Source organism: Lutra lutra, chromosome 6, assembly GCF_902655055.1.
Source record: "Lutra lutra chromosome 6, mLutLut1.2, whole genome shotgun sequence".
NCBI lineage: Eukaryota > Metazoa > Chordata > Mammalia > Carnivora > Mustelidae > Lutra > Lutra lutra.
In genome coordinates this window covers 132,590,329-132,850,627 of record NC_062283.1, presented here as the reverse complement: position 1 = coordinate 132,850,627, position 260,299 = coordinate 132,590,329, and the positions used below count along the sequence as shown (strand labels likewise).

The following is a 260,299-nucleotide window of genomic DNA, read 5'->3' as shown; positions in this document are numbered from 1 at the left end:
AAATTGTCAAGGATATGGAGGTCAAGGAAAGAAAGAGGAAATATTCTAGACTGAAGGAGACTAAGGAGATAGGAGAAATCATCGCATCATGTGGTTCTGAACTTGAATCTTTTTGCTATAAAGTACATCATCAGGCCATGGAGAAAGTTGACTAGTGTCTGAACATTACACCTCAATGTGTCAATGTTAGTTTCCCAGTGTTGCTGTTGGGAACTGGAGTTCTAGAAGGGAAGGTTTCTCTTTGAGGAAATGTGCACTATGATATTCGGGGGTGTTGGGGGAATCGGACTGGCAACATCCTTTCAAATGGTTTGGAGGAAAAAGGTCTTTGTGTCTTACTCACAACTTTTCCAAAACTTTGAAATTGTCTGAAGATTTAAAATTTAACGCTATGTAGTTAAGTTTTAAAAAATGATAAAAATATACGTATGACATATGACCAGCCATATAGACATATCTTGCAAAATAGTAAGAGTTCTCATATTGAGCATTTATTATGTATCAGATACGGGCAAAGTAGTTTAAATGTTTTATCTCATTTAAATTTCACACCAGGGGTGCCTGGGTGGCTCAGTTGGTTAAAGCCTCTGCCTTCAGCTCAGGTCATGATCTCAGGCCCCTGGGATCGAGCCCCGCATTGGGCTCTCTGCTCGGCGGGGAGACTGCTTCCTCCTCTCGCTCTCTGCCTGCCTCTCTGCCTACTTGTGATCTCTCTCTCTATCAAATAAATAAAAATCTTAAAAAAATAAAAATAAAAAAATAAATTTCACATCAATCTTTCAAAGTGGGTGTTACTAGTTTTGTCTTATAGATGAGGAATCTGAGGCTTGGAGAAGTTAAGTAACTTACCCAGGTTCTTAACTAACCTATTGTACTATACTGCTCAGAGAAAAGACTGGAAAAAGTTTCCGAAAAGATTGTGTAGGGACTAAGGTCATGCCAACCCAAGACAAGCCACTTTGGCATGAAGATTGTTCTGAGCTGAAGGCAGTCAAGACCCTACAGGCTCAAGAGAAATCTCTGTCCCTTCCTTAACTACATAGAAGAATTGAAACTGGGGGTCCTAATAAGTAAGGGTTATTAGCAGAGATCAGTTTTTATCTGGGTGACCCATCTATATGGCAGGGCAAATATCTAATTACCCATCATCTGCTCTTCTTATCACCCTGTGAAGCACATTCTTTTCCTCTGAAGTCCCAGGCCCTTTCCCTTCTTAGCTCAGAATGAAATACAGACCTCATTTTGCCTGTCTTTGGAATTTCCATGTCTGTGTGGATTCCCTGTATGTATGCTATTAAATTCGATTTCCTCTTGTTAATCTGCCTTATGTCAATTTGATTCTTCATCCAGCTATAAGGACCATGGAAGGCAAGAGGAATTCTTGCTTCCTGACCTTTGGAAAATGTTCAAAACAGAACTGCCGCTGGGTCATGGACTCTGAATGACTTTCAGTTTTTCCTTTTGTCATTTTCAGTATTTTTCCAAAATATCTACAATGACATGTTGCTTTTGTAATTACAAAAAAAAAAGAGAGAAAGTTTCCATTTAAAAACTAAATCATTTGTTTCAGAGCAATTTGTAAAATGTGCTGATTATTCTAAACCATATTGAATAACCCAAACTATTAGTGGTGATACTGTCTTTTAGTAGTGGTATTATCTGTGACTTTCATTTTTAATTTTTTGCTTCTGTGCAATTTGTTGTTTCCATAAACAAATCATTCAACAAATACTGTAATCTGCTATGATTTATTTTTATAAGAAAAAAATTTTTAATGTATTATTAAATTTATTCAGAAAAGGAAAGGATAGGAAGAATAGGTATGCTTAGAAAAAGACGGCCCCAGAATATTCATAGCAGTTATGTTTTAGTGGAAATTCTATCTTGTAAAAATACTTTTCTAGGGGCGCCTGGGTGGCTCAGTGGGTTAAGCCTCTGCCTTGGGCTCAGGTCATGATCTCAGGGTCCTGGGATCAAGCCCAGCATCGGGCTCCCTGCTCAGCAAGGAGCCTGCTCGCTCTCTCTCTCTCTCTGCCTGCCTCTCTGCCTACTTGTGATCTCTGTCTGTTAAATAAATAAATAAAATCTTTTTTAAAAAATAAATAAATAATTTAAAAAAAAATAAAAATACTTTTCTATGCTTTCCCGGTTTTCAACAATAAGAATTCCTTATGAGGTACCTGGATGGCTCAGTCATTAAGCATCTGCCTTTGGCTTGGGTCATGATCCCAGGGTCCTGGGATCAAGCCCCTCATTGGGCTCCCTGCTCAGCAGGAAGCCTGCTGCTCCCTTTCCCACTCCCCCTGCTTGTGTTCTCTCACTGTCTCTCTGTCAGATAAATAAATAAAAATCTTTAAAAATTAAAAAAAAAAAAGAATTCCTTATGTATTCTATTTATGGTTGTGTCTTCAGTGCCTAGAACCTTAGAACCAATCAAGAAGATTGGTTGAAAGAATAAATGTTTTTGAGCATTTATACCAAAAATGTAGTTTTCAAAAATAGCATTGACCTGTAGTCATTCACCCCCTTATGGTAGTTTGCAAACTTCGCATTCAACCTATGCTCTCTTCCACTGGAGAAGACCTGTGAGAAGGCCTAGGTGTGGTAGAGAGTTCTCGTGCCTTTTACTGGGCAGTAGTGATGCGGAGAGCCATGTTACAGGAAGATGGGGTGAGTAGAAAGAGGGGACACACTATTCAGAAGAAGATCATAATTTTGTTTTATTAAGATTTCTATTCAAACAATTTCTCGGAGGATTGGAGGTGATAGATCATTATACTAGTGTCCACTGAGGATAGACCTTGTGTTGTAACAGGTGGGTTTCTTGGTATGGTGCTATCTAAGGTTTGCGGAGGATGGGATAAGGAAGTGTGGGATAAGGTGGGGATGACTCAGTCATAAGCTTCTTTTTTTGCTTATAATTATGAATTTCATTTCTCTGGTTTTATACATGAACTTGGATCATGAACCTTAAGGGACAGCACATATCAGGCCAATGTGGGGAGATAAGTCCCTGAGGCAGTGCCTAGCTCAAGCTGACTGCCCAGCATCCAGATCTCCACTCGGCTGTCCAAATCTCAACTCATTTACGGAGGAGGTTATACACTACAGTGATATTGCCAAATGTGAAGATTCTAAAAAACCACACAAGGTAATGCTCATGTATATCCAGGGATTACTAGAAGAAACAAACCTTTGAAGTTAGCCTGGAATCTTCTCTTTCTCTTTTGAGCCATACACTGGCAAATTCTGTTGGCTCTACCTTCACACTATACCCAGAACCTGACCGTGACCCATCTACCCGTTACTGCACTTGGATTATTGAAAAAGCCTCTTAACTTCTGCCTGCTTGGCCCACACAGCAGCCACAAGGACCCTTTTAAAACCTAGCTCAGGGGGCACCTGGGTGGCTCAGTGGGTTAAGCCTCTGCCTTCGGCTCAGGTCATGATCCCAGGGTCCTGGGATCAAGCCCTGCATCGGGCTCTCTGCTCAGCAGGAAGCCTGCTTCCCCTCCTCTCTCTCTCTCTCTGCCTGCCTCTCTGCCTACTTGTGATCTCTCTCTCTGTTGAATAAATAAAATATTTTTAAAAATAAATAAATAAATAAATAAATAAAACCTAGCTCAGTCTTTACACACAAAATTGCAATGGCCATCCCCCCGTCATAAGGTGCAACCTAGAGTCCTACGACTCTCTGACCTCTCTGACCTAATTTCCTACAGCTTTCCCCTTGCTCACTCCGCACTACACATCTCAATCTGCAAACCTCACACATGCCAGGCGCACTTTGTCCTTGCTGTATCCTCTGCAGGAAGTAGTCTCCGCCCCCAACCAAATGGTCCTCCCTCTCTCAGGATCTCTCCTCAAATCTCCTTATCAGACAGACCTTTCCTGACCCTCCACATCAAGGAGAAACCACCTACCCATAGACCATCTCCTCTACCTTGCATTTTTGTCTTCATAGCATCATCCGGAGCAGTTCTGCCTGCAAAGTGGGTCTGATTTTCCCAAACACGTGGTATGACTGCACTCCCTAACCTTTTGAAGTTGGATGCCACCACATGATTTGCTTTGTCCAGTGACATGTGAGTAGAAGGGCCATGTGTCCATTTCAGGCATAAACTTGAAGAACCGGCGTGCCATCCACCACTCTGTCTTCTCCCTCGCCTGTGGGGACTAGCCATACTCCAGGTGATGGCTCTCCGGCAGCCCGGGTTCCGGAGCAAAGGTGCACAGAGCCCCCAGCTGTCATGCAATGAACACGCAGTGTAAGTGAGAAAGAAACTGTCTTTTTAAGTCACCGCGATGGGTTGTTTATTGCCACACTCTCTGACATAGTACATATTTATTAGTTTACTCCCTCCCCAGCTCCCCCCTTTAGAATATACTTTTTTTTATGACGGTAGGACAGTCTGTTCACTGTTCTAGTACCTGGAACTGTGCCTGGCACATGGTAGGTATTCAATGAGTATTTGTCATCTGAGTGAATGCTAAGCTGATCACGCCAACTGAAATCGGAAGATGTGACAATGACCGGTGACTCTAATCCCGGACTCACCTACAAAAACATTCATCCTACCTGCTCTGCCCATGAACGAAATCGCCCTGATTCAATCCAAAGTGTGGCTGCTTATCATCACACCAGCCACGCCTTCGGGTCCATAACACAGCTAGTCACAAAAGCCCATAAAGTAGCTGAAGTTACAACACAAATGGAGATCTGGCCTACTGCTGAGGGGACTCGGTGACAACCATAAATAAAAAGCATTAGCAGTGCTTGTGAATACTGATGCAGTTTCCTTTCCCTGTGTGGACATTAGCATTGGTAATGAACCGAGCTTCGGAGGACTGGGATTTCATCCGCCGTTATCATAAATTGGTGTGTGAGCCCCTCTCAGGACTTTTGCAAAAGCTGTGTGTGCTTTTGTGAGCTGCTTTCTTTTCACGTGCTTCCTCCTGGTCTGCCTGAATCTGGATGGGGATAATGCATTTCCTGTATCATGTGGCACCGCACAAGGAAACTCATTGTATGCCTTCAGAGGAAGAGTACATCTGTAAGTAGTTTTTAAGAGCGCACTGAAGGATCTTGTTAGGGTGACTTATTCTCCCAGTTCCATTTGGTTGATGAAGTGGATCACGTGACCCGTGTGCATAATGAACGGCTTCAGCGGCTGCCAGTGGGAAGCTCAACCTATAAAACGCGAAATCTCATGGACTCATTGAGGGCAGAGTGAACTGATCACATGAGAGCGAAGCCTGCCTCGTTCTGAACTGTCATTTCTTAGCATCGCACACAATGCGCCAGTGTTGCCAGGCTGTTGCTTTTACTTTCCCCCAAAGTCACTGCCTCTCCAGCTTATTCCTAGTTCACGCAGGAAAGGCACTTCTTTCGGCATACGATTCCCTAAAAAGCTGACAGTATTAAGATGCACAAGTGATCGTCTATTACACGCACAGGCAAGGAGTCTATGCCGTGTCATTAAAACGGGAAATCTGTTTCCGGCAGAGAGCGGGATTGGGGGCTGGGGTTTGTTTGCTTGCCTCTTCCCCCCATCTCTTTTCCTCTCATCCTTTTCTACATTTATTTTCTTTCTCTGTTCCATTACTTATTTTTTTCCTCTTTACCCTCATTGGTAATTCCCCAATGACTGCAATCACGAGGGATGGACGTGGTCTCCCATTTTCCATGGTCGATAGAGAGTGATAGAGATAGTGGTCCCGGAGGAAGATCTCCATGAGGTCTTAGGTTGTCAGGCAAGGATTTGGGCGGGAGGCAGGAACCCAGCTAGAGCTTGAAGTGCAGCTGGGTGGTAGCTGCCTTCCGAAGAGCAAAATCCTCTCTGATTAAGAAGGTAGGAATGTCTGACTTCTTGATCGAATTCAGCTGTCTGGGGTGCCTCCCCACATGGCCCCAGTTCCCCCAACTAACTGCTCATGTCAGCTGCACAGGTTATCTCAGGAACGTTAGCAACAAATGGTCATCAGGTGTTGGCATGAGGCAACTCATCACAACAGAAAGTACCAAGATGTCACAGCTGTAAGCTTTAGATTGATTATGAAGACAGCAGAGTCGTTTTATATACCAATGGGAGTCACGGATTAAAAGCGCTGCTGGGGGGACGCCTGGGTGGCTCAGTTGGTTAAGCAGCTGCCTTCGGCTCAGGTCATGATCCCAGCATCCTGGGACCGAGTCCCACATCGGGCTCCTTGCTTGGCGGGGAGCCTGCTTCTCCCTCTGCCTCTGCCTGCCACTCTGTCTGCCTGTGCTCGCTCGCTCTCCTCTCTGACAAATAAATTAAAAAAAAAAAAAATTTAAAAAAAAAAAAAAGCGCTGCTGGGGACTCCTGGGTGGCTCAGTTGGTTGTGACTGCCTTTGACTGAGGTCATGATTCCAGGGTCCTGGGAGCGAGCCCCACGTCGGGCTCCTTACTCAGCAGGGAGCCTGCTCCTCCCTCTCCCTCTGCCTGCTACTCCGCCAGCTTGTGCTCTCTCTGTGTCAAGTCACTAAATAAAATTTAAAAAAAAAAAAAAAGCACTGCTGAATTTAAGGAAAATAGAAAACATAATCCGGGAGATGAGAGCTTACTCTTCCAGTAGAAAAACAGCCTACGAAACTTCTTTGGGAGACCTTTAAATATGTCAGATTTGGCTTTCACGACTTGAGTGAGTTTTCCTCTGTAGACAGAAAGCTGGCGTTGGGGCACCACAGGTAGCCCCCCTCCCACCCCCCGCACCTCGGCTCCCTCCTGCTGACTTTGATGCTGGCTGGCAGCCTGGGGTGAAAATCCCTGGCTCTTTGCCGCAGAGGACTGGCAAAGCTTGGCAGACACTGGTGCGTTCACAAAGAGATGGGAGTGACTTGTTCGCAGGGTCGGTGGGGGTGAGGGTGAGAGGCAGCTCAAGGCCAAGAATTTGACTTCCTGACCCTTCCAGAAAAGTAGAGCACTCTTTAATTTATTCCTAATTGGAATACTTTGCTGTGGTTTTCCTGGCCACAAAGCACGCCCTTTTAACCATTTCTTCTCAAAAGACCTTTGTTAAGTTTGATTTAGTTGTTTCCGTATCAAAATAACTTCCATGTAAAAATCAGTACCAAAAATGTCCCAGATTTCCGTTTCACTTAACTCAGTAATAGGGTTTCTGAGGTCTTGAGGCCAGGACTTTTAGTCCTTTTGGGTCTGAGGGGTTGGGGGGAAAAGTTAAATAGAGTTTATGAAGGGGCAGCTGGGTGACTCAGTCAGTTAAGCGTCTGTCTTCGGCTCAGGTCATGATCCCAGATTCCTGGGATCGAGCCTCGTATCGGGCTCCCTGCTTGGAAGGGAGTCTGCTTCTCCCTCTGCCTGCTGCTGCCCCTGATTGTGCTCTCTCTCTCACTCTCGTTCTATCTTTAAAAAAAAAAAAAAAAGAGTTTATGAAGGCTAGAAAGAAACTCTTTGGGACCATCTCCCTTATTGTGAATACCACGAAAATTGAATGTGTGTGTACTTGCCCATGGTTGGTACACTTGTGTGCCCACACACACACACCTCCTCACATGTCACCTAGTTCACTGAAAAATACTATGATAGAAAACTTTATTCTTATGTTTAAGGTCCGGGTTGTAGTCCTTCAAGGATGGCCATCTGAGAGGCAGACATGTTTGCAAGCATCTGGGAAGACAGCTAAGCCGTCCAGCTGCAATGCAAAATGAGATTGAGTTGATGATTCTACTGGGAGAAATTATCCCCCCTGTTTTCATTCCCAAACTCCGCTACCCCTGCTGCCTGTAGGGACTGAAGTCACAGTAGATGGTACTCAAAAGTAATAACTCCGAAGAGACTCTGGAAAATCAGTGTGCAGAGTGCAGTTGGCCCCAGAAGCCAAGGACTCTTGGCTACAGCACTAGAATGTTAAAGCCACACAGCGGTCAAAGGAATCTGGGTTTCCTATATTTAAAATCATCTATTGTTTCAGCCTTCCCTTTAGTGAAATCCAGAGGATAAATTAAAGATTTGGCTTTTGGAGTCTTTATCAAAATAGGGTGTTTGTGTTGTTATTCCTTCAAAGATGATGAAAACGCGGTGCTGAAATTGAGATGCCTTCCGAAAATGACTTGGAATCATTATATTTGTGAAGCTGGGCAGCCCTGATCTGATATTGTATGCTATATAAATCAACTTTCATTATTCTTTAATGACTCTTTGAATTTTTTTCTCTCAAACTTTGCAAGCTTGACTTGTGTTCACCTTGCTGTGGAATGCTTTAAAGGGCATTTCATCTAATAGCAGGGGGAAATGATAAATTATAGATACCAAATCATATAGTAGTGATTTAGGCAGCACTAGGGTAAGGCTGTAAGCAAGAAAATAAAATTTTCCCAATCAACCTCTATATTAGGAGCAAAAAAGAAATTGCTGTCTGCATAATTAAAGAGCAACATGTCAACATGCTTGTTAATATGCTAATCTGAAGGCTTTTTAAAAAAAAACTTGTAATCACAAGGCAGAATACTGGGAATATTTATCAGTTTAAGTGAAGAAGTTCTGTATTTATGAATGAGTATGAAGTAGTTTTGTTGGGAGTGTGCTCTGGAAATACAGATATCAAGGATAAAAAAAGGAACGGGGTCTCAGTCTCTTAGACACTTGTGGTGGCAGGACAATGAGGTGGTTAAGAGTGACATGGGTCGGGGTGCCTGGGTGGCTCAGTGGGTTAAAGCCTCTGCCTTCAGCTTGGGTCATGATCCCAGGGTCCTGGGATTGAGCCTTGCATTGGGCTCTCTGCTCAGGAGGGAGCCTGCTTCCCTTCCTCTCCCTCTGCCTGTCTCTCTGCCTACTTGTGATCTCTTTCAAATAAATAAATAAAATCTTTAAAAAAAAAAAAGAGTGACATGGGTCTAAATTTGGGCCAAGTCCCTACTAGCTGTGTGACCTCAGGCAAGGTACTCACCTTCTTTAGGCCTCTGTTTCCTCAACTGTAAAATGGGGAATTTGGCGGGTCCAACCTCACAGGTTATTGTAAAGATCACAAATAAGGCATTTAAAGTAGACTCTAACAGAGGAAGCACTCAGTCAATATGGGTTATAAAATACTTAATCATCCCTCTGCCCATACTCCTGGGTGGCTTCTTTTCTTACTCTGACTGGAAGCCAAAATCCTTCCCCTGTCCTGTAAGTCCCAACACAACCAGCCCGTTTTCTCCATGACCTCATCTCCAGCTGCTCCCCCCACTCAGCTCACCCGCTGGCCTCCTGCCTGTTCCTGAGACGCAGACACGCGAGGCGCCCTCCCATCTCAAGACCTCTGCAGTTACTCCTCCCCTGCCTTGAAAGTTGTCCCTTGGACATCCTCATGGGTGACCTGTCACTGCCATCTGGTCTGTATTTCAAAACCACCTTGCATGAGACTGTCCTTTCAACAGCTCGTCCCCATTGATAGTCTATGGTCCCCTTTCCTGCCTTGTTTTTCCCCTTAGCACTAACTCCTTCCTAATAACACCAGTAACTAATTTATAGTATTTGTTTTCTAGATCTCCCACCAGAACCTGAACTCCAGGGATGCAGGGATTTTTGTTTTAGTCACTGCTGTATCCCCAGCACCTAGAACTGCGCTTGTCACGACAGAAGCTATCAATAAATAATGCGAAGGCTGAATGATGGTATTCCTTAATTTCTAAAAGAGGGTAATTCTCGGAACACCTGGCTGGCTCAGTGGGAAGAGGGTGCACCCCTTGATCTCAGGTTCATGAGTTTGAGCCCCACGTTGGGGGCAGAGATTACGAAAAAAAAAAATAAATAAATAAACTTAAAAAAATAATAATTCTACCCTACACATATATTTCCTCATTCCAAGTTTAGTGGAGCGTCATTTTTCTGCCACATGAGTTTTTCTTGGTTGTTATGATGACTGTCAACCCTCGATACAGAGACCACCACTCCTTAAAGGCCTGATAACTACAGAAGGAAAGGGAGAGGTGCAAGGGTAGCCATCCAGGCCAGGGCACAGTTCTTTTTCTAAGTCTCTACCAGTTCACCTGCAGGAAGCAATACTGCTGCTTGCCGGGCCTCCCTATTTCCTAGTCCTTTATCCACAGATAAACCAGGGACAGCTTCCGATATGCCCTTTCTACCTCGTCCTTCTACTCGCGAGGTGAGGATGCTTCTTAAGTAAATATGGCAAATAATTTCCAAAATCTGGATGTATGCAAGGGCAAAGTATATAACATACTCTGAATTCTCTCTCTACCCTTCTCAGCCCTCCCCACAAGGGTTTTTTTTTTTAAATTTTTAATTTTTGTAAATATCTCATTTATTTATTTGTCAGAGAGAGAGAAAGTGCGCACACACACACACACACACACACACACAAGCCAGGGAGCGGCAGGCAGAGGGAGACACAGACTCCCCACTGAGCGAGGAGCCGAATGTGGGGCTCCATCCCTGGGTCCTGGGATCATGACCTGAGCCGAAGGTAGACACTCAACCTACTGAGCCACCCAGGCGTCCCTCCCCACAAGGGGTTTTTTATTTTTTATTTTTTATTTTTTTTAAGATTTTTATTTATTTATTTATTTGACAGAGAGAGAGATCACAAGTAGACAGAGAGGCAGGCAGAGAGAGGGGAAGGGAAGCAGGCTCCCTGCTGAGCAGAGAGCCCGATGCGGAACTCCATCCCAGGACCCTGAGATCATGACCTGAGCCGAAGGCAGAGGCTTAACCCACTGAGCCACCCAGGCGTCCCTCCCCACAAGGGGTTTTTTAAAAGGTGTTGTCACACATTGACATGCTTAGTGGGCCAGGCAGTAAAGCGGAATGTAAGATTTTCTGAATGCCTCCTGTGCTCCAGACATTACACTAGGGACCTAACATATGACATCTAATTTATTCCCTCAGCCATCCTGCAACGGCCGTACTATTACCCCCAACCTCTAGATAAGGAACAGAGGTGTGATCAAGGCTCGGAGGGGATAGGGGACCAGCTCAAGGGCACCAGACTAATAAGTGGCAGAGGAAGACACGGAGCATTTATCGGAAACATGACAACCACTTTCTTTCTCCTTTTGCCTCTGTAAGCAGTTTCCTAAGCATTAGACCAACTGGTGTGTCTTGAGCCAACAACTTCGGAATTACAGAGTTAGTGTTCATGATGGATTTCCGCAGCCCCTTAAAGCTACTGGGATCTCAGCAGCTTCTCCTCTCATCAGAGTGGTGAGGACCTGCACACCAGGGACAGGCTGACGTTAGAGGAAGAGTGGCCTCTATGCCCGTCCGTGCCCCCCATTAGTAACCAGATGTGATCTCTCCCTCTCTCCTCATTTTACCCGGTTATGGCACTTACACTGCTTTGTTTGATAAAAATGTATGTATTCCTCTTGTTCTAAACCCCTGGTGGGCACAACTGCCCCTCCCACCTGAAGGCAGGTGGGATTCCACTGGCTGGGTGTCATAGTCTTTGCATCCCCCTACCAGACAATGTTAGTGCGGGAAGATCTCACCCAGTCTAACTTCCTAGTGCTACTAATGGTGAGAGCGAAGCCTAGCAGAAATAGGTAACTTGGTCAAAGTCACAGAGCTGAGACCAGAGCCCTGGTTTCCTTAGTTCCTTAGTTTTCCATTATACCACACTATCTCCCTTGTCTATAAGCAGAAGTACAATGTGAATGGAACGTGCTTTAAGAAAAAAGCTATCAAGGCACCTGGATAGCTCAGTCCATTAAACATCTGACTCTTGATTTCAGCTCAGGTCATGATCTCAGGGTTGTAAGATCAAGCCCCACATTGGGCTCCACGCTGGAGCCCACTTAAGATTGTCTCTCTTCTTCTGCCCCTCCCACCCCCTGCTCGCTCTCTCAGAAAAAGAAGGAAAAAAAGCTATCTATCTGGTAAAAGCTGTGTAGGCAGCTCAGGGTCCTGCAAAGACAGCAGTGGGCACAGAATAGCTCAGGAACTAAGTAGCAATCATTTAACTAAGTTGGTGGCCGTGGAAATGGAAAATGGGAGGCAAATGCAAGAAACACCATGATACGGACTTGCTAGGACTTGTAACTGATGTGGGGGATAAGTTCATGGGGTGACAGAAGGAAAGTCAAAGTTGAAGCCAGAGCAAGTCTGGTATAGTGGTTAAGCCAGATCTGGTTTCAAATCCCAGATCCTATGTGCTTATTTTATGACCCTCTGTTCGCTCAATAAATATGAACACCAGCATGAGCCAGGCATTTTTCTAGGCACTTGGGCTATATCAGAGAATAAAACTGACAAAGATCCTGGAGCTCGTATTCTAGTTACGACTTAAACTTGCTAAACTTTCGTTTCCTCAGACGTAAAGAAGATAGTACCCATTCATGCGGTTGTTGCGAGGATGAAGTACTCAACAGACATTAGAGATCATCATGCCCGAGTTTTGAGCCTGGATAACTATGGTAAAAGTGATAGTAAAGAAATTGTGAAATTGGAAGCCCAAGATGGTTCTGAAGCCGGCTTCGGGATTAGCCTATCAAGTTACATACAGTCCTTTACCATCCCAAGTTTCTAGTAACATATGTGACCCAGGATGGCGACGGAGTTCAGTCTGTATGTGTACCAAATTTAAATGTGCCTATATGTCCTCATGTCCTTTAAATAAAAGAAGTTGATGTTGTACCCCCAAAATCCCAGATTCTGAGTTTGGCCTGTTGCTAGGTAGGAGGAAGAGACCTCTATTGGAAGGACACTCACTCTGTGCTTCCAGGTCTGGGCTCTGTCTTGATATGCAAGAGCCCTGGGGGAATTGGGAATGAGGTGGTGTGTGGCTGGTCACGGTGTAAAGACAAACACCCAACCATTCATGGAACTCTACTGTCAGAGCTTAAGACTACACGACAAACAATCACCAAGGGGACAGAGGAAAGTGCAGTTCAAAACTCTGGCTGAAAAAAAGACTCATGAACAGAAAACCAACACTGTTTGATGGCAGCATGTGGGTCATCAGGAGAGAGAGATCTGTGGGGTGTCCACCAACTTCACATGGGTGCAGATGGGAAAGGATCCTAAACAACCATCAGGGTTTAAGAACACCCAAATTACCAAGAGCTACACGTCTAACCAACAGGGGTTCTCAGAGTGTGGTCCCCAGACCAGTGGCATCACTGTCACCGGGGAACTTGTTAGAAATGCAGAGTCTTGGGTCCCATTCCAGACGTACTCCCAGAATCTCTGGGAGGGTGCAGCCCAGCAATCTTCATTTTCACAAGCATTCAGATGATTCTCTGATATTAAAGTTGGACAGCTACTGAGACACACTGTTGAGCTCTCAACTATATTCCCAGCTGTGTGTCTCCAGCCTCCATTGCCCACCTTCCAAAATGTATTTCCCTTGAATGCCTCTGTTTCCATATTTCCAGGGTTTCTTTTTCTTTCTTTCTTTCTTTTTTCTATACAAGACTCTGTGAGGTGGAGAAATGATAAATAGTAGGTCCCATTGGGGCTCGAGTCAGTGAAGACCCTGAACTTTATCCTGTCACTCAAGATCTGACAGGAAGGTTACATAACCCATATTTATCCGTGTAGAATTTTCCACTTGTTTTCATGTTCATTAGTAAGGTACTTCTGATTTTTTTTTTTTTTTTTTAGTCTTCTCTGTAAGACTATGAACAGGACAAAATTCAACCCAAGGTGAATTAAAGTAATCATGGATAATAAAAATAAAATAAAAATAAAATAGCAACTATAATCAAACAGTCACTACATCATAGACACTGTGCTATATTTTACATGACTTCCTTAACTTAATCCTCTAACCACTCAACATTAAAGTCTTTTTTAAAATTAATTATTATTTTTTTTTTTTTAGTAATCTCAACACCCAACGTGGGGCTCGAACTCACTGAGTTGCATGGTCTTCCGACTGAGCCAGCTAGACGTCCCTGCATTAAACTCTTACTAATACATTATACACTCGAGAACACTGAGGCTCTGACAGGTTAAGTATATTGTCTAAGGTCAAATATCATGATGTGGTATACAGGTAGGGGGATGCCAAGCAAGCTGACTCCAAAACCAAAGTTTGGGTCACTATGCTCACTGGGGAGCATTCCAAAAATATTCGTGCTGGGACCCACCAGAGAGCCTAATTTAATCGGTCTGGGTGGGGGCCCAGTCAGGGATACCTTTTATTTTTTTTTTATTTTTTTTTTAATATTTTATTTATTTATTTGACAGAGAGAGATCACAAGTAGACAGAGAGGCAGGCAGAGAGAGAGAGAGAGAGAGAGAGAGAGAGAGAAGCAGGCTCCCCGCCGAGCAGAGAGCCCGATGCGGGGCTGGATCCCAGGACCCTGAGATCATGACCTGAGCCGAAGGCAGCAGCTTAACCCACTGAGCCACCCAGGCGCCCCAGGGATACCTTTTATAAGCATCTAGGTGTTTCCACCATAGGCAGGTTGAAAACCCCAGTATACAACACCATCTCCATATCTCCATGCTTACACAATAGCACACCTACCCCAGATCAGCTGCTCGTAAGCAGTGTAAGTAGTGGAGCTGGGTTCTGAATTCAAATTTGTGTGGGCCCAGGGCTTGTTTCAATCACCACCATCACCTTAACCACGATGTCTACCATTTCCACTCCAACGCCACTTTACTCTGAAGATAGACAACTTACATGGCATATTCAAAGACATGGAACAACACAATTTCTCCAGTCAGCATATCTAATAAAAGATGCTGCTTTCAAAGAATATTTTTATGACTTCTTAAATCATCTAAAGTTGTCATCATCAACTTCTTCTTCATCAGCTTTTAAAGGTTTGGCTTCTAGAAAGTATTCCAAGCATAATGGCAAAACACCCAGCTTGCCTATGAGTTTATAAATTGAAGTGGTTCTTTGGGATAAACAAAAAATCTTTTCATCTAAAAATTTAATTGAGACCAATTCAGGGCCCTGGGAATTTAGTTCCCGTGTTTGGCTCAGGTTTCTGGCACTGAGCACTGGGCCCTGGCCTCAGGCCTGCCCTGGGTCACCTTACAGCTGCACCTCGGGGCTCTATGCCAAGAAGCTGGTCTCATGGCAGCTCTGCCCTATGGCTTAACACCAGAACATTGAGCCTCGATACCCAACCCGGCTGAAAGCAATTCACATGACCGCAACTCTGTTTAGCAAACAATCTACAGGAGTCATCTCACATAGCATGGCAGCACCCTCTGACATTTCTGGAAGAAAAGAGGACTCATTTTCAGCAGTTTGTATAGGAGCAGGGAAGGGTGTTTCTCAAAGTTTAATTTATAACCAGAAAGTTGTGGATTGATGTAACCGTCACATAAAAGGGAAAACGTCTGTCACTTCCATTTGTAGCTGAGTTTGTAGCAGCTTTTTCAAAAAAAGAGAAGATGAGAGACCAGCTATCCTGGTTCAGGGGCAAGAGAGCTCAGGATCTGAAATCTGGTCTTCCCACTAACCAGGTGGGTTTAGGCAGAGAACTTAATTTCATTGTGCTTCGGTTTCCTCATCTAATAAAATAAGGTTTTATTTTTAAATGAATGCTAAATATCAGTCCTAAAATTGCATTATATGGATGAATATGTATTTATAGTTTTTCTAATTTGGTATAACCACTTGAAACATCCCCTTACTAGAGAAAATCTGAATTTCTAAAAACCTGGGCTTAACATTAAGGATGGAACTCAAGAACCAGAAATTGTAGATTTTTTAACTGTATGAGGCTATTTAGATAATGTACTCTAACTTGCTTCTTTTATCTTCTTCCTCTATATTCTCTTTCCTTTCTTCTTTTTAAAATGCAAGAAATATTTTCTGAGTTCTGCTGTGTATCAGGCACTGAACCAAGAGCTGGAAACCAAGACTGAATCCTTAGTCTAAAAGAATTTCTAGTACCTTCCATGCGAGTAAGCAGGTTATTAACACACAATGAAGAAAGTGCTACAATAGAAGTGAGCAGAGGGCACAAAGGCAGACAGAGGCTTAGTCTCAGGGTGGAGAAGGAGTGGGAGACAGGCCAGGGTTCCTGGAGAAATGACATCTGAGCTAAGGCCAGGAGAAGGGGCCACCTTTCTAGGCAGAAAAACAGCAGAGGCCTTTAAATATCACAGAGGGAACTCTGAAATGGTGGGGAGGATTACCCAAGGGCATGCAACTGGCCACTGGCAGAACTGGAGCTCAAGGCCCTAACCCCCAAATTATAGGCTTGGTTGAATGTCAATGACAGGAATTAATAGTCTTTGTGTTTGGTTTTTTGGCAAAGGTGAAATATTACAGTGCCTGCTTTGCTGACACTAACTTAATTAAGATTCAGGGCTCTTCCTGGGCTCTCTAGCCTTAGGACCTCCCCTGTCTGGCTCCAGTGTCTTCAGCAGTAACTCATCAACACAACCACATCAGAGACCCATCAACTGAGAATCACCACCACCAACCTACTCTAGGGAGGAGACTCTTTCAGCTGCTGAGTAGTGTGGATGCATAGAGCTCCTGCTGTGACTGGCTTAGGAGACAAGTCTTAAGTTAGCAATGGCTTGGTTACAGAACAGTTTTAGGTCATAAAGACTGTCTTCAGATATTTGAGAAGTTGTAGGAGAGATTAGATCTATGCTCTGTGGGGTAAAGGGGAAGAATCGGATTCAAATGAATGTGTAGGTACAGATAAGTATAGTTCCCAAAGTAAGACGAACTTGAGGTTGGAGGTGTTCATCAGTAATGGGTATCCCTACACCTACAGTATTTAAAACAAGGGCAGAAGAACCACTTCGCTGGGATGCCACAAAGGGGATATAAGATTTGATTTATAGAGGTCGAATCAAATCCTTCCAGCTCAGAGTTTCTGTATTTTTCCAGTTGGGCCTCGCCAACTGAGGTCTAATTGTTCTAGTTTCTTATCTATTCTTCACAAAGTATTTACTCTCAGTTCCAGTTAATTAACATTTGCAGGCACATTCTTTTTACATTTCTATGCAAAGAAAAACTTACTATGTGGTGTGATACTTAAGAAGGCAATTTAGCTGGGGTTTTTTTCCCCTCATAAAGCAGGAATATATTTATTGCTAAGTAGTGAAACTTCTATTTATGTGAGAAAAGGGGAGGTTTGGCCTGTTTTGGCACAAACCACACTGACCTCTATCCAGTCTGGTGCACGGGTACTGCCTTATTTCAGGTACACTTTGCCAGTGTCCTTATATGCTGGGATCTGCCCCCTTACCTACCCAAAGGAAACTTTATAAAGTCTTCCTTTCCTTTCTTCCACCTTTGTTTTTCTTCGTGAAAACTGTGCCACTGCTCCATTAGTCTAAAGGTATGGACAGAGAAGGGAGAGTATAGTCAGTGAAAATTGAAGATATTACTGGTAGTTCTGACAGGTGCAATTTAGATTTTGTTAACCCTGAATTACTTTCAGAGAGCAGTGGTAAAAGATGATTTATATTGTTTCGCAAGGCAGACTGCTCTGTTGCTAACACAGTAAAGTAAACCATATAATTTGTTATTGCCTGCTTTCTATGCTTGGTGCATGTAATGTGTTATAAATCAACTATATTAAAAATATTTTGTTTTAAATTAGTATTTGGATCATATATTGCCTGAGGTCTAAAACATGTATGTTTTAAAACAACATAATAGTTTTTTCAAAAAGAGGAAAAGGAAGGCAAGCCCGTTTTCTAAGTGTTCAAAATCAAACATTAAAGGGACTGGCCGAAATGAGCCAGCTCTTCCCTATAAGCCAGGGGACAGAAATGGCTTTAACGTATTATGCAAAGGAATTTTTCCTGCACTAGCTCCCATAGTCTACCTTAGAGAGAAGCTTCAGCTCAACGCTACACTGAAAAAACAGAAGTCCAGTAGCCGCCGATTAGAGCAGTTTATTATGCACTGAGAGCGACACCGGCAGCGGCTCAGACGGTCCCTAAGCGCACCGGCCTCTGGTAGAGTTGTTTACTAGGCATGGGATGAATAAATCATCTTTCTCAAGGTAATCCTGCGGAGGGCCTCCCCTCAAACAGTCATCAGCATCCCGCCTCTGCACGCAAATGTAAAAGCACAGTTTTACAGTACGCAGTACCGTAGCACGTTGGAAAGAGCTCCACCGGAAACAACTCGCAAAACTTGCAAGGGCAGCAGCGAGCAGCCCATAGACTTTGTTTTGTTTTTTCTTTCCGGTTGTTCCTCATATGACAAAAACTTTTTTTTTTTTTTTTTAGATTTTATTTACTTATTTGACAGACAGATCACAGGTAGGCAGAGAGAGAGGAAGGGAAGCAGGCTCCCTGCTGAGCAGAGAGCCCAATTCGGGGCTCGATCCTAGGACCCTGGGATCATGACCTGAGCAGAAGGCTTTAACCCACTGAGCCACCCAGGCGCCCCGACAAAAACATTTTGATGAATGATTTCTTTGATCATCAAGAATGATAAAAGCAAGGAGACACCAGGCCAGATCTCCAGAAATCAGCACAGGGGGAGAGCCGGAACTCGGGTGTTACAGCGGGCGGAAGAGGGCGATGACCCATTTGGGAAGGTTGGAAAGGACAACTGGGAGCAGAGGATGGAACAGTCTGCAAAGCCGGGGAGCAGATGACACAGAAGATTCTACAGCTGCTTGCCGCAGCTGCTCTAAGAGTCTCCTCTGCTTCAGAATAGAGGCAAATGTGTTTAGAAATGAAAGGCAAGAGGGGAGAGGAAAAATGTACCTTCCATTTCTAACCAACTGGAGTATATGCTTCACAAAGCACACTCTGTTCTCAGGAGGTGGTTATTTTTAGGATTCAAATATAGGCAAAATACTAACCAGCAAACTCTATGTGCTTCTTAGCTGCAAGCACAATTGGGAATACCCAAATTATGCCGCAGTTTCTAAAGACAAACTTGTAGTTGGAGCCTTGAACATTAGAAATGGTAGCAATTTAGTAATATGATAGTTTATGGCCATGCCCACCTGTTACTGAACTCATAAAATGCTTTGTCATATGTAACCTTCATTTTAATATGCTGTAGGGCACATAATGGCTTTAAGCCATTATTTCTTGTTTTAAACTCAAAGGAGGGTAGTTGATCCCTCTACTCTGAGATGATTTCCAAGAACTCTGGACTATTCGGACTATCCGAAGGACTGGCTGTGGTTGACTTGAAATCCTATCCTCAGGAAATAAACACACGGTTGGGGACAGAGAGGTCAGGGGCGGGCCAACTCCATCCATCCCCGTGCTTTCTTCAGGACCCACAGGCCTCCTAAACAACAGGGTTTCACCTTCTTGATAGCAGAGAGCACTTACAATCAGAAAAAGATATTCCTCAAAAATGTCAGGGACAGAGAGAAATCACAGAAGAGGAGGAAGAGAGTTAATAATAACCGCTTAGCTGCTGGGCTGTTTTACAGATTAAAAAATAAAAGTCCCGTAAAATTTAGTAATTCAAGTCACACAGGAGGGTCAGAAGTCAAATAAAGGTCTGTGAACACCAAAACTTCTTTCTACTTCTGTAAGATGGCTTGAGGGGTGGCCGGGGGGACGGGTTGGGTGGTGGGTGGGGGGGGTCTCTCAAAATTCTATAGAGCTCTTCCCTTGTAGGGTTTATGACCTACAGACAGAGAATGAGTATGTCACTGATTCCAAAAGGCCAAGACATTTCTCAGGCTATCTGCCTTCGCAGGCAGGGTGCTCTTCTCCCAACCCCAGTCAGGCACTTAGAACTACGAAAGCTCACTCCAGGGTCTCCAGCCAGGCCTGAGTCTATGGAGGCCGATGGTCAGCAGCTGCCTGATTTCCCAGCTCAGCTAGGCCTGGCATGACTCAAGAATGGAGAGGAGCCCTCCGAGTCTGTTGCTGTGGTCTGAGCAGCCTCAAAGAAAACAAACATGCTACTAAATGCAAAGCACTTGGTTCTGTTGAGATGTGTTCCTATAAACACGTTTCGAGAAATGAGATAACTTCGACGAGCAGCTCAGCTAACAGAATAATCATGCTGACCTCCAGCATGAAGCCATTGTCATAATCTGATCCCCTGTCTGATCCTCGGGCCTGTCCTGTTACCGCCCACCCCAAGTCTGTCTGTTCTAGAGAGGATGTCTCTTCATTGTTCCCACAGGCTTCCCTCATTCCTGCCTTCATGCCCCAGTTGCTGTGGAATCCTCAGGCGGAAATGCTTTCACTATGCCCCGCCCATCTCTCAAGACCCGTATCAAACCCACCTTTTCTCCACTGGGAAAACTGAGGTCACTTCAGTCAGCAGTGGCCTCTCCAATCCCGAAGAGTCATCACTGTATCTCCACTATTTATGTTGTTATTCGATTATGCCCAGCTTAGCATGTGACCGTGAGGACTTTGTAAACTTTCATTAACAAATGACTGGCAAAGAAGCGCCATAGCAGCGTTTCCTAACCTCAAATCTATTCTTTTTCTTACTTTGGGTTTAAACCAGATGTGAGCTGAGGAATGCTGTCCTTTGAGACTCAACTAAATTGGCTCAAATCCTGTTCCTCTGTGTGGTGGGAGCCCTACATTCCTTCCTGCTGGGGATTCTGGAAGGGGGTAGGGGTAGTTTATGATTTATTTTCCTAGTCACCTCTGGCTCCAAGTTCTTGCCTTTTGTGGACTTCGTTCGGTGGCTCGGATGAGTGTTTTGTTCTCTCTGAACCCAACATCTCCAGCTATGGAGCTCGGCTCCTTTTTTTGCTTCAGTAAAATGGGCTAAAGCAGGAACGATATCCCCTTAGGAGAAAAACCAGAAGTGAGGCATATGTGTCCTAGGTCTTCAAGTATTGATACTTCATTGTACATACTATTCACCTTTGATGATTTAGAAGAAAAATACTTTGTATTAACTAATTCTTCATTACATAGGGTAGAATGCTAGAAAGAATTTTCTTTGTCATTTTCTAAGTGACTCTGATTTATTACTCGTGCCATAACAAAAGAATAAATGAAAGCTGCTTCATTATTTTTCATATTTGACAGACTAGCAATTGCTAATTAAACATATACCGACTTTTAAAGTTAATTATAACTTTACCTCAGATAGATATTACTGTGTTTTCTGTTTCTTTGTTCCAAATGGGATGCTTCTTGTGAGAGGGGCAGTAGAATATAGTGGAGAAGCACAGACTCTGGCATCAGACCATGTGAACTCAAATCCTGTCCTACCATACCCATGTGACTTGGGACCAGCTACTTAACCTCTCAGCAATAAATAGGGATAAGAATAGTACCTAGCTCCTATGGATTAAAAGAACGTGTGCAGTGTTTTAACACAGTGTTGGACACATAGTAAACACTACGTAGGAGTTATTTTCTTTTTTATTTGGTATCACATGGCTTATGCTATAAATACAAATGGGCTGAGTTGTGTCTCCTCAAATTCATGTGTTGAAGCCCAACACCTCAGGATCTCAAAATGTGACTGTATTTGGAGATAGGACCTTTAAAGTTAAAAAGTTAAAATGGGTTCATTAATCCAAAATGACTAGAGTCCTCACAAGAAATGGAGATTAGGACACATACAACAGAGAGAGAGGTGAGGACACAGAAAGAAGGCAGCCATCTGCAAGCCAAGGAGAAAGGCCTCAGGAGAAACCCAACCTGCCAACACCCTTGGTTTTGGACTTCCAGTCTCCAGAACTGTGAGAAAATAATCTTCTGTTGTTGAAGCCACTCAGGCTGTGGTATTTTGTTATGGTAGACCTAACAAAGTAATACATGCATCAAAAGTAAATGTATTTAAAAAAATTAAATATGGTGAGAAACTAATGATCTGTTATTACAATTGAAATTGGTAGGATATGTCTAGTCCTGGTTCTGCCACTTTCTGGCCACGTACCTGTAGGCTAGCGACCTAGAGAGATATGTAAGGACTTTGTGAGCTCCTCAATTTCATGGGTACATAAGAGCAAACAAGAGAAGATGTAGCACAATGCCTGGCACATATGAAATGCTAAGCTAATAAAATTCTATTGATCTATTTAAATTCTCTTAATAGTGGTGGTAGCAGAACAGGGGAGACATTTTCTCAGGATCCGGCATTTTCTGCTTTGGGTGTGTGTGTGTGTGTGTGTGTGTGTGTGTGTTTAAATCCGGATAAGAAAGCTGAGAGGCCCTTAGAAATTAAGGATTTCTCCAAGGTTATAAAGGGTGTGGTGGAGACGGGATTCATAGGAAGGTATATCTGACTCTAAGACCCATTCTCTCCCCACTCCATCAATTATCTTTCCCATTAATTTTCTACAACCTTTAGGTTCTAGTATGCTGTCCACAGTACTCACCTAATACATGCTTCCCAGTATTTATATTTATATATATTTCTATTATAATTATAACATTAATTATTATATATAATATATATAGTTAAAATTATAAATATATACATATATATTTTTTATTTGTGAGAGGTCATGAGGCCAGAGCAATAGGAAATGAAATATCATTCTCAAAGGATCTTCTCATATATAAAAGAAAAACAAAAAAGAAAAAAATAAATAAAACCCAACCTCCAGGTAGAAGTAATTCTAGCTTTGGTAACTCTGCTGTAATGGAGACTGCCGGGGTATAATGGTCTCATAAGAACATGGCATAAATGATTATATTCTCACATTGCAGTGTCCTGATTTGAACCAACAGACTATGATTTCTAAAGGATTATAACTTGTGCTGCTATTGGATCAACCCCAATGTCTACTTTTAGCACTGAACTTGCTCCAGCAGTACTTAGTCCTAGTTAAATAAGCAAAGTGTGCTCTTAGTTGCTAAATGATAGCTCTTCATTATTTTCATCATTTTGTAACTTGTCCATACTGCCAGTCAGGAATCACACACCAGCTACCTATGGAGACATTTTTAAATGCCCCAACAAGGTGTTTTTCTAACTAGTTTCTTTAACAAAGAAATAAACCAATAAAACAATAAGGTAGTAATTTCATGAATCATTTAGTTTTTACTAAATTACCTCCCAGAAAATGTTTCATTCCATCATGTGAGCAGGTGTTCACTGATTTAGTTATATGTGAGCACATATTTACTTTGCTTTTGTTAAAAAATAGACTGGTTCTTAAAGAAGGTGATACCATGCAGTCCAGGAGCAAGAGCAGGAGACTCTTTTTTTTTTTTTTTTTAAGATTTTATTCATTTATTTGACAGAGAGAGACACAGCGAGAGACGGAACACAAGCAGAAGGAGTGGGAGAGGGAGAAGCAGGCTTCCTGCCGAGCAAGGAACCAGACGTGGGGCTCGATCCCAGGACCCTGGGATCATGACCTGAGCTGAAGGCAGACGTGTAACAACTGAGCCACCCGGGAACCCCAAGAGCAGGAGACTCTTGATCTCAGGGCTGTGAGTTCGAGTTCCACACTGGGTGTACAGATTACTAAAAATAAATAAATAAACTTAAGAAAAAATAAAAATGAAAACAGAAGACCAAAGCTACATAAGCTAAAATGGTTAATGTGAACTACTTTGCTCTAGGTTATATTTTTGCCACTTCATTAGTTTTATATTATGGCAGAAACTTGCTTTGCATAATATTTTTCTAAGTTTATTTATTTATTTAAGTAATCTCTACACCCAATGTGAGGCTTGAACTCACAACACAGAGATCAAGAGTGGCATGCTCTTTGGACTGAGCTAGCCAGGCATCCTGGTTTGCATAAAAATTTAGATTCCTGGGTTTAAAATGCAAGAACCCTTATTTTCAAAAACTCATTAATCCAGGAAAAATATTGTAAATGCTCACTATAAATCACAATACAAATCTGGAAGACAATTAATTGAATTGTTACTTTTAACAGAATGGAAGAACGAAAAACTTAAAATTGTTTTTAAAAAATCTTCACATCTAAAAGAATGTAGATAAAGCATAGTTTGAGACAAACAAGTAAGGAAGTTTATTTTCCAAAAACATTGTATAGCTTGTAATTTTCTCTATATATAAAACTTTGAATTCCATAAAGAAAAAAAATTAATTTAAATAACCAAAATATTTTTCTCTTCTGGCTCTTTACTATTTTTTTTAAGATTTATTTATTTATCTTAGAGAGAGAATGTGTGTGTGAGTGAGGGAAGGGGCAAAGTGAGGGAAGGGGCCGAGGGAGAGGGCGAGGGAGAGTGGGAATCTCAAGCAGACTCCCTGCTGAGCACAGAGCCCAACACGGGCCTCAAACTCACGATCCTGAGAACATGACCTGAGCCCAAATCAAGAGTCCTACACTTAACCGACTGAGCCACTCAGGTGCCCCATGGCTCTTTACTATTTTAATGTCAATGTAAAAGCCTTACTGTATAAATTGAAATACTTATACTGAAAAAAAAATGTTTCTTTTGCCTAATTTCAGGGGTAGTAACTCTTTGGGAGGGCTCCAAAATTATTACAGAGAATCTAAAAATCCTGGTGTTCTCCAAAAACAGACTGAGGTTTGCAGAAAAAAGGACCTCATATATCACCTTACACCTGTCAGAATGGCTGGAGTCAAAAAGAAAAGAAATAACAAGTGTTGGCGAGGATGTGGAGAAAAAGAAACACTCATGTACTGTTGGTAGGAATGTAAATTGGTGCAGCCGCTGTGGAAAACAGCATGCAGGTTCCTCAGAATATTAAACATAGAATGACCAAAGATCCAACAATCCCACTACTGGGTATTTACTCAAAGAAAATGAAAATACTAACTGGAGGGGTGCCTGGGTGGCTCAGTGGTTAAGCCTCTGCCTTCGGCTCAGGTCATGATCTCAGGGTCCTGGGATCGAGCCCCGCATCGGGCTCTCTGCTCTGCGGGGAGCCTGCTTCCTCCCCTCTCTCTGCCTGCCTCTCTGCCTGCTTGTGATCTCTCTCTCTCTCAAATAAATAAATAAAATCTTTAAAAAAAAAAAAAAGAAAAAAGAAAATACTAACTGGAAAAGCTCTATGCATGCCTATGTTTATTACAACATTATTTACAATAGCCAAGATACAGCAGTGACACAAGTGTCAATAGATGAATGGATAATATATACGTTATATATGATTCATATATAAAGGAATAATTCTCAGCCATAAAAAGAATGAGATCTTGCCATTTGCAACAACATGGGTGGATCTAGAAGGTATTATGCTAAGCGAAATGAGTCAGACAGAGAAAAACAAATACTATATGATTTCACTTCTATGTGAAATCTAAAAAACAAAACAAATAAACAAACCAACAAAAAGCAGAACCAGACCCATAAATACAGAGAACAAACTGATGTTTGCCAAAGGGGAGAAGGTAGGGGAATGGGCAAAATGGGTGAAGGGGAGTGGGAGGTCCAGGCTTCCAGTGATGGAAAGAGTAAGTCACGGGGATGAAAGGTACAGCACAGGGAATGGAGTCAGTGGCACTGCAGTAGTGTCGTGCGGGGATAGGTGGTAGCTGGACCTGTGGTGAGCACAGCATAACAGGTAAACTTGTTGAATCACAGTCTTGTACACCCGAAACTAAAGTAACATTTTGTGTCAGCCATACTTCCTTTTTTTTTTTAAAGATTTTATTTATTTATTTGACAGAGATCACAAGTAGGCAGAGAGGCAGGCAGAGAGAGAGGGGGAAGCAGGCTCCCTGCTGAGCAGAGAGCCCGACGTGGGGCTCGATCCCAGGACCGTGGGATCATGACCTGAGCCGAAGGCAGAGGCTCTAACCCACTGAGCCACCCAGGCGCGCCCCCCCCCCCCCTTTTTTTGAAGATTTATTTATTTATTTGACAGGGAGAGTGACAGCAAGTGAGGGAACATAAGCAGGGGGAGTGGGAGAGGGGGAAGCAGGCTTCCCGCAGAGCAGAGAGCCCGATGTGGGGCTTGATCCCAGCACCCTGGGATCATGACCTGAGCCGAAGGCAGATGCTTAACGACTGAGCCACCCAGGCGCCCTATACTTCAAATTTTTTTTTAAAAAGAACTTATTGGGGTGAAAAAGACCCTTCATTTTCAAAGATGTTGGCAACCATTGCCCTAGCCTCCCTTTGATTTCTTCCTCTGCCTCTTCAGGAGTGGAGGAACAAAAAAAAGAGAGTAGCTAGACGTGGCGATAAAGATGATGGCAAAGTACAGCCTGATAGCACTTGTATCAAGCAGAGGATGTGCGACGGAGCAGCTGGAACATGATTCCTTTTTTGTTCTATTTGAGCTCAAATGCTGAGTCACGATCCCTCAAGAAAAGAATAGAACCACTATATGGACAATGGCTGCATTTCACTTGAATTTCTGTGACTCGGGATCCCTCAAAAAGACTGAAAGGGCTGCGGGGGCTTCTAGATAAAGCAGGCTGTTAAATTCCATAATTTCCTAAACTAAGACAATAACAAATTAAAAAAGAAAATCAGCAGGATTTCCAGTCAAGGTGGCACAGTAAATTTGTGCTTCAATTCATCCTGTATGCTCTAAACGCACAATAATGACGGAGGCAATAGAAAAAGAGAAAAACCAAAAGGTCATTGCTGGGCTCAAAAAAAAACCAAACAAACCAAGATAAACATCTTTGTGGACCAGAAATGCAAAGCACTGAGCTGGGCAAATGCTGCAGCCTATCAGGCTCTGAGTGTTAAAGCAGCTGGTGGCAAATGGAAATTCAGCTCTGGTTTAATACTGGGGCTAAAATGCTCCATTCGAGATGGAGACAAAACCCAGCAATGTTACCGAAAGCTGGGAGGCTCTGGAACAGACCAACCATCCTGGTTTTCCCAGGACTCTCCCTGTTCTAGCACAGAACATCCCAAATCCCAGGAAATCCCTTGGTTCTGGGCACATGGTGGTGATGGGTCACCCGACTTTCCTTAGCTCCATGAAAGAAGTGGAATAAAACTAGTGCCAGTACACTGCCCAGAGCTGTGGATTTATGGGAAACAGTGGACCCAGGAACAGGAAAGCAAAGCATGAAAGACAAACAACACTACGGCAAATGAACTGAGATACCAGCTGGTTTACATACTAGATTAGCCATATTCCTAACATGGATCGGGAGCATTCATGGCCTCGAAAGTCATTTCACGATCTTGTTCTAGACTGCGGTGTGCCGTGGAGATAAGGTCATGTGGAAATATTCATCAAGCTGGAGATGGGATAGGAAAGGATGACAGAAATAGCTCCTACTCAAAGTGATTGTGCAAATCAAAATTCCAAAACATGTATGGTTCATGCTAAAAAAGACAGTTGGGCAATGATGGAGTAAGTGGCGCGGGACCAATGTTCCTGCTATTAAAAAGTTATAAAAATAGATAAAATATATAAAACAACCATTTGCAGAAATTGAGCAACAAGCACTAAGAGGCTGTGATTCCTGGGAGAAACAAAACAAACGAGTTCCACCGATGCCCCAGTTTTCTGTCTGGAGGCTCTCTGTGGATTGACACACAGAGAGGCAAAACTCAAGCACAGCACAATGGTTTTGCTGTGTTTAAGAGCAAATGGCTTGGGTCATGAAATGGGGGTCATGGGGTAGGGCCCTGCCTCAGTCTCCCTGCTCTGCTGGGAGTCTGCATGAGATTTTCTCTATCTCCCTCTCCCCTCCTCTCCCCTGCATGTGTGTGCTCTCTCTCGCTCTCTTGCGAGACAAATCTTTAAAAAAAAAAAACAAATCTTAAAAAAAAAAAAAAAAAAAAAAAAGGTGAGTGGAACTCAGGAAGGTAACCACAATTTGAGTAACAGGGTATCTGAGAGGGGGAAGATGTGCAGAGACAGAGTTCCAGAAATCTGTATAAGGGTCATCTTGAGTGTTTGTTTGAATATTAAGATGCATAAGCATGAGGGAGGACCCCATAAAGCCAGGCAAAACAACTACTGAGAGAAGAACCACTCTCAGGGAAAGAATTACTGGGGATCTGAGACATGCGCAAGACTTTCACAAATGGAAGCTTTGAGCTCTAACCAGGGAGGAGTCCTCTTAAACATGGGGGATGCTAGGAGATGATCTTCTAGGACGTGTCTCCATGTCTTGTGACAACTTTTGTCCTTGACTATCTTTCCAAGGATGTTTGTATAGTCAATAGCCTTTAGAAGGTATGTACAGTGTTGCTTTCCAGAAGAAAGGGCAAATTTTTCCTGACCAGGATAATAAAAAATGCCTCCTTCCGGGGCAAAGTTGGGGGCAGATTTGGTAGCAGCTATCTTATAAAATGAAAGGTTTTCTAAGTTCAAGATTTCTCAGCTATGATTCAGACTCACTGAGTGTAACACCTACTTGGATCCACTCTGCATTTGCCTCCATGAGGTCTGGGGGACAAGAGAAACCCATGAGAACATGGAGTTTATGCTACCTGCTGTAAGTCATCAAGTCCTTTGTCCTCTGACCTTGGAGTCTTGTGTCTTCTGTTAGCATGTAGGCAACCATTACAGGCTTGCAAAGTAGGGAAAAATCTCAGACACTGAGTAGCTGCTGAACCTGACAGCAGGCATTTATTTTTTTAAAGATTTTATTTATTTATTTGACAGAGAGAGATCACAAGTAGGCAGAGAGGCAGGCAGAGAGGCAGGCAGAGAGGGGGGGGGGAAGCAGGCTCCCTGCTGAGCAGAAAGCCTGACATGGGGCTTGATCCCAGGACCCTGGGATCATGACCTGAGCCGAAAGCAGAGGCTTTAACCCACTGAGCCACCCAGGCGCCCCAACAGCAGGCATTTAAGAGAGACATCAGAAAGGTCATCCAGCCCACAAGCTAAATCCAACCCTTAGCCTGCTTTTGTATAGATTTTGAGCAAAGAATAGGGGTTTTTTGTTTGTTTGTTTTGGTTGTTTTTCTTCTTTGTTTGTTTGTTTGTTTGTTTTACATTTTTAAAGGTACATTAAAAAAACAAAACCAAAACCAAAACCAAAAAACCCCAAGACTTTGCAAGAGACTGTATATAGCCTATAGAACCTAAAATACCTACTCTCTGGCCCTTTAAAGAGAAAAGTCATCCACTTCTACTTTAGAACCATCTTAACAAAGCTTTAAAACATGACTTGAAAGGATCAAGCTGATGTGCAAGTAAATTAACTGCCTGCTGAAACAACATACTTTGGAAAAGAAGACCAAAAAATCTAGAAATTCAATAGCATGGTAAACATGGTGTCCAGAACCAATAAAAAAAATTATTAGACAGGCAAAGAAGCAAGGAAATGTAACTCATAACCAGGATAAAATTAGTCAATAGAAACAGACTCAGAGTTGACAGAGATGGTAGAATTAATAGAAAAGGGCTTTAAAACAGTTCTTATAAATATGGTTAAGGATGTAATGGAAAGCATGAAATAATTTAGAGACAAATAAGGTATCTCAATAGAGACAGCAAAAGAATTTTTTTTAAAGTACTATATATAACTTCTAGAGCTGAAAATTCAGTATCTAAAAGTAAAATTTTAAATTTCATTGGATGGGCTTAACAGCAGCAGATGATACACTACAGAAGATCAGTGAACCTGAAAAATGGGAATTTTACAACCTGAAGCACAGAGGAGACAGAATCTCGGTGAGGAACAATACCAAGGAGTATGATTCAGAAGAAGAGAAAAAGAGTATATGGCAGAAAAAAATATCCGAAGAAATGGCAGAAAAAAAATATCCGAAGAAATAAAGGTTGAAATGTTCCCAAATGAGGTGAGAACTTTAATCTCCTAGATCCAAGAAATTTCATTTCTCCGGAAATGTGAGAAAAAGAAAGGTTAATGATTGGAACAGGTGGTAATCCCAGTTTCTGAGTTCTGAGGGTAGCAAGTTGAGATTCCAAGATGTCAGGCTTGAAGCATCTTCCAATGGAGTGAGGGCCAACAGTGGTGACCTGATAGACGGTCCTGTTTACAGTTTGCTTTGCAGGTGATCTGTCTGAGTGGTCCACACAGCGACAGGCACAAAGATGGTACATACATCAGCTGTTGTGATTTTTCTTATGTTTATAAATTTGTCCCACTTTAATTTGCATGGCTTTGAGGAAAAGGGCAGTTTTAGTTCTCAATGATTCCAAGCCAGAAGGGCAGGGGGAAAAAATGAAAATGTAACTTTGAAGAGGGGTAGCCAAGTATTGGAGGAAATGAGGAGAATTCAGGATCCAATAGAGAACAAAACCTCAAACACAATGAACAGACTAGAATAGAACCTAAAATTCACGAATATGTATTTTTCCACTGAAACATGATTTTTCTCTCTATAACCACCTCCATTTCTATCAAAGAAAATCATAGTAAGGCCAATTTGTTTGCACATTAAGTCTGGTTTCAACAAACTTGGCCTGATTATTTACATAAGTGCAACAAAAATAGTGATTGACCAATTAGGTCCTAAGTCTGCTTTGCTGGAACTTTACATAAGGAATCTCAAATTGAACTTTCAAAAGTCTCTCAAGGGTAGGAAGCCAAACCAAAGACTCATTATCAGATTTTTGCTGCAATGCCTATTGATTTGGGTGAATTCCTCTCTTTTTGATGTCCTCCCAAGTATCTTGAGGTTCCTGCACCTACTAGGAAGTAACCTTCCTTACTCACCTTGCAGGGCTGCTGGGAACAGTATAAGCAAAGTAACAGGCCAGTTTTTTCCAAGGGGCTTTATTGGCTCCATAAAATCAACCTTAGTTCCTGACAGCTGTCTGGTCATATCTGAGTCTCTATATATCTCTCTCAAATATGAAAATACGGTTAAAGCCTTAGTGATATAACCAACGTTCCCAAGTATGTTCCGTTACAAAGAGAACAGATTCTCATTGAGCTTATGCAACTAACTATATTGCCATGAAAATAAGAATACTCACTAAGTTTCTGAATCCTGGAGAGATCAGGTAGGAGAAAAAAAAAGTAATTGTTCCGTCTTTGTTCACAAAGATATTTTACCAAATTGCTGTAGGTTATAACTAGCTAGTTAGCTAGCAGGAAAAAAAAATTTTTTCCTTAAATCTAGAAAACAGAAGATTAAAGAACAAGTAATGTTTCAAAAAAATCTTATAAAATTAGAATCATTCTCATTTAGTCCTACGTAATTAATTTTTGATCTTGATCTTTTGTTAGCAGTTTTATAAATCCAGTTTTTCCTTGGAGTCCTGTAAAGTCTTACCCTATTCAGTGGTATGATCTGAAAATTATCAGAAACCTGTACTTGTCAGAGTCCTTTCCATGAATCTCCTCGAAGATGGACCACTTTTGCAAAAGCATAAGAGTAAAACAATAAATGTCTGTAAATGACAAAAGACTTAAAAATGCCCAGGTTTAAGATCTGATGAATGTTCCTTATGTTATCAACAGAAAAATTTGGTTATTTCTGGGACACACATTGTAAGATAGTAACTAAAATTACAAGTGTTTTGAGAGAGAGAGGACAAATCTTTTGAGGTGTACCAGGGACTCTCCTAAAGTCCCAAGTTAGTATGAAATCAAAATTATTTCATTTAGGGGCACCTGAGTGACTCAGTGGGTTAAGCCGCTGCCTTCAGCTCAGGTCATGATCTCAGGATCCTGAGATCAAGTCCCACATCAGGCTCTCTGCTCAGCAGGGAGCCTGCTTCCCTCTCTCTCTCCCTGCCCGCCTCTCTGTCTACTTGTGATCTCTCTCTGTCAAATAAATAAATAAAATCTTTAAACAAATTTTTTTAATTATTTCACTTAGAATTTGAATTTTATAAGATTTGTCAAAATATCAAAAAAGCTTGGATACAATACTTAATTATCCATTTCAAGAGACAAAAAAGATTTCAAAAGCAAATATAGAAGGTTACATCGTACTGGGCAAAACTTAGCTCTTTTAATAGAGAAGACTTGGTTTGCATCATCAATGACCTGAGGAAGACAGACTGAAGCACAGTGGGTAGGACACAAAATCTTTGCTTTCCAAGCTGATGACTTAAAAGGTAAAGAAAAGCCTTTGTTCAGATTTTTTGTTAAGAGCAGACTAATAATCTAAGAAAACTGTCTTTTTGGCAGATGAAATAAAAATTAGGTTTACATGAGCACATTATTGGTATTAAAGCTTAATTTTACATATCCTCATAATAGGAATTCAATTTTTAGCCAACTTGACTACACTAGATTCCTTCTCTCTCTCTCTCCCTCCCCTACCCCTCCCTCTAACCTTTTAGGTCTATAGTTTGTCTTTCATTTTCTTCTTTCCCATTCTGAAATAACCAGCTTTATTTTATTTTAAAGATTTTATTTATTTATTTGACAGACAGAGATCACAAACAGGCGGAGAGGCAGGCAGAGAGAGAGGAGGAAGCAGGCTCCCTGCCGAGCAGAGAGCCTGACTCAGGTCTTGATCCCAGGACCCTGGGATCATGACCTGAGCCGAAAGCAGAAGCTTTAACCCACTGAGCCACCCAGGCGCCCCACCAGCTTTATTTAGAACAAAATCACTTTCATTTCCCCCAGCAAAAATACATCTCCATATCTCATGCCTTTTCTAACCAAAACAAGGAAAACAAAACAAAACAAAACACCACACATACTACTTTTCTTACATACAGTTTTTTGTATAATTTCTAGAAGTTTTGATTACATATATTAGAATTCTTTTTTTTTTAAGATTTTATTTATTTATTTGACAGAAATCACAAGTAGGCAGAGAGGCAGGCAGAGAGAGGGGGAAGCAGGCTCCTGAGCCACCCAGGCACCCCATATATTAGAATTCTTAACCCTTAGGAAACTTAATTTCTAGTGAAAGCTAAGAAGTAGAAATTGTGAACTGTTACACCAGCATTGTTTAGATTGGCAATTTTATGAATACATTTCCTGATTTCTAGAAACCTACATTTCCTCATAGTATTTTTTTTTAATGTGGCACAACACATGTTTCATAAGAGGCCCAAATATCTATATTTCCTCTGCAATAAGAGGTCAAACGTGGGTAAACTTAGATTTGTTTAGCAATTAATGTTTCAGTATTTTTATTTTATTTGGAAATGATGAAGACATTCAATGAATTCCCATCATTTAATTTAACTTAGCAAAATTCTAAGGATGGAAGTGACCAAACGTCTGGGAAAGTATTTTTGGTGGAGGGTTGGGAGGGACAGACTATTTTTTTTTTTTTTTAATTTATTTATTTGACAGGGATCACAAGTAGGCAGAGAGGCAGGCAGAGAGAGGAGGAAGCAGCCTCCCTGCTGAGCAGAGAGCCCGATGCGGGACTTGATCCCAGGATGCTGGGATCATGACCTGAGCCGAAGGCAGAGGCTTTAACCCACTGAGCCACCCAGGTACCCCAGGACAGACTATTTTTAAGGAGACGTAACATAATGATTGCTGCAAAGCTCACTTATCCTACTTATATCTATCGAAGTTATTTGCTCCCAATAATTAGGTTTAGACTGCCCCTGAAAACTTCATTAGACTCTAGACGAAGTCGGTCATCACACCAAGCTACTTTTCTTGCTGACAAATGTTGAAATAGAGATAATATGAAGTTAATTGCCTGGTAAACCCAGGTAGGATAAAAGCTGTTATCTGCACATTTAATGCTGACAACCCTGAAGACATACCTATTTCAATTAAACCAAACTGAAAGCAGTTTTTATTTACCCAAGATTATGCCAGATAGCATGAACTTGAAAAATATTTGGGTTAGTTTCCATATTTCTGAGCTTTAGAAATAATTCTCAAGTGCTTATTTTTAAGCCAATTCAATAGGGTTCTTCTACTAATTTTGGCAATTCCATCCAGAGTTAGAAGGCAAAAGAAGACCACATGCATACTTATATCCGCAGACATTTGTAAGCGCACTGATACAGACAGAGACCCTGTAAGTTTCCATTTCAAACTTTTAGCCATGGGTCAGGTACAATATAAAATTCACTAGTTTACAAGTAACAGTTGGATCCAAACTGCTTCTAACAGAGGAACAGAATTTGTGGAGAAGACCTTAAGATTTGTATTTTGTCCTTGACAATCTTCGAGAGGCTGTGAACTAGAGTTTGGATAGAAATTTCTATTTTATTTATTTATTTATTTAAAGATTTTATTTATTTATTTGACAGACTGAGATCACAAGTAGGCAGAGAGGCAGGCAGAAAGAGAGAGGGGGAAGCAGGCTCCCTGCTGAGCAGAGAGCCTGACATGGGGCTCGATCCCAGGACCCTGGGACCATGATCTGAGCCGAAGGCAGAGGCCTTAACCCACTGAGCCACCCAGGTGCCCCAGTAATTTCTATTTTAAAAGGCCTCTTACATCTGCCCCCCTTTTTTCCTTTGGTCTCAGGCACAGTTTTAGTTACCTCCAGGGGGGTTGACATTACAAAGACTTGGTAAGATTTACATCTTCAATGAACAGAGAAAGAATGTAAGTTTTCTCCTAGGAGTTCCAGTGCCTTTTGGATGGCTTCAGCCCTTCCCACTAAATGTAGTAACACCACCCTGTAATTAGTGGGGTGCCTTGTAAAAACAATTCTCAGGGTCAAGTGGAGCCTCTTCAGGTTAGAAATGAAGAAGGGGTCATTTGGGTCACTAGGGTCATGGAAATGATGAACCCATTGGACCATGATAATTTTGTGAAGCAGGAGATAACCTTCCTCCATGAGTCTTAGTGATCACTGATGGAAAGATGGGTACAGCGCCAGGCAGCATATATCTAGGTGAGGAGAGGGAGGGCTCGGGTAGGAGTATCAGTGGCTGTAGGGGCCTTTGTCTTCCCACTTCCCTCTTCCTCCTCAGGAGAGGCCTCGATAACCCCATCAGTTCATCCCATGGTGGCAGGGACACCTCGAGAGGCATGTTGGTATCGGAAAGCCATTCGGCAGAAAGCCAAAGGGGCTCAGAATCTGTGGTATCTCAGAAGGAATGAGCATGCAGCCCGGATGGATCTCTGAGAAAGTTATGGATTTTAGGGTCTTTCAATACTGGCCCCAGTTAATGAATTTTGGCCACTGTGAGGAATTTAGAGCCCATTCCAAACAAACAAGAAAACCCAAAATAGCCAATTATCTCTCTTCTCTCCTTCCTACTGCATAAAATCTTTAAGAAAGATTTGAATCTCATTCGTTTTTTTAAAATCTCAGTTTCTACTTGTTTTTCTCCTGTTACCTTAATCTTATGGGCTGTTGCCAGAAAATTTGGGATGACGTTACTGTCAGCCCTCTTCATAGGTGGCTGCTTTCTTTTCCAGGGTGTCCCAAGAGACCTCTCCAGGATCAGAGTCTGCCTTTAAGAGTGTGATATGCGCAGGGTGGTTGGGACAAGCCTGTAGGCCTCTGGAGGATGAACCAGAGTCTTGGCACGTTGGTGCCTGACATTGAATAATAGCCAGGAAGCATCCACGAGGCTGTGCATTTATCAAGGAGCTGATGTGCCTCCTCAAGGTTCTTAGGAGGTGCTGGCCCCAGATGTTTAGGACATTTATATTTGTTCATTAATTTTTTAGCAACACCACACCAAGCAATTGAACCCACAATATCTCATTGGGTCAGGGGACAAAGAGCAGCAGTGTGAGAGAAGTGGTGACACGGAGATGGTAGGCCCCTGTTGTATTTTCCCTCTTGCTGTGACACTGGCTTCCAGTTGCAAGGCTATTTCACTTTTCTGTGTTAGGACATGTAGTCTGGGCACAAGCCACCAACTCAGTGGTGACAGGCAGATGTCTCCCATGCTCACTTAATGGGAATCTTTTCCTTGTGCCTTTAGCCCAGAGCCCTCCTTGGGCAGCGACAACAGCCTTGCAATCTCATCCAACCTCCTCAACTCTCCTTAGTGTGGAGGACCCCTTTGCGCGTCAATAGTCAATTAAAGTCTTTGTAACTAGTGGTCTCGTCATCTCGTTAGACCATATGGCCTTCATCGCACTGCTCTGGGGAGAGGGTTAGATGATTGCAGCAGGCCTGACCTTTTGCATTGGATACTGTGAGCAGCAGGCGAAAGCATTAAGCAGCACAACAGACCCCCGGTTAGCGTGCTTCTTTCTCAGATGGTGTTACCCACCTGAGTGTGGCGGTTGGTAAGCAAGGTAAAGACGTTTCCCTGGGTTGATTGCGAGGGCAATCATGCAATCTTACCAACCACGCCAGTGTGTCGGTCTTAGCCTGTCAACAACTAGTGTTGTGGCTGGAGTGGTACCTGTGGTTCTGATCATTACGAGATGCCCTTCAGCAGTACTTATCAGGAAACTTGGAAAATAAATAAATAAATAATGGTTTATTACTTAGAGGACTAACTACACAGCATACTGGGGGCCACACAGCAAGGTCATGGGTAGAAAGAGAAAGCGAGCACAGTGCGTGCGGCGACTGGGGTTCTGCTTTTATTGGGAGTGAAGGTGGGAGTCTAAGATTTCACCTCACGCTTTATTGGTGAGTTTAAGATGTAAAAGATGGAATTTAAAGCCTGGGAAGAGGGGAAAAAAAAAACAACCAACCAACAAGTGGCCCCAATGATCAGTTATCAAGATCAACCAAGATCTCTAAAGCAAGGGAAACTCAATGGGGGGAGTTGGCCTGGCTCTGTAGCTAGTGGCTGGCAACATGTGTTGGAAATAGCCATCTTTGAAGTGGATGCCTCTTTGAAGTGGATGCTATCAAATTTTAAATCAGGCGTTTGCATTATAAAAAACAACCAAAAAAACCCTAAAACACAACGGTCAGGGTTTGCATTACACCCACATTATTTTCCAGTTATACTTTCATAAAGCCAGATTGATTCTTCTGACAGATATTTATTGAGCATTTATTATGTACAGGGAATATACCCATAATACGGGAAGGAGGGAAAAAGGGGGAGAAAATCCCACCACTCGTGGATCCACTCGGGGATCTTCCTTAGCTTGGGAGTTAGGAGCAAACAGACTATAAACAACAATTAAATGAAAACATAGTATCTCACCACATGAAGAGAAGCGAAAAAGAGAGCAGGGGAGGGAGTTATCATTTTCAAGAGTGGGCAGTAAAGACCTTAGTAAGAAGGTGATGTTGGAGGAAAGATCAAAAGAAAGGAAGGGAACAATCTATGTGAGCATCTGGTGCAGGCCGGTAGCATCAGTGTGGCTGGTGCAGGAAGAGCCCAAGGGAAGGAGCAGGGGGAGTACAAGTGACAAAGGGAGGAGGAGGGCGGGGAGGACCAAAAAGGGCCTTACACACCTTTGCAGGGACTCCAGCTTTTATACTCAATGAGATGTGAAGCCTCCGGTGGGAGGGGTTTTTTTTGTTTGTTTTTTTTTCTGTTTGTTTTTTTTTTTTTTTTAAGATTTTATTTATTTATTCAACAGAGAGAGATCACAAGTAGGCAGAAAGGCAGGCAGAGAGAGAGGAGGAAGCAGACTCCCTGCTGAGCAGAGAGCCCGACGCGGGGCTCGATCCCAGAACCCCGAGATCATGACCTGAGTCGAAGGCAGAGGCTTAACCCACTGTGCCACTCAGGCGCCCCCGGAGGGAGGGTTTTGAGCAAAGGAGCGACACGATCTCCTTGGATTTCCGCAGAAGCTCGCTGCTATTGAAATGAGAACAGTCGGAACGGGAGCTGAGGCTGAAAGAAGGCGGCCAGTTAGGAGGCTCCTACAGGAATCCAGGAGAGCTGATGACTGTTTCCTCCAAGGTGGCAGTGGTTTAGACAAAAGGGAATGATCTAGCAGAGAGGGTGGGAATGATGACAAGGGGGAGAGGAGAGAGCGGCTGATTCACTATCATTGGCAGGCGTTGGGGGTGGGGGGTGGGGAGGATGGAAAGCAGGTGGCAATATAGGCCCGGATGCCGGTAGGCGACTGTGGCACTAGCGGTGGGGTCCGTGGAAGTTTTTTTCCGATTATTCCTATTTCGCAGGGAAGGAGGAAGCAAGGGCTGATCAGGATGGTGGGGCAGGAGGTATAAAACAGTGGATTAGGAGAGTAAAGAACATGAAATTTAGATTTGCCGTCGTTGCTCTTTTCAACCCAACAGACATTTGAAACAGTTCTCTAAACATCTTGCTCCTAACTCTGTGGACATGAAGAAAGCATCATTTTTGAAGCCAAGTAATTATCAATGGCTATCCATCTTTATTATGCCTATTCTCTGGAGAGAGAGAGGGAAAGTTCTGCCCTCTAGTCAGGGAGGATGTGCTGCAGAAATGCAGAGCTCAGTGTGATCGGAATGCTGGCTGATTCGTAGCCTTCTTGTACTTCTGCAGAAACTAGATTGCGTTTGTTTGAATTCCTTCTTTATTACAAGACTCCTTTCAAAAGAGAATCAGCACATTATGAACGTAAGTGCACTGATCATTGTCTTTCCCATTTCCCCTAAAATTGCAACTGAAGTAAACCCTTTAAGGAGAAATTAATGTCATAGAGGGGGAAATGCTTGTTTAAAGGGTTGGATGATTAGAAATTTTTTCATGAAAAGGCCATGAAACTCTCTAATGACGATATTGGGCTTGGATGTCGAAAGCTTAGAAAGAAATGAGTGGCCGTTTTTTCACAGCCTGCAAATAGCATCTAATAATTCATCTCAAATAAATAAGGGTATAAGTTGTGTCATAAATATGCTATACATCAAAATTATAAATCTAGAAAACCTAGGATGAGGTGACAAGAAGACTATCCTTTTGCATGTTTTCTATCGATGCAACTCAGGAAAAGAGAAAAGCAATCTTGGTGTTTTATGAGACATGAACAGTGTGTTGATTCTCCTAAAACATCTTATTTTCCTAAAACTCTGTATTTGAAGGGGGGGAAAATCCTACTTAAATTACATTATTGGATTACACTTACATGTACATATTTTTCCAGAATCTAAACATTTTGTAACTGTCTCCTCACCCCAATCCCTCCATTAGGGGATCTTCCAAGACAGATCTTGGAAGTACCCCACAACATGGGGACCCAGAGGACATGTATTTTTATAACAGACATATTTTTAACAGGGAAATAATGAGTTTTCCTTTTGTGTGTGGAAGGGATGGCAGGTTATTATTTTTAAAAATTAGGCCACTTCCTATAAATAAGTACTGCTCGTGTTGGGGAATGAGATGTTTCAATAATCATTGGGAATGGGGCACCTGGGTGGCTCAGTCAGTTAAGCCCCTGACTCCTGGTTTCAGCGCAGGTCAGATATCAGGATCATAAGACTGAGTTCCCTGTTCAGCCCCATGTTGAGCCTGTGTGGGGCCCACAGTGAGCCCCACGCTCAGCAGGGAGTCTGCTTGAGTTGCTCTCCCTCCGCCCCTCCCCACACCACCCGCTTAAGTAAATAAATAAATCTTTTAAAAAAATCATTAGGAATATTCAAAGCCAACTGAAGAGTTAATATACTCTACTTTTTGGTATGAATGAAGCAAAATCAATGAAACAAACTCACTGCTTGCTAGCAAACACTTAAGGTCCTAGAACTGCTGCTCCAATTACCCTTAAAGACAGAGGAAAGCAGTTATAATTCTTACGCAGAACTATTTATTCTGCTTAGCTCAAGTTTTAGTTTTGAATGGCTTTAGGCAGTGTTTCACTCCTGGGCAAGGCCCATCCGGCCATTCTCAGGTAGGTTTGACTTTTTACAGATGGGCAATTTAAAAAATACTGGTTGAAAATGAATAATACAAATGTTCAGATTAGATCCAACCTGTGATCACATGGGCCACTGGTCTGTGCGTGTAACGAGGCACAGGTTAAGAATGCATACCAAAGCAACCTGGATTCCTTTAATACTATATTATACATGGTTGAAACATTATGGCAGGAGGGCAGGAGGGAGACCCAAATTTTAACTAAAAAAAAAAAACTGTAAAGAGTTATTTATATTTTCAGCCTATACTTCCTCTGGAAGTAACAAGAATTTTCACAATTCACTGCAAAACTATATTATTTATCCTAAATTTGTCTTTTCATTCCCTCACAGAAAGGAAATGTAACTCCAATAAGAACAAATTCCAGTCACAATGTCTCTGGTGTAAGATATTCTTGATAAATAAGTTTAAAAAATAACCACTAACATGAGCCTTTTGTTTTATTCATCGCTTTGAATCATCTCAGCACTTTTTGCCTCTCATTTGCACACGTAATTGATGGTGGTGCTGCCACACTCCAAATTTCATTCTGCTGCCATCAACCATGTTCAAAGTTTCAAGAGTTTCTCAGGTCCAAGCGTCTTTGCTTTCTTTCCAGTTTTAGTACATGTGTTGCCGAAGTGAGCACTAAACGTCTAGGGTTTCTGGTAATAGTGTCTGTGTAAAAGAGGAGAGGGGACGGCATGCCTTGCATTGATTATTTAAGTGACAGCTAACCTAAAGCCTGATGTGCACCATTAATACCAAACGCAAGCTATAAAACCTGGGGAAACAGAGAGCTGGCCTAATAAGCCCTCAGGTGTGGAGCTCATCTGATTCTTCCTCAGGAAGATGGAGTCTGTGTTGGCCTCTGCCAACTCCTCCTGGGGTCCTCTGAAAGACCACGGCTATCATTCTTAATTTCTTCATGCTCTCCATGGTAGTCACTTACCTATCGTGTAAGTACCTATTCAGCATTTACAGATACGAAGTATCGAATCCACCTTTGTCAGACTGATAAATAATTCCGTAAGACAAGGGGTTTCCACTTGATGGCCTCAAAGTTTCCTACCTGGTCTAAAATTTTGTGATTTTTATTTGTCTCAACCTCTATCTATAGATTTTCGGAACTCCTATGAATGTTTATGTGAATATACAAAAGTTGCCAGTTTGGTCATTAATGGGGTGTTAATCCTTTCCCTGCATTATGTTGGTGATTTAAGACTCAGTGTGAAGTAAAATCCTATTAATAGTTTTTTCTAGATCAGTGCTATCCAATAAAAATATAATACAAGCCAAAAATGCAAACCATAAATGTGATTTAAAATATTCTAGTAGCCACATTAAGATGGTAAAAAGAAACATGTGAAATTGATTTTAATGATAGTTTATTTAACACCATATCTCCAAAAAATAATTCCAACATATACTTAATACAAAGTAATTGTTAAGATGTTTACATTCTTCACGTGTGTGTGTGTGTGTGTGTGTGTGTGTGTGTGTGTGTGTGTGTTAAGTTTTCAAAACCAGTGGATACTTTACATTGGTACATCTCAATTCTGACTGGCCACATTTCAAATACTTAAGGGCTGCATGTGGCTAATTAGTGGCTGCTTTCTTGACATCGAGTAGTTTTAGAGCCCTGATACTCAAAGTCTTCTGTGGACCAGGAGCTCTGGGATCATGTGGGAGCTTGTTAGAAATACAAATTCTTGGAATGAGAATCTGCATCTCAACGAGCACGGCAGAGGATTTGTATGGACTTTAAGAAGGACTATTCTGGAGGATGTATCCAAATTCTTCTCTTCAGTGAAACCTAGTTTTGAATATTCTTATAACTTAACACATTTCTACTTTGTGTACATTTTTTATGAGTCTATATGCTTTCAGGTCTCCCCATTTTAAAAAAGTAACTTATTTTTTTCTAGTTGTAAAAGCACAACTTGTTTATACTGAAAAATTAGAAGCTAGAAATAAGAACAAAGAAAACAGAAAACACTCATCATCCCATCAATTGGAGATAACTACTATTAACTTTTGGGTGTTCAGCTTTCCAGTATCTAAAATGTTGCCTATTTCTTAATAACATAAACATAATACATAAATAAATTCTCTAAAGAAATCATACAGTAACGTATAAAATAATGGAAATGCAGTCCCTGCCTGATCCACTCATCAGGTGAAGAACATTTGGGTTATTTCCAGCTTTAGGCAATTATGAATAGAGTAGCCCTAAACATTGACTTCCAGGTTTTTGGGTAAACACACAGGAGTGGGAATGCTATTAGAAAACATCTTTTTTTTTTTTTTAATGCTGCATTATATTCAGGACTTGAATATATATGAAGAGGTATGTATTCACTCAACCGACAAATATTAAATATTTATATTGTATTAGGCAGTAAGAATCAGTGAAGGTAGTATTGGTCATTGTTGGACCCAATCTTCATAGACTTTTTTTTTTAGTCTAATCCCTATTATAGACATTGAAGTTATTTCCGACCTTCCTATCATAAACAATGTTTTTAAATTTCAGCTCAGTCATTATTGATCATCTGCTACTTGCCCAAAATTTTCCTAGGCGTTTTCAAGGAAAATAATGAGCAACTAGGCAGTAGTCTTGATCGGGAGAGTCACCTAACTCTAACCACTGAGCTCTAGCACTGGTTAAAGTGGGCGTGGGGGAGGGGAGGGGAGCCTCGAGTCCCAGGCAGGTGTTGCAGGTTAATTCTAGGTTAATGTAGAGCACCTGGGGTTACCCTTCATTTTCCTAGGTCAGTGGTTTTCAAACTCTGGTGTACATCAGGATCACCTGGACAGTTTGTGAAAACACAGAGTCCTGGATCCCACTTCTGATTCAGTAAGTCTGGGATGGGGCTCAACGATTTGCATCTTTAACAAGTTCCCAGGTGAGGCTAACCCTGCTGGCCAGAGGAACATACCTTGAGAACAGCTGTCTGCTATTTTGGGGGAGTTTCTGACTTTGATATCTTAAATTTGGACTTTCCTTCGTCAGCAGTTAGGAACTCAGGCATCTAGAAGTAGCCATCCTCGAAGTTACTGGAGAAGTTATTGATGCCGAAGAAACTTCCCTGCGCCTCGAGGCTCCGTGGTGGGATCGCCAGACAACTCCTGTTCCTTGTGGTTTATTTCTAGTCCTCTTGAGCTACTACCTTCATGCAGGCTGTTCCCTGAGTTGCACTTGTGTACATGGGAATTTGGCCTCTGGCACCCTGCACCACTGGTAGACAGGGAAGTGCTTCACACTTGAAGAGTGTCTTAATAGACACTGGAACAGTGTCTTAATATCAAGCCCAGAATTTCCTCATCTGGGTTAGAGAGGACTGGGTTTCTAACTGCAGGAGCCTTGGGAAAGCTGCAGGCCTTTCTCCTGAGACTTCAGAAGGGCTGGGAGGGGACAGGCTTACCCTGGACTTGTATGTGTGTATGGGGGTGGGGGAGGCAGGGGTAGTGGATCTTGAGAAAATGCACTAACTCTGAGAGTTGCAAGCGTCCAGGTTCCATAGGCAGAGGAGCCAGAATTCTTAGAGGTCCTGGTGAGTGTAAGGCTAAGTGCAGAGAAGTCTTCTTGGTGTTCTCTCCTTACCTAGTTTAGTGGGCAGGTTTAAATAAGGAATCTGCAGTTCATTCTCCTTCTAGCAGGGTTGAAGGTGGTTTCACCGTTCACTAGCTCCATGAGTAAGGTTCTTAGGAAATTTCCTCATCTGTAAAATGAGGACAATAACCCCATTCTTGGGGTTACTGTGGGGATTAATACAGTAACATGTAAAGCACCTCATTACTACAGTACTTAACACACAGGAGGCCCCTCTTTATCTGACGGGAGCAGGGGTCAGGAGTGAAACTATGGTATATCCTGCCAGGGGAACTTCGGTGGACTCATCACAAAGCATGCCCAGTTCTTTTTGAACTTTTGGAGTCTTGGCATGACTCCCTTTGGAAAATGAGGCTAGCTCACTTTGGGGACCTGCCGTCAAGCATTCACGAGCATATCCACGGAACCTAACTTAGCTGACAGGGTAACCATCATGCCACATTAGCATTGAAAGACTTCATAGGATCTAGGGTGACTATTAACAGATGGGACTTTTAGACCTAGAAGAAATAGGACTGATTCATTTCAATCATTTATTTTACTACCTTGGGAGGTTAAGTGACTACCTCAGGCTCAAAGACCATTATAATTGTTTGGAGTTCCTAAGTCTGAGCTGGCCTTGTTTTCAGCTGTTTCATGCTTTCTGGACCTTGACCCTGTTGCTCTACCCATAAGGCACTTGCCCTAGTTCCCTTTTTATTTCAGATTGCATACAAGATGAAAAGGAGAAGTTGATGAGCACCGTTCTGTGGCTCTAATTCTTCGTTAGAGAAGGGTTTTAGGAGAATAAGAATTTAAGGTCAATTTGGAACAGTGTGAGTATAGGTTATCAGAACCCATCTTTCTGCTTTGTCATTCCCAGATACTCTTAGAGCTTAATACTACTTACAGGCTCACTATAAACATTACTGCAATGTCTGATTTTAGCTTATTGGCCACTTAATACTTATGTTTATGTTCTAATTTTCTGTTTTAGTAGTCAGGAATGTTTTCTTGTTGTCTTAGGCAAATCTCAGCAGTGAAAATCATTTTCCCCTATGTTAGAAACTTAAAGAAGAAAGCCAGAAGCCTACTTTTAAAAGTCTGTAAAATGCAAGCTTTAGACATGACACAGAGTATTTGTTATAAAGGAAGGTTTCTTTTTCATTTTATTTTTTAAGCAAGATTATTTATTTATGTATTTTTTAGAGCATGTGTGTTGGGGTGGTGGGGGAAAGGCAGAGGGAGAGAGAGAGAATCCCAGGCAAACTCCGCACTGAGGTCAGAGCCCAACATGGGGCTTGGTCTTCACGGCCCTGAGATCATGACCCAAGCTAAAATCAAGAGTTGGACGTTAACCAACTGAGCCACTCAGGCACCCCTCTTTTTTTTTTTTTAATAGGCCTTAAAAAAAAAACCCTACAAAAACAAATTCCACTAGCTAAAGAAAAGGTAAATAATTTCAGAATGGTGTGTACAGTGTGCACGCCCATCCCCAACCCTCCTACTCTCTTCTCAGAGTTCCTACTGGTTTTGCTGAGACAATCAAAAACCCATCACGGAACTATATCTCCATCACAGGAGCTTGACTCCCCACTTTCCTATCCCCCATACTTAGTAGAAGGCAAGATGGGTGGCAGTTCCATAGTATTCCAATTGCAAAGGAAGCATTTTCTCATTGAAATGATGTTAAAAGAGATGCATGGGTTTCCCTTAATGTGAATTAGATAAATTTCTGAGATTTGGCCTGAAAAGCAAATAGCCATTTTAAGATTATTTCTATGAGAATTGTATTTGTAGGTCCACAGATTGGCTAACCATCAACAAACATTTGAAATACAATCTGTCATAGGTTGGGAAATGGTTGGATATTTTCAAAAATTTTATTTATATAAATTCTTACAAGTGTGCATTAAGCCACAACCATTCCCGGAGTTCCTGAACATCTGTTGTATTAAAAAGTGTAGCAACTATACTAATATATCATTTAAAACTCAAACATAACTTGGGGGCTCATCATACTATTTGTTCTATTTTTGCATATGTTCGAAATTTTTTATAATAAGAAAGATTTTTTAAAAACCCCTTCAGATGTAAATTTCAAAATTCCCAAAGGATTAACCTAGGGGAAAACTGGGAAGCAATATAAAAACCCCTAATAAGAAGTGAAAACTTGAATTTAAAAAAAATTTTTTATTTTTTTAAGAGTTCAATTTATAATTGCAACCATTATATAGACAGCAAACCAGCTATCAAAATGTTGGAAACATTTCAAATAATGGACCTATTTTAAAGCCTCCAAAATTTAAAATTAAATTTTAAAATTAAAATTAGGAATATCTTTTAAATGCTTACGTAGGATATTTTTAAAAATCCATTGCGATTAATATAAAAAAGATCTTCAGCATCTTTTTAAACCACACTTCTCTTTAAAATGTAGCTTAATACAAATCTATTAGACTTCCTAAGATATAATTGTATTAAATTCAGAGTTAAAACATTCATTCTTTAGATATCTATAGTCAACTAATAAATTTTCTGTTAATATCCTTACATATCTTTTATAAACAAAATATTTTAAAGACCTACAATGGTGTGGTATAAAAGAGCAATAATTATAGTAGACAAAATAATAAATGAAATATGATATGCCTTCTGCAGTATACCTGTGAGTTTTACAGAATAATCATTACAACAGATGTCCTTAGAGAACAAAAGAGAATGAGAAAGTAGACAGGTTGAGGAAGGCACGGAAGATATTTTCTGTTATCTTCTAGTGTGTGGTCTCTCGCTGCACTATTCTTTAAACAAAAAAAGGTCTCTGCAAGGGCAGGTCGTGTTTCAAATGTCCCCTTACCCTTCTGACTAGAGAATAATGTGTTTGTGTAGGATATGATTACACCAGACAAGGCTGTGAACACATGTGACTTACTCAATGATCCTATTCTGCTTCCTTTTAAAGATAAAGAATGCATTTAAGTCGATTGTGTATGAGACTCTAGTAATTCCTTAGAAGGCTCCATTTGAACAGAGAATAATATTACCTTATTTTCAAACATTAAGAGCATGGCCATTTCCTGGGCTTTTGTTTTCTTTCCAGAAACTATGAATTAATACTTTCATTTATTTTTAAAGAGAAAAATATGACACATGTAATTACTTCAAGATAGTTTTAATTTTTCTTTGTGTAAGCAAAATATCCCCGTAAAACATTTACTTTGCAAAAATGTTTATATACAAATAACTATGTAAGACAGAAAAAAACAACTAAGAACAACACGACAGCTCCTAACAGTAGGCCAGGTCAGGGTGCAGATCTCCTGAAAACAAGCTGCTCACATTCCCAGAACCACAATTCTCTGGGAGGAATCTTGTCCTGTTTAACTTGTTGGGTGGCGGAGCCCAGAGGAATTAACTCAAACTATGAAAATCCCAAAGCATGGTCACCTATGGGGAAATGTGGAGACAGATACGACTTGAGCATGGTAATTATTTTCTTGTAGTAATAGTAAAGAGAAAACAACCTCACATGGTAAAGGTTTTGTGGGCTTGAACTTCAACAGGTAGCCGATCGTACATTTATTTACCAAACATAGCATTTGTTGGCTGCGGTGGAAAACACGTATGTGTGCTTGTCATTTGTCTTTAAGACCGTACTCTCCAGAGCACTCCCATTTATTGATTAGAGATGCATGTAAGTGGCATTTAAAATAATAAAACAGAGCTAAAATCTGAGGGTTTACTGTGTATCAGACATACTGTTCTAAGTACTTCATGTTGTTTCTTTCACCTAATCCCCACAATAGTCCTATCAGGTAAGAACTATTATTATTCCTACTTAACAAAGAGCTGAGGCATAGGGAGGTTAAAGGTCACACAAATAGCACACAGAACCAGGCACCTAGTGTGCAGAGCTCTTGCTTTTAATTTAGCTCCAGTGCTGTAATGTGAAATTGGATTTTAAACCCCATCATCACACAGAACTCTTCTGAGATTGCAGATTCCATTGCGTTGTGAACTTCTACCTCTTCACAGCACTCTGACGCACTGTTCACCTTCTGTTTCCCAATTCACCTTCTGGATTCACCTGCCTCCCTATACAACCTGGACCCCCAGGGATTTCAATTAGACCCCAGACTCCTGCCCTGACCTATCCTCCTGAAGTCAAACCAGGGTGGTCCCCTGCACCAGCGATCTCTGTTACTGCTTCCAGGCAGGGAAACATCACAGCTGATTTAATCCAAGAAAAAGTCAAGTTTCCTGTTGCTAAGTGGCCTTCACTGCTGCACAGTAATCCTTTCTCTGACACTTCGAAGCATTCATAGCAGCTGTTTCCAACTTCTTCCAGGATTAAATCCCCAAGCGCACCCACCTATCCCTTTGTAGATTATTTTGCTATGGATTTACTTGAAATTCATCCAAAGTAAGGCTGCCAGGCAAAATACAGGGTACCTGGTTAAATTTGAATTTAAAATAAAGGATCATATTTTAGTATAAGTATGTCCCTCCCAAAAAAGTATGTCCCAAATATTGCATTATAGAAATATCTAAATGCCATTTAAAATAATAAAAAACCCCAGCAAACTATGTACTGAGATCCTACCAAATATTGTATAGACCATACTTAATACTAAAAATGTATTCATTGTTTACCTGAAGTTCAAATTTTACTGGGCTTCTTGCATTTGAATTTGCTAAATCTAATCCAATCAAATTCTCTTACTTTCCATTCCCAGAAGCATCCTTCCTTTTTTCAAAGGTTAACTCTCTGAGCTATGGTACTGGCCTTTCTCCTTGGTTCACTTTCTTCTTCATTCTACATATTCCTTCCCCTCTACTTTCAAGCATGCTCAGGTTATCCCTCCTACAGTATGAATGATCCCAGTTCTATACCCCTCCATGAGCCCACCCATGCCCTTTGCTGTGTCACTGTGTGATTTCTCTACAAAGGTAAATTCTATTTCCCCACCCCTTGTATCTGAACTTAGACACATAACTTGATCTGGTCACCAGAATAAAGCAGAATGTCAGTGTGTCAGTTTGGAGTCAAGGATTCATGGGGCCTCGTATGTTTCTGCCTGTCCTCTTAACATTCTTCTCCCATCTCCATGAGAAGGGTGTGCCTAGGTAAGCCAGACAGGAGGAGGATGACATGTGGAGTAGAGTCCAGCACGGAGCGAAGCTCCCCGGTAGGCTTGTAAATGCACAAGCAGTCTCCACTGACATCAGCCAACCCTCAGACACGAGCTGGAATAATAACTGCAGTCTTTTTTTTTTTTTTTAAACATTTTATTTATTTGAGAGAGAGAGAGAGAGAGAGAGAGCACAAGCAGGGGGAGCAGCAGAGGGAGAGGGAGAAGCAGACTCCCCGCTGAGCAGGGAGCCCGACGTGAGGCTCGATCCCAGGAATCCAGGATAGTGACCTGAGCCCTAGGTAGATGCTTAACCAACTGAGCCACCCAGGCGCCTCGACAATTACTGCAGTCTTGAGCCACTGAGTTTTCAAATGTCTGTTATGCAGCAAAAGCTAACTGAAATACCTACCTTGAAAAAGCTCTTGACTTTATTATCCTTACTTTCTTGTACCCCCAAACTGCTGAGAAAAATATCCTTTATTTTTTGGCCTATGTTTTCTTACCACTTGTTCTTGTTATCTTATCACTTCTCTTAATTGATGCCAAAAATGGGCCCTAATGGGCACTCCTACAGCTGTAACTCTGTCCTTATCAACCTTGGCCTCTGCATGGCACTTGACTCTATAGATCACCTAAGAGCTGTTACGATTGTACTGCACCGGTCTCAATTTCTTTGATTGTTTCATCTATTTCAGGCACTCATCTTCTCTCTTCCACTCTTGGGAGTTTATTCATTCCCCCAATAGCAATTATCATATATTTGATTCACGCATCTTTATCTCCACCCCAAATCTCCCTTCTGAGCTCTAGTTGAGTTGGTTCTCAAACTACCGTGTGCATTAGAATCACCCAGAGGGCATACGAATGTTCAGATTGTTAGGGTCCCACTGCTTGAGTTTCATATTCAGTAAGTCTGGAGTGAAGCCAGAGAATTTACATTATTAACAAGTTCTCAGGTGATGCTGATGTGTAACTTTGAGAACCACTATTGTAGTTTCATATTTCCTACTACCTAATGGTCTCCACTGGTTATCAAACATTGTACAGGTGATTCAAACATTGCATAGTGTCAGTTAGGGTGGGTTTTTGTTGTTGTTGTTGTTGTTTGTTTATTTTTTGTTTTTAACTGTAAGCCCCTAGGAACCAATTTGGGCTAGCTAAAGCAAAACTAAGAATTTATTAGGGAGCTCACAGATTCAGTGTGAAGACTGGTGTGATCCATGCTCCAAATAAGGAAACCAGAAAACAGACTACTTGACAATAGGAGCATTACCTCTATATCTGAAAAAGTAGACAGTGTTTCTTGTCTTCTTGAGTCCCTCTGTTCAAGATTCAATTCCAAGGACATCTGGTGGCTCTGTCAGTTGAGCATCCCACTCTTGATTTTGGCTGGTCACGATTTCATGGTCCTGGGATCAAACCAGGTATCTAGCTCCACACTCAGCAAGGAGTCTGCTTGAGGCTCTCTTTCCTTCTCCCTCTGTCCCTCCCCTTTCTCTCCCCGACCAAAAAAAAAAAAAAAATTTAATTCCAAATGAGAGTCCCCTACCCATCTTTTAGTTGAACCAGGGCAGGGATGGAAAGGATTACGGTGGAAATAACCACCACCAATTGCTCTTCTTTCATTCTGTCTTTGTTTAGGCCCTCACAATCAAGTAGGTGGATTACTACAACAACCTCTTAGGTTTTCTTGCCCCTAATCTAACCTCCAATTCATTCTCCACATCGTCTTCAGTTATCTCTTTAAAACACATGTCATTTTCTTCTTTGCCTTGTCTGGTAGTGTTCCTGTCTTATCTTGTTTTAAGTAATAAATTGCTTTTCTTCACGTGCAAGTGGATGGGATACTTTTTCCTTAACAGACTCATAAAATGTAAAGTAGTTTTAGAAGGTAGGAAATACATCTCATTGTTAAATGAGGACCTATTGCTTAGTAACCAGGCAAATGTCAGAAGTGGTTGCAAAATAGACACACCTCTAGGAGCCTTTAAGAGATCAATGTCTCACTAGATTGAAAAGCCCCACCTGACAAGGACCTAGCCCTCACTGCATCACCAGCAGCTCTGTCATAGCAGGAGCTTAATGAATTTTTTTTTTTAGACTTTACTTATTTATTTGACACACATCACAAGTAGGCAGAGCAGTGGGGGCGGGAGGGGAGCAGACTCCTCGCTGAGCGGATAGCCCAATGCAGGGCTCAATCCCAGGATCCTGAGATCTTGACTTGAGCCAAAGGTGGAGGCTTAACCCACTGAGCCACCCGGGTGCCGCAGGAGCTTAATGAAATTAATAAAGTCTTTATCTCTAGGTCCTCCCTACTTTAGATTACTGTTATAGTCTCCTAATTGATTTCCTGGTCTGCAGTCTCTGCCTACCTTTAAAAAACAAAAAACAAAAAACTTGATGCAAACAAAAAAAAATCCTCACTACCAACTCCTTCCTCCATACCACTGTTAAATCAAGCCAGTTATCATTTCTTGCTAAAAACCTTCTGACTCCTCAGTATATGTTTGCCAATTCTAAATTCTCCGTACTCAAAACCTTCCATACTCTGGTTCCAACCAGGTTCTTTAGGCTTTCTTCCATTTCTACTTATACCCTCAACCAATCTAGCTAAGACTTTTTTAAACATAACTTTCTTTTTCTGTTCCGATTGCTTTGGTTCTACTTTTTGGAATGCCTTTCTCCCATGGTATTTATCCTACTCTACCTTCAAGTCTGTTAACTTAACCTGTCAGTATTCTCAATCTTTTTAAGTCCATGACCCACCACCTCAAGTTCTTTTTGTAATGTTCCCTTGAACCCTATATCCCTAACTCCCTGGTTAGAATCTTTCTATTTGAAGCTTTTGAGTGCTGGGGTTGCTCAGTCAGTAAAGGGTCTGACTCTTGATCTCAGCTCAGTCTTGAGCTCAGGGTTGTGAGTTCAAGCCTTCATTGGGTTCCATGCTGGGCATGAAGCCTACTGAAAGAAGAAAAAAAGAAAAGAAGAAAAGAAATCTATTTGAAGTTTTTGCTAATTGATGTCTTGAATTTAATAATACTTCGTAAGAGTTGAACACATACTATCTTAAATTATCACTATATACTTGTTTATTTGTCCTACCAGATTTTAAGAGCCTTCTATCACTTAGTAATCTTCTATATTCCTCCAGAAACTACTCTGGTGGCTTACACATAGTACTGATGAATGAAATCTGTTAAACAGATGAATAAATGGATGTTTATAATATGAGGCTAGTATTTGGGACTGGTCTCCTTGAGGCAGCAGCCAGTAGGTGTGCTAGGAATTCCAACTGCTAGAATCAAAGGGTATAAATCTTGGCAGCTTGGAAGTACAAGGTGAGTTTAAACCAAAGATCATCAGATTGAGCACAGAGGCCAGTGCCAGGAGGCCAAAAATAAGCATCAAATAAAAAGATCCAAAGGCCAAACCTGAGGTGAAGTGTAGAAGAAAGGGTTTGGAATCAAGCAAAGACACAGTAGAAGAAACAGTAGCTTAATAATAGGTTGATGGGGATCTGGAATGGTGCACTTGTTTTAGGGGCTTGTGCATAGCATTTACAGGATCAAAACGAACAGTTTATTAGTAAAACAGAGTTGCCTAAGAGTCAGAAGTTGGTGGGCAGCCATTTATCATTCCTAGCAAAGAAATAGATGGAAATAAATTTATAATAGCAAATATAGTGAAATATAAACAGGCCTGCTTTGAGAGGTAGATTTCATTTCAGCTCCATTTTCTTCTGCTCTGCCATCTTAATTTGTTCCACACGTTTGCAAAAGTTCACATCCAAGTTTTAATGCATTTTTTTGGTTCCTCCATATTATGGATAAAGAAAAACATATTTTAAGAGAGATAATATCATAACATTCGACCCCAAACACAAAAACTCAGAATTTTTCTCTATTTTTTAGACTTTCAAACTACCAATCAATAAAGCTACAATAAGAAAACTGTACCTAATAACCACTGATTTTTTTTTTTCTACATTAACCATTTATAGACTGGAAAATTCCAAGAATATTTTACAAAGGTTTTGTTTGTTTATTTGCCTTTTTTTTTTTTTTAACTTAAAACAGGGCACCTGGGTGGCTTAGGTGGTTAAGCATCCAACTCTTGATTTCAACTCAGATCATGATCTCAGGGTCGTGAGACTGACCCATGTCAGACCCCACTATGGGCTTCCCACTCAAGAGTGCAGAGGCTGCTTGTACCTCTCCCTCTGCTCCTCCCCTACCTTGCATATGTGCACACTATATGCATGCTTTCTCACTCATTTTTCTCAAATGAATAAATCAAATCTTTTTAAAAAATAAAAAAGATGTACAACAAAAAAAATCCTATTTATAGGAAATGCATATTTTATTATTGAGAGCTCTACAAAGCTTAATTCCTACAGCTACTTTTCCTTATAAAGCATTTGTTTGCTTTCAGTCTGTGAGGTTGGGTTGAGCAGCTCTCTGCCACACACAGTGTTTCCTTGTACTAATTAGCAGCATTGTGGCAAAGACTAATGTCCACATGAAAAGCACAGCAAAATTCACTTTAAATCCTATTGTAAATGTGCAGTAGTCCTTTGCATGAATTGTACAATAAATTTTGCTATTTTGAATTATGTGATGAATAAAGTACACTTTTTAAGCCCATGTTATTCTTCCTGATGTTACTGAACGGAGGATAAACTCCCATATTAGTTCCTTGGAAACTTAATATACTTGGCAGGCAACACAGAATAGGAAGATCACTTATCAAGGAGTTAGGTGACGTTGATCCTACCTATTCTATGGGGTCTAACTCAAGTCATTCATTCTTTCTAAGTCTTACTATCCTTATCATCAAATATAAAGACTTGAATTATTTCAGTGGGTTCTTGTAAGGAAGACTGCATCGGGATTGCCTGTGGACATTTTATTTTGACTTGGTAGATGTGAGAAGGGAGGGCCTGGGTAACTGCAGCTTTACAACACTTCGTAAGTGATTCTGATGCATAGTACTGGTTAAAAACCAATGGCCTAAATAATTTCTTGAGCCTTTTGCAATTCTAAAAGTCTACTTTTTATATCCAATCAATGGAATTTTAATAGCTCCTAGCTTTCATCATTGTAATGATGAAAAGTCTCTTCTAATGAATAAATGTATTTTAGGAAATAGGGAAGCTGCCTCTAAATTATGAATAATAGCTTACAGTTACTGAGCGCTCACCAGTTCTAAGGTATTAACTCATTTAATATATGTAGTTCAATCTTCACAACAACAGTGAGGTAGATACTAATATTGTCATCTATATAACACAGAGCGGGGAAACAGAGGCATAGAGAGTAATTTTCCCTAAGCTACAGAGCAGATAAGTAGGGAAACTGGGCATAGAGCCTAGACTCTTCACCAGTATGCTACTGCCATCCACTATAAGGGAACTACACCTACAAACAGCACCCGCACCGCTCCCCACCCAAGTAGCACTGCTTTCTCCGTTACTTAGGAAAAAAGAAGGGCCTGTTTTTATTTATTTTTTATTTTTTAAAAGATTTTATTTATTTATTTGACAAAGAGAGAGATCACAAGTAGGCAGAGAGGCAGGCAGAGGGGCGGGGGGAAGCAGGCTCCCCACTGAGTGCGGGACTCGATCCCAGGACCCTGAGATCTTGACCTGAGCCGATGGCAGAGGCTTAACCCACTGAGCCACCCAGGTGCCCCAGAAGGGTTTTTTTTTTAGAAAAAATTGTGGAATCTGAAATGATGGAAGGGGGAATCTGGAAAAGGCAAGAATGAAATGACTCGAGGGAGCTAAGCCCAAGTCCCCAGACCCTGAGTTGCAACAACTAGTGACTACTGCGACTCACAAAAGCCTTGCTGAAAAGGTAATCATCCCTACGAGTGATTCGCCTTCAGTTCTCACTTCATTCCATAATGTTTGAGACATGTTTTTTTTTGACTGATCAAATACTAATTTTTAAAAAATTAGAAATTTACCTTATTGGGTGAACTAGCCCCCAAACTATAAAGTTAAAACAGGAAATAAGCACAAAAGCTATGTTGAGACTCAGAGAGAGGGTAACGACATTTGAAATAATTCAGCCTATTACTAATTTGTCATATACAGAGAGAATTTATAACAAGTTACCTTGGCATATGGAGTAGAGTCTAGTGCATTATAAGGATAACCTTCCTTTCCCAACAGCACGGACAGAGTGACCTTACTGCTCTGTGGTTCTGAATGTACAATGTGAAATACCAACCTACACAGGAGTGCTATTTTTTTCCTAACTGGGTGCACTCAGCAATCTGGGTGCAGGCACCCAGCTGGAGCTAGTGTTCTGCCAGGTTAGTGACAGCAGGGCAAGCAGGGCAAAGGTGAGTGGCAAAGTAATTTAAAATAGAATGCAGCAAAAGATCAGAGGAAGTGAAGGCAGAAGAAGGCTGAGAGGGAGAAAAAAGAGAAGTCTGGATTGGAGGTCCCACGTCAGAGAAATGAGAGGACAACAGACTGACGTAGAGAGAGAAGAGCCCTGGAGACATCAGGGACCTGAGAACGATGTACTGGGAGGAAGTGAGGGACAGAGAGAGCTGTGATGCATGTCATGGCCAGAGACTGTGAAGTCTGCAGTTAGAGGTGAAACAGATCAGGTCTATGACAAGATCCAGGGTGCGGCAACAGAATTGATCCCCTGAAGATAACAGGAGGTGAGATGTCAATGAACTTCGAGGATAGTATTCTGTCTACTTTGGTGACTGATTCACTCGGGATGAGGGTAGCAGTTAAGGAAAACAGGAAGACTGTAAGCCACATGTCAGTCTTTCATAATTTAAGTCTTAAAAGACTTTGGATATGCTTAGTATAAGGGACTGGATATTCTAGAAAGATGCTACCCACCATTATTTATGAGTTTTCAGTCTAAAACAGTTCATATTAAGGCAGAAGCAAGCAGCAGCTTAAGAAAAATGAGTAATGTTTCCCTTCATTCTTATGACTAATTTTCTTTTCCACTTTTTTGACTTGGTAAGAATCTGTGTGTCACCTATTCAACTTAGGGCTAAGTTAGTATTTTCCTAAAGTTGAATAGAGAATGAAATTATTGCTAATTCAGGCAAGAAAAATCTCAGCTTCCCACTCTCATAAATTGGTAAAAATAAATGTTTAAAAAATAAATTACAACTCAGTTGCCCCAGTTCTGATTTGAAAACATCTGGTGAGACCCTGGGTACAGCGTCCCACTACTTTTTTTTTTTTTTTTTTAAGTGTAAAAACATACACATACAAAGGTTTCTTATAATCTTGAAAGTACAGGGTGGCATGCTATTTACTGACAGGCTGACCTTTACACAAAGAACCTCCACTTTCAACAAGCTGAAATTACTGTTACTGATGCCTTCAGAATATCATTGCCACGGAAAGCAGCATGTTTTGTCCAGGTCATACAGAAGTAGCTAGATAGATACCATTTGGTCACCAAATGGTGCAACATAGAGGGCAAGGGAGAATTATTTCTACAGCACCAACCATATGTCTGATACTGTGCAAGGAAGAAAAGGAAATGTCAAATCTGATTCCTAATGTCAAGAAGCTTACAATTTATTGGTCAATTACATAATACTTCACCCCAGAGCCATGTCTTACATTTTTAAAAAATGACTCACAGCATCTAACATAGGACTTTATAGATATCAATGAGAAGTTAATAACAAATTAAAACAATACAAAATGTTAAAGTAATAAACACATTTAACATAGGTGACTGAGAGAAGAGGTAACAGTTGAGCTAGTGTCATTGTAATCAATGAAAAAATCTTGTTCCTATTCTGTTTTGAGCAGGTACTGACACAGGAAGGTCCCCATTCCTACTTATTGAAATCTTTAGGGAGGAAAAAAAAACAGGCCAGCCTTTCCTACAGGTAAAAATTGGAAGGACAGGCTTATCCTGCACTGGGGCATCAGGAGTGGCCAAGCCCTTACCTGTATCTTTTCCCAGATGGACAAGGTAACTAGCCTTGAGCAATAGTTCTTTTAAGTATGCAAAACTATTGACCAACCTGTTATTGAAACACTTTCCCTCTTGGATTATTTGATCTTATATTGTTATCCTTTCATTCATTTATCAAAAAATTACTGAGCACCTATTAGATACCAACAATCTGTTCCTCTCTCTTTTACTTCTTATTTCTTTACTACTCTTCATTCTCTGCCCTATCACTCCCAGGCACCCTTACTCAGACCCAGCCCTACTCTTCTCTCTCTCTCTCTCTCTCTACACACACACACACAGGTTAGATATATATATATAAAATCTTATTCTATATATTCTATTAAAAAGTATATCAGTTTACGAGGTTCATGTAGCCTTTAGGCTAATATCTCCCAACCAGTATATCCTACACATAGAGATGGAAGAGGGGGTTAGAGGGTCTGTAAGGTCTTAAACTTCTGTCACTGCTATGCCTCATTGAGCATCCCTTCTCAGTCTTTCCTGCTGGCACCTCTTCCTCTAGGGAGTATTAGGTTTTGAAAATTTGTCTTTCCTGAATTTGTCTTTTTACTCTATATTCTTTTTTTTTTTTAAGATTTTATTTATTTATTTGACAGAGAGAGATCACAAGTAGACAGAGAGGCAGGCAGAGAGAGAGGGAAGCAGGCTCCCCGCTGAGCAGAGAGCCCGATGCGGGACTCGATCCCAGGACCCTGAGATCATGACCTGAGCCGAAGGCAGCGGCTTAACCCACTGAGCCACCCAGGCGCCCCATCTTTTTACTCTATATTCTTAAAATTTCAGCTCCCTCTCCCTATCAATCTCAAGCTTAGGTTGAATTTCTTTCTATTCTTGCTCTTTCTATACTTTAGGTGTTCATGGAGTCTGTCACTCTAACTTTAGATAACTCCTCTTCTTCCTTAAAGTTCTATTCCTTAAGAAGTCTTTGTTCTTTTCCCTAAACTAGGTTAGACAGCTCTGCCACGTGACTTCATTGCACCCTGTCCTTTCTTTTGAAAAAGAAAAGTAGTCATCATCTCATGATCTGTTCAACAGCTGTCTTGTCCAACAGACCAGGGGTAAACAATAGCCCATGGGTCAAACCTAGCCCCGCTGCATCTCCTATTGGAACCTAAACACTCTTATTTATGATAATTGATGATTGCTTTCTCATTTCAATGGCAAAGCTGAGTAGTTGTGAGAGGCCATATAGTGTAAAAACCCCAAATATTTATTATCTGTCCCCCTAGTTTGCCAAATGCTGCATTAGACTATAAGCACAATGAAAACTGAAATCATGCCTGTTGTTCTCATTTCTATATTCCCAGCACCTAGAGTAATGCCAGACACATAAGTATTTCTGGACTAATTGTATTTCAATCTTGAGCTTTAACCTATCTTGTCAGGGATACAGAAGAGATCAAATTAATTGGCCTGTGTTTATAACATTATAATCACTGCTTATCCAGACAATGATTGTACTGTTCTAGTCCAAGGGGGGAAACAGAAATTAACCAAATAATTAACAAATGAATAGATTATTACAACCAGAGGTAAGTGATATGGAGAAAAGGAACACTGTGCAATTAGAATATGTAACGGAAAACCATAACCACATATAAAGTTTGGGAAGACTTCTTGGAGGAAGTGACTTTAGACCTGAAATCTAGAGTGAACTGGGCAAAAAGAGGTGGAGAGAAGGAACATGACATGTCACAGGAATTGATGTTCTTGTCCAATAATAAATTATAAAGTAAGTTCCTTGAAAAGTTAAGGGTAGGATCCAAAATGGAGCAAATGCTCAGTGGGATACTTATTATAATGTAAAATTTGGAACACTGTTGTTGGCCTACTGTGGGAAAGTGATAAACTGTCGTTATGCCCATAGCACAGTATATTCTGCATCCATTAAAGTAATGAATATGAAGAATTTTAATTTGTATGGAAAATGCTTCCCTATAATGTAAAGTAAAAAAAGTGGGACACTGTTTCCACTAAGAAATATATTCATAGAAAAATGTTCTAGAAGAAAAATGGACTAAAATGTTAATTATAACTGCCTCTGGGTGGGATTGAGTATCCTATATTTTCTTTATGGTTTTCTGTATTTCCTATGCTTTGCATTTAAAACCTTTAAGATTTAAGGTTGCAAAGGTTGCAAAGGTTCCAAACCTTTAAGGTTGGAAAAATACATTTTATTGAGGAAACAAATGTAAGTGTTGATCTTTGAGGGTAGTCTTTCCTCAACTCTGGAATGAGGATATAAAATGAGGATCAAAACCCAGGAGAGTTCACTGTCAGTAACAAAGATTATCAGTGGAAGTTCTCCTAGAATGTGATTTAACCGTAGTTATAAAAGTGCAGTGGGGACACTGGAGCCAGCGAAAACTACTCGATATGCTGCTCTATACAGACACCTTGCTTCTGAGACTCTGTGCCTTATTTAAACTGAGAACTTAATCTAACCTTACTCCACGTGCATTTGGTCTCTTCCTGGCTAGCCATAATCCATCAGAAATGCTCTGGTTTCAATTCTGGATACATCATTTAAATGAGGGTCTTGGAGACCTCCTGCATGAGCTCTAATATTACTCTATTCTGAAAGCTGCTGTTATTTTTTGTTCCTCAAACATCATCTTTAATTTATAGGTCTATTGGTCTCTCCCTTAAAACTATTACTGCTAATTTATGGAAGTGGGTGAATTGAGAGTTGTTTTTAAAAAGTTTTGCTTCTTCCTGTAACTGCAATAAAAAGATAAGAACAGAAATTCTCCCCACAATGATTAATTTGACTTCCCTTTAGTTTTTAAAAAAGAAATAAAACCCCACTATTTTGGTTAAAATATACTTTATTAATCATTCAGGCAATATACATTTGTGTGCTTATCTTACACCCAGGCAGGCGCTATGAATCCATTGGGGGAAACCTGCATGAAGACTTTTGAGAGTCTGTAGTTGATAGCAATTGCCTCCAGAGTTTGCCATTCAGGGCTTCCAAATCCCTTGGCGTGGTGGTGGTGGTGGGGGGGGGGTTGAGTTTCTTTTCCATCATGGTTTCACAGAGGCAATGCAGTACATGAAGGGCTGAGTAAAAATTTCCTTTGGACTAGATCAGGGCTTTTCAGCTTGGCACTATTCACATTTTGGGTCAGATAATTCTCTCCGTTGTGGGGGCTGTCCTATGCATTGTAAGATATGTAGCAGCATCCTTGGTCTCTTACCTACTTGATACAGGGAGCAGTCCTTCAGATGTGATAATCAAAAATGTCTCCAGACATTTTACCAAATGTCCCCCAGGGGTGGAAGGAACAAATAATTTACCTTGACTTTCACTGAATTTACTAGAAAACAAACAAAAACAAACAAATAATTGAATAAGAAAATACAAATTATACCAGATCACTATGCCCTCCTGACTCATGGGATATTCTCTAGATTAGTAATGAATGGAAAGACACTGACTAGACAGTCCATTTCCAACAACAGAAATGACTAGCATACAACCCTACTCAGAAGATTCTCTACAGTAAAGGAGTAAAAGTAATAGATCTGGAGTTAGAAGGCTTGGGTTCTTGCTAAATAGCTTCATTTCTTTGGGCCTCGGTTTCCTGATCTATAAAATGGAAGTGTAGCAGGAAAGCAGTAGAGAGAGTTGTAAATAGATCTTCTAATTTTTAAATTCAATATATGCTGAAGATCGAGTTTAGCCACTATACATGGGGCTAGTATAGAAAAGATAAAAAGACAGGGTCCTGTCCTTCAAGGAGATTATATTCCAGTATAATGGCAGACTAATAAACAAGTGCAATAATCTAACAGAAGCATGAACCAAAAAAAGTGGAAGCCTAGAAAGAACACCTAAATTTGTTTGGGGGAAATCAGGGAGACCTTTACAAGGGAAGTGGCATTTTAACTAAAACTTGGAAGATGAATAAAAATTTTGGTAGGAGACAAGAAGAGGGAAGATATTCCAGTTAGAAAGACAAAAGCAGAGAAATATGATGCTTTAAAAAAAAAGTGTATTTAAGGAACTGTAAGTACTCCAGTGGTGCTAAAGGATATATGAAAAAGGTGAAATGACTGTTATAGTGTAGCTGACAATTTAAAATTTTAAATATGTGATAGGCCACCCTTGCTTTAGTAAGTTTAGAGGGGAATGAGCCAAGAGGGACTACTTTTGAGCCAATCAAGTGACTACTGCTATAGTCCACCTATAGGTAGTGAAGGCCTACAGAAGGTCAATTATGTGCGCAGGAGTGGGGAATATTCAGAGAATACTGAATATTCAAGACTTCCCAAGTCTTGAAGTCAGAGTGTTGGAGGGATTCTAGAATAAGACAGAGCACTTTTTGTATGTGTTAATAGTTCATTTGATCCATATAATGAGCCTAATAGTGACGGAAAACAGTCCAATATGCTAAAAATTAATTTGCCAAAGAATCAGGCAGTTAAATTTACCAAATACTTGTTTTACAGAAAATTCACTTTAATTTTATTTAACAAACATATTCTTTGGTAAAATTACTTTTTTAGTGAATTGGCTTTGGAAAAATGACTTACAACCTAAGGTAATGCACAACTGTCCTCATTTTGTTGTGGAGAAAACAGTTTCAGCATTAGCAAAGGCAAGGCCAGGTCTATGGAGCCAGAGCTTTTAATCTCTACACAGCTAATAATAGTATAGGGATAAAGAAAACAAATGATTTAGAATATCTTGTTTCAGTTCTAATTTGTTATGATGTTAATATACTTAAATCAAGAACCAAAACTTAAAAAAAAAAAATTAGAGACACAATGAAACTAAGTTCAAAATCTATTATTAACATATAACATATTATTAACATATAATTATTAGCCCCAGAGGTACAGGTCTGTGAATCGCCAGGTTTACCACTTCATAGCACATACCTTCCCCAATGTCCATAACCTCACAACCCTCTCTCTACTCCCCTCCCCCTGGCAATCCTCAGTTTGTTTTGTGAGATTAAGAGTCTCTTATGGTTTGTCTTCAAAATCTATTCGAGTACCACAGATTTTTATGGCAACTTCTTTAATTTTTCTTGAGAGCTTTTAAAATTTTTCTCTCTTCAGCCAATTGATGAAGATAATGACAGTGGGATAGTTCTCTTTACTTTTCTGTAGTTCTCTACTCTTTTTCTTAACTACCAGAAATTCCCATCTATCTGGAGTCAGCTGCTATTTATATCCATGTGACACATAAAACCCACTGATCACTTTTAAACTTTTATCCCAAATATTTGTTTCATCACCAGAGCAGATAGTATTATTTTCCTGACAAGGGGGAAAAGGTCACCGTAATTCTGTTCTCTCAGGTATGAGACTTCTGAAATCTTTTAAACTCAACTCTGTATTTTTTTCCCTGCTTGAGAATCACTAGCAAAAACTGCACATGACCTTTCTTGGATCTGTAATGACCATGGTTCCCAGCCGCAGACAGTGGAGTACACTCCAGGAGTTCAGTGGAGAGTAGTAACTCCTCTTGGGGGGCACTTTTGTCAAGACTAGCATGTAGTGCCCAGGGGCCAGGGATGTTAAATATGCAGTACAATGTACAGTACAATGTAGAATTGTTTCACCTAACATATCAGGAGAAGCCCCTTGAGAAACACGGAGCTCAAGGTCAACACCAGGGGCATGCAAACTGTGCAGTTCTACAGGGTACAGCGTCTGGTTTAGAGTTCTGCAGTCACCATTTTAAAATCTTCATACATTTATGTTTGAACATCTGTTTTATAAATGAAGTCCGGTGGTACAGTGGATCATACATTCAAGCAGAGGAGGCAATGAGTGCATCTTTTCTTTCTTGCCACCCTGTTTGCCTATAGTCTTCATGGTGTGTCATAAACACAAGATTCTGATGGACCTATGAGGCATAGGAACTCAGGGAGTCACAATGATGACAAGGCAAGTGCATTACATCTATGGCTGACTTAGTGGACAGTTCCTATGCTACGCTCTCTGTTTGAACCAGAGCTTGCTTCAGATGCAAAAAGAAGGCAATGGCATCCTAAAAAATACAAGGGACAGAAGAACCCCATCATACCTTTCTTACTAGTGTGTGTTACTTACCCATATTACCATTTATACTGAAAATGATGACAGAGAAGGAAGGGGGAAGGAAAGGTAATCCATGGTCCTCTTTCCTTTTGGTCCTCCCATACTCAAATTGGTAGGTAGAATGTGTGCATATCAAGAAGGGAAATAAAAATGGTAGAGTTGGTACTGTGTAGCCTTTACACTGTTCTGATAAGCACAGAATGCATAAGCATGTATAAACTAGGAGATATGAATTGTGTAATTTTGGTGATTCTATGTGTGAGTTAAATGCTTTTATATTTGCATTTATAAATAGCATTACGCAAAATAAAGATGAATGGTAAAATTCCTTCTAATAATTTAAAATTCTAATTTTTCTTTACTTAGAATGACATTAAAAAGCAAATAAAAAAATCATTACAAGTCAAGGGAGAGATGACGAAGAAAGAAAGCGCTTTATATTTTAGTAAGTATAATGGCACTTTTTTCTTGCTTTTTGAACAAGGGGCTCTACATTTTTCATTTCGCTCTGGGCTGAGCAAATTACGTACCTGGCCGTGACTGAGCTAGTTTAAGCAGAAACGGATTAAAGGACAGTGTTTAGCTTACAGTTCTCTGAGAGAAGCAGGCTTGGATAATACTTAGCTAGAAACAACATCCAGGAAAAACCAAACCAGAAAGAACACTCATCCCACAACACAGGGTTATTCTACGGAAACTCATCCCAACACCGCCAGTCAGTCAGCACCTATCACTCTAAAAATGGATGTGAGAACTCTTCCCCAGCTACTCAGAAGAACCAAGTATCTCCACCACGGTGTTTGTCAGAAAATCCCACCTCCCTGAGTGTAGTTGAGGCATCATGTTGCTCACCTTCATCTAAGACTTGAACGGGTGCATCTGATGTTGGAAATTAGGTCAAAGGTACTGTTATGCTGAAGCTGGCTGTTGATTGTCAGCATCTTTTCCAACTAATTCCACATTCAGTGAAGTCCTTTTGGTAGCTTGGGAGTAGTCATGCCATGAAGATTGGCCAATGCTACGAATCCGTTTTTCCCTCCCCCAGCCATTAGTAAACATTTACCAGCACACCGTCATCGAGCTGCAAGCAGCACTCCAGCTGCAAGGGAGTCTAGAAATTGTAGTTTTTAATTTTCTAGCTTCTAAAGTGCAGGAAAGCAAGCTAGAAGGGGATTGGATGAGTGTTGGGTAAGCCATCCTATAACCTGATTATGGCAGCCACTGCCTTCTGTTCTAGATTATAAATTGCTATAGGCAATTTATATATATATAAATTTATATATGTTAATTTATATATATAGCTATATATATAAATTTACATATATAAATTTATATATATATAAATTTATATATAAACATTTATAAATTTTTAAATTGCTAATAGGCAAATACTAATAGACATTCAACAGTAGTACAGTAGTACAGAAGTTTGGAGAGGTTTTTACTAAAAGCATGACATGATGAGTATAGGTCATTGGACTTAAAGAGATAAAATGTCAATTGAGGTAACTAAAATACATTTTTATGATGCTCGACTATATACTCTGTAAGAGTAGGGACCATGTCTGTTTTGTCTCACTATATCTCAAATCAACCAGGAAACAGAAGCCATCAACGGTAACAACAACAAAAGAAATACCTAAGGATATAGAGAGTTCAATTTTGGCATTTCTATTATTCTGTGTAGATAAGAAAGCTGCAAATGATTTTACGGACTCCTTTTAGAGGGGCTAAACCTCTGGATGTCAACAGTTTATGATGATACATTCACATATGTTATCTCATTTGATCCTGTACCATTCTGAGAAGTTAAAACAGAATTTACTATCCATTTCATAGATGAGAAAACAAACTCCAAAAGTAAAGTGATCTTTCCAAATTCATTTAGCTAGTAAATGACGGTTTAAAATTTTCATTTCCTGACTCAAAATTACAGAACTCTTTCTTACTTATACATTTGATAGTGATTAATTAGGGAAGTATTGTCAGATTTCCAATTTGAGCATCAGCTTAAACTCAATTACATGCAGTGGACAAAATATCCTAATTTTATGCTGCAAATGTTTTTCTTCAAGAGTGAACATTCTTTCCTTGGTGTTTTGGAAAGATTTGGATTGTGGTTGCAATTGTCTTTTCTTACTCAATGATGTTGATTCAAGAGGTAGGGGGAAGGAAACCCTTTTCTAGAAATAGCTAATCCATGAAATTTGATGGTTTTATCTTTTTCTAGTTAGGAATAGTATAATTTAAATATTATGGATGTATTTGGATTATAATATAGTACAGGGACACTCAATTTTATATTACTTTAGAATCATGAATGGTGGGTGAGGTTGCTAATACAGATTTCCAGGCCTCATCCCTAAAAATGTGATTGAGACAAAATATTAAAATTTAAAACTCCAGTGCCATACAATATTATAAGAATCACTGGTGTCATGCATCTGATATTCAGCTTGTACAAAAACATTTTACGAGAAAATGCATTTTAGCACAGTAATGCTATTTTAAAATCACTTCCATAGCCTTCTAAAACTTAAATCAATTTAAGAGGTTCGCCTCTTAAAAATATTATGTAATTTCCTGTATATTAGAAATCTCGCTACCTATGTTTATTAGAAGAAGCACGCTCTGAGGTTGAAAACTGCAGGCTAATTTACTGTGGTAATCAGCCTCAAATCTCTTGGAGCATAAATTCTTATTAGCATTATATGTTATGGAATTTATAGACAGCTTCTTACCAGCGATCTGTCCCTTTGAGCCTTTTGATTTTCCTATTTGAAGAACACAATGGTTCCAAATGACGATCTCTCACATCACTTAAAATACATGGCAACCTACCAAACATTAAAATACACCTGTATCATAAATAAGTGTGAATGATCTCTAATTAGGGTAGGTTGGAAATTCCTGTCAAAAGTTCTTTATTCGGTGTCATATTTCGAACTGGAAACCATGGTTTCTGCCTCCTACTGCTTAAAATATTTTTGTTGGGAAGAAAGCCTTTTCTGGTTTTAAGTGAAACTCTCGTTCCACGAGGAGGAAACTGAGGTCCGAAGAAACCAAATTATTTGCCCAAGGTCACACCCTATATTAGTGACCCAAGTCAGACAAAAAACCCCCTTGGTTCCAATACGATGGCCAACCCAGCTGCTGTTAATAACCCCCCCTTTCCCCCCCCCGATTTCACAACTGCACCCCTATCTACCCTCCCCACTTTTTGGATAAAGTTTTTTTTTTTTAACAGTCTTTCCCCACCTCCTTTTGCTTTTATGCCTATGGGTAAAACCTCACACAGTTAATGAATAACACTGGGTGTCCACATCTAACGCGGTGACTTTCACGGACCTTTTTTTTTTTTTTTTTTTTGGCGGAACATTTCTCTGAAAGGCTCTTAATCCTGGATTCTGCCGTGGGAGGGAGAAGGGGAAGGAGGTCACCCAGGGCGGACAAGTCCTAACATGTACACGCGCGCGCTCCGGCCGCAGCCTGCAGAGCCAAAGAGGAAACCAAGGAAGGATCTATTAGGGCGGGAGAAAAACATCGTGCTGGGAAATCCCTGAGCACGGATCCGCCAAGTCCTAGCAACGCTAAGCAGAGCCGAGCGCGAATAAATCCCTTTTGGTGGCCAAGCGCAGACACTGCAGCACCGCGTAGTGGGAGGGGCTCGACGGTTCGAGCCTCACAATCGGGAGGGAGCGCCCGGGCCGCCCTTTTATAGGCCGGAGCCCGCGCTCGCGCGCCCCCGCCCCTCGCACCGCCCCCGGGCCGCGCACCGAGCCGCGGCGGTACCTGAGAAGGGCCGGCTGCGTCCGCGCCCCGCCCCGCCCGTTCCGCCGCCCGCCCTCCCGCGAGGCCGCGGCGGCACGAGATCTGCGCCTCGCCTCCCTCCTCCCGCGGGCAGGTTTTCTTACCTTGTAAAAAGCGGTCTCCGCGACTGCCCCCGCCTCCTCCGCAGGATGTGAAATGGCGGTCGGCTAAGCCAGCGCGAGCACCGCAGCTCCGGCCAATCCGGCCTAGCCGCCAAAACGGCCCCGAACACTGGCGGCCCCACTCCCGCAAGCCCCTCGGAGCCCATCCATGACATCGGCGCTCCGCCGCCTTCTCCCCCCCCACCCCCCGCTCCACTGCCCCCACCCAGGTGGCCGTGCCCACGGGCCGAGTCATCGATTCTCCGCGCCAGGCGCAGACCCCGCTTTCCACCAGCCTCCTCCCTCGCTGCGAGCCTGGGGGGAGGGGGAGAAAACACCTTCTCGGCCCCCACCCGGGTGTCCCGCTCGGGTGCCCGCCTCGCTCCCTCCCTTTCCCGCCGCGTCCCCTCCCCCAACTACTCACCGCCCTCCGCCACACACACAACCCCCTTCTCCCCTCCCCCAGTGGTTGCGTCCGTGACATCATCATCATGGCAACAAGAGCTGCAGCCTGGGACCGAGGAGCCCGTGTGATTCCCGGCGGTGGCGGCAGTGGCGGCAGCACCAGCACCGACGAAAGCGCCAGGGCTTCTCTCCTGTTGCCCCTCGCCGGGTGCTCCTGAGGAGGCGGCGGCAGCAGTGCCAACACCGCCCCGCCCGCCGCCGCCGCCGCTCACGGTTTCAGTGTGTGCGAGGGGAGGGGGCCGAGCCGAAGCAGGGAGGGGGCGCCGCCGCCGCCGCCGCTGCTGTGGGGCCGTCGCTGCGGAAGAAGCCGCCGCCGCCGCCGCTGCTGCTGCTGCCAGATCGCTCGTGAAGAGGAGGCGGTGGCGGCGGCGGAGAACATGTTTTCAGTGAGGATAGTGACTGCCGACTACTACATGGCCAGCCCGCTGCAGGGGCTGGATATCTGCCAATCCCCCCTCACCCAGGCCCCTGTCAAGAAGGTGCCCGTGGTGCGAGTCTTCGGAGCGACCCCGGCAGGTAAGCGGGCGCGGGGCGCGGGCGGGAGCCGGCGGGGCGCCCGGGCTGCCCTCCCGGCCGCGCACACGCGCGCACGCCGCCGGCCTTCGGTGTATCGCCGCCGCCTCTTCCCTCCCCTCCGCCCTCGTCGCCTTTTCCCGGGTGCGTGACAAGAGGCACAAAAATGTGGGTCCGCGCGAGCGTTGCGCCCCCTCCTCCCCGGACAGGGAGGCGGCGGGCGCCGAGTGTTTACAGTGCGTGCGGCTGTCGGGAGCCGGGTCGGAACTCCCCGTCTCGGGCCGGGGGGAAGCGAGCGCCCGCGAACCGCGCTCTGACCCAGGAAGATGGGCCAGGTGGCCGCGCCATGTCCTCCGTGAACCGGTTCACAGAGCCCCGCTATGAGCTCTGTCGCTGGTGGGACTGTGGACACCCCCCTCTCCACCTCCCCCCCCCCCCCCCCCGCGTCTCCCAAATGTCCTTTCTGGAAATGGCTTTAAGAGGAAGGAGTAAGTGTCAGCTCTCTGTGTTCAGTCTACTCCTCGCGCCAGCGCTCTCCTCTGCCCCTTCCGGAGATGCCGCGGGCTGAAGAGTGGCGCCTAGGGCCAAATAAGCTTTCTCATTGAAGTGACCATGTGGTTCCGCTGTGAGTGCAGGTCGTGACTCCTTGGAGTCTAAGCCTCCGTGTCGGGGGACGGGGCAGCATCCTCAGGTGCATTGCTTTGAGGGGAACGTGGGTACATGGAAGTAGGAAATGTGCGTTTGTTGCCCACGTAAAACATCCCACTCAATAGCGTGAATTTCTTAAGAGGCGCAGCTAAACTCAGCAACGCAAACATTTAGAAATGCCCCTATGCTGAGTTGTGGTACTGCATTTTACATTCACGTATCTTTAAAATAAAAACTGTTTTGATGAACGAGTAGGGTGGGGAGACAGCAGTGACGGAAGCTACCTTCTCAAAAGCTCCTAGGGATTTGTGATAATATAAATAGGTAGTGGCCACATTTACAAGGTTTTGAATTGTGGTTTTCTACATGTCTTGAACTGCCTACGTGAAATAATGGAGCTGCCTCGTAGAAGCGGATGCTCTTACCTCTAGTTATGTGTTGCCCTATGGGATTTTAGATAGCCATTTCCCACTTGATGCTCCTTGCCCTAATCACTATTCATCTTATTACTACTGTTTCTGTGCACTACCAAGATAATAACTCTTTCTCAGACACAAGCACTCATTTTCAGGCAGTTATCTTTTAATGTAAATTCCCTTTGTTAAAAATTTCTGTGTTGTTAGTGAGATTGGATACAGTATTCCTTTTTAAAATAACGAGAACGATTTTGATGGTAGGGACCTGGTGAAATGGAAAACTTGAGTGCTGTTAATTTTATGAAAGTATAACACCTGAAACTTTAGAGGCTGGAAAATAGAGGCAGTAAAGTTCTGAAGGGTAGATTTTCTGCCCTTTTAAATATATTGGTGCTGTCTTTTGTTTCTAATTGGAATTTCAGTGTAATATACAGTTTGTTCTCACTTCAAGTACAGAGGAAGAATAAGAGTGACGTTGATATAGCTCTGTTCAGCCAGGGAATTATAAAGGGACATGCTAATAGGATATTCTGTGGCATTTCTAGGTATTAAAGTTTGTGTGGTTTGGATTACTTCTCTACACATAGTCCCGTCCCCCGCCCCAAGCCATTGAGTTTGTATCCCTGAATTTTCAGGCTGTGTTATAGAAAAGTCTTGTTTGTGGAATAGGTGAATTTCACTGTGAACTAGCAGTAATTCTATAAAGTGAGAAAATACTTTTTTAAATGATAAAGATGATGAGGTACTTTTGTGTTTTTCAAAATTAAAAAAACAGACACGGGGACTATTCTCTGATATTCATTTTTTTCCCTTCTCTTACAATAGATTACAAGCCCCCTCCTTTAAAAAAACTTCAAAAAATATATTTTGAAATGTATAATGTAAATGAATATGGATGACTTTTTTGTACATACATTGAAGAATCGAAACTTGATACAAAGAAACTGAAACTTAAGGTTGTTCAGAAGTATCAGATTGAGTTTATTATTAGTTCTCAGTGTCACACATAAAAATTAACTGTTTCTTCAACAAGTGAAAAAATTTGAAATCACTGGCATACATTTAGAGTTTATAGCCTTCAGCAATCAAGCCAGCATTTTTAAGGGGTTAGAAACTCCCAGTAAAGTATTAATTAAATGTAAACAAAAACTGCAATTATCTGCTCCTGGATTCTCTCCCCAAAGACAAGTCCATTTCACCCATTAAAATAAAACTTGAAAATAATTAAAAGGTCAATCTGACTTGGTAAAAATCTGAATGATAGAATTTTTAATGAAGACAGTTCTATTGTTTGGAAGTACAAACTATGTTTATATATTTACTAATTAGTAAAACAAATTAATGAAAAATAATAATATGATAAATCTATGTTACATAAAGTACCATAAGTGTAAGCCTTTCATATTATTAGTTGATTTTGGAAGTCCTCAATTTCTGATTTGGAGAAAAGCTGTTTTTAAAATGAGTTTGTTTTATAAATGAGTCCTGAAAAATAGCAGAAAAAATTGTCTCCCAAATAAAGAGGGCATTTCATATTTGTATTATAAATTCTGAACTGATTGGTTTCTTATGTTTTTACTAGTTCAGTTTTTCTATTCATAAAAAGTATTTTTCTGCTTTAGAAAACAGTCCGGTTGACTTCTGATTGTCCTGTGTTTTGAGGGCATATCCTGAATAATATAAGAAATAAATTGTCTTAGGTTTAAAAGCTCTCATATCTTGAGTTGGTGAAATTTGAAAAGGTTTTAAGAAAGTGACATATTAAAATTTGAATGGTAAATCCTGACTGATTTAATCTGTTGTTGACTGAGGATATTGATTCCTGAGAGAATCACTTAAATTTTCTTCATGTGAGTGATGGAATTATTTTTAAAAAAACAGAAAAACCTCTTCTGCTTTTCTACACGCATTTAAAAATGTCTTGAACATTATTTTGATATAACAATGTATTAGCAATGTAACGTTTCCGTAACTTGCTTTAATGGAAAGAAGCAAGGCTATAAATAACTAAAGCAAGCTGTGTTTTTCACTTAGATTAGAATACAGGTGTGACTGCCCTGGGAATTCACTTCAAGTAAAATCCTGAGGCTTCGTGGTGAAGACCTGACTCCAGTGGGTCTGGGAGGCTGTCAGGTTTCCACATCCCAACTTTTGCTTAGTTGCTTGATGTAACTCACTTCATGTTGAGTTTAGAATGCTCTCGGGTTTTCTCAGCACGAGGATCATCCTTTCAAAAAGCTTTCCTGCTGAGATGCAGAGTAGCAGTAAATAGAAGAGTGAGAGTGAGATGTTCACACAGCAAGTAATTAAACAAAGTAGGCCAAACAGACTATAGAGGGAGCTGCTTGTCTTTAAGATTACTGTAAGGAACTCTGCCACTCCCACCTCTAGTCTTCCCTCAGGTAGTAAAAATTTTAGTAGATTGTTTTAGATGCTCACTGTTAAACATGAAATCAAGTTTTTCAACATGAGAAATTGATCATTCTGAAATGCTATATAAATTTATGTAGTTGCTTAATAACATCACCTTTTTGGTAAATTGCATTTTTAACTAAGTTTGAGACAAATACAGCTTTGAAAACCATAGCATTTACGAACAATTCAAATTATAACTAATTTCAACTGATTTCTCTAATAAAACTCTTATTTGTTCATAGTCTTTTTTGTTTTTGTCAAGCCATTTAAAAATATTTTAGGATCACATAATACTTATTTGATGTAATTACTAGAAAGGTTTTTCAGGAGCACTACTGAGATTTAGTGATTTACTACAAACAAAATTAATGACTTTATTTAGTAGGCATTTGTAGCCCCGAGTGGCAGATTTTGTTAGCTTTCTGTATTATATTTGATTTAAAATCACAATTAGTGAATCAGAGGATGAAGCAGGACCCTCTTAAATCTAGACGCAGTGGAATCTGGTAAAAGTGATTGGGTTCATTCAGTGAACACTTAATGAGAACCTACTATGTATATTGAGCTATTTTGGTGTCGTTTCGAACAACTTTTACCCTCTAGACTCTCACAATATAGGAGAGATGACATCTAAAACATAAGTCATAGTTTGATTGGAGTATGACAGAAATGTGTGTAAGAAAGCAAGGACTCTAAGGAGGACATGTCAGTGACCAACTAGCAGGCAAAAAGGGGAGTCAGGGAAGGCTTCATGAAGGAAGTATGGATTAAGTCATTTTTAAGGAATTTTAAAATTCTGATAGAGGAACAGATACAAGGTAATTCACAAAGAGAAAACTGCTCTTGGCAGGGCACAGCTTGGCAATACATATCATAATCCTTGAAATGTTTTTTGACCCAATAATTCTAGTTTTAGGGATTTTAATCTATGAATGTAAATCTTTTGGCAAATCTGATTATCTTTTGAATCCATCTACTTCTTTTCATTATCCATCACCACCCTAGTCTAAACTACTAGCATTTTTGGATGCATTTACAGTAGCCTCCTAATCTTGGCCTACCCCAATCCACTCTGTTCCCTTCTAATCTGTTTTCTACACTGTAATCAGAGGGATCTTTTCAAAATGCAAACCTGATTATATCACCCTACTACTTGATATGCTTCAGTAGCTTTCATTGCATTTAGGATAAGGACAAAGCTACATGTCTTATGTGGTGGCGTCTACATGTCTTACAAGGTCTTTCATATAGTCTGGCCCCTGCCTTTCTATCCAGTCATGGCTTGAGCCATGTTCTTCTTGCCTTGCTCTTTGTGTTCCAGCCATATTGGCCTTATTTCAGTCCCTGTTCTTGCCATGCTCCCTTCCACAATGAGGCCTTTATACCTGCTGTTCCCTCTGCCTAGAATGTTTTTCCTTTTCCTTCACCTAAACTCTGATTTATCTTTCCTCAGGGAAGCCTTCCCTATCATAGACTCTCAAAACTCCATAAACTCTCCTTCATAACACTTGCTATAATTGTAATTTTATATATGTTGGAGATTAATGTCTGTTTTTCCCAGTAACCTCCATAAATGCTGGTACTGTGTTCATTTTTGCTCACCATTATACAGTCAATACTTACCACAGTGCTTGAAAATCAAGCATTTTTGCAAGAATTAATCAGTAGATGATAGTCATCAACAGGGCATAACCTCAGATATTCAACAGTTGGGAAATGGTTACATAAACTGGACATATTCATGTGGTAGAATTTATGTCATTAACATTTTAGAAGAATAAATAATATAGGATTGCTCAGTATGTTATGTGAAAAAATGAGTTTGCAAAATAGTCATTTATTAAAATACAGGAAAAGTACATAAATATGTAAAGGTTGGTTATCTCTGAGAGGTGTGTTTTTAATTTTTTAAATTTTCTTACAGAGAATGTATTGATTTTATAATTTGAGAGAAAACTGTGTACAAAATTAATGAAAAACTGGCTTTCTAGGTATATTTCAGAAATACAGCAAAAGAGACTTGAAGTTCATTCTGGGCTCCAAAATAAGTATCTGCCCAAATGCATGATTATGTGATGATAGCATTGAACTTGATTATGTAAATTCAATTTAGTAACTGCAGAATGATTCTTACATTAAAGCAAGCCATTGCTGGCATTTTAAAAAATTATTATTATACCCATTCATATGTAACAGATTTTAATTTTAAAATGTTTTGAAAAGTAGTTCCGTTTTGGCATATAGCAATAATGAAACAGAGTGGAGGCCAGAAATTGACTTAAATATAAATAAAATTTACTTTGTGAAAATGGATGCTACCCTTACCTATTAGTATGGAAAAAATTATTTAATAAAGTGTTCATCTGGAACAATAAAAGTTGGCTTCCAGATGAATCAGAAGATTTAAATGTATAAACAAAACAACATAAGATAATTATTTTTAATATAATCTAGGAATGGCAAAGACTTTTCAGAGTATAAAACAGAACTGGAGCCTGGTTGGTGATCTTTACAACATAAAAAATAAATTCTGTATAGAGAAAAAAATTAAAGTTAAAAGAAACAGACTAGTAAAACTTACTTGTACACTCTCCACAAAGGCTAATGTTCTCTTAATATACAAAGAGCTCCTAGAAAATGATCTAGTAGACAAAATGAGTGAAGAGAATTCATATGAAAAGGTGTGTAATTTTATTTATAAAGGACATGTAAATTAAAGCTACAACATACTATTTATCATCTATCAAATTGGGAACAATTGATTATATAGTATAATGGGGAGAATGAGAGGAAGGGGAAATGGGCATTCTCATATTGCTGGTGGGAATATAAAATGTTCCATTTTCTATGGAAAGCAATTTGGAAATCATTTTCAAAATTAAAGATATACATATATTTTGATCTAGCAATTTCATTCAAGGATTTTATCCTCAAGTATTTTATATATGTGTTAAATGAACATGTAAGAATATTTGTGGCAGCATTGTTTGTCATTGCAAAAAATTGGAAACAACCTAAACATAAATCAGTTAGGGAAGTGGTTAAGTAAATAATGATATATCTATTCAATGGAATACTAGGCAACCCTTAAAGAAGCAACACATGTGTACTACAGTGGTGCCCTGTCTAAGATATATTAAGAGAAAAAAAAGCAAATTGTAAGACTCCATGTATGGTATGCTGCCATTTGTGTGGTTTAAAAAATTATATATATAAAATATATATGTACGTGTGTGTATGTCTGTGTGTGTGTGTGTGTTTATGTATGTAAATATCAAAGGATATGTGAGAGTTTGGTAACAGTGGTTGCCTCCATTGAAGGGAACTGGTGGCCTAGAGGACAAAGGTGAGAGACTGAATTTTTTTTTTTAGTATAATGTTTGGTTATTTTGGATTTTTTTTTTTAACCATGTACATGTGATACCTATTCAGAGTTAGTGGTGTTTGTTTGTTTTTTAAGTTGTGTTTGAAGGAATTGGTAAAGCGGATCAAAAATCAAAGGCTGTAATAGTTGTGAGCAGTTATCAAATGATTACTGCAATATTGTTTAATTTTAGATTTTGCTAGAGGTCTTCTAATTCAGAGTTTCGTAGTGATACATGGTTCACTGGAGGGAGGCTCTTGCGGAGTGGGGTCTAAAGGAAGGCTGTGGGGTTCCTTTAAGCAAGTAACATCAAGAGCAATAACCTGAAGTTACTGCTCCTTTTGATATTTTTAATGCATTAAAGGAGGTGCTTTATTTCTTGGAATCTACTTCAGCTCGCCACAGAGTATGCAGCTACCTCTTATGGAGAAGGGATCTTGGAGCTACCGTTGGAGTTTATATTCTGGGTGCCTGAGGAGCATGTTACACAGCGCAAGGTGTAGCCCAATGACAATGAAAGCACAGGGTAGCAGGGATGTTGGTTGCCCTGGGGAGCCCAGCTCTAGGCCTGAATTTCTGTATTCGCTGTATTAGATCTCCTAGTCACATGCATCTGATGTGTTATTTAGCTTCCTGCAAGGTGGCTACCTAATAGTGCATGTATGTTCTGCAAAAATAAACATCATTGTTATTTTGAAATATTATTCCTTATGTGAAAAAGGTTGATTTTGAAATTCATATTATTACAAACCTCATTTAAATTTTAATTTTCTTCTATAATTATATAACGAAAATGTGATTTTTTTCACCAAGCACCATGTTGATGCTTCCAAATGCCCTTCTTGTGCTGAACAAATATTATTTACAATGTGAAAAAGGTTGGGAAACACTGTTCTGGTCAAATCATTTTCATTTTATATAAAGAGAACTGAAATCTAGATAGGTAAGCTCAGGGATTTGTCCAGTGTCCTATAAGTTGATTATGTGGGGTAGGGGTGAAAACTAATGATCTTGACTATAACTCTCACTGCTTCACACTGTCCCCCCAGACATGAGGGAAAATTGGAAGAAGGCATTGATAATAGAAAGGTGAACATACTGAACCTTGGAAGAATTGTTAGAAGACCTGCATGTACACAGTTTAGAAATCTTTAAGGGCCTACTGTGTGTAATAGTGCTTAGAATCTTCCTGTAGAGTAGGTTGTAGTGGGATTTGTTTTATGACTAGGTTTAAGGAGGTCGGGGTTAAACAGATTTCAAAGGATGTTATCAGTAGCCCTAGACATTTCAAAGAAATGCTCAGCAACTTACTGAGATATGGGATATGGTATGTTGTATGTTACTTTGGTACCTGGCTGCCATTTTAACACCGCAGTGATACTAAATAAGAGAGGAAGGAGTGGGAGTTAAGGTACAGTGACCTTGGGTAAAATGTGTTAACTTATAGTTTCCAGGTAAGATATAGATAGGGCAGGAGTAGGTGTTGTAGGCAATTAAAACAAAATTCCACTGTTTAAACATAAAGTAGATACATTTCTGAGACTAAAATTATAAGTAAAAATAAAATCTTCTTAATAACGGTCTAGTTAACCTTTTGGTGTGTTGGTGTTTTTTTGTTTTTTGTTTTTTGTTTTTGTTTTTGGTTTTTGGTTTTTTTTTTTTGTCATTTAAGTTTTTCAGATGATCTTCTGTGTTTCTTCCAGTTCTCTAGCTTTTTAAATATTTCTTTTTTTTTTTTCAGTGAAAAATATTTTGTTGCTTAATTAGTATTGGCAAACTGGACTGTTTTCTGCAGCAGAAATTGAATGTATGCCTAGCAAAGTAAATTCTGAGAAAAAAGGGTAGTAATTGTCATTGTAAATGTTAGGGTTTTTTTTTTTGGTCCAATTCTATTTCCTTTTTAGACAATAGTTGTGGGAAAAACTAAGAATTTGAGGCCAATTTCCTTGGGGAATTATTTAATTTTCTTTGGGCTGAGAGAGAATTTACTATATAAACGATTCAAATAATACAAGAAAGCGTGTTACCTCAAAAGTGCTTGTGTAATAAATAACAATATAACAAGAATTTTCTATTTTTCTTCCATTTATTACAATTACCAAGGAAGTATAACCATAATTTTAAAAATATCTTATTTTGCGTATATATTTACACTTCAAAGTAATTTATATATTAAATTAGTTTTTGTTTGAGATGGTGAAATGAAAGGTTTTGTAAGTAAGAATACATGTTGATATGTGAAAAAATGTGAAGTTAAAACATGTTGGCATACTCCTAGTTTCTCAGAACAAGAAAATGACTAATCTAAATTTCATTTCAGAATAAAAACCAAGACAAGCCACATAAAAGCAACCTAAAAATTAAACTGTCATCATATTATTTGTTTTAAAACTATGGAATAATATATCTGAGGAAGATTTCTCTCAAAATTGTTTTTCTCAATTTCAAGTAAGTAATTTATTTTGGTTAATATATTGGGGATGAGGGGGGTTGGGGGTAAGCCTTGGCATTGAAGTTGAAAAATCCTACTCATCCTTAAAGTAACAACTCAAATATTAACCTCTTTAAAGCCTTTTGTGACTCCTTTGCCCATTCCCAAAAGGTTATCTCTTTGGATTCCCATAGTCTTAGCCCCCTTTCGCATTGCTGATAAAGGACTTAATACATGTAGTGTTGTATTTGTTTGTAGGGATAGTCACATGGCACCCTTGTGTGCCTCCCTGCCCTCCTCCCCAGCCCTTACACTGTCTTCTGCTGAGGGACCTTGGTCAAGCTATTTTACATCTATGAGCCCTAATTTCCTCCTCTGTAAAATGAGTTCTAATAATTTTTACCTCGTTGAATTATTGTGATTAAACAGTAATCAGCAAATGTGTGGCATGATATCAATATAACTGTTACTTTCTTTACTCTTCTAACCCAGAATCTGCCACATTATTTCATGTATACTAAGCACTCTTCAATTGAATTGAAATGAAAAATGGAATTCTTGTAGCATTTATTAATTTAGGGCAAACTAAAATTACCTGCACATTGTGGTGTAAATCTTTTTGTAGTTGGTCACTACCTCTTATGTCTTCAGGCTAGGTAATTACCTTTTAAAATACTTTTAAAGAATTGACTTTTTAATAAATACCCATTAGGCCTGATTTTTCTTTTTTAACTATTGATGTATTTAGAGAAAGAAAAGTATCCAGGCCTCATCTTGCCTTGAAAAAGGCTAATGTTAAGCCATTGATTCAAGGAGTAACTATAATTTTCCAATGCTGCAGATTAGGTTAAGTTTATTTCTTCTGAAAGAGCCTTATTTTCCAAAGCCTTCAGTAGTGCCTTCTTTATTAAAGATGGTGTAGAAAGTATTGAAAGTATGTGTGCCAGAGATCACAAAGATGATAATTGGATTTATTGCTCTCTTGTTTTTGCCATTTGTGAATTCATAAAACACAAAAACTGAAGCCTTTGGTTTTTAAACCTGTTTAGAATTGTGGAATGTGGACCAAATGAATTCATTATTGCCTGGAGTTTTGATTTCTTCATATTTTCCCTATATGTTTTCCCAGGTTTGGTTTGGTGTTTTTTTTGTTTTTTTTTTTTAATAACATTGTTTTTTAATTTTTTTCATGAAGTCGTTAGAAAGATTTTCAAATTAATTTTGATAAATCACTGGTTGATGATGCTTAATGATTTTAAAATAGAAGCCAGGTTAGTCAAGACATTACTTTTGAGTCATTTTACTAACAGAGATTATAGGCCATTTATTGACCCCGTACTTATGTGTCCACTTTTAGAGTGAGTGTTTTAATCTTTATAACAACTCTATAAAATGGGTAGTATTATCCCCATTTTACAGTTGAGGAAATGAGGCTTGGAGAGGTTAATTAACTTTTGCCTAAAGTTATTTAGCATATATTTACCTCCTAGCATGTGAGGATTAAAATGAGGGAATGTGTATTAGCCTAAACCGAAGAAGCAGAGAAGCAAAATCTGAGATTCTGGAATTTGATAATCATTATTGAGACATGACTGTGACCATGAATATATTCTTATTCACTTTTTTTGTGTATATGATAATATACCCTGCTACTCTGTACTGACCCTTTTTTTCCCTGAGCAATAATTAAGTCTCCTCTCAAATTCATGTTCCCATTTAGACTAGATTGTTTTGTTTTATGTATATGTGCTTATAAGGTGATAATGGGACTTGACTATAATATCAGTCTGATACAAAATATCTTTCTTTATAAGTTTAATTTGATTTAGCAAGTAGTGTAAGAATATATTCTCATTGTGAAATTTAACAAACAGATGAAACATAAATTTTCCTTAATCACCACCAATTCTTTTTCCCTATCCACTTGTATTGGTTTTTGCATAACCTCCCCAAAACATAGTAGTATAAAATAAGCTATTTGTTAACATATGATTCTGGGATAGGCTCAGTTAAGCAGTTCTGCCCCTGCTAGTGGCTGGGCTGCTTATGGGGTGCAGTCAACTAAGAGGTCAGCTGGAAGGTGCTTGGTCTAGGATTGCTTCATTCATATGTCTGGGTATTGGTGTGAACTGTTGGCTAGGGTTCTAGGGTGCCATGTGTCTCCAAGTAGGCTAGCCTTCAGTTGGAGGCAGTAGTAGTAGGGTTTACAGAAGCAGCAAGTGAAGGCAAGCCCCATGTATTTTATCTTGTTCCATGGGCCAAAACAAAACATGGCCAAGCTCAGAGCAGTATGGAAAGGGTTTCCTAAGAGTGTGTGACTCATTAGGGGGCCGTTATTGTAATAATCTATACCACTATTGCTGTCTGACTCATTTTTCAGGAAACATTTGTCAGTGTGTTGGTGGTCTGCTCTTGAAAAAGTATAGTGTTTAAAAATGTATTCAGCAATTCAGATAAATTCCTCATTCCTGTTTTATTTCATTCTCATCATTGCTCAGCATCATTCCTGGTCCCATTTAATCAACAAATATCTACTGAGCCCCCACTAAGTGCACAGTAAGGTATTAGGTGGGCAGCAGATCACTGGAGCAAGATCACTGTGTTCATCATCCAAGTTTCTTAAACTTCCCTACCTATCTGCTCTATTACATGAACAGAATTCTATAAAAACAGGCAATTACAAGTTTTCTGAAAATGACCAACAGCCCACACAAGACAGAATATATCTTGTATACTCTATTTTTTAAATATCTTATGAGAATATCTTCAAAAGAAAAAGTGTAACACAGAGGTTGTTTTGATCTGTACTCCCACCAGCAATATGAGACTTTTTCCATCTCTTCACCAAGTTTATGTTCTCAAGTGTTTTGATCTTTGCCAATCTAATAGATAAAAACATGGATCTCAGTGGTTTTAATTTGCAGTTCTTTTATTACAAGTGAGACTGAGTGTCTTTCCATATGCTTGAGAGCCATTTGTATTTCCTTTTCAATGTACTACATGTTTATCTTTTATCCACTTTTCTTTTTTGGGTTTTGGTCTTTTGTTTATTGGTTCCAAAGAGCTCTTCATATAATAGGAAAATTGGTCTCTGAATTGACTTTCAAGTATTTTTCCCAGTTTGTTTATTCTTAGGGTAAATACATTTTAATTTTTTCATTTTATAAAGAACTTTTATATCTTAATGAGGCTTTAGATCACATTTAGTTGAAGTTACCCTTAAATATTAGTCATGGGAGTAGAAGAAAAAGATCCTGACTTTATCACTTCTTATTTAGAGAACTTACCTTTAAAATGCCGTAACTTAAAATGAACAGTTTCAGAAGGATCCTGTTTTTTATTCACTTTTTTTTCCTCAGTTTAGTTCTATCCTGAGACCACCCGTTTTGGGACTATTTTTAGATGATTAGACTGTGTAGCATAGGTGGAAAAAATTCTGTGTTACTTAGAATAACTTGTTAATAATGTTGCTTTGGGTCTTGTTCAGTTTGTGTGTGTGCGCGCGTGTGCGCTTGTAATGTGTACAACACATACATATATCGTAGTAGTGGTTCAAGCTGGGCTCTAACTCATAAACTATTCAGCCAGCCTTTACCTAATCAATCAGATAGCTGTATTAGGGTGGCTAGATTAGGCTAGCCTTTACTCAGTGGGCCAAATAGAGGAAAAACAATGGACTCTGGTCTTTTTTGAGAAGGCAGTAAACCTGCCCACAATCCAAACAATATCCTACATTTTTAATAAGGTTGTAAGGAGCTAGACGAGGGTAGCAGAGGCATTTGTGACCTCATCTGCAACATCTGACATTGTGAAATACTATGACTTCTGTATAAAAGGGGATTAGAAAATCATGAGGCTTTGGAGATCAGTGTGTTTTGAGTCATTTAAGGTAGTTTTCAAAAGTTTTTAAAGTTGGCAAACCCTTCACACTTAATTTTACCCAGCAGCATCCAAAAACAAAAAAGAATCCTTTCGTGATTTATAGTGGACAATGGTGGGCAATGGTAGAAAACCAGTTTTTGCTATGCTTTAAATTTTAATTTTTCAGAGTTGTTGAAGTGTTCTTTAGGATCTGTTATATTATCGTTATCTTTATAAATGTTTCATTGACAAGAAGTTTTCTGGGTGGTAACTATAATTCAATTATAGTGAGCACTTAATGTATATAATTGTCCAGTCACTGTTGTATACCTGAAACTAGTATAATATCATATGTCAGCTATACTTTAATTAATGCTTTCCATTTATTTGATACAAAATTGTGTGGACATACTATTTCCTTGACTGAAAGAAATGTTAACATTTCTGAGGTTGTAATACATCTTACAATATGTGCATTTAATATAGTAGTTTTCCCTTTTGAGAAGTTGATATTAAACTGATGGGATATCTTCTAAGATAAGAGTTCCTAAAAAAATATAGCATTTCATAATTTGTTTTCATCCTCTGTACATGTATTTTTTTTATGTAATATGTCATGGAATGAAATTGCTTCCCACTTCATTTTGTTCTTCATTTTTGCCTTGCATCTTTAATGGTTTTAACTTTGTATATTCTGATGTTATTTGGCACATAAAACTTCATAACTAATAGATCTTTTGTGGCAGTGCTTTTCAAACTATTTGTAGTAAAGAATCAGTTTTTTTCCTGATACTTCTTTAAAATACATTGGAAATGAGTTAGAAAAATTAAAAAGAGTGAAAAACCAAGAAGCAAAAACAAGCTTCCTTTTTTTTTTTTTTTAAGATTTTATTTATGTATTTGACAGATAGAGATCACAAGTAGGCAGAGAAGCAGGCAGAGAGAGAGGAAGGGAAGCAGGCTCCCTGCTGAGCAGAGAACCCAACCCGGGGCTCTGATCCCAGAACCCTGGGATCATGACCAGAGCTGAAGGCAGAGGCTTTAAGCCACTGAGCCACCCAGGCACCCCCCCCTTTTTTTATTATTATATTAAACAGGTATACAGTTCCCCTGTCAGATTGCTGTAACAGTTTCTAAATGCTTGCTTTCAAGTTTTATACTTGTCTTGTTCCAGACCTATAACAAACAGCTAGTTAATGGACCATGTTTGAGTAGTTCTGTAAACATCCTTTTTTCGATTTAAAGAGACCCTTTAATTTCTTTCTTCTTGAATCCTATTTCTTGACCCATATCAAAATTGTTATTCCTATTTCCATGATACTATCATTGCCTGTCATTATTTTTAATCTTTTTTATGTCATTTCATTTTTTCAATCCCATCTGAGGATCTTTCTGATAGAAGGCTTTTAAACAATAAAAATCTGTTATAATTGATTTTTTCTTCTGTAATTTTATATTTTAATTTGTTCTTTCCTTTGCTCTTTGCAATATTAGACTGTTTTGTGTGTTTTTTTAAATAGGTGCAAAAATCATTTTAGAAGCTTATATATAGAAATGTAGTTGTAATTACAAAATTTAAGAAAAATTCAAAAATATTTTCTTTAATGTAATAAAAGGAATTTAGCTTATTTTATTGTTTTACGCTCTCAGCTTCTCAAGTTAATCTTTAAAACTAACTTATAAATGTTGAATAAACTGTGTATCTCCTCTTTCAAAAAATTTTAAGCTTCTGTATAAATTTCAACAGAACAATTTGGACTCTACATACTAATTTGGTATAGAGTACCACCACTAATCTGTTTATACCATACCTTTTATACCCATGCTTGAGTTCCAATTTTAATTTCCCTCTTTTGGTTGCCACAAATATGTTTTTAGGAATATTTTTCAGGAGATATTCATGTGGATTACTTTTTCTTGGATATCTTGAATATCTGAAAATGGCTCTTGTTGCTTGCATGTGTTAATGACAGCATGACTCAGTATGGTATTCATGTGTCCCAGACTTTTCCTTTATAATTCTCTAGCCATTATTCTGGTCTCTTTTACTTTTGACTGGGACTAGAAAGACCTTTTGATGTAGAAGTGCTGGTACTTTTCATTTTGGGATAGTTCTTCTGTTATACCTTTGAATATTGCTTACATTCCATTTGTTAAGGTTTTTTTTTTTTTTTAATTAAATAACTGTTATTGGTGGACTGGTTCATATTTCTTTTTTATACTGGTCTTTTTCCTTATTTTTAACTTTGTCTTTTTGCATTCTTGGTGAACATTTTTATTTTCATCATCTACTTTACTGATAGGTTTTTTTGCAATATTGATTCTTTCTCATCTCCAGTGTGGAATTTAATTTTGTTGTTTATTCCTTTCTTTTTTCTTATTGGTTAGAGTTCCATAGGTTTATATCTTACTCTGCATATGTCTATTGTGTCTTTAGTCCTTCCTGGTCTTTTTAATTGATCATCTTTCCTTATAAAATATGTTTTACAAGAACTTAATTTTCTTGTCTTTTACTGAGACACACAGCAGATACTTTCTACATTTCTTCTGTTTCCTAATGTAAATTATTACAGATTCTTTTCATTGACAATTTAAGATGTTTTATCCATGCTGCTGAATATTAGTATAGGTCCCATGCTATCCATTAATGAACAAGACGCTATTTATCCATTCCTGGTGTTTGCCAGGAGGCAGAGTATGGAAGGTCCACTTAGTTGTCTTTGTTTTCTTCTAACTGATAGAATTGCTCTTCCAGATACATAGAATTAATAATTGTGCACAACCCACTGAGATTAAAGCATTCATCCCGTGTGCCTCTACTGGGTTGAGGTTTCAGTTTTTCCCTGCACATCTCACTGCACATCCTCTCTGTTATGTGGAAGAGAACTTACTCCTAGATAACATGAAATAGGTTTTTTTTTTTCCATTTATTTTTGTTTGTTGTTTATTGTTTTTAGAAAGTACACATGCAGGCAAGGGGGAGGGGCAGAGGGAGAGAGAGAATCTTAAGCAGGCTGACTATCTCATGAGCCTGAGATCATGACCTGAGCTGAAATCAAAAGTCAGACATATAACTGACTGAGCCACCACATACCCCCCCCTTTTTTTAACCAGAGCATTAATTACTTGAAATTCTCCAAGTTATAAAGGCCCTTAGGACTTTTGGTGATTTCAGCAGGGATGGAAGCTAATGTAACATCCAGAATAGAGAGAGCTGTGCTCCATCAGTTAATGTTTTTACGTGTGAAACATTCATTCCCTGGGTATGATCATTCTTGAGCAAGTCTGTTTTGAAGCTTGTCAATGGGACTGGAGATAGTGGTTGCTATTTGGTATTCCTAAGCTAGGGTAGTTATGGCACCAGTCTCCATGATTTCATCCTCTGGTGCTTTATTGCTACTTGGGGAGAACCAAAGAATATCCCTTGAATTGCTGTGAAGACTCCTGATGAAGAGAAACTAGTTCACATTGCCTTGCTCGAATGTTGTTTCATATTTTATATCCTATTAAGTATAACCAAGTGATCTTTTTGAGTCATGTGAGTCTCAATGTCTAGTTGGACCTAATATGTTGTATTTGTATTTCATGATTTTATTATTTTGGTTTTTAATATTTGCTGAATGAATCTGTACTTATTGCTTGTTCTTTGTAAGCATTTCAAATTTTAAATATGTAATACAGATATTCTTTATAATATAGATTAATATACGTAAAGAATATAACAAATATCTGTTTTAATATCAAAGTAAAACATAGAATGTTATAGATATCTTTGAAGTATTTGCCTCCTTCTCTCCTGTCTAATAATTCTGGTTTTTAATTTTGGTTAATCATTTCCTTGCTTTTCTTCTTAGTTTTACCTCAGATGTATATATCCCTAAACAGTAGATTGTGTAGTTTTTTCTTTTTGGAGATATTTATGTGTGCTTGTTCTTTTGTGATTTTTTTTCCCATGTTTTGGACATCAACCATGTTGAATTATATAGATATGGTTCATTCATTTTCACTGTTGTATAATATTGGCATTATATGACTATACCATAATTTAATTTTTCCATTCTTCTGTCTTTAGACATTTGAGTTGTTTCCTGTTTTTATCCCCAATTACAAACAATGCTGTTAAGAAAACTGTTGTGCATGTCTTGTAGTGCATATGTGTAAGAATTTATGTGTTTATACTAGGGTAGTAGAATTGCTGAGGTTGAGTGTGCACATGTCTCCTTTACTAGGTAATGCCAATTGTTTTCTAAAGTGGTTCCACCAAACTGTATTCCCACCAGCAGTGTGTGAGAGTTCTGATGTTCTACATCATCACCAACATTTAGAATTGTCAGACTTAAGTTCCAAATTAATTCTTACAGATATAAATGATAGCTTGTTGTGATTTTGTATGTTTTCTCTCACTAGTAAAGTTGAATTTTTCCATATGCTTATTATCTGCTTGTTTCAGCAAATATTGAGAGAGATGTGAAGTCTCCAACTTGTGGATTTGTCTTTTTCTCTTTTAGTTATGTCAGTTGTTGCTTCATGTATTTTGAAGCGTTGTTAGGGCCTTATAAATTTAGGATTATTATGTCTTCTTGGTTAGGTGGTCTCTTTATCCCAGGCAGTATTCCTTTTTATGAAATCTTCCTTGTCTGTTGTTAATATGGCCATTCTAGCTTTTTTTGATTAGTGTTTACAGGATATGTCAAGAATTTGAAGGGCCTGAAATTTTACCTTCTTGAAAGCTAACAAGTTAAGTTACCACAAATTTCATAGATACTGGCAGTAGACAAGAGATTCCTGGATCTCCATTTTATTGACTATTAATAAGGAGGAACTGCAGATGGGAGATGGTTGTGGGTAAAGTACTGAGAAGTCTGTTCAAAAAATGCTATCACAGTAGAGACCCATGGGAAGTTGTCTCCCAGCATATCTTTTTTCATCCTTTTACTTTCAACGTATTTATACTTTTGTATGGGTTTCTTGTAGAAAACATATACCACATAGTTGGACTTATTCATTTAGTCTAATAATCTCTCTTTTCATTGGTGTGTTAAGATTATGTTTAATGTAGTTAGTAATATGGTTGGACTAAAAATCTACCACTGTGCTAGCTATTTTCTGTTATTGTCTGATCTTTGCTTTGTTTTTCCTCTTTTGGATTACTTGGATATTTTTTAATTTCCTTTCTCTCCACTATTTGCTTATTTATTTATACCTTTTGAAATTAATTTAGTGGCAGCCCTAGGGTTTGAAATACACATTTGTAACTAACCAAAGTTTCCATCATATAATAGTATATAATCTCATATGTACTATATGGATTCCTGATTCTTCCTGCTTATCTTTTGTGCTTCTGTTAATACATTTTACTTCCATAAAAGTTGTTGCTACTATTTTTGCTTTTTATCTTTTAAGAGCAATTACAAATAGGGATGCCTGGGTGGCTCAGTTGGTTAAGCATCTGCCTTTGGCCCAGGTCATGATCCCGGATCCTGGGATTGAGTCCCGCAGCAGACTCCAGAAGCAGGGAGCCTGCTTCTCCCTCTGCCTGCTGCTCCCCTTGCTTGTGTGTTCTCTCTCTCATTGACAAATAAATAAATAAAATATTTTCTTAAAAAAAGAGCAGTCACAGATAAGAAATAAATGAAGTTTTGTATTTACTTTCATTTATGTCATTTCTAGTGTTGTTGTTTTCCTTTTGTGGACCCAGGTTTCTGTCTGTTACTATATTCCATCTGTGTAAAGAACTTCTTTAACATTTATTTTATTGTAAGGCAAAAATGGTGGTAATGAATTAAATTCCTCAGTTTTTGTTTTTCTGAAAGAAATTTTATCTTTCATTTTTACAAAGTATTTTTGCCTAGGGGTCTCCTGGGTGGTTCTGTCAATTGAGCATCTGCCTTTGGCTCAAGTCATAATCCCAGGGTCCTAGGATCGAGTCCCATGTTGGGCACCTTGCTTTGCAGGGAGCCTGCTTCTCCCTCTTCCTGCTGCTCCCCTGCTTGTGTGCTCAATGTCTGTCTCTCTCTCTCTCTGACAGATAAATAAATAAAATCTTCAAAAAAATATTTTTGCTGAGTATAGGATTGTGGATTGCCTTTTTTTTCCCCCACTTTAAAAAGATACCACTCTGTTGTTGTCTCACTCATGTAGTTTTGCTATAATTCTTATCTTTGATTCTTTTTTTCTCTTTGTCTTTGGATATGATTTGCCTTTTTTTCCCTTAAGATTATTAATTTGAGAGAGAGAGCGAGAGAGAGAATGAGCAGGTAGAGGGGGAGGGAGAAGCAGACTCCGTGCTGAGCAGAGTACATGACATGGGGCTCAGCCCCAGGACCCTGGGATCATAACCTGAGCTTAAGGCAGACATTTAACTGACTGAACCACCTAGGTGCCCTGATTTGCCTTTATTTTTGAACATGATGTGTCTATTTGCTTTTGCTTGGTATTCTCTAAACTGCTTGGTTCTGTGGTTTGGTATCTTTTATTTAATGAAAACTCTCAGGCATTATCTCTTCAGCTATTATCTCTTCATGTATTTCTTTTGAACTGTTCTCTCTTCTCTGTGTGATTTCAGTTAAATGGATGTTAGACCATAAGATACTGTCTCATAGCTCTTAATATGATTCGGTATGGGTTTTGTCTTATTTTCACCTATACTTTTTTTTCTGATGTGAGATTTATCTTCTAGAAAGATTACCTTGATGATAATAGCTGTTGCTGTTCCTGAAGTATTAATATTTCAGAAGGTGAAGCTATAGTATAAAGGCATGTGTTTTTTGTTTTTTGTTTTTTTTTTGTGGGGGGGCATGTCCTGAGATCGTTCAGATTATTAGTAAAATAAAGGTAAATAATAAATTGTGTCCCAACTAAAGAACAGCCTGATTAGATTTAAGGACTAGGAGATATGGCCCAGGATTATGGCTATTGTTGTGGAGATAGAATTTAATGTAATAATTAGATCCTAAAGTACGTTTTAATTTTATGTTTTATATGTATTATTTTTCTACCTGTGTTAATCACTTGAAATTCACTGGATTTTCATTCTGAATTATGCCTCAGTTATTGTAATAGTACATATTTAATTTGGAATAAAAATATTACAAATTACCAAGTAGCTAGACCCAGATATGCTTATTTTACTCACCTAGGACTATGTAGAATTAAATAGACATGAGAAAGACAAGTAAGAAATTAATAATAGTATTTTGTTTTTTTTTGTGGTCTGTTAATTGAGAAAGTGATTTTGGAAGTGAAGATGGGATGCCTTTTATTTATTTTTTTGTTTTTGTTTTTTAAAGATTTTATTTATTTGTCAGGGAGGGAGAGAGCATGAGCAGGGGGAGTGGTAGGCAGAGGGAGAGGCAAGTTCCCCACAGAGCGAGGAACCTGATGCAGGATTCAATCCCAGGACTCTGGGATTATGACCTGAGCCTAAGGCAGACACTTAAGGACTGAGCCACCCAGGCATTCCAATGGGATGCCTTTTAAAGGAGAGCTTTTTTTATGCATGGAAGTTTCAAGATCACTAAAAATTAATAAACCAACTAATATAAATAAAACTTGGAAATTTCAAAGTGTGGTAAAGTTTTTTGAGTACATATACTTTGAATTATCAAGTGATAAATGAGATCTCTTTAGTTTTGAAAAAATTACGTGGTAAATGAATAAAAAGGAATGTTATCTCAAAAGGAAGATATGCTTCTAATTTTTTTCATTTACATCACTTGAGGTATGTCAGATTTACTAAAGAATCTTTGGATATGTGTGATTCAAGAATCTAACGTTTAATTATTAAAAAAAATCATTACTTTTGCAATCTGAAGTTTAATGGGCATTAGTATAAAAAAAGATGTTGGGGGAACTGGTTCACTATAAGCATTTTTTTTTTTTTAAGATTTTATTTATTTATTTGACAGACAGAGATCACAAGTAGGCAGAGAGGCAGGCAGAGAGAGAGGAGGAAGCAGGCTCCCCGCGGAGCAGAGAGCCCGATGTGGGACTCGATCCCAGGACCCTGGGATCATGACCTGAGCCGAAGGCAGAGGCTTTAACCCACTGAGCCACCCAGGTGCCCCACACTATAAGCATTTTTTATGTGAGCTCAGCTTTACCTAATAAGATTCCTTGTCATGATACATTATACTTTTTCATAGAAAGGAAAAATGTTTTTTGTTTGACCCATGTTTCAGTAGCTGGCAGATTTTGAAATGGGGACATCTCCAAGTTGATATTGGACACTAGCCACATAAAAGGACAAGGAGCCAAATGCATGAAACATTTGCTTTTTTGGCAGAAAGCCCCGGTATATGCAGATTCATTTAAAAAATTGAAGTAAACCTGATCATGGGCAGTTTCTTGTTTAGTGCGTTAAACGCCCACCATAGCCCCAGCATATAACTTGAGAACAGAAGGTCAAGCTTTTGTTGACAACTATGACATTTTCTGGCTCTACTTCTACAATTATAGAATCAGAATAAGGAATTGTTTTTCCTCTGATAAGAAGGAAGACTCTGAATTACTTAGATGCAGTTGGAACCCTGATCCTACACATATACACAGACATAAAAGTGCAGATATGTTGTGTTCTTTTATCCTGGTATGTTTTTCTCACTAATTATTCTTGGATACATTGTAGGGCTCTGGTAAATATTTATTGAAAAAGAGGAATTATTTCTTTATATATAGTCTTTTTTTTTTTTTAAGATTATTTATTTATTTATTTGACAGAGAGAGATCACAAGCAGGCAGAGAGGCAGGCAGAGAGAGAGGAGGAGCCCCCGATGCGGGGCTCGATCCCAGGACCCTGAGATCATGACCTGAGCCGAAGGCAGCGGCTTAACCCACTGAGCCACCCAGGCGCCCCTCTTTATATATAGTCTTAAACAGATGACAGAACTTTACATGTAGATTGTGGACTTTAAAATCCATTCTCTGTCCATTTCCATTGTTACAACTTTAATTGAGGTCTCATTATTTTTGTTTGGACCATAGTAGTCTCTCAGCTTGTCTCTAAATTCACCTCTTTTCAAATTCAGCCCTTACAATGTCAATAGAGTGATTGTTCTAAAACCCAGATTTTATCCAAATGATGACATATTGATAGTGGTACAGGAGAAACTGTGAAAAATTGTTAATAACCTCAGTGTTTAAAAAAAAATGAAGGGTAGGGACACCTGAGTGCCTCAGTCAGTTAAATGTCTGTCTTCAGCTCAGGTCATGATCCCAGGGTTCTGGGATGGAGTCCCACATCGGGCTTCTTACTCAGTGGGAAGCCTGCTTCTCCCTCTGCCTGCCTCTCCTCCTGCTTGTGTTCTCACTCTCTGACAAATAAATAAAATCTCAAAAAAAAAATAAAAAGAAGGATAATTACATGTATATTGTTAGGTCTGAGGTCAAAGGAATGAGACTGATACAAAGCAAAGGTCAAGCAAAACTTTATTTCCCACCAAGCATCGAGAATTAAACAGACCGTTCGGGGCCGCCTCTTACAGAGAGGGCGACCACCCCCAGCCTCACAGACTAACTTTTATAGAGCAAAGGCCATGTGGTTGAGCCTGGCCACACACAGGTGGCCAGTGAGATTGTAACACACAGAGAAAGCTGCACAGTCATGCTAGGTCACACACCGGTGGCCAATTGAGTTACAGTTCACCCCATAGTAGCTATTTGAACTAGCCTATCACCTTGGTCAGAATTGGCGCCCAAAAGGCGGGGCCCACACTCCTTGGTAGCTAGGGAGACAGTATACGCTCTCCACTGATTGGATGTCTCCACCTGACCCAACTCATCCCCGCATTCGGGCTCGGTTGTCTGACCTGACCCGCCTTGTATTTGGGCTCTGTTTTCAGGGACTGGTTGACCACATTCTACTGGTTTCCCGGACTTGCTTTTAAGTAAGTTCCCCTTGGGGAGGGGCGGGGTGTGCAGGGTCAGTTTAAGTTTTACTGCTAAACAACAAAATCACTGTTTAACCCGATGGAATCGCTCCGGCTAAATAGGCCCTTACAATATGATATATATAGTCTGCCATATAGTCATCAAAAATCTGACTGAGAAAGAATATAAAGGGGAAGTGTTCACTTGCATGGCTAAGTGAAGAAAATATGCTTCAAAATAGTACGATCCTTTTGTTTAAGAGTGTATATAATATAAACATTAGAGAAATAATAAAACAATGTGAAGGTGGTAGATTTAAGTAATTCTTGTGCTTTTTTATATCTTATAAAAGCATGTATTACTTGTAACAAGGGGGAAAATTAATAAACCAAAACATATAATCTATTCATATAATTCTTCTCTTTGAAGCCATCATGAACTCTATGATGTGTAGTTCACATCATGAAGTACAGAGATGTTTCCCAAAAGTAGTCCATGGATATGCCTGTTATAGAATCACCTGGGGCACTTATTAAAAATACGGATTCCTAAGGTCCATCCCAGACATATGAAATTAAATCCTCTGAGGTTGTCTAGGAATGTGTACTTCTGGCAAGTGCCATCAATGATTCTTATATATTCTATAGTTTTGAAACTGGCCTACCATATAGAGTAAAACTCTGGATGATTTTTCCATGGTCTGATACCTGAATGCCTTCCCAGCTTCATCTTATTCTTCCCCAGGCACTTTGCTTTTTAGTCTGAACTGCTTGCTCTTCCTTGGATGCATATCTTATGTCTCTGCATTTCCTTTTAGTTTAAGGAAAGTGGGGACTCTGACTGTCCTAGGTGTGGCATGCTGGGGATAGTGTTGCCCCTCCTTAAATGTTTGATGAATGAATGTATTCCATTCCTCTGGATGAAATGACGATGTCCATTCAGTGAATTCTTCCTGTTTTAAAATGTCCTGAGACATTACCTCCATTGTGAAGTGCTCTTGACTTTCCTTAGAGTTAATTAATCCTTTGTGCCATCATTGTACTTTGTACCTCTGTTAGAGCTGTTATCACACTGACATGCAAGTTGTTTTTATTGACTTGTCTGACTTCCCTACTAGAGTATAAATTTCATGAGGGCAGATTTGTATGTTGCCAGTCTTTGTGTCCTCAGTGCGTGGTGCCTATATATGCAATAAAAAGTGGTAGAAAAAAAGCTCATGATGGAAGGACAAATAGTATATGATTCCACTTACATGAGGTGTGTAGTGTAGTATAGTCAAATTCATAGAGAAAGAAAGTAAATTAGTGGTTACCAGGGGCTTGGGAGGGGATAAATGGGGATTTATTGTTAAATGGGTGCAGAGTTTCAGTTTGGGATGATGAAAATGTTCTAGAGATGGATGTGATAATGGTTACACAATAGTGTGAGCTCATTAGTACCACTGACTTGTACACTCAAAAAATTAAAATGGTAAGTTTTATGTATATTGTGACACACATAAACAAACCACCTCATGAAGGTAAAGACCCTGGCTATTCATTCAGCTTTGTTCTCTACAGTTCCTAACATTATTTTGTTTCATTGTTTGTGTTTTCTTTTGATTTTAAAGATGTTTTAAAATAAGTCTAATGTATAGAGAAAGCCCATAGGAAGTTCTGTAACAAGTCAACAAAATTTATAAAGAGGAAAACCTAGCATATTGCTTTTTTAAAAAATCACGTATTTTAAAAAAAGTCATGATATTATAAATTGTAATTAAAATTGAAGTGGTTGTCACCTACTACTGGCCAGTAGATAGTGGTGAAACAAAAGCAATATGGCTTCATGGAACTTCAAACTTGGTATGGTCAAAGGATCTTTCTTTTCTTTGCTTGAATTATCTTCTTAAGTCCAGGGTGATTGGCAAGCAATACATTGAGTACCTTGGCAGTATCCTAAGTGGGTTTTGTAGATGAGCTCCTTTGAGCTGCTTACATCTCCATGAAGTAATGATGATTCTGTGTTTTCATAAAGAAATCATATATGCGGGACACCTGGGTGGCTCAGTTGGTTAAGCGGCTGCTTTCGGCTCAGGTCATGATCCCAGGGTCCTGGGATCGAGTCCCACATCGGGCTCCTTGCTCAGCAGGGAGCCTGCTTCTCCCTCTGCCTCTGCCTGCCACTCTATCTGCCTGTGCTCACTTTCTCTCTCTCTCTCTCTCTCTCTAACAAATAAATAAATAAAATCTTAAAAAAAAAAAGAAATCATATATGCTATTTAATACTATTCACTCGGAGCTATTGCAAACATAGTTCACATATGTGTGTGTATACATGTATACATTCCTTCTAGAACAGTGGCTCTTTCTGATTTAGTTTGTAAAATAATTTTTTTAAGAGGGGGGAACAGAGGGAGAGGGAGAAAGAGAATCTTAAGCAGCCTCCACACCCAACACAGAGGCCAATGTGAGGTTTGATCTCACAATCCTGAAATCAGGACCTGAGCTGAAACCAAGTCAGTTGCTTAACTGAATGTGCCACCCAGGTGCCCCTAAAGAATTTTTATTTTTATGTAATATCTGCATCCACTGTGGGGCTTGACCTCACAATCCCAAGATCAAGAGTCACATACTCAACCATCTGAGCCAATTAGGCACTCCACAAAGTAATTTCTTTGGGAGAAATTTAAAAGGAGATTTAGGGACTTTGCACACAGAGTTTCTGGCAGAGAAGGTCTGGGATGCTTCTGGTTTAGGTAGTTCTTAGAACATAATGAAAGAAATACTATTACAATGAAACCTATTTTGGACTGGTCAAGGTCTCTTTTAGAAGCAAATTGTTTTCTTGGGGCGCCTGGGTGGCTCAGTTGGTTAAGCGGCTGCCTTCAGCTCAGGTCATGATCCCACGGTCCTGGGATCAAGCCCTGCTTTGGGCTCCTTCTCAGTGAGGAGTCTGCTTCGCCCTCTACCCCCCCCCCCCCCACTTGTGATCTCTCCTTTCCTCCCTCCCTCCCTCCCTCTCTCTCTCAAATAAAATCTTTAAAAAATAAATATTCTCATTTTTGGGATCTCATAAAGATGACATTTCTTCTTATGACTGCATCATTTCTATCAACTCCCTGTTCTTTCTTGTCAATGATTTCTGCATCTGTACTTTCCTACCTAGTGCCATTTTCTGTCAGACATTAAGAAATCCTGGTGAGTGACAGGTAAGATGAAGATATGTTCATTGTTCTTTTCCTTTAATCAGTTTTATTGAGGTATAACATATAAACAACAAAACTTACCAATTTTAAGTATACAGATAGATGAATTTTGGCAAATGTATCCATCCTGTAACCACCATCACCACAATTATGATAATATAGAATGCTTCTATTACTCTAAAAAGTTTCCTTGTGCCCTTTCAATCAAAGCTTTCTCCCCACCTCCAGCAACTACTGATCTGTTTTGTCACTGTAATTACTATATAATTACAATATGTAATATAATTACTACAGTTTTGCCTTTTACAGAATTTCATGTTAATGGAATATACAATATGTAGTTATTTGTGCCTTCATCCGTATTCTTGCATGGATGAGTAGTGTGTTCCTTTATGTTGCTAAGTCATATTCCATTATATGGTTACACCGTTCACTGGGATCTGGACATTTGGATAGTTTCCAGTTTGGACTGTTATGAATAAAGCTGCTCTGAGCAGTCATGTACAAGTCTTTATGTGAATATATATTTTCATTTCTCTTACAGATACTTAGAGATAAGATTGCTGGGTCATATACTTAGTTTACTTTATAAGAAACTACCAAACTCCTTTCCAAAAGAGCTATACCATTTTGCATTACCTCCAACAGTGTATGGGAAGTCCAGTTTCTCCATATTCTCAACATTTCGTTGGCTTAGTCTTTTTTAAATTGTATCCTTTCTAGTGGGAATGTAATGATACCTCGTTGTTTTAATTTTTGTTTCTAAGGACTACGGTTACTGGACATCTTTTCATGTGATTATTTGCCATTCACATATCTACTCTAGTGAAGTTTTTCTATTTAATAATCTTTTGCCCACACACAAAAAAAGATTTCAGTTGTTTTTCTTCTGTCTAGCACCCTCCTGGCCTCCCCACCTGCCCCAGATTCCATTCCTTGGCCCTGTTCTCTTTTTCTCTGTGTTCTTTGGAAATCTGGCTTCTTACGCTTAAACTTTCTAAACTCTCAGCGCAGGCCCAGGCATTTCCTTACTGTTTATGTAGAACTATGAATCTCTATTATCTTACATGGGAATTCTTTGTGCTTCCATCCTTTCTACAGTTCTCCTTATATCCCATGTGGGATAAATTTAATAGTTTCTCTGGCTCTCTCTTGTGAGCTGACTAGAGTAGTTTATAGTTAATCCCTTATTCTCCTCTTAAGCACTCTTAAGATTTACAGAACGAATATTATGCTGTCCCCCTTTTTAAACTTCGTCGTTCTACCCAGAAGATGCTATCTTAGCTTTCTTGGGTGTGTAAGCTTCTACATGACACAGATTGGTTGGTTGTCTTTCCCAGCCAAAACAACATGAGCAACAGATTGAGCAGAGGCAGATATGAGAACCCAGCTTTCTCTTAGTAAGCCAGACATTAGAGAGATTTACAAAAATGTAAAACAGTTTCTATCTTTGTACCAATTTTTTTCTTCGGAAAAACGAAATGTTACTCATGTTAACGTGTAATAGGTTTACTATTTTTTTTAAAGATTTTATTTATTTATTTGACAGAGAGATCACAAGCAGGCAGAGAGGCAGGCAGAGAGAGAGGAGGAAGCAGGCTCCCTGCTGAGCAGAGAGCCCGACTCCGACTCCGAGATCATGACCTGAGCCGAAGGCAGCGGCTTAACCCACTGAGCCACCCAGGCGCCCCTAGGTTTACTATTTTTAATGAATGAAAATGTTAATACTTTATTTCTCAGTTTTAATTTCTAATATGGTAAATATTGATCAACATTACCCAGATAAGCAAAATTCTTTGGGGTCCTCCATAACTTTTAAGAGGGAAAAATAGTCCTGAGACCAAAAGTTTTGAGAACTGCAATAGCCAGTGTTTATTAAGCACTTATTACAGGCCAAAGTACTTCACATGTTTTAACTAATTTAATTCTCAAAACAGCCCTGTTACATAGGCGCTGCTATTACCTCTACTTTACTAATGAGGAAAGTAAGCCAGAGAGGTATTGAATAACCTCTCCAAGTTCAAATAGTAAATAGAGAATCTGGGACTCAACTAGTCTGGTCCTTTTCAAAATTTCAACCTCTTAACATTCTTCTTTTCAGCACAAAGTTAGTCATGAATTCCTATGATTTCTTCCTTTAAAATATTTTCAATTCTCTCTTTCCTTACCGTCACATCTTAATCCTGGTCCTCCTTCTTTCTTAGAGGTAATAGCTTCTAGCTATGTTATTTGTCAGCCATTGTCAGATTTATAGCCAAATGTACAGTTTTTCTCATTTCTTTCCTCCTCTCCATAATCTGTATAGTTTGCTCTTATGCACTACTTGAAGCCATACTGTCCTTTCCTCTTTTTTTTTTAATATAATTTTATATAGCACTTATCCTCCACCTTGAAGACTCAAATTACATATGTATGAGTCTGCTTAAAGTTGTTGCGTGGGTTACTAATGTTTTGATCTCCTCTCCCTTCCCCTCCAGGATTATTTTGTGCCTCATTTTGGGTAATTTCCGTTGCTGCTCTCAAATTCTTAATCCTTCATTCTGGCTTTTTTTTTTTTTTTTTTTTGTAAGACTTTTTTTTTTTTTTTTTTAAGATTTTATTTATTTGACAGAGGTCACAAGTAGGCAGAGAGGCGGACAGAGAGAGAGGAGAAAGCAGGCTCCCTGCTGAGCAGAGAGCCCGATGTGGGGCTTGATCCCAGGACTCTGAGATCATGACCTGAGCCAAAGGCAGAGACTTAAACCCCTGGGCCATCCAGGCACCCCCATTCTGGCATTTAAAAAAAAAAGATTTTAAAAAAGATTTTATTTGAGAGAGAGTGAGCAAGCAGAGAGAGAGAGAGAAGGAGCATGGGGTGGGGCAGAGGGAGAGGGAGAAGCAGACTCCCTGCTGAGCAGGGAGCCTGTTGTGGGGCTTGATCCTGGGACTCCAGAATCTAGAGCTGGGCCACCGCAAGCCACCGAGGCACCCATGGCATTTCTAATGTACTTTTAATTCCATCTATTGTATTTTTCACCTCAAACATTTATTTTTCATCTCTAGTAAGATGAAAATTTTTATTCACCTTTTTTTATATTGTCTACATCTCTGCTTAACATGTCCAAGCATTCCTCCACTTTTTTCAACATACAGATTATAAGAATTATCTTGATATTTTTGCTGCCCCCAACATTTATCAGTTGTTGGCTTGTTTCTGCTGCTGCTGTTTCTTCTCATTATGGGCTATATTTTTCTATTTCCATGTCTGATAATTTTTTTTATCAGATGCCAGACATTATGAATTTAATTAATTTAACCTTGCGTTTAGGATATTTTGCATTTCTAGAAATACTCTATTTTATTCTGGGACACTTACTTGGAAATTGTTTGACACTTTCAATGCTATTCTTATGCTTGTCCAGGTGGAAACAGAATGAACTTTATCCAGGGCGCATTTTGCTCCATTACTGAGGTAATAACTTATGATTATTCTGCCCGATGTCCTGTGAAGTGTGAGATTTTTTTCCCATTCTGGATGAAACAAATTCTTCCTGCCACTGTCTGACCCCTGAAATTGGTCCCTCTGCTCCTTTTAGTTCTTCTCTCGCTTCGGGTAGATTACTCACAAGCTTGTGCTGATGTTACTCAGTAAAGTCTTCAGGGGGCCCTCTCCAGATCTATTCTATCTTTCTACGACTGTCTCCTCGGTGGTACTCTACTGGACATATTCTAGCAAGCTTGGACTCCTGCTTCCTCAACTCAGGGAGATTGCTGAGCTCTACCTGACTTCTTTCCCTCTCTGCTCCTTGGAAGCACTCTCTAAGCAGGGAGCTATCATAAGAGGGCTCATTTTGTTTCCTTCTGTCAGGGATTACTCTCCTATACTAGCTAATGTCTAATGTCTGTTTCTTTCTTTCTTTTTTTTTTTTTTTCCTGTTGTTGTTGTTTCAGGCAGGAGGGTAAATCCGTTCCCTATTAATCCATGTAGACTAGAATCCCTGTCTATTCATTTTTTTAAAATTCAGCTCAAATATTAACTCCTCTCCAAATGTCTCATAATCCATTTTCTAGGCAGGAATCATTTAACTGCAAAGAACAGAAGCCCTTTCACAGAAGCTCTAATAAAAAGGAGATTTATTATTATAATACAGAGAAATCTCTCAGATCTTCACTGCATGGTACAGACAGGTCTGTCTTCTCTTCCATTCTCTCCTCTGCACACCAGTCTTCTCAGGCTTCTTTCCACCTGCCTTTCACTCTCACTTGCCATGGTATTAACTCTAGCTTTAACTCAACATGACCTTTCAGCTCTGGTCCTTACACTGTGTAATTAGATTATCTATTTATGTAAATGGCCAAGGAGCCAGAAAATTAGTATTAATCTTGGGTAAACAGAGTTCAGTAGTGAATGACCATGATTAATATTACTATTACAGTTTTTTAAATGAAAAGAAATTTTGAAGTAAGTATTTTTGTGAGAAATACCAACTTACAAATTCTAACTAGGAAGTTAGTCTCAAATAACATTCAGTAAACACAATGTTTGTAACAAGATAGCTCAGACATTTTGCTTATGTTTTTTATTAAATAATAGGATTCAGCTACAGACATTTTCGGATCATATATTATGTACTAGACACTGTCCAAGACGAGGGATACAAAGGCGCTTATACTTTTATAAAACCCAGAGAACCAAATCCAGCCCCACCACCTGTTTTTCTAAATAAAGTTTTATTGGATCACAGCCCCCTCCATTCATTTCTGTATTATCAACAAGTGACTCTATGGCCCACAAAACCTAAAAATTTGCTATTTGTCCTATTAGGGAAAAAGTCGGCCAACCTGTGGTATTAGGTGATTGTAAATATTTTCTAATATCAAATGTTTGATTTCTTTTTGCAGTGTCAAGACCTTCTTTATCAGGTCTCAGACTTTAACTAGAATGAATATTTAGAAGAAGTTAAATTATTTTCCCAAAGTGCTAACATTAGACATTAGAAGTTCTTGGTTTCTCCTCCCCTCCCTTTTTTAAAGAAGTTCTTGGTTTCATTCATGAAGACCATAGTATTGTTTTGTCTCAATTAATTTCTGGTTGGATTTGAAATATCTCACATCTGGGTTTACTGGTAATTCAGAACACCTGTGGTATGGTATTTGGCAAAAGGTTAAAGGCCAAGTTGCAACCTTCTACATAATAATCTTTTGCCAAGCCATAGTGTTTTCTGTAATTTTAGCAATAAAAAAAGATTTTTTTTTTCCTCTCTTGTATTAAAAGAAAAAGTAATATGCTTTGAGATGGTTGGTATAGTTGAAAATTAACTTGTTTTCAAATATGAAAAACAGAAACTTAGGGAATACTATCTAAGTTTAAATGTGCTTGTGAGGTTAGTAATCAGTATGTAGTTGCTTTGTAGTAATCAGTATGGTTGTCATTAGTTAAGATAAAGAAATCTTATACAGATTTGCATGAAGTTATTCATCCTTCATGCCTCTGCTACTATAAAATAGATCTGTTACTCATTTTTAGTATGTGCTTCTTTAAAATGCTATAGCTGTTGATCTCAATATCAAATACTGGATTCTCCTCCTGCTCCACAGTTGGAAATTCCCACTGAAGAGAATGTAAGAGTCCCTTTGATTTGGGGAATTTTTAAAACTAGGTTAACCATTCATCCCAGTTTGCTTGGGATGTTCTGAATTTATACTAGTGTAATTATTAATAGTGCCCCCCCTTTATTCTGAAAAATCCCAGTGGAGGTGATAAATTAAGTGCTCACCCTGCTTATAACCATGTTGACCATTGAGCAGCTGGATATCTTTTGAAATTTAGCATTTAACCAGCTTCTGCATTTATTCTGATTTTAAATTTCACATGAGAGTTGCTGATTGATAACTGCAAGACAACATAGTTGTTAAAGTGAAATTTAACTTGTATGCAGGCTTATCTGATAGTAAGAACCTAGATTATGTGTGTCTCTAAGGCTCAAAATAATTTGAATCCCTACTGCTAAAAATGAACTTATTATGTAGTGTTTAGGGATTCCTCAGTCTCTTTTCCAATCTGCTTCTCTAGGCTTTTCTTTTCTCATTTTCTCTCTCTTTATCATGAACACTATTTTTCTACCCCACTCATATACACTTGGATTTTCCTGAATATATCTTACACTTATTTCTAACTCCCATACCTTTCTCATGTTATTCCGTTTTTTTCCCCCTTGTTCTACCTTTTTCCTATCTATGCCTATTAAATACCTGCCCATCCTTTTAAAGTCCAGTGGAAATATCACTTCTATGAAACCTTTTTGCCACACTTCCATTTGAATTCTCTTTTCTCTAGGCTCCCTAAGCATTTTGTTTCCATCTCTGTTATGTCTTATATGAAACGTGGTGCCCCAACCCTATCCCCAGCTAAAGATGGGGCAAGAGACTATATTTAATTCATTTTAAAAATCACATTACCAGGGTGCTTGGGTGGCTCGGTTGGTTAATCGAGTAATCCTCTGCCTTAGGCTTGGGTTATGATCCTGGGGTCCTGGGATCTAGCCCCTGAGTTGTGCTCCCTGAGCTCAGTGAGGAGTCTGCTTCTCCCTCTCCTTCTGTCCCTCCCCACCACTCATGTTCTCTTTCTCTCTCTCTCAAATAAATAAAATCTTTTTAAAAATAAGTAAAATCACATTACCTATGCAAAACCATTTATATACTAGGTGTTCAGTAAAAATGTATGTTTGATTGTTGGCTTATTCTCCTTATTACTTTGGAACAACTAGGCCAGAAAATATTTTTAAAAGATACTTTCTTTGTAAGCTTTGTAAGGGTACTTTTAGTAATCCAATTTCTAAATTTATTTACTACCTTTAATTGTCTTTATTTTATCTGCATTCCTGTTAACACCTTTTTTTTTTCTTCAGATAGAAGTATATTCTTATTGACACTTTAACTGGAAGCAAAAGTTTCTATTTTTCCTTCCCTTCCAAGGCATTTTGCCGTGTTCCAAGAGCTTTTTATGTTCTTTTCCCATTGCCATCTTATTATCTTCAGTTAATTCTTAAAGATGATGAATTGATCAGTTGCCCGACTACCTACATTAGTTCTCTGGATTAATCATTGCTTTCCACAGATCTCCTTTATTTTGGCCACTATATTTTTAGAGAAGAAGTAGGATGAAAAGTATTAAGGAGTTCAGGAAAGTATATCTTAAACATTAACCTACTTTGTACAGTTTTTCTAATGGCGCACAAGAAGAATGAGCAGGTGACATCACATCCCTGTCATTTCTTTTTCTTTCAAATAAGTCGAATTTCATTAGACTTGTGGTCTAGCTCTTCGGGCATGAAATCTTGGCTATATCAAAAATTTTTATTTTGTTTGGATGAAAAAAGAAGTTCACAGGAATTTTTGGAACCTAAAACCAAAAGGTGAAACCAGGTGCTAAACAGCTGTCTTTGCCATAGCTGTTAATCAAACCATCATTTGTCCTTGGTGTGGTGACTGGGAATTGGGAAGTTTTGTTATAGAATTGTATTCAGTGCTCTGATTCATCTTAAACCTTTCATTTTCTTCACTCCAAATCATAATAAGCATTTTATTTCACATAAATGAAATCATTCATTTACATTTCATTTTTACATTTCATTTCATGAAGGGCCTTCATATAAATTATGAGCTAAGGATTGTGACTTGTAAATGAAATACGATAAGTCAGTTGGTCTCATCTACCTTATTTTTGTTATAGACTAAGTTCTCAGGTCATCATATATACGGTAGATTGATTAAGTCTGAAGTTAATCTGTTTTCAACTTAGGAAAATTAGGATAATAACCCCTAACTTGTAGGAGCATTTCAAATAAATACAGTATCTACAGATGCTCAGTACTTAAAGGTACGCTTTATATTTCACCATGTTCTTGTGAGATGGATGTTTTAGAATACATGAGAATTCTAGAAACCTATTATAGGGGAACCTCACATTGGGACCTACGTTAAATAAAACAGATCCATAGATTTGTTTATACTTTTGAAGAAGAGAACTCAAATTCTCTGTTACTTCCTCCACTACTTCATCTTCAGGAAGTTCATCTAGATTGGGCCAAGACACAGGGTATGCATGTTTGGGCAGTAGGGGAGATGGTGGGACAACCTATTCTAATGGCAATTTCACTCTCGGTGTTCTACTTTTTGGCCCTTCAGTCTATGGCAATGACTTAAGGTCACCTTGAATGATGCTACCATAAACTTTCATCGTGAAATGAAATGAAATGAAATGAAATGAAATGTAGTAGCATTTCATAGTATAGGCAAATTACAGAAAAGTACAGAATTACTAAATTATGGTTTGAGGAGGAGTTTAAAGATTATAGGTTGAAGAAAAACTTGTCTTTTATGTTATGTTTTAAAGAGAGAGAGATTGATATATTTTCTTTTTTTTTTTTAATTTTATTTATTTATTTGACAGAGAGAAATCACAAGTAAGCAGAGAGGCAGGCAGAGAGAGAGGAGGAAGCAGGCTCCCTGCTGAGCAGAAAGCCCGATGTGGGGCTTGAACCCAGGACCTGGGATCATGACCTGAGCCGAAGGCAGCGGCTTAACCCACTGAGCCACCCAGGCGCCCGAGATTGATATATTTTCTAACTAGGGAATTAGAATTGGATGATTTGACAGACCTGAGGAGAGACTCAAAAGGGTAAAAATTGCCTAGAAAGGCTAGAATAAGGAGAGTACTCTTCTTGGTAGTTTATAAGTTTAATAAACTGAAGAAATTAATGAATAATGTATAAATTACTTTCATTGAAGACTGGTTATAATGTTTAATTATGTAGATGTTTAAGAGATATTTAAGAAATGCCAGGTAAATTTGAAATCAGCATTGGCAGAAGTAAGGATTAGGAGGGAATATGAATTTACAGATTATGGAAGAAATGTCAATGTTAACTATAGATATTCTTAAAGATTTAAAAATATTTGCATTTGATTTAATAACATTTTAATTTTAGATATTTTTCATTTCCTACTAAGAACTCACTGGAAAGTATCACAGTGGTGATTTTGAGAAATATTATTACATCTGTGATGTGATTATATGTAGGTAGTTCCTTATACATCACTAAATTTTTATGGTTAAAATATATCCTTGGAGTTTTTGTTATTTTTATTATTTATCTGTTTATTTTTAAAGATTTTAGAGAGTTCTTATGAATGAGTGGAAGGGGAGAGGAAAAGGGTGAGGGAGAGAATCTCAGATTCCCTGGGCTCCATCTCACAATCCTGATACCATGACCTAGCTGAAATCAAAAGTCAGGTGCTTAACCAGCTGAACCACCCAGGTGCCCCAGTTGTTATTTTTAAAATTTGGTGCTTTGGTAAAGTGAAAAGAACACCAAACTAAGAATCAAGAGTTTATAATACCTCTGGCTCTGAGGCCCTTGGAATTTTTCTCATCCTGTTAACTCTATGACTTTAGGCACTCTGAATATCTTATCTCATATATAAAATGGGTAAACAAATTGATTATCCATACAAGGAGTTACTATGGGACAACAAAAGGAATGAACTACTGATACATGTGACATCCTGGATGAACATTAAAATCGCAGTCCTAGGCAAAAGAATTCGGGCACAAAAAAGTATGCCATTTTTATGAAGTGCTAGACAAAACTGTTGTGAAAAATCAGAACAGTGACTGCCTTACAGGAGGTGGGGAGTGACTGAAAAGCAGCACAAGGGAATTTTGGAGGTGATGAAAATGGAAAATGTTCCAAAACCTAATAAAGATATATTTGTCAAAATTAATAAAGTGTAGTTAGTATTTGTGCATTTTATTATCTGAAAATTTTACCACTCCTCTCTGTGCCCACCCTAATCCCCCCACCCCGGAAAAGAACAGTAAACAAATACTGGGTGTCATTCTTGTACAAGGGCCATGCTAATCTTTGTATCATTCCAATTTTAGTATATGTGCTTTTCTCAATGGTAGTGGGTAGGAGTTCTGAAAGTAAGTACTTAGTTTTTTAGGATTTTGCAAACAAGTGAATACATTAAGGAAAATGGGAGCCAGGTTTCTCACTGTTGGCCAAAGAGAAAGAAGCATGGACATAGGGACAGTTAGAATGTCTCTAGGGTGTTGGGTTGGAATTGGGGGTTTGAGAATAATTTTCATTATATACAGAGAAGGATGGATGGATAGATAGAGAAATATAGGGTGTGTGTATGTTTATAAATATATAAATTTCCTAGTATGTGCTTAGAGGCTCTAGAAGTAATGATACCCCCATAGCAATGAGCATACTTTGCATCCAGATCTTGATTTCTAAACAGTATTCTTCACTAAAAGTAACCAAGAGTCCCTTGAGAAAACTCAGAAATGAACCTAGAACATCTCCTTGTTCCAGAAAATGAAAAAAAGTGTTCAAGGAATGATGGGAATACATAAAAAAGACATTAAATTCTGGTTTCCACTCAGACATGAAAGAAATTGGAAGTTGCCACTCTTGAGGTCCTTATATCAGGAACAAAGTTGAACAAACTAAAAAGCAACTGTTCTTCTTAGATCCATCAGAGAACTAAAATCACAGAGTAAACCGGTGCCTCCAAAACTGGAGAGACAGGCGAATACAAAGAATCACAGCTTGGTGGGAGCATAAACTGATGAAGCCAAGAACTGGTAGGATAACTTAACTGTAACTGATTACCTGCCAGAAGCTGTGTGGATTAGCTTGATAGTTAAAAACTTTTGCGGATCTAGTTTTAGGAGGGCTCTCACGCTCTTGTGAGTTTTTCTTCCACAGGCTCCACTGGGTTCTCAGTTAAGATTGGGAGGCAGGGGGATTTCCTATGTTTTAGTAAGAGGGGAATAGTAACCATTTCGAAATCAGCTCATAGCATTCTGTCCTCTCCCTCCCTAAAAGGAAAACTACCAGAGCCTAACCAACTTGGGGACACGCAACTTCCTCTCTAGCCTTGCTGTGTCATCTGTGGATTGGAAAAAAAAAAAAAAAAAAAGTCCAGGAGCACTTTCAAAAGCCATAGCCAGGGATACAGATCCACTGAAAGACTCAGACCTCATCATTGGATTATGGAGTACTTCCCCTCCTCCCACATTTTACCACCACATCAACAGGGCTCCTGTGTAATAATAAAGGATTAAAGATGAAGGAACTGCAAGGTTTGCACTTTGTTAAAGGAGTTTCTGGGAAGACCCAAGGACAGCAAGGATGTTTGAGGAAATTTTAGTTTTTGATACCCGTAGCTACAGTAGAGATAGTCTAACTTCTAGTCAGATATGGCAGAGATTTTGGAACTGTCAGACTGGGAAATCAGTATGCTAAAGGCTCTAATGGAAAAAGTGAACAACATGTAAGAACAGATGGGTAATGTAAGCAGAGGTTGAAATTCTAAGAATCAAAAGAAAATAATAGAAATCAAAAACACTGTAACAAGTAAAGAATGCCTTTGATAGGCACATCAGGAGAAGAGAGGAGGGAGCAAAAGAAATATTTGAAGTAATAATGGCTAAGAATTTTTAAAATTAATGACAGACTCCAAACCACCAATCCAGGAAGTGCAGAGGACACCGAAGATGACAAACACCAAATCTACACCTGGACCTATCATTTCCAAACTGCAGGAAACCAAAAACAAAGAGAAAATCTTGAAGGGAGCTAGAGGAGAAAAAAACACCTTACTTATACAGAAAGAAGGCTAGGAATTACATTGGACTTCCCTTCACAAACCATACACAAACCATAGAGATAGAAAGAAATGTTTAGTGTTGAGGGGCGCCTGGGTGGTTCAGTGGGTTAAAGCCTCTGCCTTCGGCTCAGGTCATGGTCTCAGGGTCCTGGGATCGAGCCCCGCATCAGGCTCTCTGCTCGGCCGGGAGCCTGCTTCCCTCTCTCTCTCTGCCTGCCTCTCTGCCTACTTGTGATCTCTCTCTCTCTCTCTGTCAAATAAATAAAATCTTAAAAAAAAAAAAAAAAGAAAGAAATGTTTAGTGTTGAAAGAAAAAAAAATCACCAACCTAGAATTCTGTATACATTGAACTTATCTTTCAAAAGTATAAGAACTGTTAACTTGCCTTGCAAGAAATGTTAAAATAAGTTCTTCAGAAAAAAAGGAAAGTTAGTGAAGGAATACATGAAGGTAAAATAAAACCTTTTATCTTTTTTTAAATTTTATTTTTAAATTTTTTAAAAAATATTCATTTGAGAAAGAGAGAGAACATGAGCAGGGGAGAGAGGCAGAGGGGAAAGCAGACTCTCCGCTGAGCAGGGAGCCCAATGTGGGGCTTGATCCCAGGACCCTTTACCAGACACTTTACCATCTGTGCCATCCAGGTGCCGCCCCCCGCCCCCCCCTTTTTAAGATTTTATTTATTTGACAGAGAGACAGTAAGAGAGGGAATACGAGCAGGGGGAGTGGAAGAGGGAGAAATAGGCCTCTCACTGAGCAGGGAGTCTGATGTGGGGCTTGATCCCAGGACTCTGGGATCATGACCCGAAGACTGAGCCACCCCCCAGGTGCTCCAAAACCTTTTATTTTCTGTCTTTAATGGATATAACAGATAATTTCAAAATAATAGGAACAACGTATTGAGTGATTTTAGCTTATAGATAAGTGAAATTTATTTATTTATTTATTTATTTAAGATAAGTGAAATTTGATAGCAATATCACAAGGGGTAGGAGAGAGGAATTTGGAATACTGCTTTAAGGTACTACCCATGAAGTGCAGTATAATGTTATTTGACAATGGATATAGATTAAATGTATACAGCAAACTCAAAAGCAACCACTAAAAAAAATTCAGTTTTCTCTTTTAATACTTTAAAGATGGTGCTCCATTGACTTCTGGTTTGCATTATTTTTGATAGGTTTGGCAGTATGGTGTTTTTTTTTTAAGATTTTATTTATTTATTTGACAGAGAGAGATCACAAGTAGGCAGAGAGGCAGGCAGAGAGAGAGACAGAGGAGGAAGCAGGCTCCCCGCTGAGCAGAGAGCCTGATGCGGGACTCAATCCCAGGACCCTGAGATCGACCTGAGCTGAAGGCAGAGGCTTAACCCACTGAGCCACCCAGGTGCCCCAGCAGTACGTTTTTGTCAAATATTTTGGAATTCTGATTTTCATGATTTATACCTGCTTTATTCAGGCCCCCATATACCCAACTTTATGCTTAGTAGAACTAAATGGCCATAGCAGTCTGATACTGTTGAGTAACTGAACATAAGAATTTTCATAAGAAAATTTCCATTTAATTCATATACAAAAGTTATATAGCATTTTTCAATGGGATGGTTTGAGGGGTAGGAGGAGGGTATGCTGCCTCTACTTTTGACAGAGCAAATATTAAGCGCATGTGGTAGGTCAGTTTTAGTTTATTGTCTTAATGTTTTATTGTCTGAAGAAACTTTCTTACATTGACAGTTCTTAATCATTATCTGTTTTTAGTAATGATCAATATAAGTAGAGCATCTCTCTGTAATTTGACAACTTATCTTAATGTGATTAAATGTCTAAAATAATATACTTAGCGCATCATTAAGTGGAAATAGAGATATATAAAGTGGTTTTAGGGACTAATGGTTATATTTCTCTCAATTTAGTCAGAATTTATGTGATGCAAATCAAATAATTCATTTTAGTGAATGCATTAACACTAATGGTATATTCAAAATTAGGTCTTCTCATTAGAGACCTCCAAAATAAAACAATGAGTATGTATGGGCTAAAAAATTATTTGAGGTTTATTCAGATACAGTTTACAATTTGCCTATTCATCCAAGTTGTTATCAGTACTTCATTCCCTTTAATGGCTGAATTAATATCCCATTGTATGGCTATTCCACATTATATTTATTTATCAGTTGATGGACCTTTATTACCACCTTTTGGCTATTATGACAAATGCTACAATGAGCATTCATGTACAAGTTTTTGTGTGGGTGTAAATTTTCATTTATCTTGGGCATATAACTAGGAATGGAATTGCTGATCATATAACTCCATGTTTAATCTTTTGAGGAACTACCAACCTATTTTCCAAAGCAGCTATCCCATTTAACATTCTTACTTACCAGCAGTACATGAGGTTTCCAGTTTATCCACAACACTTGTTACTGTCTCACTTTTTCATTATAGCAGTCTAGTGGGTGTGAAGTATATTTCATTGTGGTTTTGATTTGCTTTGGTGGCTACTAATGTTGAGCGTCTTTTACATGTACTTGCCATTTTTAGATCTTTTTGGACAAATGTCTGTTCAGATCCTTTGCCCATTTTAAAATTGGGTTATTTGTCTTTTTATTACTGAGTTATAAGAGTTACTTTAGACACAAATCCATTATCAAACATTTCTAAATAGTTTCTCTTATTCTGTGTTATCTTTTTACTTTCTTGTAGATAGTTTATTTTGAACTATCATAAAGAATGGTTGCATTGAATGGTTTACTAGATTTGCATTAATTTAATTACCTGTATTGTTTTATTTTATTTATGTGTCTTTGAAAGAATAGTAACTTTATCTTGATTAGCTATTAATACTGTTTTACATCACTGGATGTGAATCCAGATACTAACAGATTATTAATTTTACTTTAAGACCTTGGATTACTTACCTTTGAATTGAAATACCACATAGATTAAGATTAAGATGACCATTCTGGCTGTAAGGCATCTGAAACTAAAACAATATTTAGGGTTTGGTTTTGTTTTTTTAAGTAGGCTCCACACCCAGTATTGGGGCTTGAACTTATGAACCTGAGACTGAGCCAGCCAGGTGCCCCAAAACAGTATTTGTTTTATAAGCCAGAATTTTATTTTTAGCAAAGGTTAATAACTACTAGTTATTTTTATGACATTTAGTCTGAGAGGTATACATTTTCTTGGAGATTCTGGCTTGAAAACACTGTTAGCAGTTTAATTTTTTAAGGCTAGCCTTTTTAGAAGAATGCGATGGTATACCATACTGCGCGAGCCTTTAAATAGTACCCAAACTGATGTTCCCAGTCACTCTGAAAGTCAAAGTAATTACTGTTTTCCTTTCTGTAGTAATAACTGCAAACTAAATTACACATGAATTTTGGACATGTCATTTCATCACATTCTTGACATATTAATCATAAAAATATTTGTTAATGTTATATTTTGTTGTTTATTAGTTTAATTAATTAATTAGTCTAATATGGAAAGTTGATCCTTAGTTTAGTCCCTTCTCATTCTCTTGCAAATAGGGAAGATAGGAGGGCATTATAAATATCTTTGTTAGCTTTTTAGTAGAAATTATAAGGAGGAAAAAATAAAGGCAGTCGAATTTTCTACAAGACTCAGTTGAAAGACCTCTTAAGGAGTTAACCAGTATGAAAAAGATGTCCTGTTGGTTATCCAACAATAAATTCTCAGTTCTCTGACATCAGCTATAGATGTTCTGTAATTCAACTCAATTATGACACTACCTGAAATTAGTCAGACCCCCACAGGGTCTGATCCCTGATCAGTTCCACAAGATCACCCCCACTTCAGATGCCAGCCCCAAAAGGATACCCAGGCTGCCTGTACTTCTGCTTAGCCAGTTGCAAATTCAGGGATTCTCTCAACCCTCCCTACCCTCGGTTCAATAAATTGCTAGAACAACTTACAGAACTCAGAAAAACGCTATATTTATACAGTTTATTTTAAAGAATACAGGTGAACAGCCAGGTGAAAACATACATAGGACAAGGTTCAGAAGGGTCCTGAGCTCAGATATTTCTGTGGAGTCAGGATGTACCACCAACCAGGAAGCTTTCCCAAATCTCATTGTTCCAGAGTTTCTGTTGAAGTTTCATTACAAAGTCAGGATTGATTAAATCATTGGCCATTGGTGATTGAACTAAACTTTCAAGTCTTCTTGCCTCTCTGGAGGTGAGGTGGCAGGTGGGGAGTGGGGTTGTGGAATGAGACATAAAGACCAAGTACATATATTATGTTGCATATGCTTAGCCAGTGTGGATCAAACACCCCCTGTATTCTAGGTATTGAGGATAGGAAGAGTAAGAAGACATGCATGTGTTCATGGAACTCACACTGTAGGTGTGGAGACAGAAACAGTGAAGTTGCATCTTACGTGGGAATTAGGTTCTGAGGCAAAGGTATGAGGTTAAAACCTTTTTTTTAGAATTAGGCAGATTTTCCCTTGATAGTCTCTTAAACTGCATGAATTCTATCATACTATCTTTTAATAAGTCCAGCAGCTTAATTTTCCTTATTTACAGACACAGACACTCATCACTTTCCCTCAGCTCTAGTCGAAATAGTTAGCCCATAAGCAGGGCCATGTTTAATGAAAATTTATGAACTGTATCGTTTAATCAGAATCACACTTAGTTGGCACTTTCAGTAGGGGGTGCTTCCACTTTAGAAATACGAAGGAACTGAAACTAAGGAATAACATTTATATACCCTATCTCATGACACTAGGTCATAAATTTATTGACTGGGCATACTGGCACGATTTAATTACATTCTCATTGTCATTCACTTGATCTACCTCTCTACCTGAGTCTCTTTCCATCCCCCTTGATTCCTTCCTACCTGTAAATGCACATATGATGTGATTCCACTGTATGTAAACAGTGTAAATTCATAAATATAATAGATTTATATAAGTGCTCTGAAGACACAAATGAGGAAACAAGTTGTGCACTTAACTTTTGTAGGTAGAGGAAGGTGTATATAGTTGAACTAAACAAGGGAGCTTGACCTTAAAGAATGAGAATAGGAGTTATGGTATTTTCCATCTAAATACTAATCATATTTTTTTTTATTGTCTTCAAACAATTCTCCACATCAGCCATTTTCCTATTTCTTCAGTGATGATTCTTCTGGTAATAGGGTATATTAATTAATTCAAGGAAATAAAGTGAGCATGTTTGACATGGCTGAGGCAAAGGATTCTAGTCCTCCTAATTTTTCTTTGGTTTATGATGCTTCTGTAAGTTCTCACTTTGCATAGTACCCCAAATTGTACTGGCAAATGTGAAATGGGAAAATTGATACTCCCCATTGAGTTGAGGGCTATAGGGCAAGATATAATGTGTCCTTTGACTACCTACCAGTTCTGGGTAGTTTTATATCTGCCATTTTGTTACTGTTTTCTCTGTGTCTTATGCTCTTGTTGTTTTATTCCTTTACTGTAGTCTTCTTTTATGCTAAATAGGTATTTTCTGGTATACTGTTTTAATTCCATTTTTCCTCCTCCCTCCCTTTTTCTCTCTACCTCTCTCTTTCTCTTTTAGTTTTCTTCATAGTTACTCTGGGTATTACATTTAATGTGTTAATTTAAGACAGTTTGGATTAATCCCAGTTTAATTTTCATACAGGCATACTTCATTATGCTTCACTTTTCTGTGCTTTGCAGGTACTGTCTTTTTTTTACAAGTTAAAGGTGTGTGGCAACAGGCAATTCTGTCAGCACGATTTTTCCAACAGCACTTGATAACGTAGTGTCTGTGTTACATTTTGGTAACTTGCCGTATTTTGAACTTTCATTATTGTATTTGCTATGATTACCTGTGATCAATGATTTTGACTTGCTGAAAGCTCAGATGATGGCTAGCATTTTTTAGGAAGAAAATATTTTTTAATGTGTGTACATCATTTTTTTAAACAATGTTATTGCACAACTGGCAGACAATTATAGTGTGAACATTATAGTGTGAACATAACTTTTATATGTACCAGGAAACCAAAGAAGTTCATTTGACTCACTTTATTGCAATATTTGGGAATATTGTGGGAACTGAACCCACAATATCGGTATGCCTGTAGTACATAAAAACTTTACTCCATTATAATATTATTTATATAAATTATGTCAATTACACGTTATAAGCCTATCAACACAATTTTATAATTATTTACTTTATGCAACTGTCTTAAATGACATAGGAGAAGGAATTACAAAATACATGTTTATTATCTTTTGTATTTACCTATGTAGTTATCTTTATTGATATTCTTTATTGCTTAGTGTGGATTTAAGCTACTCTCTATTGTCCTTTCATTTTAGCCTGGAATGAGAGTCCCTTTAGTATTTCTTGTAGGTCAGCCCTACTAGTGACAAATTCTCTCATTTTCATTTAGCTGGGAACATCTTAATTTCTTCTTCCTTCCTACCTTACCCAGCTCTCCTTTGTTTTGAAGGGTAGTTTTGCTAGATACAGAATTCTTGGTTAATAGTCTTTGTCTTTCATCACTTTGATTATGTCATCCTCCTGGCCTCCCTGATTTCTAATGAGAATTCAGCTCTTAACCTTATTGAAGAAATTTTACATGATAAATTACTTTTCATTTGTCACTTTTAAGATTTTTTCTTTGCCTTTGGCAGTTTGGTTATGATACATCTTGGCATGGATCTCTTTGAGTTTCTCTTACTTGCAGTTTATTGAGCTTCTTATATGCAGGTTAATGTTTTCAGTCAAATTTGGGGGTTTTTTTGGCCTTACTTCTTTCAAATATTTTTCCTATTTCTTTTTCTGTCTCATCTGCTAAAGCTCACATTATGTATATATTGGTATTCTTCATGGAATCCTATAAATCTCTCAGGCTCTGTTAATTTTTCTTCATTCTTTTTCTTTTTTGTTCCTCATATTGGAAAATCTCAGCTGTCCTGTCTTCAAGTTCACTGATACTTCTACCAGTTCAAATATGCTGTTGCAATTTCTGTTGCAAGAAATTCTGTTCAATTTCTTGCAACAGAAATTAAAAATTGCACTTTTCGACACCAAAATTTTTTTAATACCAAAATTTACATTTGATTTTTTTTTAAAGATTTTATTTATTTATTTGACAGAGAGAGATCACAAGCAGGCAGAGAGGCAGGCAGAGAGAGAGGAGGAAGCAGGCTCCCCGCTGAGCAGAGAGCCCGATGCGGGGCTCGATCCCAGGACTCTGAGATCATGACCTGAGCCGAAGGCAGCGGCTTAACCCACTGAGCCACCCAGGCGCCCCTACATTTGATTTTTAAAAATAATTTCTGTCTATTCATTTATATTTTCTGTTAGGTAAGACATGATTCTCAAACTTTCTTTTAATTCTTCAGACATGATCTCCCTTTGATCTTTGAAAAAAATTTTTAAGACTTTATTTGAGGGGGAGGGGCAAAGGGAGAGGAAAAAGAGAATCTCAAACAGACCCCCCCCAGTGCAGGGCTCAGTCTCACAACCCTGAGATCACAGCCTAAGCTGAAGCCAAGAGTGAACTGTTTTTACCCACTGAGCCAGCAGGTACCCCTCCTCTTCGAAATATTTTTAATAGCTGGTTTAAAGTCTTTGTCTAATAAGTTGAATGTCTGGGCTTCTTTAGAGACAGTTTTATTGACTCCTTTTTTCCATGCTTCTCTTTTTCTTTATCTTACATTTTTTATTGAAAACTAGACATTTAAAATAATTTGACAGGACAATCCTATTCTTCCCTATCCCCAGGATTTATTATTGTTTTGTTGTTAGTTGTTTGTTTCTTTAGTGACTTGCATGGATTAATTCTGTACAGTCTCTATTTTTTGAAGTCTCTGCTCAGGTAGCTTATTGGTCATTTAATGATTGACCAGAGAGTCCTTTAAATGCATTGAGCTAATAGGTCTCTTTCCACTTTTTGTTGAGGGCCTCTGTGTATTCGCATTTTGGCGCAGAGCCTCAAGGTCAACCATAGTGAAAGATTAGGGCCTTCTCATCCCTTCCTGAGAATGCCTGCAGCTCCACACATGTGCATAACCTTCTAAATTTCAAGAACTATGTCAGAGCCTTTCAAGTTCTTATGAACATTTCAGTCCTCAGCTTTTCCTTTTAAGGTTTTTGTTCAGCCTCTTATTAGCGACAACTGGTAAAACTCCCTCAAGCAACTGTGATGTTAAACAGTTGCTGCTGATTGTTTTCCATAAAGATGCTACAGATAGTACTGTACACAGAGAGTGAGCTCGGAGTCTGATCAAATACAGTACTGAGAATGGAGCTTTTCACTTGTGACCAGGTAGGTCAAATAGTGACAGTTTTCTGGTGATCAGGCTTTTGGGGAACTGTAAATCTATTTTGGTCCCTCCAGTGCCTGCTTGGCTAGCTGTTTTCACAGCTACTCTGGAGCTCCGGCAGGGGTGCTGGGGGTGAGGAGATTGGATTAGGGCAATTTAGAATACCACAAAGCTTGCTGTTCTTGCTAAGATTCAACTGATTTTCTTGAATAAACATGTGTTGGATTGTCACAGGCCTTTTAATTATCTTACAAAATGCTGAAAAAAGTGACAGAATTTCCCAGTGTTCTTGTTGCTATCACTGAGGAGCAGGCTTTTAAAGGTTCTTCCTCTGCCATTCTGAAGTGTTTCTTGCCATTTCTATATACATTTATGTGTGTCCTTCTCCCAGTTTCTGATCCAGCCTTTCATTGCTTGTGTTTCTCTTATACATTTCTCATGGACTCTTGGAGCTTTGTTTCCATGGCTAACATACTTATATTTTCAAGTATTTGCCGATACTACTTTTTCTTGCCTGGCAGCCCTTTTAGGGAGTCATTCTCTCATATCCCACACAAATCAAAATCCTTTATTCCCCTCTTAAATATTACTGTTCCTCAAGTTTCTGACCTATGCCCCTTCTTTTGTCTCTGTATTCTCTTGAGCATTTTTACCCATCTGTTATTCAGACTCCCAAATCTGTCTTCTTCTCTACCCAGATCTCTCTCTCAAGCTCAACATCTGTGCTTAATATAAATCTCCATTTGGAAATTCTATAAACACCTAAAATTCCACAAGTTCAAAATAGAAATCAGCCTATTCTTCTTTCTCAGTTTTCTCTGAATGACATTTACATCTACCCAAAAATTTGCATCATCCTTGATTCTTCCTCTTTTACCGTACTCCCAAGTTCTAGTCAGTTACCTCTAAATTTTTTGTGTCCTCAGTCCTTCTTGATGCTTTCTCCATCTCTGCTCTCTCTTGTGAATTACTCTAGCAGCCTCCTAACTTATTTTCCTATTAAAACTCTGTCCCTAGCTTCTCTCACAATGTGCCCACAAGGGAACTTTATAAAATGCAAATCTACACAGATCGCAGAATATATACACACTCTCACACTTACATATGCATACTTGGCCTTTCTCTCCATTGCACTCTTTGCTGCTTCCTAACTACATTTTTCCTGTTCCCAGACCATGCGTATTCTCCTTTGCTTTCAGATTTTTGTATATACCACAGCATTCTGTCTTTGCCCTTCTGTTGCTTCCTCTGGAAAGCCTATCAGTAGTCTTACAAATCTGCGTCTTTTGGATATAGAATTGCTGTACTGTAATTGCCTATTTACTCATCTTTATCTCTGTGTAGAACATAAAAAGTTCATGAATTCTGAGACTGTGATTATGAGCAGCCTATGGTGGACTTTGACAAAGTATTTGAAGACTAAAGAATTTATGTCTACATTTATGAATGAAAAAACCAATCGTGTTTAGCACTGGAAATAGAAAAATAAATTATACAAATGCATAAATTGGCCTTTGAGACATCTGGTTCTTGGGGGATATAGTTCTGTTAGTAATGTGGGATTGTAACTTTAAACCAATGATTTTTTTTAAAAGATTCCATTTATTTATTTATTTGGGGCAAGGAGCAGAGGGAGAGGAACAAGCAGACTTCATGCTGAGCATGAAGCAAGGCTCAGCCCGATACAAGGCTCAGTCCCATGATCCTGAACCAAAATCAAGAGTCCAGCTGCTCAACCAACTGAGCCACCCCGGTGCCCCAAAGCCAGTGATTCTAATAAAGCCATGTATACTTCAGTCGAAGAAATAAAATGGCATGAATAAATGTGAAACCCCAAAGCATTATTTACAATGGAGAATATGAAGAGAAACTGTTTAACAAAGTTATATGCATATGCCCTTTGTAAAGTTAATTATCATACTTAGTTTTTTGTTGTTCTTGGTGGTGTTTTTTTTCTTTAAAGATTTCATTTGTTCATGAGAAAGAGAAGGAGAAGCAGGTTCCCCACAGGGAAGGGAGCCTGATGTGGGACTCGATCCCAGAACCCTGGGATCACAACCTAAGCCAAAGACAGATGCTTAACCAACTTAGCCACCCAGGCACCTGGTGGTGGTTTTTTGTTTGTTTGTTTTAATTTCTGGGTCATTTAAAAGCAGATGACTTCTTCCTACCTTTCTCTTAAAGAAATTGGAAATTTCTTTTGGAAATTTCCAAAATATATATAAGGAAAAAGAAGATAAATCATTATCTTGTTTACTATGGTAAAGATACGTTTATAATTGAAATAAACCTGAATATCACCTGAAATAAATATATCATAAACATCTCTTCACACCAGGAAATATATTTCAACACCATCTGCTGCTGAGGTTGGCAAACTTTCTATAAAGGGCCATATAGGGGGCACCCGGGTGGCTCAGTGGGTTAAAGTGTCTGCCTTCAGCTCAGGCCAGGATCCCAGGGTCCTGGGATCAAGCCCTGAATGGGGGGGGGGTCTCTGCTCAGTGGGGAGCCTGCTTCCCTCCCTCTCTCTCTCCCTGCCGGCCTCTGCTTACTTGTGATCTCTGTCTGTCAAATACATAAAATCTTTAAAAATAAAAATAAAGGGCCATATAGTATATATTTTAGGCTCTGGGGGCTAGAAGGTCTCTGTTGAAACTACTCAACTCTGCCGGTAGCAAAGCAGCAATAGACCATTCCGGATGTGGCGTGTTATGATAACTTTGTATTTATAAAAACAAGCAGTACGTGGAATTGGTATGAGAGCCATAGACATGATACAAATTTATCATAATTTATATCCTATTTTTGGAAATTTGTAATGTCTTCATTTTTTTTTTTTTACTGTTGGTAATACTGTCTTAACATCTTAATATCTAAATTTTCATGTACATTCTTGTTTTTTTCTTAGAGGATAATAGATGATAGAACACTTAGTTTTGCTTGGTTCATTTTGTGGTTTTGTGAGAATGGGAAAGAAAGAGTAAAACTTTAAAGAGAAGCAATGAAAGACTTTGCTTAGAGGGACACAGATTGTGGTAATGACAATGATATAAAACTTAAAAAATAACAAAAATTCCATAAATACACATTTTCCTTTTCACATACCAAGCTTTTCTATTTAATAGCTCTGTAGAGTTTTTAAAAAAAAAAAATCTTATGTATATTGAGTTTGAGATTTGGGAGATAGGGTTGCAAGTTACAAAATAAGCATTTCTTATTCAGTCTCCTAGTATACTCTTAGGCCAGCATGGTTTTGATTGTGGTGACCAGTCAGCTTATTTTAAAAAGAAAAAAAGACGTTAAGCTTTTCTGTTCTAGATGATGAAGTCTCATCGGTTAGAGCGGGGATTGGCAAACTACTATCCATGGACCAAATCCTTTCACTACCTGTTTTCATAAATGAATTCTTATTGGAATAGCACAGCCATGCCTGTTCACTTATGTATTTATTGTCTGTGGCTGTTTTCAGACTACAGTAGCAGAGTTAAGTAGTTGTATAAAACATGGTATAGCCCATAATGTCTAAAATATTTACTATCTGCTACTTTATAGAAAAAAAATTGCAGACCTCAGAATTAGAGGAATGGTACTTGTTAGTCTTTCTGCTTATCAAAAGTGTATCTACAAAGAAATACAGGTAATTTTTCTGTGAGTAAACTAATAAGACTTTAGATGCACAATTTAAGAGACCAAATTAAGAGACCAAATATAGGCACTTAAAATGGAGGAGAAAATGTGGGGAAACGACATAAGAAATGTTGGAATACAGAGGTCTTAATGTGTACTGTACATCTAAATTCCTAAAAGATTAGATTCACAATTCCCAAGTACTGGCTGTTACAGAGGCATTCACCTTGGTTATAGAAGCCCTCCTTACACAGAATTGCAAAGTAGCCACCTTCACACAGTTTTGCCATGGTGTCTTTAAAAACCAGCAGTTATGCTGTGACAGGTTTCTGTGGATCTTTCCTGGAACAACTTTATTGCAGTTTCTGAATTAGACAACATCAAATTGGAAATCCCAAATTCTAAAAATTTTTGAAACCCATGTGTGTAGACTTATTCTCCCAACAACAGTCTTTATTCCTAAGTTTGCTGCCTTAATTCAGTTTGACATGACAATAAGAGAGGACATTCAGAAATTAGGAAGATAAAGAATGCCAGTTGCTTGCTTGCTTTGGATCCACATGTTACTTAGACATAGCTTATTATTCTAAACCTTCGAAGAATCCTAGATCATTTAGCAGGGTTTCAAAATAGCATAGCTTTCACTAATTTTATATAAACATTCTTTAAAAGAATCCTGTGTGCGGAGCTCTTTGGAGCATAGTGAAAAAGCCTCTGGATTGAAGTCACAAGTTGTTCAACTGCGCAACTAACTAGATGTTGCAAAAGCCCGAATGTGCAGTACAAGCTACCTAGCTCTGGACTTATATTACTAGAGAGAAACCATTAATTAAATACTTAAGTCACTGATTTTAGGTTTCTCACAGCAGAATCTAATCCTGACTGATGAGGGTGGAGCAGAATAGCTTATCTTCAAGGTACTTTATGTATGTGTGGCCCCACACTGTGTGGTGTAGAGCTGATAGAGGGAAGTCTATAGAAGTGGTCTGTATCTTGTCAAGATAAAGCAGTGCTGTTATGGAACTGCAAATTTTACAATAATAAAAGACCTGTTGCCAAAAAGAAATGGAATCTCACATTGATTTTTACACATTTCTTATTCCTAGTTTAACTTTTTGAGTTTCCTATTCTATCTTGTTTCTCATCATTTCTTTTCTGTGATACTCATTCTATATTAGAACCATTAAGTGCAATGCCAAGAATTCTTGTGCTGTGTTTTCAGGAGGTTGTTCTTGAGGAAAGGTGTTAAGGCACCGAGCCATCCCTAGCTGCTGGAGAACCAGAGGGAGGTACATCTGTGTTGATGTAATGACTGCAGCTTTGCATGGGACTTTGGGTTAGTCAGGGTAGGAAAGTGCACTAAGCTGGGGACTCTTCCCATCACCTATGTCCCCCTAAAACGCTGTAATCCTTAGTTGTATCAAAGTCCCTCTGTTTTCATAGGTTTTTTTTCCCCAGATACTCAAGGCTTTTACATCATTCTTTTCTCCTTAAGCAGTTACTCTGTTTTACTGAGGGTTTGTTCATCCATTTAATAAGTATTTATTAAGCACATAAAATGTGCTTTGTGTTCGGTCCTGGGGATATTATGATCATTCAAACACAGCACCAGTTGCAAAGAATTTTCAAATGGGAGAGTCAGATAAGAAAACAGGCATTTCGGGCGCCTGGGTGGCTCAGTGGTTTAAGCCGCTGCCTTCGGCTCAGGTCATGATCTCAGGGTCCTGGGATCGAGTCCCACATCGGGCTCTCTGCTCAGCAGACAGCCTGCTTCCCTCCGTCTCTCTGCCTGCCTCTCTGTCTACTTGTAATCTCTCTCTGTCAAATAAATAAATAAAATCTTTAAAAAAAAAAAAAAAAAAAAAAAAAAAAAAAAAAAAAGAAAACAGGCATTTACATTACAAAATAAGAACTGAAGAGTTAAGGATTAAGGAAGCCGATATTCGATAGAACCAGCATGGTTAAATGAAAAGAGCATTGATTTTAGATTTTATTGATCTGCTTTTAAATTTTGATTCGATTACCTAGTAGGTATGTGATTTGGGGAAAGTTAAGCTTTGTGATACTTGCGAGGTTTTTATGTTTTAGAACTGAATATATGTGTAGTACCTAGTTCAGTGCCTGCTGAATAAATTATTTCTGCTTTATTCCTAAGTCATAAACCACAAATTATTGTAGCTTCAAAGCTGTGAAATAGAAAGATAATGTCTTTATGCCCCTACTTCACAGGAGATATGAAAAGTATTTAAAAAAAAAAAATTCTGTGAACTCTGAACACCCTCCCTATAAAGAAACTTGTAGAAATCAGGTTTTATAATTATTTCTTGTAAAATTTATCCAAATTTCCATTATTGAGATATACACACTGTAAAACTAGTATCTTAGTAACTTAGAAACTTATAAAATATACTATTACACTAATTCTTTTTTTTTTTTTTTTTTAAGATTTATTTATTTGAGACAGAGAATGCACAGTGGTCAGGGGCAGAGAGTCTTTTTTTTTTTTTTTAATTTTTTTATTTTTTTCAGCATAACAGTATTCATTATTTTTGCACCACACCCAGTGCTCCATGCAATCCGTGCCCTCTACAATACCCACCACCTGGTGCCCCCAACCTCCCACCCCCCACCCCTTCACAATTCTCAGATCGTTTTTCAGAGTCCATAGTCTCTCATGGTTCACCAGGGGCAGAGAGTCTTAAGCAGACTCCACACTGAGTGTGGAGCCCGACACTGGGCTGGACCTCATCATCCTGAGATCATGACCTGAGCTGAAAGCAAGAGTCAGACGCTCAAGCGACTGTGCCGCCCAGGCACCGCACTATTACACTACTTCTGTAATCACTGGTCTTAGATTTATTTGTCAACTTAAAAGAGGATACTTTTCTGTCTCCCCATCTTCCTTACCTCCATGGTTTAGCATTGCCACATGCTCTTAAACAAATTGTGGTTTATGTCCTGAATGGTAATGGATGTAACATTTTTTATGAGATATTTAAAAAGCATTGTTAAAATTTAGCTTTTTTTTCTCTTTAGAGAATTAAGAAATTGCAGTATTTAGTAGATATAATCAGATTTGAAATGAAACAAAATAATCAACAATTTGCTTTTAAGTGGAAAGGTTTTTTTTTTTTTTTTTTCCATTCCTTTGAAATTAAGCAACATAACTACTGCTAACAATAGAAACTGGTCTAACAGCAGCACAATTTATAGTTCTTCAGAAGTGTGAAGTTGGTAGTTGAAATCCAAATACTGCACTTGAGAGGTTATAGATCTTATTCCATTGTGTGACTGGTCTTTCTAATTTTGCTCTGCTGTATGTAATAACTGCTCCAGATTTATTTGTTAATTCTGTTATAGCTGTACCTTAAAAATAAGATAAACTGATGTTAGTCACTATGGTGTTAAATACATCAACAGAACATAGACCTATTTTCTGTGTATTTTATATAAATCATTCTAAATTATAAATAGGGAAAAAAATAAGAAAACAAATAGTTACCTTCCTGCCAAAAAAGGAAAAAAACCCCAGTGAAGCAGAGTGGAATAAGGGATGGGGAAGAAGCCCAAGGATTGTGTTGGCAGGGCAGTACAGTGATAGTGACAGCATGAAAAAAATGGATACGTTCTTCCATCACTGCCATTCTCCCTGTTTGAAGTAGACAAATGGTATGTACCCAAGGGGACCTAGGGACAGTGCTCTGAGGACAGGAACCACTTCTATACAGCCCTGCCAGATTCATGAGAGTAATGGTGCATCTGTTTTTTGTTGTTGCTGTTGTTACTTAACCTTGTCATGGATACATTACTGTTTCTATGGCACTTCTTTTGTGGGTTCTTACTTGTATTACTTTCTTTATCATAGCTAACCCTGATTGTCTGTTGGCAGGTCAGCACCGTTTACCCCTTTTGCACCTTGCCCGATAGAACGGCTTCCTGGGAAGTGTGCATGCTTGTTTTTTCACCTCTCATTCTGTTTCCCCCTCGTCCCAATCCACCAAATGTGCAGTTTAGATATCTAGAGGTCCATTATGGACAAATGATCTGTAGAGGTTTTCTTTTGCTTTGTTTTTGTCATTTTTGGTTGTTGTTGTTGTTTTCCTAATAGCAAAATTTTATTATTACTCTTCCTCAAACCCCCTTCCACACCCTTATAGCAAAATTCCACATACTGGAACTGCTTTTACCCTCTCCTTTCTCCTAGAACAGTCGCTGTCTCAGGGAATTCTCTTGTTTGAAAACCTTTATGCCAAGACAGACATGCACTGATTTATTTAAAAAACTTTCAGTGAGTTTCTGTAAGATTCATAACACTGTGCTAAGTGGTATTATTATAGGGCGATTGAATGAAGTATGTAAAACCAGTGAGATTTTGTGGGTAAAATACTCAAACATATTTTCACCAAAACTACTCTTTCAATCATACTATAATGCTATGTTTATAAAATGCTTCTAAATGTTCTGTTGTAAAATGCAGTTAATATAGGTGGCTTTAAATTATGGGTTAATTTTTTTCAACTCTATTCCTAGATAAGCTGTATTGTCATTAGAACATTTAAATGATTTGCATTCTGAGCTTGTAATGTTAAAATTTTAAAATACATCTCAAGACTAAACTTTATAATTTGTACATTTTTAGGTCAGAAGACATGTCTTCATCTGCATGGCATCTTTCCTTACCTCTATGTGCCATACGATGGTTATGGACAGCAGCCAGAAAGCTATCTTTCTCAGATGGCATTCAGTATCGACAGAGCACTTAATGTGGCTTTAGGCAATCCATCTTCCACTGCTCAGCACGTGTTCAAAGTGTCATTAGTATCAGGAATGTAAGTATATGTTAACTTTTTTTAAATTTCTTTATTTGTATTTCTAGTACCATCCCAAGTAAAGAAAACCTGTCTGATTCAGAGATACTGTTTATTTTTCTTTTACTTCTAATCTAATGGAAGTAAGGCAGATTTTATGCTGTAATTTTTTTTTTTTAAGATTTTATTTTTTTGTCAGAGAGAGAGCACACAAGCACAAGGAGGCATAGTGGCAGGCAGAGCAGAGAGAGAAGCAGGCTCTCCACTGAGCAAGGAGCCCGATGCGGGACTCAGTTCCAGGACCCAGGATCATGACCTGAGCTGAAGGAAGCGGCTTAACCAACTGAGCCACCCAGGCATCCCTATGCTTTAATTTTTTAAAGTAAATTTTTATTGCAGTGAAAGATGGTTTAACCTTTTCCATTTCTCCACTTCTTAGAACTGTATAATTTCATGTGATTTATTTTAACATATTTATTGAGCATTTTCCATTTGCTAGGCACTATTCTAGGTGCTTGGGATATATTGAACAAAACAAAGATCCCTGCCCCCATGGAGGTTATATTTTAGTATTTGAAAACAGAACATAACTTAAAGATATGACACAAAATAAATGTATTTATTACATGATAGTGCTATGGAACAAAGATGTAGAGTAGTATATGATGGATCCATAGTGTAGGGTAGGAAAGTGGACTGGTGGCAATTTTATACAAGGTCATCAGGGAAGGTGGCATTGACAAGGTGAATGACATTTGAGCAAAGACTTAAAGGTGAGGGAGTAGGAATTACATGGAGGTGATCAGAATGGAGGAAAAAGAGAGTAGGACAAAGTGAGGTTAGAGAGATATGAATGGATGGAGATCATGTTGGCCAGTGGTTCTTTTTTTTTTTTTTTTTTTTTTTAAAGATTTTATTTATTTGACAGAGAGAGATCACAAGTAGGCAGAGAGGCAGGCAGACAGAGAGAGAGGGAGAAGCAGGCTCCCCGCTGAGCAGAGAGCCCGATGTGGGGCTCGATCCCAGGACCCTGGGATCATGACCTGAGCCGAAGGCAGAGGCTTTAACCCACTGAGCCACCCAGGCGCCCTTGGCCAGTGGTTCTTAAAGTATGGTTTCCAGGATCACCAACATCAGCTTTACCTGATTTGACAGCTAGGAGAATGCATCTGTCAGACCTCCAAATACAGCAAGCATGATTGAACAACAGCCCCACCAGCACGGTGAAATCTATCTATCATTCCATATGAACTGAAGCTGCTTTCCGTAGGCTATTCCTAACCAGTGGCTAAACCTGGTAAGGGTACGAAGGCAGGCCTGTTCCTTGGAGACCCTTGAGAACTCTCTGAAATTCATTCTGCACTTTGATTAGAATTACATTACAATAGAAGACATTTCTACTGCTCTTCCCTCTGTCCCTCTCTGTTTCACATGGGATCAGACATGTATCAAGTTTGGTAACTATCCAAGGCTCTCCTGGGTACCTCCTCATTTTCTCTCAGTTGTTTCCCCTGATAAATTCTTGCATATATTGGCATCTATTTCTCAGAGGACTCAGATTAACATACCTAGGAACTTATTTAAAATATATTCTTGGGTCCCATCCTACACCTAATGAATCAGAACTCTGGTGGTAGGGCCCAGCAATTTGTGTTTTAATAAGCCTTTGTAACGATTCTAATACACATTGAAGTTTGAGAACTACTGCAGTGGGTTGTTCTGAGGACTATGACTTTTACTCTGAGCTCTTGCAGAAATTTGAGTAGCCAAAATTTAACTTAAACTTGAAAGGATTACTTTAGCAGTTCTGTGAAAAGTAGATCATCGGGGATAAGGGTAGAAGCAGGGGAGAGCATTAGGATTCTGTTTCATTAATCTGGGTGAGATGAGAAAACATGCTGACTTGTACTTAGGTAGTAATGGGAGTAGTGAGACGTGGTCAGCTTCTGGATCTGTTCTGAGTCAATAAGCTTTGCTATCTGATTGGATGAAGGTTGTGACAGGAGTCAAAGATGACTATAAAAATTTGAGTCCATACTGCTAAAAGGATGCAAGGTGCAGGCAGAACAGGCTGGCAGGGAAGATTTGGAGCTCATTTTAGAACATTTTGAGTTCAAGATGTTTATATGAAAACTATCTTAAAGTCTCTCTATTACTTCCACCTTAATCTAGGCTTTCCTCTGGACCATCACAGTATCTTTTTAATGGAATTTCCTTCTATTTTTGTCTTGCTCCAGAGCCACGAGGGTACTCTTCTTTTAAGATAGACTGAATCCTCGGGGCGCCTGGGTGGCTCAGTAGGTTGAACCTCTGCCTTCGGCTCAGGTCATGATCTCAGGGTCCTGGGATCGAGTCCCACATCAGGCTCTCTGCTCAGTGGGGAGCCTGCTTCCCTCTCTCTCTCTGCCTGCCTCTCTGCCTACTTGTGATCTCTGTGTGTCAGATAAATAAAATCTTAAAAAAAAAAAAAAAGATACACTGAATCCTCTTAAAATCACTTAAAATCCTTGAATGGGGGTGCCTGAGTGGCTCAGTGGGTTAAAGCCTCTGCCTTCGGCTCAGGTCATGATCCCAGGGTTCTGGGATCAAGCCCCACATCAGGCTCTCTGCTCAGCGGGGTGCCTGTTTCCTCCTCTCTCTCTGCCTGCTTATGATCTCTGTCAAATAAATAAATAAAATTTAAAAAAAATCCTTGAATGGCTTCATATTGTTAATGGAATGAATTTAAGCTTTTTTTTTTTTTTAAGATTTTATTTATTTATTTGAGAGAGAGAGACAGTGAGAGAGAGCATGAGCAAGGAGAAGGTCAGAGGGAGAAGCAGACTCCCCGTGGAGCTGGGAGCCCCATGCGGGACTCGATCCCAGGATCCCGGGATCATGACCTGAGCCGAAGGCAGTCGTCCAACCAACTGAGCCACCCAGGCGTCCTGAATTTAAGCTTCTAACCACAGCCTATGTGATCTGACCCCTGCCTACCTCCATACTTAAGTTCACTATGCTCCATCTAGAAATTCTATATGGGACTTCTTTCAGTTCCTCTGATGTGCTGAGCTCTTTCCCAGCTTCATACGTGCAGTTTGTTTTCCTTGAGTACTCTATCCTTCTCCAGTCCTTTAAATCCTTTACCTCTTCAAAGAAGTTTTTTCTCTGATTTCCTTACTTAAAAATAGGTTGTCATTATTGTTATTCTGTATCTCTGCCCATTCTTTGTTTCCTTCAGCACTTAATGTAGTTGGCAATTATTTTAATTTTTGTTTACTTAATTTTTATGTATTTCTCCCACTAGCATGTAAGCTCTGCAAGAAGAAGGACCATGTTTGTCTTGTCCACCATGATGTCCTTAGCACTTTGTATGGTGTTGGACACTTAGTAAATATGGCTCAGCAACTATTTGGTTGCATAAGTGAATGAGGTACAAGTTCACACCTATCCTATGATAGTAACAATTAGGTTAAAGATAATTATCAGCTTTATATTCTAATTTTTTTTTTTAAAGATTTTATTTATTTATTTGTCAGGGACAGAGGGAGAGAGAGCGAGCGAGCACAGGCAGACAGAGAGGCAGGCAGAGGCAGAGGGAGAAGCAGGTTCCCTGCCCAGCAAGGAGCCCGATGTGGGACTCGATCCCAGGATGCTGGGATCATGACCTGAGCCGAAGGCAGCCGCTTAACCAACTGAGCCACCCAGGCGTCCCATATATTCTAATTTTTTAATGTTTAATAGTTTCTAAGGAATTTCCTATACATATTCTCATTTCAAAGTTGAGTTTCCAAACGGCCTAGTAAAATGAATAGTTATCAGTCTTTTTTTTTTTAAAGTAAGCTTTTTCCCCAACAGGGCTTGAACTCACTACCCTGAGATCAAGAGTCACATGCTCTACCAACTAAGCCAGCCAGGCATCCCACTTACCAGTCTTTCTGTATTTTTAATGGGTATTTTCTTAAAGGCATTGTCATGGTTTTAAGAATCAGAATACCTGAGGTGAAAGATGAGCTGTTCTCTGGCTGCCGTTCTCTTTTCCCCTTATTCTAACTTTTTTCCTAACCTAGATCCCTTTTTTATGACCATACATTTTAGCTTCTATGATTATTTTAGTCCTTCAGTTTTTCCTACTTCTTTAGACAAGGTTGCGTATAACTACCAAATTAAAATTTGTACAGGTTTAATTCCAGTCTTTTTGGATAATGCATTATCCTGAGGCTAGGTCAAGAGATAGGATTAGGACTTTAGGCTCATTTCTGGAATTCCTTGCTATTTAGCTGCCATGATTCTAGAAAATATCCTAAAAAGAGATTCCTAATCCATGTAAGTTGAGATCTTTTGCTATCCATTTTCATTTTCCTTCTTACTGTTATTAAAAAACACTTAATTATCAGATATTTTTTTAAGCATAAAATATCTTTTCAAACTGTTCCATCCTGCCTTCTTCCATCCAAAGGATCTCCCTGTTGAGGAATTCTTTTAGCAAAACCAGCTGAAGAAGCCAACAGCAGGAAGTAAGGGTTGCCAGTTAGATTTTACAGAAGCAGAAAATTGAATTTATAGAATTTCTAGGCTATATTTTGGGGCCATAGATGTGAAAACAGAATCCTAGATTTATAAAGAATTTTAGAGGTTTGATAGTCTTAACTTATAATCAGTTTTTGAAATTTATGAAATTTTAATTGTAAAACCCTAAAGATTGTTAACAAAACCAAAACAAAGCAAAGCAAACATGTACTACACTGCACATTTAAATTTTTCCCCTATTTATCTGGCTAAAAATAACTCGTGTCTCCAGGTAGAGAACTCTATTTATCTATATGAGAAATACCATAGCAGGAGGAATAAACAGTTGAAATTTTGCCAGTGAGAGAGAATGAAATCATTCATGTAATGTGTCTTTGTTTCATGGCAACAAAAATGGGGTAAATAGTGGCCAACTAGACGAAGTGGTTAAGTGTTTTTAAAACAAAGTAGGGCGGGGGGAAGAGTGAAGAAGGGTAAGGGATAAGGAGTGATGGTCAGAGAAGGCTTTTACGAGGAAGTGAGGAAGTTTCAGTAGTTTCTACCTAAAATGAAACCTAAATGAAGACTGAAAACAAACCATGCCGGTGTTCAGAGCAAGCTTTCCAGGCAGAGAGAATGGCAAGTACTTGAGAGTGGAGTAAGTTAGAGGTGCTAAAATGTTCAGGAAGGCTAAAGGAGGAGTGATAGGACACAAGATTGGAGTGAGGGGCAAGGACGAGATAAAGAACCTTTTAAGACTTGGTAAATAGTTGGGTTTTTGTTTTTGTTTTTTTAAATAGAAATTGCTTTACAACAATCATATAGATGGCTGTGACCTAAAAGCTTAAACTAGCTAGGGGAAATAAAAGTTTATACTCTAGATAATGACTCTGCTGCCAGATTATTCCTGTATTTGATGTCCTCTGCACTGTCCGACATGACAGAAATGGTATCCTAACGAGGATAAATTCTCTCTAGTGCCCATTATAAAGGGACAGTATTTTTTAAATGAAAGTGAATGGGTTTACCCACCTAAAGATTTAACCAACCACTTATTTACAGATAAACTCTAGGAAGATATGAAACTTTTTATTTTATATGCAAATTCATACTTGTTTATATATTATTTCTAATTATATCATCTTTGAAAGCGATAGTCTGGGGACACCTGGCTGGCTCAATCTATAGAGCATGTAATTCTTGATCTCAGGGTTGTGAGTTCAAGCCCCATATTGGACATGGAGCATACTTAAGAAAAAAAAATGATTATGGTAGTCTGTATATCAGAGGTACTGGTGTAGTTTCAGATCCTTCTGAAATGATGCAACATGATATTCCAACTTATTTCGTCTTGCACTGAAGACTTGTTTCTCTCCTGACCATGTGGGATTTTGCTTCTTCCTTTCCCCATTCTAGCTAATGCCCTTGAGAAAAGTCCAGCCTCAACATAATTAGGGTCCTCAAGTAAGGCCATGGTCTTTTCAATCTCTTAAGTTCCTGTCTGCACAGTTTTCGTAGGCTTCACTTGAGTTGGATGTGTGTTATGCACACACACGTGTATATGTGCATGTACAATATAGGTAAATTGTCTCTGGCTAGTGAACTTACAAAATCAATAATAAACAGAGACAAATAAGCAAAGTAAGATGAATGCTGTTAAGTTTTTTTTTTTTTTTTAAGATTTTGTTTATTTATTTGACAGAGACAGAGAGAGGGAACACAAACAGGGGGGGTAGGAGAGGGAGAAACGGGCTTCCCACTGAGCAGGGAGCCCAATGCGGGGCTCGATCCCAGGACCCTGTTATCATGACCTGAGCTGAAGACAGACCCTTAACTGACTGAGTCACCCTGGTGCCTCATGAATGCTATTAATTAAAGGACTTTATTAGTGAAGAAATACAGCTTTTGACAGAAAGAATGGGAAATAGGTCAAGAAGGTACTTGAAAGGTCTCTGGTTTTTTTATACATGGTTAGAGTAAAGAGAAAAGAGCTTTTTTTTTTTAAATTTTATTTATTTATTTGACTGAGAGAGATCACAAGTAGGCGGAGAGGCAGGCAGAGAGAGAGAGAGAGGAGGAAGCAGGCTCCCTGCTGAGCAGAGAGCCCAATGCGGGGCTCAATCCCAGGACCCTGAGACCATGACCTGAGCCGAAGGCAGAGGCTTTAACCCACTGAGCCACGCAGGCATTTTTTAATAGAGATATTATGATTGAAATTAAGGTGTGAATGGTTTACCACTCCTTTTTGTCCCTAGTTTTTGAAAGTCTTATTTTTAAACTTCTTAAAAGAAGTAACCAGATTTCAGTATTTTATATATTAACCTATTGTAGGTTTAATTGGCAGGTTTTGAATGGTTTTGTTTGTTTTTTAGGGTTTTGGTTAATAATATAAATAAGACTGAATTAGGTCACCTGAGTGTAATTTGGGAAACAAACTGCATTACTTCATCTCTGAATGCGGAAAATAATTTGAAATATCTTTTTCTTTTATTTCAGGCCTTTTTATGGTTATCATGAGAAGGAAAGACACTTTATGAAGATCTATCTTTATAATCCTGCGATGGTGAAAAGGTACAAGATAAATAAAAATATGAATAACTATCACTTAAGTATTTCGGTAATAATAAGAAAAATCTAGAAGAAAGGTTTATGTGGTTTGTAGCATTATTAAAGGAAGAGGCCATATGTATATTTATGTGCAAAGAGAGAGCCATAACTTGGCCTCTAAGAAGGATATTTTAAGAGTGAAAGGACCTTGCTTCATGGCCCCTTACTGCTTCTTTTCTGTCTTAGGTTTAGAGAGCTTGTAGAAGTAGATAAAGAGAGATGATGGCTGCCTTGTAGGATCTTAGTAGCCAGAGCAAATGTTCAAAACCAGGAGAAATTTGCTCTTTAGTTTCAAAGCAAAAAGAAATATATGAGAGTAAGGCCAGAGTATAAACTAAGAACTCAAAATCCTTTTGACTCTTTATTAATGTTAGTGAAATTTTATATCCCAGGTTTTTTGTTTTGTTTTGTTTTTTTCTTTCCCTCAGTAAGTCTGTCTATATCTTATTTTGTCAGAGGTCCTGGAGTCTAAGTCATTAATGGCAGGAAGGGCACATGTAAAGATTTCAGTCGTCCTCTGGGGCTCACAACAAGGGTTTTCATTCTGTGTGGTGATGAGTAGGGTAAAAGTGTCCTTAGAGAAATGCTTATTGTTGTTTTTTCAGAAGACCTCTCTGCTAGTAAGTACTAGGTTTCAAAAGGTAACCTTTTGGTAAGACGCAAATTGAATGTTTTCCCAGAGTGGATTTAGGCACCAAGAGAGGCACAGCCACCAACGATGTGAGGTTTATTCTGAATTAGGCCAACTGAGTGCTTCACTGAATCACTGCCTTAATCCCAATGGTTAGTTATTCCCTTCTCCAGGTAACCAGTGAAAACTAGTTTTCTCTATAATCTGCTCCCACCCTTATCCCAAACAGCTTCTGTTATGTAGGGTACCAAAACAGTTTTTCAGAACAGGCACTTACAGACAATGATGTTTCTTGTACCACTTCCCTTGGTCACACTTTCTTATATACATGGAGTCCAAAAGAACAATCACTGTGAATTCTTAACCTATCTTGTACACACAGTAGTGAGAGAGTAAACCTTAATCATTTTTACCCTTTCTCAGCCCCAAGTGTGCTAAAGGGGAACCCATAAATAAAATTTGCATAATCTTTAAAAATAGCCTAGTTCTATGTGAAGTATACATCTAATCTGTTTTTCTTCCTTCTGACTATAACAGTCAAATACTTATTAAACTCTTTCTAGTAAGTTTGCTTTAAATTATATAGTCAGGTTATCATAGTGCCTATTGAAATTCCCTGATTTATTGAGAGATTACCTGTATTCAAAATCTGGCTCTACTTCTTATCTCCTGGGACGATTTAGGCATGTTATTTACTCTGTGACTTATCTTCCTCATCTGTAAATTGGGTTGATGTTAGCACACATCGTTCTGATAATCAAATGTGTTAATATCTATAAGTCGCTCCAAACAGTGCCTGGCACATTATAGGTGCTGTGTTGGCTATAGTATATATGAAAAAGATTTTCATATTTTATATGAAATATAAAATTTCATATTTTATGTAAATTGAAATATTTATTTTTTATTTACCCTTGCTCTTAACTACTTTTCTCCCCAGAGGCAATTTAAGACTGTGGTGTGTGTCTTTTTTAAAGATTTTGTTTATTTATTTGACAGAGAGAGAGAGATCATAAGTAGGCAGAGAGGCAGGCAGAGAGAGAGGGGGAAGCAGGCTTCCTGCTGAGCAGAGAGCCCGATGTGGAGCTCAATCCCAGGACCCTGAGATCATGACCTAAGCCAAAGGCAGAGGCTTAACCCACTGAGCCACCCAGGCACCCCTATCCTTTTATTTTCCATACATATATACACACACATGTCCTCTTTTTAAAATTTCCATATACAGGGGCACCTGGGTAGCTCAGTAGGTTAAGCATCTGTGCCTTGGGCTCAGATCACAATCCTGGGGTCCTGGGATCAAGCCCTGCATCAGGCTCTCTGCTCAGCAGGGTGTCTGTTCTTCTTCTGTCCCTTCCCCCAGCATGTACTCGCTTGCTCTCTCAAATAAATAAATAAAAATCGTAAAAAAAATTTTGCACATACAATTGGTACCCTGCTAGAACGTAAGTCCACAGGCAAAGATTTTTTTTGCTATGTTTGATGTATAATCCTCAGTGTTCAGAATCTATGTGTCTGGCACAGAGTAGTCAATAACTTGCTATAGAATGAATCAATCCTATACATACCATTTGGAGACTGGTCTCTTGCTTTCTCTACTTGCTCATCTCCTATGAACTTTACTGCCATTCTTTTTTTTTTTTTTTAACATATAATGTGTATTATTTGCTCCAGAGGTTCAGGTCTGTGAATCGTTAGGCTTACATACTTCACAGCACTCACCATAGCACATACCCTCCCCAAGGTTCATAACCCAACCACCCTCTCCATATCCTCCCTCCCCCAACCCTCAGTTTGTTTTGTGAGGTTAAGAATTTCTTATGGTTTGTCTCCCTCCCGATCCCATCTTGTTTCATTTTTTCCTTTCCTACTCCCCAAACCCCCTACTCTGCCTCTGAAGTTCCTCATCTCAGGGAGATCATGTGATAATTGTCTTTCTCTGACTTATTTCGCTCAGCATAATACCCTCTAGTTCCATCGACGTCATTGCAAATGGCAAGAGTTCATTTCTTTTGATGACTGCATAGTATTCCATTATACACACACACACACACACACACACACACCCCGCATCTTCCTTATCCATTCATCTGTTGATGGACATCTAGGTTCTTTCCATAGTTTGGCTGTTGTGGACATTGCTGCTATAAACATTTGGGCGCACGTGCCCCTCCAGATCACTGAATTTGTATCTTTAGGATAAATACCTAGTACCTACTCTTACCACACCCTGAAATTTGTCCTGCCTCTGAGATTTTAAATGCAGACATCTTGATTTCTGACTACAGTCGTCTTCTTTTTTTAATTTTTGAGATCTAATTTACCACAAAATTCACACATTTTAAGGATATGCAGTTCAGTGATTTTTTTTAAAGTAAATTTGCTGAATTGTACACTTAGCACTATAATTCAGTTTTAGAACCTTTTCATGGCTCTAATAAGATCCTTTATATGTTGTTGGGGATTTTTTTGTTTGTTTTTAAGATTTTCTTTATTTCACCCAGAGAGAGACAGTGAGAGAGGGAATACAAGCAGGAGGAGTGGGAGAGGGAGAATCAGGCTTTCCACTGAGCTGGGAGCCCAATGCAGGGCTTGATCCCAGGACCCTGAGATCCTGACTTGAGCTGAAGGCAGACGCTTAATGACTGAGCCATCTAGGTGTCCCTCTTTTGTTTTGTTTTGTTTTGAGGCTTTAAACTCCCTGGACTCACTACTACTGCCCCATTCTGTATAACTTTCTCCTGCAATTAATTTCTTTCCTATCCAGCTTAGATTCTGTTCTCTATCTTTTCAACTCCTTTGTCTGCCAGGTTAACTATCAATTCTGGGTTAATCTGTTTATTTACCTTTTTTTCTCTGCTATAAACTCTGGCTTCTAATTACTGTTAGGATACAAAACATCACAACAGAATGGTGCCACTGTGAATTCATTAGTCTTCAACTTCACCTGGGCCCTGCCTTGCCTTATTTCTGCTTTTCTCTAATTTTCTTCCTACCTTTCTCCACCCTCTTTACTCATATATGAAGCCCCTCCCAAGGCTTTGCCTTCTACTTCATAGAGAAAATGGAACTCATCAGTCTAGAAAAGTAGTTGTTAAATTGTGCACTGGGGATTCCTGAGACCCTTTCGAGAGGATCTGTGTTGTCAAAATCAGATCTCCATGTTGCTAAATCTAGTTAATACCATTTTGTCCTTAACTTTTGACCTTATGTCTGTGGTTATAGTGCTTTAAAATAACCCCAGGTGTTCATTTCTTTGATATAAGCCTCCTCTGATTTTCCTTATACCTGTCTGATTATTCATATTTATGCCATTTTGTTGGTTCCTCTTTTAACATCTGCAGCTGTTCTTGGGGTTATGTCTTAGCTTTCAGCTTTTCTCTCTGTACTCTTACCTCACTGTACAGCCTTATCTACTCTTATGGTTTGGTTTAACTTTTTGTTAATCTTTATGCATTTGACTTCCAGGTATATATCAATAGCCTAAATTTTCCTCCAGAACTCTGGATCAATGTGTCAACACCATCTTCTGGATAAATAGAATAGCTCTGCAGTTAAGAGTGTTAAGAGTACGGGCTCACAAATCAGAGAAAACATTAATTTTAGCTCTTCCGCTTTTAATTTGTATGATTTGGGACAACTTTTTAATGTAAGACTCAGTTTCTCTATTTATAAAATGGGGCTAATAGTATCATAGGTTTGTAGTGAGGATTACTTGAGATTAAGCATTTGAAACACCTAACACAGTGTTTAGTACATAGTCCTTAAATATGTTAGCTGCCTCTGCTGTGTAAATGAAGTTATTCTTGTCCTCATTCTCATTGTCATTCATTGTCAGTATTTTCATGGAAACCTACCTGAATACCCCACAATACCTAAACCCCAGTATGTCTAAAACTGAGTTTATCCTTAATCCCTCTCTGAAATTCTGCAAAGAAACCTGTTTTTTTCTAGTCCTTTCTATTTTGAAGAAGCAGGCAGAGGCAGAGAGAGAAGCAGGCTCTCTGCCAAGCAAGGAGCCCGATGTGGGACTCTGATCCCTGAACCCTGGGATCATGACCTGAGCCAAAGATAGTGGCTTAACCGACTGAGCCATCCAGGTGTCCCTAGTCCTTTCTATTTCAATAACATGGCACCACCAAGAAATCTAGAAATCCTCCTTAACTCTTATTCTGCCATATCCTCCACATCTAATCAGTCACCAAGGCTTGACTATTCCTTATATATCTCCTGAATCAACACAGTGCCGTGATCTTGGTCAACGCTACCATCATCTTAGTTTTTCCACAATACCTTTCTCACTTCCTAGCTCTAGTCCTGTGTATTGTCTGGCTACCCTGGTCATTTGTCTTTCCTGCTCTTTACTTCAAAGGCAAATTCTGCTATCTCTTTGAATGTTTTAATAGACTGCATGATCTGACTTTTCATTATCTCTCTAGCCCACACCCCTATAGACACACTCTCCACAGCCTGTCACTAAGCCTCACTCAATGATTTCAGTTCCCAAATAGGCCACGTTTTCTTGTGACCTTTCATACATATAATTTTATTTGTGTGAAATACTCTTCCCTTTCTCCAGAGAAGAAATATCTTTAATTCATCATTTAGTCTCCTGCTTAGAGATTTCTCTTCAAGAAGGCTTTGCAGAAACAACTTCCGTACCTTTATCTTATTAATCCCTTCTGGATGTTTCATATACTTCCCTTGCATAGCACTTACACTTTTTATAATTGCCTATTGTTTGTATTCTCCATCATGAAGGAAAAATAACTCAAGAGAAGACAAATATTAAAATAGCAGTTATTTCAGAGTAGTGGATTTGAGTCATAAATCCTTTTTCAGAACGTTTGTAATAATCTTTTAAAATGTTTCTCTCAATGTTTAAAAGGAGAAACTCTTTTTTTTTTTAAGATTTTAATTTTAAGTAATCTCAACACCCAACTTGGGGCTCAAACTTAGAACCTGGAGATCAAGAGTCACATACTCCACTGACTGAGGCAGGTAGGCACCCCAGGAAAAGTTCATATTTTAGAAACTTTTCACATCCTGTTTTTTTAATATAATTAGTATTAAGTTGGTTTTTGAAGTCAAAATATTCTTTATCCAAGTAGTTTTTTGTCATTTTCTTTGAGTGTGCAGCTGACTTTAAAACTTGACCAAACTTTTATTTTTTTTAATTTCTAACAAAATACAAATTTTCAGTAAAATTAAAATAAAAAATTTGTGTGCTAGTATAATGTGTTTCATTCTCTATAGTAGTATAATGTTTCATTTAACATTTTAGGAACCATAATTTTATGATATAACTTTTTCTTCTAATTTAGGATATGTGAACTTTTGCAAAGTGGAGCCATAATGAATAAATTTTACCAGCCTCATGAAGCGCATATTCCCTACCTCCTACAGCTGTTCATTGACTACAATCTCTATGGAATGAATTTAATAAATCTGGCTGCTGTCAAGTTCCGAAAAGCAAGAAGGAAAAGTAAGGTTAATTTCCCAAGTTCAAATTAAAGCTTTGAAACAAGGGTTATGTAATTGATGATTCATAAAATGACATATATTTAAAAAAGAACTGCTGAGTGGATAAAGAATAAAAAGGAATATGCAAAATGGTATTAGGGTTCATCAGGAAAAGAATCTCAAAAGAATTTTTTTTGTAATAACTTTATTGAAATACAATTCACATACCATACAACTCACGCATTTAAAATGGACAATTCATTGGCTTTTAGTATAGTCACAGAGTTGTACAACCATCGCCACAATCAAATTCAGAACATTTTTCAGCACTTCTAAAAGAAAATCTGTAGTCTTTAGCAGTCACCTTTAACCTTTCCATGCCTCCCACCCCTTAGCCACCTATTTTCTGTCTCTGTATGTTTGCCAGCCTGCACATTTCCCATAAATGGAATTGTAATTTTTTTTCATTTAGCCTAATGTTTTCAAGGTTCATCCATGTTGTAACATTTATTAGTGTTTCATTCTTTTTATGGCCAAATAACACTCTATTTTATGAACATATTACATTTTGTTCATCAGCTCATCAACTGATAGAAAATTTGGGTTTCCACTTTTTGGCTATTATGAGCAAAGCTGCTTTGAACATAAGTTCAGATATTTGTGTAGCCATATATTTTCACTTCTCTTGGGCACATATCTAGGAATAGAATTTCCGGGTCAGATGGTCTAGCATCTTTTGTTTTTGTTCTCATCGAATTCCTTCTCTTCTACTTGAAACAAAATGAACCCAACATTTTTTTTCTGCCAATGCTATTGTCCTGTTTTAATTTTTTCTTTTTCTTCACTGCCATACTTCTTAAACCAGAGGCTAGCTTTTTTTATCTCATAGTTTACTGTCTCTTCTTTTTGGTTTAACTTCTTATATTTCTTCTACAGTATCCAAACTGTGCTCTAAAAAGTAACTAGGGAGGATTTTTTTTTTCCCTACTCAATAATGGACTAAGTGATTATAATTAACCTTCCTGTTAAAAACAATTTAAAGGCTAAGAAGATTTTTAAAAAATCTTAAATGCATCGAAGAGATACAAAACAGCAAAGAAATACTGGCCAAAAGAGGAAATAGACTGCTGAAAATCAACCTTTGCCCTGAGGGGTTTGCTCATCCTGGAAAATTTGGACTCTCCATTGAGACAGCCTTTCCAAATGAGAGAGGCAGAAACAAAACCCAGGGTCTCATTGGGTAAGATGCCCTTACAAACTAGGAAGTGAAACAGCTTTAAGATACTTCAACACAGTTTGAATTCCTTGGGAATAAAAGAGATTCCCAGATCAAGAACTTTATCTGAGGTAGTGATGGTCTGGTCATATACTCACCATTCAGTAGAGGTAAATTCTAAATTCTAAATTCTACTGTAGAATTTTATTACAGGTCTTAAATTCTTCCTAAAAATAACATTTCAAATATAATATGTTCACACAATTTAGAACATACCAGACACACAAGAAAACTCTCTATGAGCAAAACCTAGCAAACACTGATGTGTGCACATATGTGCACATACACATGCTCTAAAGACTTACAAGGAATTCAGGCACTGGAATTACAGATGCAATTTGGAAAACTATAATGCAGAATCCTTATCAAATATAATACTATTTGCAGTGCTTTAATATATAATGTTATATATACTTATAGTTGTGTTTTTCATGTCTCTCCATGATGCTGATAATACCTTTACATGAAATAATTTAGATGCAGTAATACTGTTTCTGAAAACAGATTGTTTTATATTGACAACTTAAATATTACATTTTTTAAATCCACAAAAATTAAAGCATTAACCAATATATGACTCACCTTTTAAGTAGACCAAAATAATTCATTTGTTCATAACTAATTCTACTAGATAGTAATCTCAGTTTTAGGTGCAACTTACAGTTTACTAAATGCCAGTTTTTCTCATCATCTCAAAATCTTAGAATTTTATAAAATTCTGTATAAACCAAGTTGTATAAATAGTCCATAGGATCCCAAGATAGAGATAATCTGATAAAGGATGAAGTAGTCTGTCTGCCCAGTATCTTTCTTTTTCTCCATAGAGAAAAAGAGTAGAAAGTGAAGGCAGGAAGAGAAAAGATACAAAAAGGCAGGAGAAGGATAACTTCACTGCTTAACTTCCTTCCCTACAGGAATTGTTTCCCCAAATTTTTGTGAGGGCTTTGTTATTTCTTATCTGGGAGATCCTTTTTTTTTTTTTTTTTTTTTTAAGATTTTATTTATTTGACAGAGAGAGATCACAAGTAGGCAGAGAGGCAGGCAGAGAAAGAGAGGGGAGGAAGCAGGCTCCCTGCGGAGCAGAGAGCCCCATGCGGGGCTCGATCCCAGGACTCTGGGATCACGACCTGAGCCGAAGGCAAAGGCTTTAGCCCACTGAGCCACCCAGGCGCCCCACTGGGAGATCCTTCTTTTGGTGAGGGGGGCAATGTAGAGATTTACCAAGAGTAAAGCTTTAAGGAATCACAGTACCAGTTATAAAGCTACAGTAATCAAGACAGCATAGTATTAGAAAAAGGATGGGACATACAGACCGATGGAACAAAAGAGAACCCGAAATAGACCCACACAAATAACATTAACTTATCTTTGGCAAAGGTACTGTCGTAATTCAGTGAAGAAAGGATAGTTTTTTTCAACAAATGGTGCTGGAATCATTGGATGCCAGAAAATAAAAATAAAAGAACCCAGACACATACTTCACACCTTATGTAAAAATCAAAATGGATCATAGACTTAAATGTGAAATTTAAAACTATCAGACTTACAGAGGAAAACAAAGGGAAAATCTGCCTGACCTTGGATTGGCAATGAGGTTCTAGGTAGAATACAAAAAATACGATCCATGAAAAGAAAAACTGCTAAGTTGATTTTATCAAAATTAAAAATTTTAGCTCTGTGGAAAATACTATTAATGAAAAGGTAAGTCACACACTGGGAGCAAACATTTTCAAATTATATATCAGATAAAGTACTTGCATCTAGAATATGTAAAGAACTCTCAACAGTAAGAAAGCAAACAATCCAATTAAAAATGGTCAAAAGAGGGGCACCTGGGTTGCTCAGTCAGTTGAGCATCTGACTCTTGGTTTCAGCTCACTTCATGCTTTCATGGGTTATGGGCCCAAGCCCCACTCCCCCACACTCAGCATGGAGTTTGCTTGAATCTCTCTCTCTGCCCCTCTCCCAATATGCACATTTGTGCTCAAGCTCTCTGAAATAAATAAATATTTAAAAAATAAAGTTCAAAGATCTGGACAGATCCTAGCAAAGAAGAAGATGTAACAAGGGCAAACACATGAAAAGATGATTGTTAATATTATATATCATTAGAGAAATGCAAATTACAACCACAAAGAGCTATTGCTCCGTACCTTTTAGAATGGCTAAAATCCAAAACTAGCAATACGTGCTGGCAGGGATGTGGAACAACAGTAACTCATTCATTGCGGGTGGGAATGCAAAATAGTGCAACCACTTTGGAATACAGTTTGGCAGTTTCTCATAATGTTACACATAGACTTACATGACCCAGTGATTGCTCTCCTCTGCATTTACCCAAGTGATTTAAAAATTATGTCTGCCCAAGAACCTGTATGCAGATGTTTATAGCAGCTTCATAATTGCTAAAAGTCTAAAGTAACCAAAATGTCCACTCATTGGGGTAGTGGATAAACTGTGATCTAACCATACAGTGGAATACTGTGAATCAGTAAAAAGCATCAAGCTATCAATTCATACAACATTGATGAATCTTTAACACATTTTACTGAGTGAAAGAAGCCAGACCCAGAGGCTCCTAATTGGATGATTTCTTTCATAAAACATTCTGGAAAAAGCAAAACTACAGAAATGGAAAACATATTAGTGGTTGCCAGGGATTGGAGGAGAGGGGAGTGTTGACTACAAAGCAAATATACAGGCAAACTTTGAGGGTGAAGGAATTGTTCTGTATGGTACTGCATGCGTCTATATTTATCAAACCCATAGAACTATACCTTAGTTAACCAAATGTTGAAGGTTAACATCCTCAGTGGTGTCATGTGATATTGTGTAGCCCCTCATGTGAGGTGATGAGGAGGAACACTTCATCTCTGTGACACTTCAAAAACCCATTACCACAGTCTAGTGATGAGAAAAACATCAGACAAACCCAGATGTGGGGGGATGTTCTGCAGGTTGCCTGGCGGGTACTCATGATTCTCAAGGCCATGAAAAATAAGGAGAGACAGAAATAGACCAGATGAGACTTAGGGAGACAGGATAACTAGGTACCATGTGGTGTACTGAATTGGACCCTGAAACAGAAAGTGGACAACAGTGGAAAAACTGGTGAAATTCAAATAAAGTGTGCAGTTTAGTTAATATTGATGTGTCTGTGTCCGTTTATTTTGACAGATGTACTGTCATAATGTAAAATGTTAACAGTAGAAACTCTGTACTACCCTTGCAACTTCTCTATAAATGTAACATTATTCCAAAATAAAAAGGTTATTGAGGGAATAAAAGAATACAGCAGCTTGGTTATCAGTATCAAATACAGATGATAGTTCAATTAGGATTGAGGAATGGTAAAGATTCTAGACTATCAACAGTAGGTTTTTATAGGAAAAGTAGGTAACTTTCACAGAAGTTTATTTCCAATAGGAAAACATGAGAAAAGTTTGAGTTGTCAAATATATGTAAGCCATTTATTTTAGTTACAGAAGTTAGATGAGAATTAGAATGTTAATTAGAAGGATTTTTTTTTTCAAGATACAGAAAATTTTCACAATTTGAAGGCAGGAACACATGAGATTTAGTTGGAAATTAAAAGCAGGGAAATTGTTGCAAATATGATGAAATAAAATTTGTATCTTAATTCCTTATACTAAGTGTCCCTCAGGTTTTGGTTTGTTTTGTTTTGCTTGTTTTGTATAAAAGGTTATAGTGAAATCATGGAAAGAAGAAGCGAATCACTTTTTTATATTTTACCATGTTTCTCAGACACATTAAACTGACAGTTAACTTCCTATGGTAAATTAATATGTATTATATATATATGCATAACTTAACATTTTTATTTTGGAAGACTTACATAATGGAGTCTTTTGAAAATGGAGTAAGTTCAAAAGTAGAAAAGATTTAGAAATTTTAACAGTATATAGGCATATGCAGTTTTTTCCTCAGGATTTCAGTTATATAATCAGGTGTCAGATGAATGGAAATGGTGCTAATTGCTGTAGTTGTTAAGGTGAAGTATATAAAGTAAACAGAGTAAATATTTTGAGCACCACAGAGGTATTTTGTATTTTTTATCATCCACAATTGAAAAATTATATATATATATAATTTTATGTGTGTGTGTGTATATATATATATTTAAGTTAGGGAGTTTCCTTTAGGGAAATATGCTAAAACAGTGCACAAAAAGTAGGTAAAATGTGGTTTTTTATAATGTTATCAATAACTTTGAATCAGTAAACTTGTATAGATTCTTTTTTCATATAAATTTGTTAGAAAATATTTATGGTAACTTACAACTTACAAAGTAATTTCATATTAATGCCCTAGCCACCTAACAGCAAAGTCTTTAAAAACATCTAAAGGTATATAAAGTCACTTTCATGTTTCCGCATGTGTTTTATTGAAATAACAAAGGTGGTAATACCTGATCTCAGTCTTAATTACACTATTTTGTGATCAGGCTAACCAAATAGGATCAAAGTACTGGGGCACGTTGGTGGTTCATTTGGTTGAGTGTCTGACTCTAATCTCAGCTCGGGTCTTGATCCCAGGGTGGTGAGTTCAAGCCCCATATTGGGCTCCATGCTGGACACTGTGTCTACTTAAAACAACAACAACAAACAAAAAGCATTAAATTTAGCTGGAAAAGATTACAAATTTAGCATCTTTCTTAATGTTGGAATTCTGTCCATGCTACTCAATTAAGCTTTCTCTTAGAATTTAAATTCCTATAAGAGATCACAGAAGAGTTACTAAAATTTAGAGACTACTTCAAAGTATGACCCCAGGACTCACTGCCCGAAACCTAGACAACTAAGCGAACATGCTTAGTCCCTTCTTCCACCACTGGTCAAATTGTATTTGTATTTGCCCCCGGTTTCCACTCACTGCTGTTAACTGCCATCACTTCTGGAATGTGTTACATATTTTTTTGTTGGGGGCATAGTGTTGGAAGTATGTTTTGAATCTTAACCTGGAATCTGATTTCCATTAGAATTTTAGTGGAGATTCATACAGAATACCCTAGGAATTTTAAAAGTCTATAAAAATTCTTAATTCTTCATTATTTTCAAAATGAGATTTTAATCATACCTACCACAATAGCACACTTAAATGTGTCATACTTTTATTCCAGTATCTAAGTTTTGTGTCTATTTTTCTCTCATATTCATATTACAAATACTTTTGTTCCCTCTTAGTTTGGAACCATTGTTCTCTGACGTACATATACATTCCTGTGTGTGTATGCATTTTAAGGACACAATTTTAGAAACTAGTCATATAGGTTTTATATTATTTTACCTAAAGGGTAATTGTGTGCAAATTAAAAGTAGAATTTATCCCCTTTTACCTTTCTATTCCTAGGTGATCCATTGCGTGCAACTGGATCTTGCAAGGATCGGCTACCAGGAAATTCTCTTACTGGTACTTTATTTCGGTGGGAAGAAGATGAAATACCAAGGTTAGTTAATGTTGTAAAGGGGAAAAAAAACATTCATATATAACCTACTGTATTAAAAAAAAATCAGTGGTTACTATAATTTCATCTTAATGTTATGTATATTTTTTAATTTCTAACTTTGTCAGAGAAGCAAATCTCAGCATTAGTATGTTACATGGAATCACAGATTTTAAAAACAGACCTTGGAAATATGAAAATAGACCTACTTATTACCTAATTAATCTGGGTATAAATTTTTATACTTCTCTCCAATATCTATCTTCATTATGCATTTTAAATTGATACCCTATAACTTTTCAAATAAAAACCACATAGTAAAATAATTTAAAATGTAAATAGCAGATACTTTTAGTAAAAATAACCCTCAAATTTCTAAATATTTAAAAAAAATTTCTAAATATTTTTATGGAAAAAAGTAGATTGATGTACTGTGTATGAATAATGTAGTTTGTGATTTCTTTTGACCAGGTATATTATTTATTAGACTTTCTGGGGGAGGTAACATTTCTCAAATGTTTAGATTATAGATATGTAATTAGTACCTATCTAAATTATCAATAATAGCTTTATACATAGAATTCAGAAAGGTATCTGTCTTATACCACAAAGTTTGCCCAAGCTTTCTTGATCCCTCTGTTTATCAGTTGGGTATTGGCAGGATAATTATGGTCTTCCTCTTTTCACATATGTCATCTGATGCTTTTTTAAGTAGGTAATTGTCATGAACAGTGCAAGATAGAAAAAGTGTTTAAATGATTTTATGTTTTATTTCATAATAAGACAGTATGAATTTAGTAAGCGACTGAAGATAAATTATCATAAAAATATTTGTTTAAAGTTAGTTATTAGTTATTATGTTATTTAAGAGTCTAATATGTGCTTCACAGAATTTTTACATTTTAGAATTAGTTGGGTTTTTAATACCTAAACTTAAGAAAGAATCTCACTAAATAATGATAAAAATACATTATTTTATGACAGAAGTAATTGTACCAGAATGAAACTTTGAGGTCTTCAGAGTGATATGCACAGTGACTCACCTTATCTCTTGATTGACTTGAACAAGTATTAAGACTTTTTGATAAACATGCACACACATGTTCACATATGCATACATATGTACTTCTTGTTTCCTTCTCAGTACAGCAGAATTATTTTTTAATCATATTGAAATGGTATTAAGTTTAGACAGAATATTAATCACCACATGAAATCAAATTCTAATCAGTCCAGGGCGATGTGACCAAGAAGCTACTTGCTGCCTTCCTTTTTTATGCTTGTGATACAGTTCCTCAATCTCTCTGAAATTGGAGCACATTAATTTGATCCAAGGACTTTACCTATTCACTAGAGCCTTCAGTTCTGAAAGTTTTATATTTAATAACTTGTGTTTTGCTTGATCAAATAAGACCAAAGTTTATTAGTGCTTGAAATCCATTTATAAGCAACCATCTTTCTAGTTAGCTCATAGTAAAGCTTTATTGTTTAGAAGTAAGTTTGGGGAAACCATATATAATAAAAAGTTTGCAATTTAGAATGTTTTTGGGGAGTCCATCTTATTCTTAGCAATTGACAAATTATGAGCGAAGATATGAGTAGGAAAACTAGTAAAATTAGAAGAGGTACTCAAGAGTTAGAATTTATAATAAATATAGGATAACTCTGTATTTTTTTCTCAGATTATCCTTTGGGGATGCTTATGTTGTAATAAACATGAGAATCCATTGTTTCACCAAGTACAAATAACATAATGTCAAAAAAATTTTGCCATGGATTAGTACTCTTAGATTTTATTAGTTTCATTTCTGTCCCCAGTGCTATTATCACCTTCTTGCTGGGTATTTTTTTTTTAAACAAAGAAATATTTTACATTCCCTCACAAACATTATTACAAGGACTATGACATATAGCATCAAACTATTAAGGGATGAGAGTGCTGAGTTAGCAGTTCTGCTAACCCTACTCGTTAACTCATTATAAATTACCACATATCATGGACCTTCAGGGTCCTTTGCCCCAGACTGTTGAATCCACAAAAGTCAAGTCTACCGCAGTAATCTCAACCTTGTCTGCCCAATCGATTGATCTGAAGAGACTTTTAAAATGATAGATGTTTGAGCTCAGTGATTCTAATTAATATGTCTGTTGTGTTAAGCTAGAAACAGAAATGTTCAGACAGGCACAATTGTCTAGTTACCATCCTATTGCTTATCTGCTTTTCATGACTATAATGAATAGTTTACATGTTTTGCTGACTCAGAGTTTTTACTTACGGTTTTTCTATCTACTGGAAACAATTTTTTAAAAAGATTTTATTCATTTATTTGACAGAGAGATCACAAGTAGGCAGAGAGAGAGGGAGAAGTAGGCTCCCCGCTGAGCAGAGAGCCCGATGTGGGGCTCGATCCCAGGACTCTGAAATCATGACCTGAGTCAAAGGCAGAGGCTTAACCCACTGAGCCACCCAGGCGCCCCTGGAAACAAATTTTTATTGTGAAAATTACTTCCTTTCATTAGGAACACCACCTATACTGAATGTCTTAAAGTAGTTTTGCAATAAGGGCAAGAAATAGTTGTAAATTTTTACTATGAGATTGCTTTTTTTTGTTGTTATTTTTCCCATCTTTTATCATGAATATGCTGCTCCTGGGAAATTCACCCTTGAAATTTACAGTATAATTCTTGCAAAAATCGTGAAACTTTTTGGTAAAAGGAGAAAACTGTTGACCAAACTATTTTATCTACTACTTCAATTCATGGTAAAACTGGTTTTATTAAATTATGTGAATAAAAAAAAAGAAACGCTACATTGATAATTTTTTTTTCTGAAAGTGAAAGGGATATATTGTGATAGGTTAGCTAATATGTCCCTTCTCTGTCAATGGTAAAAAGATAACAGGTATGTTTTGTGTATATATATATATATATATATATATATATATATATATATATACACATACACATATATATATACATACATACACACACATACATACATATACATATAGGGACTTCCTTAGGGATCCTTAAGGATAGATAATAGAAAATTAGGTTTTGCTAATATGTTTCTCTTAAAACATTAAAAAAAAAATCTTTCAACTAAAAATGTTAATGAAATCTGCCGTCACTTGCTTTCTAATAAAAGTTCTCCTTTTCATTTGGGGTCAGTATTTGTAGGAGATCTAAATTTTGGAATGAGCAAACTGGTATTCATATTAGATGCTGTATGTTCATTCTGTCAAACAGGGTTAATTATGTGGTATCTTCCCAATCCTGCTCTGATGAAAAAAAAAATGCTTTTGAGTAAAAGAACATTAGTGGGGAACGACCCTCTGAAGTTGTCATAAGAATTAATGGCCTTGTGGTATCAGCACTTTTCTTAGCTATGATCCCACTGTTGAACTCATATAGTTTCTAAGTTCTGTAGTTATGGAGACTTTTAAAACCTTCCTTAGCTCAGCAGTGGTTGAAGGCAGGGAGAACAGTATCATTTGCCCCACTTTTCAGTATGCTCTCTTCCCCTTATCTCTTGTTGCATATTCTGTCCTCATTGTTTTATAACCAGCTATGATTGCTGAGGAAGATGCCTCTGGGCAAGTGATTACAAATGTATATGGTTTCTGTATCCCTCTGTTGTCATCTAATCCCATTCTACCTGCATATGACCCTCATGCTAAAACATTGTACATTCCTTACATATAAAATATAATGAACCAAAATATATGAAATATACTGAAAAAGAATCTCCATAGAGTTGTCAATACAACGGGTTTTGTATTTTTCTCTTCCTGTATTTTATTTCTTTATATGTATACACACAGTATCGTCATGAATAATTGTGACTTACTATAATATCACTAAACATGAAAAGTTACATAAGAAAATACGCTCTTATGTGACACATGTTTTTTAAATCTGTTATTTATTTTTTAAGTAATCTCTGCCCAATATGGGGCTTGAACTCATAGCCCCAAGATCAGGAGTTGCATGCTTTACTGACTGAGCCAGCTAGGCACCCCTGATTATTATATTTTTGGATATCTTCTTAATACAGCTCTTTAATACTGGAAGGTGTTGAACCACAGAGTACATGTGAACTAGAAGTGGATGCTGTAGCTGCTGATATCTTAAATCGGCTGGACATCGAAGGTATATACACAATTATTAATATGTGTTTTTATTTTTAAAATTTAATGACCAAAATAGAGTAGAAAAAATAGGGAAGAAAACAGTAGTAGAGAAGTAATATATTATAAAAGGGGGATGCAAAATGTTAGGAAGATTTCTTCTGTACCTCTGATGAGACAGTCATTATTTTTTCACTGGTACATCCATTCATGTAAGTGTATTTGCATAGACATGAGCCTAAAGTAAGACACTGAATACATCAGCCATCATAAAAGAATTTCATATACTCTGCCTTTCAATTTTTTAATTTTCAGGTTATATACCAGGGAGGGAACTCTTAGGTGTATTGACTGTCATCAAGTTCTTGAATCTTACTCATTTGCTGGGTTTTCGGGAGCCAGTAGGAAGAAAACTAAAACAAAAGAATAATGTAATAATGTAGATTGGGAATGTTTGGTCATTTTATTATACAAAGCAGGTAATTTTTTTTAAGGCAGTATTTATTTTTTTAAACTTTGGATTTCTTTTTCTGAGCAAATATTTTTCACTTTGATCCTTGTCATATTGAAGTATTATTGTGATTATAGCTCAAATTGGTGGAAACCCTGGTCTGCAGGCCATATGGGAAGATGAAAAGCAACGGCGAAGAAACAGAAATGAAACTTCTCAAATTAGCCAACCTGAATCACAAGGTATAAACCCAATAGTACTCTGGTGATTTTTTTTTTTTTTTTTTAAAGTTTAAGCCATTGAGTTTTTACCTTGACATTAAATTTTACTTTTCAAGTTACCTTTAAATGTTCTAGTTTTTTCCTTCTGTCATTGCTCTGAACTGTAATTCTTTACTTCCAAAGTGTCACTCATTATTTTCTCCCTCCACCCATACCCCCCACCACCATAGAAACTGTCATCTTCATTGTCCTTGGTTTTGACCTTACCTTGTCTTCTTATCCCACCTCTTATCCCACCTCTTTGCTCCTTTTTTATTTTCTAGTATGTTCTAGGCTTTTGTAGAAGAGTCCCAATGTAGAAACACTACATTTTGTTCATTAAGCTTTAAAAATGTAACCCTTGAAATACTGCCCTTAAACTATTTTCTTTGTATGTCCTTAAATTCCCACTATGATCATCTTGTACAGCTCAGAAAAAAATACTCATTTAATGTATTTTATGTATTACTAAATTCTGTGTATTACTAAATTCTGTATAGTATACATACTAAATTATGTATTACTAAATTCTATATTTTATGTATTACTAAATTCTTCTACATTCAAAAAAGAATTTGAGGGCTTAAATAAATGCCATGAATACAATAAAAATTTTAAGTAAAAATAAAAGAATTAAAGATACACATAAAAGAATAAAAAGGTAATTCAGGAGGTAAATATATTTGAAATATAGTAGTAAGTATACACTGAAGTCAAATTAAAATTTTTATTGTGTCTTAGACACTAAAAATGCTATGATAAATTTTGAATGCCTTCTAAGGCATTCTAAGATAGAAATATTTTATAAGGGGGAAATTTCTAGGTTCAGAGTGTGTGGTACATTTATAGGTAGAAAGCAATGTTTTTGTTTTAGATTTAAATTATAGAACTTAATCTTGAACTGACTTTAAGTACTTAATTTTATAGCTTCAGCATCAACCATTTCTCTTTTGTTTGACTTTATAATAGGACTACTTTTAGGTGGTATTATATGTGTCAAGAGAAAGATAGGAAATTATAACTATTTTAAAAGCTACTCTAAGAGAAAGGAAAATATTTCATTCATTTGTTATCCACATGTTTTAATGCACTTTTAAAATTCAAAGATCACAGGTTTGTGCCAGCAACAGAAAGTGAAAAAAATTTTCAGAAGAGACTTCAGGAAATTCTCAAACAGAATGATTTCTCTGTGTAAGTGGTTATTTATTATAGATCTCAGAACTAATTTTATTGCTTGGTTATCTAGTTTGTTATAAAGCATATGTTTTAATTAAGCAGAACATTATCAGGATCAGTGGACTACAGCGATGGATCTCAGGAGTTCTCTGCTGAGTTAACATTGCACTCTGAAGTTCTGTCTCCTGATATTCTTCAGTGTACACCAGCCAATATGGTAGAAGTCCACAAAGATACAGAATTGAGCAAAGGTGAGGTTTGCTTTGCAAGTATATGGAAAATACTACCATAGACTACAGTAGTATTTGGTTGAGTTAGCTAAGTTTCTAACATTCCTTTACGTTTTCTTCATTTCTAGAGGTAAACACTGTTCTAAAGTTGGTGTAAATTGTAACCATATATGATTGTATATTTTCTTATGTATGTATGTTCGTAATATATACTGCTATTTTGGGTTTTAAATTTTACGTAAGTGGTATTCTACTTGACATAAATTAAGCAACTTGCTTTTTTCAACACTTTAAAAATAATTTAATTGAGGAGGCACCTGGGTGGCTCATCAGTTAAACATCTGACTTGTGATCTCAGCTCAGGTCTTGATCTTTGGGTTGAGTTCAAGCTCCATGTTGGGCTCCATGCTGGGTGTGGAGCCTTTAATTAATTAATTAATTAATAAGTTGAGGTATGATTTGTATAACATAAAACACACTTATTTTTAGTGTACAATTCAGGGACACCTGGGTGGGCTCAGTAGGTTAAGCATCTGCCTTCCACTCAGGTCATGATTCCAGGGTCCTGGGATTGAGTCCCACATTGGGCTTCTTGCTCAGTGGGGAGCCTGCTTTTCTCTTTGCCTGCTCTGCCTGCCACTCCCCCTGCTTATGCCCTCTCCCTCTCTGACAAACAAATAAAAATAAAAAATCTTTAAGCGTACAATTCAGTGATTTAGTAAACTTAGAGTTGTGCAAAGATCCCCATAATTCAATTTTAGAACGTTTCCTTCATCTCAGAAGATTCCTTGTGTCCATTTGCAGGCACATCTTTTCCCACCTCCACTAATCCACTTTTCTGTCTTTCAAGATTTTGTCTTTTCTAGATACACCATATAAAAGAAATTACCCAATATGTAATCTTCTATGTCTTTCATTTAGCATAATATTTCAGGTTCATCCGTATTGTAGTATCAGTATTTAAATTTTTAAAATTTTATTACCAGATAGTATTGCATTTCTCGGCTATTACCATATTTTGTTAATTCATTAATCAGCTGATGGATATTTGAATTGTTTTCACTTTTTGGGCTCTTAAGAATAATGCTGCTAGAGAGAGGAGGCAGGATGGCGGAGGAGTAGGAAACTGAAATATCATCAGGTACCAGGAGTTCAGCTAGATAGTTATCAAACCATTCTGAACACCTACAAATTCAACAGGAGATAGAAGAGAAGAAGAGCAGCAATTCTAGGAACAGAAAATCAACCACTTTCTGGAAGGTAGGACCTGTGGAGAAGTGAATCCAAAGCGATGGGAAGAGAGACCACTGGAGGGGCAGTTTCCCAGCAAGTGAGGGAGCAGCAGAGCACAGAATTGGAACTTGTAGAAGTCTGCTCCACTGAGGGATGTCGTTCCAGAGGCTAAGTGAGGGGTGGAACCCTTGCAGGGACAGTGTGATCTCAAGACCTGCAGGGACACAGAAAGACCCAGGGGTGTCTGAGTGTGGCAAAGCTCCCAGGTATTGGAGCAGGGAAGCTGGCTACAGAGATGGAGCTGAGCAATGAGCCCTCAGTTTGGGGTTACCTTAAACCATCGTCCAAGTCACAGTCGAGCCACTGATGTTCGAGCAGGGACCGCACAAGTGGCAGATCTGGAGAGATCCCCTCCTTCCTCCTCCGGGAGGAGCAGCATGGGAGCGCACGGCAGGAATCTGCTGCGTTTGGAGACTCCAAATGGGTCCATGTGCCAGAGATAGAAATGCTGGGTCACACGCTGGATGAACATGGAGTGCAGCCAGAGATCAGGGAGACAGGAGGGATTGACCGCTTTTCTCTGAGGATGCATAAGGAGTGGGGCCACAAGCTCTCAACTGCTACTGGCCGGAGATTTGGAGGCCACCATCTTCATTGCTGTCCTCCAGAGCTGTATGGAAAGCATTCAGGAAACAAAAGCTACCAAGAGCGAACCCAAGCAGATTACTTAGCCTGTCCCCCAGCAAGGGCAGTACAATTCCACCTCAGGGAAAGACATTTGAGAATCATGACAGTAGGCCTCTCCCCCAGAAGATCAGCAGGAACATCCAGCCAAGACCAAGTTTACAAATCAGTGTGAACTGCAGAACTCTAGAGCTAGGGGAAAGCAACACAAGAATTTATGGCTTTTCCCCCATGATCCTTTAGTCTTTCAAGGGTAACTTTTTTAAACTTAATTTTTTTCTTATTCTGTTTTTTAACTTTTCCTCTTAACTATTTTAACGTTTTTTAAACTATTTTATCTTATCAATACCTTTTTTAAAAAACCTTTTTAAATTTTCATTGTTACAGTCATATTCTGTCTGTTCATTGTATTTAACCTTATTTTTTGTATACATATAGGGTTTTTTTCTTTAAAATTTTGGGATACAATTTCTTCTAATAGATCAAAATATACCCTAAGTCTAGCACATGGCTCTGTTCTAGTCTCCAGCCTGATCACATTCACTCTTCTTTTTTTTTTTTAAAACTTCTTATCAATTCCTGTTTTAGAATCTTTTTTAATTTTCATCTTTACAGTAACATTCCATCCCTTCATCATGTTTACCCTTATTTTTGCATATATATATATATATATATATATATATAAGTTTTTCATGCTTTAAAATTTGGGGAGGTAGTTTCTTCTAAGAGACCAGAACACCCAAAATCGAGTGGCTGGCTCTGTTCTGTTCACCAGTCTAATATATATAAATTTTTTAACTTTTTATTTATTTTTAATTTTTTTTTATTTCGCCTCTTTCCCCCTCCCCCTATGCCCCAGTTTTGGGTCTCTTCTGATTTGGTTAGTGTATATTTTTCTGGGATCTTTGCCACCCTTTTAGTATTTTGTTTTTGTTCTCTCATTTATCTATTCTTATCTGGACAAAATGAAAAGGTGGAAAAATTCACCACAAAAAACCCCCCAAAAAGCAGTACCTATGGCTGGGGACCTAATCAATATGGACGTTAGTAATATGTCAGAACTAGAGCTCAGAATGATGATTATCAAGCTGTTAGCTGGGCTTGAAAAAAGCATGGAAGATACTAGAGAATCCTTTTCTGGAGAAATAAAACCCCTTACTGGACAAATAAAAGAACTAAAATCTAACCATATTGAAATTTAAAAAGCTATTAATGAAGTATAGTCAAAAATGGAGACTCTTATTGCTAGGATAAATGAAGCAGAAGAGAGAATTAGTGATATAGAAGACCAAATGATGGAGAATAAAGAAGCACAGCAAAAAAGAGACAAACAACTATTGGACCACAAGGGGAGATTTCAAGAGATAGGTGAAAGAAAGAAAGATAGGTGAAAAGAAAGCTGGAGTGGCAATCCTTATATCAGATAAATTAGATTTCAAGCCAAAGACTATAATAAGAGATGAAGGACACTATATCATACTTAAAGGCTCTGTCTAACAAGAAGATCTAATAATTTAAAATATCTATGCCCTTAACACAGGAGCAGCCAGTTATATAAACCAATTAATAACAAAATCAAAAGAAATACATCAACAATAATACGATAATAGTGGGGGACTTTAACACTCCTCTCACTGAAATGGGCAGATCATCCAAGCAAAAGATCAGCAAAGAAATAAAGGCTTTAAATGACACCCTGGATCAGATGGACATCACAGATATATTCAGAACATTCCATCCCAAAGCAACAGAATATACATTCTTCTCTAGTGTACATGGAACATTCTGCAGAGTAGGTCACATCCTGGGTCACAAATCAGGTCTCAACTGGTAAAAAAAAGATTGGGATCATTCCCTTCATATTTTTCGGACCACAGTGCTTTGAAACTAGAACTCAATCACAAGAGGAAAGTTGGAAAGAACTCAAATACATGGAGGCTAAAGAGTATACTTAATAATGAATGGGTCAACCAGGAAATTAAAGAAGAATTAAGAAATTCATGGAAACAAATGAAAATGAAGACACAACTGTTCAAAATCTTTGGGACACAGCAAAGGCAGTCCTGAGAGGAAAGTATATAGCAATACAAGTCTTTCTCAAGAAACAAGAAAGGTCTTAAGTACACAACCTAACCCTACACCTAAAGAAACTGGAGAAAGAGCTGTAAAGAAAGCCTAAACCCAGCAGGAGAAGAGAAATAATAAAAGAGCAGAAATCAATGAAATGGAAACCAAAAGAACAGTAGAACAAATCAACAAAACTAGGAGCTGATTCTTTGAAAGAATTAGTAAGATTGATAAACCCCTAGCCAGACTTATCAAAAAGAAAAGAGAAGGGACCCAAATTAATAAAATCATGAATAAAAGAGGAGCGATCACAACCAACACCAAGGAAATACAAACAATCATAACATATTATAAGCAACTGTACACCAGATAATTTGACAATATGGAAGAAATGGATGCATTCCTCAAGACATATAAAATACCAAAACTGAACTAGGAAGAAATACAAAACCTAAACAGACCCATAACCAGTAAGGAGATTGAAGCAGTCATCAAAAATCTCCCAACAAATAAATAAATAAATAAATAATTTTTAAAAATTAAAAAATAATAATAATAATAAATCTCCCAACAAACAGGAGCCCAGGGCCAGATGGCTTCCCAGGGGAATTCTACCAAACATTTAGAGAAGAGTTAATACCTATTCTCCTGAAACTATTCCAAGAAATAGCAATGGAAGGGAAACTTCCAAACTCATTTTATGGAGGCCAGCTTTACCTTGATGCCAAAACCAGACAAAGACCAATATCCTTATGAACACAGATGCAAAAATTCTCACCAAAATACTAGCCAATAGGATCCAACAGTACATTAAATGGATTATACACCACAACCAAGTGGGATTTATTCCTGGTCTGCAAGGTTTGTCCAACATCCACAAATTAATCAATGCGATACATTAATGAAAGAAAGAGCAAGAACCATATGATACTCTCAATAGATGCAGACAAAGTACAGCATCCTTTGTTGATCAAAACTCTTCGAAGTGTAGGGATGGAGGATACATACCTCAGTATCATCAAAGCCATCTATGAAAACCCACAGCGAATATCATTCTCAATGGGGAAAAACTTAAGAGTTTTTCCCTGAGGTCAGGAACACAGCAGTGATATCCACTGTCACCACTGCTATTCGACATAGTACTAGAAGTCCTAGCCTCAGCAATCAGACAACAAAAAGAAATTAAAGGCATCTGAATCAGCAAAGAAGTAGTCAAACTCTCACTCTTTGCAGATGATATGATGCTTTATGTGGAAAACCCAAAAGACTCCCCTCCAAAACTGCTAGAACTCATACAGGAATTCAGTAAAGTGTCAGGATATAAAATCAATGCCCAGAAATCAGTTGCATTTCTGTATACCAACAGCAAGACAGAAGAAAGAAATTAAGGAGTTGATCCCGTTTACAATTGCACCCCAAACCATAAGATACCTAGGAATAAACCTAACCAAAGAGGCAAAGAATCTGTACTCAGAAAACTATAAAGTGTTCATGAAAGAAATTGAGGAAGACACAAAGAAATGGAAAAATGTTCCATGGTCATGGATCAGAAGAACAAATATTGTGAAAATGTCTATGCTACCTAAAGCAATCTACACATTTAGTCCAATCCTTATCAAAATACCATCAATTTTTTTCAAAGAAATTGAACAAATAATCCTAAAATTTATATGGAACCAGAAAAGACCCTGAATAGCCAAAGGAATGTTGAAGAAGAAAGCCAAAGTTGGTGACATCGCAATTCCGGACATCAAGCTCTATTACAAAGCTGTCATCATCAAGACAGTATGGTACTGGAACAAAAACAGATATATAGATCAATGGAACAGAATAGGGAGCCCAGAAATGGACCCTCAACTCTATGGTCAACTAATCTTCGACAAAGCAGAAAAATGTCCAATGGAAAAAAGAAAATCTCTTCAACAAATGGTATTGGGAAAATTGGACAGCCACATGCAGAAGAATGAAACTGGACCATTTCCTTATACCACACACAAAAGTAGACTCAAAATGGATGAAAGAGCTCAATGTGAGACAGGAATCCATCCGAATTCTTGAGGAGAACTTGTGTAGAAACCTCTTCGATTTCAGTCACAGCAACTTCTTCCTAGAAACATCGCCAAAGGCAAGGAAAACAAAGGCAAAAATGAACTATTGGGACTTCCTCAAGATCAAAAGCCTTTGCACAGCAAGGGAAACAGTCAACAAAACCAAAAGACAACTGATAGAATGGGAGAAAATATTCACAAATGACATATCAGATAAAGGGCTAGTATCCAAAATCTATAGAGAAATTATCAAATTCAACACCCAAAGAACAAATAATCTAATCAAGAAATGGGCAGAATACAACAGTCATTTCTGCAAAGAAGACATCCAGATGGCCAAGAGACACATGAAAAAGTGCTCAACATCACTTCGCATCAGGGAAATACAAATCAAAACCACAGTGAGATACCACCTCACACCAGTCAGAATGGCTAAAATTAACAAGTCAGGAAATGACAGATGTTGGTGAGGATGTGGAGAAAGGGGAACCCTCCTACACTGTTGGTGAGAATGCAAGCTGGTGCGGCCACTCTGGAAAACAGTATGGAAGTTCCTCAAAAAGTTGGAAACAGACCATGTGACTCAGCAATTGCACTACTAAGTATTTACCCTGAAGATACAAATGTAGTGATCTGAAAGGGTACGTGCACCTAATGTTTATAACAGCAATGTCCACAATAGCCAAACTAGGGAAAGAACCTAGATGTCCATCAACAGTAAATAGATAAAGAAGAAGTGGTGTATATATATATGTATATACATACACACACACACACACACACACACACACACACACACACACACAATGGAATACTGTGCAGCCATCAAAAGAAATGAAGTCTTACCATTTACAATGACATGGATGGAACTAGAGGGTATTATGCTAAGTGAAATAAGTCAATCAGAGAAAGACAATTATCATATGATCTCTCTGATACGAGGAATTTGAGAGGGAGGGCAAGGGATTGTGGGTGAGTAGGGAAGGAAAAAAATAAAACAAGATGGGATCAGGAGGGAGACAAACCATAAGAGACTCTTAATCTCCTCAAGCAAACAGGGTTGCTGAGGGGTCAGGAGATTGGTATAGGGTGGCTGGGTTATGGACATTGGGGAGGTTATGTGCTATGGTGAGTCCTATGAATTTTGTAAGCCTGATGATTCACAGAGTACCCCTGGGGCAAATAATACATTATATGTTAATTGAAAAAAAAAAGAATAATGCTGCTATGACCACTTACATATAAGTCTTTGTGTAGGCATGTATTTGCATTTTTCTTTAGAGATACAAGAATGGAATTGCTGGGTCATTTGATAAACTTATATTCAACTTTTTAATAAACTACAATACTGTTTTTCCAATGTGACTATACTGTTTTACATTTCCACCAGCAGTATGTAAAAGTTGCAGTGACCCAGCATCTTCAAGAACATGTGTTATTTGTTTTTTTTATATAGCCATCCTAGTGTGTGTGAAATGGTATCTCATTATGGTTTTAATTATCATTTCCCTTGTTACTAATGGTGTTGAGTATCTTATGTCAACAGTATAACTTTGAAATCTTTCCTTGTTCATACATGTTTCTAGTTCACTCATTTTAGCTGCTGAAGTGTTCCTTTGTAAGACTAAACATGTTTATCTGCTTCTCTGCAACCATTAGATGGTTTTCACTTTTGCATTGTTATTAATAGTGTTATTTTTGTCACCTTGAGGCAAGAGTTTCTTTGTAGAAAACATACAGAAGTGTAATTTGCCAGGTCTTAGAGTATAAGTACTCTACCTTGATAGCATCTGTTCTAACAGGTTTCTAGAAGTAAGGTAGTTAGATTTTACACTATTGGTAAATAAAAGAATAATGAAGGGTTTACTCCAAAGTCACATTGTTTGATACTCAGTTTTTCTTGCAAGGGGAGCCAGAATAGCAGCGGTAGAATTACAACTTTCTGCTGGAATGGAAAAGCCTCCTTTAGACTTTAGACTGTTGCATTAGCAGCAGTGGCTCTTTTGACTATATTTAACTAAAATTCAAAATGGGTCTCTACACCCAGGGCTTCGTCTCTCCCTAGGAGGTGTCCCAATATTGTGCCATCTCTGCTTCATGGCAGGTTGCACCTGAGGTCTCCTGACTCACCTCATTGGCATCCTACTGGCTCAGAGTTCTACTTGCATTTGCTTTGTCTTAGCATCTGCCAGCTGCGTTCTAATCACAATGTATCCAGCATTTCCATACTATTATTTCCTGTGCATTTTAATATCCACTTTTGACAGCTTCCAGCCACACTGGCTGCCTGCCTGCCTGACTGATCAGAGTTATCTCCTCAGGTACCAATTATTGATTTTATTAGTGTTCTGGTTATAAAGTTGCATAAATTTTGCCTTAATCTTTTTTTCCCCTGTAAGCCCTGTTATTTTTAGAGCTCCATTTTTCATATTTTGAAGTATGTTAATAATAAAAATATCACATTATAGTAGTAATGCTGTATTATGAAATTCCTCTATAAAATGATCCTAAGTTTATAATCCCACAGTGTATCAGAGCTTATATTTCTCTGCATCCTCAATGGCATTTGATAGTATCAGATGTAAAAAATTTTTGCCATTTTGATTCTTTGACATGGTATCTCCTTAGTTTAATTTGTATTTCCTACTTACTAATAAGTTTGAGCATTTGTGTGTCTTTATCTGAGAATTGCTTATTCATGCTCTTGGTTCATTTCCTCTTGGGCCCCCCTATTGTGATGTAATGCAAGTTTTCATCCCTACGGCTTATGTTTGCTTACAGTTTGGTTTTTCACACTCAGATCTTATACTTATCTGAAGTTTTACGTTTATGTATAATAAGGATCTAATTATATATGTTTTTTAAGAGGGGGCAGAGGGAGAGGGGGAGAGAGAATCAGGGCTCAGTATCATGATGAGCTCAAATCAAGATTCAGACACTTAACCAACTGAGCCACTCAAGCACCCCATATTTTTCTAAAGGTAAATAACTAGTTCTCACATATTACTGCAAATTTTTTTTCCCACTGAATTCTTCCACCTCAGTCATGTTCCAGTCTCACAGACCTGAGATCACCACTCAAGTGGAAACCAGGAGTTGGTTGTCCAACCAACTGAGCCACCCAGGTGCCCCTCAAAACTTGTGTTTTGTTTTGTTTTGTTTTAAGATTTTATTTATTTGAGAGAGAGAGAGTGCATGAATGGAGAGAGGGGAACTGTTTTCCATTTAGTTCTAACTGCCTTCCATTTTTTACTATAGTCTTTTTTCCCAGTGCTATTTGCTCTCTCTCTCCCTTTCATTAGATTATAATATGAGACTCATTTTATCTTTATTCTTAAAATTAATCCAGTGGTTCAACTTAGGCTTATAAAAATCATACATTAAAGGAGAAATTTTTAGATCTTGAAACCTGAGAAATATAAAATTAATTTGTAATTTTTAAACCATAGAGAATAATTATATTACTCTTCTCTCTTTGTATATTTTAATTTAATCAGGGTAATATAACTGTATAAACTAGGTAGGATCAAAGAGGCTAAAGAGATTGTAAATATTTAGTGATTCACAGATGGAGGGTTTTTAATTTTTAAAAAATTTTTAAAAGATTTATTCACTTGAGAGAGAGAGAGTGTATGTGTACACATGATCATGAACGGGGGGAGGAGCAAAGGGAGAGGGAGAGGAAGTCTTTTTTTTTTTAATTTTACTTTAGTTTTTTTCAGTGTTCCAAAATTCATTGTTTATGCACCACACCCAGTGCTCCATGCAATACATACCCTCCATAATACCCACCACCAGGCTCACCCTCCCCCCGAAACCCTCAGTTTGTTTCCTCAGAGTCCACAGTCTCTCATGGTTTATTTCCCCCTCCGATTTACCCAACTCACTTCTTCTCTATCTGAGGAAGAGGAAGACTTTTTTTTTTCTTTTTTAAGATTTTATTTATTTTTTTTGACAGAGACACAGTGAGAGAGGGAACAGAAGCAGGGGGAGTGGCGAGGGAGAAGCAGGCTTCCCACTGAGCAGGGAGCCCAATGCGGGGCTCCATCCCAGGACCCTGGGATCATGACCTGAGCTGAGGCAACTGCTTAACATCTGAGCCACCCAGGCGCCCTGAGGGAGAGGAAGTCTTAAGCAGACTCCTCGCTGAGCACAGAGCCCAGTGTAGGTCTCCATCTTATCACCCTGAGATTATATCTGAGCAGAAACCAAGAGTCAGAGGCATAACCAACTGCATCACCCAGGCACCCCTGGTTTTGGTTTTATTTTTTTCCTTTATGATTACTCCATGTCACTGGTTAGATATTCCTCTGGCTTTTACTAAGTTTTATGATGTTTTTACTTAACACATATCACAGTAACACTTCAAAATTTTATAAATAGGTTTGCATCATTATGGTTTCTAATTTACATAAATTCTAAATAATAAGATTTAATCTGTTGCTTTAATGTTTTTGTATTCTCTGTCATCTTAAGGTCGCACTACACACAAAGTGGAGGAAGCTCTTATTAATGAAGAAGCAATTTTGAACCTCATTGAAAATAGTCAGACTTTTCAGCCTTTGACCCAAAGACTGAGTGAGTCACCAGTTTTCTGTAAGTAGCAATTCTACCATAAATTTCAGAATGTTAATCAATGGAAGTGTGTTATGTGAGGGGGTATTTTCCTTTGGTTTGAAGAGGTTAATGCTGCATGTTCAGTAAATCGTTACTGTAAGTATAAAATGTAGCCTTGAATTAAATGAAGTAGATTTGTTTTTTGTTTTCTACAGAGCTTTAAAAAAAAAATTGTGAAAGAAAATAATTCCTTTGCCTTTTTTTTTAACTTCACTTTGATTGGAGGAAAATCTTATTGCTTTAGGGGAAAAATGCATTTTTTTTTAGTTAGACTTTTCCAAATTTGAGTACATTAAAATACCATAATTCTTTTCTTGGTGAGTATCAGAAATTTCCCTGGACAGTTCTTATTAAGCTATTAATTTTTGTTTGGGTAGAATATGACTCTTATTTCTGCATCTCCCTAAATGCATCTTCATTAGCATCATAAGCCATTTGTCAGATTTCATTTCCTTAATATAGTCTAAATGACTGACATCTTTTACAGAAATTTATTTAAAATTTCATTGTAAAAAGTGAGAAGTCACTGAGTTTCATGCCTCTTGTTTTGCTTGATTTAGTGATTTTTTGTTTCTTTTTTTGTGACCTTTCTGTTTTTTTCATTCTTACTGTCCCATATGTGTTCCCAGCTTTCTACAGTGTCCTCTGTCAGTTATCTTCATTTTTATTTGAATGGAACACAAATTGATGGACTAAGAACAATACCAAAATTATTGTACACAGTTATATATCAAGAACATTTGAGACAGGAGTAGAAAACTTTTTCCTTTATAAATGAATGGTATATGCAGAAGGAAATAACCTAGAGGAAAAAATAAGCAGCTGAAAGAGAGGAACATCGAGAAAATGAAGGAATTGAAGAAGAGACTGAGAGAGACATATCCTTATTTCAATGTAATGAAATAGGCAAATAGACATGAATGAAACAGGCAAATAGAATATCATCAGTAGATAAATTCCACCTTGTCTAAGTTTGCAAAAATGCAGTCTCAATGCCAGTCAAAGATTTGAAAGTCAGATATCTATAATTCATTCGCTAATACTGCTCTTTTTAAAAAAATGAGACAGGAAAAATGAACAGTACTAGGTTTAAGAAAAAATTTTGGGGGGCCCCTGGGTGGCTCAGTCCATTAAGCATCTGCCTTCAGCTTAGGTCATGATCCCAAGTTCCTGGAATGGAGCCCCACATCCCTGCTGAGCAGGGAGTCTGCTTCTCCCTCTCCCTCTGCCTGCCGCTTTCCCATCTTGTACTCACTCTGTCAAGTAAATAAAATCTTTTTAAAAAGAGAGATTTTTGCCAAAATGGCAACAAACCTCTATCTTCATGGTCTTTTTAAAAAAGATTTATTTATTATTTGTTACTGATTTAAGATTTATTTATTATCTGTGAGAGAGAGCATGCTTGGGAGGGAAGGGGCAGAAATAAAGGAAGAGAGAGAATCTCAAGCAGATTCCCTGCTGGGTACAGAGCCTGATGTGGAGCTCAATCTCATGACCCTGAAATCATGATGTGAGTGAAAACCAAGTGTCAGATGTTTAACCGACTGAGCCACCTAGGCGCACCCCCCTTTTTTTAAAATAAAACCTTTTATTGATGTATTTCACACACCAGAAAATTTACCTTCTAATTTATATGGTTCAGTGATTTTTTTAAAGACTTTTGTTTATTTGAGAGAGAGTGAGGACAAATGAGAGGCAGACTCCCCACTGAACAGAGAACCCAACACGGGGCTCGATCCTAGGACCCTGAAATCATGACTTTAGCCAAAGGCAGTTGCTTAACCAGCTGAGCCACCCAGGCACCCCAAGTTCAGTGATTTTTATCATGTTCACAGTTATGTAACCATTACCACTATCTGATTCTGGGACATTTTATCACCCTAAAAAGCAACTCCATAACCATTAGCAGTCACTCCTCATTCTTCTCTCCTCTCAGCTCTTGGCAACCACTAATGTATTCTCTTTTTTACTGCATTTACCTGTTTGGGTCATTTCATATAAATGGAATCATATAACCTTTTGTTTGTGGCTTCTTTCACTTAGCATAATGTTTTCCAGGTTCATTCAAATTGTAGCATGGATCAGTATTTCATTCACTACTGAATAATATTCCCTCATAGGGATATACATTATAGTTCATTTATCCATTCTTCACATGATGGATACGTGAGTTGCCACCTTTTTGTCAATTACAAATGATACTGCTATGATTATTTATGTATAGGGTTTTGTGTGGACATTAATTTTTAGTTATCTTGGTTATATACCAGGAGTGGAATTGCTGTATCATATGGTAACTATTTTTAACATTTCAACAAACCATCAAACTTTTTTCCAAAGCTGCTGTACCATTTTGCAGTCTGACCAGCAATGTAGGACTTCCTTCTTCGACTTCCTTGCCAATACTTACTACTTGTCTTGATTTGGCAAGCATAGTGCATATGAACTGGCATCTCATTATAGTCTTGAAGAAGAAAAAAAAACCTTGAAGGTTTTTTAAGTAATGTCATTGACTACTTTAAAGCTCTCTTGTGTTTTTCAACCACATGTTTCATTTAACTATCCTGTGCACTAAATAAAATTTAAGTGAGAATAAGGTATTCACATGTATTGTTTTTAAGGCACCTTTTCCTTAGCATTAATTCACATATTTATTACTTATTTTGATTTTGTTTTAAACCCTGGTCACCCTATTTGGTTTAGTGTTCCTCAAGCTTAATTGTGCAGTAAGCTTGGACAGCTTGTTAAAATGCATCTTCCTGGGCCCTAACTCAGAAGTTCTGATTCAAGAGATAGAAGATGGGTTCTGGGGAATCTTCCTTTTAATGAGGATACAAAATCGTTCCAGTGCAAAGAGTCCAAAGATCATCACACTTTGATAAAACGTTACATTGACACAGAAATCTTTGCATCAGCTGTATTTTTTCAGTATGTGCCAGCATCTGTGATTTTATTGAATATAATTGACCTTAGTTCTTCAGTTATTGAGAAAAGTTATTTGTTAGTGATGCTTCACTTGTTTTATAGTGGACAGTAGTCCTGATGAGGCTCTGGTACATCTTCTTGCTGGTTTGGAAAATGATGGATATCAGGGGGGAAGAAATAGGATACCATCACCATGTCATTTCTTTGGAAACACTAAAAATCCCCAAAATAGTGATGATGAAGAAAACGAACCACAGATTGAAAAAGAAGAAATGGAACTTAGTTTGGTGATGTCTCAGAGATGGGACAGCAATATTGAAGAACCTTGTGCCAAAAAGAGGTAACTTTTTAGTTCTTTCAGTTACTTTAATAATTTCCTGTTATCGTTATCACTGTTCTCGCATTAGAAATTATTTTTTACTATTGTTTATAATATAAATACTTTATAAACTAGTCTTCTTTTAAATCCCTTTAAAGTAGTGCTTTGTTTTTCATGTGGCATAAACTTCATATTCTAAGCAAAATAAAATTTTGCTACATTTAAAAAGATTAAACCTGGATGTTTTTTTCCAGTTTTATTAAAAGATTAAACCTAGGTGGGTTTTTTTTTTCAAGTTTTATTGAGATGTAATTGACCTATATCACTGTATGAGTTTGTTGTAAAGCATAAATGTTTGACTTAACATATATTATGAAATGATTACCACAAATAAGTTTAGTTAACATTCTTCATCTCATATACATATAATAAAAAGAAATGGAGGGGAAAAGGGGGAAAAAAGCTGCTCCTTGTAATGAGAACTCTCAGGATTCATTCTAACAACTTTCCTCTTTAATCCTACAGGAGTGGTAACTATAGTCGCCAGGTTGTACATTACATCCCTAGTAATTATCTTACAACTGTAAGTTTGTATCTTTTGACCACCTTCCTCCAGTTCCTTCTACCCCCATAAACTTAACTTTTAGAAATTATATATGTAGTATTAATATGTGTTGACAGTAAGTGGGGCAAAGTAGAAGTGCCTCTTTATCCCTGAACTTGAGGAAAAAGAACGCCCTCTGAGAGTTATATGGGTTACAGCAACAGTTACAGAGTCAGCTTGAAGACAAGAAATAGCCTTTAGGTCTGATTAGACTGAAGGAATTAAATATTAAAAATAAGTAAATAAGAGTCTCAGAAACAGACACTGGTATTCTTCATTTCTCAAATTAAATTAATAAGATGGCACTGTGGTTTTCCAAATTAAGTTTCTTGTGAAACTGATTGATTTGACTTATATATGTTCTGTATGTGGAAAAAGATTGGGCCTCTGAGCCTGAAACACTGAATATGCCTCTCCTTCAAACATAGGTAGATAATACCAGAACTTCTGAACTCTTTGTTTGAAATGTTCTCTTGTTATCTGTGTATATAACCTTCTTCTGTATTTTCGCAGTATGCTTCCTCAAAGAATTCCATTTTCATTCTATGGGTGGAGAATCCAAACCTACAAAATATTATTTCATACTTTCCTAGCTTCGTGTACTCAGTTCCCTTTCCTGTGACAGTGATAAGTCATTCAAAGACTCAGAGCTTGACCTTTGAAGAACGAATGCTACCTGGTCCAGACAGAATCAGTATTTGATTTCCTGATAGATTTGACCCTTAACAATGTCATAAAATGTCTTTTGTCAATATTTCCTAACTATTAAAAAAATAAAGTGAAGTGAAAGACATAAAATTTTTTGTAGATCTCTATAAGTTGTTTTTTCAATTTTTTAATATAAACTTGATCAATCTTTGCATGGAATAGCCTATTGGGAAATGCCTCAACCACGTCAGCCTATAGATGGCTTTGTTCTTGTTTCTCTGTTATTTCTGTAATAATAAATTCCCCCCAACTTCTGGAAGTTTGCAACTTCAGTGTTGTATTTGACTTGCCCTCTTTTGCCATTCTGTCCTTCCACCCTCCTCCCTCCCAAGGTTAATATCCTAGTTTGGGCCTTCATTATCATTTATCTGGAACACTATGACTCACTTTTTAATTGGTCTCCTCCTTGCCTCTAAGTTCTCCTTTATAATAGGGGTAATAATTACGATTATTAAGTAAACATGGGCACCAGAAAGGGAAGAAGGGAAGCAGAGAATATCAGGAATCTTCATGAGTTCAAGTCATGCTCTACTATCTTTATATCCTTTTTAAATATGGTTATTTAGGGGAATGTTATAATCATATTGAGTCTTATAAGTTTTACATAGTATCCTTGTAAATAAGGAGAAAACATGGCAGTAGTGACCAATTAAGGGGTTCACAAGAACTTACATGATTTTGCACTTAAAAACAACATAAATGCTGGGGTGCCTGGGTGGCTCAGTGGGTTAAAGCCTCTGCCTTCGGCTCAGGTCATATCCCAAGGTCCTGGGATGGAGCCCTGCATCGGGCTCTCTGCTCTGCAGGGAGCCTGCTTCCCCGGCTTCCCCCTCTGCCTGCCTCTCTGCCTACTTGTGATCTCTCTCTCTGTCACATAAATAAATAAATAGAATATTTAAAGAAAAAAAAATTTAAAAAACAACATAAATGCTTAAATGCCAAGTATCATGCTAGATTGGATTGAGATTTTCACAAATATTAGAGATTGGTAATTCACTGGGTGACAGAATATAGTCCAAAAATATCTCAGAACTGAATAGGTGATGCCTAATATAGAGTCATGTGTTTAGGTTCAGTCAGTCAGCTTTATAAATACAGACTAGGTAGACCATCTCTCTGGGTTTAACTATCTATTCTGGGTTTAATTTCTGTTGGAAAGCCATGATTTTACTTTATTTTATTTTTTTTTTAAGATTTTTTATTTATTTATTTGACAGAGAGAGAGATCGCAAGTAGGCAGAGAGGCAGGCAGAGAGAGAGGGGGAGGAAACAGGCTCCCTGCGGAGCAGAGAGCCCAATGTGGGGCTCGATCCCAGGACCCTGGGACCATGACCTGAGCTGAAGGCAGAGGCTTTAACCCACTGAGCCACCCAGGTGCCCCATGATTTTACTTTATTAAGAGCACAATAAGTCTGTAGTGTTGTCTGGTTGCCAAAATAATTAATTATTAGCTACCAGCTGTACCTAGGGTAACATTTATTATTCTAACAGATTTTAGATTTTATTAATAAAATGATTACAGTATTTACTTGATGTATTTAAGTCTTGCTGTAATAAATTGGATTGCTTCTTTCATATTTTATCAATGTGTTGACTATCTGATATTTCTATTTGATTGATATTGTGGCATTTCACTTTTTCTTATTTCCATTTGTTTTTCTCTTTCTTGATTGTTTTATTTGGTATTATTTCTTTGATTTTACCTTTAGTGTCTCATTAGCATTTTTCTACAGTTTCTTAGATGATATCTTGTATAGCTATTTATATTTTTGAGCCTGTATTAAGTAGATACACATTCAAATATATAAAATTCTTAGAGTCACTATCTACTTGTTATCAGTAGTGTCAGCCTGTTTAAAATCATAGGCATGGTTTGTCCCACAATTAATGAATGCTTATATGTTCATTAACTGGACCAATCCTGTGAAAACCATGCCCAAGTCAACCTTGGGAAAACAAACTGAAACATTTCATTAATGTACTTTAGAAAGAGATTGAAAAATAGAAGTATAGTGTCTAGAAAAGGAGTTCTTCAATTGTATTTGGATGTTATATTTTGCTCTGAGTACCATATTTTAAGAATCCTGAGAAAGGACAAGAAAGGGAAAGAAGAGAAAGAAAAGGAAGGATCTGTGAACACTGTCACTTTTGTTTATTTATTTTTATTTTTTCTAATTTTACGTTCAGTTAATTAAACATATATTATTGGTTTCCAAGGTGGAGGTCAGTGATTTTTCAGTCTTATATAATACCCAGTGCTCATTACATCACATGCCTTCCTTAATGTGTATCACTCCGTTACCCTATCCCCCCATCCCACCTCCCCTCCAGCAACCCTCAGTTTCCAATGATTAAGAGTCTTTTACAGTTTGTCTCCCTCTCTGATTTCATTTTATTTTTTCCTCTCTTCCCCTATGATCCTCTATTTTGCTTTCTTCTTCCACATATGAATGAGATCATATGGTAATTGTCTTTCTCTGATTGACTTATTTCGCTTAGCATAATACCCTCTAGTTCCATCCATGTCTTGCAAATGGCCAGATTTCATCTTTTTTGATGGCTTAATAGTATTCCTTTTTCTTAGTATTCTTAGTAGTATTCTTTTTTATCCATTCATCTGTCAGTGGACATCTGGACTCTTCCCATAGTTTGGCTATTGTGAGCATGGCTGCTATAAACATTGGGGTGCATGTGCCCCTTTGGATCACTACACTTGTGTCTTTGGGGTAAATCCCTAGGAGTGCAATTACTGGGTCATAGGGTAGCACCATGTTCAACTTTTTGAGGAATTTCCATACTGTTTTCCAGAGTGGCTGCACTAGCTTGCATTCCCAACATGTCACTTTTAAAGAACAGTAGAAAGGATAGATAATGTTTGGTCTAATTAGAGAGGAATTACGGGATAAATTATAAATGCCTTCAAATATTTTAAAGTTATCATATGGAAAATAGCAACAATAGGCTACATATAACAACGCAGGACAAAAGCAGAAATAATGAATGGAATTTGGAAAGTACTGTGTAACAGAGGGGGAAAAATCCTAACAATTAATAATGGAAAAGATTAACTCGTGGACAGCAAGCAAGCCCCTTATACTGAGAATGTAAGAGTGGAGATTTTGTCATCTGTTAAAAATAAGGTTTTTTGCATTCGGTAGAAAATTAGACTAGATGACCTCTAATAATTCTTTCAGCTCTTAAGACAGTGGTTTTAGGACAAATTTTGATTTGGTAAAGGATTAATGGAGAAACTGTTACATGTATAATTAAGGGACACTTTCAAATTTTTGAGACCAGAGAAAGAAAAGCTTAGGTATGGATAGAAAGGGAAGTATCAAGCTAGAACTTAGTGAAAAAATTTAAATCGATAAGAGATGAACCCTGAAGAGATTATCTATCTGGACTTCACCGTCCATCTGAATTCTTTAGTAACCTGCTTTAGAGCCGCTGCTTGGATTGACTCAGCACCTCTACTACTTCCTAGCTCCTCTGACCCCTGTTTTCTCTTCCAGCCTGACCGGAATACCCCCTTGCGTAATTACTTTTGTGTTTGTTTTTTCCAGTTCACAGTGTAGAGATTGTATATTTGTGGAGACTTCTTTAAATTTGCCGGGATGCTACCTTTTTAGAAGTTACTGGGTTCTCAGCCAAGCTGTTATCTATATCTAATAATAGGATGAGGGGGAGAATATAAGGAAGAACATGATTAGATATGGTAGTCCAGGATATTGTGGAGCTTTGGATACAGGAATGATGGTGTCTTCTAGCTCACATGTAAAGGATGTTAAGTTTATCTGCAATAACTTTTTATAGAACATAATACTAAAGCAAGATAAATCTGCTTTTCTTTTTGAGGTTCTAATTTTCAGATCTTTTTAATTTTACTATTACAACATCAGATTAAGCTTTTTTTTTTTTTTTTTTTTTTTTTGTCATAGAGAAGCGAGAGCGAGCACAGGCAGACAGAGTGGCAGGAAGAGGCAGAGGGAGAAGCAGGCTCCCTGCCAAGCAAGGAGCCCAATGTGGGACTTGATCCCAGGACACTGGGATCATGACCTGAGCCGAAGGCAGCCGCTTAACCAACTGAGCCACCCAGGCGTCCCTGATTAAGCAAATATTTTTAATCTGACATGCTTTTTCTATGATCGGACTCATAATGAATCTTAATATTCTCTAGATCACCGTGTAGAAATACCCATAGAAGCTCAACTGAAGAGGATGATTCATCTTCAGAAGAAGAAATGGAATGGAATAATAACAGTTTGCTTCTAGCCAATCTTTCTATACCTCAGTTAGATGGAACTGCAGATGAAAACAGTGGTAAGTTATCTAATACTAAGAGCATTTTATGATTTAGCAGCTGAGAATATATTTGCTTTTAAAACTGTAATCACACATACAAAATCGGCTAAGTGTGAAGCTTTGACAATACTATCTGTTATGTTTTGTCCTTCTCCAAGATTTTTTCTTTTGTAAGAATGTGAATATCTGATTATTTCTTATTTCTAAGAGGATAATATTTGTAAATCACTGATTTAAAACTTCATAGACTTTAATCAGTTTATCATGTTAACATTTAAGTAGCATAAACTGTAAGAAATACATTCAGATGTTAACTAATTGGAATTTAAATAAAAACTTGAGAAAAAATACTCTCAGCTTATTTGAAGTGATAATACAAAGAAGCATACTGTTTTATGAAAAATTTTCAAGGTGACAGTATTTTTCCCTATTCACCACGAAGGCACTGAATATTAATATAAAATTTCTTTTTTTAATTTTTACTTTAAAATTTTTTTTTTTTTTTTTTTGAGCGAGAAAGAGAGACAACATGCTCTGTGTAGAGCCCTTGCAGAGCTTGATCCCAGGACCCTTAGCTCATGACCTGAGCCAAAATCGAGAGTCAGCAGCTCAATCGACTGAGCCACCCTGGAACCCCTAATATAACTTATTTCTGACAAAAAGAAATATGTTTAAAATAATGAATAATAATCAAGTGTAACTGACTGTTGATTAGTTAGATTGAGTTATTATCTTTTGTTTTTTTTAAAGATTTTATTTATTTGTCGGAGACAGAGGGAGAGTGAGCGAGCACAGGCAGACAGAGAGGCAGGCAGAGGCAGAGGGAGAAGCAGTTTCCCTGCCGAGCAAGGAGCCCGATGTGGGACTCAATCCCAGGACGCTGGGATCATGACCTGAGCTGAAGGCAGCCGCTTAACCAACTGAGCCACCCAGGCGCCCCAGAGTTATTATCTTAATGAGAGGAATGACATTTTGTTAAGATAACCATTTTAAGCATGGAAACATAATTTCATATAGCTTCTTTCATGGTGATAGTATGGAGAAATATTTTAAAAATTAAAAGCATGAAGGTGAAATAAATTTTATTTTCCCCAATTTCAGACAATCCATTGAACAACGAAAATTCCAGGACCCACTCTTCTGTGATTGCAACGAGCAAGCTATCAGTAAAACCTTCCATCTTCCACAAAGATGCTGCTACGTTAGAACCCCCATCTTCTGCTAAGATTACCTTTCAGTGTAAACACACAAGTGCCCTTTCTTCCCATGTTTTGAATAAGGAAGATTTAATTGAAGAACTTCCACAGCCAAACAACATAGAAAAATGTCTAGATCATTCAGTTGCTTCTTTTACAAATGAAAGTACTTACTCCATGAAGTACCCTGGATCTTTGAGCAATTCTGTCCATTCAGAAAACTCTCATAAAGAAAGTAAGAAAGATATCCTCCCAGTATCTTCCTGTGAAAGTAGTATTTTTGATTATGAAGAGGATATTCCATCTGTTACAAGACAGGCACCAAGTAGAAAGTATACAAATATTAGAAAAATTGATAAGGATGCCCCTTTTATACACATGAACCGTCATAGTAGTGAAAGTACATTGGGCAAAAATTCTTTCAACTTTTCTGACCTAAGTCATTCAAAAAGTAAGTTATCCTCTGAAGGAAATGAAAAAGGAAACAGCACAGCTCTGAATAGTTTATTCCCTTCATCATTAACTGAAAATTGTGACTTGCTCTCATGCTCAGGAGAAAATAGAACTATGGTACATTCTCTTGATAGCATTGCTGATGAAAGTGGGCTAAATAAACTTAAAATTAGATATGAAGAGTTTCAAGAACATAAAACAGAAAAGCCAAGCCTCAGCCAGCAAGCAGCACATTATATGTTTTTTCCCAGTGTTGTTCTTTCTAACTGTCTCAGTAGACCACAGAAACTCTCTCCTGTCACATACAAACTACAACCCAGCAGTAAACAGTCCCGGTTAAAAATGAATAAAAAGAAGTTTATAGGTTATCAGGAGACTTCTACCAAAACTAGTGAGACTGTGTCCACAAAAGATAATTGTATACAAAATAATCCTTGTAATCCTGAGAAGGATAACGGATTGGCAAGTGATCTAATTAAAGTCACCCGTGGAGCTTTTGAAAATAAAACACCTGCAGACAGTTTTATAGACTGTCACTTTGGAGATGGAACCTTAGAAACTGAACAGTCCTTTGGATTGTATGGAAATAAATATACACTTAGAGCCAAACGCAAGGTGAATTATGAGACTGAAGATAGTGAGTCAAGTTTTGTAACACACAACTCAAAAATTAGCCTACCTCATCCCATGGAAATTGGTGAAAGTTTAGATGGAACTCTCAAAGCTCGAAAACGAAGAAAAATGTCTAAAAAGCTACCCCCTGTCATCATAAAGTATATTATTATTAATAGATTTAGAGGGAGAAAAAATATGCTTGTGAAGCTAGGAAAAATAGACTCTAAAGAAAAACAAGTTATATTGACAGAGGAAAAAATGGAACTATATAAAAAGCTTGCACCTTTGAAGGATTTTTGGCCAAAAGTTCCTGACTCCCCTGCAACCAAATATCCCATTTATCCACTAACACCAAAGAAAAGTCACAGAAGAAAATCAAAACATAAGTCTGCTAAGAAAAAAACTGGTAAGCAACAAAGGACAAATAGTGAAAATATTAAAAGAACTTTGTCTTTCAGGCGAAAACGGTCACATGCCATTCTGTCGCCTCCCTTGCCATCTTACAATGCTGAAACCGAAGACTGTGACTTGAATTATAGTGATGTTATGTCTAAACTAGGTTTTCTTTCTGAGAGAAGCACAAGTCCCATAAATTCTTCTCCCCCTCGCTGCTGGTCTCCCACAGATCCAAGAGCTGAAGAAATGATGGCTGCTGCAGATAAAGAAACAGTGCTTTTTAAGGGTCCTAATGCATGTAATAACAAGACTGTTAATTCTCGTATGGAAAAAAATAGTCGAGCAAGAGCGCAGGTTAAGAAATCAAAAACTAAGCTTGTTAATCCCTCTGTAGTTACTAAGAAAAGGAACAAACGGAATCAGACAAATAAAGTAGGAGATGATGGAAAAAAGACACAGAGAGCAAAACAGAAACAAAAAGCAAATGAGAAAGCTATGTCAAGAAAACATATAACAATTAAAGATGAAAAAATAAAATCTCAGTCTGGTGCTGAAGTTAAGTTTGTGCTGAAACATCAGAATGTGTCTGAGACCTCAAATACTTCTGGAGGCTCTCAATTACTTTTTAAACAGAAAGATGTGTCACTAATGGGCTCTGCTATAGATCATCCCCTTTCTGCTCCCCTGCCCACTGGAATTCATGCACAACAAAATTTATCTGGCTGTTTTTCTTCTTTTTTAGAAAGCAAGAAGCCTGTAGATTTGCAAACATTCCCCAGCTCACGAGATGATTTGCATTCATCAGTTGTTTGTAGTTCTTTGGGACCTGGAATCTCAAAAGTTAATGTTCAGAGGTCTCATAATCAAAATACTATGTTTACTCTAAAAGAATCAACCTTAATTCAAAAAAATATATTTGATCTTTCCAACCATTTGTCTCAGGTATCTTCGGGTATAATGTCTCCAAAGACAGAAGAGAATGCAAATACACAAAAAAGTTATTTGTCATCTATCGGGAAGTTAAATGAATATCGTAATTCTTTAGAATCAAAGCCAGACCAGGCATATGCCCCTAATTTTTTGCATTGCAAAGACAGTCAGCAGCAGATTGTGTGCATGGCAGAACAGTCAAAGCACAGTGAAACTTGTTCTCCAGGAAATGCAGCTTCAGAGGAAAGCCAAATGCCTAATAATTGCTTTGTAACTTCCTTGAGAAGTCCAATCAAACAAATAGCATGGGAGCAAAAACAAAGGGGCTTTATTTTAGATATGTCCAATTTTAAACCTGAAAAGGTAAAACAGAGGTCGTTGTCAGAAGCAATTTCACAAACCAAAGCACTTTCTCAGTGTAAAAGTCGAAATGTGTCAACACCTTCAGCATTTGGTGAAGGCCAGTCTGGACTGGCAGTTCTAAAAGAATTGTTACAGAAAAGACAGCAGAAAGCACAAAATGCAAATATTATGCAAGACCCATTACCTAATAAACATCAACCAAACAAAAATATTTCTGGTTCCCTTGAGCAAAACAAAACAATTAAACGAACACGATCAGTAACGGCTTCAAGAAAACCTCGAACTCCCAGAACTACAAAACCTAAAGAAAAAGTTCCCAAACTTCTTAAAGTAGACTCTCTAAATTTACAAAACTCTGGCCAGTTGGATAACTCTCTATCAGATGACAGTCCCATCTTTTTTTCAGATCCAGGTTTTGAGAGCTGTTACTCACTTGAAGATAGCTTGTCTCCTGAACATAATTATAATTTTGATATTAATACAATAGGTCAAACTGGATTTTGTAGCTTTTATTCTGGAAGTCAGTTTGTCCCAGCTGATCAGAATTTGCCTCAGAAATTCTTAAGTGATGCAGTTCAGGATCTTTTCCCAGGACAAACCATAGAAAAAAATGAGTTTTTAAGTCATGATAACCAGAAGTGTGATGAAGACAAACATCATGCCTCAGACTCAACCTCATGGATTAGATCTAGCACTCTAAGTCCTGAACTATTTGAAAAATCATCAGTTGATAACAATGAGAATCATCGCCACAACCAGTGGAAAAGTACCTTCCATCCTCTAACAACTCGCTCTAATTCAATAATGGATTCTTTCTGTGTCCAGCAGGCAGAGGACTGTCTAAATGAAAAATCCAGATTGAATAGGAGTTCAGTAAGCAAAGAAGTGTTTCTTAGCCTCTCACAGCCAGGCACTTCAGACTGGATTCAAGGTCATACCAGAAAAGAGATGCAACAGTCTCTTGACTCAGTCAATACCTCTTTTACTACAATACTATCCTCCCCTGATGGTGAACTTCTGGATGCAGCCTCTGAAGATTTAGAATTGTATGTTTCAAGAAACAATGATATATTGACACCAACTCCCGATAGTTCACCAAGGTCTACCAGCTCTCCCTCACAATCTAAAAACGGCAGTTTCACCCCTCGAACTGCTCACATTCTGAAACCACTTATGTCCCCACCAAGTAGGGAAGAAATTATGGCAACTTTGTTGGATCATGACCTTTCAGAAACTATTTACCAGGAACCATTTTGCAGTAATCCTTCTGATGTACCAGAAAAGCCCAGGTAATCAGAATTATTTTTTCTCCTTGAGTCACTCTGAGTACTTATAATGAATATAACATTGGTACCTGACTGCTCATGTTCTGGCTGTAATATACTGTATTTATAAGTAAATCATTGTAAAAGTGGTTCATAATTAGGACTTCTGAGAAAATTCACAAACTAGTTGGATGGTTGCACCTTGAGAACTTTAAGCTGATAAGTGTTGGTCTTCAATCTTACTGTTAACACTGTGTCAACATCAGGGATTAGAGATGCAGAGGCTCACCGTGACATGATGCCAGATTAAGAAGGATGTGATAATACTTAAGCACATTTATCATTTTAAAAATGGTGTTTATTTCTAAAATTGTAAATTTTTACAATTTTTGAAAGAACTTAAATATGTTTGGAAATGAGTATATATGTTTTAAGTACTTTATGGTATATCTCTAAATGAAGATTATTTTAACTTGTTTGTATTATATCATTTTCTTTTCATGTTGCCAACATCTTCAATTGTATTGTTACTCCTATTAGTTTGTCCAGTTATTAGGGATACAAGATGGACTTGACTTCTCCTTATCTCTCGTTTTTTCAAAGAAGGCTAATTGAACATAATAATAATAAAAAAAAAACCATACAAATAGACTATTTGAAAAGGAAATAATCTCATAGTTCTCTGTGGTAAATATGAGAAAATGTTAGCTAATCCTCTGAAATTTCTCCCTCAATAATGAACTTGAATTTCTTCAGGCTGTTGGAAACAAAATCATTGCAAAGGAATTGGTAATGTGGGTCAGACTAGTACAAAGATTTGTGAATAGAGAGAATTTGAATCCATGTAAGAAGCTCTTACTCAAAATAGGAATAGCCAAACTAAAATCCATAGAAAATAAATATACTGTAGCCAGATGCTGTGCCAAAATGAATCCTAAAATATTAATTTGGTGCCAAGATAAAAAATAATTTTAAAATAAAACACCAGTAATATGTAACCCAGTAACATTAAAAAAAACTTTTCAGAGAGGCAGTAGACAGATGCATACACACACACACATATACACAGCCAATAGCAAAACACAAAGGCATCAGTATCGGTTCATTTATAAGCCAGTAGTTAAGTAGGTATTCTGTACCTCTTGCATCACCAAGGTAGAATATAACTGATAGGAACTAAGTTGGGAACATAACTTAACCCAGGCCATTTAAGTGATGATTTTTGTTCCTACCCCTCACCCCCCGTGTCTTTTATCCCATTTACCTAACCAGTTGCAAGGAGAGGCAGTTCATTTCAGTCATCCAGTCAGAAGCAGAGGAGGCTGGCTAAGACTTCTGCAGCTGACCTAGCTTAGTCTAAAGGATAGAAGAGAGATGAAGAGTCACCTAAGGCAAGAAGCCACACCAAGTGTGTACAATAACCTTCAGCAGCACCGTTTTCTTGACCCCAGTAAAAAAGACACAGTGAATACCAGGATTTTGCCCAGCAGATCAGCAATAATCCTGCAGGAGTCTATTTAAGAAGGGTTTGAGAAAAAGTGATCAGAAATACAGGTTAAAAGTTTCCTCTCCTAAAGATTAGAAGTAGAAGACAGAAAATTTCTTCCCCAGCCTTCCTAATACACAGTTCTACAGTTTTGTTTTGCTTGGTACCTATGTGTGGTCTTTTAACAAAAATGGGACTCTTTCTTTTATTTCACTTCCAGAATATATGAACGTCTGTTCCTTAAGCATTAGTTTCCATTATTTGGGGGGCTTTGGCTTTTATCAGTAGTGATTATGGTATATGTTTTTAACTGAACTATTTTTTTCCGTCTCGAGCCTTGCATATCTAATTTTTAATTCTTTTACCTTACCATGTGCTAGCCATTAACTCTGTTGCTGTTAGTTGTTGTCCAACTTTGAGACTTGTCATGCAGCTGAAATAAAAGGACGATAGTCATTATTTTTGAAAAACAATTTTTAATATAAAACTATTCACTATAGTAAATTTAGGAGGTATAAAAGAATAAAAGTCCCACAATTTCTCTACCTATTGACAACCACTCAGTATTTTAATGTGGGTTTTTTGTTTGTTTGTTTTTTAAGATTTTTATTTATTTTGAGAGAGAAAGAGTGAGAGAGAGCATGAGAGGGGAGGTCAGAGGGAGAAGCAAACTCCCCATAGAGCTGGGAGCCCGATGTGGGACTCGATCCCAGGACTCGGGGACCATGACCTGAGTCGAAGGCAATTGCTTAACCAACTGAGCCACCCAGGCACCCTAATGTGGTTTTTTATTTTAGTTTTTTTAAATGTATAGTTTTTATTTTGTTCTGTTATCTTACTGTAGTCACAGTATTGCATACAGATTTTTTTCACCTAGTATTATAAACATTTTCCAAATTATGAGTTTCTGGAAACATCATTTTAATGACTACATAATAATCCTATCATATGTATATTTTATTGAACAGAAACTTTGTTCCCTGTTCTGCCAGTATAGATAATTATGTGATTATTGTTTTCTTCATGAAGCACATCTTATATTTTGGGGTTTTTCCATATAGTCTTAGAAGTAGGATTACTAAAAAATGGAAGACGCTTGATGTATATTATGACATGAGTTGTAGCAATAACCACACTGTTAACATATTCAAGAGAGCTGAATTTACCATACCTCACCAGTTTTTGTTATTTTTTACTTCATTATGATCTCTGTATCATTAATATTAGAGTTGGCTATGTCACATAACACATGAACTCATTTTCTTCAGTAGCGATAATCTTTCTTCTGATTCTTCATATAGCTGGGAGGTGGTTACAGAGTTAACTATTAAGGGCCAAAGTCTTTCCACGTAAAGGGGAAAAGCACCTGTGGTAATCCTTCTGCTCCAAATCAGAAAACATGAATCCAGTTCATTGAGTTTTATGTAGAGAATGACCAGGATATTTGGGAAATCATGCCCTAGAAAAAGTAACTGGAAAAACTAAGAACTTATCTTCATATCTAGGAAAGAGATACCATAAGGAAGAAAAAATAGATTTTCTTGTTGCAAAAGACAGAGACAGTACCAGTGGATATATGTTAGAGAAAGAAGTTTAACTTGATATTTCCAACTATTGAAAAATAAATGCGGCTGCCTTTTAATAGTGATTCCCCACATACACATATATTATCAGCATTTATGCTATGTATTCTGTGGCCTCTGCCAACTTCAAGTTCTTAATGTTAGTGTTAAGCCTTGCCATGTAAAGGGGAGTAAGAATATGGTAATTTATCTCAATTGTGTGTGATTTTTTTAATGTTTGAAAGGACTTGGGGGAGTACAAAGATATGTTTGAACTGACTGGTTTTGCTAAACTACTGTAGCTACTAGAGAATGTCTAGAGAGGCTGTAGATAAGATCCAGGGAAATGATCTCTAATGATAAAATTATTCCATTCTTTTTATTCATATGTGGTGACGATGGAGAGTTATTTGAGTAGAGGAAAGGAATATGATCAGTTTGTGCCATCTCCTTGGAGAAAAGGAGGCTTCATGGGGCACTTAAAACAAAAAAAATACCTTCTTTCCTGGTATTGATGATTCCTGTCAAAGGAAATTAATTTAGTAGCATATACCTGAGAAGAAAAACATGTTAAGACTAGAAAGAGTGTACCTGCATTTAAATATGTAGTGAGAGGGCACAGAAAGGGAAGAAATGGGCATTTTTAAGAATTCAAAAGAAACTTCAAAAAAATCTTTAGGATAGGGAGTTAAATATTTTGGTAATTGCTCTTTGAAACAAAACGGGTGTTCTAAAATATGTTGTTTATAGGGAGATCGGTGGACGGCTTCTCATGGTAGAAACTCGACTTCCAAATGATCTGGCTGAGTTTGAGGGAGACTTTTCCTTGGAAGGACTTCGTCTGTGGAAAACAGCATTCTCAGCAATGACTCAGAATCCAAGACCAGGGTCACCCCTTCGCAATGGCCAGGCAGTGGTCAATAAAGGGTCAAGTAATAGCTATAAAATGGTTGAAGATAAAAAAATTGTGATTATGCCTTGCAAATGTGCCCCAAGTCGGCAACTGGTTCAAGCATGGCTTCAAGCCAAAGAAGAATATGAACGTTCCAAGAAACTGTCTAAAACTGAGCCAACTGGAGTTGTAAAATCTGCTGAGAACTTCAGCTCTTCAGTTAACCCAGATGACAAACCTGTAGTGCCTCCAAAAATGAGTACAGCTCCACATACACTCCCCACCACAGCGCATACCAAGGAAGATGTTGATAACGCCCAGATTGCTTTACAAGCACCAACTACGGGTTGTAGTCGAACTATAAGTGAAAACCAGGCACTGCCACCAGTTGCTTCCACAAATGACGCTGAGAAAGTTGAAGATGATGATGATGATGACTACTATGTTAGTTATAGCTCCCCTGATTCTCCAGTAATTCCTCCTTGGCAACAGGCAACATCCCCAGATTCTAAAACTTTAAATGGAGATGAGAGACCCACATCACCAGTAGAGGAACTACATTCCCTGAATATTGAGAATATCTTAAAACCAGTAAAAGATGGTATACAGAAAAGCCCCTGCAGTGAGCCTCTGGAGCCTCTAGTGATATCTCCAATTAATGTTAGGGCAAGGACTGGAATATGTGACCCACTCTGCCTTCACAGTACACCAATTGTACAGAGAAAACTTCTGGAAAGGCTTCCTGAAGCAAGTAGCCTGAGCCCTTTATCAACAGGTGAGTTTACAAATAACAGAAGGACTTCAAAGTTCTTTTTCAAAGATGTAGAAATGAAAACATTAGACTATGTAATGAAATTCAGAGCTTTTTAATGTGATTTTTTAAATGTTTTTTAAATTTAAATTTAATTAACATATAGTGTATTATTAGTTTCAGAGGTAGAGTTCAGTGACTCATCAGTCTTACATAATACCCAGTGCTCATTATATCATGTGCCCTCCTTAATGTCCATCACTCCATTACTCCATCCCACCACCCCTCTCCCATCCAGCAATCCTCAGTTTGTTTCCCATGATTAAAGAGTCTCTTATGGCTTGTCTCCCTCTCTGATTTTATCTTGTTTTTTTTTTCCCTCCCTTCCCCTATGATCCTCTGTTTTGCTTCTTAAATTTTGCATCATGAGTGAGATCATATGGTAATTGTCTTTCTGATCGACTTATTTCACTTAGCATAATACCCTTTAGTTCCATCCCTGTCGTTGCAAGTAGCAAGATTTCTTTTTTGATGGCTGCATAATATTCCTGTGTGTGTGTGTGTGTGTGTGTGTGTGTGTGTGTGTGTGTGTGTGTGTGATATTTTCTTTATCCATTTATCAGTCAGTGGACATCTGGACTCTTTCTGTAGTGTGGCTATTGTGGGCGTAGCTGCTATAAACATTGGGGTACAGGTGCTCCTTCAGAATCCCTAGGAGTGCAATTTCTGGGTCTTAGGGTAGCTCTGTGTTCAGCTTTTTGAGGAACCTCCACACTGTTTTCCAGAATGGCTGCACCAGCTTGTATTCCCACCAAGAGTGTAAGAGGATTCTCCTTTCTCTGCATCCTCGCCAGCATCTGTCATTTCCTGAGTAGTTAATTTTAGCCATTCTGACTGATGTGAGGTGCTTATTATGGTTTTGATTTGTATTTTCCTGGTGCCAAGTGACATTGAGCATTACTTTATGTGTCTGTTGACCATTTGTATGTCGTCTTTGGAGAAATGTCTGTATCTTCTGCCCATTCCTTGCTTGGAACATTTGTTCTTTGGGTATTAAGTTTCGTAAGTTCTTTATAGATTTTGGATACTAGTCCTTTATCTGATAAGACATTTGCAAATACCTTTTTCCATTCTGTCGGTTATCTTTTGGTTTTGTTGACTGTTTCCTTTGCTGTGCAAAAACATTTTATCTTGATGAATTCATAGTAGTTCATTTTTGCCTTTGTTTCCCTTGCCTTTGGAGACATGTCTAGCAAGAAGTTGCTGTGGCGGAGGCCACAGAGGTTGCTGCCTGTGTTGTTCTCTAAGATTTTAATGGATTCTTGTCTCACATTTAGGTCTTTCATCCATTTTGAATCTATTTTGGTGTGTGGTGTAAGGAAATGGTCCAGTTTCATTCTTCCGCATGTGCCTGTCCAATTTTCCCAACGCCATTTGTTGAAGAGGTTGTCTTTTTTCCATTAGAAAAACTCCTTACTGTTTTTTTCCATTGGAAAAACTCGTTACTGTTTTGTGGAAGATTAGCTGACCATAGAGTTGAGGTTCCATTTCAGGGTTCTGTATTCTGTTCCATTGATCCACGAGTCTGTTTTTATGCCAGTACCATACTGTCTTGATGATTACAGCTTTGTAATAGAGCTTGAAGTCAGGAATTTTGATGCTACCAGCTTTTTTTCTTTCCCAACATCATTCTGGGTATTTGGGGTCTTTTCTGGTTCCATACAAATTTTAGGATTATTTGTCCCATTTCTGTGAAAAAAAAAAAAAAAAAGCTGGTGGTATTTTGATAGGGGTTTCATCAAATGTATGGATTGCTTTAGATAGCATAGACATTTCAACAATATTTGTTCTTCCAATCCATGAGCATGGAACATTTTTCCATTTCTTTGGATCTTCCTCCATTTCTTTCGTGAGTGTTCTATAGTTTTCTGAGTACAGATCCTTTGCCTCTTTGGTTTGATTTAGTTCTACATATTTTACGGTTTGGGGTGCAATTGTAAATGGGATTGACTCCTCAGTTTCTCTCTGTCTTGTTAGTGTATAGGAATGCAACTGCTTTCTGTGCATTGATTTCTGTGCATTGCTGGAATTCTGTATGAATTCTAGCAATTTTGGGGTGGAGTCTTTTGGGTTTTACACAGAGTGTCATATCATCTGCAAAGAGTGAGAGTTTGATTTCTTCTTTGCAGATTCAGATGCCTTTAATTCTTTTTGTTTGCTGATTGCTGAGGCTAGGGCTCTACTGCTGTGTCGAACAGTCGTGATAGTGGACATCCTTGTCATGTTCCTGACCTTGGGGGAAAGCTCTGTTTTTCCCCCATTGAGAATGATAATTTGCTCTGGACTTTTCATATATGGCTTTTATGATATTGAGATATGTACCCTTTATCCCTACACTGTGAAAAGATTTAATCAAGAAAGGATGCTATACTTCAGATGCTTTTTCTGCATCTACTGAGAGTATCATATGGTTCTTGTTCTTTCTTTTATTAATGTAGTGTATTACATTGATTTACGAATGTTAAACCACCCTTGCAGCCCAGGGGTAAGTCCCACTTGGTTGTGGTGAATAATCCTTTTAATGTACTGTTGGAACCTATTGGCTAGTATCTTGGTGAGAATTTTTGCATCCATGTTAATCAGGAATATTGGTCTGTAGTTCTTTTTGGTGGGGTCTTTGTCTAGTTTGGGGATCAAGGTAATGCTGGCCTCATAGAAAGGGTTTGGAAGTTTTCCTTCCATTTCTATTTTTTAAAATAGCTTCAGAAGAATAGGTATGAATTCTTCGAATGTTTGTTAGGATTCTCCTGGGAAGCCATCTGGTCCTGGACCCTTGTTTGCTGGGAGATTTTTTATTACTGCTTCAATTTTAATTTGCTGGTTATGGGTCTGTTCAGGTTTTCTGTTTCTTTCTACTTCTGTTTTGGTAGTTCATATGTATCTAGGAATGCATCTCTTTCTTCCAGATTGCCTAATTTATTGGCATGTAGTTGCTCATGATATGTTCTTATAATTGTTTCTATTTATTTGGTGTTGGTTGTGATCTCTCTTCTTTCATTCATGATTTTATTAATTTGGATCCTTTCTCTTCTTTTTGATAAGTCTGGCCAGGGGTTTATCAATCTTACTAATTCTTTCAAAGAACCAGCTCCTAGTTTCATTGATTTGTTCTACTGTTCTTTTGGTTTTTATTCCGTTGGTTTCTGCTCTGATCTTTATAAATTCTCTTCTCCTGCTGGATTTAGGCTTTACTTGCTGTTCTTTCTCCAGCTCCTTTGTGTAGGGTTAGGTTGTATACTTGCAACCTTTCTTGTTTCTTGAGAAAGGCTTGTATTGCTATGTATTTTCCTCTTAGGACCACCTTTGCTACATCCCAAAGGTTTTGAACAGTTGTGTTTTCATTTTTATTTGTTTCCATGAATTTTTTTAAATTCTTTAATTTCCTGGTTGACCCATTCATTCTTAAGTAGTATGCTCTTTAACCTCCATGTATTTGTGTTCTTTCCAAATTTCCTCTTATGATTGGGTTCAAGTTTCAAAGCATTGAAGTCTGAAAATATATAGGGAATGATCCCAATCTTTTGGTACCAGTTTAGACCTGAAAATCAGAACTTTTTAAATGAAATCTTAACTCCACTAATGAGAAGTTATTATTATCATTTTATTATGTCCTATAAAGTCATCAGTTATCGCATGGAAACTTTATCTTTCTGCTGTGAAATCTATTTATAGATGCTTTTATCGTATGTTCTTTTGCTTGCTGGGTGAAATATAGGAGCCCTCTCAGAAGCTTTTCTTTTTCTCAACTTGATTTTTCCGACTGGCTTTAACATATACCCAACTCTCTCCCACCCTTTAAGATATAAAGAAAACCAAAAACCTGCCTTGATCTTATTCCTGCAGCTTCTACTTTTTTCTTGTTCTTCAAAACCACATTTCTTATAATTTGACAACTCCCATTTCTTTACCTCCTACTCATTTCTTAGCCCACTCAACATTCACTTCTGCCCCCATCATTCCACTAATACGGCTCTTGTAAAGATTCTCAAAAATTTTCATGTAGCTAAAGCCAGTATATGTTTTCTTGGTGTTCCTGTCTTGTGCCCTCTTTAAACAGCCATTGTTCTATCGACCATACCTTCCTTCTTGGAGCTTTCAGTCCCCTTGGCTTTTCTCCTATTCCTATGTCTGCCTACTTGCTTTCCTTTGAAGCTTTACTCAGTATTTTCTACCTAAATAAGTGAGCTCCTACCTACAGGATTACTACAGATAACTTACAGATTTAAACTTCAAGTTCAGAATTCTCTTAACCTCCAATCTAGCTGTCTATTTGGCATTTCTATTTGAATGCTCAAAAGCATCACAAGGTCAGTATTTTTCTTCTCCTTCTTCTCCTTCTTCTCCTTCTCCTCCTCCTCCTCCTCCTCCTCCTCCTCCTCCTCCTCCTCCTCCTCCTCCTCCTCCTCCTCCTCCTCCTTCTTCTTCTTCTTCTTCTTCTTCTTCTTCTTCATCTTCATCTTCTTCGTCTTCTTCATCTTCGTCTTCTTCGTCTTCGTCTTCTTCGTCTTTGTCGTCTTCTTCTTTGTCATCGTCTTCTTCGTCGTCGTCTTCTTCTTCTTCTTCTTCTTCTTCTTCTTCTTCTTCTTCTTCTTCTTCTTCTTCTTCTTCTCCCCTACCCCTCCTCCTCCTTCTTCTTGCTTTTTAGATGAGGGAGAGGGGAAAGGAGGAAAGAGGTCCTAAACAGGCTCCACACCCAGCATGGAACCCAATGTGGGGCTTGATCCCTCAACCCTGAGATCAAAACCTGAGCCAAAATCAAGGCAGACACTCAACTGACTGAACCACTCTGGCACCCCATAATGTCATTGTTTTTAAAAACTCAATTTATGATCTCACAGTATACATTTGCCACCGGTCATCCGGCGTACTCATACACACAAACATACATGCCCACACATAAAAGCCCCTGTGGTTCTTTTTTGGTTTTCCTTACTTAAGTGAATAGTACAACCATCTCTCTGTCACTGAATTACACAACTCAGAAACACAGGATTTGTTTGTAACACCCACCTGATTCCTTTATCCCCCATTCTCTCTAATCTATTACCAGCCAAGTCCTGTCACTTTTTTGTTTCCCAAATTACCCAAATCTCTCTGTTGTTTTCTCTACTCTACCACCACAACCTTAGGCCAAGCTGTCATCATCTCACCTGGATGTCTGTCCTAGCCTTCTTTCCACCCACAGTGATTTCCACTTATTTTGCTTGGTAATCAGGAAAAATTCTTACTCAGTTCCTAGTTAATTACTACTCTTTCTTCTGATTTTAGCATAAAAAAGCCTTCTGATCTCCCTAATAAAAATCCCAGCTATATTCCCCTTTGTCATACTTACCCAGTTATAATTTTATTTTGCTGAATGCATTTGATGAGTATCTTATTCTCACTCTAGATCCTGTGAGGGAAGAGACTCTGTTTTTTCCTTATCATAAATAATTGATGAATATATAAATAAACGAATTAAATGATTTTCTAGGATATGATGGAGGTATAAAACTCAATAATTAAAATAAAAATGTTTTTATTTAAAAATACAGAATTTTAAAGTTATTTTAGTGGGGATCGGAAGTTTGAATTAGTTTTATTTTTAAATTATGAAGTCTTTGGGGGGAATTAATAGGACAATAGAACAGTACTCACAAATGGTCCTCAGGAGTTTGGAATAACAAAAATTAAAGGTAATTTTGATGTACAAATTAATGACATTTCTTTCTACAGAACCAAAAACCCAGAAGTTGAGTCATAAGAAAGGAAGTAATACTGACACTCTTGGAAGAGTACTCTTAACACAGGCAAAGGTAACTATGCTAAACATACTTATTGTTCAGTGGAAGATCCATTCTTAGATTTCAGTTAGATAATTGATAACTTTGTGTCTCAATTTTTAAAAATTTTATTATATTTTTGCATCATTTTATTTACATATCTTTGAGACAACAAGAAATTGCCTAATTTTTTTTAGTTTTTTTTTTGTTGTTGGGATCTAAAAGATTCTTATATGTAAATACAAATATTACAGAGAAAGTGAATATGATAGCCAAAATGTGGATTATGAGGATACAAATACATTAACTGATTACTGGCAAAATCAGAACAATCCAATGACAGCAGAGCTCAAGTAAGTGATTTTTGATCCCACCAAAAATATATCCTTTTTCTTGGTTTATTACTTTTTTCTCAACTATAACATTGATTTTTTTCAGTTCATTTTACTAAGTAGTAAAGGAAAGCAACATTATTTACTCCTGAAACTAAAAAATCTTAAATATGTTTGTTCAAATACTAAAAATATAGTAATACTTAGAAATATATGATTATGTTAAAAAAGGTATACATTAGACATGTATCCTTAAAAATAGATGACAGAAATCACTTCCGTATTGGTTACATCTCATTAATATTAACCACATAAAATACGTTTCAGCATTTCTATTTTAGAACTAAATACTTTTTAAAAACTTTCATTTTTAAATAAATATTGTTGAATTACAAGCTATTTATATTAAAGAATAAGTACAAATGTGTTGTGAGCATAAATCAACATTGGGGGGAATGGTTAATGGGTCTGGAAATTAGAAAAAAATATTTTAAAAAAATAGATTTTATTTTTTCTAAACCCTTCAAGATGATTTACATTCTCATTCATCTTTCAGACACATGTTCTGTTAGAGTAAAATACAGGCCCACATTTTCAAATCTTATAGAAACTTTAGTCAACCTGGTTGCACATACATTGCCTGCTTGTTTGCTATACTTCCAAGAAAGGTCAAGATAAATGTCCATGTGGTATAAATGTCAGCTCTCCAACAAGACTTATTTTCATTATTTGGGGTTTATAAACTAAAGATCGACATTTGGTTTGCTTACAGATTATATCAGATATTTCTACGTATACCCAGTTCTGATACCTTGAATTACTAGCATGAAAAGAATGTTAATAAAATATTTAACTAGTTTCTTCTTGGGTCTGAAGAGATGGTACTAGGTTATCATGTATTACTAAACACATAAAGCAGGTTATCTAAGTAGGAATAAGTGATCGAAAAAAAGAAAATGATTGCTTATTTATCTTTTTCTGGCTATGTGTTGTTGTTTTTTTTTTAATAGAATCAATTTGCAGCAGTAAATACCCCAAAGAAAGAAACTTCTCAGATTGACGGACCATCTTTAAACAATACCTACGGTTTCAAAGTCAGCATACAAAACTTACAGGAGGCAAAAGCTTTACATGAGGTAAAATTGCAACAGTGGCACATATACTATTTAACCTCTCATGTTTTATTCTGTGGACAAGTATGGACATCTCTTACAGAGGGTGGAATACATTGAATTCTGTTAATCTTCATTTTGTTATTAGTTTATATATTCATATAAAATAAAGAAACCTTTTTGGGTTTTATTTTTTGTTTTTGTGGGGTTTTTTGGAGAAACTTTTGAAGTAGCCATCAGTTATTGAGACTGCTTTGTGATTTCACAATTTTCACAAATCTTATAGCTGAAATTTGGTTTATAGAAGCTAAAATTAGAAAAGCCTTTATAACTATTCTTTATGTTATTCTGGGATTGTTATATTAAGATGTTATATCCTAAATGAGATATTTACTTGTGTTTTCTACTTGTTTGGTTCAGTTAATCAGTGCTTGCTAATTCATTGCTATGATTCTATTGTTACCTTCACAGCACAGACCATATGCCAAAGGGTAGGCAGCCATCTTATAAATATGTACATCAATCACAGGACATACTAAAAAATAAAAAAAAATTATCTGTATTAAAGAAAACAACTCAGAGCATATCTCTGTCAGGCATTAAGGTGGAAATTAGAGTATATTTTCATTGTTTACATACCTGTGCTGGCCACCACTAGCAATGTGGCTATTGAGAACTTAAAATTTGTCTTATCCATCTAGGAAGTGAATTCTAAATTTCATTTAATTGTACATAATTTAGATTTAAAAACTGATACTTGACTCCTTTGTTAGAAAATGGTTAAGTATGTTTGGAACAACTTAGGTATTTAAAACTACTTTTTCAGGGCGCCTGGGTGACTCAGTGGGTTAAGCCTCTGCCTTCAGCTCAGGTCATGATCTCAGTGTCCTGGGATCGAGCCCCACATCGGGCTCTCTGCTCAGCGGGGAGCCTGCTTCCCCTTCTCTCTGCCTACTTGTGATGTCTGTCTGTCTGTCTGTCTCTCTCTCTGTCAAATAAAATCTTTAAAAAAAAAAACTACTTTTTCAATTATAAATTTTACAATAATACAAACCAAGTATTTCCATATAAAAATTTAACATCAGCATTGAAATGTGCTGTAAATGTAAATGCACACAGATTTTAAAGACTTAATAGGAACAAAGAATGTAAAATATCACATAATATCACATTAGTAATGTTTTATATTGCTTACATGTTGAAAGGGTGATATTTTAGATGTATTAAATGAAAATATTTTTAAATTAGCCTATTTTTACTTTTTTTAATGTAACTACTAGAAAATTTAAAATTACATGTGACTTTCATGATATTTCTATTGAACAGTTTTATGTCTTTGCCCTTAGAGCACAAAATTTGATTTTTTATTTTTGTATATTTGTTCTCAAGTCAATTCTGTCTTAAACTGTTCTAAGGATAGATGAGCATAGTCTAAGAAAAATTCAAATATTGTCCTCATTTTCACCTAAATTGGAGCTAAGATTTGTACTTTTTTAGAAATTGGAACATAATTAATTCCCTAATTACTTGAACATTGCTTTTTTCAACAGCATTTAGTTCCTGCTTTATACCTACTTGGCCCTGTACCATATCCCTCGAAGCCTAGATAAATTAAGTAATAAACTCAGGAATAGATATCTTATGAAGTACAGACCCAAAATTAGGGAAAAATATATGTGATAAAAATATTTATTAAAGCAAATTTTATAGACCTTAGAAAAGACTCATTACATATGATTATCCTTTAATTATTTGAAGGATTATTCTCCTTGTGCTCTTACGTTATTTCTCCATAACGCCACTGCAGAATCATGAACCCTCTTGAAGTTAAAATCACTTAGAAGTTATGGTAGGTTGCTCACAGCTTCTTCCCTAAGCGGGCTTTCATGTCAACATGTACTCCAAACTGCCACCTGGTGGTCACATTGGGAATGAGCAAAAAAAATTCTACAGTATCAATGCAATTCCTTTTTCTAGGGAATTGTGTCCAGAGCTTTTTTTCCTTTGTGTTCTATTATGCTGCACTAATTTCCCTCTCTTCTGCATATACATTCTCCGTACAGAAGAGAAGGGTTATGATCCTCATCCTCCTTTGTCACCCACCTCTTTCTTAGTCACACTCAGTAAATCTCTCCATCTCTTGATTTCATGTTTGCTTAAAAAAAAATGCCCCTAAGATCAGTAGTGCATTGTATATCAAGGAATAGAATGGCAAAATTTGAATGTGCAGTTTGGCCTACTAAATAAGAAAACCTCCACAAATCTTTTGACGTGAAATTGTTTTCAGTCTTCTTCATAGTCTGCTTTTTCATCCTTTTCTAAATAAACTGTTTTTGTTGTTGTTTTGGTTTGGTTTGGTTTGGTTTTAGTTTAGGGAGAGGTTTCCCAGTTTAGATTTTTTAACTTACCAAATTAATATGTGATTATTGTCTAAAAGAAACCAAGCCTGAAGAGCATACATTTAAAAGTAGAAGTTCTTTCCCTTTGCTCCCCATTTTACTTAGTTTGATGTTTTTAATATTTAGAAACAGCAGTATATATTCAAAGAAAATAGTAGATTTGTGGATATTTGTTTTATTCTTGTGCTTTATATATGTATAATTAATGTTCTTTACATATTAAGAAGTATTTAATTACAAACTTACTAATGCATGCAGGGCAAACAGATTTACAGTGAAAATTAAGCTTACCTCCCACATCAGACTCTAAACAGTGTCCTTCCCCAAAGACAGTATAAGTAGTTCTTTATTTTTATGTCTCTTTGCAGAAATTTTCTGTGCAGGTGCTTTAACATTTTTACATACATAAACACACGCTACACTCACTGGTTCCACTTTTCAGTGTATTATGGTGATCTTTCCATATTAGGACATTTAGATCTGTTTCGTTCTTTTGAAAATTGTAGAAGTTACGGAGTATTTATTATATGTAGCCTTTATGGGATGTCACATAATTTATGAACCAGTCGCCAACTGATAAACATTTATGTTTTTAGTCTTTTATGAACTATAAAAGACTGGAAATATAATTTTTAATGAACATCCTCATACATAAATATTGACTACATGTGAGTATATCTGCAGGATGTATTTCAGGAATAGAATTGCTAGATCAAAGGAGATGTCCATTTTTAATTTTGATAGATATTTCTAAATTGTCCTCCAAAGAGGTCTATAAAATTCTGCGTCCATCACTAGGGAGAGCCTTGTATTTACATTTCTTCATGCAAAATAAATACCAAACACAGTCCTTCATTAAATTTGTATGATTTTAATAATTACCAATACTGGAAGAGTAGTCTCCTCTTTTCCATTGCCACATATATGTACATTATTGGTACAGTGATGGCTATAATTCCATGGCTGTAATCATGAATCCAACCTATGTTTTATTTTTTTACCTAAAGTTTCTACTTACTTTGTCTTGGTTTTTAAGAAGAGAACTAAGGATTACAGTTCAGAGTTTTTATAAGCATAGGAATATAAGTGCAAAAAACAAAATACTACTTTTTTGCATATATGTTAAACAGAAAATATACATGGGCAAAAATCTATTGTGTAGTTGATGGCATATAATTCTTACAATATTTTTTCAGGAAAAACTATAATTAAAAACTTACCTAGTACGTAAAGAAGTAAATTGCGGTAGTAGAGAATTAATAGGAATTTCAAAATAAAATACACCTTTCTTTTTAGTCTAAACTAGAGGTGAAACCATAGTTAACTGGGTAGAAAGTACAAAGTAACAGATTTTGACTCAAAATACAAGCACTGGGGCTAGTCATTCTCTTTCTCAATATTTGAGAAACTTGAGAGGTACTGCATGTATTTTAGAGAAATCTTTTTAAGTATATATTGTCACTGAGAAATTATATCACAACCAGTTTTTCTAAAATAAAAACATGAATTGATTCAGTCTAATCTTGGAAGTAAAAATCTTTAGTCCTAATCTGTGGAGTATTAGATTGTGTTTGTGTCCTTTATGGCCATTTTTTCCCATAATTTTACACATATTTCTTTGGAGTCTTAGTGAAACATTTCTTTCAACATGTCTCAAAAAGTTGTCTAAAATCATCATTTTTATTTCCTTTTGTAGATACAGAATCTTACCCTAATCAGTGTGGAGTTACATGCTCGAACTAGACGAGACTTAGAACCAGATCCTGAATTTGATCCAATCTGTGCTCTGTTTTACTGCATCTCATCTGACACTCCACTACCAGATACAGACAAAACAGAACTCACAGGTGTTATAGTGATTGATAAAGACAAGACAGTCTCCAGCCAAGGTATTGTTCATTTTTATTAATTTTATACCTACCCACCCTAGGATGAACCTTTTAATGGGACAGTTTCTATGCTAGAGATCTAAACCAAGTACCAGGAACTCCTTTTTAAAATGTGTACTAAAGTAGGAGTAGGAAGTATTCTGTATAGCTTTGTCCTGGATTCATTAGTCTTACTTGATTTATTGTCCAGAGTCAGAGGCACTTAATAGAAAGCTATTAATAAAAATTCGATTAACATATCTAATTTGTTCTGAATACTATTTTATAAAATAATAATTGCTAATACTGAATTAAAATGATTAGATTGGGTGGACAAACTTACATATGCATTGCTAGTATTTTGCTGCTAATAGTTTTTTTTTTTTTCTTTTAAGAAGTTACTAGGGTAAGTTAATGGATTATAAGAGACTTTAAAGATACATTCCAATTTTGTTTATATCTCTTCCTAAATACACACATTTTATACACTATCAAGTGTTCATGTTCTTTTTTTTTTTTCTTTAAGTGTTCATGTTCTGCAGTTTTGAATAGTAATATGTGAATTCAGTCCATTGAGGAGGAAGTCTTAGCACAGAACAAAACCATATAGGAATTTGCAGTCTAATCAGTGGTGCGCTTGAGCTGACTTCTACCAATTCACAAGCCAGTTGTTAAATGTTTATGAATTTTTTGAACTGGTTGATGTCGTATTGGTAGTTTGAAATCAGCCACGGTAGGGAGTCTAACATTATGGAAATAGGCAAGCACTGAAAATCAGGGCTTTTTTTTTTTTTTTTTTTTTCTTTTCATTGAGAAGTAGTTATAAACTTTTTTTTTAAATGAAATGTTTTCTGAGTTCTAAACCAATGTTTCCAGAAAGCTTTGGCATGCAATGTCTTCATAAATACAGCATGATATGGTACATACTCTTTTATAACACATAGTTCCTTAAAACTCAACATACCATTTATTGAAATACTCTCTACTAAGCAAAGCTCTTTCCATAGGAAGAGTAAAGACAGAAGCAAAGTAATAAAATTTCTTTTGGGGGGAGATGTTATTACTTGAGGCATTTGGTAAATATAGACTTTTCAAGAAAATAACTGAAAAAATGAAATTTGATTTTTCAGTTGCATATTAAACTAGAAAATCTTTAAGAAAGTTTCAAGAAATTGAGTTAATGAAGTATTTACTTTGGGGAACACTCTTAATTTGAAGCATTTCAGTAGCATAATTTCACTCAAAAATATGACATTATTGGGGCACCGGGGTGGCTCAGTGGGTTAAAGCCTCTGCTTTCAGCTCAGGTCATGATTTCAGGGTCTTGGGATCGCGCCCCACGTTGGGCTCTCTGTTCCACGGAGAGCCTGCTTCCTCCTCTCTCTCCCTGCCTGCCTCTCTGCCTACTTGTGATCTCTGTCAAATAAATAAATAAAACCTTTTAAAAAAATAAATAAATAAATAAGACATTATGTTACTTATACAGTTACATGTAATAAACATTTTGCTTGTTTCTTAGATATCAGGTACCAGACCCCATTACTGATTAGATCTGGAATTACAGGACTGGAAGTTACCTATGCACCTGATGAGAAGGCACTTTTTCAAGAAATTGCAGATATAATAAAGAGGTATTGTTTTGTATTTTCTGATTTTTCTGGTTTTTGTTCAGAGTCCTTTCTTGCTATTGAATAACGTGGGTGAAAATAGGAAAAAGGAAGAGAATCCCTTCCTGGGGCCCTTAAAAGTTATCTTTGGAAAAATTTTGCCCTCACCTCCCACCACCATCACCATTTCCAGCAGGTTAGCGATGGCAAAAAGATTAAAAGGTCTGTGAAAGAGATACTGGCTTAGCCTCTAGCTTTCCCAGTTGGATTTTAGCATAATTTTTCTATGGTGGTGAAATAATGGGTACTAAATTTAAATTGTATTATTCACTAAATAAGCTTCTACCTCGGGAGCTAGCCATCCTTTCAGCACCTTTTTTTTGTTTTTCTTAAATGTTTTCTGATTTCTAAACCAAGTTTCCGAAAAGCTTTGGCATGCAATCTGTTCATAAATATAGGACTATGCGATACATACTCATTTGTAATACGTGCTTCCTTAAAAATCTCTTTTGATCATTTGGTAGTTGGCCTGGATGGTTGATAGTAAAATCTTGTCAAAATTTATGAAAAGGATTTTTTTAAAACAAAAGTATTTTAATTTAAAAATAAGAAAATGCAAAAGATTTAATTACTTTAAGACTATAACTTTTGATAGCTATGGGCCCTCTTATTAAATGCTTCACTTTTCTAGGAATTTAATGTTTCTGCCCATTACTAGGCTTAGGTTTTTAAATACCTAAAGTAGGCTAGAAAATACTCCTTGGATCTTAATGTATAGATAAAATCTGTCCGCGAGCATGTCATTACACTCGACCCTTTCTGGTTCTGCTTTCTGTAGTTTGCTTTCTATAGTGGAACTTTTTCTGTTAAAACTGAGACAATATTTTGCAAGAAAGATAAACATAATATTCTACAGACTGAATATCTGATTGAATCCCACCCAGGTGGGTTAACATAAACCATTTTTAAATTTAGAAGACCAGAAAATGTTTTCAGCAAAATAAAGTTAACTGTCAGGGCATCAAAAATAATATACTGGTACCCGTCACTCTAGGGAGGTAAAAAGAGGTAAGTATTTTTACTATATATACCACTGATGATTGGATGGATTCCCATCCATTTGAGTCTTGTCATGCCTACTTTTTATCTTCTCACAGAGGTTGTCATCCGTATGTCAGATGCTTCAGTGCTCACACTTTTATTTCTGCAAGCAACTTAGCAACAAGTAAATGCAGAGTTTCAGTCAGTGCTGCTTTGTGTGCCAGCACACATCCAGTAATATCCCTGGGCTTTGTAAGCTTGTGTTTTCCTCGTATATTCCCAGCAGGCTTATCTGCCAGCATTGAGAATTTTGTCCATCATTTACAAGTGTAGTGACTTTATGTCCATAACATGAATTATATTAGTCACTAGGAAGAATGCAGTAAACAAAACCAATTTCTGGTTTGTACTCTAAAAGATCATATGATTATTATAAAGAGAAGAAGAGTGCTTAAATATCAACATTTCAGTTCTGTAGTGTCCTTTATATGTTATTCTAAACAACCCCTGAAAATATTATTTCATTCTTTCAGCCCATTTGTTGAGTACCTAATCAACACAGGCTTTGTTAAAAGGGTAAACTTTGGAATCAGCTAGCTCTGTAATTTTTTTTTTAAGAAAATGGCTTTTACTATATTTTAAACGTGTATCTTAATGGAAGATGTTACTTGAAAGACGGGTTTTAATTTTTATTCCAGTTAATTAGCATACAGTGTTATATTAGTTTCAGGTGTACCATACAGTGATTCAACACTTCGGTACAACACCTGGTACTCATCAGAGCAAGTGCATCCCTTAATCCACATCATCTGTTTCACCCATCCCCCTCACCCACCTCCCTTCTGGTAATCATCAGTTTGTTCTCTATAGCTAAGAGGCTGATTTGTGGTTTGTCTCTCTCCCCTCCCCCCACATGACCTTTTGCTTGTTTTGTTTCTTAAAGTTAACATATGAGTGAAGTCATATGGTATTTGTCTTTCTCTGACTGACTTATTTCACTTAGCATTATACCCTAGCTCCATCCATGTTGCATCTGTATTTTTGTCTTGAGCAAGTACTTATCTCTCTAAGCTTTAGCTTCCTCATTTATAAAATAGGTAATAAGTATGAGTTAAATGAGGGACACCTCGGTGGCTCATTCGGTTAAGTAGCCGGGTCTTGATTTCAGCTCAAATCATGATCTCAGGGTTGTGAGATTGACCCTGCGTTGGACTCTGTACTGGGCCTGGATCCTGCTTAAGATCTCTAGCTCCCTCTCACTCCGTCTCCTCCCCACACCACCCTCCCCCCCATAAAAAAGAAGAAAGTTAAATGAGATAATGTACGTAAAACGTTTAGCCTGGTCAATACATAAATGTTTGCTGTAAGTGTAAGGTATAGTGCTAGGTGCCAAATAAAAATTGAATAAAATATAGATGCATACTTTCAGAGTTTTATTGTCTTTATTTATTCATTCTTAATATTTACCTCCTCAGATAGAAAACATAAAAAGTAGTAGGAAGTGGTATTTAAAAAGTTAAACCAAGGGGCACCTGGGTGGCTCAGTGGGTTAAGCCGCTGCCTTCGGCTCAGGTCATGATCCCAGGTCCTGGGTTCGAGCCCCGCATCGGGCTTTCTGCTCAGCAGGGAGCCTGCTTCCTCCTCTCTCTCTGCCTGCCTGCCTCTCTGCTTACTTGTGATTTCTCTCTGTCAAATAAATAAAATCTTAAAAAAAAAAAAAAAAGTTAAACCAAATGCATTGTTTTGTCATTTCTCTTTCTATATTTCCTTGAACTATTAATAATTTTACATTTTTCCCAGCCTCCCTAACTTAAATATAAGCTTTGATTTCTTCCTTTTTCTCTTCCCTCCATCCATATATTACATTTTATCCATATAACCTCAGAATTATGTTTCAAGATCATTCCTTTCCCCCATCCCCACCGAGTGCCACTGCCCTAGTTAGAACCCCCCCATCTCTCTTGTGTCCAGATATTAATGAGTTATTTAAAGTTTTAGTTGTGAAGCAGCTTTTTTTTTCTGCCTAAGCAAATAAATTGTTTTCATATTTCTGCTGCTGCTTGCATTTTCTCCAGTTGATTTTTCCTTCATCACCAGTCCCATCTACCCAACCTTGTTCTTTCCATAACTTTTAGAAACCAAATAAAGTAGATAAAATTCACCAAAGTTGAAGAACAAGTTACAAAGATTTTGTTATTGTGACCAAATATTTTCACAGAAGAAATGAAATCCTTGAGATTTTGAACTTGAGACATGGTTTCATAACTTTAAGAGTCTCTTAAGACAAAATGGCTTATAGGTCAAAAAAAAAATAATGATAGATCTGAAAAATATTAAAACAATACCCAATTCTTCTAAAGGAATAAAATCTATTTAATCAATTAAAAGAAGCACAGAATAACTTTTTTTTTTCCCAGCAGTCATCTCTAGCAGTAGCGATTAATAAAAGACAACTTTTTATTTTATTTTTTTTTTTTAAGATTTTATTTATTTATTTGACAGACAGAGATCACAAGCAGGCAGAGAGGCAGGCAGAGAGAAAGGAGGAAGCAGGCTCCCTGCTGAGCAGAGAGCCCGATGCGGGACTCGATCCCAGGACTCCGAGATCATGACCTGAGCCGAAGGCAGCGGCTTAACCCACTGAGCCACCCAGGCGCCCTAAAAGACAATTTTTTAAAAAGAAATATATTTTTGGGATGCCTGGGTGGCTCAGTGGGTTAAGTGTCTGCCTTCAGCTCAGGTCATGACCCAGGGTCCTGGGATTGAGTCCCACATCAGGCTCCCTTCTGGAGCCTGCTTCTCCCTCTGTCTGCCGCTCTCCCTGCTTGTGTGTGCTCTCTCTCTCTCTGACAAATAAAATCTTTTAAAAAATAAAAATAAATAATATTTTTTTAAAACATCAAAAAGTAAATGTATTTAACCAACTCTGTTAGTCAGGTGCCACAACACAGCAGAGTAGCTTACTGGAATAATAATTCTTGCAGTGATAAGATGTTTTATGAATCAGAGAAATTCAGATAAAGAAGTCAGAACTATCTTTATAGGATTTATCAAAGAAGGGCTCTGTAACCTATCTGGCATCCTCTTCACGTACGTGTGCTTAGAAATGAAAATCAAGGCCAGCTGTGGCGCATTATAATTCCTATTCTGAGTTATTCTTGGTACTAAATCAGTTTCTACATCGGTTCTTTCTTAAGTGCATGGGAATCCTTTGAATCTCCCATCCCTGATAATCCCTAGAGCCACTTGATATTTCTACCCCAGTTTCTCAAATTTAGACAATACATAGTTTTCGGGGTGATGCACTTGTCATTCAGATAACTGCCCTGAAAAGAGTTTTACCTTAATGGAAGAATTGATGAAATTGCTATCAACAAAGATATGTTAACATATTAGATGTTATGTTAGAAGACAAATGAGCAGGAAGAGTGTTGGGAGACCTCTCTTTTCTTGCGTGCTCTAGGATCTTTCTGGACTTTTTGTTTAGGTATTAGTCTACCTTTTTAGCCTCTGGTCTCTGAGACTTAAGTATTTGCCTCATTGTTGCATAATCCCTTGATTTCTTTTCCTTTCCCACGCTCATGCCTAACCCCTGCTCTTCTAAAATTACCAGCCATGTGGCACTTTCTCCCAAGAAAACACATTTTTATAGGTTGGTGAAAAGATCCATTTGGCTGTTCTATTAAATTAATCAGTAGGTGGTCCTTAAATTAAGTGGCTTTCTCAGAAATTTCAACCCAATTTGTAATTTGGAGCATTATTGTAGTTTCTAAGTTTTTGTTCTCAAATTGTGTCTATGATAATTTGCTCTCTTCCTTACATAACTTTCTCACTGAGGTAAATCTTCAAGTTTATTTTCCCTTCTGCTATCACCAAACGTTCTATGGTGGTCACCATGAAAGTACTAAGAGGAGCCACAAAGAGGCTGTTTCTGGGTTGAATGCACATTGTCGGTTCAGTCTTAACCATTGCAACTGTGTGGCTGTAGTGAGCGCGTTTTTCTCCTCGTTTCTAATGCTTAGCTTTCCCACATTCATCTCACCGCTATTAATATTTCAGTGTTCCATTAAACTGAGTCACCTTCTCTTAAGTTTAGAGGACAAACTTGTCATTACTGAGGCCTTACTTCACATGAGGACCAAATCATTGCTAAAATTAAGTGGGAAAAGAAAGACATTTTCATTTTCTTTCTCAACATTAAAACCCTTTAAGACAGTATAGGTTAGAAGTGGCAACAAAATGATCTGGGGGGTGATCTTTTTCAGAATGGTATCCACGCATGCCTTCATATCTCACCCTGCCCCCATGATAGTCTCAATCATATGCTCACTCTTAAAACTTCAGTGGTAATGCCTCTCTCCCGCCCATTTTTTTTCCTCGAGCCCTAGTTTCTATCCACTTCTTTCCTAAGTCATATCAAATAAATAGTAAAAACTATGATTACTTTACTAAAGTAGCTTCAAATCAGGAACCCTAATCGCCCTGTTCCTTACTGTATAGAAATTATTTAGGTACCATGTCTCCATCTGAGAAGACATAATGGGAAGAACCCATTCTTTTGAGTAAAGGTTCAAATGTGTGGTCCTTGAATGATTTTTTCATTCCTTTTAGGTACGATCCTGATATTCTGCTAGGATATGAGATTCAGATGCATTCTTGGGGTTACCTCTTACAAAGGGCTGCTGCCTTAAGTGTTGACTTATGTCAGATGATCTCTCGGGTGCCAGGTATGAAGCACTGTGAATATTTTATGGTTCAACAACAGAGCAAATTACAAAGTAAATAAAGACAAGATGTTTAAACAGTACTATTCTAATTTTTAATACTAAATTGTGTAAGTTCTAGATATAGCATAACTCCATTATGGACAAATCCAAAAATCAAGAAAAGTAAAAAAAAAAAACAAAACTCCCATCTCACTGCTATATAGGCTATTAATGTATTTTTTTTCCCTTTCAGTCATTTTGCATGTGTATATCTAGGTCTCTTTTTATATAACTTTAATCATACATATATCCCATTTTTGTTATGCTTCCTTCATTTTGCATCTCATAAGTATTTTTTCTATATTATGAGATAGTCTTCCTCATAATCATTATGAAACACATTTCTTTGGTTGATGTACCATAATTTTATTTTGTCTGGGTCTAAGTTTTATCCTTTTGGTTATAAGGAAGGAGAAGATGACATAGGGACACCAGCTATTGATTTTTAGTAAGGGGTCAGGCTGAAAACATGCATGGATTTTGAAGGCTGTTTCCCATCATATGATTCTGTTTGAGGGAGGGGAGCAATAATAACAACTTGATAAAGCACTTCTCAGAATTATGTTTTTCTTAGTAACTACAACATTTTTAATAACTTGGTTTTAAAGTCACAAGTCTGACTAGGACAAAAGAGTATATGCTTTGGGTTTATTGGTGAAAACTAATCAAGAGAACTCCTAGGAGAGGTTATGACTTCAGTACAATGTCTTAAGTGTAGTAACTTTAAAGGGAAAGGCTGAAACTAGAAGATTTAGGAACAGTAAATATTTTGATCTTTGCAAAAAGCTTGGAATAAAAAAGCAAAGATAATTTTAGTTTTTCATTGCACAAATTTTTTGTAGCTTCTCTGTCCCTTGAGTGCTATAACTCAATTTTTTTCAATGTTTCATTTGGGATAGGTTTCTGAATATTCAGGAGCAGCAACATGAGTATTCAGGTCTATTCATTAATTATTTTAATTAGCTATACCAGGTAAGGTATATGATTTCAGATCAGAAAAGTGAATGAGGGGCACCTGGATGGCTCAGTTGGCTGAGTGGTGGACTCTTGATTTCAGCTCATGTTATGAACTCAGGGTCCTAAAATCAAGCCCTGTGTCAGCCTCCTTGCTCAACAGGGAGTCTGCTTGAGGATTCTCTCTCTCCCTGTGTCTCCACTCTCATGTGTGCTCTTCTAAAATAAGTTGTTGTGGGTTTTTGTGTTTTTTTTTTTTTTTTTTTTAAGAGAAGTGAATGAAAGCTCTTGACCATTTATTTATTTATTTATCCTTAAGTAGGTTCCACACCAACATGGGGTTTGAACACAACAACCCTGAGATCAAGAGTTACATGCTATACCAGCTGAGCCAGGCCTGGCCTTTTTAGAACACTGCTGAAACCATTTTTATGAGGCAACATGGTACAATAGAGAGGGAATGGTTAGGGAGGCAGTCTAAAGAGTACAGATTCTGCACAAAGATGGCAAGGGTTCAAATCCTGGCTCTCCTGCTCCCTAGCTTTGTGATGTCAAACATGTTACTTAACCTATTTATACTTCACTTTGTTCATCTGCAAAATGCGGGTGATAGTAGAACTTCTCTCATAGAGCAGTTGTGAAGTGCTAAGAACAGTGCCTAAGAACATAGTAAACATTATGTAAATGTTAAATGAAATAAACTTTTAAACATCATCTTTTGAAATAAAGAAAAGGGGGGGCACCTGGGTGGCTCAGTCAGTTAAGCATCTGTCTTCGGCTCAGTTCATGATCCCAGAGTCCTGGACCCCATATCCAGCTCTCTGCTCAGTGGGGAGCCTGCTTCTCCTTCTTCCTCTGCCTGCTGCTCCACACGTTTGTGCCCTCTCTTGCTCTCTCTCTCTCTGTTAAATAAATAAAATCTTAAAAAAAAAAATAAAGAGGGTTGAGTATATGTACATGGTCTCTGGAATCAGGTAACCCTGGTTTACTGTACTGGTTCTGTTACTGTGTGACCTGAGCCAAGATAATAACATTTCTGAGTAGAATTTACTACGATGCAGAAAGAAAATTATGCTAGCATTATAAAGTGGCTAGATTAAAATAGAATAATAAAGTTCTTAGGACATAATAGACATTCCATATATGGTAAATATATATATTATTCCAGATCCTCTAATTAATAACATTTGTATATACCCAGTGTTATATAAAATAAACATATTTTAATTTCTATTCTAGTTAAAATCATCACCCAAGAAACTAGACTCAAAACTCTTATTTTTCATCTAGTTGTCCATACAAAGTTAGAATTTTCATTCTGAATAAGAACATCATTAATTGATGTCAAATTTTCAGAGAGTTGTTCAGGTTAAAAATGCTACCATGTTGGGGCGCCTGGGTGGCTCAGTGGGTTAAAGCCTCTGCCTTTGGCTTAGGTCATGATCTCCGGGGTCCTGGGATCGAGCCCCGTATCGGGCTCTCTGCTCAGCAGGGAGCCTGCTTCTTCCTCTCTCCCCCTCTGCCTACTTGTGATCTCTGTCTGTCAAATAAATAAAATCTTAAAAAAAAAAAAAAATGCTACCATGTTTTCCAGGAAATGACCAGTGTAAGAATAAACATATTCATCCTAACACCAAAGAAATGCTGTAGTGTTAGGTGTCATAAGAATAGCACCAGAAATTCCCAAATTTAAAGTGAAAGGGTTTATTTTTTTTAAATATGTGTTTATACACATTTTTATTATTTAAGAAATAAAATTTTCAGAGACATTCCAAAATTCTTTCATAACTTAGAGGAAAGAAAATTGTTTTAATCAAAATAATGATTAATTATTCTTGAAGGCTAATACAAAATAGATCATTACATTTCATCTTTAATCTTTCTCTTTAATTTTTATTCTCATTTTATTTGGCATAAGTTGCTTGGAAATTTGGTTTCTGTGAGTCCTGATGCAATCTATATTCATTTCTGTAGATGACAAAATTGAGAACAGATTTGCACCTGAAAGAGATGACTATGGATCAGATACAATGAGTGAAATAAATATCGTTGGCCGAATTACACTAAATCTTTGGAGAATCATGAGAAATGAGGTAACGTACTTCATCTAAAATCTTACTGTAAATAAGAGATTAGGATGGTATAACTATCTTAGTTATTGTAGAGTATTAGTATAACCTACTTACGTAATTTGATGCTTCTTTGTGTATTATTTTTGTTATACTTAAGTAGAGTTACAAAACCAAATACTACATTCTAAAATGCAAAGCTACAGGACTATTTAATGTTATTGATGTGTTTTAATTTTTTCATTTTTGTCTATATAGCAGTAGCTAGAAAAGTCTACATCTGTCTTAAAGTTTTATGTTGTATTTGTCGAATGTTGTATAATTTCATTTTTACACTTAATGCTAGATGAAATCAGCTTGGTCTTTCTGATTTATTAAGTAAGAAAAATTTAGTCTACACATAGGAAGGAATTAAGGTTATTTAAAAACTGGGTCAGACCAAGAAGGTAAATTGGAAAGACAGTACTTGGAAATAGTTAATAGCAGCTTCCAATCAAGGCTTTGGGGATCCAGATAAGGATTTTTGGTAGTATAAATTTCAACAAATGATCTTATTTGCAATCACTCAGAGAAATAATTCTTTAAACAAAAATGTGAGATCATAAGTTCTTAGACCATATTTGCATCCTTGAAGTTGCCTGATTTCTTTTATTAAAATGTAAAAAGATATCTCCTGTAAATTGGTCTATTCTCAGATTTTGGACTTTGGATAATATCAGATAAGATATTTATATTTAAAAGAAAGCTGTATTCTTCAGTTGCTTCCCTATTTGAAACTACTTTCTCACTATGTACTTTCTATTATACACTCATTATTCACTATGATCTTTCGTGCTCTTCTAGATTTATATAAAACATTTGACTTTCCAAGCATGCCCTCTGCAGTTCTTTTGGACACCAGCACGCAGTAATTCTTTCACATAAGGAATTAGGTTTCTTTATATAAAATTCAGATGTCCTGGGGCACCTGGGTGGCTCAGTGGGTTAAAGCCTCTGCCTTAGGCTCAGGTCATGATCCCAGGGTCCTGGGATCAAGCCCCGCATCAGGCTCTCTGTTCAGCGGAGAGCCTGCTTCCTCCTCTCTCTCTCTCTCTCTCTCTCTCTGCCTACTTGTGATCTGTCTGTCAAAAAAAAAAAAAAATAGAGGGCGCCTGGGTGGCTCAGTGGGTTAAGCCGCTGCCTTCGGCTCAGGTCATGATCTCAGGGTCCTGGGATCGAGTCCCACATCAGGCTCTCTGCTCAGCAGGGAGCCTGCTTCCCTCTCTCTCTCTCTCTCTCTCTGCCTGCCTCTCTGTCTACTTGTGATCTCTCTCTGTCAAATAAACAAATAAAATCTTTAAAAAAAAAAATAGAAAGAAATTCAGATGTCCTTATTTTTATTTCCTCTCTATACCCCTTTACTGTCCTGCTTAACTTAAAATTACTGCTGTTCCCTCTGGACTTTGAATCCTCAGTAACAAACACAGTGCCTCGTTAATAGTACTCATTACATACTTGTTGACTGCTTAAATGAAAGAATAAATGACTCTTTGCCCAGAAGATAGTATTTAGAGGTCTGCATATCACCTTAATCCAGGCCTTTCAAGAATTTGCCAGGTACCAAATACTTATTTTTTGCCATCTCTGCTCCACAAATTTGAGCCTGGGGTTAGATCAGTTAAGGGTATAGCTGGGGGGAGTCTGGGTGACTCAGTTAAGTGTCTGCCTTTGGCTCAGGTCATGATCCCAGATGCTGGGATTGAGCCCCCACATTGGGCTCCCTGCTCAGTGGGGAGTCTGCTCCTCCCTCTCCCTCTGCCCTTACCACTGCTTGTGCTCTCCCTTGCTCACTCTCTGTCTCTCTCATAATAAATAAAAATCTTTGGGGGGAAAAAAATGTATAGCCAGTTCCTCTGTTTCCACAGGTAGAGAGGCAAGATTATATGGTTGCAGATGTTGGTAGGTAGGTGGATATGTCGATGAGAGTTTGTCAAAGTTCTCTTCTGACTGCTTCAGTTTTCTCAGTAAAAATGCAGTCAGAGTTCTCAACTGAGAATAAGTGTAGTAGAGGGACTTTTTGTTATCTAGGAGAATTCAGGAGTGGTTAATTAAGAAAATACAGTATAAAAGCTAGGTAGCATGGACGGCCCAGTTGAGATTTGCATCAGAAAATTAAAGTGATAACCTGCCAGCTCTGTTCAAATTCACAAATGTAAGTTACAGATGGTTAGATTCAACTACAACTCGCAAAGGGTTATAGCTTTGTGAAAAAATAATTAATTAGCTAGTTAATCACAGAGCAGGAGAGAGGCAAAGAAAGTAATGGTATGTGCAAGGTTGTGATTGCAGTTGTGCCATTTGAGCTAGATAAGGAGCAGCGGGAGGTTGGGGTACTAGAGGGAATAAACTACAAGGATGGGAGATGGTGGTCAGAGAATAGGATGCCTGAGATTATAGAGGAGGTTAATTATTGGTGGTGGTAGAACTTGGAGTAAGATCATCGAAGTGGGTGGCTGAGGTGGACAGAGGCAGTGACATGTGAATTTGCCTTAGACCTAGCTCTGGTGGCAGCATGGAAGAGGACAAATTTAAAGATAAGGAAACCCATGAGATTATTGAGGTAACTCAAGTGAAAGTTGGCAGTCGTATAAGGATTCAAAAAACAATTTAGACAATAAATCCAAGATGTACATCTAAGAATTAATGTACAGAAGGATGAAGAGGAGAAGGTGTCGAGAATAATTATCAGGGTTCTGGCCTAGATGATTTAAGATCCCAGTTAGGTGGGAAAATAAAGGGCATGAGGTATCAGTCAGATAACCAGGTGAAGATAGCAAAGTCCCAGATATGTAAATGGGAAATGTAAATAGGAATGTTAACAGGGGAATGCCTGGTGGCTCAGTTGTTAAGCTGCTGCCATCTGCTCAGGTCCTGCAGGATCAAGCCCAGAGTCCATCTACCTGCTTAGCAGGAAGTTGGCTTCTCCCTCTGCCCCTCCCCCTGCTTGTGCTTGCTCTCACTTTCTCTCAAATAAATAAAATCTTAAAAAAAAAAAAAAAAGGAATGTAAAAAGGAAAGTCCCAAATATGAGGTAAAGGTCTAGATTAGAGATAGAAGTCACATGAGAGTTGATGAACTCGCCAGGAAGGGAATGGAGAGAGTGATCAGGATTGAGCCAAAAGACATCTTTGTGCATGAAAACATTTTGAGGTATAGAGAATCAGATCCTAAGACGAAGAACCAGAAGAGAATACTCCCAGCAGAGCCACTAGAAAAGTCAGATGTTTTCCACACAAGCATGTAAGCCTCCCATTATCTCAGTCTGGCAACATCAGAATCTGTTTCTAATGTTCCCTATTACAGTTTTAGTTTGTCAATAAGCACATCAGATGCTTTTAAATAAGACAATGTGATGGACAATGAAGATTATATGGAAGTAGAATAACATACTCGCTCCCATTCATATGTTGTTTATCATTTATAAGGCACTTTTACAGACTTGGTCACTTTTAAATTTTGATACAAACTTGCAACATAAATAAGACAACAGAAATAGTGAGGTACTATTCCAAATAAAGAAAACTGAAGCTCACAGAGATTAGTGACTTGTTGAAAGCCTCATTAGCTAGTAAGGGGTTAAGACTCAGACTCATTGTAGACATGCTGTCTGTCTTCAGAGAGCTTAGTGTATATTTCATTTTAAATATAAATATGTATAAAATAAATATATATACTAAGCTCTCTAAAGACAGTCTTCCAGTGTCCTGGAAATTTCTTTTGTTTTTTTTTTTTTTTTTTTAAGATTTTCTTTATTTATTTGACAGAGAGCACAACCAGAGGGAGTGGCAGGGAGAGGGAGAAGCAGGTCCCCACTGAGTAGGGACCCCAGTTCGGGGCTCTATCCCAGGACCCTGGAATCATGACCTGAGCTGAAGGCAGTTGTTTAACTAACTAAACCACCCAGGCTCCCTATCCTAGAAATTTTTTGTATCTTCATATGGGTGGTGGTTACATGGTTGTATATATACATAAAAATTCATGAGTTCTTCACCTAAAAATTTTTGTCCATTTCTTTATATGAAGTATGTGTTAATCAAAAAAATTTTTTAACTGAAGACGCAGGTAATGAGAAACAACTGAGGGAATAAAGTGATGGAGGATATAGGACACAGGTTCTTACGATCTCTTTCCATTTTTCTTTTATCTTTATTTTCTCTGTTCCCCTGCGCTAATTCTGACTGCCTCTCCTAGTTCTAAGTAAGTTTATTTCTGAAGTGATTAACTATAGTGTTTTGCACATTGACTACAGCTGTAAATGGAAGTGTAACTATACCTCTATCAGACCATTCCTTCATCAATAAGTAAATGTACAAGCATTGTAACACTTTCTTTATATCAATTCTGACTTTGATCTACATAGTACATTTATATAATGTTTAACTTACTTAGATTTCCCCTGAAAACAAGTAACTCCTACTACTTATTTCTGGATCCATACTTCAACTTATAGAGTAAATAACTCTCTAAAGATTGGAATATTCTGAAGATAGATATTCTTAATTTTAGAGTTCATGTTTTGCTCCTTTAGTTTTACTTAAAGCTAGGATTGTAGCTAAGTGTATTAATGCTCCCGTGACACCAAGAAGACTCAGAGTAGAGTGACTCAAATAGATATTGTAAGATTATAGTATTTGTTTAGTTTTAATTCAATTTGTTATATTGTTCGGTTTAAAATAAAATCAACCCTGGGGCGCCTGGGTGGCTCAGTGGGTTGGGCCGCTGCCTTCGGCTCAGGTCATGATCCCAGGTCCTGGGTTCAAGCCCCGAATCGGGCTTTCTGCTCAGCAGGGAGCCTGCTTCCTCCTCTCTCTCTGCCTGCCTCTCTGCCTACTTGTGATTTCTCTCTGTCGAATAAATAAATAAAATCTTTAAAAAAAATAAATAAATAAAATAAAATCAACCCAGAACATAGATATGCCATCTGTCTCAGATATTGGGAACCAATTTCTTAAGATTTTAAGTTTAATTTGAGGTACAAAATCTGCTAGTTAATCCTTATAGGTCAATTTATGTGGCAAGCTTCAAAATTTTTCCTAATGAGAGAGCTATAGGACAAGAAGGTGACCTTTTCTGTAGAGGTTTTTTTGATTGCTTATGTTAATGAAGACGTATCCAACAAAAGTTTAGATTTGGTCTAAAGTGATATACTCTGTGTTAGGTAATCTTGTAACTATCAGAGATCAGATGTTTGGCTTCATTTTCTGTAACACTAAATGAGAATTAAAACAACAACAAAAACAACAACCAGATGAAAATATTCATTAGCAAGTAGAAGAGTCACTCAAATACAGGGATTTAATAATAAAATGAGTCATTTTTGAGAGAAGTACTCCAGGCCAGTAATGATTATTGGAAAAAATGGTGACTTACGTCCAAGATAATGGGTTAATACCTGCTTTGTACTGGTGATTCTAGAATAGGCTTGTCCCAAAGTTTAAAACTCTTGTGTACACATGTGTGTGTGCTTGCAAGTATACTAATTGCAGTGCGGTCATTCTGGAGGTTGATAGAAATTGTAGATAGAGTAAAACCAGTTTGGATCATACACAGATTAGCCTTTAAAATTCAGTCCCTGTTTTATACCTGCTGGATTATAGAAGTGGAAAAGAAAATATTTTAAAATTATAATATACAAATGTGAAGTGCTTTTGAATTGTTCCTCCCAAGTTGTCCTACAAATGAGGACTGCAGATTCCTCATTCCATTTTCCATTGAAAATGCCTGCCATTGTCTAGATTGTTTGTGTCCCATAGGTATTTCTGAGATAGTATTTAGGTAAGGTATGTTTTATGATTTGGACCCCCTTTTTTTCTTTTAAAGATTTTTATTTATTTGACAGAGAGATCACAAATACAAATTTGTAGAGAGGCAGGCAGAGAGAGGCAGGCAGAGAGAGAGGGGGCAAGCAGGCTCTTTGCCGAGCAGAGAGCCCGATGTGGGACTCAATCCCAGGACCCTGAGATCATGACCTGAGCCAAAGTCAGAGAGGCTTAACCCACTGAGCCACCCAGGTGCCCCTGGACCCTTTTTAGTATTCTTTTCCCATTAACATACTTTTTCCTACATATTTTCCTACATATTTTTTAAAAGATTTATTTATTTGGGAGAGCACGTACAAGTGGGGAGGGGCAGTAGGAGAGAATCTTTAAGCAGACAGACACCCTGCTGAGCATGGAGCCTGTGGCAGAGCTCAGGCTCACAACCCATGAGATCACAACCTGAGCTGAAACCAAGAGTCCGACACTTAACAGACTATGCCAGCCAGGTGCCCCTTTTTCCTACATATTCTAAGGATGAGGAAACATTTCTGCCATTTCCTTTTAATCTTTTGCTTTGGGAATGAAATTAAGTAACTGTAATATCCACATATTGGGTCTTAACACCAATGTAATTCTTGGAAGCAGGATGAATGCCTGACCTTAACTAGATAACTCATTCTTGAATCTGTGGAATTTTGTTAATTAGCATGTCTTCATGGACCAAAAAGTAAGTATGGAAAGAACAGAAAATTAACTTGCTTTTTTTTGTTTTGTTTTGGTTTTGGTTTTTTGATTTGGGGAGGTTTTTGGCATGGCAATCAAGATTTTTTGAACTACTAATGCTAAGTTCTACAAAATTGCACCACTCTAATTAAGGCTTTTAGTCTACATTTGGCCACATCAAAGTAGTTGTAAGATTAGATTGGTCAATTTAAATACTGCGGCTCCCTGTTGGATAGACCCACAATCTTCACACCCAGTTAATGCATGCAAAGCAACAAGATACTGCTAAGTAAAGCAGCAGTAGTTACTGCAGTTTAGGCCTTGTGACCAATTACACATGATTAAAATTACTTCCCACATTAACGTCCACAGTACTCGTCCACCATTTAACATCTCAACCAAAACATTACAAGTGAAACAGTCACTAACAGGCAAAAAATACTAAACCTGTATATGGTATTTAATACACTTATGCGTGAGCAAGCAAAGGATTCACAGGCCCTTTCACAGTGAGAATACAGCTGTGGAGCCTGAAAATTATTAGCAAAAGTTGTTAAATTGTTAAAATGTTTGAAAATATATGCTTCGTGTTGTAGACCCCCACTATACACACAACTATAAACATTGTTCCCTATGTAAACAAAAAAGGAAAGATGTAATAAAAGATTTGAAAAGTCTGGACATTTCCTTCCCTACAGATATTAAAGGCAATGTCTTCAAGACATTTTACTGAAAAGACTGTCATATTGTAAAAATGCTTCTGTCACAGGTGCCTGGCTGGCTTAGTCAGAAGAGTATGCGACTCTTAATCCCAGGGTCGAGTTCAAGCCCCACACATTGGATGTAAAAATTACTTAAAAAAATAAATAAACTTTTTTAAAGTTTTTTTAAAATGCTTCTGTCAGTATTTGTATTGGCATAGAGTATAAAAAGAAGTGATAAAAACTGAGATCTCCTAAGTATGTCATGACCAAGTTGAACTCATCTAGTCTGATTGTTTCCAATTAAATATTAGCTTATTTTGAGTATTTCCACCTAGAACACTATATATACATAGTTTTAAATTATTTATGATTCACTTGTAACAAATCATTTTTACAGGTAGCTTTCATATCTACTGTGAAAAGTTTGAAGTAATATTACAGATCTTTTAGAACAAAATTTGCACATAAATACAAACATTATTATAATGAAGTCTTGGTTTTGTTGGTTTTTTTTTTTTTTTAGGTGGCTCTAACTAACTACACCTTTGAAAATGTGAGCTTTCATGTTCTTCATCAGCGTTTTCCCCTCTTTACCTTTCGAGTGTTATCCGATTGGTTCGATAACAAGACAGATCTGTACAGGTAATGTTTTATAACTCTGAAGAGGATAATATCCCTGTTAAAATGAGTATTATTAGAGTATAACTTACATATAATAAAATGCACACATTTAAATTGTATTGTGCCACAACTTTACAAAATGTATACACCCTGTTAACCACCACCCCAGGCTAGATAGTTAACCTACCGTCCCTGAAGCATCCAGGTAAGTACTAATTGAATTTCTATTACTACAGATCAGTTTTGCCAGTTCTAGAACTTGATATAAATAGAATTATTTACAATCTACCTATTTTTCTCTGGGTTCCTTCAAGAAGGCATAATAATTTTTGAGATTCAGCCATATTGTTGCATAAGCCAATAACTTGTTCATTTTTATTACTAAGTGATATCCAGTTGTATGAATATACCACAATATATTTATCCGATCACCTGTTGATGGACAATTGGGTTGTTTCTCGTTTGAGGCTGTTATGAATAAAACTGCATGCAAGTCTGTATGTGAATACACATTTTCATTTCTCTAGAAGTGGAATTGCAGGGTCACATGTTTAGTATGTTTAATATTTTAAGAAACTGCTTAATTGTTTACTTTGGCAGTTCTACTGCTAGTTGGCTGGCAATAAATTCTCTCAGCCTTTATTTATCTGAAAATGTCTTTATCACATCCTTCTATTTGAAGGGTATTTTCAGTGTCTAATTCTGGGGTTGAGATTTTTTTTTTCTTGCACCATTTTAAAGATTTCACTCCCTTTTCTTCTGGCCTCCATTTCTAATGAGAAATCAATAGTCATTCTCCTCATTTTTCCAGTGTATGCAGTACATTTTTTTCAAAGTCAGACTTCATGAATAGCTAGCTGACTGCTACTGTTTCTGTGTGTAAGATTTATAGTGGAGGCAGGGGCATTACTCAGCTCTCCTGATCCAGAGTCAGTCTTTAGAGGTTCCTGTTCTCCTGGGGCTTGGGGATGAGGCTTTCTCAACAGTCCTGGACTTCCCACAGAGCAGTGGACCTCTGCTTTGTCCAATTCCTTCCTCACCAGTGCAGTTTCCTTGCTTGGAATCTATGATGGAAAGGTTCCCTCTGCCAGTGGTAGACAGCTGTTGCTTGTTACTTAGTACAAGGCCCACAGTTGGGACAGGGGAGCTTGCCTGCCCTTCCTTCAGGTGCAGTTTTTGCAACTACCCCTTTCCCAGCCGCAGACATATTTTGCATCTTTTCTTTCCCCAGGGATAGTGGATCTCTGCTTAAATCCTGAGGATTAGAGTTTCCTGCCAGGCCCACAGCAGCTCAAGGCTTTGCTTCATAGGAGAGAAAAGTCAGAGGAAGATGCAGGATTTCATTCCTTTGTGCCCTGCCCAGCCCCCAGTCTTGGAGGGGGACCCATGGAAAAACACTCCTCTGGTATCTGGGGTTCCCAGCGATTATAAACTGTCATGTTGGCCCATCCCTGACCTTTAAGAATTTATTAGCATTTTAACGGTTTCACTCTTAAGTGCTTTTATGGTGCTGCCTGTGCTGCCAGTGTTCTGCCAAACTTATGGCAGTAAGTTATGTGTCCTCTCTGTCTTTAGATGTATTTGTCACCCTATAAATTTTAGTTCACCTGGTTCTCTTGTAATCTCAACTTTCTGATGGCCTCAAGAAAACATGATTTTGTAGATTATTGAGCTCTTTATAATTGTTAGACTGGAGTGATGTCCTTCTGCAGCTTTCTTTATCTGAAACAGAATTCTGTGATTTTTTTTTTCCTGTTGCTTTCAAGGTTTTTCTCTTTGCCTTTACTTTTCAGTAATTTCACTATGATATTCATAAATGTGGATTTTTAAGAATTTATATAACTTTCTTGGTATTTGCTACGCTTCATGGATCTTTAAATTGATGTTTTTCATCAAATTTAGGAAATTTTTGGCTATTTAAATATTTTTTTCAGCCCCCACTTACTCTTTTCTTTCTAAGACTCCAAATTACATGTGTATTAAACTATTTGACAGTGTCCCACAGATCTTTGAGGCTCTGTGCATTTTTTTTTCAGTGTTTTCTCTAACTACCTATCTTTAGCTTCACTAACTTCCTTCTGTCATCACCGATCTGCTGTTAAGGCCAGCCAATACGTTTTCTATTTCAGTTTTTGTATTTTTAGTTCCCAAATTCTCATTTGGTTCTTTCTTTTTATAGTTTCCATATTTTGTTGCCCTATTTGCGCATTAAGACTATATTTCTTTTAATCTTTTAAATATTTTTTCCTTAGATTCCTGAACATATCTATAGTAGTTACTAAATCCAACATCTGGCTAGCTCAGTGTTAGTTTCTGTTTAACTGCTTTTTTTCTTAACTGGGTCATATTTTTTTAAAACATTTTTTAAATTTAAATTCAATAATTAACATAATTTATTGCTGGTTTCAGAGGTACAGGCCTATGGTTCATCAGTCTTATGGGTTATATTTTTTGTTTATTTCTTTGCATGATTATATAATGGCTGTTGTTGATATTCTCTTGTACACATTCTGGATTTTTGTTATCTTCCTGTGAAGCGTGTTTATTTTTGTTCAAGTTGGTAATTCAGTTATTGGCCAATCACCTTGAACTTATGTAAACCTGGTTTTTATGCTTTGTTAAGGTGATTCTCTGGTAAGCCAAAGTGTTGTCTACGCCCCTCAAACTTGGCAGGATTCAGTCTCCAAACCGTTTCTTTGCATATTGCTAGAGCTTGGTTTTAGGCTTGTCTGGAGTAGGCCTTTCTCTAGGGCAAAGGCCTCCTAAGGCATGGTTTTTCTGGACTCCCAGGTGGATGCCCAACTTATTAATAAAGGGATAATGAGGTCTCTCCTCTCTAGTGTTGCTGGGCCTTCAACCCCAGCACTGCCTGAATAGTTTTGTTCTAAACCCAAGCTCACAGCGGCTGCTCCTTAGTAAGCATCACTTGGTTTCATCTTCCTCATTTTCAGCACAGCCCTGGGCCAGTTACTCACAGGAAACCCCCACCTGTATTTCTGACTGCTATAACCTCTGCTGCTTGCACAGACACTCGGTCCCTCAGTTTCTAGCTATGAACTGCCTGAACTCTGATCTTTGCCTCCTCAGCTTAGCAAGACAGACTACTTAAATTCTAGCATATTTAGAATTATCTCCACATGGGCTGGGGTTCACTAGCACAGTCTTACATTGCCTGTCGTTCTTTGCCCTGTTTATCAAAGCAGGAAAGCTAGTCCAGTGCCATTTATTCCATCATTGTCAGAAGTGAAAGTTCCCACCTCCACTTTTCTTTAAGTTGAAGGTAAAACAGGAGTAATAAGCTTAGAAAATAGCTATATTAAAAAAAAGCCCTGAAATTAATATGTCCAAAGTTTGAAATGAATGAAGTTCTGCTTATTGAATTGTAAGGCCACATGATGGTGAGGATGGAAATATAGCTTCAAAAACAACTTGAAATTATTTGGGCAAACTGCTTTCTGAGCATGTCATCTCTGATCTCTTCTGCAGAATCTAAAGGAGGTGAAGTCTGAAGTCACAGAAAGCACTAAGCTTATGATCAAAGGCTTACAGAAATAGAAGTTTAGAAGTTATCAATAAATAAAATGAAGCTTTTATTTATTTTTTAAAGATTTATTTATTAGAGGGGCGCCTGGGTGGCTCAGTGGGTTGAACCACTCACTGCCTTCAGCTCAGGTCGTGATCTCGGGGTCCTGGGATCAGGCCCCGCATCGGGCTCCTTGCTCAGTGGGGAGCCTGCTTCTCTCTCTGCCTCTGGCTGCCTCTCTGCCTGCTTGTGATCTGGATCTCTCTCTCTCTCTCTTTGTCAAATAAATAAATAAATAAAATCTTAAAAAAAAAAAGATTTATTTATTAGAGAGAGAGAGAGTGTGTGCGTGCATGAGTGGGGTAATGAACAGAGGGTGAGAGAGAATCTCAAGCTGACTCCCCATCGAGTGTGGAGCCCAATGCAGAGCTTGATCTCACGACCGGAGACCATGACCTGAGCCGAAACCAAAAATCCAGATACTCAACCGGCTGAACCACGCAGGCATCCCAAACTCAAACTTTTAATAATAGTATTAAACTTAACATTGAAAGCTACATTTTGTGGTTTATTTATGAGCCCTAAAATGCAGTAAATGCAAATTTTGCTACCTCTAATTAGGCATTATCTAGGATAAGTAATTGCTTTTGCAAAGTGAAATAGCTGGACCTAACGTACTACATAAAGGACTTGAACTAGTCATTAGGCCATTTATGTTAGATGGCTTGTTTTACGTGGAGAGATTTCTTTTGGAGACACTTTGGAAGATCACACAATTTTATTTTTAAATTTAAGTGAATTATTTAATTTGCATTTGCTAAAAAATAATAATTTGCACTCTTTCTACAATGTTTTAAGTAAATAGACACATTTTTTATAAATTGCCTCGGAAATTAAAGAAATTTGCTAGTCAAGAATTTCTTGTATTAAATCTGTTTGTAAAGTATGAGGGAGTCCTGATTATTATCATTTTGTTTTTGTAAATTCACATTTGGTCTCCTGAAAGCCCTTGATTTATATAAATGAGTTAAGTTCTCAGAGTTATGTTGTTAGAATGTATTTTTCCATACCATGTTTAGATTCCTCAGCCAGCTTATAAAACCTTCCTAATTCCTAATATTCATGATCTAGGGAACTCATAGTAGCTTTCTCATTTTATCTGCTTTCCAAGCAATAGCTTTGAATACTATGCCAGTTTCTGAGGTAGGAGCTATGTGTTGGTAGCAGAAGGTTATGTTGCTCAAGAAGATAATATTCAGAATTTTTTTCTTCATTTCCTGGATGTTAAACCAGTCCAAAGAAAAAATTTCAGAGTAAGTGAGTTTTTACTTAGACTTCTTAATTCTTTTTGTCACTTTCTTCTTAGATGCCCTATCCCAGAAAATACCCTGTGCCCTCAAGATGCTCTAAGTTCATCCATTCAGCACCTACCCAGGCCTATCATGAGTAGCTTATACTTTATATTTCCCTCCCTCTTCCCCAAATAAAAACTTGTGTTTGGGCGCCTGGGTGGCTCAATCAGTTAAGCGTCTGCCTTTGGCTTAGGTCATGATCCGAGGGTCCTGGGATGGAGTCCCACATCAGGCTCTCTGCTCATGGGGGAGTCCGCTTCTCCCTCAACTCACCCTCCCCCCACCCCCTGCCGCTTGTGACCGCTCCCTCTTTCACTCTCTCGCTCTCAAATAAATAAAATATTTAACAAATAGGTAAAAATAAAAACTTGTATTTGCTTATTATACTTGAGTTTCCCAAAGTATTAGAAGAATGGCATAATTTTTTAACAATAACAAAATTACCTAACAAAATTCTACTTTGTCACATTATTTTTTTAAAGATCACAATGTCACATGCACCCAAATGTTTATAGCAGCAATGTCCACAATAGCCAAACTATGGAAATAGCCTAGATGTCCATCATCAGATAAATGGATAAAGAAGTTGTGGTATATATATACACAATGGAATATTATGCAGCCATTGAAAAAAAGGAAATCTTGCCATTTGCAATGACGTGGATGGAACTAGAGGGTACTATGCTAAGCAAAATAAGTCAAACAGAGAAAGACAATTATCAGATGACCTCACTGGTGTGAAGAATTGGAGAAATAAGACAGAGGATCATAGGGGAAGGGAGGGAAAAATGAAGCAAGATGAACCAGAGAGGTAGACAAACCGTAAGAGACTCTTAATCTCAGGAAACAAACTGAGGGTTGCTGGAGGGGAGGAGGGTAGGAAACATTGGGGAGAGTATGTACTATGGGGAGTGCTGTGAATTGTGTAAGACTGATATATCACAGACCTGTACCCCTGAAACAAATAATACATTATATATGTTAATAAAAAAAATAAAGACCACAATGTAATTCCATTCTCTTTATACCATGTGGCAACCCAAATAGGACTAGAAAGTAGGACTGAAGGTGATCTTATTTTCTTTTTTTAAAGATTTATTTATTTATTTTAGAGAGAGAGAGCAAGCAGGAAGGAGGAGTAGAAGGGCAGTGAGAGAGAGAGTCCCAAGCAGACTCTGAGCTAAGCATGGAGCCCAACACAGGGCTTGATCCCATGGCCCTGAGATCGCAACCTGAGCTGAAACAAAGAATAGGTCATTTAACCAATGATCCACCCAGGTGCCCTGTGAAGGTGATCTTATTTTAAAAGATTGCTCTTTTAATTTAAAAAGTCCACTTTTTAAATACTTTCAAAATGTCAGGAAAGATACGGAGTGACGTCAGCAAGATGGTGGAGTGGGAAGCCCTAGATCCTCTTTCCCCTATAAACACACTGATTGAGCAACAATTCACAGACAAACTCCCTTTGTGAGAAATCCAGAAACTAATTGAAAGATTCCTGTGCCCTGGATGAATGCTGAACCAGAATCACCAAAGCTGGAGAGAGATTTAAGACACCCTCTTACCAGAGTCCCTGCCTCTGGCCCAGAGCCATATGATCACAAAATGGCCCCTAGCTCTCTGCTTCTCCCACAGAAGAAGAAGGGTTGGTTTGCATATCGGCACCCCAACTTTTCCAAAGGGGCTCTGACAAGTTCACCAGTCTAGCTGCAGAGCCAAATGGAGATGGTGGTATGGGCTGATAGATGCCATAGATCCTCCTCCCCTGCTTAGCACAAAGTGAGTGGATGACAAATACCACCTCTCAGATTACCCCTGGAGAGAGAAAGAGATCCATGCTTCCAGTACCCTAACTCCTGCACAGCTTCACAAAGAACTGCCGTCTATCTTTCCAGTCTTGGAGCTCTGACAGGTTCAACATAGTCTGGCTGCCTAGAGGAAAACAAAGACAGTGGTTTGGACTATCAGACCCCATAACTCCACCTTCTGCTCAACAGAGAGTAGGTAAACAGGAACCACAACTGCCTGCTTCTACCTGGAAAGTGAATGAGTTGGTAGAGGCCCCCAGAATCTCTGGCTGGAATGAGTGGTGGAGACCTCCTATATGAGGCTAGTCCATGACTGGGAGAAGTGCCTGCTTTGTCTAATGTGGGACACCAGCATGGAGAGTTGAGGAAAATGAGGAACCAGGCAAAGATACTCCAAACAAAGGAAGATAAATATCCAGAAACTGACCATAATGAAACACTTACATGATTATTACATATTAATATACATACTGTACCAAATATACATATTATGCAGTATTATTACCTTGACAATCTAAAAAATACATTAAAATGTGATAGAATTTTTTGCCTGTCAAACTAGTAATCACTTAAATATTATAATCCCCAATGTTGGCAAAGATGCAAGGAAAACAAGCACTTTATCATCATTAGCTTGAATGTAAATTATTAAAACCTTCTGGAAAGCAGTGTGCACTACGTATTAAAAACTAAATCATAACAGACCTTTTGACCGAATCTAGGAATTTATCTTTTTTTATATATATTTTATTTGGAAATATTTCAGCATCAGTTCATAGACGTAGCTATGAAGATGTTCATCACAGCATTTCTTATAGTAATAAAAAATAATAACAGAGCCATTGAATTATGTTATAATCATAATAGTATATTCAATAGCTATAAAAATATATAAGTATGGGGAAATAGTCACAATATATTGTTAGAAATGCAACTTATAGAACATTTCTTTTTGTCTATTTTATTTAAAAATTGAATATAAAATTTTTAAGACAGGTTTTTGCTTAATTCTTTTTAATTATTGTTTAATTCTTTTTAATCAGATAGAATTCACATACCATATAAGTCACCCATTTAAAGTGTACAGTTCAGTGATTTTCATGTATTCAGTTGTGCAACCATTACCACAGTAAATCTTAGTATTTGCATTACCCCAAGAAGGAACCCTGCGTCTCCTGGGCATCACCCTCCTGTCCTCCCCTCTCTGCCCCCATCCTTATTAATCTGCTTTCTGTCTCTGCAGATTTGCCTGGTCTGGATATTTCCTATAAAAAGATTCACGTAATATGTTGCCTTTTATAACTGACTTCTTTTAGTATGTTGTTCAGGTTAATTCATATCGTAGCATGTGTCAGTACTTCATTTCCTTTTATTGCCAAATAATAGTCCATCATATGGATATATACCGCATTTTGTTTATTCATTCATCAGTTGATGGACACTTGGGTTATTTCCACTTTCTGGCTATTTCGAGTAGTGCTCTTAAGAACATTTGTATTGGATTTTTGTGTAGATGTAGGTTTTCATTCTTGGATATATACTGAGGAGGGGAATCAGTGAATTATATGGTAACTCTATGTTTAACAATTTGAGGAACTGTCAGACTGTTTGCCAATGCAACTGCACTATTTTACATTCCCACCAGCAGTATATAAGGGTTATAATTTCTCCATACCCTCTCTAATACTTGCTATTATCAGTCTTTTTTATTATAGGGTGATTTTTTCCTTCTTTTCATGTTCATTTTCCAGTATTTCTGTATTAGTCATGTATCATGACTTTTAAGACTTTTTTTATTGAACAGTTTTATGACTGTATTGTTCCAAAAGCCATATAATTAAAGGTTGCAAAATATTTGAACCTTACTTTCATTAAATGAATAAAGTTTATTCTTTTTAATATACCTTTAGATCATTTTTACATTTTTTTTTAAAAGATTTTATTTATTTATTTGTCATAGAGAGAGAAGCGAGAGTGAGCACAGGCAGACAGAGTGGCAGGCAGAGGCAGAGGGAGAAGCAGGCTCCCTGCCAAGCAAGGAGCCCGATGTGGGACTCGATCCCAGGACGCTGGGATCATGACCTGAGCCGAAGGCAGCTGCTTAACCAACTGAGCCACCCAGGCGTCCCTCATTTTTACATTTTAATACTCAGTCAAAACTTTTGTTCCTACGGAGCCTGCTTCCTCCTCTCTGCCTGCTTCCTCCTCTCTGCCTGCTTCCTCCTCTCTGCCTGCTTCTCTGCCTACTTGTGATCTCCATCTGTCAAATAAATAAATAAAATCTTTAAAAAAAAAAAAACCTTTTGTTCCTGGCTTTGGTGGAAGGTTTTTTTGTTGTTGTTTGATTATTAACAACAAAGGCAGGGTAAAGAGATTAATTTATGTAAAGATTTAAATCACAAAGAACAGAATATTTGTGTGTTCACAGAAAATACTGATTTGACATACATTTACCCCAGGTATAATCTCATTATTTTCCTAAATCATCACCAAATTACTGTGTTTCTTCCCATGAACGGTTAGTAGGCATGCTTTTAGGCTGGTATTTGTAGTGATAACCCAAAGCCTCCACATTCTTTAAAAACCTATAGAGACAGTGCTTTATAATTGTATAATTATTGTATCAGCAGTAGCACCTAAGAAAGTGTTAATTTCTTATATGAAAAATAGAGTAACAACAAGCAAAATACTGAGAATAATTATCCTTACAAGTACTACTTTAAAGATTTTTATTTATTTATTTATTTGACAGAGAGATCACAAGCAGGCAGAGAGGCAGACAGAGAGAGAGGAGGAAGCAGGCTCCCTGCTGAGCAGAGAGCCCGATGCGGGACTCGATCCCAGGACCCTGAGATCATGACCTGAGCCGAAGGCAGCGGCTTAACCCACTGAGCCACCCAGGCGCCCCTTTACAAGTACTACTTTAAAGCTGGTGTATTTTCACTAGGTTTTATGCCCTTGAAATATATGAAATTTTCTAATGTTTAACTCCTTTACGTATTTTGCTAATGGCTCACATCATGACTCCCTAGTTAAATCCTCATTTTTAATGTGTAGGTTTTGGCAAAATTAAAAGAGTACTAGTTTCAAGCGTCCACATTTTTCCCTAATGTGAACATTCTCTTTTTTTAACAGATGGAAAATGGTTGATCACTACATTAGCCGTGTCCGTGGAAATCTCCAGATGTTAGAACAGCTGGACCTGATTGGGAAAACCAGTGAAATGGCTAGACTCTTTGGCATTCAGTTTTTACATGTACTGACAAGGGGTTCACAGGTAGGAAATCAATTTTCTTACACACTTGAGAGTTCTATGTGAGTGACATACTTTTGCGATATTTGCTGTAATGTGATATTTTGAACTTTCTATGTGGTACTAATATATAGCTGATTAATCAAATCTTATCATTTTATTTTCTGGAAAAGCTCTAATTTCACTTAACAGCTCCATTTTTTATTTTCTCTCCATGCCAACTTTCTGGCCACTGCTAAGTTTTTCATGCTGTTAAAAAACTAAATGACTGTGTCCCTGGGATGATATTTTGTTCCTGAGTATTGTCAGTGTGATTAGGGAAGCCTTCAAAACCCCTTAAAACTAGGGAAGAAGCAGCAAAGAAAGTCTGCCTGTCTTTTGTTTTACATTCCTAATTTCATCATGTTCTAATTCCCAAATAAAAGTTGAATGTAAAAAGGAAGAGGATTTGGGAATCAATATAAGTAACTGTATCACTTTTTTAAGAAGTTAAAAATAGGACCTTAGAAGTAATTTAATTCATAAGTTTTTAATTAATTTCCCAAGGATATGAGAGATTTTGTCAAATGCATCACCCAAAAAGATTTCATGCATTCATTCAACAAATATTTATTTGAGTACCTTTAGTGTGTTAAATAAACACTATGATAGGCATCAGGGATACTACATTCATTCACTCAGGTTCCTTACCTCATAAAGTCTTTTATTTTTAATTATCTTAATTAGTGTAAGTCTGTAACATTTCTCCATTCTACCAATTCACTAAATATAGCAAAAATAGAGTCCTAATTACTTTGACATGTTTATTAATAAGCGAAGTATGTTTATTTATTTAATCATATTGCTTATAAGCTATTTGTACCCCCCACAAATTTTTAAAATGATTTGAGCTGGCTTTGTAATAAGAGGCAAAGATACTTTAAAACAACATGAGAACATTTCTGTGAACCCATGCTGGCTCTTGTGAGTGCTTTCCTTTTCTAATACTCCAAGCCATCTACTTAATAGTGGTTATTAAAAACAATCAGTAATTGTTTGATTTAATTTTGTTAGGGACTGGTATGAAGTTGACTACCTTTCAATTCTGAAATCCTTGTGTTTCCTTCTTGGAAAATTGGAATAACATTTATCCATCTCAAGTCTCCTGACTTTCATTCTCTAATTTTCTCAAATAAAATTCTCAAAGATCATTGGCCAACTTTTCAATGCAACTGTTAAACTCTATACAGTCTTTTCCACACTATGTTTATTATACATAGATGTTTTTAAATATAAAAAGAAATCTAATTTTGTCTTCTGTCTTTCCAAAATTTGACTTATTGTATAAGTTATTTGATATATTTTACAGTTTTTATAAAAGTTGTAGGAATATAGGAAAAGGATTTATGAATGTCTTTTAGTCACCTGAAAGCTGACTAAATAACCCATAGTCTACAACTGTATTGTAAAAACGTATCCTTGGTGCACCTGGCTGGCTCAGTCCGTTAAGCATCCAACTCTTGATCTCAGTTCAGGTCTTGAACTCAGGGTCATAAGTTGAAGCCTCATGTTGGGCTCCATGCTGGGTATGGAGCATACTTAAAAAACCTATAAGAATGCAGCTTTATTCAGAAGAGTAGAACATCCTCTAAATGATTATCATATATTCAGAGAACAATATATTTCTATTTAAACTGTTTCTTCTTTTCTTCCTACTTCCCCTCTTTTCCTGCAGTACCGTGTGGAATCAATGATGTTGCGTATTGCTAAACCAATGAACTATATTCCTCTGACACCTAGTATACAGCAGAGATCCCAAATGAGAGCTCCACAGTGTGTTCCCTTGATTATGGAGCCTGAATCTCGCTTCTACAGCAACTCTGTTCTCGTTTTGGATTTCCAGTCACTATATCCTTCGATTGTGATTGCATACAACTACTGTTTCTCCACCTGCCTTGGCCATGTGGAGAACTTGGGAAAGTAAGGGTTTTTGGTTTTTGTTTTTGTGTTTGTTTTTTTTTTCATATTTGTAATTATATTGTGCTTTGTACTTCTTACTAAAATTAGACTTTGAGTGTCTCTTTGTACTTGATACTGTCCTTTTGAGTAAGAGCAAGATGAATGGGCTGTAGCACAGCTAATTCATTCTTTGTAGTTACCTTACTAATTGGATAACTGTATGACTAATTCAGCATCATGAATGGATGACTCGTGAATAGATCAGTCTTGCAACCTATTTGTTTCATTCTCCATGTACATCCATTTCAGTGGAATAGTTTGAGGATTATGATCTCCTGTCTCCAGCTGTCACCTCTTCTTAACCTCTTAGAAATAGTAATATTTTTAAGTTAAATTGTTAAGTGTTGGGTTTTATTTACTCATTTCAGCCAAATTTTATAAACTAAATGAGAATAACTTTTTTTAATGTTCAAAGGAGTATATATTATTCTCATAAGAAATGCAGAGTCTTCTTTTATAATGATTTTTATGTATTTAAAACCAAGTTATAGTGTTAGCCTAGAGCATACTCATTCCTTCATAGATTCATGGAAATTATATTGGTAATCCTGTCTTTTTATTAAGAACAGAAATTTGGAAAAGTTATTTAAAATATTTTTAGTTAAGGCTTAAATTTTTCTTTAAGGAACTTAGTGTAAAGCGGTCACATGTTGAGTTGAAAGCTGGTATTCAGTATAGATTTTGCCCATAAGTTTTAGGATAATGCCATTTAAGAAGTGTTTCTTTTAATAAATTGTGAATATTTAAAGAACTGCTATTTGGTAATAGACCAGTTACAAAGTAAATTAATTCATGTTTAGAATTCATTTGAAAATGAATTTCTACTAGAGTTCTTAGATTCCTAAAATTGTCTAGTATCACTGTTCCATGATTTGAGAAAGTATTTGTTTAATGTTTTCTTTCTTAATAGGTATGATGAGTTCAAATTTGGCTGTACCTCTCTAAGAGTACCTCCAGATTTACTTTACCAAATTAGGCATGATATCACAGTGTCCCCCAATGGAATAGCTTTTGTCAAGGTAATACTCTCTTGTAAGTGAAAGGTATCGACTGTGGCTTAACATTTGGAGGGCTGATGATTTAGATTATATCCTGTTGGCATGTAAAACAAAGAAAAAAAACCCCAAGTTTCCTTGAGTATATTATGTTAAAAAGTAAAGATACATGAATCTGCTAAGAAATTACTTTTTAAAAACCAGTTAACTTGTTTTGCATGAATTTAGATTTAAAGTCTTTTAACTGTTAAATTTTAGTTTTTAATGAAATACTGAAAGAAATAAATGTGTATATGTATGTTCTGACCTCTATTAGAATCTGAGATTTAAGTAGCTGTTTGACAATCACCACGATGTTAAGTTATAAAGATTCAGATCGCTTTAATGTGTAAACTCTACTAATTGTTCTTCTACATTATTTTAAATTAAGGCTATCTTAGAAATGATACTCTAATGTATTTATTGGTTGTATTTTTAAGATATCCAAACTAAAAATAGGGTCTCTTTTTTCTCTCCCTTATCTCCCCTTAAAAGAGACCAAAGAGAGCCTCATAAATGAATAAATTAAAGACAAATAGGAGAGAGATCTAGGAGAAGATTATATTGCCTCTCTTATGCCAACTTCATTCCTTTCTTTTTTTTCCTGTTTCCTTACCAGTGAGTCTGACTGTAATCGTGGTACAGTAGGGCAGTTGATGGTAGCATGGACCCCACAAGCCCTCAGATTCATTCTGATGTACTTAGAAAAGTAGCATCATTTTCTACCAGTAAGAGGATGCTGTGTTCAAAGAGTACCCTAAAATTAGATATTTAGATAGGGAAATTCTCACCAGAGACTTCATGACCTGTTCCTTTTTGGAAAAATATTACCTCTTTTAACATAATGACATATATTACATCTTAACATAAACATTATGTCTGCTTCATAAGGTACACAGAATGAATTAGAGGTTAGAATATGTTTTCATTGTCACATATGTAGTGGCTTGTTATATTATCTCCCTTTAACAGTATTTTTAAAATTTGCATCTACATTTTGACCCAAAATGTAAAGCTTATTAAAACTAAGATTTTTTAATATTCAGAAGTGTGATTATCCTTATACCTAAGATTTTAATTGTTCAGTCCAACATGCATTACCTTGCACGTGTCTGTGAATCATCTTCAAAGTTAATACTGTTTTGTGGTTTTCATTCCTACTGGAGTTCTCATAAATTCTCCCTAGTCTTGATTAATACAAATGATTTTTTTTTTTTTTGGCATCAACAAATTTTATCACCTCACTATTCATCCCCTCTTCCAGATTGCTAATAAATATAGGCCGGAGGGGATGGCTTAGTGGTCTAAGCATCACATTTGAAATACCTAGAGTCCCTGGAACTGCAGGTTTGAATGTCAGCAGAGTCAACCCAGCTCATCATTCTTCCAAGGTAGATAAATGGAGTTCCATGCAGATTACTGTGTGGGGTCATTAGGATGAGATCTTTAAAAACTGAGGTTTGTTATGAGTGATACAAATCCCATGTGTCTTTCTGAAAGAGTGGGGGTTTGGATCAAAGTTTTGAACAAAATTTCCCTCTGAACTTGTTGTATGGTCTCTTATGCGCTAGTTGACATCCTCCTTCCTGGAGGTCTCTGAACTCACATGGTAGTGCTACATTAGATTTATAAACATTACAGGAACCATTTAGGAGAAAAGTCCTCTTCAAAAGAAAGAAAATGTGATGATTTTGTATTGATGGCCACTGGCCCTGTGGCCACTCAGTCGTTAGTATGTTTCAATTCATGACAGTTGGCCATTGTTAAACTTTGTGCTTCCTTCTTAATTATTTAAATCTATAACTTTTAAGGGATTTTAAATATTCTTTTTTTCTTTATGATAGCCTTCAGTAAGAAAAGGTGTGCTACCAAGAATGCTCGAAGAAATTTTAAAGACTAGACTCATGGTGAAGCAATCAATGAAGGCTTACAAGCAGGACAGAGCCCTTTCCCGAATGCTGGATGCACGTCAGCTAGGACTTAAGCTTATAGCAAATGTCACATTCGGCTATACAGCTGCAAGTTTTTCTGGAAGAATGCCTTGCATTGAGGTAAGTGATAACAGATCTGTAGTTTTTTCAAGAGACTAAAGCAGGATTAAATGAATATCTGATCATTGAAGTATTTTGTTTTGTTTAGACTAAAGAGATTCATTTCCGTGATTTAAGATTGGTTTTGTTCAAACTGGAGCTTGTATACATACAAAATCTTATGGGTTTTAGGGTTTTCCTCTATGAGAACTCTTCATCATACACAGTTTCTACGTATCTAGATGAGCACACTGTAGCAAACTGTTAGCATGAGATTTAGTGCCACGTTTATAGCAGCATTTACAACAACCTTCATACTAAAGTCCTTTTAATGTATTGACAGATCTGATGCTAGGTTGGCCTCTCCAAATGTCGGAATAACCAACATTCTATGTTTACTAATGTACCAGTAGATGTGAAGCAAAAGCTTTGTTTTGCAGAGGTAGTTGCAATTGAAAGATACTTTTCACAGAATAAGAGTAATTTTTTGCTATTTACTAAAGGTGTTAATTTAACATAAATACAATATAGTGTGACAGGAGTAATGCAGTAACATACTAGTGATTAAGAGCAGAGTAGATTTGTTTTATTGGTGATCTTTTTATGCCAAACAAAGGTCAGAACATTGTGGTATACCACATTAGAAAGGGAAAAACGGGAGAAGGATAAGGTTCCCACACAGCACACAATAGGCAGAATAAACTTCAAAAACTTGTAAAAGGGACTTTCAGTTTCAGGTCCAGCATGTCAAAAGCTCAAAATTACCAGTTTCTTCCCACAACAAGTAAAAAGCTAAACATACTGAAAAATCAGCTCTTCTTAGATGTGTCAGAGAAGTGAGGTTACCGGGCAAACCACTACCCCCAAAATTGAAGAGTCCAGTAGGTAAATACAAAGAATCACAACTCACAAGAGCAGAAACCCAGGCGCACACACCTCTGCAGGAACCAGTGCTGAGGATGGGGAAAGTGGGTAAGTCTGACACATTAAGACTCCAGGGGACCCAGTCTTCAGGACCCCTACAGTTTTGTGACTTTTACCTTTGTGAGCTCAACCAGGTTCTCAGAGGTTTTCTCTCACAGAAGAAAAATTCCCCTGTGCTTCTGGCAAAGGAACGGGGAACCATTTTGAAATACATCAGAGTGTTCTGTTCTTGACAAGGTCCACCTTCAGGGATACTATTTAACTGGAGCCTAACTGACCTGAGAGAAGGGAAATATCCAGTTCCAAGTGCACTGGCCTTCCATGTGGAGAAAAGGAAATATACCAGCCCACTCTCCATCCTGTCCCACCAAAGATGGGGGAAAAAAACAGAAGCACATGTGAAGTCTATAGTCCAGAGGAACAGTTTCACTGAAAGAGTAAGACCTACTCATAGAACTATAGAATACTTCCTCCCCCACAGATGACCACCATATTATTAACGATCTATTTATGACAGTCCTTTTTACCTGATATATCCATCTAACCAAAAAGTAAATAAATAAATAAAGACATACCAAAAGCCAAAAAACACAGTTTGAAGAGACAGAGCAAACATCAGAACCAAACTTAAATGTGGCAGGGATGTTGGAATTATCAGACTGCAAATTTAAAACAACTATTAGGATGCTAAGAGCTCTATGGGTCAAGAACACGCATGAAAGGACAAATGAGCAATGTAAGCAGAGACATGAAGACACTAAGAAAGAACCAAAAAGAAATACTAGATATCAAAAACACTTTAATAGAAATGAAGAATGCCTTGTTAGTAAACTAGATATAGAGAAAAAGAATCTCTGGATTGGAAGAAATCTCCATCAAAACTGACAAAACTAGGGGCTCCTGGTGGCTCAGTGGGTTAAAGCCTCTGCCTTCAGCTTGGGTCATGATTCCAGGGTCCTGGGATCGAGCCCTGCATCGGGCTCTCTGCTTGACGGAAAGCCTGCTTCCTCCTCTCTCTTTGCCTGCCTCTCTGCCTACTTGTGATCTCTGTCAAATAAATAAATAAAATCTTTAAGAAAAAAAAAAAACTGACAAAACTAAAAAGTAAAGAGAAAAAAAGATGAAAAAAAAAAATCCTAAAACTGGAGCAACTACAAAAGGTGTAACATTCATGTAATAGGGATTCCAGAAAGAGAAGAAAGAAAGGAACAAAAAAAAATGTTTGAAACAGTAATGACTGAAAATTTCCCAAAACTAATGTCAGACACCAAACCACAGATCCAGGAAGTTCAAAGAACACCAAACAGAATAAATGCTCAAAAAACTAAACCTGGAGATATCCTTTTCATACTACAGAAAATCAGTAGTAAAATTAAAATCCTAAAAGAAGACAGAGGGGGGAAAAATACCTTACCTATATGGAAGCAAAGTTAAGATTTACATCCACCTTCTCCTCGTAAATCATGTAAGCAAGAAGAAAATGGAATGAAATACTTAATATTGAGAGAAAAATACTCCAACATTAAAATCTGTACCCTGAAAAATTATTGTCCAAAAGCAAAGGAGAAATGAAAACTTTCTCAGACAAAAATTGAGGGAATTCGTTGGCAATTGAGCTGCCTTGTAAGAAATGTTATAAGAAATTCTTTAGAGGGAAGAAAAATGATAGAGGTCAGAAACTCAGATCTACATAAAAAAACAAAACAGCCTCAGAGAAGGAATAAAAGAAGGTAAAATAAACACTTTTATTTTTCTTATATTATAATTTGTTCAAAATAATAGCAACAATGTATTTGATTATGTTTGTATGTATGCTTATGTATAAGTAAAATGAATGACAAATGACAAAAGGGTTGGGAGGAATTGGATTATTTCATCATTATAAAGCACTGCACTACTGTGATGTGGTATAGTAGTATTTGAAAGTGGTATATTGAAAGTAAGTGTAGGGTGTCTGGGTGGCCCAGTGGGTTAAGGCCTCTGCCTTCGGCTCAGTTCATGATCCCAGCGTCCTGGGATCAAGCCCCATATCGGGCTCTCTGCTCAGCAAGGAGCCTGCTTCCTCCTCTCTCTCTGCCTGCCTCTCTGCCTACTTGTGATCTACTTGATAAAATCTTTAAAAAAAAAAAAAAGAAAGAAAGTAAACGTATATTTCAAAATCTAAGGCAACAACCACTTTTATAAAAAGTAAGAGATAATAATTGGTATGTAAAAAAGAAAATTGAATCATTACAAATAGTCAAAATCACAAAAGGCAGAAAGAGAGGAAAACAAAAATAAGGAACAAAAAACAAGTGCAACATACAGGAAAAAATAAAATCAGTAAGGATGTAGTTGAACTTAGCAGCATCATCAACTGAATATAGTGGGTATTTATAGAATACTTCATCCAGCCACACACAAATATGCATTCTTCTCAAGCTCGCATGGAACATGCACCAAGACGCACCACATTGTGGGTCATAAAACACAACTTAACAAATTTACAAGGTGTAAATTATATAGTGTCTGCTCTCAAAGCACAATGCAATTAAACTAGAAATCGATAATAGAGAGCTGGAAAAATCCCCACATGCTTAAGATTAAATAACACATGGGTCAAAGAAAAAATATCTTGAAATTTTAAAATATTTTGAACTAAAGGACAACACAACTCATCACAATTTGTGGGAATCTGCAAAAGCAGCAAATAGAGGGAAATTTATAGTATTGAATCCATTATTAGAAAAGAAGAGACACATCCAAAACTAACCATCTAAGCTTTCACCTTAGAAAACTAGAATGGAAAAAAATTGTATCAATTCTCTACCATCTCTTTCCGATATTACAAGCAAAAAGAATACTTTATCATTCATACTGTGAGGCCAACATGATCCTAATACCAAAACCAAAGACATTACAAGAAAACTACAGACCAATATCTCTCATGAACATAGATGCAAAAATTTTCAATAGATATTAGCAACCCAAATCCAACGATTTATAAAAACGATTATACACCACAACCAAGTGGAATTTATCCAGGTATGCAAGCTGGTATAACATTCAAAAATCATCTAATAAGCTCCATCACATCACATACAGGGTTAAATAAAAGCCGCATGATCATAACAATAGATGTAGAGAAAACATTTGACAAAATCCAATATCCATTCATCATAAAGATCCTCAGTAAACTAGGAAGAGGGGAACTTTCTCAGCTTTCTAAAGAATACCCCAAAAAAGCCCACAGCTAATATCATACTTAGCTATGAAAACCTTGAATCTTTCCCACTAAGATTAGGAACAAGGCAAGGATAACCCCCCCTCTCACCACTGCTTTTCAACATCATAAAAGAACTGGAAGTTAATGCAGTAAGACAAGGAAAAGGACATAAGAAGTGTACAGATTGGGAAGGAAAAAATAAAAGTAAAACTGTCTTTGTTACATATGGCATAATCCTCTCTGCAGAAAATCCAAAAGAATTAACAAAAAATCCTCCTAAGCCTAATAAGCAGTTATAGCAGGGTTGCCGAATATAGGGTTAATACAACAAAACTCAGTCATTTCCTGTGTACCAGCAATGAACAAATGAAGTTTGAAATTAAAAATGTAACACCATTGGGACGCCTGGGTGGCTCAGTTGGTTGGACGACTGCCTTCGGCTCAGGTCATAATCCTGGAGTCCCGGGATCGAGTCCTGCATCGGGCTCCCAGCTCCACGGGGAGTCTGCTTCTCTCTCTGACCTTCTCCTTGCTCATGCTCTTTCTCACTGTCTCTCTCTCAAATAAATAAAATCTTAAAAAAAAAAAAATGTAACACCATTTATATTAAGCACCCCCCCAAAATGAAATACTTTGTATAAATCTAACAAAGTATGTATAAGATCTCTATGAGGAAAATGACACAACTGGTCAAAGAAATAGAAGAAGAGCTAAATAAAAGGAAAGATATACCTTGTTGATAGATAAGAAGTCTCAGTATTGTCAAGATGTCAGTTCATGTATAGATTGAATGCAGTCCTAGTCAAAATCCCAGCAAGTTATTTTGTGGATATTGACAAACTGATTTCAAAGTTTACATGATGAGGTAAAAGACCTAGAATAGACTACACAATTTTGAATAATAAATTCAGAGGACTGACAGTACCTGACTTCAAGACTTACTAAACTACATTAGTGACGGTAGTGTTGTACTGGCCAAGGAATAGTAGTGGAACAGAATAGAGATTACAAAAATAGACCCACATAAATATAGACATCTGATCTTTCACAGAGGAGCAAAGGTAATGTATTGACAATAAAAGATAGTCTTTTCAATAAATGGTGCTGGGATGACTGGATATCCACAATCAAGAAAGTCAGTCTAGACACAAATCTTACACGCTTCACAAAATTAACTCAAATTGGATCACAGAACTAAATATAAAACACAAAACTATAAAACTTTTAGAAGATGGGGTGTCTGGGTGGCTCATTGGGTTAAGCCTCTGCTTACAGCTCAAGTCGTGATCTCAGGGTCCTGGGATAGAGCCCTGCGTCGGGCTCTCTGCTCAGCAGGGAGTCTTCTCCCCCCTCTCTTTCTGCCTGCCTCTCTGCCTACTTGTGATCTCTGTCTGGCAAATAAATGAAATCTTTAAAAAAAAAAAAAAAAAACTTCTAGAAGATAAACATAGGAAAAATTCTACATGACCTTGGATTTGGTAATGGCTTTTTAGATGCAACTCCAAAGGCACAGTCTATGAAAGAAAGAATTGATAAGCTGTATTTCATTAAAGTAATTTTCTCTGCAAAAAACAGTCAAGCGTGGAAAGGTAAACCATAGACTTGGAGAATGCAGGGGTTGGGGGCACTGACCCCCCCCCCCCAGAGTTGAAAATCCATAAATAACTTTTGTCTTCCCCAAACTTAACTATAAATAGTCTACTGTTGACCACTAGCCTGACTGATAACATAAACAATTAATACATGTTTTGTATGTTATATGTATTATATGCTGTATTCTTTAAGTTAGAGAAAGGAAAATAGTAAAATCATAAGAGAAAATACATTTACAGTACTATACTGTATTTATTGAAAAAAATCCACATATAAGGGAACCCCTACAGTTCAAGCCTGTGTTGTTCAGGAGTCAACTGTGTATATACCACATTTTCTTCATCCATTCATCTGTCTGTGGACACTTAGGTTGCTTCCATGTCTTGGCTGTTGTAAATAATGCTGTAATGAACATAGGGATGTATGTATCTTTTACAGTTAGTGTTTTCATTTCCTTCAGCTATATACCCAGTAGTGAAATTGCTGAATCACATGGTATTTCTGTTTTTAATTTTTTGAGGAACCTCCATATTGTTCTCCATAGTGGCTGTACCAATTTGTAGTCCCACTTGTGGTGCACAAGGATTCCCTTTTTTCCACATCCTTGCCAGCACTCCTTTTCAGGGAATTTTTACTTTATTTTTCTCATGACTTTTTATAATCCCAACCATTGCCTAAACTGTAAAGCCAGTCATTTTCCTTTTTTTTAAATCTAATCTCAGCCCCATAATGGAGTTATGTTCAAACTAGGAACCATGGCACAAAGTAGCAGAATCACTTTTAATTATCACTCCCTCCTTCTTCCCACCACCCCCACCTCACATTCCTGCCACTGAGTCTTTCCCACTACAGGGTCTTGAGGGGCAGGTGTGTTGCTTAAATGGGTCAGAGTAGACAGTGGGAGGTAGACATTTAGAATCAGTATGTGTGTGTCTCAAAAGCATATTTGACTCTGACACTAGATGGCTCACCCTTCCGGCTATTTGCCGTCACATATTTTAAAGTGTATCTTGTTTTGAAAGTGACAACAGATGACCTTGAACATTTTATTCAAACTTGAATTTCAACTGGATAACATGATTTTTTAAATGTCTCAGGATATAGTTCACATTCTCAAGGTTTTCTGTTGCACTAAAGGTCTCAACGGAATTCATGATTCTTAAAACCAGATTAAGTATCTGCTACCAGTTTTTTAAATTTATTCCTTTGTTCATTTAATATTTCCTTTTTTTTTTTTAAAGATTTTATTTATTTATTTGACAGACAGAGATCACAAGCAGGCAGAGAGAGAGAGAGAGGAGGAAGCAGGCTCCCTGCAGAGCAGAGAGCCCGATGTGGGGCTCGATCCCAGGACCCTGGGATCATGACCTGAGCCAAAGGCAGAGGCTTTAACCCACTGAGCCACCCAGGCGCCCCTAATATTTCCTTTTTAAAGCAACTCTAAACAGCGTTTTATGAGCTCAGCCTTTTAAACACTTACCCAGTCCCACATTTAGTTCAGGTGATTCGAATTTTACAGTAAAAGGAGGATGATTATAACTTTTGTTTGCTTCTTTACACAAAAGTGCATGATTCTTTAAAAATTTAAAAGGAATGCTCCATTTATGCCAAAGGGTAATTTTCCCCAATTCTTAGTTTTTTAAGAGTTTAATAAATGAAGCAGCAGTCCCATGCTGGTCTCCTTAATTTACTTAACTGTAAAATATAATTAGTCATATTTGTCAAGATCTACCATCTTTTTGTTTTGATAGTTTATGCCATAATCTTTGTTTAAACTCACTAATGACCGATGAAAGTAGCCTTTTTAGCCTTTTTAGGGGCACCTGGCTGGTTTAGTTGGTGGAGCATACAACTCTTAATATCAAGGTAATGAATTAAAGCACCATGTTGGATGGAGAGATTACTTTAAAAAACAAGAAAAAAAAAAAGGAGCACCTGGGTGGCTCAGTTGGTTAAGCGTCTGCCTTCAGAGCTCAGGGCGCGATCCCGGAGTCCCAGGATCAAGCTGAGCCCTGCTTAGCAGGGAGTCTGCCTCTCCCTCTGCAGCTCCCCCACTTGTGCATGCGCAAATAAATAATAAATAAAAGAAAGTGCCCTTATTAGACATATATCTGCCTACTTAATTTAAATTGAACACTTGTAATATATTTTCCATCATATAATTATACATTTTTCTTTGTGTTCTTTATTTTCTAAAAATTACATATAACCAATCACTGAGATTAAAGTTCAGTGTTAACTTTAATGATACTGAAAGAAATTATAACACTACAACAGAAAATTTTTGAAAAATACACATACACACATTCATGCACATACACAGAATAAGTCCCTGGCTAATTGGTTATAAATTAGCATTTGAAGGCATTTGAAAAATTCCTTAAGTAAGGCTAATTCTTCCAGGAATTATGAATCTACGTATCTTGTATAAAGTACAGTCCTTTGCACTTTACTTTAACTAATACGCTCACAGGTGAGTCTGTGTATTGATTGGTTCCTTTCTTTAAATTCTTCACTTTATTTTCTTCTTGAGTCCTTACAAAAAGAATGATGACATTGAAGACTTTTGGTTTTTATTCTTTTCTTCTTATTTCAATTTTAGAAATATTTGGTAATGAAAAGTATTGTTAGTCTACTGATTTATACTAAGCTATGTTAAGAAATAACTTCCAGTGTGTTTGTACCCGCAGGTTGGTGATAGTATTGTTCACAAAGCGAGAGAGACCTTGGAACGAGCTATTAAACTGGTGAATGATACCAAGAAATGGGGCGCTAGGGTTGTATATGGAGATACTGACAGGTAATGAACTCTCTGCTTTATAGTTGTCCTTTTACATCTCTTCAGATATTCATTTCAGTGTTTGAACTAGCTTAAGGGTAATCCTTGCTAAAAACAGAGTTCTACTTAAGTCCTTCCCAATCCTTATGATCTTGTGATTCTGATTAGCTCAAGTCCTGACTTAACAGATAAGATCTTAAGAGACAGAAGATTTAGGTGTCCTGAGCCAGACTTGTAGAGATTCCCATGGCATCCCTGTAGGTAGCCAGGTAGATAGTGATCTGCAAAAATACTGTATACACAGGAGTCTAGTCTATAAAGAAACCACTTTTAAAAATGTAAATGATTCCTCATATAGGTGCAGCTCTGTGAATTTAAATGTCTGTCTTAATTTTGAAAGGTACTACCAAAGCCGTGAGTGTAACTTTTCACTAGGTCCCAAAATCTTTTTGATCTTCTACAAAAAGTGCCTATAGGCACATAAAGTTTTCCATTTGATTCCAGAAGGCTCACAGTCTTCCTGAAGCCCATCATCCGTGGACTGAAAAAGGACAGGACTCCCTCTGAGTCCTAAATTAATAACTTCAGCCTGGTTGCTTGCTTTGGTATTTATTAGGGCCCAGGTATTTATGTACCATCTTATTTGTATGACTTATTAAAATTCTTCTAGAATATAGGTATTATGCAGATTTCATAGAGTCTGATATTCTTTTCATATGGAAGGCTTAGTGTCACAGTGGGATCATGCTAAGAGCACTTGCCTCGGGAGCTCTGATCACTAGCAGAGCAGTAGGAGATAACGCTTCTAATCATTACAAACAGCTTCTAGGTAATCTTTAAACAGCATTTAATCTTCTCCATTCTTTAATGCGCATGCAGTCAGCATAATCATATTAATGCTGAATGAGACCTTACCTCATACAGCAGCTGTTTCATTACTAACAGGTGGGGATACTTTCAAGTTATCCAGGCCCTGATTATCCAGAGTCTCTACTCCTCCCCATCAAAAGCCACTCTGAAGTTTGAGTATTTTACTGCTTTGTAAAACCACCTCTGCTGAGTAGTCCAACAAAATAAGAGTTACTAGAACATCATTTCACCCCTTGTTAGCAGAGCTCCTTGCAAAATATTTAGGGAAGAGGACAAAGTTAAACCTTTAAATTGTTGAGTTTAATTCAGGATCGTACGTGTCCATGGTTGATACCATACACAGAGAATCAGAAGTTGGCATGATTCTGATTGTCATAATTTTGTTTAGCCTTTAAGTTCTTTAAGAATTCAAACCAAAAAACACAGATTCACAGAATGTCAGCTGGAAGACGATTTCGGTGCTATTTAGGTCAGCAGTTTTCACACTGTCAGGAGGAACCATTAGAGGCACATTCACAGGTACTGCCTAAAAGCACATTGTACGCAACTGATAAATTATTGAACACTGCATCCGAAACTTTTTTAAAAAAATTTTTTTAATAAATAAATAAATAATGATAATAAAAGCACATTTCCCCATGTCTAAAATCCCCAGCTCATCAGCAGTGGAGCCATAAAGTAGTACTCAGTGTTTTTTTATTCCCAGCTGGTGCTTTCTCTTAAGTCAGAATTCACAGGTGTTTTATGATTCCAATCAAATAAATTTATTCATCATTTCATTGAAATATACTGTATGAGGGCAAGTCACTCCAGGACATGCACTATCAGTGGTAATAGTATCACCCTAACAATACAAATTGGGAGCAAAACTTAAATAGTACTTAGATAGTACAACGGGTTTAGGCCCCACAAAGTTCAACCCCACCCAACAATACTTTATTCTTTACTAATTATTTTTTCTTACTATATTTACTTTTAACTTGTTTCTTTGAGAAGACAATAATGATAAATGACTGAGAAACACTGCTTTAGGGATAATAGATAATACTTGGTGAAGTGAAGAAGTTCTTAACAGAGAATGAGGAGATCTGGATTCCCTTTCTAGCTGTACTCCTAGCTGATTATGTGGTCATTAACAAATCACTTAGCCCCTCTGAAACTCAATTGTCTTAAAATCAGAATGAAGGAAATCTGATAGATGATGGTGAATGACCATTGCCTCCCTCCAATTTCAAGACTGCTGTTTTGGGGCGCCTGGGTGGCTCAGTGGGTTAAAACCTCTGCCTTCAGCTCAGGTCATGATCCCAGGGTCCTGGGATCAAGCCCCACATCGGGCTCTCTCCTCAGCGAGGAGCCTGCTTCCCCCCCACCCCTCTCTGCCTGCCTCTCTGCCTACTTGTGATCTCTGTCAAATAAATAAATCTTAAAAAAAAAAAAAAAGACTGCTGTTTTTATGAATCTTGGGGTCTAGGTAAGGGAGATCAGTTACCAAAGCATCAAAAGTACTTTTAGAAGGGTGTTTCTCTTTCTAAAGCAGTTATGCATTGTTGTCCATTTAGAAAGTATAATAAACACACTGCAGTTAGATTTTTTTATTAAAATATAATTGACAGGGGCACCTGGGTGGCTCAGTGGGTTAAGGCCTCTGCCTTCAGCTCAGGTCATGATCCCCGGGTTCTGGGATCGAGCCCCGCATCGGGCTCTCTGCTCCGCGGGGGGCCTGCTTCCCTCCCTCTCTCTGCCTCTCTGCCTACTTGTGATCTCTGTCTGTCAAATAAATAAATAAAATCTTTAAAAATAAATAAATAAAATAAAATATAATTGACATACAGTATTAGCTTCAGGTGATCAATACAGTGATCTGGCAATTATATACATTATAAAATGCGCACTATGATAAGTGTAGCTACCAACTGTCACCATACAAAGTTACAATATTATTGACTTTTTGACACCTTACAATATTATTAACTAGTAGTTCAAATAGTTATTTTATAGAATAATGGTTCTCAATCATATTTACTGCATCCTCATGGGATGTGACCTGCTCCCATCAGTTAATAAGAGTTGTCTAGAATCTCTTGGATCAACTATACTCAAATTTTAAAAATAAATTTTTTTTATTTATTGTTATTTTTTTTAAAGATTTTCTTTATTTGAGAGAGAGAGAGAGAGAGCATGAGAGGGGAGGAGGTCAGAGGGAGATCAGACTCCCCATGGAGCTGGGAGCCCGATGCAGGACTCGATCCCGGCAACTCCCAAGCTGAAGGCAGTTGCTTAACCAACTGAGCCACCCAGGTGCCCAAAAATAAAAATTGTTTTAAAAGAATCTCTTGGGGGCGCCTGGGTGGCTCAGTGGGTTAAGGCCTCTGCCTTCGGCTCAGGTCATGGTCCCAGGGTCCTGGGATCGAGGCCCGCATTGGGCTCTCTGCTCAGCAGGGAGCCTGCTTCCTCCTCTCTCTCTGCCTTCCTCTCTGCCTACTTGTGATGTCTCTCTGTGTCAAATAAATAAACAAAATTAAAAAAAAAAAAAGAATCTCTTGGGAAATTCATCTGATTATAGTTGAGAAAGACCTCCTAAGTTATTCTAATATCCCCACTCACTTTCTACCATGTGAAAATCACTGCTCTATATGTGTACTTGGATCTCTCAACCCAAAGATAAATGTTAATTAACTAGATTAAAAGCATAAGTGACAGACAAAGAAATTCATCTTAAAATTGTCTCTTCATATGTAGGCTATTCACCTCCATTCTGTTAAGTGACCTTCCAGTGATCTTGGCCAGCTGTCTTGAAACTTAGCTCCAAATAAAACTGGCCAAAACAACATAGATGGACTCAAACCCACTAACTACTGGATAAAATCTCATATACCCTCTAATAAAATACTTTTAAGATAACAAATTCATCGAGGTATACTAAGTGCACAATTGTTTAAAAATGCACAGCGTGTAGTTCAGTAAATACGTGTATAGATCCGTGAACCCAATTACCACCTCAGTAAGGGGGTACAGAACATTTCTGCCAATGTAGGAAGTTCTTTTGTATCCCTTCACAATCAGTCCCTCACTTTCATCCCCTACCACCAGGCAGCCACTTACGTGATTCTATTACCACAGCTTAGTTTTTCCTGTCCTAGCGTTTTATAGAAATGTGTATATATGTACTTTAATTTCAAAGCGTCTTCATCATCATTGCACCTGACCATTTTAAGCATAGTGATCTTTTAAAAAACAAATTTGGGGGGCGCCTGGGTGGCTCAGGGGGTTAAAGCCTCTGCCTTCGGCTCAGGTCATGATCCCAGGGTCCTGGGTTCGAGCCCCACATCGGGCTCTCTGCTCAGCAGGGAGCCTGCTTCCTCCTCTCTCTCTGCCTGCCTCTCTGCCTACTTGTGATCTCTGTCTGTCAAATAAATAAATAAATAAAATCTTTAAAAAAAAAAAAAAGTTTGGCAGTTACACCTCAAGTTAAACATACCTTTACATTGGACTCATCAGTTCTACTTCTGGATATTTACCTAAAGCAAATTTAAATTTAGGTCCACAAAAAGACCTGAAGCAGATGTTTATTGCAGCTTTATTTATAACAGTCTAAAACCACAAACAACCCAAATTTCCACCAAAGGGTGAATGGATAAACAAATGTAGCATATCCATACAATGGACTATTACTCAGCAATAAAAAGGGACCAGTTACTCTTACTTCAGCAACACGGCTGAATCTCAAGAACAAGCTGAAAGAAGCCAGACATAAGACAGTACATACTATATAGTTCCACTGATATAAAATTATTGAAAGAAAAAAAAAAATCTGCAGTAATTAATAGCAGGGTTGCCTAGGGCCAGGAGTGAAAAAGTATTACAAAGCAGCACATGGGAATTTTAGGGGGTGATGAAAATGTGCTTTGTTTTTCTAAGGTATCATAGATTTAGTGGCTTAAACAACAGAAATTTGTTTTCTCACAGTTCTGGAAGCTCAAAGTTCAAGATCAAGTGTCAGCAGATATGGTTTCTCTTGAAGCCTCTCTCTTTGGCTTACAGGTGGTTACCTTCTTTCTGTGTCCTCACATGACCTTTCCTTTGTTCACATGTATCCCTGGTATTCCTTTGTATATTCAAATATTCTTTTCTTATGAGGACACCAGTAAGATTAGGCTCATCTCACCACCTAACCTAGGGCCTCTTTTTAACTTAATCACCTCTTTAAAGTTCCTGTCTCCCAAGTATACTTACATTCTGAGATCCTGGTGTTAGGGCTTCAACATATGAATTTTAGGGGGACACAGTTCAGCCCATAAGAAGGCTATGTATTTGTCAACATTCATGGAACTGTACACTTAAGATGTATTCAATTTGTTATATTCAAATTATATCTCAGTAAAGTTGCTTTTGAAAATAATCTTTCAAAAGGAAGTTTTAAAATCTGTTTTAAAAATAAAGTTGTATTGGTGTAATCAGCATCAGATGGGCCTAGCAAAAAAAATATTGTAGAAAGCTTCAAGTGGTTTGGAGTATAGCCTTTAAAATTAATTTAGATTGAGACCATTTTTATTTTAAAGACCTTAAGTGATACTGAATAAATATTCATTTTCTTAAACTTTTCATATCAGATTCTAAGTATTATCTCCAGTATTGGCAGAGAAAGCTTTTCCAAAGAAACCATCCAAACGAGATTTGAGGTCGAATATAAAAAACATTTAAGAAATAAGAGATTGGTTTAGGTGGCCCCAAGACTAGGAGCAAGAATCTTAAGATCATGTTTCAAGATAGTGTTCATTTCTGCTATTTAATATCTTTTCATTAAAATTATAAGCAAAGGGGCGCCTGGGTGGCTCAGTCAGTTAAGCGTCCAACTTTTGATTTCAGCTCAGGTCATGATGTCGGGGTCACGGGATTGAACCCTGCATTGGACTCCATGCTTCAGTACGGAGTCTGCTTGAGATTCTCTCTCTCCCTCTGTCCCTCCCCCTGCACTCACTCACTCTGTCTCTCTCTCTCTCTCAAAGTAAATAAATGATAAAATTTGCCAAAAAATTATACATGAAGATCAACTTTATAATTCTTATTTAAATATGTTTATTAGCTATTAGTTTTGTTGATCACAGATTGTGCTATTATTCTGCATTATGCTGGAGAAAAATACCCATACTTTTGGGGGGGGTTTGTTACATTTTTTTGAGTATTTTTTGTATTGCAGTTTTTTATTTATATTAGAAATTCTTCCTTCTTGACCTTCATAAACTGCTCTTGGAATTGTACATTAGAAATATCTTTCTAAAATTCAGATTAGACAGTGTTTTTTTTTTAGATTGTATTTATTTATTTGACAGACACACAGTGAGCAAGGAAACACAGGCAGGGGGAGTGGGAAGAGGGAGCAGCAGGCTTCTCGCCGAGCAGGGAGCCCAATGTGGGGCTCAGTCCTGGGACCCTGGGATCATGACCTGAGTCGAAGGCAGACGCTTAACAACTGAGCCACCCAGGCGCCCTGACAGTATCTTTCAAAAAACATTTTTAGTGTATACCATTTACCCAGAAATTTCACTGATAGAAATTTGTTCTCGCTGTGTCTCTCTCTGTCAAATAAACAATAAATAAAATTTTTAAAAATAATAATTAAAAGAACTAAACAATGTGGAAAAATGTTAAGATGTAAAGCTAAATGAAAGGAGAAAGTTATCCAGCAATAATGATCTGTGATCCCAGATGAGAAGAGATTTACAGATACACCCAGAAAGGTTTGTAGTGCCTTTTTTCTGAATGGTATGCTTAGGTGGCTGTTTTCTTCTTTGTCCTTTATGTTTTCTAACGTTTCTTCGGAACTTATATTATGAAATATATGTGTGTCTTTTTTAAGTTGTCTTTTAAGAGAACATAGACTCCCATCTCTTAATGGGAAGAATGTCAGAATCACACTGTTAAGACCATGTGGGATAGCAGATACTGTTTCTTTGGACAGTACAGTCTGCCATAAGGAAGTTTACTCCCATATCACAAGTAAATTTTCCATTTCTTTATAATCACATTTTCTCTTATTTTAGGACTGGTGTAATTGTGTGTCATATAAAGCCATTATTATCTAGGAATAACCCACAACCTTCTTGGCAGCTCTGACAGCTAAGCTGGTCTCTGTGTAGCCAAACTAGAAATACTAAATGTCTTAAAGATCTGTAATAAGATAGACAGGGAAAGTATGGCAAAACAAGAAAATTTAGATAGGAAGCAACTTAATAAGGAAGAGGGTGTTGGGGGAGGTTTTCTTTGGTATTAGAGTATTAGCCAGGAAAGTTACTCTTGATGAAACTTTATTATTAAAATGACTTCCTCGTTTTTTAATCCTCTTAGTATGTTTGTGCTACTGAAAGGAGCCACTAAGGAGCAGTCTTTTAAGATTGGTCAGGAAATTGCTGAAGCTGTAACTGCTACCAATCCTAAACCAGTGAAATTGAAGTTTGAAAAGGTAAGAGAATATATTAGTACTAGTAATCACATATAAAATTCACATACCTTCTAGAGATTTTGGACTTGCAGAATACATTTTCAGAATCAGTAGTAGTATAGGGTCTACAAAGTGTAGACCCTATAGTAGTAGTAGTAGTAGGGTCTATAAAGTGTAGACCCTATAGTAGTAGTAGTAGTAGGGTCTACAAAGTGTTAAATTTAAAATACTTTCCCTTAGTTTTGTGTAATTTTCTCAAAAAATTTTTAGTAGTGTCTTTATGTAAAAATAAAAAGATTGTTCCAGTTAACTTGCTTTGTAACAGACCACCTCCAAACTTAATGATGTAAAACAGTCACCCTTTTTATTAATAATGCTTAGAGATTTTATGGGTCAGGAATTCAGAAAGGGTGCAGCAGAGATGGCAGGTCTCTGCTCCTCAATGCTTAGGTCCTTAGCTGGGAAAATTTAAAAGCTGAAGGTAATCCAACCAACAGCTAATGGCTGAAATTCGCTTACTCACTCTACCATCTGGGGGTTGATGCTGGCTGCTGTTTGCAGCAGCATCTGGGGCTGTCAGCTGGAACACCTACACTTGGTCTTTCCCTGAGACTATGTGTTCTTCCTCACAGCATGATGGGACTAAGTTCCAGGATGAATATTCCAAAGAAAAACAGATAAAAGCTGTTTTGCTTTTTTTGACCTTGTCTCAAAGTCACACAGCATCATAGCCTGTCTAGATTTAAGAGAGAACATAGACTCCCATCTCTTAATGGGAATAATGTCAGAGTCACGCTGTTAAGACCACGTGGGATAGCAGATACTATTTCTTTGGACAGCAGAGTCTGCCATAAGGACCTTAGACTATTTTCATTTTACTTTAGATATCAAATATGTATTTAATTCTTTCTATATAACGGATACTAAGCTAGGAGAGGTGTGGCATGCAAAGAAGCACAAGACAATAGTCCCACTCTCTAAGAGCCAATACCTAAAAGGAAAAATTAGAAATCTTTTATTTTAAACTTACAGAAAGTCTCATGAGAGCAGTCTCCTTAAACACATAAGAGCACAGATAAAAGGAGATACTATGTCCTCCTGGGCTGGATGGGGAGACCCCGTGTAGGAGGTAATATTGCACTGTGTCTCAGAAAAATGGTTAGATTTTCAATAGGCAGCCATGGGGCTGCAGTCATTCTGCATAGAAGAAAATGGTATGTAGGAGAATATGGAGTTAGAAAAACACAATATTGGGAATAGAGAGTACAGGGAGAGAAGTCTGGAAAATAGAGTTGAGACCAGATTGCTGAGTGTCTTGAATGCCAAGCTAAAGTGTTTAAACTGACTCAGAAAAGTTCATTAAACAAGAGTATGACATAATCAGAGGTGTTTGGGGAGGATTGTCCTCATGATGGTATACAAGATGGATTGGGAGAGTGGAATCTCAAGATAGGGTGCAACCTGCATAGCCTGAACTAAGGAAAATGAAGAAAGGACAATTCAAGAGATACTGAGAAAGAAGGAATGATAGGAGTTAGAAGTGATTGATTTAAGAGAACAGGTGTGAAATGGGTGAAAGTACCTACTTCGCAGCAAGAATTGTACGAGAAGAGATTCAAAGATTAGGATATGGTATTGCCCTGAAGAGTGAGCATTCTAATTGGCTCACAGACAGGGAGAACAGCTAGAAAATAGTGAGAATGAGTGCTGTCCTAGAAGTACACATATGGTGTGGACACTCACTCAACCCTTCTGGCATGACACCAGAAATGAAAATTTACCTGAAATACATCACAGACCTAACATAAAAACAAAAAAGGCAAACCTTCTTAAAGAAACTAAACACTAGTTAAGGATTATGATGTATATGTTCATGATGAATATTGGTCTGTAGTTTTTTCTTGTATTGAATTTGGGCCCCCCCAAAAAAAGGCTAGTTTCGTAAAACGAGTTAGAAATGTTCCCATGTATATAAGATTAGTATGGTTATTTTTTCTTAAATCGTTGATGGAATTCACCAGTGAATCTCTCTGATCCTCATATTTTATTGGAGAGAGAGGGAGGGAAGTCATAGATTTTTAATTACAAATTAAACATCTTTAATAAATATTGAAATATTCAGGTTTTCTTATGTCAGTTTTGATAACTTGCAGTTGTCAAGAAATTTTTCCATTTCTCCTAGGTCATCATATTTATTGGCATTAATTATTTATACTTCCTATGATTTTGATTTCTATAAGACCTTTAGTAACATCCCTCCTTGCTATTGATAATTTGTTTTTTCTTATTTATTTATTTATTTATTTTGCCTTGATCATCTAGCTAGAGGTTTTTCCATTTACTGAACTTTTTGAAGAACATTTCCTTAATTTCCAGTCTTTATTATTTCCTTCTTTATACTTACTTTGGGGTTAGTTTGCTTTTCTTTTCCTGGCTTCTTAATTTAGAAGTTTGAGTCATTTATATTAAATATTTTTTAATGTAAATATTTTAAGATGTATATTTCCCTCTAAATATTACTTTAACTTCAAATTTTGGTATCTTGTATTTCCATTATTATTCATTTGTTTCAATGATATATCTACTGTCATTTAGAATTATGTTAAGTACTAAATATTTAAGGATATTCCAGAAATCTTTTTGTTATTATTTCCAGTTTAATTCCATTATGGTCAAAAATGCACTGTGTATGATTTTAATGCTTTTAAGTTTATTGAAATGTGTCCTTTGGTCCAGCATATGGTTGGTCTTAATGAATATTCCCATGTGACCTTAAAAGCTATCTGTATTCTGCTTATGGGAATGTCCTATAAGTGTCACTTAGCTTAAGTTAATAGTGGTATTGTTGAAGCCTTCTATATTCCTAATGATTTTCTGTCAATTTCTAAGAGAGAGGTGCTGAAGTTTCCAAGTATAATCATGGTTTTGCCTATTCCTTCTTGTTCTGCCAGTTTTTATTTCATACACTTTGAAGTTTTCTTATTAGGTACATACATATTCAGGATTATGTATCTTCCTGACAAATTGATACTTTTATCTTTGATAATATTTCTTATCTTGAAGCCTACTTTTTCTGATATTAATATACCTACTCTAGCTTTGTTTTGATTAGTGTTAGCATGTGTATCCTTTTCCATTTTTTATTTGTAACCTTTCTATGTCCTTACATTTGAAGTATACTTTTAGTAGTTTATTGCTGTATCTCACTTTTTGGTTAGATCCAACCTGATTACTTCTGCCTTTTAGTTGGGTTGTTTAGACCATTTACATTTAATGCAATTATTGATAAAGCTTGGGGACAGAGAAAAGGACCAATTTGGTAGCATTAAAAGGAGGTGGAGGGCCCATGACTGTCATCCTAGGAATTTATCCAGTAGATTATTCCATGCAAGGTTGTTCACTGGAACACAATTTGTAATAACAAAAGGTTGGAAACATCCAAATTGACCCACAGTAGTAAGTAACTAGTTACGTAAATTGCGATACCTTCCCATAATGGACTATTATGTATCTATAAAATAAATTGAGCTTTCTGTACTAGCATAGAATGCTCTCCAAGATACATTATCAAATGAAATAAGCAAAGTACAGAATGATATATATGGTAAGCTACCATTATGTGTATAAGTATCTCTGGAAAGGTACACAGGAAATCAATAACAGAGGATGCCTCTAAGGCAGGGAAAGTAGAGGCAGGAGGACCAGGGCTTTTCATTGTATATTCTCTTATAACTTCTAATTTTGTACTTACAACTTTTAAATATGTAGGTGTTAAAGTAATTTTTAATTGTTTAAGTAGATATGATTGATGACTTTTGAGAGAGTTGTGTCAGCTACAGTAGGGGCAAAAATTTGATAGTGCAAACAAAGGAGCTGAGTGGTAAGGAAGTAAAGACAACTCATTTTGTATGCTTTCCCCTCTGAATGTTGTATCATGAATTTAATTGGTGCTCAACCATATTTAGATTCTGTGTATGTGTAATTAATATTTAGCTAAAGATAAAAAAAGACATAAAAATAAAATATTTGTGGTAGGGGAAAACTGTTACTGAGAGGCATTTTGTGAATCCATTACAGGTATATTTGCCCTGTGTCTTACAAACAAAAAAGAGGTATGTGGGTTACATGTATGAAACACTGGAACAAAAGGATCCAGTATTTGATGCAAAAGGAATAGAAACAGTCAGAAGAGATTCCTGCCCTGCTGTTTCTAAGGTAAGTTTTACCTACCTTGTTTTCGTCCTTAAGAAGTAAGTCGCTAAAAAATCTGGTGAAAATCCTTAAGCACACATCACTGTGGCCCTCCTAGCCTCTGTGACTGTGTATAACTATTAGTGGAGGAACTATATGATTTTTGAGAATTTCATTTCTAATGAAAACAACTTAATTTGATTTTAGTCCTTTGTTTCTGACTTCTTCCCACAACGTATCTTTTATCACAACTGCTAAAAAAACAACACATGAACTTGATAAGAATTTCCTGCCTATCACCTAGAGATGATAATGTTATCATGACAACACTGAAAACCTAGGGAGCAGGATAAGGAAACTAGCAACAGAATAATTTTATAAGTAATTCACTGTAGATCAACTGAAATTTTATTTACTTGAATGATTAAATACAAGTTAGATTTCTGAACAGTGGTACCATAAATTACCTAAATTTCTCAACCACAGTAATTGTAACCAATAGTATTTTGTACGTTTTCTTTACTGACTCACTTTACTCACTTCTTTACCCAGACTCCTTCTATAACAAACCAAATATAAGTGGCATAAATGGAACAATACTCTACACACTGATTTTTATAAGAGCATAAAAAGGACAATACATAATTGTCAATGTCAGTATATTATGCTGTATATATAATGTTATATAATTTGAGATGTTTAATACTAGTTTCTGAAGAGATCTCATCCAGTGCATTCTTTCTCTAAGGGTAGAATCATACTTAAGCCAAATTAGCAAACTGAGTAAATATGTATTGGTTCCAGTATTCATAATAAGATACAGAACTTTAACCTAGAACTAATAAAATTCAATCTGCTACATAAATCCACTGCATGTCAGAAATACTCCCAGCATAGAGAATTCTTTCATAATCAATATATATTTCTTGACAGTATGAAAAAGCAAAAGACTGATTTTGATTTTGCTGCTTGGTGATATGACACTTAAACTTCTGTCGGTCCAGCTGAGTCTGTAACAGGCAAATAAAAAACAATACATGAAATTATGTCTGGCTTCTTGTGCTTAAGTATTTCATGTTACTCATTACATAGCAAATATTTTATTTGCATGTTATTTTGATATGATTTTCCTCAAACTACGTGATACTCTTTTTAGAAATAGCAAGTTATATAAGATCTCCAAAATATTTTCCAATTTTTAATAATTTTTATTATCCAGTTACTGTGAATAGCAGATTGTTTAGGTAGATAGCAAATTACTTAGTAGTTACATAGTTGAAAATATAACAATGATGAATGTACTAGGGGATATTTTTATAAGCATATCCTTTTTTTTAAGATACTTGAGCGTTCTCTAAAGCTGCTATTTGAAACAAGAGATATAAGTTTAATTAAACAGTATGTTCAGCGACAATGTATGAAGCTTCTGGAAGGAACAGCCAGCATCCAAGATTTTATCTTTGCCAAGGAATACAGAGGAAGTTTCTCCTATAAACCTGGAGCTTGTGTGCCAGCCCTTGAACTTACAAGGTAATGATTCACACCACAGTAGAACTCTCAGTACCTAGCAAGCGTAGTCCTGGGATTCTGAATGGTTTGGAGTAGATGAAAAGACCGCTAGTCCACAGGCACACAGTTTCTTCACCTGCCCAGACAAAGCCTCACAAAGGTACATAGATGCTCTCCTATACTGTGTAAACTCTGAAGAGGAAGGAGGAATTCCTCTTTTGGGCTTCCCTTGAGAAACTACATTCAGTGAAATCATAATCTGGTACAGAGCTTGAATTGTTTTTCCACATCAGAATCACTAGGTAGTCCTTAATATGAGTCTACCAGAGCACTTAAATGGTATCATTCTAAAATCCGATCATCTAACCAGCTAAATTTCCTCTTCTCTTTCACTGTTAGGTTTATGAGAGTTCTTATTCTAAAGAGAGAGAAAACATTTTAAGCTAGTTGGTATCTGGCAACTCATGTTGTTTTTCAGGTAGCAATGATTTACAATGTAAGTTGTTGTTTTAGAAAAAAAAACAACTTTAAAAATATCTTTTATTTAAATTAATAAAAACTAAAATTAGAAAGATTTAAATAAAATAGTTAAATAAGAAAAAGATTTAAATCTATTTATTAAATCTTTTAATCTTTAAAGATTTCATTTATTTATTTGAGGAAGGGAGAGGACGAGCGGTGGGGTGAGGAAGGGCAAAGGGAGAGGGAGAAGCAGGTTTCCCACTGAGCAGGGAGCCTGAAGTGGGGCTTGATCCCAGGAACCTGAGGTCATGACCTGATCTGAAAGCAGATGCTTAACTGACTGAGCCCCACCTAAGTTTTAAACTTCTATCTGCTTGGTGCTCATTAAGTCAGGTGTATATAGCTCTCAAAAGAATTGTAACTCTGGGAACCTGGGTGGCTCAGATGGCTGGGTATCTGCTTTCAGCTCAGGTCGTGATCTCCAGGTCCTGGAATTGAGCCCCACGTTGGGCTCTTGACTCAGCTGGAAGTCAGCTTCTCCCTGTGCCTCTACCCCTGCTCGTGCACATGCTCGCTCGCTCGCTCGCTCTCTTTCTCTCTCTCCCCCGCCATGAATAAATTTAAAAATCTGTAAAAAAAAAAAAAAAAAAAAAAAGTTGTAACTCTAACATAAAGGTACCCCTTGTATTCTCATGGTTTCATAATTGTTTAATTATCACTTAATTTTCCAGTAAAATGCCGTCCATAACAGTTTTTGAGTGAATATCTGTCTGGATTTAAATAGGAAAATGCTTACTTACGATCGGCGCTCCGAGCCTCGAGTTGGAGAGCGAGTGCCCTACGTGATCATCTGTGGGGCGCCCGGAGTGCCACTTATCCAGCTGGTGAGGCGCCCGGTGGAAGTGCTGCAGGACCCGGCTCTGAGACTGAATGCCACCTACTATGTCACCAAGCAAATCCTGCCGCCCCTGGCAAGAATCTTCTCGCTCATCGGTATCGATGTCTTCGGCTGGTACCACGAGTTACCAAGGGTAAGCCTCGCCTCGCCAATGGTCCACCGATGCTGTGTCTGTAGAGAGAATTCACTGGCAGTTTCCAGTAGAACTAAAGAGTTTAAGTGCTATGAGAGGCAACACGGATGCTCTATTATCCTAAACTGACAAAGGCTCCACCGTCTTCTGGTTTCCTAAAAGAAATTAAGTTTTCTACAAACACCGTCCCAGCTGCTGTCACACTGGCCAAATTATATAAGAGTAAAATAAATTCTGCAGCTATTTCGGATAAATTTTCATAATAAACCAGCTAATAAAAAGTAAATGAAGGAGAGCAAAAATTCCTTCAGAATGGGTGCTTAAGAAATGTATGTAGTATGTGTACCTCGACATAGTGCTTGAAGAAATCAGACTAACGAAATGATGTTAAAAGAGCATTATACTAAAGTAAAACCTGGAACTTGGAATATTGGCCAAGGGAATTTTGCTTGAACGCTTGAACTCCTAGTTAACTCCCTGGCAGCCTGGAGGAGCAGTCTGTGATTGGATAATCGTCTGGGAAACACGAGTCTTGGAGAGGACTTTTATCTACTGTTCAGAATTGGATCTGCTCAGTCATCTGCTGTTGTCTCAGACTACGAAAGACTCATGGTGTCTAGGCAAACTAGTAAAAGTTGATCCTCTAATTACTTTTAATTTCTCAACAAGCATGTATGGCCTCAGGGAAAGAATGAACTTGGAAACGAAGGTGGGAGGTACACTGGCCACCTTCTGTCTTCTGGGTCCTAGCTCTGCACCAGAAGGCTCTGACAACTTTCCGTTTCATCAGCAAGAATGCTAAATCAATGGCATTTGTAAGAGTTTGGCCTAATAATAACTTCGATACATAGTGATTAAAAGATACCAGGAGGAGACCAAGGGTATAATAACAACATGAAAATGTTATTTCAGTACCAGAAATAGTACGAGAAAGAGTACCAGAAGACCGATCTCTGAAACTAGTATTACCTTCCAATGAAGAATGTTTAGGTGACACATATCTAATTTCATCTGGAATGTTCCAGGTTTACTCTTGCTTGAATTTTGTATCCTACTGCCTACTAAGTTATTTTTAACCTTCTAACTTGCCTTGTTTCCCTGGCCCACTTGTGCGGCCTGAAACAGTATCTACTCTCAACCTGGATTTCTTCCACTGTCCTCTCTAATCTCCTGTGTCCTGTATGATCTCACACTGTATATCTCAGCCAAAAACTGAGTGACAGAGACCCATTTTCTTCCCCTACCTAAGTACATATATACTCAGATGATATTAATATTTAGGTTCTGTTACAGGAAGGATTTTGTTCATTTCTGTATCCCCATTATGTAGGACAGTACCTGACGTATAGTAGCTATTCGTTATTTGTTAGGTCAATGAAGTAATGCCTTCATAAACCTCTAATTAACATAACAGTAGCAGCTCTGCTATGAAGCTGGATCAGACTTTTTTTTTTAAGTTTTATTATTTTAATTCCAGTATGGTTAACATACAGTGTTCCTTTAGCTTCAGGTATACAGTGTAGTGACTAAGCAGTTCTGTCCGTTACTTAGTGCTCACCGTGATGTACAAAAGTGTCTTCTGTAATCCGCGTCACCCATTTCACTCCCCTCTCAGCCCACCTCCCTGAAACTTATTTCTGAATTGATGTTTTTATAGATCCAGAAAGCCACCAGCTCCTCTCGAAGTGAACCTGAAGGGCGAAAAGGCACTATTTCACAATATTTTACTACTTTACATTGTCCTGTGTGTGACGACCTGACTCAGCATGGCATCTGCAATAAATGTCGGAGCCAGCCTCAGCATGTCGCGGTCATCCTCAACCAAGAAATTCGAGAGCTGGAACGTAAACAGGAGCAGCTTGTAAAGGTATGACCTTGTTAGATAAACCCAGAATCCCAGGCAATCTGATTCTTTAGGGAAATGTCATCAATACTTGAAATAGAGTTTGAGATATGAAACTGGGTGAAAAGCAAACTAAAGATTCTAAGTTAATAAACTTTAAAATATCAAAAATACCATAATTGAACTAAATTATTTAAAGATGGATTGTTTTGGATATTAACCCCTTATCAGAGATGTCATTTGCAGATCTCTTCTTCCATTCCATAGGTTGCCTTTTAGTTTTATTGATTATTTCATAACTTTTTGTTTTTATGGACTAGTGTACTGTGTTTATTAAAACCTAGAACTACAATGTTCTTCCACCCAATTTCTTTTATAATTAGTATTTTTTTTAAAGGAAGTGCCAATTTCTCTACCATAGTTACATACCATTCTCATAAAAATCCAGTTGTCCTACAGAATTGCTAGTAAACTTGGAAGGCTCACAGTTCTAAGAGTCCAGATAGAAAATAGTTAACATGACTAGGTCTTTTTTTTTTTTTTTAAGATTTTATTTATTTATTTGACAGATCACAAGTAGGCAGAGAGGCAGGCAGAGAGAGGAGGAAGCAGGCTCCCTGGTGAGCAGAGAGTGCGATGTGGGGCTCAATCCCAGGACCCTGAGATCATGACCTGAGCCGAAGGCAGAGGCTTTAACCCACTGAGCCACCCAGGCACCCCAACATAACTGGGTCTTAATCTGTGCAAGAGAACTCTTACAAATGAGTTAGCTGTCACAGAGGGGTTAAATAATTTGCCCCGTGTTGCACTGCTAATAAGCAGCTGGCTGGGATACAGGCATAAAATGCAGAGATGATTTTTCAAATATGGGAATTTTAGCAGAAATAAACAACAGAAATCTCTTGAAAGAAGTTGGAAAGTGAAATCTGAAGAAAAATTATCTAGCACGTTTTTTAAAAACAAAGTATATTTCTTAAAGGAATGATTATATCTTACACCATCACATTTCATGTTACACTTTTAGCTTTCAGGCTAGAGAAAACAATTTTGGAGTGGAGTTTGTTTTGTCTCATTTTAGAAGAGCAATATATAAAGTAATTGAAATGTTTGAAAACCAGCCAAATAATTGAGAGGTAGTGGGAGTTAGTGGGAAATGAATTATGCTGATAATAATGACATCAGGATTCTAGTCTGGACTTCATAATGTCGGCTTTGTCCTTTGGCCTGTTTTATCGGCCTCTTTTATAGGCCCCATCTAGCTCTGATGTTGTAAATTCTCTTGTACAATCATCCTCACAGTCCTAAAGTATCCAAACCGCTACGTGAAGGCCAGGCTCTGCACCCTATCCTCAAGGTAAAGAAGCTGTTGAATCAAGACAGAATATCCGTCCACAATCCGTCAAACTTAGCTGCCACAAAGGTGACCAGGGAGAGAACACTTTTAAGAATTTGAATATTTTCTGAAGATATTTTCTGTTACACTCTACCCTCCATGCATACCATACTGAACTTTTAGGTCCATGAACGCACTTTAATTTCTTATGTGTTCTGGCCTTTTAAAATCCTATTCCTTCTGTCTGGAATGCTTTCCTCTACCTCCATTAATCATCATCTACAAGGAATCAGCTTAAACCCCTAGACCCGGTGAAGCCTTCCCCGCAGTGGGCTCCCGCCATAAGCTCTTCTGCCTTGCTGTGCCTGCGTGTGTGTCGGTCTTCCCCCGCTGGAAAGCTAGGGAGCCCAGTGAGGGTAGAGGCCCTCCGTTCTCGTACTGCTGCGTCAGCTGTGCCTGAGCAGAGTCCCGCCCAGGGTGGCAGTAAGAACTGGAACAAATGACCAGCTTCTTGCTGAATGCACAGGGAAGCAGCGGTATGTCATGGGAGCGATTACCAGGACATTTGCAGCCACTTCTGTGTTAGTGTTACGGTTCTAGTCTGTGCAACCACTGAAGTCACTGGGTGCTCCCAGCTTCTATTTTATAGGTTGCTGCCCTGGTGATAGCAACCAGCCCCCATAGCAGATTCTCTTGTTGGCTTCTATTACAAGGCACAAATGTGAGCAGGACCCCCGGAGTCCCACTGAAGTCAAAGGCTGTGTAGGTCTCTTCTCCAGACCTTCCTAGCTTCTGCCCTCAGTGACCTACACCACAGTAGTTGGTGCCATCGATTTAACGAGATCCCTCGGTCAGTATTAGGTCTTATTTCATATAGAAATACATAAAAGAAGGGATGTTGTTTTATAAATAAGGATGACTCATGATCTTTCAAAAGATATTTTAAACTTTAAAGCTTTTTTTAAGAATTAAAATGTGGGGGCGCCTGGGTGGCTCAGTGGGTTAAGCCTCTGCCTTCAGCTCAAGTCATGATCTCAGGGTCCTGAGATCGAGCCCCACATCGGGCTTTCTGCTCGGCGGGGGGCCTGCTTCTCCCTTCTCTCTGCCTGTCTCTCTGTCTACTTGTGATCTCTCTGTCAAATAAATAAATAAATATTAAAAAAAATAATTAAAATGTGTTTCCTGTATACTAAGTAATCTGTAGAAATTTTCATAAAGCAGAAATTATAGGAGATATAATAAGAAATAGAAATATAGTAATAGATTTTCACATGCTTCTCAACCCAAGAACAATCAAGTGATCAAAAAGTACAGTTATAGAAGATGTAAACAACATAAGGTAGACCTTATGATTATATATCGAACTCTGAAAGCCAGTATTCTAGGATACACCTTTTTTCAAGTGTTACAGCATGTTAAAAAATTGACCCTATCTTAGTCTGCAAAGAAAGCTTTTAATAAGGAGCACCTTTGTGGCTCAGTCAGTTAAGCATCTGCCTTCAGCGCAGGTCATGATCCCAGGGTCCTGATAGCGGGTTCCCTGCTCAGCCAGGAATCTGCTGCTCCTCTCTTCCAGTCTCTCTCTCAAATAAATAAAATCTTAAAGAGAGAGAGAGAGCCTTAATAAACTAACAAAAGTTGGAAGTACTACAGACATTTTATCAATGCAATGCTATAATGCTAGTAATTCATTTTAAACTCAGAAAACAAAATGATCATTACACTTGGAAACTTTAACTCTCTCTTAAACACACACATAAGATTCTAGACAGCCATGGCAGATCTCAGAGAAAAATTCATCGCCTTAAACACTTTTTTTTTATAAATTTTTTTTTAATTTTATTTTTTTATAAACATATATTTTTATCCTCAGGGGTACAGGTCTGTGAATCGCCAGGTTTACACACTTCACAGCACTCACCATAGCACATACCCTCCCCAGTGTCCATAACCCCACCCCCCCCATCAACCCTCAGTTTGTTTTGTGAGATTAAAAGTCACTTATGGTTTGTCTCCCTCCCAATCCCATCTTGTTTCATTTATTCTTCTCCTACCCCCTTAACCTCCCATGTTGCATCTCCTCTCCGTCATATCAGGGAGATCATATGATAGTTGTCTTTCTCCGATTGACTTATTTCGCTAAGCATGATACCCTCTAGTTCCATCCACGTCGTCGCAAATGGCAAGATTTCATTTCTTTTGATGGCTGCATAGTATTCCATTGTGTATATATACCACATCTTCTTTATCCATTCTTCTGTTGATGGACATCTAGGTTCTTTCCATAGTTTGGCTATTGTAGACATTGCTGCTATAAACATTCGGGTGCACGTGCCCCTTCGGATCACAACACTTTTAATAATAAACATGAAAGACTGAAAATGAATGCAATAAGCATCTGATTGGCTTTCTTAGGTCTTCAGAATTTTTCAGAGGCTATAGCAAAAAGACAGACTACAGCAGACTTTCCTTTTTTTTTTTTTTAAATGTCTGCCTCGTGAGCTAAAAAGTAAGTATCCAGGTTGTAGTGTTTCAAGTTTTAAAACATAAGCTGAATTAAGCTATAGCGTTCCAGGGTTGAAGTCACCAGTAATGGATCTTGAAACTAAAAATTGAGTTAAGATTTAAAGCGGAAAAGTAACTCCATCCTGGCTTACTTATGAGGCACAGGGAGTGCCTAAATACGGGTCTGTCTGCCCGGCAGCTGACACTCAGTTGTAGCACAGAAGCTCTATATTTAGGAAGAGCTGGGAGCCTCCTGGCAGAGACTCCTAGGGAAAGGCGTCCTAGTAGAACAGCACCCTTAGTCCTCGGAGAGCGCACTCGGTCAGTGCCCAGTTTCTCGGGAGTTCGCTTGGACGGTATCCGGTACTGGACACAGTAAGCAGTGGGCTCAGAAGAACGTGCCCTTCGGCTGACTGGAAGGTCTTGGGGCAAAGAACAAAAATGTTGAGGCATCTCAAAAAGAGAAGGTCTTTGAGATGCAGATCAGAGAACTACTGAAGCAGTTCGATTTCTCTCTCAGATCATCTGGAGTAGACACAGCTGTTCGCATCCGTTTTGTAAACACATGGTTGGATACACTTTCAAATAAAAACCCAGCCTGCACTTGCTTGACCCTTGGGTCCACATTTAATATCCTTTTTAAAAATTTTTTGATGTTTTTCATGTTTTATAATCTTTTTAACCTATGTGTGACCTGAGACTTTAATATCTGATCATTAAGACATTATCATGCTTCTCCACCGCTAAAAATTGCCTTATTAATTATTTTTCTTTAGACCAAATCTTATTGAACTTCCAGATCACCTGGGGGCCCTAAAAAGTATACACACCCTTAGGCTCTTTTGCCTGAGGATTCTGATTCATTGGTCTGGAATGGGTCTCGTGTGTTAGTACACTTTTAAGCTCGTGTATAGCAAGATATGAGAACTACTGATCCGGACTACTACTTTCTAATTCCTGTCTTTTGATTTTTTTTCCATACTGACATTTTTCTCTTCTGGAATGAGAAAATGGATTGCTTATTATTGGCATCTAAAAAGATAAATCTGAGTAATTTGAAAAAAAAATTAGTGTTTATAGCTCATTTTAAAAATAGTCTTTCATGGTAATTGGGTAGCTTATTTGTGGATCTTAATATACCATTGACCCTTGAACAACATAGGGGTGGGGTAACTACCCCCCCCCCAGCCAAAAATCCACATGGGAATTTTGACTGTCCAAAAACTTATATTACTAATAGTCTACTGTTGATGGAAAGCCTTACTGGTAACACTTGATTAACACTTATTTTGTATGTTACATGGATTATATACTGTATCTTTAAGCTAGAGAAAACAATCGTTAAGTTAGAGAAAAACTTATTTTTTCTCTAGCTTCCTTTAAGAATTTTGTAACATTTGTAACATTTAGAATAGTGTACTGTGAGTTTATTGAAAAAAAAAATCCATATACAAGTGGACCTGTGCATGTCAAATCCATGTTGTTCAAGGGTAACCTGTAATATCCATCAGGGTAGTTGGGCTTCAGAGATGAGAATTAGTGAACCTTTCTGTGGTGTGCCGCGTCTCATCCGTCTGCCAGTAACCTGCGGTGGGTCAGAGAGGAGGGATTGCGCGAGTTTGCGGTTAACACATACACACAGGGACTTTGCTACTGTTTTACGTGTCCCGCTTCTGCTTTCAGATCTGCAAGGACTGCACAGGGTGCTTTGACCGGCATATCCCGTGTGTTTCTCTGAACTGCCCAGTACTTTTCAAACTCTCCCGAGTAAATAGAGAATTATCCAAGGCACCATATCTCCGGCAATTACTAGACCAATTTTAAACTGTCAAAATCACAGAATTCCAGGTGCTACTTTTTTTTTTTTTTCAGTGTTTACCACTAAACTGTTGTGCATGGTGCTTTCTCAACTTTCATCGAGTCAAGTATGTTCACTGTCTATTATCTGAAGACTATGAAGGCTTTTATGCTAACTGAATTAAAAATTGTACTTGTTGATCTCTGAATAGCTCACTTCTTACAATGTACAAATTCTTCTTCATCCTTTTATAACGTATGTGTTGAATTTGCTCCAGTATGTGGAACATCTTGTAAATCCATTTGAGTAGATGATACTTACTTCCCTGTGGAAGGAGCACTGAAAACCTCTTTAAAAAAAAACAAAACAAAAACAAAAACAAAAAACAAAAAAAACCGTTCGTGTGTTTTCCTTGAACTGTCTGTATCAAGACGTGTTACTTAGAGATACTCATTCACTTTATAATTTTGACTGCGAAATATTTTGTAAATACACTTTTTTACTTTTCAAACAACTGAGTAAAATAATGTGCAATGAATTTTATACAAATGATTTTCAAGTTGTTAGGTATATTTCCTCTAGGTTTTGCTTGACTCAGAGTAGAGTTGTTATTTTGATCAAACTGTGCAAACAATAGTACCATGTGTAGCATTTTGAAATGTTATTTTCTAAAACCGCTGTCTTGCTTTAGCTATTCCTGGGGCATTGTGAGGAACTGTGCAAAGACATTTTTGTTATAAACCTGTGGGCCTGTTGCAATACTTTAAAAATAAAAAATTTTATTCCATTTTTGCTTGTTTTGTATAGACATTTCTATTGCTTCTAAATATGCTTAAAATATTTTCTTTCCTTACGTACTGTACAGTTAATCTTATTTGCCATCATCTTGGACACAAAATGTGTATTTAGAATATTTGTATAACTGTATAAAATGAAAAAGGAATTATGTGGTCAGTGCATTGTTTTCTAAACTGGAAATCATTTTGTTTTTAAAAGTTAATAATGGAAACCATATTAAAGTTGAATAAAATATGAAATATGGCAGTATGATTTTATCTTGGTATCAGTGGTATTATCGTCATGTTTTATATGCCTCTGTTGGTTACATCTGACCCTACTCCTTTCTAAATTTGAATGCAGTCAGTTTAGTTCGTTGTTATATCACATCTGATGCTGCAAATTCCCTCACCCAAAACTTGATTTTTAAAAATGTGACAGCAAGAGTTAGTCAAGAAAAAATTCAGCTCTCATCCTTTTATAGTTAGAAGAATCTACTTCTTAGTAGAGTTCCTGTGTACACTTTCACTTAGCTATAATCATGAAGCCAAGACTTGCCAGAGGGAAAGCAATAATTATTTTTTTTAACTAAATGCCAATTTTTTTCAGTATAAAACAATTCTTATTTTAACACAGGAAGCTCATCTGGGTATATATCAGAAGTGGGTCTTCCATTGCCAAATCAGAACTTCCAAATACAGGGGGAGGGGGGATTCATTTCTAAAAATGAGACCGTAGATATGGAATCACAGAACCACAAATTGTTTCTGCACATATTTCCCCAAAGTTCTGCAGAGACGAGCCCCATTTTGAGGAATTTTGTTTGGGAGGCTGGGGCTGGCCCTCAGAATTGGGATTCTGTTACCCTGTTGCCTGGCAGTCGTGGGTCTGTCCTTTCTAAGTTCTGTGCTAACAGGATTCCCACTTACGTCAGCTTTCCCCTTGTGACCAGATACGGTATTCTCAGCAGGATAACTGTTCTCACGTTCTTTACAATTGAACACAGCCAGACTAAGAAATGATTATCAAACCACAAATGCCCAAAACTGGCTCTGTCTTATGCTCTTCCCATATCTCTGGTTCCCTTTCCCGGAGGAAGTACGTCCCTTGGAACACGGTCATCCTGGGGTCTGCAGCCTCACTGCCCTCTACCGAGATTCATTCACCCTTGTTGAGGCTGGGACTGACTTGACCCAAACAGTATTTTGCAAGAAGCTTACAGCATGCTTTCATTATTGTTTTCCGCGCCTTTCCAAAACTATTCATCAGCTATTAGTAACTTTGTCTTTCACCCAGACCACAAAAAGAAAAACTATTTCTGAGTAATGCTGGAGAGGTGAGGTCATTAAACATCCCCTTAAGTTTGTTAAGAACGTCATTTTCTCTCATTCTGTCCATTTCCCACCAGTGTCTTTCTCTAGACGTAAAATACAAACAAAAGCTACTTACAAGCGTCTCTCTGTCCCACCCCAGAGAAATCCCATTCAACTGTGGGAAACAGGCAAATGCTGAACTTATATTCAATTTTGTATGAACTTCAATTTTCTATGTCTGTGAAGAAGGCCAGGACATTGGGAAAAACAAAATGTGAACACGGACAGTTACAGAATTTTTAGACGGAGTAATTCCTGCCAGGGCCGGAGCAGGCCGCGCAGAGAGTCTGTGGCCCCTCCAGCCCTGCCCACAGTCACAGGCCCCTCGCCGTGAGTCTCAGGAGGAGACCAGTCCCCGCCATCAAGCGTGCCGCCCCGATGACCTAAAATTCTCTAGCAGAGCTAGCTAGAGTTTATGCCAGCACATTCTTAGAGCTATGTAATCTTGATCTTTCCATCTACTCTCTTCTTTTGCATCACAACAACCTAGTCTTTTAGGGTCTATCAAATAAGCTTGTAAGTTCATTTCTCAATTTCAGAATAATATTTCTTAAGATACTCACATATTTGATTTTATAAGGTAAAAAGCCTGGCTACAAATGACAGGAGGGCTCTGCCATGACCAGAGGGGGAGGGAGAAGGCAGCAGGGCACAAGAAGCTAGTTTGGGCTCCGTATGTCCCTGTCTCAGCCAGACGTGGAGGACAGTCTGCCTGGCGCACCCCATGACACCTTGTCTCTTTCCCCTGATAGGATGAGACCTGTCCTGAAGCCATTTTGGGTTTCACAGAAGTAAATGAAATTTAATGCCACTGATGCCCCAGAGTTTTGTTTAATAAATAGCTTTATACCGGAAATTAGTCAGGGATTGTCTCTAGTATTTGAGGTCTGAGGAGGAAACCCTAAGACAGCACTGAATCAGCCATCTGTCCTGTTGCCTTGTCCATTCCCCTAGCTGTTGTGTCACCTCGGCCAATCTCCAGAAGTGGCTTACAGAGCAAATATGTTGTAGACCAATTCTCAGATTTCTAAAATCAGGTTTGTGTGTCTATTAGGGAAGGAGAGAATATCACCAGGAAGATAGAGGAGATATTTTTTTTTTAAGATTTTATTTATTTATTTGACAGAGATCACAAGCAGGCAGAGAGGCAGGCAGAGAGAGAGGAGGGAAGCAGGCTCCCCGCTGAGCAGAGAGCCCGATGCGGGGCTCGATCCCAGGACTCTGAGATCATGACCTGAGCCGAAGGCAGCGGCTTAACCCACTGAGCCACCCAGGTGCCCCGAGGAGATATTTTAAAATCAAAATACCATCTTACTGCCTGAGTCTTTACCTGAACTTGGCACTGATGCCATCACAGGTGCCTTTCTTCTGGGGGAAGGATTGGGAGAGTCCAGGGCAATAGTGGCCTAGGAGTAAGGAGACCCATACCCTGGTCCTCACAATTGCTACTGCAAATGCAACACTTTGGAAAAGCCACTACTTTGGTCACAGAGATTAAGAAGTTTCAAAACCAATCATTCTTTGAAGGCAGGATAATAGCACCTGCCCTGATTACTTGGTAGAGGCTTTATGAATGGGACTACGGATGGGTGCTACAAGTTCCACAAATGTAAAGTATTAGTTATTCAATAAATATTTACTGAGCACCTAAGAGGCACTGCACATTTTGCTCATCTAGAGATACCAACGTAATCCACTGTCCTCAGCTATGTCACAACCTATTGGGAGAGACAGATCAGTAATGACATTGGTTTTGAGATTATGAAATAAAGATGTTTTTGCCTCTTCCTCTTCTTTTGGATGAACCCAAAAATAAGAGAAAGCCAGCATTAGCGAACTCCAGAAAAGCTTAGAACAGAAGACCCCACGTGGGAACCAATTATTTAAAGGAAGCAGTTAGACCTTATGGACCAAACCTGACTCCACATACCCAGGTGACCGCCCCCCTCACACACACAAATAGAGTTTAGTCTTACTCTACAGCAAATGAGAAACAGAGAGGCACTGAACATGGAGACACTGGGCACCGATGGGGGCAGGACTAGGTATACCACGAAGAACGGGGATTAACTGCGTCTTCAACAATAAAGTGAGACCCTCTGCCTCACACCATGCCAAGGTGCAAAACCCCAAAAGCCAAGTCTACATTCCCATATCACTGTGTGCTGCTTTGGCTCAGATTAAATACAGGCTTATTTTAAGATTTATGTATTTGTCAGAGAGAGAGCACAAACAGGAGGAGCGGCAGGCAGAGCAGGCAGAGGGAGAAGTAGGCTCCCTACAGAGCAAGGAGCCTGATGTGGGACTCGGTCCCAGTATCCTGGGATCATGACCCAAATCGAAGGCAAATGCTTAACTGACAGAGTCACCCAGTTGTCCCAATAATTACAGATAATTGTGTGTGCCATTTGATATCAGTGTCTCCATTCAATTCTACATATAAATTCTATATATCTATAAATTCTCTATATATTAAGTCAGAGATCATGTCTGATGTGCTCCCTAACATAACCCACCACCAGCAAAACACCCTCAGATTACTGATAACAGTGAATTGAAGGGTTTAAAATGCCCACCTGGGAGGGGGGGCTGGGTGGCTCAGTGGGTTAAGCCTCTGCCTTTGGCTCAGGTCATGATCTTGGAGTCCTGGGATCGAGCCCTGCGTCAGGCTCTCTGCGCAGAGGTGAACCTGCTTCCCCCTCTCCCTCTGCCTGCTGCTCTGCTACTTGTGATCTCTCTCTGTCAAATAAATAAATAAAGTCTTTAAAAATAAAATAAAATAAAAATAAATAAAATGCCCACCTGATGAAAAGCTGACAGCAATTCCCATAAGGTCAGAAACAAGACAGGGATGTCCCCTCTCTCCATTTTTTTTTTAAAGATTATATATATATATATATATATATATATATATATATATATATATATATATATATAAAATTATATATATATTTATTTATATATATATATATGTTTTTCTTTCTTTAAAATTCTGGGAGGCAGTTTCTTCTAACAGGCCAAAATACACCCAAAATCAAGTGATCAAGTGTGTGGCTCTGTTATCTATTCAACAGTTTAATGTGTGTGTGTGTGTTTTTTTCTTTTTTCCTCCTTTAGTCTTCACCTGGTTTTGGGTCTCCTCTGATCTTGTTAATGTATATTTTTCTGGGGTCATTTCTACCCTTTTATATTTTGTCCTCTCATTCTTATCTATCTAAGAATCTTATCTAACATTCTATAATATATAGGTAAGATATAGATAATATATAGATAAGAATCTATCTATTCTTATCTGGATAAAATGACAAGGCAGAAAAAGTCACCCCAAAAGAACAAGGGTGTCTGGGTGGCTCAGTCAGTTAAGTGACTGCCTTCAGCTCAGGTCATGATTCTGGAGTCCTGGGATCGAGGCCTGCATCAGGCTCCCTCCTCAGTGGGGATTCTGCTTCTCCCTCTGACCCTCACTTCTCTCATGTTCTCTCAAAAATAAATAAATAAATATATATATATATATATATATATATATATATATATATATATATTTTTTTTTTTTTTTTTTTTTTTTTTTTTTTTTTTTTAAAGAACAAGAGGCAGTTCGGATGGCTAGGGACCTAATCAATATGAACATCAGCAATGTGTCAGAACTAGAATTCAGAATGATGATTATCATGGTGACAGCTGAGCTTGAAAAAAGCATACAAAGTACTAAAGAATCCATTTCTGAAGAAATAAAATCCCTTTCTGGAGAAATTTAAAAAAACTAAAATCTAACCAAGTTGAAATGAAAAAAAGTTATTAATAAGGTGCAATCAAAAATGGAGTCTCTTTCTGCTAGGATAAATGAGGCAGAAGAGAGAATTAGTGATATAGAAGACCAAATGATGGAGAATAAAGAAGCTAAGAAAAAGAGAGATAAACAACTACTGGATGACAAGGGGAGAATTCAAGAGATAAATGATATCATAAGATGAAACAACATTAGAATAATTGGGATCTGGGGTGCCTGGGTAGCTCAGTGGGTTGAGCCACTGCCTTCGGCTCAGGTCATGATCTCAGGGTCCTGGGATTGAGTCCTGCATCGGGCTCTCTGCTCCGCGGGGAGCCTGCTTCTTCCTCTCTCTCTGCCTGCCTCTCTGCCTACTTGTGATCTCTGTCTGTCGAATAAATAAAATCTTTAAAAAAAAATAAAAGAATAATTGGGATCTCAGAAGGGGGCAGAAGGTATATTGGACCAAATTATAGCAGAGAATTTCCCTAATTTGGCAAAGGGAACAAGCATCAAAATCTAGGGGGCACAGAGAATCCCCCTCAAAATCAATAAAAATAGGTCCACACCACATTATCTAATAATAAAACTTACAAGTCTCAGTGACAAAGAAAGCAGCTCAGGACAAGAGGTCTGTGACGTACAACAGTAGAAATATTAGACTGGTGGCACACCTATCCACAGAGACCTGGCAGGCCAGAAAGGACTGGTATGATATAGTCATAGCACTAACAAGAAAAATATGCAGCCAAGATTACTATATCCAGCTAGGCTGTCATTGAAAATAGAAAGAGAAATAAAAAGCTTCCAGGACAAACAAAAGTTAAAAGAATTTGCAAACACTAAAGCAGCCCTCCAGGGAATATTGAAAGGGTCCTCTAAGCAAAGAGAGAGCCTAAAAGTAACATAGACCAGAAAGGAATAGAGACAATATACAGTAACAGTCACCTTACAGGCAATAAATACAATGGCACTAAATTTGTATCTTTCAAAAGTTACTCTGGATGTAAATGGGCTAAATGCCGCAATTAAAAGACACAGGGTATTAGATTGGATTAAAAAAAAAAAAGACCCATCAATATGCTGTCTACAAGAAAGTCATTTTAGACCCAAAGACACCTCCATATTTAAAGTAAGGGGGTGGAAAACCATTTACCATGCTAATGGACATCAACGGAAAGCTGGGATGGCAATCCTTCTATCAGATAAATTAGATTTTAAGCCAAAGACTATAAAAAGAGATGAGGAAGGACACTATATCATACTCAAAGAGTCTGTCCAACAAGAAGATCTAACAATTTTAAACATCTATGCCCCTAACATTTGAGCAGCCAATTATATAAACCAATTAATAACAAAATCAAAGAAACACATTGACAACAATACAATAATAGGAGGGGACTTTAACACCCCCCTCACTGAAATGGACAGATCATCTAAGCAAAAGATCAAGGAAATAAAGGCTTTAAATTTTTTTTTAAGATTTTATTTATTTATTTGACAGAGAGAGATCACAAGTAGGCAGAGAGGCAGGCAGAGGGAGAGGAAGGGAAGCAGGCTCCCTGCTGAGCAGAGAGCCCCATGCGGGTCTCGATCCCAGAACCCTGAGATCATGACCTGAGCCGAAGGCAGCGGCTTAACCCACTGAGCCACCCAGGCGCCCCAGAAATAAAGCCTTTAAATGACACACTGGACCAGATGAACATCACAGATATATTCAGAACATTCCATCCCAAAGCAACAGAATACACATTCTTCTCTAGTGCACATGGAACATTCTCCAGAACAGATCACACCCTAGGTCACAAATCAGGTCTCAACCAGTACCAAAAGACTAGGATCATTCTCTGCATATTTTCAGAACACAATGCTTTGAAACTAGAACTCAACCACAAGAGGAAAGTTGGAAAGAACTCAAATACATGGCTGC

The 260,299-nt window shown here is 37.7% G+C and overlaps 1 protein-coding gene, 2 long non-coding RNA genes and 1 pseudogene across 5 annotated transcripts; 1 reads left to right on the top strand and 3 right to left on the bottom strand.

Annotated features, from left to right (window-relative positions):
• Positions 1 to 46,063: 46,063 nt before the first annotated feature.
• Positions 46,064 to 52,276, bottom strand: LOC125102902 (uncharacterized). Its single transcript, XR_007128227.1, has 2 exons — positions 49,319 to 52,276; positions 46,064 to 46,357 (listed from the first exon to the last, which is right to left on the bottom strand). It is a non-coding gene; the product is annotated as an uncharacterized LOC125102902 (long non-coding RNA).
• A 4,492-nt stretch (positions 52,277 to 56,768) lies between these two features.
• LOC125102901 (uncharacterized) lies at positions 56,769 to 65,985 on the bottom strand. The gene is made up of 3 exons (XR_007128226.1): positions 64,826 to 65,985; positions 58,179 to 59,347; positions 56,769 to 58,137 (listed from the first exon to the last, which is right to left on the bottom strand). It is a non-coding gene; the product is annotated as an uncharacterized LOC125102901 (long non-coding RNA).
• Positions 65,986 to 65,998: 13 nt separating this feature from the next.
• Positions 65,999 to 253,494, top strand: REV3L (REV3 like, DNA directed polymerase zeta catalytic subunit). 3 transcript variants are annotated; one of them, XM_047734503.1, is made up of 32 exons: positions 65,999 to 66,976; positions 121,400 to 121,589; positions 128,553 to 128,627; positions 134,616 to 134,776; positions 141,401 to 141,497; positions 145,552 to 145,646; positions 146,213 to 146,317; positions 147,442 to 147,526; positions 147,614 to 147,762; positions 158,250 to 158,369; positions 161,418 to 161,655; positions 167,124 to 167,266; positions 168,350 to 172,490; positions 176,265 to 177,181; positions 182,933 to 183,012; positions 184,322 to 184,447; positions 188,519 to 188,711; positions 190,210 to 190,321; positions 195,950 to 196,065; positions 199,033 to 199,151; positions 206,876 to 206,994; positions 216,792 to 216,933; positions 218,624 to 218,868; positions 219,818 to 219,926; positions 221,786 to 221,992; positions 230,384 to 230,493; positions 237,688 to 237,802; positions 241,859 to 241,996; positions 243,312 to 243,502; positions 244,728 to 244,974; positions 246,632 to 246,841; positions 252,339 to 253,494. In XM_047734503.1, the coding sequence occupies exons 1-32, from the start codon at positions 66,838 to 66,840 to the stop codon at positions 252,477 to 252,479; spliced, it is 9,375 nt and encodes a 3,124-aa protein (XP_047590459.1). In that variant the 5' UTR covers positions 65,999 to 66,837; the 3' UTR covers positions 252,480 to 253,494. The 3 variants fall into 3 exon arrangements, with proteins under 3 accessions (XP_047590459.1, XP_047590457.1, XP_047590460.1); XM_047734501.1 differs by having other exon boundaries at positions 147,611 to 147,762; XM_047734504.1 differs by lacking the exon at positions 65,999 to 66,976 and adding an exon at positions 76,139 to 76,264 and having other exon boundaries at positions 147,611 to 147,762.
• LOC125103424 (uncharacterized) lies at positions 103,009 to 103,100 on the bottom strand (annotated as a pseudogene).
• Positions 253,495 to 260,299: the final 6,805 nt, after the last annotated feature.

Coding starts and splice junctions, on each gene's coding strand:
- REV3L (XM_047734501.1), top strand. CDS start 66,838: ATGTTTTCAGTGAGGATAGTGACTGCCGACTACTACATGGCCAGCCCG. Junction 134,777..141,400: donor CCGAAAAGCAAGAAGGAAAA/GTAAGGTTAATT, acceptor TTCTATTCCTAG/GTGATCCATTGCGTGCAACT. Junction 246,842..252,338: donor AACAGGAGCAGCTTGTAAAG/GTATGACCTTGT, acceptor TTCTGCTTTCAG/ATCTGCAAGGACTGCACAGG.